This window comes from Rattus norvegicus, chromosome 3, assembly GCF_036323735.1.
Source record: "Rattus norvegicus strain BN/NHsdMcwi chromosome 3, GRCr8, whole genome shotgun sequence".
NCBI classification, from domain to species: Eukaryota; Metazoa; Chordata; class Mammalia; order Rodentia; family Muridae; genus Rattus; species Rattus norvegicus.
In genome coordinates, this window is record NC_086021.1 from 36,322,933 (window position 1) to 36,603,140 (window position 280,208).

The following is a 280,208-nucleotide window of genomic DNA, read 5'->3' on the forward strand; positions in this document are numbered from 1 at the left end:
CAGCTCCGAAAAATAGAAAAGAGAAAAAAAAAAAGAAAGAAAAGCCAGGGCTACAGGAAGAAATGCCAGACCTAGTGCCTGGAGAGAAGACTCGGTGGCTAGAGAATTTGTTGCTCTTCAGAAGACCAAAGTTCTGTTTCAGGGACCCATGAGGGGATGAGGGGATGAGGGCTCACAATTGCCTGGAACTCCAGCTTTGGGGAACCGAAAACCCTTCTGGATCCCAAGAGAACCCACATTCATGTGCATAAACACTCGTATACCAAAATAACAATCATACGTTTTTTGTTTAAAAAAATCAGGCCCAGGGCGAGGGCTACAGCTCAGTGGGTTGCATGTTTGTCTCACACACAGAAAATTCTGGGTTTGATCCCCGGTGCTGTATAGACAAGACATGGTGGCACAGGCTTGTCATTGTGGCATCTGAGCTCAGAAGCAGGAGGGTCAGAAATTTAAGGTCCTCGGCCTCTATAGCAAGTTTGAGGCCAGCCTGGGCTACTTGAGATCTTGCCTCAAAAATCTAATTTAATAAAAAAACAAAAAACAAAAAAACCAAAGCTGGTCAGGTGCAGTGATGGCTTCTGGGCAGCTGACTGCCAGGTCACACTGTAGTCAGCTCAGGAAAACCAATTCTGCTCTTCAGTAGGATAAGCAGAGGTCAGAGGAAGGCAGCAGCCTCCCGGTGGGGAGTAGGGTCTTCTGGCGTCACTGCTAGAATAACGTGGGTGTGGTGGGCATCAGAAGGTCACCGATGCTGTCATTGTCTTCTGGTCTCCAGGGACATTCCAGGCAGCTGCGTATTGCAATGTGTGTGTGTGTGTGTGTGTGTGTGTGTGTGTGTGTGTGTGTGTGTGTAGGGGGGTGTCTCTATAGCGTGTAAGATTAATGCCCCTATACCCAGAGAGCCTCAGAGAGGGCACACCTCATGGCAGGCATTGGTGGTGGCCTCAGATGCCTCCCTGGACTGCATCCCCATGTCTTGGCCTGAGGGCCCCCTGAGTGCCTGGGCCGGAGGCACTGAAGTGGGAGAGGAAGGAAGTGGGGAGCAGAGGAGGCCAAGGCTGTCGCCTCCCAGCCCCGAGAGGGGCCTCGAGTAAACAGGAAGGCCTGGCGGCTCCATGGTGGGGGTGTTTAGAGGGCTGGGGGCCAGGAGCCCTTCTGGATATGTGCAGACTGTGAACACAGGGTTTCCTTGCTGGGGATGTGAGTCCAGAGAGGTTGTAAAACTTCCCCCAGATCACAGAGCAGCAACACTTTTACCTACCTCTTACCTCCCCCTCCCCCGCCACCCCCGAGTCAAGATCGTCTCTTAGGCCTTAGTTTCTCCAAAGGTTCCTGGAGCTCTGCTCAGGAGCCCCTGGCCTTCTGGATGGTTCTAGCTGAGTTTTTGATATACATATGAAAAATGTGTGTGTGTGTGTGTGAGTGTGTGTGTATGTGTGTGTATATAATTAAACTGCTTAGAGTTAAGAAGGAAGAATCCACTTGCTTTCTTTTTTCCTTTTGTTTGGTTTTTTTTTTTTTTTTTTTTTTTTTTTTTTTGGAGTTGGGGACCAAACCCAGGGCCTTGCGCTTGCTAGGCAAGCGCTCTACCACTGAGCTAAATTCCCAACCCCTTGTTTGGTTTTTGAGACAGGATTTCTCTGTATAGTAGCCCCGGTTGTCCTGGAACTTGTTCTGTACCCAGGCTGGCCTCGAAGTTATAGAGATCCATTCGCCTCTGCCTTCCAAGGGGTCGTGTGCCACTACCACCCAGCAAAAATCCTCTCCATTTTGTTCTGAGACAGTTCTCCTTGTGTAACGCTGTCTGGCTTGGAACTCAGAATTCTCCTGAGTGCTGGATTACAGACCCACTGTAATCAGATCTTGGAGTATAGGTTGCCCCAGGAACATGGCTCTTGCCCTTGGGAACAGAAGGTCACTTTGAAGGAGTCTGTTCTTCTAAGGCAGGGGACCTGACCCCTGGGATCGGCTGCATTTTGGGGACATCATCTCCTCTCTGGGAGGCTGTCTTAGGCTCACATGCCTATGCACCCACATTCTGGAGCTTCAGTCTATCACGTAGCAGACATGGCATGGTACGAGCAGGTGACAAGGCCCATCATCTGTTCCTCAGTATGTCCAGCATGTCTGCCATTCCCAGCAACCACACCAGGCAGCTCACCACCATTTATAACTCCAGCTCCGAGGGGAGAGATGGCTCAGTGGTTAAGAGCCCCGACTGCTCTTCCAGAGGTCCTGAGTTCAATTCTCAGCAACCACATGGTGGCTCACAACCATCTGTAAAGAGATCCGATGCCCTCTTCTGGTGTGTCTGAAGACAGCTACAGTGTACTTATATATAATAAATGAATAAATCTTAAAAAAAAAAAAAACAAAAAAAAACTCCAGCTCTAGGAGATCTGATGCTCCTGGCCTCCTTGGGTATTACATGAAAAAGCACATACCTACATGTACACACACACACACACACACACAATTAAAAAATAATACAAATTTAGTAGGGTATGGTGGTGCATGCCTTTAATGCCAGCACTTGGGAGGCAGAGACAGATTGATTCTCTGAATTTGAAGTCACCCTGGTCTACAGAGAGAGTTCTGCAACAGCCAGGGTTACACAGAGAAACTGTCTCAACACCTCCCATCCCAACCCCCCCAAAAAAAAAGAAAGGAAAGAAAGAAAAGGAAAAGAAACAAACATAGCTGTTGACCTCAGGAAACTTCTGCTCTTGACAGGAAAGGACAACGTATCACTAATGGCCCAAAGGCCTGCCGTTCACGTGAGAGAGGCATTTTATTTTTATGTGTGAGGGTTTGTTGCCTGTGTGTATATCTGTGCACCATAAACATGCTTGGTGCCTGGGGAGAGCAGAAGAGGGCATAGGATCCCCTGGAACTGGAGTAACAGATGGCTTTGAGCTGCCAGATAGGTGATGGGGCCTCTGGATTGAGCAGCCATTGTTTAAAGGTTGAGTCGTCAGGAGAGGCCGTTTTTTAAAGGAACAATGAGAGGCTGGAGAGACGGCTCAGTGGTTAAGAGCACTGGCTGTTCTTCCAGAGGTCCTGAGTTCAATCCTTAGCATCTACATGGTGGCTCATCTAGTTCCAGGGGCAACCAATGTGTCTTCTCACCTCCTTGGGCACTGCACACATGTGTGATATACATATACATAAGTCCACACATGTATGCATATAATTAAATGTTAAAAGGGATGGTCAGAGGAAGTCTTGCTAGCCAGGTGCTGTCTGAGAGGAGACACGAGAGGGGAGAGAAACTGGTGCTCCCTAGAGACGAAGGGAGTACTATGTGCAAAGGCCTGGAGGTAAGCATGCTCAAGAAACACTGGAACCAGTGTCACTGGGGTGGTCTGAGCAAGGGAGAAGAGAAGGGAAGGTTCCTCATCTTGAGAAGTATTGGTTGCCATGGACGGTCCGGGACAGAGCAAGGGCTACTACTGAACTCCACTTGAACAGGCTTCCTGCACAGAGCGGGGTGACATGATGTCTCCATGGATACTTGCTAATAGGGCTGGATGAGGCTTACCAGGGCCTGGATGGAGTGACAGCCCAAGGGTTGTACAATGCCATGAGACAGTGACAGAGGCTGAGAGAGTGACAGAGGCAGGCGCTTGACGAGACAGACGATTAGAACACTGTGGTGGGTGCAGGCAGTCAGAGGCATCCTGGAGCCCTGAGCTATGAGAGTCCTGTGGAGAGGGTGGAGGGGCCAGTATCCACCAGGAATGGAAAGCCCTTTGTGTGATTGTGCCGCTGGGAACAATTTTCCAGCTCTGAACTGGGAAAGCATGCAGAACCGTCTCGACATACTGAGATAGTGCAGGCCTGTCAGATGAACGTGAACGTGATTTGGACTTGTCTTTTGAAATAAATCCTCAAGTAATCCAGGCTAACCTGGTACTCATTGTGTACTTGAGAATGAACTTGAACTCCTGATCCTCCTGCCTCAACTTGCTGAGTGCCGGGAGGATCAGCACTCAAATTGGCACTCTGAGCTATACCCCAGATCCAGCTTTTTAAAATAGTGTGTGTGTGTGTGTGTGTGTGTGTGTGTATGAGTGAGTGTGTAAGTGTGTGTATGTATGAGTGTGTGTGAATATATATGTGTTTGAGTATAGGAGTGTGTTAGTGTATATGAGAGTGTGTGTGTGTGCATGTGTGTGCGTGAGTGTGTAAATGAATGCCATGTCGTCCACATGAAGATAAGCGGACAACTTGTAAGAGTTACTTTACTCACTCCACCATGTAGGTCCTGAGAATCAGACTCAGGTCATCCGGCTTGGTGGCAAGTGTCTTTACCCCTACTAGCCCTTTCTCTTTTTTTTTCCTCTTTTTAAAAATTGTTTTATTTTGTTTGCTGTTTTTGCCTGTGTGTGTATATATGCCCCGGGGGTATGTGTGTTGTGCACAGGGGAGCCAGAAACAGGTGAGAGATCTGGAGTCACAGGTATCTGTGAGCAAGCCAGGGCCCTGCAGGAATAGCAAGAGCTCTCAGCTGAGTCATCGCTCCAGCTCTGGCTTGGCTTCTTGGAACAATACACAGACTAGGCTGTCTGAACTCATGAAGAACCACCTCGGTGTCTCAGTGCTGGCTGACTGCAGGCCTGTACCACCCAGCTGAGAGTCTGTCCTTGGAACTAGTTCCTAGAAGAGGCTTGGCCCTCACCCCTCAGTCTAGGAAGAACCTGCCACACTATGTTTCTCAGTCAGGACCCATTGGGGGGACACTGACATTGCAGGGACAAGTTCACAGAGGTCTATTCCTGTCCCCTCCTTACCTGAGCCCAAATCCCCCCAGGTGACTTGTCCCTTAGCTACGACGTGATGTCATGGATCACTAGGGTCCGAGAAAACCTGATTTGGAAGTAAGAGTGAACAGCAAAGAAACAGGTGCAAAGGTGGGGAGGAGGTGACGAGGGACCGGGTACAAATAAGGTGACATGGAATGTAGGGAGGAAACTAGGACAGAAGGTTCTAGAAACAAGGAAACACCACCAGGTCCAACCCTGCACCCCCTCTGCCTCTCTCCAGCCCGGGGGCCTTGCATGTCTGGGCCTTTCACCTACCAGGAAATGAGGATGGGCTGTAAAGCGGCATTGGACGCTGGGCCAGGTAAGCTCATGAGTAAGGCAGCCTTCCTTTGTTTGTCTTGCTTTGTGAATCCCCATGGGCCAGCTTGGGCTAGCAGACTGCCTTCCCATTGTGCAGGTAAAGACACCGAGGCTACAGAAAGTCAAAAGGCCTTGCTTAGGCTCCCTAGCTAGCTTGGGGCAGAGTCAGATACCCACACTCCTGGCCTAGCACTCCCTTCCCCATGCCCCGAACAGACCCAGCCTTGCTGTTAATAACAGCCCCTGGCTGCAGGCCTGTACTGGAGACTCAACGCCGCCCTGGGGTCCTTAGGGGCTGCCTGACATTCCTTCAGTGGCCAGGGGCCAAGGTAGACGTGCTTTATCCTTTCCTGCTCAGGTCTTCCCGGCCCCACCAGGAGGAGGATGGGGCCCAGTGAGCGGGCCAGACACAGGGTCTGGCCAGGGGCCATATCTGTTGGAATGTGCACAGGATTCACAGGAGAATATCTACATTGGGATTAGGGCCTCTGCAGGAAACAGATGGCAGGCTCCCAAGGGACCATTTTGAGAGGCTGTGGTGGGGCGTGTGTTCACACAGGTGTGGTCAGGGTGCGTGGAATTATCCCCCTGTGCAGATGACTGTTTGGTCTGACCGGTAAAGGGAGGGACCTAGTTCCTGGGCAGTATAGGCTAGACCGTGGCTGGATTATGGTCCTCAGGAAAGGAAGACCACCAGTGCAGGGTCAGTCTTTTGGTGACAAAGCCAAAGGATGTGTCCTGTACCCCTGGCTAGAGAGAGCATACTGGAACCACAACTTGTTTAGATCTGTCCCGTGTTGCAAGATGCTGATTACTGAGCTTCTAGGAACAGAAGAACCAGCACAGAACTGATAAGAAACAAGACAGTCTTCTCTGTGCCTCAGTTTCCCTGTTCCCACGACCCTTAGTTCCACCTTGGTTTTCCAAGGCACCTCATACTTTCAATATATTTATCTTGCTGGGCATAGCTGGGCACATCTGAAATCCCAGCACTTAGGAGTCTGTGGCAGGGGACTGCACATTGAAAGCCTTCTCAACCCTTTTAGAAAAAGAAAAATATCTCAAGAAGCACAGTCCCTTGGCTCTGAAGGGACAAAGTAGCAGAGATGTCCCCTCCTGGGACATTTAGTGAAGTACACTGGGCATTGAGCCACCACCCAGACTACCAATTGGTAGGGACATCTGCTCTGCTCAAAACTTCCAGGCTGTGGTCCCAGACCCTTCATTCCCTTAGGGGGTCCCCCCTAAAGCCTGCTGGTAAGCTTCCACGCCCCCACCCCACCCCCGCACTGGTTCTTATCTTTTTAAAATTTTTAAGTTACATTTTATGTCTTTACTTACTGTGTTTTTGTATGTGTATGTATGTGGACACACATGTGCCATAGCACACACGTGGTATTCAGAGGACAGTTTTGGGGAATCAGATCTCTTCTTTCTCCACATAGGCCCCAGGGGTCAAACACAAGCTCCCTGGGCCATCTTGTTGGTCCCTCTTTCTTGTCCTTTCGGGTGTTTTGAGACAGAGTCTCACTGTAAAGCCCTGAACAGGCCTAGACTTTGTTGTGTAGATCAGGCCTGCCTTAACCTTGTGGTTGTCCTCTTGCTTCTGCCTGTGAGAAGCTGGGATTAAAGGGAGTCCCACCAGCTGTCACTCCACAGACCCCTGTTTTTATCGGCCTGGAGCCTCCCCCATTTTCTGGAGAATGCATTAGGTCTTGTTTATGAATGGAAATGGCTTGTGCCACACAGAGATGGTTTGGGAAGAACTACTTTTTTTTTTTTTTTTTTTTTTTTAGAAAAGGGTTCTAACACTCACATAGGAGACTTGGTCTCCAACCTCACAATTTGACTTTTGTTTTTTAAGATTTATTTATTTATTTTATGGAGTACATTGTCGCTGTCTTCAGACACACCAGAAGAAGGCATCTGATTCCATTACAGATGGTTGTAAGCCACCATGTGGTTGCTGGGATTTGAACTCAGGACCTCTGGGAGAGCAGTCAGTGCTCTTAACCGCTGAGCCATCTCTCCAGCCCCTGGGAAGAACTTTTAAAAGGGTCCTTGGGAACCAATGCCTGGTGGTGCACACATTCAATCCCAGCACTTAGGAGGCAGAGGCAGGGAGATCTCAGTGAGTTTGAGGCCAAGCCTGGTCTATGTAACTTGTTCGAAGCCAGCCAAGGCTACACAGTGAGACCCTGTTTCAAAAACCTTAAAAATAAACAAGGCTGAGATGTGACAGAATTTAGGCTAGGGCGTGGACCTAGGAAGAACTTAGATCACCCTGGGACAACATAGTGTGGAAAGGTTAGGACGTCTGGAGAGGCAGACCAGTCCATCTCCGGAAAGGCCTGGAACACAAGGACTTTGTACTGGGGTTTCCAGAGGTTCACTTCCCTGTCTTCTCACCCTGAGATTCTCAGTCTTTGTACTAGCTGTCTCTCCTGTCCACTCAGCTCAGACACAGTGGCCAGCATGAGGTCAGGATCAAGCTGGCCTCCACCTGTGTGAAACAAAGCCTATAGGAGCAGGCCTCTGTCAGTGGCGACAACTTGGTACTGATAAGGTGAACGCCCAGGGTGGGCCCTGGTGTAGACCTTAGTTCCAAGGCGGACTGCTCCCAAAACAGTTTCTGTTAGGGCACGCAGCAGAGAGAAGCTCACAGCCCCACCACCCCATCCTGCCCTCTAGAGTCCTGGTGTCTACCTGCTATCTCACGGCTGAAGGAAAGGGCAGAGCCTGCCATCCCCAAGAGGCCTGGTGAGGCCAGGTCTCCCAAGCTGACCTTCCTCCAGGCTGCCTTTAGGAACCACACCCACCTTCCCTGCCTCATGGCAGCCCTTGCAGAGACAAACTGCTGGCCTGGCCTAGCCACTGAGGCACAAAGACTGCAGGGCACCCCCAGAAGCGAGCCAGGCCTGAAACCCTCGGTCAGTGTTTCCTTTCAGAGGCTCTGCTTCTCAGTCTTCTCCCTCCTCAAGACAAATGACTCTCACTGGCCCCAGAGATGAAGTCCTTATGTGGGGGTTGGGGGAGTCAGAGATAGGCATCTTAACCTCCCCACACCCTTAGTATTGCCCCAGGATGATTCAAATACTAACTACTTCAGTGTTTTTGTCTATGCCTGGTCCTTTCCTTGTTGCATCTGGACTCCCCCAGTCCCTGACACCTCTCCAGGCAGCGCAGGTTCTCTCCTCCAAGCTTTCCAGGGCTCCACTCTGAATGCTACCCAGCAGCACAGTGGGTACACAGACTGCGTTCACTGTTTGCAAAACAAGCATGGACGTTTCTGGGATTGCTGCCTTAACTGAGTGGGTTGGTGACCAGCTCCAGCAGGCCTGGCCCAGGCTCAGTGTTGTAGCTTGCTAGAATCTGGTCCTCGGAAATCTCCCAAGGGCCCGGCTGGGGAAGAGGCACAGCTGGGCTCTGGGTTACAAACAGGTAACTGAAATGAAGGACTCAACCTCGTGGATTACCTGGAAATAAGTAAGGCAGGTCCAAGCCCCGGGCTATCAGACTTCAGAAAGGCCATGAAGGTCTGTGCCTGTCCCTCTTTGGAGACAGGGTGTCACTATGTATAGCCCAGGCTGACCCTTCTGCCCTGGCCTGCAGGGGGCAGGAATTATATGTGTGTGCCACCAAAGCCAACTGTGTTTTCCTTGCCTTTGGGGCTGTGTGGGCCCTGACCATCTCCGTGGAGACAGTCTCAGCTGCTCTGCTGTGCTAACCTGGGAATGTGTCTTCTTCATGTTGGGCTTCAGTTTCCCTGTCTGTAATACAAAGGGTGCAACCAAGAGGGATGCTTCTGAAAGTCTGCGTTGATGCTGGCTGGGGCCAGCTAGCATCCAAGGTACCATCTTCCAAGAAGGCTGTCTTTGCCCATCGTCGGTGTTCTCATCTGTAGAATGGAACCCAAGCTACTGGGGCTTCAACCAGACCTTGTCCCCTTCCAGATGTGCCCTCACCAGCCGGCCTTGCAAAGGCAGATGCAGGGTGGGGTGCATGGGGGAGGTCTGCCGCCTGGGCCCTCCCATCACCCTGCCCCCCCCAATCCCGGGGGCCCCCCACCCAGCGACAAAGCCTGTGGCACTTCCTCTACTCGCCTGGCAGGCAGCCTGGCCCGGCCCCTTCTCTAAGGAAGCGCATTTCCTGCCTCTCTGGGCCGGGCTGGATGAGCTGAGCTCCCTGCCCTGACAGTCAGACCCCTGCCTTCATCTGTGTCCCGTCCCCAGGCCAGGACCGTCGTCCGCTGCCGTCCCAAAGAGCCCAGTGTCTCTTTCTCACCATCCAGTCAGCTAGAGACCCCTGCCCTGCTTTGAGTCTCCAGCCCACTTCTCCTGACTTCTCCGCCGCCACCTCAGAAGGCTGGAGCAGGGACGTGGTCGCTCCGGCTGCCTGCTCCCTTCGGATCCCCGTGCGAACCCACGCAGGCCCCGGCGCCCACCAGCAGCCCTGCCTCTGGACACCGGATAAGGCCCAGCGCACAGACTCCCGGGTGGACAGCATGGACCGTAGCATGCTCCCTCTGGTCATTACCCTGCTGTTGGTCATCTATAGCTTCGTGCCCACAAGTAAGTGTCCAGCGCCCCTGGGTGGGGACAAGCCCAGGCTAGACCCTGGGTGTTCCAGGTCTTATCCCCGAGTTCTGAGCTCAGAGCTGATGAAGCCACCCCCCGTGTATTGGGCGGTAGGAATGGGATCACCAACTATTTCAGTTCAGTGGGAGTAAAAGGTTTCACGGGATGCCGAAGTCGAACATTCAAAGTCTGGGGAGAAGTGGAATAAGGTATTTATGTTAGCCCTGGCACCTTCCTGTTACCCTTCCTGCTCTGTTCAGCTGTCAAGAAGGCCAGGAGCTAGAATGCCGTGCATCACTGACTGTATTCCCTCTGAGCCTTGAGTTTCCCATTTGAGGAAGTTTAGGAAGAAGGATGCAGGACAGTAAATTTAGGCTCTGGGTCCAACTTTGACTTCCTTGTTTCCTAGTCTGATCTTGGGGGATGGCCTTGAGGCCTCCAAGCCAGAGAGGATGCTTATAGCGAAGATTGGTGGTGAGGTCATTTGTCAGAAGAGTTTCTGTTTTATTCACATTCTCCCACCACCCCTGGGCTTTGCCCGCTCCTGGAGCCCCATGGAACTCCCAAAGGCCACAGCTCTGGCCTGCCTCTGTCTGCCTTTCTGAGAGGGCTCAGGCTCCGTTAGAGGCTCTGTCGGTGAGGAGCCTGGACCCCAGTCCCACTCATGATGGGTCTCACTGGGGACTGCTCCCCAGCCACCTTCGCTGAGAATACCCGCCTCCCTGTCTGCAGATTCAGGGGCGTGTTCCAGGGTTGGGATAGACTGCCGGGAGGAAAGAGTGTGGGAAATGATGGGGCCATCCCGGCACCCAAAGTCCACAATTGATGGGAAATCTGTCATCACCAGTTAACCGGAAGTTGAGTCTCAGAGGCACCGAGTGACTTAGCAGGGATTTGACTCAAGGCCTGTGGCCCTCCCAGAACCCTTATTCCGACCACTCGTGACTCTGCAAGATGGCTGAGACAATGAGCCCATTTCCCAGAAGAGAAAACGAAGGCTACTCGAACAGAGGCTGACCGCAGCCTGGGGCAGGATTCCAGGCTTGGGGGGACCTGACTTGTAGAATGGGAGGTGGGGTGTCAGTGTCTAGGTAACTGTCGAGATTACTAACCAGTGGATTATGGTGGTAATCATTCCTCAGAGCTGACTTCAGGTCACTAACCCTCAGTTCTCATTTGGAAATCAGAGTTCAGTGGCACACAGCGATTTCCTCTCGCTGCTACAGAGCCACAAGACACAGGTGCCCTCAAGGCTGTAGATGATGGTAAAATGGATAAAACAAATAGGAAATATGAATTCTGGTTGTTATTAGCGGGCATGTAGCTCCATGGTAGAGCTCTTCCTGACATATGTAAGGTCCTGAATTTAAAAAAATTACACACATTTCCATCTGCAGATGCATATATGTGCATGTGTAGATATGTATATGTGTGTGTACATGCATACATACATGTATACATACATAATTTATTTTCTTTCTTGAGACCAGGTCTCGCCATATAGTTCTGGCTGGCCAGGGCATAGAATTTAACTTCTCAGTGCATGGGGTCGGGATGGAGGGCACAAAACACAGGCCCGGTCTCCCGGGACACAATGCAGCAGAATTTCCTAAATCTGTAACTTCTGTGTAACACTTTGCCCTCACAACTCAACTTCAAAGCCAGCCCTAAGCTGGGTGTGGTGGTACACAGCTTTAATCTGAGCACTTGGGAGGCTGAGGCTGTACTATCCACACAAGTCCTGGGTCAGCTAAGAGTATGTGGTGAGTTCAAGGCCAGCCTGGACTACATAGTAAGATTCTATCTTAAAAAAAAAAAAAATCAGCCCTAAAGAGTTACTCGTCAACCTTGCTGTAAGGATGTAGGGCCCACAGGTACCTTAATAAACCCAGCAACCAGATTCTACCCAAATGTCCATCAGCAGGGGGCAGGGGTCTCACTGAAGAAGTCATGTCACAGAATGCCATCCAGCAGCTACCACAAAACCAGTGGATCATGACACTCAGGTGCATAGGACACACCCCACCACAAGGACCTTACCCAGTGCTCCGTTTCTACTAATAAAGCAGCAATGATACAGTTTGCGCAGAGAAAATTCTGGAAGGATCTGCGCTCAGTGTGACTGTTCTCCAGTGTGTGGTTTTCTCTAGACTCTAGAGAAATTGAAGAAGTGGGTCCGTTTTATTAGTTTACCTACGTGTTTGTTTTGCCTGCATGTATGTCTGTGTGCCCAGGGAGGTACAGACAGTTGTGAGCCTCCAGGTTAGTGCCAGGAATCGAACCCAGGCCCTCTGGAAGAGCAAGTGCTCTTAACCACTGAGTCAACTCTATGGCCCAGGAATTCCTTTAAAAAACATGTATTTGTTCCCCAAAGAAAACAGATGGATAAGGGAGGGGTGCTGGGATGTAGCTGTGTGGCAAAGCGCTTACAGGCTTGAGGCGCTGAAGAGAAGGGGGGAGGGGATGGAGGGACGGAGGCATGGCGGACACACCTGTGACACCAGCACTCAGGAGGTAGAGGCAGGATCAGAAAGTTGAGCTCAAGTCAAGCTCAAGGCCAGACTGGACTAGAGGAAGCCCTGTCTCGAGAGAAAAAGAGGAGAGAGCAAGGGAATGGAGTGGGGGAGAAAATAAGAGAGGGGGTAAGTGGTTTTAAAAGTCTCAGGTCCATGGGTCAACAAAACAGCTTAGTAAATAAAGACCTGTGGCCAAGGCTAACGACTTGAGTTTGATCCCCTAGAATCTACGTGATGGGAAGAGAAAGCCTTATGTTGTCCTCTGACTTTTGTGCGCTATGGTGGAGACACACACACACACACACACACACACACACACACACACACACACACCCCACACCACACAAACACTCCTTTCAATTGAGGCTGGCATATCAGTGGCAGAGTATTTTTCTAGAATATTTCATGTTCAATCCTCAGTACTACAGACAAACACTCCCAGCTCTGTTGGCATCTGTAAGCCACCTCCTTGGCCTTGCAAGGTGTTCTGGTCCTGCAGGTGAACACATAATCGTCCTGTGGGCCCCTCTGAAGTGCTGTATTATTTTCATGTCATCATTTGGACTCTGTCATGGTCTGTCTGTGGCTCTGGAATATCTTGTCCCGTCATTTGAACAGCGAGTCCCTTGCTGTTGAATATTTAACTGGTCTCCCTTTTGTTCCAGTCTGGTGCATGCACCAGTCCCCGAGTTTCACCTATGTCACTTGGAAGCTTCTGGTCCTTGTGGCGTGAGTTTGGTGACTGGGATTAGTCATCTCTTGCTGAGCGGTGTTTCCAAACCGCAGGTGGTCATTTGCCTGCGGCTGGGGCAGAACATGACCTGAAGCCTCCTTACTGCTAGGTGGGAATCTTGGACTCGGTGCAAAAGGAGCTGGAGGCAAAGGGCAGAGGTTGAATTAGGGTTCTGAGGCCACACTCCAGAAGGAAAAGGGAGGATGAGCCAAGAACTGCGCTAGTCAGGACAGTGGCTCCCTGGGACCTATGGGGACATGACCACTCCCCATGACCACTATGGGGACATTTCTCCTGCCACACCTGTGTCCAATTCATTCACATTAAAACCACCTGTAATTCCAGTTCCCAGGGACTCCCATGCCCCCTGGCCACCACAGCCGCAGGCACACATCCATGTAGTACAAATAAACTTGCGTAGGCATGCGCACATACACACGAATAATAAAAATAAATCTTAAATAGTAGAAGAAAAAAAGATTCTCACCTCAGCCAGAGAGACAGAGGGACAGAGGACTTGCTCTATGTCACAGTGCCGGGACCTTGGAGGACAGACCCACTCCATGTGCCCTGGGGTCTTCAGGCAGATCTCAGCGACAGGCCCTGATTTCCACCCCAGGCTGTCTGCTCCTAACCCAGCCTCCTGTCTGGGTCCTTTGGTGGCTAGGCACGGGAGACTTAGAAAGCTGGGGACCCAGTTCTGGGTTCTACCTCTGTCACCAGACCAGGCTTCGGGGCAGCAGTCCTGCAAGCCGAGGGGGAGTGCTCATTCCAGAGTAAATTGGATTTAACGCTGGCGCATGAGTGGAGTGATGGGTATGCCAGCTGACATTTACGAGGCACATGTTGTATACCAGCACTGGTCTAGGCTGTTACCCCTCTGCTGTAGATGAGGAGGCTAGAGTCTAGGAGATAAGAGAAATTGCTAAGTAACACAAATTAGAGTAGATAGCCAAGGCCCTGAACCTTGGACTGGCCATTTCCATGAGCTACCAAGGGGAGGGACAAGCATCTTCCTGCAGTTTGGTCCCCTCGTTTCAGAGACTTAGGCCGCTGTCCCAGCCTCGCAATGGCCTTTCCTCTTAGATGGGACCTGGGATGCCACTCTACTGTTAGTGTCCTGCCTTCTCACCTTTATCCTAGATAGGACCTCAGGACATCTCTCAGAGGGAAACTGAGTCCCAGAGCAGTAGGAGGATTTGACAGCAAGTTCAGATAAGCCTTAAAATTTACTGTACAAATTGTGTTCTGGCCTACCCCAGCCCAGCCCAATGACAGGGACACGGCAAACCTGTGTGCCCATGTGTCCCAGAGGTTACTCTGGGAGTGCAGACACTTAGAAGAAGCTGAACAAGTGCAGCCAAGTGTGGGTGCACCTGGGAAACTGAGACAAGAGAGTCAAGAATTCTACATATGCTCCAGATCAATAGTCAATTTCGGGGCAGCCTGGGCCTTAGAAATCTTGTCTCATAAAACAGCCCAGCCCTGGAGAGCTGGCTCAGGGGTTAAAAGCATTTGGAGGACATGGGTTGGGTACCCAGAATCCATATCACATAGCTCACAGTTGCCTTTAACTCTAGCTCTAGGGGAGCCAGTGCAGGCACTTGTACAGACACACACAGACACACACACACACACACACACAGACATACACACAGACACACACACAGACACACAGACACACACACATATACACACAGACACAGACACACACACATACACACAGACACACACATACACACACAGACACACACACAGACATACACATACACACAGACACACGCAGACACACACACGCAGACACACACACATACACACATACACACACACATACACACAGACACACAGATACACACAGACACAAACACAGACACACACACAGAGACATACACATACATACACAGACACAGACAGACAGACAGACAGACAGACAGACACACACACACACACACACACACACACACATTAAATGAATCTTAAAACGAGAAAACCAGATATCGGAGAGATGGCTAAGTGATTAAGAACACTTATTTTGGGGTTGGGGATTTAGCTCAGTGGTAGAGCGCTTGCCTAGGAAGCGCAAAGCCCTGGGTTCGGTCCCCAGCTCTGAAAAAAAGAACCAAAAAACAAACAAACAAACAAACAAAAACACTTATTTTTGCAGAGGACCCAGACTCTGTTCCCAGAATCTGCATGGTGCGTCATAATTCTCTGTAACTCCAGTTCCAGGGGATCTGACTCCCTCTTCTGACCTCTGAGAGCACTGGGCATGTATATGGTGCATATACATACACACATATATATACAGACATACACATATATACACAAGAAATATATACATGCATGCATACACATACATATAAAAGAGTCATACAGAGAAAAATAAATCCATGTGAAAAACCAACACGATCACAGGCCAGGTGGGGTGGCACACACCTCTAATGCCATCACTCAGGACAAGGAGGCGGCAGATGGGGTATCTGTGAGACTGATTATGAGGTCAATGTGGTCAGTCCGAGTCGCAGAGTGAGACCCTGTCTTGTATTTGTTTGTTTGTTTGTTTGTTTGTTTTGAGACGGGGTTTCTCTGTGTAGCCATGGCTGTCCTAAAACTCACTCTGGAGACCAGGCTGGTCTTAAAGTCAGTGATGCACCTGCCTGAGTGCTAGGATTGAAGGTGTGCTCTACTACTCTGGCAAAGAACCAGACATAAAATTTTAAAAAGCAGTGCTGGGGGGATTGTTCAGCTAGTAAAGCATTTGCTATGCAAACATTGAGTGCTTTCAGTGCCCAGAACTTATATAATAATAATAATAATAATAATAATAATAATAATAATAATAATAATATAGCTGTGTAGTCAACCGAGCCTATCCAGTGAGCTCCAGTCCAGTGAAAGACCTTATCTCAATCAATAAGGGGGATGGTGCTGAGGAACCTGGGTTCAAGTTGGACACATGCACAAGCACACGTGTGTACCCTCACACACTTACCCACACACAAATGAGGCGCAAAACCACGAAAACCATCGAAACAAAGACAGTGGAATGTTCCGAGTCCACGTGGCTCTAAGACACCAGGTCCTGACACACGAAAGGAAGGGTATCTCTCTCTCCTTTTGGTTTTCTGTTGTTGTTGATTTGGGGTTTGCTTTTTCTTTTTTTGAGACAGGGTTTCTCTGTGCAGCCCTGACTGTCCAGGAACTCACTCTGTAGGCCAGGCTGGTCTCGAACTCATAGAGACCCTGCTGCCTGCCTTGGCCTCCCAGGTGCTGGGATGAAAGCCGGGTGCTGCCACCTACAGCATGAGGCTAGGAGGCACCTGACCCAAGAAGAGGCCAACAGTAGTTTTCACAGTTGAGACAAGTTAGTCAGGCGGTCAGTCAATAAAGCATGGTCACTGGGGTCTAGACAGATGACTCCACAGGAGCTGGCTGGCACTTGTCCTTCCTGGGGAGGACCCAGATTTGGTTTCCCAGCACCCACAGGGCAGCTTATAACTGTCCACAGCTCCAATTCCAGGGGTTTTGATACCCTTTTCTCCCCTCTGTAGGGCGCTGCCTGAGCATGGCATGCACATGTGCGCGCGCGCGCACACACACACACACACACACACACACACACACACACACACGCAGGTACACATTTATACACATAAAACTAAAAAAATACGTCTTAGAGGATGGCTGTTGGCTTGAGAAGGGGCAATGGCAGGCAAGGTGCTTCTGGAAGAAATGTTCACCTCTGATTGGAAGGACAACGTGGCCACAGCTCCTGAGCCATCTCCATTGTCAGCGCTGTGCATGTGACCAACTCTCTGAGGGATTTTCACCTCCCCAGTGTGATCATAATTAGGAAAAGGCACGAAAAGGTGAAAAGGCGTCTGGCGGGCGGCACATTTAAGATTGGAATTTATGGAATTTGTCAACCTTGCCATCCTTTGACCTCACCTTAGACCCTTAGACCGAAGCTTGTGAATTTGACTCTATGGTTGTTGGGAAACTCTGGGAAAGATATACAAGAGGGGAGCTGTGGCTCACTGGTGGCCTGGCTGGGAGATGGGACATCTCTGAGGTTGTGGTTGGACTCTGAGAAGAGTAGAGGGTGCCTGAGTGTGTGGTGAGGTGACTGAAGAACCCTTCCCGGGGTCACAGATGCTCTTAGCTCCCACAAGAACCAAGTAGTCGAGCATCAGAACTGCCTCACACACAAAGCACATGCCTCGAGGCTAGAACTAGATCCTCAGAGTTCAAGGCCAGGGCCTGTTGCTGAGTATCTGGATCTCCTAGGGAAATTCTTTAGCCTCTCTAACTACCTGGGAAATGGGTATAAGAACCACCCACTCCCCTCCAAGGGCTGCTGTTAGGATCCAAGGAACTTATTCGTACAAAGCTTCCAAACAGGGAGCATGATGGGACCTTCTGTGTGGTTACCGTGCCTACCAAGAAGGAGTGTGAGGCCTTTATGACCAAGACCTTCGGGTCCCAGAGCAAACTTGGTTTGAGGACACCTAGGAGCTATTTGGGGGTGGAATGGGGGCTAGCTGTGTAAGGCCTGTGCTTGTAGGTGAAGGAGGAGGAGGAGGAGGAGGGGTGGGAGGATGGTTCAGACTCTTCCTCAGGAGGTCAGGGTCACCCAGTTCTCCAAGGGTGACTTCTAGGCCCCCAGTGGCGGCGCCTCCTCCAACAGTTCCCGGGAGGCCCCGACAGTTCCCTTGGTGCCAGGGGATTGTTTTCAGCTAGCCTGGGCCCGCCTTGGGCTGCTGGAGACAGGCTCAGGCGTCACAGTCCCTCCTGTCTCCCCATTCTCGTCTGTGGGGTGGGGGCAACCAGTATTCGAAAAGGCCCCAAAATAAATGGGCCTCTTATCTGATCTCCCAGCCTGGCCTGTTATCTGATCATTACATAATGGCCAGGCCTGTGGCCTCTCCTGCTGGCGCTGGCTGACGGCATGGAGGAGGCGGCCCCAGGCAGCCCGGCAATGCCAGAGGAACTGGGGTTCCTGGAAGTCTGGGGAGGGGGGCAGGGAAAGTCCAAAGATCTGTAGGCCAGATGGTGGGTCATGTGGGGAGAGCAGCTGGAGACCCAGAGGGCAGCCATATTCGTGTATGACCGTGACCTAAGTGTCTTGTCTCTTGAGGCTGCACCCTCTCCTTCTGGGCGGGAGCAGGGATGGATCAGAAGGGAAACTGACTACAAGAGAGGGTTACCAACCCTTCAGTCTTTTGGGGGTGAGGGGAAACCTCAGGATCTGCCCTGTCCTCAGCTTCACCTCAGCCCTTAAATGCAGGCGAGAAAAACTACAGAAAACCACCACATGCCCTGACTCACAAGGGTTCCCAACAACCTGCAGGGCCGTGTGCCTTCTCTTCTTATTACCGTTGTGGAGACCAGGAAACTAAAGCCCCAAACTACACAGCTAGTCAGAATTGGATGCTGGGCCTGGCTCCCGGGAACTTGCTTTGAACCAAAATACCATATTGCCCAAGCACACAGATGTCTCTAGCACGTTGCTGATGGGGCTAGAGTAATGGCTGCTAAGGTCTGGCTCTGACAGCAGCAGCTGATGCCGGCTCCTATTCTCCTCCCAACATAGAAGTGTCCGAGGGAGGGTGTTGGCAGGGCGTGAGGCGGCCATCTTATCTCCTTCTCTGACCTCAATGGCCTTGGGTCCAACAAGTCAGATACAAAGGTGGGGGAGAAGGCTGGACGGGCCACAGGCGCCTGGGGTTCAGGAAGAGCCGGCCTGCCCCCCATCCTCAGCACTGGCGTCAGCTGGACATGAAGCCTGGCCCTCCTCGCCCGTCTTTGATCTCCAAGAAAACAGGAAGTGAACACGACAAGATGGAGACATAAACTTCCAAACAGCCTCCCTTTTCTGTCCCTCCTCCACAGCCCCCCTTCCCCTCAGCACATTCCTTAGGACGAGGTGTAGGGGCCTCATTTCCTCTTCCTCCTTTGCTGGGTCAGGGTGAAATTCCATTCCTCTCCCCTGGGACCCGTGTTTCCGGGCCGCCCTGCTGCAGGCTGTGAGGCCTGCTCTACATCACCGCCTTCAACCTGGGCTGCTCCCCCTGAGGCAGGAAATTCCTTCCTCGGAGACAGCCTCATAGGGATGGACACCTTGAGGGCTGAAGAGAGAAAACTGTTTTCTCCCTCAACCCTCACCCCACACACACACATCTTCCTTTGGATTGAACTGGCCGTAAGGCTTGGGGTCCACCATGGGTCCTGCCCCTTGGGTCACCTTGCCACTAGTAGACAGCTGGGCACAGTGGCACCTGCCTTTAATCCCAGCGCTGGGGAGCCAGAGACAGGCCATCTCTGTGAGTTTGAGGCCAGCCTGGTCTACAAGAATGAGTTCTAGGTCAGCTGGGACTACACGGTGAGACCTTGTCTCAAAAAAAGAACAAAAACCAAGCAATAACTCTGAAAAAAATAGTTAAAATTTAATTTCAGGTAAACTGTTTTTGTAGTATAAGTATATAATTATATATTAAAAATTATACCTTAAAAATAATTCACATTTACCTGAAATTCACTTATTAGTATCCTGATTCTTACCTTCCAACATTATACCCAGTAACACTATGACCCCAGGAGAGACTTTCTCTGGCTGAGCCTCAGTTTCCCCATCTGTAGGAAGCATGGAATGATATCTACCATGTAGGGGTGCTATGAAGATGTCATGACGCCTTGAGCTCTAAGCTCCTACCCAGTACTGGAAGATCAGAGGGTCAAGACCCTCGCTGGCTACAAAACAAACTTGAAGCCAGCCCGGGCTATCACAAACTCTTTCTACGAATAACAACAACAACAATTTTTAAAGAGAATAAGAATATAATTTGTACTTTTTCGTCCTCGTGATGGGGACCACCTTGCCCACGGTAGACAAACATTCCTGCCCCATCCTCTTCTGACCTAACCTGCTTTTCCACTGTGCCTTCCCGACAGGTCTTGCAGAAAGAGTCGGTTGTGATCTACAGCGTGTGGACTCCACAAGGGGTGAGGTGACATACACCACCAGCCAGGTCTCTGAGGGCTGTGTAGCTCAGGTTGCCAACGCTGCGCATGAAGTCCACGTTCTCTTCCTGAATCTTTCCAGAGTGAGTACCTCAGGCAGGTTTGGTGGGATCCCATAAGAATCAGAGGAGTGGGGTGAAGCCTGCCTTTTTGTGGCTTTACTGGAGCCTCAGCCATGAGACTGATAGGACAGGTCTTCAGGGAGGGGGGGGCACATACAACATGGCCTTTTGGTAGAAGGGATGACTGTCTGGAGAGCATCACAAGAGCCAGCTGGAGGGCCGGCGAAGTGGCTCGTGGGTGAGGGAGCTTGTGGCTCACCTGGCAAGGGTACTTACTACCATATATGGTGACCTGAGTTCAATTCCCTATACCTACATAAGAGAAGTAAAGAACAACTTCCTCAAGTTGTTCTCTGACTTCTAATACATGTGAGTGTACACATGCATGCTTGTGCGCGCACACGCGCACACACACACACACACACACACACACACACACTTTTTGTTTTTCGTGGGAGGGTTTCTCTATGTAACTGTGGCTGTCTTGAAAGTCACTCTGTGGACCAGGCTGTTCTTGAACTCACAGAGATCCACTTGCTTCTGCCTCCAGAGTGCTGGGATTAAAGGTATGCGCCACCACGCCTGGCCAAAAAGGACCTAGCTAGAAGAGAGCTAGGTAAATGCCTGTGTGAAATAGGGGAGCTTGTGCCCAGATGCAGCTAGTGACGGGACACGCAGAGGCTACAACTCCACTCTAAGCTGGGCTTTGGAGAAAGGCCTGAGTTCCAGTCTCCTTCGCCTCAAACGTCTGGGACTCCACCAGTCATCCTCTGAGATCCAAACCCAGCAAGCCAGCCTCCAGTCTGCTCTCTAACAGTCTGCTTCTAGCTTGTCTAGATGTGTCTCTTATGAACAGTGATAGCCCGTCTGTCAGATGCTACCTGCATGCTAGGTGTCAGGCTGTAGCCTACCGTCACCTAGGAGCCAGCTATGTTTGTGTGATTAGCTGTTTTTTGAATTAGGGTTCATGTAGCCCAGGCTGGCCTCGATTTTGCCCTGTAGCTAAAGGTCCTCCTCTCTCCAACCCAAAGATGTACCACATCTGACTTACATGACCCTGAGCTTCAGGGTCAGGGTCTCACGCCTGCTAGGTCAACATTCTACCTACTGATCTACACACCTAGCCATGAGTAAAGACACGGGAGGTGGGGCTCATTGGGGTTCATTGTTATCCTCATTTCTTAGAGGAGAAAACTGAGTCCAGCCTTGAGAAATAACACATGAACTGAGAGCCAGAGGGACCCCAGAGCCAAGTTCAGGTTTATTGTCCCCCCCTGGGCTGCAGCCCACACCTAGCTGATGTGAACTAAGGCCACAGAGTGAATTAGGAGCACGGGATGAACTTGTGGCCACCCTGCCCCTAAAACTGTTGGGCTGCTTTACAGTTTGCGTAGTGATAAGAAGGTGCCCAGACCACCAATATCAGGGGCCCTGCCTACCACAAGGACTGTGGGCCTTGATAATCCCCAAGGTACAGATAGCACCAAATTCATTTTACGTGGGTTTCATAGGCACTGCGGTTGTTTTCCAAGTCGGTAAGGGTACGGAAAAATAAGTCTTTCTGTAAGTTCGTTGTGTCTGTTTGGAGATTTAGGGCCTTGCACCTCTTCTGAGTGACTGGGGTCTCCTGACAGCGGAGCCAGGCAGGGGACGGCCCTGTGACATAGCCAGGTCTCTGGGACGCAGGTGTGTAGACAGCTCCAGCCAGGGCACAGGAAGCTGGTGTACTGGCAGGGGCCGAGGCAGGGTACTTCAGCGACTAAATGCTTAGGCAGGGCTTCCTGGAGGAGGTGGCAACACAGAGGAACTGGGACTCCAAGTGTGGTAGGCAGAGGGCCCAGCAGGGAGAGGGTATAAGGAGAGGGGAGGGAGCCGACCCCTCAGATTCTGACAGGACCTTGAGGTTCACCTAGGAGCAGAACTGGGGGGACGGCGGTTATTAGGAACTTGGTTTTTATCTATGAGCAGTGATGACCACTGAAGGATTTTTTTAGGACTGCGTTGGGTGGGGTGCCATGGTAACTTGGCATAGTCCAAGGATTCCAGCGCTTGTGACAACAGGATTTCCCTGTAGCCCTCTGCCTCTTCCAGAGAACTCTACAGGTCATGTGACTTATTTTTTTTAAGATTTATTCATTTATTATATATAAGTACACTGTAGCTGTCTTCAGACACACCAGAAGAGGGTATCAGATCTCTTTACAGATGGTTGTGAGCCACCATGTGGTTGCTGGGAATTGAACTCAGGACCTCTGGAAGAGCAGTCGGGGTTCTTAACTGCTGAGCCATCTCTTCAGCCTCCTATTTTTTTTTCTTTTCTTTTTTTTTTTCGGAGCTGGGGACCGAACCCAGGACCTTGCTTTTGCTAGGCAAGCGCTCTACCACTGAGCTCAATCCCCAACCCCCTATTTTTATTTTTTAATTTTCATTTTTTGGTGTTTTTGAGACAGGGTTTCTCTGTATAGCCTTGGCTGTCCTGAGACTCACAGAGATCCACCTTCCTCTGCCTCCCAAGCACTGGAATCAAAGAGCTGCTGCCACCTCACCTCCCAACTGAGCTTTTAGTCAGGGATTGCAGTATGAATCTGAAACCCTAATTACTCAGGAGGCTGAGGCAGGAGGATAGCTTTGTAAAACTACAAGTTTTAGGTCATCCTGGGCAACATAGTGAGGGTTTGCTCAAAAAAAAAAAAAAAAAAAAAACCAAACCAAGAATAAAGAATGCAGATTCTGGAGCCAGTCAGTCCTCGTTTGAACTTCAGCTAATCTGTAGGCCACATCGATTTGTTGGCAAAGCCGCTTGAACCTTGGTCTTCCCACGGGAAACATGGAGACAATGATAATCATTCTTACCTCTCAGGTTACTGTGAGACTCCGGGATAAGGCAGGCAAAACACAGAACACAGAACCTGCCCAGAAGGAAAGTTCTAGCGTGGCAGCTGGAAGTTAGGGCATTATTGTTTTTTTTTCCTGGACCCCATTTTTCATCTATAAATACTTGGGTATGACCCAGTTTCCATACATCTTCCATTTAGATTACTCATATATAAGTACACCGTCGCTGTCTTCAGACACACCAGAAGAGGGCATCGGATCCCATTACAGATGGTTGTGAGCCACCATGTGGTTGCTGGGATTTGAACTCGGGACTTCTGGAAAAGCAGTCAGTGCTCTTAAACCACTGAGCCATCTCTCCAGCCTAGATCACTTTTTAAACCTCACGCTAGTTCGAACCCTATGGAGAACAAGAGGCAGACTGAAGATCCATTTTCAGGCAGGCTAACAGAGGTTGATCTGCTCAGGTTCCTGGCTTTTCTGTCTGTGGTCCTGTTCAGTCTTGGTGCTGTGACCACCAAGGAGCCTGGGACCTGCCTCACACTTACTTTCCTTCCTGATAGTCTCCAAGAACAAGGTCCATGCCACTAACTCTACCCGGGTGATTGTTGTGGTCCAGGGTACAGACACTCACAGGCCAAGAACCGATATGACTGAGTGATGGAGTTAGCCATGTTGGGGAGGATGAGCAGGCTGTGGATGACAGGGAGATACTCACTGACTGCAGAGAGGAAGGGATTTGGGGGCAGCACATGGAGCTCAGTTGGTTGGGTGCCGTGTGTTGATCAAGGAGGAGCTCAGCACCTGAGAGGCAGATGCAGGAGCATTAGAAGTTCCTGGTCAGGTTCGAGTGGTGGCTCAGCAGTGAAGAACAGTTTGTTGCCCTTTCAGAAAACCCACGTACCCAAGCTCACAACCGCCTGTAACCCCAGCTCCAGAGGCCCCCAGCACCCTCTTCTGACCTCCATGAGCACCCGCATAGACATAATTGTTTTTAAGTTCAAGGTAGCATGGCATGTGCAAAGGCCTAAAAGCCACAAGCATGGGCAAACAGGCCTAGTGGGGATGGCACTGCCTTTCCTGACCTTTGGCCTACTTTGTCAGTCCCTGGCACAGAAAGGTGGCTTTCCCGTCCATCCTCACATGGCTTTAGAACCCCCAGACTTCCTGTGTGTGGGCGGTAGATGCGTGGTGCCAGCCAAGAACCCCAGGAAAGTGGTATTTGAGGTGTGTGTCTGTCTCTGTCTCTATGTCTCTATGTCTCTGTCTGCTTTCTCTCTGTCTGCTTTCTCTCTGTCTCTCTCTCTCTGTCTCTCTGTCTCTGTCTCTCTGTGTGTGTGTGTGTGTGTGTGTGTGTGTGTGTGTGTGTGTGTGTGTGTATGTGTTGAGGAAGTCTGTAGAAAAACCAGGGGCTGCTGGGCAGGGGTTATCTCACTGGGTCCCCAAAGGACAGGCCGGAGCCTGGATTCCGGGAGGGGCCTAGGGTCATATCCTGACCTTCAAGACAGGAACAGGCCTGGTGCCTCAGCGATTCCCATCAGACTGACTACACTGTTGTGCTGTCCCAGACGCAGGCAGACAAGCTTGGTTGGCTGCTGATTTGCTCCCCCTCCCCTTGGGCAAACTCAGGGAGCTCCTTCCTCAAGATAGGAGCCAGCCAGGCTCTGACTCACGCCTAGCCAGAGCGGGCAGACAGTGCTGCTGAGGCAGACAGTGAGCCAGGGTGACCTCCACCGGTCTCCATCTGGCTATCATGGGAGAGCGTGAGGGGCCGTGAGGGGCCGTGAGCATGAGGGAAGGCAGGGTGGCCTTCAGAAAGGAGTACCACAATGAACAGCCTCTCTCTCACCCATTTCCAGTGGTGTCTCTGCTCCACAGTGGGAAGTCTGCAATGCTGGAGGAATGTACCTGAATCCTCATACCATAGGGCCTGCTCAGGGTACCCAGAACCCCTGAGTGTCTTGCTCTGTTGTCTCTGGGCCTATTCTGCAGGCTGCAGGGGAGTGGTTCTTATAGCCTCCAAAAAAAGGACCTTGCTGGGCTGATGTGAGTTCTTCTCTACCTGAAGAGCTGGCTCTGGAGGAGGCAGCCCAGAGGGTTCTGGATTGGGTTACTCCCATCTGGACACAAGAGCACCCTCACTTTGTTATCAGAAGCAGGCTGAGGAGACCAAGGGGTCCTGGGCCTGGAGCTGCCTTTGTGTCCTTGTCCCACGACTTGCAGGTGATGAGCAGGGTAGGAATCTCGGTAGCTGGGTGAGGTGGCTGGGCAGGGACTCTCATCACCCACCCAGCTTGGGCACTGAGTCCCCCTGAGAGCCACATATCTATTGGATAGATGGACAGATGGACGGATGGACGGATAGGTAATAGATGAAAAGAAGAGGGGGAGGAAGGGACCATAAAGCCAGAAGAAAATGGAATGAACTCTTTTAAGTCCTGAAAGTAAACAGCTGTGAATCAAGAATACTATACTCGCAAAATGATCTTCCAAAACCGACGGATAAATAAAGGTATTCTGTGACAGACATAAGCGAAGGTAAGTCGTGAGAGGTAGCCAGCTCTGCAGGGAGTCCTCAGTGGAATACTTTACAGGGAGGAAGCCTGATCTGGGAAAGAAACCGTAAATGTTCAACCCAGCAACTCGGCAAGCTCTAAACCTTATATAGAAGCAAGAAAAGAAATACCAATAACCTCACAAAACAGAGCAAACCTAACACATTTACAAGAAGAAGCAAATCCCCTTCTTACAATTATCTTACAAGGAAATTGTTTCGGCAGTTTCCCTTCTTGTTGGCTTCAAGTTTAGTGCATCACAGTTAAATAGGACACTGTCTCTGTCTATGTGTGTGTGTCTGTATGTCTCTGTCTCTGTCTCTCATTTGTTGGGTCTTGACTTGTGCCCTAAGACCAGTCTTGGAGAAATTTCTGAGAAATGGAAGATGTGTGTATGTTCCCTGCCCATTGGGTGGCATGTTCTGTCCAGTCCAGTTCATCCATAGTGTTTTTAGCTCCGGTGTTTTTTTTTTGTTTGTTTGTTTGTTTTGTTTTTTGTTTTTAAGATTTATTTATTATACAGTACACTGTCACTGTCACTGTCTTCAGACACACCAGAAGAGGGCATCAGATCCCATTACAGATGGTTGTGAGCCACCTTGTGGTTGCTGGGAATTGAACTCAGGACCGCTGGAAGAGCAGTCAGTGCTCTTAACCGCTGAGCCATCTCTCCAGCCCCAGCTCTGGAGTTTTGTTTTTTTTTTTTTTTTTTTTTTTTCGGAGCTGGGGACCGAACCCAGGGCTCTACCACTGAGCTAAATCCCCAACCCCAGCTCTGGAGTTTTTTGATAGCTTTTTTTTTTTTTTTTTAAGCTGAGAACTGAACCCAGGGCCTTGTGCTTGCTAGGCAAGCGCTCTACCACTGAGCTAAATCCCCAACCCCTTTTTTGATAGCTTTTAGTTTGGAAGCTTGCTGAGTAGGAGAGCAAAGGATTGAAGTCTCCTGGTGTTACTGTATCAGGATCTGGTTTGCCTTTGTATCTTGGAGTGTTTGTTTTATGCAATTGGAGGCTGCAGTGTTTGGTGCATAGAAGTTTACACTTGTTACATATCCTTGAGTTGTTTCTTGCCCAGGCTGGCACAGTGGCCCACATCGTTAATCCCAGCACTCAGGAGGCAGAGGTAGGTGGATTTCTGAGTACCAGCCCGGTCTCCATAGTCAGTTCCAGGACAAACAGAGCTACATAGTTAGACCCTGTCTTGAAAATAAACAGGCAAACGAGGACGACAAAAGGTCGAGTCCCGTTATCTCTTCTAACTAGTTTTGGCTTCAAGTTGACTTTGTCTGGAATAAGAATAAACTCCCATTTACTTGGCAGTTTGTTTTCTATGCTCAGATATGAAGTTTTTGGGTATCTGTGTTGGTTATGTGTGCTTCTCGGAGACAGCATGCAGCTAGTTCATTTTGCTTATCCAGTCCTTCAGTCCATGTCACTGAACTTGCAGGGATTCTGTGACTTCTGAGTGCCAGACTTACAGGCATGAGCCACTGTATGCAGCTCAAACACAATGCATTTAAGTACATTTAGACACTTAAAATATTTTCAGGGGCTGGGGATTTAGCTCAGTGGTAGAGCGCTTACCTAGGAAGCGCAAGGCCCTGGGTTCAGTCCCCAGCTCCGAAAAAAAAGAACCAAAAAAAAAAAAATATTTTCAGATTGGATATGGCAGGACATCGCTTCAGTCCCAGCTATTGGGAAGCAGAAACTCCGGCCAGCCTGGTCTACACAGCTAGTTCCAAGCCAGCCATAGCTGTTTCAAAAGAGAGGAAAAAAAAAAAAAAAAAAAAAAAACAGACTAGGGCTAGAGAGATAGCTCAGCCCTCAAGAGCACTACCTGCTTTTGTAAGGATCCCAGTTTGATTCCCAGCACCCATGTTAGGTGGCTGTGAGCCGGGGATCTGAATCCCTATTCTGGCACCTGCAAATACACACACACACACACACACACACACACACACACACACCCCACACGCACACCACACACAGACAACACACACAATACACACACAACATACGCACACATGCACACATGCACAACACACACACAAACTGAAAACATTTCATTCAGGACTCAGTCATGATAGCACATGCCTGTAACCCCAGTATCCAGACTGAAGATGTTAAGTTTGAGGCCAGACCTGCACACAATGAGAGCCTGTTTCAAAATGAGGTGATAGCACACATCCCCTAGACAGAGAAAGCCTGTCTCAAAAAGCCATTGTCATCGTCATCAAAATAATAATGCTAATAATAATTGGGACCAGCTGCAGTGTCACATTCCTGCTTCCCAGTTGAGGCAGGAGAATCACTTGATCGCAGGGCAAGGCCTCACCTTTTTTTTTTTTTAAGATTTATTTATTTATTACACATAAGTACACTGTTGCTATCTTCAGACACACCAGAAGAGGGCATCAGATCCCATTACAGATGGTTGGGAACCACCATGTGGTTTCTGGGATTTGAACTCGGGACCTCTGGAAGAGCAGTCAGTGCTCTTAACCACTGAGCCATCTCTCCAGCCCAAGTTCTCACCTCTTAAAATACAAATAAAGACTCCCATCTGCAATAGTAGAATCTACCAGTGGACCCAGAGGAGCAGAGCTGGGCATCGTACACCCAGCTATGAGGTTGGATCCCTCCATATTCACACATATATGTGAGCAGGTAGATTGTCGAGCTCCTGCTCCAGATCAGGGAACCAAGACCCAGAGAGGAAGACAGACCAGAGTCACAAAGCCACATTTAATTCAGGTCGGTCTGGCTCTGAACTCTTCACACATACACACTCCCCGCCCCAACACACACACTCTTTTCCTGTGTGTGCTGTCGCAGTCTGCTGAGGCAGACCTGGGCCTCCTCTAGGCTGGCCCTGGGAGGGTGGGGGCTGCAGGCAGACCCAAGGCTCCACTCCTAGAAGAATTGCTGGAAATGGCTTTCTATAAGCGTCTACTAATACTCAGGGCCTCTTCACTGAAATCCCCCTTTCCCGACACCAACCACTGGGCTAACAATGGCATCAGAGGGACAGCTGGTACAAAAATAGCACCTGGTCTCCCTCCCACCCACTCAGGGAGGGAATAGGGCAAGCCCATGCTGGCAGGCCTGGGGACAAAAGAACTGACACATTTGCCACCTTTGCTGGGCCTCCAGATGCCCAGGATCCATCCTGAGGATGGGCAGCCCAGACTGTGGGCAGGCAGACCCTTCTTTTACCTCTCAGGAGATGAAATAAGGAAACCAGCATGCGTGCAAACGGCTGGCACAGTGAGTCAGGGTGGAGGGAAGGGAAGTGTTTACTGTGGAAACCCTGGCTACGTGTTTCTGGTAACTGGTAGTCATCAGCTAGGTCTGGGAGCACAGAGCCCCCTGGGAACTCTGCTTTTGAGCCTCCCTGTGTCTCTCGATGCTTACTCTGGGGCCTCAGTTTCTCTCAGACCCCTCCTCTGTACAGAGGCCCTGGTGACAGCCGGGTGGCCGGTTTGCTTTATTAATTCAGGAAGAATTGCTGAAACTTGTCACAGGCGTCCTCAAGCCCCGGCCTCCTGACCCGTGGTCCCCCGTGGCATGACCGTGCCCTGACCTCTGATTCATTTTCTTCACTTCCTCTATCCAGGGCCCCTCCTGATCTAGGCTTCCAGCCCTCTCCTGCTCCCATTTCACAGATGAGTAAAGGAAGGCACCAAGGGATAGGAGCTATGGTCAAGTAGCTGCAGGTTCATGTCCAGGGCACTTTCTTCCTGCTCATAGTTCCAGCTGCTGCAGCCCATGGGTATTCTCCCAGGGTGGCATGACATCATCTCCCTGTCTGCGCATGTCTCATAGTATTGAATCCCTCTATTTCCTATGTGAGTCTTGAAGTCTTCCTTCTAGAGGCGCACGGATGGAGCGGGTGGCTGTCTGGGTTAGAGGGGCGCAGGAAATGATCTGCTACTGGGTGGCCAGGTGCTGTGAGCTCCACACAAGCGTTCATTGGCTCATGTGTCCTGGGCTGTTGTCTCCACTCTCCTTGGGTGACTTCCGTTCTAGAGCCTGGAAGCTGGGAAATCCCTGTGTCCACTTTGGTCAGCCTGCACATGCTGTGTGCTCAGCACAGAGCAGAGCATGAAGTCCATTGAACCCTAATATGTCACAGCCACGCCATTACTCTACTGAGGTAAAACCCACCGGTGTGAAGTGTGCAGTCTAACGGAAATGACAGGCTTCAGGTTCAGGGAGAGACCCTGTCCCTAAAGAAAATACAGACATGGGGTTGGGGATTTAGCTCAGTGGTAGAGTGCTTGCCTAGGAAGCGCAAGGCCCTGGGTTCGGTCCCCAGCTCCGAAAAAAAGAAAAAAAAAAAAAAAAAAAAAAAAAAGAAAAAGAAAATACAGACACATAGAGCTGTGTAGCCAGCCTTCGTTGTTCGAGTTAATGAATGGTACACAGCAATCAGAGTGAGCACACTGGGCCCAACACCAGGTGGGCCAGGTGCTTTCGTCCAATAAATGTCTGCCTGCCTGCCTGCCTGCCTGCCTGCCTGCCTGCCTGCCTGCCTTCCTGCCTTCCTTCCTGCCTTCCTTCCTTCCTTCCTTCCTTCCTTCCTTCCTTCCTTCCTTCCTTCCTTCCTTCCTTCCTTCCCATTTATGTTTATTTGGGAGGCAGAGGCAGGTAGATCTCTTCAAGTTCAAGACCGGCCCAATCTACAGTCCGTGACAGCAAGGACTACATAGTGAGACCCTGTTTCAAAAGAAAAGTATATGCATTATGTAGACCTCTGTATGTGGGTACCTCCACATGAGTTCAGGTACCCACAGAGGCCTAAGGTGTCAGATTCCCTGGAGCTGGATGGAGGGAGTTACAGGCAGTCGTGAGCTGTCTGATGTGGGTGCCAGGAACCACGCTCAAGTTCTCAGGAAAAGCCAAAACAAAACAAAACAACAAAACAAAACAAAACAACCTCTTAATTGCTGAGTCATTGCTCTATTCCCCTCCAGCATTTGATTTTGATTTTAGTGTTAGAAATGTTATATATGGGGTTGGGGATTTAGCTCAGTGGTAGAGCGCTTGCCTAGCGAGCGCAAGGCCCTGGGTTCGGTCCCCAGCTCCAAAAAAAAAAAAAAAAAAAAGAAATGTTATATATATACTGAGAGGCAGAGTCTTGGATGTTCCAGAACTCACCATGTAGACCAGGCTGTCCTCGAACTCACAGATCTTCCTGCCTCTGCCTCCTGAGTGCTTAGATCAAAGTTGTGTACTACTACAACCAGCTTAAAATACATAATATTTTTTTTCTTTTTCTTTTTTTCCGGAGCTGGGGACCGAACCCAGGGCCTTGCATTTGCTAGGCAAGCGCTCTACCACTGAGCTAAATCCCCAACCCTGACTGCATAATATTTTTAACGTTAATAAAACAAGATACTTATGAAATCGATTTTTAAACCCATTAGTAGACAGGAATGTAGGCTGGGGATACAGCTGAAGGGTAGAATGTTTGCTGAGCAAGCACAAGGCTGGGTTTGCTCCATAACACCGTAAATTATTGTTGATTTATTATTATTATTAATAGTAGTAGTAATAGTAGTATTTCCACATGTCTGAAATGCATCTTTTCTTTACACTATAATTTACTGTGAGAAGACTCATTTAAGAATAATAACCTACGGGGCTGGAGAGATGGCTCAGCGGTTAAGAGCACTGACTGCTCTTCCAGAGGTCCTGAGTTCAAATCCCAGCAACCACATGGTGGCTCCCAACCATCTGTAATGAATCTGGTGCCCTCTTCTGGTGTGTGTGAAGATACCTATAGTATACTCATAAATAAAATAAATAAAATCTTTTTAAAAAGTAACCTAGGGGATTTTGGGATGGCTCAGTGAATAAAGACATTTGCCACCAAGCCTGATCACTGAGTTTGAGCCCTAAGTCCGTCCCACACAGTGGAAGGAGAAAACTGACTTCCCAAAGGTATCCTCTGACCTCCACATGTGCATGCATACACATACTTGTGTGTTCTCACACACACACACACACACACACACACACACACACACACACATTCTCACACATACAGATATTTTCTCTCACACACACAAACACACACACATTCTCACACATACATATACTCTCTCTCTCTCTCTCTCTCTCTCTCTCTCTCTCTCTCTCTCTCTCTCACACACACACACACACACACACACACACACACCCAAAACAAAGTTTTAAAATAAGGGTCACCTAACAGGAGCGAGCACTCTCAGAATAAAACCACTCGGCAAGCATTGAAAACAAAGTGAGACCATTTTCTCCTTTCCTCTGCCGTTGTGAAGACTAACCTTGAACACAAAGAGTGATTAAGAGGGTCGTTTACAGAGTAGCGGAAATATTTCTGAGCAGATTTTTCCAGGGACTGAAACGCTTGTCTCTGGCTCTGTGACTTCAGTCCGGGAAACAACAGGGAGACGATTAGAAGCCAGACCCTAAAACTTTCCACGGATGCCTCTGTGCTAAACCCGTGTTCTATTGCGACAGAGGAGAACGCTTGCAATCAGCTCTCCGGCTGCAAGCTGCCTACAGGAACTGCCAGAGACTGTGTCTGGGAAGATTTCCACTTGTCTTTGTTCTCAGAGACACTGTGAGACTTCTGAGGCACCGACTTGGGCCTTTGTCTCCTGCTCATTCCCCAACCCTCACCTTCTCATGGGCTCAGAAGACTCGTTTTGATCTAGTCATCTTTTCTTCTTAGTCTTCTTGACAGAAGTGTGACGTTGCCAGCCTTATGCGTGGTCATTCATGGGCAAGAGACCTCACTTCTGTGACTCGGTTTCCCAATTTGTGAGAGTTTTTTTTTTTTTTTTTTTTTTGGTTCTTTTTTTCGGAGCTGGGGATCGAACCCAGGACCTTGCGCTTCCTAGGCAAGTGCTCTACCACTGAGCTAAATCCCCAGCCCCAATTTGTGAGAGCTTTAATGGTACCCACCTTTTAGGTTGTTTCTGTGGGACTCATGTGTAAATTCAGGTGGAACCAAGGCACACGCGTGTGATCTGCTACTGAGCCGAATCCCCTGATCGAGGGACAATTGTGAATGCCTCGAGTAAGCCGGCATCAGAGTGGCCTCCCAGGGACAACTGAGGGAAGAGAGAGGACAGTGAGAGACAACTCACTGTCTCCATGCATAGCATAGCTTTTAGATACTTACAGTCCAGGTCACAACAGGCGCTCAGTGGAAATCATCCTGAGTGTTCCAGCACTGGGGAGACTGAGCTAGGCAGGAAGAGTAAAGCGTTTGAGGCTAGGGCTGGAGAGATGGCTCAGCGGTTAAGAGCACCCGACTGCTCTTCCAGAGGTCATGAATTCAATTCCCAGCAACCACATGGTGGCTCACAACCATCTGTAAAGAGATCCGATGCCCTCTTCTGGTGTATCTGAGGACAGCTACAGTGTACTTATATATAATAATAAATTTAAAAAAAAAAAAAAAAAAGAGTTCGAGGCTAGCCTGGGCACAAAAGAAGAACCTGTGAGGAGGAGGAGGAGGAGGAAGAAGAGGAGGAGGAGGAGGAAGGGAAGGATGACCTTGCAATCCTGAAAGCTATGTGAAGCACAGACTTGTCATAGTTTTGTTCTTCTTTCTTTGCTTGGTTGAGACCAAGCTCACTCATTCATTCACGCCCTCTTTCCTTCTTATTTTTCGTTTAATTTGTATTTATTTACTTAGTGTGTGCGTGTATGTGTGTGCAGGCATTGATTGTGTGTGTGTGTGTGTGTGTGTGTGTGTGTGTGTGTGTGTGTGTGTGTGCGCGTGCATGCATCACAGGGCTGGTGCAGAGCTCTGTGGACAGCTTGTAGGAGTCAGGACTCTCTTTCTACCAGGTAAGTCCTGGGGATTGAACTCAGGTCCTCGGTCTTGGCGGTCGCGCTTGCTGAAACCCTCTTACATTTTCTAGGCATGCGAGGGGATAGGCATTACTTTGCGGACAGGTAACTGGCGAGAAGATAGGTCAAGTCAGGGATGGCCTATGGAATGGTCGTCAACCATACATGAAGCAAAACCTGACTGATATATCTATGTCCATGACTTTTCCCCAGAGGAAGTCCGAGGTGGAGTTGACTCTTCAAGCATCCAAGCAAAATGGCACTGAGACTCGGGAGGTGTTTCTGGTCTTCATTTCGAACGAGAATGTCTTGGTGAAGCTCCAGGCCCCAGAAATCCCACTGCACTTGGTCTACGTGAGTGTATGATCCCTAATTCCAGGCAGGCTATGGGAAGCCCCTGCCTGGTGTCCCTTTCTGTGAGCAACGCAGCACACCATAAAGGCAGGGATAGGACCAGAAGGTGCCAGAGGAGGCAGAGGTGGGCAGTAAAGGTGAAGGCCCTCTCACAGATGGACACACAGACCAGCATGGTGGGGACACCACGGAAAATCCCCTCCCAAGTCCAACCGCAAGGGTCTGGCTTCCATTCCCAGAGTATCCTTCTCTTTATCACCGAGAGGGGAAGTCAGGTCCTAGAGACCTTCCCATGGTGCCTCTCCCTCCATTCCCTTCCTCACCTCCTTCCCAGGGTTTGGGAGCTGCCAGGGTTCTGTGTGCACTTGTAAGGCAAGCTCTGGCTGGAGGGTTGTAGCTGCAGCCTAGCCTGGTTGCACCTTTTTACTTGCATTTAACACTCACAGTGACAGCCTTGAGTCATCTGTAACAGATCACCACCCAGAGGTCAGAGGCCTGCCTTCAGTGTTGGGCGGGGCATAAGCCAGGAGACCGATAAGCGCCATGCGCCTGAGTCACGGCTGTAACCCTGTTTTACTGAGGTTAAAGCCTTCAGAGCAGGCAGTGTGTTCTATTATATCTCCTCTGAGCGCCATGCAGTCCCCCTTAATATCTAGCCTGAATCCCTCCTGCTGCTGCTTCTTCAGCTCAAAGGAGTCCTCTGGGTCACCTCTTCCAGGAAGTCCTCTTTATTTCTTTTCTTGGCCCAACAGACCCCAAAGGACCCTAAGGGAAGCAGTGGGGTTTGGGATCTCTCCAGACTCCCTGTCCCCAGCCAGCCAGAGGTCTTGGGTTGCATTTCTTTTCGAAATTAAATCGAATGTAATTTTATGTACTTGAGTGTTTTGTCTGCATGTGTGTCTGCGTACCAGATCTTGTGCCTAGAGAGGCCAGAAAAATATTGCGTTCCCTAGGACGCTAGTTACAGATGGTTGTGAGCTACCATGTGGGTGGCTGGGAACTGAACCTGGGCTCTTAAATCCAAGCCATCTTTCCAGACCTGTTTTTTGCTTTTCATGATAGGGTTTCTCTATGTAGGTTTGGCTGTCTCAGAACTCGCTCTGTAGACCAGGCTGGCCTCAAACTCAAGAGTTTTGCCTGCCTCTGCCTCTCAGGTGCTGGGATTAAAAGCACAAGCCACCACTGCCAGGCTCAAGCCTTGGTTTTTGTTATTTATTAAGTAAATATCCTGTACCTTCTATTACTTCGACTTCTCTAGTTTCTGAATGATGAGCTCCCAGGGTCGGCAGCACCTCATCTGTTTTCTTCCATTCACTCATTCACTGTTTTCTCATACCTTCCCCCTTTTCCCCTTCCACTTTCCCCTCCCCATGCATCCGCAGTACCTACTGTGTGTGGCAGGTATGAAGGTGCAGCTGGCATAACAGATCCGCAATGAACAATGGCTGGGGCCTACAATGTGTCAAGTGTGTGTGTGTGTGGGGGGGGGAGTGGACAAGAAGATTTCCCTTCCTGAACCCAGAGTGCAGACGGATACAGACAGTTGCTACATTGATGCCATTATACATGGTTTGAATAAGTGCCTCGTGGTGAGGCTAAGGCCAAGACCAGATGGACAAACGTGTGTCTGTAGCCATCACATGCAGGAGGAAGATGGTGCCAATATGGCTGTGCTAGAAGAGGTACCTGGGGGCTCTGGGCTGACTGACGACTTCTTTTTTTTTTTTTTTTTTTTTTTTTGGTTCTTTTTTTTTTTTTTTTTTTTTTCCGGAGCTAGGGACCGAACCCAGGGCCTTGCGCTTCCTAGGTAAGCGCTCTACCACTGAGCTAAATCCCCAGCCCCCGACTGACGACTTCTAAGCCTTGTCATTTGAGGTCTTGACTTCTTTTCTGCCAATGAACTGAGCTGACTCAGATTGGTTCCTGACCGGCAGGTAGGAAGTGACTCAGCACTCTGTGTCTCCACAGAACTCCAGCCTCGAGGTCTTCAAAGGACCAAAAGTCAACAGCACACCACTACCATCCTTTACCTCCAAGACACAGATCCTCGACTGGGCAGCCACCAAGGGCACCATTACCTCCATAGCAGCACTGGATGACCCCAAAAGCATTGTCCTCCGGCTGGGCCAAGGTCAGCTCCATCGGTTGCTTCTGGGTTCAGGTTCAGTTGCAGAAGAGACTGAACAAACCCCTGACTTGGGTACTACCAGCCTGCAGTGGCGTGTGATTTGCCCAAAGTCACACAGGCTGGATGGTGCCCTTCAAAGTTGGTGACTGCTTCTGCAGCAGGTATCGGATGAGAAATGCCAGCTTTTTGGCTGGAGATGCGGCTCCGTTGATAGGGTGCTTGCATAGGTTAAGCCCTAGAGCCCTAGACTAGCATGGTGGTAAGGACCTGTAATCTAAGCACTCAGGAGGCAGAGGCAGGAGAATAAGGAATTCAAGCCCATCCTCTGCAAGTTCACTCTGCAAGTTCAAGGTTTCCCTGGGGTTTGCTGGTCAGCCAGTCTAGTCAAATCTGTGAGCCAGGCTCAGTGAGACACTGTGTCTCAAAATAATGCCAAAAACAATGAAGAAAGACAGCTGACCTGTGCCGGGTGGGGGTGGAGGCGGGGGTGGGGCTGGGGCGGGGCTGGGGCGGAGGCGGGGCTGGGGGTACTGCACTACTTGATGTGTGTCTTGGCTCACTTGTCATGTTAACGCTGTGCTGACACAGGAGGAAACCGAGTTCAGCTACTCAGCTAGTAAGCCATCCCCCACCTGTTAGGCTCTGTCCTGAATGTCCCTACCATTGCCTTGTCTGAAAGCGGGGTAAGACCCTCTGATATATTTGTCTCCACAGACCCAAAGGCACCACCCTTCTGCTTCCCAGAAGCTCAGAAGGACATGGGCGTCACACTTGAATGGCAACCACGAACCCAGACACCAGTCCAAGGCTGCCACTTGGAAGGTGTGACTGGACACAAGGAGGCCTATGTCCTGAGGATTCGATCAGGTTCTGAGGCCGGGTAAGGGTGCTGGCCTCCTGAGCATGGCCCTCCCCAATCAGGTCCTATCCTCCAGGTGTATTACCAATCAGATGCTATCCTCTGGGTGTATTACCCAATCAGATCCTATCCTCCGCGTATATTGCTCAATCAGATCCTGCTACCCAATCAGATCCTATTACCCAATCAGATCCTGACCTCCGAGTGTATTACCCAATCAGATCCCAGCCTCCCGATGTGTTAACTTTCCCATTGCCGAGATAAAACACCACAACCAAGGCAATGTGTTTATTTTGGGCTCGCAGTTCCAGAGGGTTCACAACCGCAGAGTGGAGGTAGCAGGTACCTGGAGCAACAGCTAAGAGCTCACATCTTGAACCACACAGACAGGAGGCAGAGAGGGCACCAAAGCCCACCCCTTGTGGGCTACCTTCTCCAGGAAGGCCCCTAAGCCTTCCCAAACTGGGATCAAGTATTCAGATGCCCCAGACTTAGAGATGCCATCTCATTCAAACCAACACACCGGGTCTGTCTCCATGCTCAAGCCCACGACCTGTCTACCTGCTGCAGGCCCCGGACAGTGACGGTAACGGTGAAACTGAGTTGCACATCTGGGGATGCCGTTCTCATCCTGCAGGGTCCCCCGTACGTCTCCTGGCTCATCGATACCAACCACAATATGCAGATCTGGGTGAGCCTCGCACCCCCACCCCAGCCTGAGACCTTGCACACCATGGTTATTTCGCCCCAGCTTCCTACCCCCATCTACGTTGTTAAAGGCCTCTTCCAGGAAGCTTTTCCCGATGGGCCAGGGAATTCCTTAACCTAGCCTGATGGGCCAAGGAAGATCCTTAAAGATACAAACTCTGAGCTGGGTTAGAGGACAAAGGGGAAATGGAGAGGATAAGGGGAAGGGAACAGCAAGGCACGGGTGAAGGGTAGGAGTCTCCGTAGGTAAGGCTCTGACTCCCCCTTTCTGACTTCAGACCACAGGTGAATACTCCATCAAGATCTTTCCAGAAAACAACATCAAAGGCTTCGAGCTCCCAGACACACCCCAAGGCCTGATCGGGGAGGCCCGCAAGCTCAATGCCAGCATAGTAACCTTTGTAGAGATCCCTCTGACCAGTGATGTCTCCCTGACGGTCTCCAGCTGCGGTGAGCCTCAACCCTGTGCCGGTCCCCAGCCCTGTTGCTCCTCCCTTCCCATCACTTGCCGCTCTCTGTTCTTTGAGCTTAGGCCAGTTCCTTTCTCCCCCCCCCCCTTGGATATTTTTTTATTTACATTTCAAATGTTATCCCCTTTCTGAGTTTTCCATCCATAAACCCCTTATCCCATCCTCCCTCCCCCTGCTTCTATGAGGGTGTTCCCCCACCAACCCACCTATCCCTTCCCACCTCCCAGCCATGACATTCCCCTACACTGGGGCATCAAGCCTTGGCAGAATCAGGGGCTTCTCCTCCCATTGGTGCCCATCAAGGCCATCCTCTGCTACATAGCCAGTTGGAGCCATGGGTCTGTCCATTCGTAATCAGTCTTTGGATGGTGGTTTAGTCCCTGGGAACTCTGGTTGATTGTTACTGTTGTTCTTATGGGGTTGCAAACCCCTTCAGTTCCTTCAGTCCTTTTTCTAACTCCTCCAATGCGGACCCATTCTCAGTTCAGTGGTTGACTTCAAGCATCCTCCTCTGTCTTTGTCACCCTCTGGCAGAGCTTCTCAGGAGACAGCTATATCAGGCACCTGTCAGTTTGCACTTCTTGGCATCAGCAATATTGCCTGGGTTTGGTGACCATGTGTATATGGGCTGGGTCCCCAGGTGGGCTATCCAGAGACCGCCCCACCTAGGCCAGTTTCTTCCTTTCTTTCTTTCTTTCTTTTTTTTTTTCCGGAGCTGGGGACCGAACCCAGGGCCTTGCGCTTGCTAGGCAAGCTCTCTACCACTGAGCTAAATCCCCAACCCCCCAGGCCGGTTTCTTTGAGCCTCGTTAGCCTCATCTACCACAATGGTTAGACACCTGAGAGCTCAAGTGCCCATAGTGAGCACCCAGTGACTGTCCACTCCACCCGCCCCACAGGTGGTGGGCTCCAGACCTCCCCTGCACCAGTTGTGACCACACCTCCCAAGGACACGTGCAGCCCTGAGCTACTCATGTCCCTGATTCAGCCAAAGTGTGGCAATGACGTCATGACTCTGGCACTCAATAAAAAACTCGTGCAGGTAAGTAAAGCCCTGCCCCTCCTCCTTGTGATGGCACGGACAGCTGGTCCTTCGCCATGAGTGTCAGGGATCCAGCCCAGGCAGTAAGAGCAAGTCACATTACTATGCAAGACTCAGTCTCTTCACTTGTGAAATGCAGGCTGAACAGAGCACAGAGCCATGCACTGATATTCCCAGAACCCGGGAGACTGAGCCAGGGGGATGGTGAATTTCAGGCTGGACTGGGCTACATAGAAGGTTGATATAAGAAAATAGGGTCATCCTCAACTACGTAGAGAGTTTGAGGATAGCCTAGGCTACATGAGCCCCAATCTCAAAAAACAAGTAATAATAATGCTGACATTAGATAGTCATTATTAATCTTGGTTTTCCTTTTGAGACAGGGTTTCTCTGTGTAGCCCTGGCTATCTTAGAACTCACTCTATAGACCAGGCTGGCCTTGAACTCATAGAGATCTGCCTGACTCTGCCTTCTGGGTGCTGGGATCAGAGGTGTGTGTCACCACTGCCTGGTTTAGTGATTATTATTAATCTTAATGGTGGTTGAGCCAGGCAGTCACAGAAGTTTGTACCATGGGCCTTTGCATGAGTGATAAATACAGACAGACAACGTCCGGGCTGGGGAGATGCTCAGGGAGCAAAGTGTTTTCTGCACAAGCATGAGGGGCTATTATGGGTCTGTAGCACCAGGAGGCAGAGAAAAAAGGACCCTGGGACCTCTCTGTCCAGCCAGGCTAGTCAATCCGTGAGGTTCAGGGTCAGTAGGAGACCCTCCCAGTCTTGCCAGGCATGGTAGCCTGTGCTTTTAATCCCAGCATTTGGAAGGCAGAGGCAGGCGGACCCCTGTGAGTTCAAAGGCCAGCCTAGTCTATACAGTGAGTTCCAGGCCAGCCTGGTCTACAGTGGGGGTTCCAGTCCAGCTAGGGCTATGTAGTGAGACCCTGTTGTGAGAGAGACAGAGAGAGAGGCTCTCAAACGAATGAGGTAGATGAGTCCAATGAGATGACCCAGTGGTAAAACACTTGCCATGGGGGCTGGGGATTTAGCTCAGTGGTAGAGCGCTTACCTAGGAAGCGCAAGGCCCTGGGTTCGGTCCCCAGCTCCGAAAAAAAGAACCAAAAAAAAAAAAAAAACAAAAAACAAAAAACAAAAAAAACCAAACACTTGCCATGCGGCCTGCTAACCTGAGTTCAATCCCTGGAACCCATGTAAAGGTAGAGAGAGGGACAACTCCACTGAGCTGTGCTCTGACCTTCCCTCTGTACCCTACCCTGGCACACACTCAATATCAATAGTAATTTAGTTTAAAAAATAAGGTGCCCAATACCTGATATCAAACTCTGCCCTCTACACAGGAACACCTGTGTGTGGGTGTATATACCATGGATAGACCACACACACGGAGTGTATAAACTGCACACACATAAAACATACACAGTATATAAACTGCACACACATAAAACACATGGAGTGTATAAACTGCACACACGTAAAACACACAGAATATATAAACTGCACACATGTAAAACACACGGAGTGTATAAACTGCACACACATAAAACACACACAGTATATAAACTGCACACACATAAAACACACACAGTATATAAACTGCACACACGTAAAACACACAGTATATAAACTGCACACACAAAACACACAGTATATAAACTGTACACATACAAGACACACACAGTATATAAACTGCACGCACACAACACACACAGTATATAAACTGCACACACAAAACACACAGAGTATATAAACTGTACACATACAAGACACACACAGTATATAAACTGCACGCACACAACACACACAGTATATAAACTGCACACACAAAACACACAGAGTATATAAACTGTACACATACAAGACACACACAGTATATAAACTGCACACACAAAACACACAGAGTATATAAACTGTACACATACAAGACACACACAGTATATAAACTGCACACACAAAGCACACACACACAGTATATAAACCGCACACACAATTTTAAATGCATACGTTTTAGAATATAACAACTAGAATGGGGAATAGATATATGCACATAGAGACAAATGCAGAGAGAGAGAGATCAATCCACCTGCCTCTGCCTCCTGGCAGCTGGGATTCAAGGTGTGTGCCCTGCACAGAATGGAGGAAATCTTCGTCTTCCCTTCTGACCTGTGAGCCCCCTCACCTCACCTCCAGTATGCTGGGATTCTATGCATGGGACACTGTGCCCAGTTTTCAGTTAGCTTTAGACCAAACAAATAAAACACATGTGTGTACCTACTCTGATCTGTTTCACTCAATTCTCCCTTCCCCCACCCAGCACCCAGTGCTGGGGCTGGAACCCACATGGGGTCCCAAAAATGTCTCGAGTCTGTTCTGTACCCACTGAGCTGTGCCTCAGCCCCCTACAGTAACTCGCTTTTATTTTGGGAGTCAGAATCTGGCTGTGTACCATGTACTGTGGAATTTGCTCTGTGGACCAGGATGGTTTTAAACATAGAGATCTGGCTGCCTGTCTCCTGAGGGATTAGGGTTGAAGGCACACACCACTATTCCTAACTTTTAACTTAAAAAACAAAAACAAAATTTGAAATATTTTCTTAAATGTATGTGGGTGTTTTGCCTGCATGAAAGTCTGTTTACCACATGTGCCCATGGAAGCCAGAAGAGGCCGCTGGATCCCCTGGAGCCAGAGTTATGGACAGTTGTAAGCTGCCATGTGTGTTGGGAACTGAGCAATCTCTCCAGATCCTTATTTTAACCTTTGAACTTTTGTAGTTGGTTGTTTTTTTGGTTTTTTTTTTTTTTTTTTGGTTTTGGTTTTTTTATTTTTATTTTTTTGGTGGTGTTGTTTTGTTTTTTGTTTTTTGTTTTTTTTGTTTTGTTTTGTTTTTTGAGACAGGGTTTCCCTGGCTGCCCTGAGATCCTCCTGCCTCTGCTTCCTAAGTGCTGCGATTAGAGGTGTGTCCCGCTACCACCCAGCTAAAAAAAAAAAAGTTTAAGTATAAAGATGGGGTTGGAGAGGGCTGGGGATTTAGCTCAGTGGTAGAGTGCTTACCTAGGAAGCGCAAGGCCCTGGGTTCGGTCCCCAGCTCCGAAAAAAAGAACCAAAAAAAAAAAAAAAAAAAAAAAAGATGGGGTTGGAGAAATGGCTGGGCAGTTAAAAGCATTTGCTGTTCAGAAGACCTGAGTTTGATTCCTAGAACCTATATGGTGACTCACAACCATCTATTACTCCAGTTTCATGGGGTTTAATGCCCCCCTGCTGGCCTCTGAAGAGATTACATGTATGTGGTGCATATACACACCCATTTAGGCAAAACAACACACACACACACACACATACACACACACACACTCAAACGCCCTGGGTTCAATTCCCAGCAATGCAGACAATAAGAAGTCTGTCAGAGCTCTGATGAACCATCCATGTTTCCTTAGAAAGGTTTCAGTACGATTCATTCTACTGAGTTTTAAAGTATGTGTAGGGCAGGGGTACATGCACATGGCTACAGCTGTCCACAAAGCTAGGAGTCCTCCTTCGGAGCTGGCTGTGAGCGTTCTGACATGGGATGGGTGCTGGGAACTGAACGTGGGTCCTTTCAAGAACAGCCAGGGCCCTTAGCCGCTGAGCGATCTCTACAGCTCCAGTGAGCAGTATTTACAGTGTTTCGGTAGTGACAGCGAGACCTGACAATGCCAGGCCCCTGACGATGTCCTTCTCCCCTGGGTCAGACTCTACAGTGCACCATCACAGGCCTGGCTTTCTGGGACTCCAGCTGCCAGGCTAAAGACCAGGACGGCCACCTTGTCCTGAGTAGCACCTACTCCAGCTGCGGCATGAAAGTGACAGATCATGTGATCAGCAACGAGGTAAGGCTTGGGATCAGGAAGGTACCAAATCCTGCAGAGTTGGTGTCCCCCACCCCACCCCACCCCCAGGCACCTTACTGATCCCCCGGGGCTGAGGGACATTTCTGGGAGCAGGGAGCAGGACTGATGGGAAGCTTGGCCATCCCATCCATAACTGGGGTCTGGCAGGCGGGCTGTCCTCTGGGGCTTTCTGCCTCTGACCAGCTTCTCGGCTGTCTTCACAGGTGATCATCAATTTGCCATCAGGCTTACCACCACTTCGGGTGAGATGGATGCTCCCACAATGCTCTCCAACTGGTTCAGGGTGTGCTGCTGGCGTGGGGCCGCTTTCTGGCCTAGCAGGGAGCAGGCCTCAGGAAACTCAGGCCTGTGTTTCCAGTGTGCCTCAGTCTCCCCTTCCATACAATGGCAGTAGTACTGCTGAGGGTTAAGCTTTTAGACTCTTAAATCCTGGCGACTAGCAGCACACCGTGGCTGTGTGACCTTGGGCAAATCATTTAACCTTCCTGGGACTCGCTGGTCATTGGTTATAAACTGTAGCATGAGAAGAGACCCAACCCCTAGGGGTCTTAGGAGCAGTACTGAGAGGTGTGAAGTTTCTTCCCATTAGCCCAAAGCCAAGTGACAAATCTGAGAATTATGAGTTCGTTATTTAAAGGAAGGTGAGGGTGGGAGTTAGGCGATTTCCTGCTGCCACCCCACTCAAACTGCCCGTCTCCCCGTGTCCTCCCACAGAAAAAGGTACAGTGCATCGACATGGACAGCCTCTCCTTCCAGCTGGGCCTCTACCTCAGCCCGCACTTCCTCCAGGCATCCAACACCATAGAGCTAGGCCAGCAGGGCTTCGTACAGGTACTGAGCACCCCGCTTAACTCCTTGAGTCTTCTGTGGGCCTTTCTTCCCAACATTGCTAGAGAGAGGATCGGATGTCACCTTCCAGAGGATGGAGGAGGCCAGCCTGGTTGTGTGGGACAGACAGAAAAGGAATTGCAAATTGCAATGTCACCCTGTCCTTCCTGTTTGCTCTGAGGGACCCCTTCCTGTCTTTTATTCAGAGGGGTGGGGTCTCCCCTTCTGGCTTACCTCACGAGGCCAGGCCGTCAGTGAAGGGCTAAGGATATCCTATCTCCTCCCCTCTGCCTGTCTGTGCAGGTGAGCATGTCTCCATTGACCTCTGAGGTCACAGTCCAGCTAGACAGCTGCCATCTGGATTTGGGGCCAGAAGGTGACATGGTGGAACTCATCCAGAGTCGAGCAGCCAAGGGCAGCTGTGTGAGCTTGCTGTCCCCAAGCCCTGAGGGCGACCCACGTTTCAGCTTTCTCCTCCGTGTCTACATGGTGCCCACACCCGCAGCTGGCACCCTCAGTTGCAACTTAGCCCTGCACCCTAGCACCTTGTCCCAGGTGAGTGGGCATGGCCCCAGTCTGGTTTCAAGGACACTTATGGGTCTGGGGTCTGAAGGGATGGAGGTGACAGTGCTGTGGGATCTAGAAACAGTTGGCAGTCAGTAGAGTGAGAGCCAGGCATGGGGCCTGACAGCCTGGCTATCAGGGGCACTCACCTATAGCCTCACTGAAGCCGTGGCGTTAGCATATATACACAGCTGCAACTGTCCATCTGTACGTTCATCCTCTGCACATTTTACCATCCATCTATCACCATCTGCCCACCTAGCCCGTCTATCCACATACCCATCAATCTACCTACCTATTCATGGACTCCACCTTCCCACGCATCAGAAGCCCAACCATTCCTTCATATACCCACCCACATACCCAACCATTTACTCACCCTTCCAAACAACTCATGTACCCACCCATCCACCTACCACTCACCCATCTAGGTCTATCAGTCCATGTACCCGTCCACCCATCCACCTATCCACCATCTGACTGTCTACCTACCTATCCATGGACACTACCCAACCACCCATCCACCTACCTTCTTACCCATCCATCCCTTTATGCACATACTCATATATCCACCTACCTCCCTTCCCCCTACCAGTTGCCCACCCATCTTACCCTTCTATCTACTCATCCACGAGCATCCATCCTTCTCAAAATTTCCACTAGCCCACCTAGTTGCTCACTTCCTCTAGAATCCCACCCACCCACCTACCTATGTGGCAATCACCAATGTGACTGATCTCAGGAAACCTGTTACTGTCCAGTGAGTCTCCATTCTCAGGCCCTCAGCCCTGACACACTCACAAGAACACTCCGATTTCTAGGACTCAAAACTTCCTGGGGTTGGGGATTTAGCTCAGTGGTAGAGCACTTGCCTAGGTAGCTCAAGGCCCTGGGTTCGGTCCCCAGCTCCGAAAAAAAAGAAACAAAAAACAAAAAACAAAAAACAACTTCCTGAATCCGGGACCCCCCACCCTGACAGCCACACCTATCTTCCAGGCCCTGAGCCTCCAAGCGTCTGGGCTGACCTGGCTTGTGGCTCACGGCTTGCACTGGGTAACAGATGCTGAGCTCCTACTAACCACATGGCCATCAGAGGCCTCTGGGAGTCCTGGAGACCATTTACAGCAGCCATAGGCTACCCTGCTGTTCTCACCTCCCTGGGACTTACCTGTAGGCTCCCAGCCTGAAAATGGTTGAACAGAGGACTCAGCCAAGGCTTGGGATGGTAGCAAGGGAGAAGCACATGCTGCCATGTGGACCACTTACCACTCTTCCCCCTCCTCAGGAAGTCTACAAGACTGTCTCCATGCGCCTGAACATCGTCAGTCCTGACCTGTCTGGTGAGTGGGGAACAGCCCTGGAATGGAGCCCAGACGCTGGTGGGGAGATGTGGCAGTAGCCCTTGGGAGGACAGGAAGGTTTCTCAGGCCCTGCAGCCTGAGGAGCTCGCAGTAAGATGCATCTTAACAGGGGAACACTGCTGAGTGCCACGGACAGCCTCCCAGCCCTCAAACCCTCCTGGGCCTCATCTCTGTCCCCTCAGTCACTGGTTCATCTCTGTCCCGTTAGTCACTGGTGCACCTTGATGGAGGACTTGACCTCCTGGACAGAACATAAGGGACCTTAGCTATGGTATAAGGCCCTTCATTCCTTGACACCTCAAGGGTGGAGGAAACCCCTTTGGCCTGATAACGTCTAATCTCAAGAGAGTCCTTATTGCTCGGGGCAGAGACATGCCATGTAGTCTAGGACGTCATGTACTCACCCCCAGCCAGACTGAGAATGCAGGGCTCCTAAACTTCTTGCGCAGACAGGAAGTCCTGACTAAGGGCCCAGGGCTATGTAAAAGACGGGAGTGAAGCTGCAGTAACCTGAGATGCTGTCTCATTTGACTCCGGTGTAAGGTGCAGAGGTGGGGCAGCCGGTAAGGGAGGCACTGACCTAAGGTCACACAGCAGGCAGAGCAGACCCTCTCATCTCCTGCACCCACTATACTATCCATAAAGGTGTTTATCTGCGGTGCTTTGGAGATAGGAGGGTGGCCCAAAAACCCTGGCCGCCTGGGCCCTCAGCCTAGTACTGAACTGAGGTAGATGACAAGATTTATGTTTGGAGAAGACGGGTCACTGGCTCAACTGAAACTAGCTAATACCTGTGACCCAGGACAGCATGCCAGGGTAGGGACAGGCCTCAGGCTGGAATGCACTGACTCTCTTGACCCTCCTTTGGTCACACAGGCAAAGGCCTCGTCCTGCCCTCTGTACTGGGCATCACCTTTGGTGCCTTCCTCATTGGGGCCCTGCTCACAGCTGCACTCTGGTACATCTATTCTCACACACGTGAGTATCCCAAGCCTCTCCACCCCCTTCCTACAGTGAGTGCTCAGGGCCGGTCCACACCACCCCAGGGCACACCCTGGGAAGCCTCTGAGGAAGTGGGGAGTCCTGGCTGGGGCCCTGACCTCCACCCCTGCCCACACCTCTCAGGTGCCCCTAGCAAGCGGGAGCCCGTGGTGGCAGTGGCTGCCCCGGCCTCCTCTGAGAGCAGCAGTACCAACCACAGCATCGGGAGCACCCAGAGCACCCCCTGCTCCACCAGCAGCATGGCATAGTACCCAGCCTGGAGCCTTGGGGAGCCCCCCAGCCAGCCCTTGCCCTGCAGGAGAGGCGGAGCAGCCACAAGCTGGGAACCATCGGCCATGAACTTGTCCCCTCAGCCAAGGATGGAGCGTCCTCCTGTACCTGCTCCTCATGCCTCCCCCGCAGAGGCTTGTTGCCAGTAGAGACTCCAACTTGGAACACCTTGGGATCTCCTCACCCCACTTTACCTGCCCAACCCAGGGGCCCTGGGATATGGCTGCCTGGGACTACAGAAAGACACCGCACTGCTGTGAACATCCGTGCTGCTGTGGAACCCTAATCCCCTGCCTTCAAGCTGGATCCTGTGCTGATGAACTGGGCAGGGTGGGAGGCTAGGACTCAAGACACGCGCCTGGCCTAGCCCAGAGCCACCTGCATCTGGCTGGCCCCAGGAGCCTCCTCACCTTGACTAGCACAATTTTGGTCGGGGAAACAGAGGCTGAGGGGTGCTCAGCTCATTGGCCTAGAAGATGGCAAGAAGGGTGGGTTGGGGGAGCCCAGCCCCTCCCCAGAGATCTCCTCCCAGCCCATCCATTGAGCTGGCAGCAGGAGGGTAGTGGCCAGGTGGCTGGTCCTGGGCCAAGCCCATATATTTACCAATAAATCAGACATGAAACCAGTGCCCCTTTGGGTTGTCTGGGAGAAGGGGAAAGGCCATTATGTCACAGAACAAGGGTGTACACCCCTCGGGCTGGCCTGGTAACAGTCAGCCAGAGCCCATTTTTGGAGGAAGCCAGTCCTCTCTGCAGCTCACTCATTTGGTGGCCCAACCTTGGGACAGAGAGAACAGAAACCCAACACTAAAAAGCCCTGTGTATAGTCTCTGGGGTCCGGGACGTAGCTACCCCTATAAAGCTCTGGGTTCTAATCCTGCACATGACTCTTGTTGGCAATGGGTCTATGGGTCCAGGCCCAAAGCTCCTGGAAGCCGGCCACCCTCCCTCATCCGTAAGGTGGGCATCCAGCTTGGACACATTATTGGCCAGGAGGTTTGCCTTGGTGTGTGGCACATAAACATTAGTCCAGTCTTTCCTGACACAGGCCACCTTATGCTCTGAGGGAGAGGACTAATCCCAGGCTATACTGCTAGGGCTCCATTCCTTCCTACACTCCTGCAGTGCCAAACTCCAGCCCCCAAATGTCTGATGAGGGAGCTGGGCGGTTAGGAATCAATCAAAAGTTTTGTCATTTATTTAAAAAAAATAAAAAATAAAAGGGTTTAAAAGCTTCAATTAGTTCCAGCAACACCCAGTCCCCAAATGCCCAGGCAAGGGCCCTGTCTTTGGCCAGAAGGCATTGGGAGGAAGAAGGAAGTCTCTGGTCTAACCTCAGGCAGCTCCAACAATAAGCTGGACCTGAGCCCGGAGGCAGCAGAGTGGGCAGGGAGCTGGGCTGGGCTGATGGTAGGGGCTCTGGGAAGCCCCTGCTGTCTCTGCCAGAGAAAGGAGAGGCCAAGGCACAGAGCCCCTCCCATCCCTACACTCTACCAAGAGCCCAGGACCCTGGGCCAGTCTCGAAGAATCTGAGAGCAGAAATCACAAGGCACTGAGTATGAGAGTCTCTGTGGGAAGGCAGGCTGGTGTAGGACGCTCCTTGGCTACTGAGACATGGAGGGATCAAGCAGCCTCAGCGCCCCACCCACCAGGTGCAGGCTCCCCGTGACCAGTACGTGGATGGCAGCGGCCTCTCGGAGAATGCTCGCCCCGCTGTTGGCCGTGGGGTGGTTCAGAAGGTTCCTTGGAGGGCTCTCGGGCTGAAAGATGGGATCCCGGCCTTGGCTGATCCACTGCAAGGCGTGGGAGATGCAGCTGAAAACAAGGGAGCTCGTGCTAGTGGGCTGAGGTGGGTGCGGTGCCAGCAGCAGGGAGCCTGGCCGGGCAGACTCTGGGCCACAGCTGCCCCAGAGGTTGGAGCTGGCCTGTTTCTCTGCCAGGCAGTTCCAATGCTTCTGGTGCTGCAGGCAGCGGAGGAGCACTTGGTCCAGAGTCACCGTGAAGTTCTGCTGGTCTGTGGGGTCCAGAACGAGGCAGGTCAGTGGAGGGGAGGAAAGGGGGCGCAGGCTCAGTGAGCATCTGCTTAGCTCCTGGTCCCGACAAGCATCACGGCACCAGACTCCGTTGGTTGTCCACACGGTGGACCGTGACCAGTGCAGCCTGCTGCTCACTGTCATGGGAGGCAGCGCCTGGTGCTCCAACTCCAGAGCTCTCTCGCTCATCTTTACAACGTGTCCCCTGGGGCCCCTCACCATGTGGGTGTGAGCGTTTCCCAGGAAGCCTGTTAGAAAGACAGATCCCGGGGCTGGGGATTTAGCTCAGTGGTAGAGCGCTTACCTAGGAAGCGCAAGGCCCTGGGTTCGGTCCCCAGCTCCGAAAAAAAGAACCAAAAAAAAAAAAGAAAGACAGATCCCAGATCCCACCCCAGACCTGGGACCTGGAGGTCTAGCTGCATGGTTCACACTCCTTCAAAGTCTTTAAAATACAACACAGTATAGTAAAAAGCATTTTGGGAGCCAGTGAGATGGCTTTATCTGTGTGTGTGTGTGTGTGTGTGTGTGTGTGTGTGTGTGTGTGTGTGTGCATGTGTTGGGGATGTGTGTGTGTGTGTGTGTGTGTGTGTGTGTGTGCATGTGTTGGGGATGCTTGCCACCAAGCCTGCAGCCTATGTCTGCTCCCCATGGCCCACAACCCACATGGTGGAGAGAACTGACTCCCCCAGGTTGTCCCCTGTCCCACTCATGTGCCCCAACCCAAATAAATTAATTAATGTAATAAACAACAGCTTTGGAACATACTTCCCGTTCCGTGGTCCCAGAGCGGAGTCTTGGGCAGTACCCGCACATCTTCATGCAGAGCACACTGAACTCTCTACTCTCCTAGCCAATGAATCTCAGCTGAGTCCCACTGAGCTGATTTCAGTAGGCGTCAGAGGGCTGCAACCTGCTCTTTAAAAAAATGCTAGACCCGATCATTCTTTTACAGTGTTGCGGCCACACACCACAACTTTGAAAATGAACCAAATGGTGTTTCTACAATAAAATCTATATGCCCTGGGGCAGGAGACACAACTGAGTAGTTGTTAAAAGCCTTCGTTGCTCTTTCAGAGAAGCCAGGTTCAGGCCCCAGTACCCACAGGGTGGCTCACCACCATCTGTAACTCCACATCCAGTCGATCTAATGACTTCTGGCCTCTACAGGAGCTGGGCACTCAGACTCACACAAACAATAAAAATAAGTCGTTTGGGGGCTGGAGAGATAGCTCAGTGGTTAAGAGCCCCGACTGCTCTTCCAGAGGCCCTGAGTTCAAATCTCAGCAACCACATGGTGGCTCACAACCATCTTAATGAGATCTGATGCCCTCTTCTGGTGTGTCTGAAGACAGCTACAGTGTACTTATATATAATAAATAAATCTTTAAAAAAAAAATCGATTTTTTAAAAAAATGTCATCTTCTAGCATACTTTGAAAGTCCCTGTTCTTCACCGAGCTGCCTGCCACAGGCGCCCGCTGTTAGCTGTACCATCTGCCCCCTCTTACCTGCGTTTCCTATGGATGAAATCTCTGTCACATTGGGGCAGAAGACAGCGTAATCAAAATGGCAGGGCTGGGAGATCAAGGGAAGATGTACTTAGTATCAGCCTTCTGAAAGTATGTCCCTCACCCCCACTTGACTTCCAAATAGCCCCCCCCCAGGCCACACCTCTGGAGAAGTCCACCCTTGCACTGGGATATTGTAGTAACGAGCCACAGGCCTTCCTCACCCACCCCATCTACCTCAGTGCAGAGTACTTGCATACGTGTACTGCTCTGAATGAAGGTTCAGGGGGTGGCTACTCAGGGCAGCCTCGATGGAGGGCAGGCCCAAACCCAGGCTGGGGTAGTTCTGGATACGAACCACTTCCGCCTCCTGCTCGGAAGCCACTGTGGCCCCGGCAGCCTAGAACCGATGCAGTTCCCCAAGCAAAGGTGTGACAGGGATCAGCTGGGGACATCCAGGCCTCAGTGCCACCCTCCAGCTGGGTCCTTTACCTGCAGCAACTTCAGTAGGGCAGCAGAGTCCCTGTCACCAGTGGAGTTGAAGAGCAAGATGTGTACTTCATGCCCACTGCATCAGGAAGAAATGAGTGGAGCGTGTCTTCCTCCTCCCCAGCCCATTCCAGCCATTTCCCCAGAATTTAACCCTCCTGGAACTGGTCCAGCCCTGTGCCTCATAACTCCCCCTAAACTGGAGTGATGGACAGTTGTGAGTGACCATGTGGGTACTGGGGACTGAATCTGGGTTCTCTGCAAGAGCAGCAAGGGCCTTTAACAAGCCTCTCTCCAGCTCCAGGGTATAGATTTTATTGCAGAAACACCATTTAGTACATTTTCAAATGTGTGTGGCATCACTGCTAAAGAATTACCAGTATAACACTTTTCACTAAGAGCACGTTACAGCCCACTGATAGCTACTGATATCAGCCCTAATGGGTTATTACCTAGGACCCCGCCCTCTGCATGCCCAGCCTTGCAAGGGAGCTCACCCGTCGGTGCGTCTGCTGCGCTCCAGTGACTGGCAGTACCAGTGCACACAGGCCTGCACACTGCTGGTGGTATGAGCGCCATCCAGGTACCAGGTAACAGGTCCCCGCTGGAGTACCTGTGTCCGACCAGGCCACTCTGTGTCCCGAAGCCCTGGCAAAGGCAGATGAGACAGTGCTCTAGGACCCACAAGGCCTGTGATGTCCTGGCCCTGAAGGCAGATCCATTTACTAATGGCTCTCCCTGGGTTCCCAGAATGGGCTGTCCTGCTATGGGATCTTTCAGACAGCCCTGAGAGAGGGCTGTGATTGCAGTCATGCATTCCCAAGTGAGAGCTGGGGCTAGAGTCTGACCTAAGATCTGCCCAGGGCTGTGTCTGACAGCAACCCTGACTCCAGAGCTGTCCCTGACCGAAACCCTGGCACATTGACACTGCTCTAAAGGTCTAACAGTACGAGCCCTATTGTGGGCTGAAAGCAGTTTTAGGGAATGAGAGCAGAGGCATCCTCAGACTGATGACAGACAGCAGCTACCGCTGACTGTCACTCTGCTCCAGGTTTCCAGGCTCTGGCTCACTCACACCCGAATGACGTCACCTCAGGAACTATCGAAAACAGCCGCGGGTGGTGGGAACTAGCAGTTATCTCATTTGCCAGATAGGAAAACTGAGCCTCAGAAGATTTGTGAACTCTAGGCCAGAGAGGAATGCTCACCTGGAGGCGCAATCTACAACTGCCCTAACCTCCAAACAGGAAACCATCTCAAAGGGCACAAAGATACAACAGGGGCTCAAGATACCCCTCAGGGGGAACAAAGATGTGTAGTGGTCCTGTCTGGGAAGGAAGTTCTAACTTACCACGTCTCATGTGGGGCGTGGGGCGGAACACAGGTGCCAGCGGCAGCTGCCACCGAATGCTTGGCTTGGATGCCTTCAGCTCCTGGATGTCTGTGGGGCATGAGTCTGTGTTCAGACCAAGGCAGGCTCCACTCCCTGCCCACCTGCGTGCCCGCACTGGCCCACCTACCATGGTAGTTCTGCTGCTCCAGCCAACAACGGGCCAGCTGCAAGGCCAAGGCTGCATTATGCCGCTGGTGCTCTCCCTCCAGGCCCAGGCTCAATGGCAATCCAACCTGCTCCAGGGCTTCCAATGGTGGACACAGGTACAGGGGGCACTGTGGGGAAAAGGGCAAGAGCTGGTCAGTTGACCTGCCCCTACCACCACAGTTAGAAGGCCTTCTGACCACACCCCAACCACAGGGCCTACCAAGCCCTGCTCCCAGAACCAGATGTGTCTGCTGATGCTCCCTGCCACCCTCCTTGCGCATATGAGGAACCCGAAGCCCAACACAAGACTGTGTTCCTCTAGTCAGCAAGACAATCCACCCCACCATCACACCAGCCAATCACTTACTGAGATCTGCTGGGCTCTATCCCTCAGCACGGCCAGGGGACCTTCTGGCTGTAGCACAGTGAAGGCAGGGACACCAGGCTGCAGGCACACCAGGGAGAAAGTGACAGGGGCTGATTTCAACTGAGGCCACAGAGGGGTTCAGGTCACACAGGGAGAAGGATAAGAAGCCAGACTGTGCATGTGGCTAGGGCCTGGTTCTGATGTGCCACAGCCATTCTTTCCTAAGTGTTAAAAGGACAGACCCTGGGCTCCATGACCCTCTCCTGCCTTGGCCTGCTATGTTACCTTAAAGATGCCCCCTTTCTGCCATGCTATTTTCTCCACTGTATCTCCTAGCAGACTGGTGTGGTCAATGCCAAGAGAGGAGACTCCACACACCACTGGCTTTCTGAAAAAGACAAGAAGGTCCTGATCCACAGTGCTGAGACACCAGCTCAGGCTTCCGGTTGCTACACAGCAGATGCCTCACCTGATGATGTTGGTGCAGTCAAAAGCCCCACCAATGCCCACTTCCACCACGGCCAGGTCCACCTGCAGGAAAGCAGACAGCACGCAGGGAGCAGGGAGCCCCTCCACTCATACTCTGCTCCCCAAGGACCCAGATACGGGGTCTGGGGAAGATACTCACCTTCTCTTGGAGGAAGACATGGAAAGCCATGAGTGTGAGGAAGCGGAAGTAAGAGGGCATGGAAATGTGGCTGTCATCCTGCACACAGAGGAATGAGTCAGGGGCCAGAGCCCACGTACCCCCCAGCCCCCCCCAGCCCCCAGCCCCCCACACCCCTTGCTCTGGGGAGATGAGCCCTCTCCAGCCCTCCAGCCACAGCCTCGGCACCTTGAATTCCTCCAGCTGCTGATAGAGGTGCCAGAAGTACTTGGTAAAGAGTTCGGGGCTGATGGGCTTCCCGTTGATTCGAATCCGCTCACGCACCTGCACCAGGTGGGGAGAGCTGCCGAGAGACCTGGGGTCATCGGGACTCCCCCTCCCGAGCCTCGGGCCCTTCCTTACCCTCCTCAGACTGTGTCTACCCCTGCTCCTGAGCCTCCATGGAGTCCTCAAGAGTCTGAGCTCCTGCCTAGGGCCTCCAGACCCCACAGAGGCCAAGCCCCACCCCAGCATGTTAGAAGCCCCTCCAGTCTCTAGCCTGACCTCCAGTCAGTGTGTTCATCCCATTATACTTCTCCATCCCACGAGGATTAGGAACTCTGCTAATATGTGCCTATATCACCCAAACGCCTTTCAGTCTCAAAACAATAAATCCATAGGGAGGATCCACACCCCACAGTCACTCCCCTGCCCCATCCACATCTGCAGACTGTCCAGATGGCCATGTGGGCCAAGGTCAGTGGTTAGAGGTCTTACTCCTAACACTATGCTGCCAAACTTGCTGATCTGAGCTCATCCTGAGAACTCACATGGTAGAAGGGGAAACTACTCCTATAAGGTTGTCTTCTGACCTCTCTGCACAGAGGCTATGCTCACATTCAAACACACATGCACTAGGAAATCAAGATAATGCATGTTATCAGACTTAAAAAAGAAGAGTATTATTCTTTTTATTTCGTTTCTATTTTTAAAGGTCTCATATAGCCAAGGCTGACCTCCAACTCACTATATAGCCCGAGGATTACCCCGAATTCCTGATTCTGCTGCCGATATCCCTCAAGTTGTAGATTTGATTTACAGGCATAAGACGCCACGTTCAGTTCCCAAAAGATTAGTCTAGAAGACAGACAGTTGCCTTACACAGTCATAGACTGCTTCACAGCCTTCGGTCAGTGACAGACATATACTGTCACCTATCGATGCAGTGGCCACTGTGTAAGTGTGCCGTGTGCACATCATGCAAGCCTCCTAAGACTTGTGTCTGCTTTATAACTCCTCAAAGACCCTCCCACACCAAGGCATCTCCCTGCCCTCTCTTTCTTTTGTTTTATAAGACAGGGTTTCTCTGTGTAGCCCTGGCTGTCCTAAAACTCACTCTGTAGATCAGGCTGGCCTTGAACTCATAGCCTGTCTCTGCCTCCTGAGCACCGGGATGAAAGGTGTGTGCCACCACCGCCCTGCCCAGCTTCCATGACTTTATTCTGAACAATCACCAGTTTCAAGAAAACACATTGATCTGAAATGGTCATAGCCAACTGCTTTCAGATGCTTATGGAGGTGGCCGGACAAAACTGATAAAGTTAATGGTGGATGTGTTCCTCCCTCAAGGAACAAATCCCGAGGAATACAATCATATTCTTTCCTCTGAAACGGCCTTCATTTAAGGTGACAAGTGAGGAGAGGCTTGCATCAAGCTTAGGACGCAGGCCCTCCCAGTCTCCTGCGCCTCTGATGTCTGTGAGCCACCACAAGGGGCGCTGCCTCCAGAAGAAGCCACAGCTACGGCTGGCAGAGCTCTACTGCCTCCCAGTGGAGATTCTGACATGGAGGCCATAGTCAGTCTTTCTCTGTGGACCGTTATGAGTCAGGTTTGTGTTCCTTACTGCAGAGACAAACATCTCTATGCTTAAAAACCAGATCTGGGGTTGGGGATTTAGCTCAGTGGTAGAGCGCTTGCCTAGCAAGCACAAGGCCCTGGGTTCGGTCCCCAACTCCGAAAAAAAAAAAAAAAAACCGGATCTGGAAAGCCTCGGAGATGGCTTAGTCAGTAAAGTGCTCGACACACAAGTATGAAGACCTGCGCTCAGATCCCTGGCATTCCTACACTCCACCCCCACACCCACCCCTATCCTGCTAAAAACAAACCCCAGCCAGGGGCCGTGAGTCTATTACCCCACTGGGGGAGACAGAGATAAGAGGACCCCTGGGGGTTGCTAATGCATAGTCGCCCAGCTGAATCTGGGAGCTCCAGGCTCAGTGAGAGACCCAATCTCGAAAGAAGGAAGGAAGGAATGAAAAACACACACTAAAATAAATGTGTGCTTGTGCATCCATACACAGATAAATCATACTCAAAGTTGGGTGCACAGCTTTAATCTCAGCACTCAAGAGGCAGAGGCAGGTGGATCTCTGTGAGTACGAGGTCCGACTAATCTATAGGATTCCAGGTCAGTCAGAGCTTCATACAGACACACAGACACACAGACACACAGACACACACACACACACACACACACACACACACACACACACACACACACACAGAGCCCAGTACCTAAAGAAGCCAGTTTTCAGGCCGTAATTCCGCAGGATCCGTTCAGTGAAGGCACAGGTGGAGCCCTGAAAAGCATTGGGTGGGGTAAAATCATGGGTACTGCTGACTGTCGCCTTGGCAGCACCCAGAATCACCAGGGAGACAGGATTCTGGGCAGGTCTGGAGAGGAGTTTCTAGACAGGGTTGACGGAGGCACTCAGTATCCCCTTTCTGACAAGGATGTAATTCGATCTCTTGCCATGAGGGACTACATCCCTCTGAACTTACAGCCAAATAAACTCCTCTTCCCTGTGTGCCTGACAGTCTTATGTCAACTTGGCAAAAGCTGGTCATCTGAGAGGAGGCTCCAGTTTATGGGAGCCTCGGTGAGATCCAGCATAAGAGAAGGCCTGACCCGTTGTGGGTGGTGCTATCCCTAGGCTGGTGGCCCTGGGTTTTATAAGAAGGCAGGCTGAGCAAGCCCTGATGACCAAGCCCATAAGCAGCACCCTCCATGGTCTCTACATCAGATTCTGCCTCCAGGTTCCTGCCCTGTCAGAGTTCTGTCCTGACTTCTTTGGATGACAAACTGATCTATGGAACCACAAGTGAACCCTTTCCTCCCCAAGTCGCTTTTGGTCATGGTGCTTCATCGTCAACAGCAATAACAACCCTAACAAGACACCCAAGTGGCTATTGGTAGCAGAATGTAGAGAATCAATTAATAAAGGCAGACAGGTGGGGCCTAGAGAGATGGCTCAGCGGTTAAGAGCACTGACTGCTCTTCCAGAGGTCCTGAGTTCAATTCCCAGCAACCACGTGGTGAGATCACAACCATCTGTAATGGGATCCGATGCCCTCTTCTGGTGTGTTTGAAAACAGAGATAGTGTATTTATACACATAAAATCAATACATCTTTTTTAAAAAAAAAAGTGGACAGGCACCAGTCTGCTACATGGACTTGCTCTTACCTTTCCTTTGGTCCCAGTGACATGGATAATTTTTAGTTGGTTCAAATCCTCCACCTACAACAGACAGAAAGGTCCTCGCCTCAGCCACTGGGCTCTGAAGAAGAAAGGGTAGAGGTGTTTCACAGGCTCTGCCACCTTACCTGCAGTCCACTCCGTGCGAGGTACACCTCCATAGCTTCTAGCTGCGCCTGAGGGTCACTCCGTTGACGCTTTACCTCCTCCAGGCAGCTGGCATTGGTTTGCAGGGTGTTGAGCGTGCGCACAGCATCCTGGCAACCATAATCGAAGTTCAGTGAGGGTCCTCAAGGACAGAGGGACCCAGCCCACAAGTGGCAGAAACAGGGCAACAGGCCTGTTTTACCAGCCATGTTGCCTTTGCCTACAGCTACTTGATGGGGACAGCCCTGGCATAGTTCCAGTTCTGGCAAAGATGAGAGCCACGGGCAAGCTAGCCCCACCAGGGAGTGCCAGGTAAAACTGGCAAGATTAACGGACCTTTATTTCCTGGGCTGCCTTCCCCAAGCCTCTATGCTCTCAGCCTTCATACATGACAGCTCTGTCTGTATTTTCTCTGTCACTGTATTGACACCTATTGAGCTGGGACCGGGACATTAGAAATCTAGGAACTTTGAATTTCGACATGTTCGAGACTGTGGGAGTTCCACATTCTAACCCCAAGACAAGACAATATAAGTAAGCTATTAGATCTGGAAGAGGAGGTACAGAGGGGGAGAAAAGGCGTCCAAGAGTCATCCAGTCAGAATCCACAGGTGTGTACAGACAGTCTCAGGGGATGACTTTGGGGGATGGGAGTGGGAACAGAAAACAAACGGGACTAAATGAGAGGCATTTGAGGTAGTCGTGTGTGTTTCAATTACACCTACATTCTGAGAAATCGGTGCTTAGGTGGTTCCTCTCAGGCACCAAACTGGTCACCTGTCCTCTTATCTGGTCACATGGCTGGAAGCCTCACAGCTCTAAACCGGTACCACCTGCCTAGCTAGCATTAAGTTCTGGTCATTGACAGCTGACCCTGGCACCGTAATCTAGTTTGTTCTCTAGATTCTAGGTCCCTTAACGGCCTCTTCTTCTGCTTGCCCGCCAGCCAATTCTAAACACTTGGATTCCAGTCTTGAGTCTTGGAGACCCCAACCCCGGATCCTCCTGGGTATTTCCACTCCGTACTTCATACTCCTCCCTTCCCCCTCATCCTGCATTGCCAGTGCAATGCTGGGGTCATTGGAACTTCTAAAACTCAATTCAGACTCTGGACGTTCTGGTGTGTCACCAGCGCCCATTCCCTCTGCAACACGCGACACGCGCTCTCAGAATTCCCACATCGGGCCACCTGAGCCCAACTTTCCGGTCCCTGTCACCTCCCCTGGACTCCCGGATGTCCCCGCCTCCTGAGCCCCGCAACTTCATGCTCCCGTGGCCCCAGGCGCTGGCGGAGAGCGGAGCACGGCTCCGGTCCTGCCCACGTGTCAGTACGGGACCGTTTGCCCGAGGGAACCGTCAGAAACCTGATACTCCATGCTCGGCTCCTGCGGCGCTGGCCACGCGCTCAACCACCGATACGCCGCGCCCTCCATCGTTGCACCACGCGCAGAAACAGCTGCCAAGGATAGAGCCGAGCACAGGTGGCTCCGCGCCCACGACATAGCCTTAATGCCACTGCAAGCTAGGCCTGGGCCGGAGCCGCCCCGCTTCGCTCCGCCCCACTTTGCTCCGCCCCACCCTGACGCGCCTCTAAGGCCCACCAATCAGAGACTCTCGATTTCCCCGGACCAATGAGAACCGGGAGGGTCTTATCGCGGCCATCTTTGAGAGGGGCAGATTGCAAGGCGGTGCGCTGCTCTCGCCATGCTTCTAAGGGGCGCGCTGCTGGGGAGGGTGGAGGGAAGGGGGTGTTCGTGGGAGGGGTCCTCCATTTTAAAGGGACTCTGCACTCTTTTCGCCATCCTCCCATGGTCTGTGCTCCAGGTTTTAAGGACTTCACTGTACATCCCAAAATAGCCACTCCATGCCAGAAGTTCTCAGTCCCCGCTCTATGCCAGCCTAACTCTGAGCTGGAAGAATTACAGAGCTGGCTGTGTCATCAATTCCCAGCAACGAAATGTCCCGGCTCGCGCAGACACTGGGGATGCGGCCTTTTCGGTCAAGAGCATGACCGTGTCTTCCCAGACCCTTAACTCACTCTAGAAGCCTAGGAAGACTAGAGAGAAATACACCCCTATCGAGGCCTGCGGAGTGCAGGGAGGATTTCCAGCTAAAGAAGGGGACTGTGGGAAAGAATTCCACTTGGTTGGACCGGGTTGCTCCTGAGATGCTTCGTCATCAGGGACCTAGAGCCCCATATGAAAATAGGTTTGGAGAAATGGCTCAGTGGTTTAAGAGCATTGACTCCTCTTCCAGAATCTTAAGGTTCGAGTCTCAGGACCCACACTGCGGCTCACAATTGTAGACTTCAAACTAGGAATCTGATCCCACTCTCGCCTCCAAAGGCACAATGCCAACAGGCAAAAATGTTAAGTAAAGATAAAAAGTTTGGAGTAAGCTTGGCTGGTTAAAATGACTTTAGGGGAAGGAGCGTGATCTTCTAGGGCTTTGGAAACTCCTTTGCAGTGGAGAGTGGATTTGAGGACCCTCTGGGAGGTGGGGAACAGTAATCTCACCTAACTGTAGGCAAGGAGGCACTTCCACTTGCTGGAGGCACTGGTTAGAAAGCAGCCCTTTGACCAGCAATGGATTTTCAATATCTTCTGCTTTTCTACATTGGGCTTAAATATTTAGCAGAGGGGGTTGGGGATTTGGCTCAGTGGCAGAGCGCTTGCCTAGGAAGCGCAAGGCCCTGGGTTCGGTCCCCAGTTCCGAAAAAAAGAACCAAAAAAAAAAAAAAAACATTAAAAAAAATATTTAGCAGAGATTGTCTATTTTTTTTTTTTTTTTGGTTCTTTTTTTCGGAGCTGGGGATCGAACCCAGGGCCTTGCGCTTCCTAGGTAAGCGCTCTACCACTGAGCTAAATCCCCAGCCCCGAGATTGTCTATTTTAAATAAGCAAAACTTGTTTGGGGAGAACTCTGGACATCTGCTTGCTCTGAAAGTACTGCTGGGCTCCAACTCACAGAGATCTGCTTGCACTGGCCTCCTGCGTGCTGGAAACAAAGTGTCCGAGCGTATATTTCAGTGAACAGCCTCACACATTCTTGGCCCACTTTTCCTCTTGTTTCCCCCTATGGAGTTTTATCTGTAACCCGGGTGGACTTGAGACACCATACCTGGACCCGGCCAGTCTCAAATTCTCTAAGTGGCAAAAGATGGCTTTAAACTCCTAGTCCTCCTGCTTTCGCTCTCCAAGGGCTGAGATTTCAGTGCCGAGAGGACCCGTATATACCAGCATGGCTGGTTTCATAGCCTACTGGGATCTAATCCAGGGCCTCTTGCACTCTACACAAGCCTCTGCCGCTGTAGTCTTCCAAAGACAAGGTCTCATGCAACCCAAGCCTACCTCTAACTCCCTAACTCACTACGTAACCCAGGAAAATGTTAAACTTTACTCCTTCTGCCTCAGACACCCAGGGCACGGGGAGCTGGGATTACAAGCATTTGCTACTTTGCAAACCCAAGTGTGGACTTCAATGAACAGTTTCACTCATTCTCCGCCCACTTTTCTCTCAACGTTTCTAGTTTTTTTCCTGTGGGGTTCCAGTCTGTAACCCAGGAGGATGGGAACTCAAGAACCTTCTTTACCCACAGACTAGTTTTGTCTGGTTGGTTGTTTTTTTTTTTTTTTTTTTTTCTTTTTTTTTTGGAGCTGGGGACTGAACCCAGGGCCTTGAGCTTGCTAGGCAAGTGCTCTACCACTGAGCTAAATCCCCAACCCCCAGACTAGTTTTATAACCTTTGTGCATCTCCTTTTTTCTTCTTTCTGATAATCACAAAACCAGTTTATGCCATCCCAGAAGTAGAGGCAGGTGGATCTCTCTGAGTTCAAGGCCACCCTGCTCTACAAAGTGAGTTCCAGGACAGCAAAAAAAAAAGGGGGGGGGTCATGCCTAGCACATGCAAAAGGACTGAACTTGGTCTCATAGCACTACAAACAATATAAAAGCATCTGCGTACCTGGTTCTGTCCTCAGTTTTTTTGTTTTTAACTATCAGATTTGTAAGAAGTGACACTGGAGGTAGACAGCACCCTGAGGGAGGACTTACTTTCTTGGATTCTGTGCAGTGAGGTAGAACCCGGTTTAGCTCATTTCCTCCCTCTTTCTTGTTTCCTTGTTTGGTCTTTTTGATTGTTTGTTTGTTTGTCTGTCTATGACAGGGTCTCACTAGACAGCCTACAGTAGCCTGGAGCTCCCTGTATGGCTAAGACTTACCTCTTAACTCTCGGCAATTCTCCTGCCTCAAGGAATACAGTTGTATGTCAGGATGCTCAACTTAATTTCCTTTACCGTTTAATTTCTTCCCTCTTTTAGGCAGGTGTTTTGTCTGTATTTAGCTCTGTGCAGCCTCTTTGTACAATGCTGGCAGAAAACAGAAAGGGGGGTGGGGCTCAGATCCCCTGGAACTGGAGAATTACAGGCGGTTGTGAGCCACCCTGTGGGCGCTGGGACCTAAATCCTCCTCTGGGAGAGTTGTGCTCTTAGCTGTTGAGCTTTCTCTGTAGCCCCGATCCCCTTGATCTTTGTCAGGATCAAAGCAATAGAGGGGCTGGGGACTTGGCTCATCAGCAGAAGCCTCGCCCTGCAGACAGGAGCCTCAGCCCCTGCCACAGGCTTTCTCTAGAGCCAGAGCTGAGCCCTGAGTCCTTGGACTGTATATGTCAGTTCTAACCGGAAACAAATGCAGACACAGAGCAGGGCAGAGCACTGGAAATTCTGCCAATCTAAACTGGTAGTTTTCCAGTTGTAACAGGGAATTATAAGTGGTGACTGAGCTCTGGGCATGTCACCTGTGTCTTGGACCCGTGTATACTCTGCTGTCCCAAGGACACTTTTCATGACTTTCCACGTATTGATTTTATTATTTTGAGGTAGGGTCTCATATATCCCACCCTGGCCTCTATCTAAGTCACGATATATCAAAGACGCCCTTGAACTTCTGATCTGCCTGCTTCCCCGCTCCCAAGTGCTGGTCCCACACGCTTGCAACAATCACTAACCTATCCAGTTCAGACAGTGCTAGAGAGCCAGTCCAAGGCTTTATGCACACTAGGTAAGCGCTACCAAGTGAGTGCCACCCCCAGTCTTCAGTTTCCTATCCACAGACAGCAATCAACCCTATATAGGTGACTCTGTACCATACTGTTCCCATATACCCTTTCCTCCCTGGTGCTAGGGTACACACACACACACACACACACACACACACACACACACACACACACTTGCATACCATAGTGTGTCCATGGAGCTCAGAGGACAACTTGCAGGAGCTGGCTCTCTCCTTCCATCACGTGGGCCCTGAGGATCAAATTTGGCAGCAAGTGCCTTCAGCCACCGAGCCGCCATGCTATCCCATCCACAAGGCTTTCTATACAGTTCTTACTCTGGACTGTGTTGGTATGTAGATGTCCCCGCCTCTGATTGGCCTTGCCGAGCTATGTAGCGCTCCAGTGGGGGAGGCAAGTTGAGGACTTGCTCCTGATGGCTGACCTTTAGGCTGTTCCCGGCAATTTGCTGTCACATGTGATGATTTAAAGGGGCCATTCACATCCTTTATTTCTCCCACACGAGAGAGAAACCCGAGACTAAGAAGTGGATTGACAAGTGGATTGACAGGCTGGAGAGATGGCTCAGTGGTTAAGAGCACTCACTGCTCTTCCAGAGGTCCTTAGTTCAAATCCCACCAACCACATGGTGGCTCACAACCATCTGTAATGGGATCTGATGCCCTCTTCTGGTGCGTCTGAAAACAGCTATGGGGTATTCGTATAAATAAAGTAAATCTTTAAAAAAAAAAAAGTGTATTGACTAAGTCAAGGGCAATTTGCAGTGCACCTACTCATACATATTCCCGTGTGCCTGGCAGGAGAGGTGGACTAGTTTTCTTAGATCTCAGAGCAGTGCTGACACTACCCTGGGCTTCAGCCACCTCATAACCCTAATGGAAATTAGAGATCGTCCTCATTTTATAGGAGGAGAAATTGAAGCTCAGGGAGATGAATGAAGGCGCCCAGCAAACCCAGACTTGCTGGCTAACATCTACCTTGCTCCCCCACCAGTCTGTCAGCTCCCTGATGCTCTCTGCAGCCCCTGGACTTGCTGTGTGACTCTGAGAAAAGCGTGCCCTGTCTCTGACTGGTCTCCTCCATAGCTATCTGAAGGAAGAAGTCTAGCTGTTCCTCCCTCACCTGGGGCTCCACACTTGTGCCACTATAAAGAACAAGGAGAGCCAAGGCATCAGTAGCTTTGTGCAGAAGCACAGTATTCACACAGGAGGCAGAGGCAGGTGAATCTGCGTGTTTGGGGCTGGTTGGTCTACAAAGTGAGTTCCAGGACAGCTGGGGCTACACAGAGAAGCCCTGCCTCAACCCCCCCCCCAAAAAAAAGTGAGTGCATCTCTGTACCCCTCGGTACAACAAGGATCCTCCATGCTCCAATGTCTAGAGTAATGGCCTACAGAGATCCCCTCTCCTTGGCAGCTCCCCTCTCTGATGATCAGAGCCACACTTTGCCTATGGCCACTAAAGAATTACGACATCTGCAAACGTGGATATATTCATACTCATCCCTACTTTCCTCTCTCACCCCCTCCAATCCCCCTCCTCCCCTCCCTCTTCCTTTATACTCTCATGTCTTCACTTTTTTTTTTTTTTTTTTTCGGAGCTGGGGACCGAACCGAGGGCCTTGCGCTTGCTAGGCAAGTGCTCTACCACTGAGCTAAATTCCCAACCCCATGTCTTCACTTTTTAAAAACGATTGTTTTATTCTGTGTGCGTGGATGTTTTGCCGGCATGCATGGCTGTGCACCGTATGTCTGCTGATCCCCGAAGAAGCTGGAAGGAAGCACCGGTTTCCCTCAACTGCAGCCTGCCATGTGGGGGCTGGGAATTGAACCCAGGTCCTCTGGAAAAGCAATCAGGGCTCTTAACCAGTGAGCCATCGCCCCAGCCCTTCATGTCTTTGCATCTTTATTTGGTGACCCATTGGGAGCATGAGTGACACTCTTGTTACCTATCGGTAGCACCGGAAGATTACCAATGGCTGCACCACTGGAGAAACTGCCTTCCCTCTTCCAGCAATGATCAACTGAAAACTAGGCTTTCCTAGGCCCCACAATCATGCCTTCTAGAATGACTGGGGGGCGGGGGGGACAACTAGCCTGTTTTCAGAAGCCCATGTGCTCCCATCTCATTTGGCAGATGACATGGATGAACACGTCACCTGCCCTCCTGAAGCCCTTTCTTTCCTGGGCTCCCTGCCACCTGCTCTCTCTCCTTCCTGTCCTAAAGGCAGGCTTTGCTGGCCTCACTCTACTCTCTGCTCACTGCCACCTCAGGCCTCTCTGCCACACTGGTATCCTATGTCCTATGATAATTTCACCGTGCCACAGGCAGGACTGTCCAGCAGCCTCCTGGCCTCTCAGCCACAATGTCCATGGTATCTTAGAGTGCTGTGCTCATGGCATCTGCCTTCTGATATTGTCCAAGCCTGCTCAAGCTGGCCCAGGTCAATCTAGCTGAGGAGCATCTAACCATCCCATTGGGGAGCCACTCAGAGCTGTGGTCAGGGCTCACTCTGGGTCCCTATGCCAAGCCCCGGTCACACCCCCCCCCCACACACACACACATACAGGCTTTCCCTGGTAGGTCCATCTGACAGTCCTCTGAGCCCTGAAAGGTCTCATTTTTAGTGCAGTTCAGTCCTTGTGGTTTCTACTGCCGGAGTGATAAACTCCTAACTCTGCAAGTCCAAGGACCATCAGCCAGGCCCCCTTTAGCTGATGTTCACATTTCATAATCACTGAGCATCAACAGTTTAACCCTGTTTGCAGCCTACAGAGTATGCAGCAGCAGAATGACCCCTCACCACACAGAGTAGCCAACTAAGGTACAAGAAGTTGGGCCTGGGGATTTAGCTCAGTGGTAGAGCGCTTACCTAGGAAGTGCAAGGCCCTGGGTTCGGTCCCCAGCTCCGGAAAAAAAAAAAAAGAACCAAGAAGTTACTCAACCAGCCCAGGGTCACACAGAAAACAAATGAGGGGTCTTTGCACTGGTCTGTCCCTCTACCCTGGCCGAGTTCAAACGTTTGCAGGACTGACCCCCATTTCAGGACATACTTGACACAATCATTCCTTTTGCCTGTCAACCTTTCGTACCGTTGAGATTTTGAAGCATGTGGTTGTGTTACCATTTCAAAAGAAACCTTCTTCTTGGCCAGTCGAGTGGGTAGAGGGGCCTGCAGTCATGACTGACCTCACAGCCCTTGGGAGGCAGAGGCAGGTGGATCTCTGTGAGTTCAAGGACAGCTTGATCGTCGTAGTGAGTTCCAGGACAGCCAGAGCTACACAGTGAGATGCTGACTCAAAACAAATAATCAATCAAGGGTGTGACTGGAGTGGTTTGGCACTTGAGAGGTGGAGGAAGGAACGCCAGGATTCTGAAGTTGTTTTTGAAAGCAGCCACAAGTAGAAACCACACAAAGCAAAATATGCTAGACTCAGAAGGCCTCATACGGCATGGTCTGTCTTCTGTGTGGAACCCAAGCAAAACTCTGTGTGTGGTCACAACACTAGAAAGTGGATTGTAAGAGGAGAGGGAGAGTGCTTCGAGGAGGGAAACAGAGAGGAAAGGGGAACCCCTATGATGAAAAAGCAGAAGGCAGGGGTTGGAGAGACAGCTGGGGGGCGGGCTGTGTGCTTGCTGAATAAGTGTAGGGACCTGAGTTTGATCCCCAACACTCATGAGAAAAGTCAGGCACGGTGCTACACAGCCCGAAATCTCTTCTAGGAAGCAAAGACAAGAAGGTCAGGCTCAGGGGCTGGGGATTTAGCTCAGTGGTAGAGCGCTTGCCTAGGAAGTGCAAGGCCCTGGGTTCGGTCCCCCCCCCCCCAAAAAAAAGAAGGTCAGGCTCAGTTAACAGCCAGCCTCTCAAAATGTGAGCTCTGGGTTCAATGAGAGGCAAGAGACCTTGTCTCAAAGATAGAGAGTCTTTGAGGAAAGAACAACTCTGGCCTCCTTCTACATATGCATGTAAGATCACATACATATACCAAACCCAGGTGCACATGTGTGCACACACAGATACATATACACCTGTGCACATAGAAAGGATGGCGCCCAGCGCTCAGGAGGCAGGGGTAGGCAGATCTCTGAGTTTGAGGCCAGCCTGATCTACAGAGTGAGTTCCAGGACAGCCAGAGTTATACAGAGACACCCTGGCCTTAGGAAAAAAGAAAGGAAGGAAAAAAGAAAGGAGAGAGGGAGGAAAGGAAAGGGAAGGGAAGGGAAGGGAAGGGAAGGGAAGGAAAGGAAAGGAAAGGAAAGGAAAGGAAAGGAAAGGAAAGGAAAAGAGTGTGGTAGCACCTGGGTCCCAGGCCAGCAGTCTTAATCTATATCGTTTTGAGATTGGGTCACCTTATGTAGCCCAGGTTGCCATGCCTCCTGATCGCTGAGATCAAAGGCATGCGCCACCATGCTAGTTTGAGTTATTTACATTTGTGTATCTGTGTGTGCAACATACGCTGTATGTGCAACAGTCATGTTCACGCTGTGTCACCAGACCAGGAGAGGGGGGCATCACAAGCCTTCTGGAACACGAGTCACACGGGTTTTTTGAGCTACCTGATATGGGTGCAGGAAAACAAATCTTGCTCCCCAAAAGCAGTAAACACATTGACTGAAGTCATTCTCCAGCCTCTGGCTTTCGTTTTCCTTCTCGAGACAGGATTTCTCCACTGGCCCTGACTGTCCTGGAACTTCCTCCGTACATCAGGCTGGCCTGGAACTCAGAGAGCCGTCTGCCTTTGCCCTCAGAATCTTGAGATTTTTTTTTTTTCCTTTTCTTTTTTTTCGGAGCTGGGGACCGATCCCTGGGCCTTACGCTTGCTAGGCAAACGCTCTACCACTGAGCCAAATCCCCAACCCCCAGTCTTGAGATTAAAGGTGTGCGCCACCACCTGACTGTAGCTATCTCCTGCACACTGAGTTCCCCTAAATAATAAACAGCGAAGTGCTTTGTTTGAGACAAGATCGAGAATGGATAGGGGTGACCTTGAACATCCGAAGTTCCCGCCTCCGTTTCCTGAGCATTTCGGTTGCAAGCATGTGCCACACCTGGTTTTATAGTGCACAGCAGGCAAGCAATCAACTGAGCTCCAGGTATCCTCGGGTCCCAGAAGCAAGTCCTTCTCTGGGAGGAGTGCACCTGTCCTGACTCATTCAACCCTTACAATTGCTTCTGCGGAAAGGTTGGGTGCAGAGCCCTGCCCAGGGAAGGCCTAAAGCAAATGGGTTTAGTGATTGACAGGGTGTTAAACCAGTTCTGCCCCAGGCCCTATCTGACTCTGGTCCCACCTGCCAGGCCCTACCTGACTCCGGTCCCACCTGCTCCAGGTGTGCCGTTAAGAGATGCCAATCTCTGGAGAGATGGCTCAGGGGTTAAGAGCACTGGCTGCTCTTCCAGAGGTCCTAAGTTTAATTCCCAGCAACCACATGGTGGCTCATAACCATCTGTAATGGGATCTGATGCCCTCTTCCGGTGTGTCTAAGACAGCTACAGTGTACTCACATAAAACAAAATCAGTGGGGAACTGACTCAGTGTGTTTCACCTGCCTCCCGGAAAACACAGGAGACACTGGGCTGGAGAGATGGCTCAGGGGTTAAGAGCACTGATTGTTCTTCCTGAGTTCAATTCCCAGCAACCACAGGGTGGCTCACAACCATCTATAATAGGATCTGATGCCCTCTTTTGTCATGCAGGTATACATGCAAATTGAGTCCTCACATACATAAATAAACTTTAAAGTCTTATAAAAACAAAAACCCCCAGGGGAGACACTAGCCTGCTTCCTACGCTCCAGATCACCTAGTGATACAGTGGGCAGGGTTTCTGAGGAAGTCCCAATAGACAGGCAAGTGGGTTCCTAACACCGCCTCCTTAGGAGACAGCTTTTTCTAGAGCCTGCAGTGTCTACTATCTGGCTATTTATCCACAGGAAAGCAAGACAAGCCAACACAAGGTCCTAGGATCTCCTACCTGAAAGGAAGCAGTCTTAGCTTCGCAAGCACTCGGTAGGCCCTTCCATTCCATGGCCAAGTCCCACCAGAACTTCTCAGCCACAGGCCAGGACACAGGCAGGCACCTGGTGCTCTTCATCATTTGGCTCCCTGATGGGTAGGGTACAAATGACTCAAGTGCAGGAGCCTCTGGCTGAGCTAGCTATGCCCCACCAGAATGGGACTGCAGGAGGCTCCCAGGCCTCTTTTACCCTCTACACCAGGCGAGCCCTTACCTGATAGGTTCCCATTTCCATCCTGAGCATGGTCCAGTAACTTTCCTGGCTGGTCCTAGCTGGTGTCCCCACGACAAGGCCAGCTGTACCTCCTCATGAGTTAAATAACAACTGGATGGAGGGTAAAGGTCAGCAGTAGGGGTTAGGGGGTGGCAGGAGGCAGGGATATCTGGAAGATGTCCAAGCCCTGGGGTTGGCCTTGCTGCCCAGGTGAGCTTGGCTCTACCTGGCCTCTTCCAGCCGACCTTGTCACAGCTCACCTTCCCTTATAGTTGGGCCCATTTGGCCCTCATCCTACCTAACCAGGATGAATGGACAAGATGAAGAAACACAGGTGCAGCATGGGAACAAGGTGACCTTGTCCCAATTCAAGTTTACCAGAGAAGAGGCCTTGTTTAACCAGATCAATTGGTGAAAAACAAAGTCAGGACACGTAACAAAGTCCTTGGACTGCAGATGACATCAAGAAAATGAGTCCAGGCGCGCTCGCTCTCTCTCTCTCTCTCTCTCTCTCTCTCTCTCTCTAAAAAGATTTATTTATGGGGGCTGGAGAGATGGCTCAGAGGTTATGAGCATTGTCTGCTCTTCCAGAGGTCCTGAGTTCAATTCCCAGCAACCACATGGTGGCTCACAACCATCTAACGAGATCTGGTGCCCTCTTCTGGTGTATAGGTGTACATGCAGGCAGAATGCTGTATACATAATGAATAAATCTTTAAAAAAAAGATTTATTTATTTATATATAAGTACACTGTAGCTGTCTTCAGACACACTAGCAGAGGGCATCAGATCTCATTACAGATGGTTGTGAGCCACCATGTGGTTGCTGGGATTTGAACTCAGGACCTCTGGAAGAGCAAAGCTCTTAACCACTGAGCCATCTCTCCAGCCCCAGAGTCACCCTCTTGCACCAAGTTCAGAAGTGTGGCGCTGGTCACAGTGATCGCTCCAGCCTCATCATCCTGAGGCCTTTGTTTCCACGCCTGCCTACCCCAATGTCCTCAGCTACTCTGCTCGTTCCTCTTTCTGCATTTTGAGGCCATGACTTTGTAATGAATGCAAATGTTCACACGCATGCTTGTATGTAGAATGCTCATGTGTATGTGTGTGCAAGTGTGTGGATACCAGAGTGAACCTGGAAATTACCTATTCAGCCTGGGTACCTGGCCAGAAAGCCACAGAACCCCCCTTTCACCTCCTTAGTGCTTAAAAGGAACCACTGTGCTCACGCAGCTTGTCCTTTATGTAGGTGATGAGGGTCAAACTCAGCCCCAGTGTTTGTGAAGCAAGCGCGTTACTGACTGGGCCATCTCCCCCACCCTTTGCTGATTTTTAATAGATCCTACTCCATCAGAGTAATTGGAACCTACTAGAAAAATGAAACACACCAAAATGGTGACTGGAGAGTCGTGTAGGCTGTGGGGAGGACTGAATCCAACAATAGATCTATCATACGCAGTGACTTCCAGGAAGCTTCTGAGGAATCAGTGACTACAAACCGAGATTGGGCGTGGCTCAGTGGTAGAGCACTTGCATGTCCTGGGTCCAATCTCTAGCAAAGGGATGAATCCCTTGAATACTTGAGGGAAGAGATTCTGAAACAGAACAGTTCTATTAGTTTGTCTTCCTGTCACTGGGCATTTGAGAACCCCCTGGTAGCCACAAAGACTGTCCTAACTTCTAGTTATAGCAGGTTGAATGATGTCCTCTCCAATCACGTTCTAGGAATGCGACCAGAGTGGGCAGGGCCATGGGCGGGAAGGTTTCTGCAGACTGATTAAGAGGGGGTTATGGGGGGGGCTATGAACCCAACAATGGATGTCCTCATAGACAAAGAAACAAAAACGATAAGGAATGCTTTTCAGAATCAAGATTGCCATGCAAATGGTGGTACACACCTGTAATCCTATCTCCCTAAAGGAGGAAGCAGGGAGATCTGCAGTTCTGGACATCCGAGCTAATGACCACTTGTCTGGAAGGGCTGAGAGATGGCTGAGTGGTTAAAAGCCCCAGCTGCGGGGTTGGGGATTTAGCTCAGCGGTAGAGCGCTTGCCTAAGAAGCGCAAGGCCCTGGGTTCGGTCCCCAGCTCCGAAGGAAAAAAAAAAAAAAAAAAGCCCCAGCTGCAATTCCAAAGGACCCCGCTCAGTTCCCAGCATGTGTGGCAGCTCCAGGGGCATCACTCCTCTCTAGCTTCCCTGGGTACCAGGGATACACAGTGTACAGACATGCAAGGAAAAAAAGAATACAAAATCTTCAGGCCAAGCTGTGTCAGCTACCAGAGCTGGAGAGACCTGAAGATCGACTGTCCCAGAGAACTCCAGAGGAAGCAACTCTGCCAATCCGCCATGAATTCTGGACGCTCAGCTCCCGGAGCTAATGGACTAACACTGCCCTTCTCAGACAGCTTTGTGATGTTACTGAACCTCACTAAACTCTTGGGTAATCTGTCACCTAGGTTAGTCCTCTAAGGGTCCCTACCATGTCCTTATCCCATCTCCACACTGGCCTTCCTTCTTGCCCTCACTGTCACCCTAACCCATGCTATAACCCACCCCCCCACCCCCACCTTGACCCTGCCTGCTCTGGTCACTTCTGTCCTGCTTCCCCCAAGCCTTGGAGCTACAAGCTACACTAGTCACTCCTGTCACTGCAGTGATTTGGAGGTCTGCAGTTCCCTGCTTCAGTCCAGTCTGAGGATTTATGAACCTAAGCAGCCCAGGCCCAGCAGCTCACTGAGGCTGCAGCTTACAACAGACACTTCCCAACACTGGGCCCTGTGGACCTGCCTTCTGGGGGTGAGGAGTGCAGTGGAAGGTACCAGGAGGAATGGAGGGCAAACCCCAACATCTACAGAGTATTAGGTGGTAAGGAAGCAGGACCAGCAGTATCCTGGCTGACCACACCCTAGCCTCTAGCTGTAGGACAAGAACCGAGGGAGGGTCTGAACACAAGAAACACAGGCATGTACTGGAAAAAAAAATCAACTTTTAATTTAACCAATCAAACTGCATCCAGGAATGTCTAAACTGAACAAAACAAAATAAAATTCTCCTTTTAAAGGAACCAAGAGCTTACACCAGCCCCACACTCCTAAGGTCTATACCAAAAGTAGCCCATTTTGGAGATGCCTCTGTCCTTCACATCCTCATCCAGAGGAAGGGCTGGGGATGGTGAGGAACCTGTACCTTCCTCCCATCACACAGGAGTTCTTAAAAGTCACAGTGGGTGAGCTTCTCCCACCCCACTTCGTATCCATGCTGAGACCTCCAGAGAGAGGCAGGCAGGACAGCCCCAGGACCCTCAGGGCTTGCAGCCAATGCTCTGCCCCAGTCCACTCAGGCAGCTGTTCCCAGCGCCAGGGTGGAGTTGATATGTACTGGAGGAGAAAATCTCAAACGTCCCATCATGTCACATGTTCATGCAAGTCAGAGCAGAAGCAATCCACCCCTAACCTAAGAACACCGGCCAGCGACAGCCTCAGAAGACACGTTCAAATTCCGTCTGGTTGGTAGTGGCGGGATTTCGGCTCTGGTTGGTGGACTGCTGGGTGATCTGGCTACCCTTCCGTCGTGGTGGGGCCAGGTACTCAAACATAGACGTCAAGTGAGTAGACAGCATGCCCTTGAGGTCCGAGGGCATGGGGTCCGACCAGAAGAAGTCATGGTTGAGGGCATCATCACTGTCAATCCGCTGTGCAGGGTCCAGCACCAGCAGCTTGTCAATGAGGTCCAGAGCATAGGGGTCCCGGACGTAGGCCTTCAGACGGTCCTTCACCTTCCGCTTCTGGCCCTTGACCAGTTCCAGCTTTTCGAACAGCTCATACTTGTCCACGTTTGGCCACACCTAAGAGACGTTAAGGAGAGAGTGGAGTTGGAGGGAAGAATGCTAAGACACCAGGGGATTGGATTTCTAAAAGAACTTCTCTCAGAGGCTCCCTGACTTCCTCTCCATTGCAAGGAGAATCAGAAGTCTTCAAGTTGAAAGCAGCAGTCACTGGATGTAGTATACTCCTAGCATCTGGACAGCTTACACAAGTCAGCTAGAATAAAGATGCCAGGCCCTGTTCACGCACACTCCTATCTTAAAACAAAACAAAAATCTCATGGTACTTTTGTCTCTAAAAGCTTGTGTTGAAGCTTGATCTCCTGCTGGTGACGCTATTGGGAGGTGGAAACTTGGGGGGAGAGGGGAAGGGGACAACCCAAGAGGGAAAAAGTATCCTCTGAGGCTCGCTGAATGTGTGCTGAAGCCTAGTGTTAAGTCAGTGGGCTTAACACCCCTGGAGCTGCACACTGGACCCTGCTCTTCTGCTCTTCCCTGCCATGACCACACCTACTCTCTCCAGTGGACTCTCTGCTGTGACACTTAGCAACGTCTCTGCACCAAAGCAAAGGCTAAACAACCACAGGCTGAAGTTTCTCAACAAAGGCAAATCTTGGCGCTTTTGCTTTGCTCAGGTACTCTGCCACAGAAACAGAGAGCCCACAAAACCAACAGGCTTAGGAGGGAGAAGCACCCACAAGACCCTGGACAGCAGGCCTATGGCTTCCCACCAATCAGATTCCTCTCCACTGCAGGCCCCCTAGGATCACCCAGTTTGGTCACGTACCTCTGGAGTGATGGAGCCACAGAGCTGGCTGATGAGGGCAAGCTGGTGCTGCTCTGTGTTGCCCTGCATGATGGGGCTGCGGGTCCACATCTCTGCCATGATGCACCCAGCACCCCACAGGTCAATGGGCGGGCCGTAGTCCCGCTCTCCTGAGAAGAAGAGGGTACCGGGAGTGCCTCTTAAGCCCGAGGGCCTCCTGAGACTCCAGGTCCCAAGGCTGATGGCTAAAGAGGCCCCCGGCAACGGGGGCTGTGGCCAGGTAAGTACCCGGCCCCTGCCCCCCTCTGCCCGCTCGGGAGTCCTCACCGAGCAGGAGCTCCGGAGGTCGGTACCACAATGTCACCACACGGTTGGTGTATCGGTTGGGCTGGCTATTCTTAGCTAGGCTGAAGGCGCGAGCCAGCCCAAAATCTGCCAGCTTTAGGACCCCATCTCGGGTAATGAGCACGTTGGCAGCCTTCATGTCCCTGTGCAGGATCTGCAGGGAGGACGCATGAGAGCTCGGTCAGGTCTCATAGTATCCCAGAGACCCACCCACAAGGCAGTGAAGAGCAAAGAAGCCCCAGTCTGTCCCGGCCCCAGGCCTCACCTTGTTCCTGTGGATGTAGTAGAGGCCATTCAGCAGCATCTGCATTACTCTCTTGATCTCAGACAACGTGAACTTCACTAAGACATTGCTCAGCAGCCCAGCGAGGTCATGCTCACAGAAGTCGAACACCAGATAGATGCTGCCTTTGCAGCGGTTATAGGGTGAAGCTGGTGCAGAATAGGGAGAGAGGGTGGGAGGGAAAATAAAAAACCTGCACCCACCTCATTTTCCACAGCCAACTCCCAGCCCTCCAATCCACAAACACCCAACTCCATCGGAGAAAGCCCGGAGAAGCTGGTGGTCAGTCACTGGTGGTGCATGCCTTTAGCCCTAGCACTAGGGAGGCAGAGGCAGTGTGAGGCTAGCCTGGTCTATGGAGCAAGGTCAAGGACAGCCAGGGCTACACAGGGCAACCCTGTCTCAAAACAAAACAGATCGGGAAGCTGTGTGATCAAGTCAAGTCAGGAGGAGGCATTAAGCACATTTACCTCAGGAGTGCAAGCAAAGGTTTAAGGTTCATTTTATCCCGAGAACGAGCATCGTACCTTTGGTTCGACAAATCTCAATCAGGTTGACCACATTCTCGTGCTTTAGGAGCTGTAGAATCTTGATTTCCCGCAAGGCTGTGATGGGGAACTAGGGAGGAGAAAGAGAGGAAGTGGTCAAAATTGAGAGCAACAGACCCATGAAGTAAAAGTGTGTGTGTGTGTGTGTGTGTGTGTGTGTGTGTGTGTGTGTGTGATCTATACTGAGGGACAGAGGTTGAAAGGCAGGTAAGAGTATAGTTTTTGTGTGACAGACGGTTCCTGTCTGGAATCCAATCCTACTATCAGGAGTCAAATAGAGAGTAGAACTGTCCCAAGTTCAAGGCCAGTCTGGTTAGTTGAGCTCTTGCTTGAGGGGAAAATAAATATATTTATCTGCAACCAGTCTCTGTAAAGCAGAAGGTAAGTGAAAGGACACACACATCTCACTCAAGGAGCTGCTAGATTTTGCCATCTAGACAATGGCGGCTTTGGACTTGTGAACCATCCTTTTTCTTTGGCCTCGTAAATGCTGGAACTACAATCATAGCCCTCTACGCTGGGCCAGGAATTTATTTTAGACAACTCAAATAGGGACAAAATCTTTGGCACTAATGCTTGTGGGTTAAAATCAAGAAATTCCCTGGGTCCAGAGATAGATGAATAGTTAAGCAAACCAGTCCTGGCTAAGAGTGGCAGCCCAAGCCTTTATTCCCAGCACTCCGGGCACAGGCAGTTGACCCTCTGCGAGTCTGAGAACAGCTGGGATACTGAGAGATTTTTGTATTAAACAAGTCTTATGTTGAGTCCCTATTTCAGGGAGACATACACATATGCATGCACACACACATACAACACTGGCTGTTCTTCCGGAGGACCTAGGTTCAATCCCAGCCTCTACATGGTGGATCTTTTTAATTCTAGTCCCAAGTGATCCAAGGCAGCCTAGCATGGTCTCCTCAGGTGCCCAGGTACCAGACAGGCATGCTGTACACAGCCACACCAGAAAACAAGACACGCATAGACAGGAAATAGTCAAACAGCTTTTTCCTTACAAAGAAAACGCTGTACTAAAGCTAAGACGGGGACATCATGCTTCAAAACACGCCTTAAGCTAAGCTGCCTTTTAAATTGCCTGTGCACAAATTGTCCCTTCGTACAAAACAAAATTCGACGCTAAGCTGGAAGTTTTCAAAAACCCCACTTCTAGAGGCAACGTGCACTTTCACGCAAAGCACAGGCTCCCTCACTTGCCTCCCACCGAACTTTGCCACAAAAACTCAAAAGTCTAAGTGGAAAGCCAAATGTCTTGTCACACGGAAAATCGAAAAATACTTGGGTGGAATCTCAGCACAAAACCCTTTTAAGTAGCAGTGTGGAAACCGAGCACAGGTTAGAAGAACTGCCCAGTGGTCCATATACTCACCCCCTCCTTCTCATTCTCCATCAACACTTTCTTCAGAGCCACCTTCTGGCCGGTCTGACGGTGCTTGGCTTTAAATACTTCCCTGCAACACAAAGACCCGAGGGACCCATCAGGCATTTCCGCAGGGACCGCCCCTCCCCCACGCGAAGAGGAGCAGCGGGAGACCAGACACACGGTGGGGTGCGGCCCGGGACTCCTGTAAGCTGTTATTCCACACCACGTGTTTTCTGTCCTTCTCCCAGCCCCTGCTCTTACTCCTACTCGGCTCCCACTCCTCCCCCCAGAGGTGTCCGCTCACAAACTGAGTTCCTCTCAGCAACCCTACCCAACCCCCATCACGGGCCTCAGGCTCCTCCCTGCCAGTCCGCTCGGTTAGGCCGGGAGCGTCTGCGGCGCGGCCTAGCAAGACCAGGCAACAATCAAGGAAATAGAAGCTTCCGTACCACCTCGGGCCCCGGCCCTGAACGACCCGATATAGGCCATGGAAAGTGCAGGTCCTGGGCTACCGGTCCCACGCGGCCTAATCTTACCCGAATGTGCCTTGGCCGATCTTGGCAAGTTTCTCGTACTTGGTGACCTCATCGCAAAACGGGCATTCCACTGAGTCGTACTGCTTGGCCATGGCCGCCTCCAGCGCGCCGCCGCCGCCGCCGCCGCCGCCGCCGCCCCCAGCCGCAGCTCCCGCCGCTCCCGGTCCCGCCACACTCCAGGCCCCTCCGCGGCCGCGCCACTTCCGCCTCCAAGGCCACTTCCGGCCTCGAGGTGCCGAGCCCGCCTCTTCCGGTCTCCGCCCGCCGCCAGGCCCCCTGGGACTTGTAGTTCCCGGGAGGCCAGGGGGAGCCGGAGCTGCAGAGGAGCCTCCGCCGCCGCCACTGCCCCCGCCTGCGCCGCCGCCGCTAGTGCTGTTGGCGGCCCCGATCGGGGGCGCAGGGAGCCGTGGCGCTGGGGCTGGGGCTCGTGGCGGTGCGTCCCGCTGCATTGGCCCGGGCCGTGCTGCTGCCGAAGCTGCTGCCGCTCTGGCTCCCGATCCGGGGCCAGCCGCAGTGCCCTGCTCCTCCTCCTCCGACGGCGCCGCCTCCGCCGGGCTGCGCGGGGCGACGGGTGGGGGTGTGGGGAAGGCCTGGGGGCGGGGGCTCCCTGGCCAAACCCGGCCCGGGGCGGCCAGGAAAGGGGGCGAGATAGCAAGAGCAGACGAGGAGGCGGCCCGAGAGCCCGGGAGGGGGCGCGTTATAAAGGGGGAGGTCCCCGTCCTGGCCTCCCCTCCCCCTCCCGCCCCCTCCCTCCTCCTCCCACCCTCCGCGGCCGCACCTGCCGCCGCCGCCTCCCGCCCTCCCGCTCCCAGTCCAGCGTCCGCCCTCGGCGCGTCACTGCTAGCAGCCCCTCCTCTGCGTTTGGAGGTGGGGCTCCGCACTAGACACCTGCCTGCGGCGCCCTGCTGCGTGCCTCAGTTTACCCCCCTAATGCCAGCTGCCACAGAAGGGCCCTTCTTCCAGGGCTGGGAGTGTGCTCCCAGTGAGGCGAAGGCAGGAGGTGCCGAGGGAGCGGCCTGAGGCCCGGGGAAGAGAGAACTGCCCCCGCTGCCGCCTCCGCCGTCTCAGCCACCCGCCGTTGACATGGCAACTGACGGCCGCCAGGGGGCGCGGCGACGCTCAGGCCTAAACCCTGGATCCTGTGTGGTCAGGAAGGCAAGGATGGATCTACTGCCTTCCTTCACAGAGCTGCGGCTAAGCTGGTCTGTCCTGCGTCAATCATCCCAAAAATGGTTAAAATTGAACAGGCACTCCTGCGCGTTTTTGAAATGCTGGGCATGAGCTGGGTAGTGATGGCGCACCTCTTTAATCCCAGCACTTAGCAGAGGCAGGTGGATCTCTGAGTTCGAGGCTAGCCTGATCTCCAGAGTGAGTTCTAGGACAACCAGGAAATAATAACAGAGAGAGAGAGAGAGAGAGAGAGATATCTGCTGGACATTCTGAAACAAACATGTGAACTGGGTTTTACAGAAAAAAAATATGAACCCATTTTACAGAAGAAATCTCAGATCAGAAATCAGAGGTTGTCTGCTCCTGGTCACACTATGATAAGGCTGGCTCTAGAGTTTGTCATGCCTCATTGTTAGTGTGTTTGAGGTCTGCTGACCTTACACAGGCTGGATAACACTGTTACCCTAAGACCCTTCCAGGCCTATCCTTTCCCACAATCACCTTCCCATCCCCAGGAGACAAGTCCACACAGCTGTCTTCTTACCTTCTCAGTCCCCTCCTTTTTGTCAGCACCCCTCTCAAGGATGGACACCTTGATGGAGTCCTGCTTCCCCTAGCCTCGTTTCACTGGTTCCATTCCAACCTGCTCCAGATCATTCTGCAGTCTGTTATGTCTCCCTGAACCGATTTGAAATTCTGAGTGAGGCGTGTCTGATTTTCCAGTGTTTCCCTTCTGTGCTGTGGTCCTGCAAACTGCCTTCTGTTTCAGTGTCCTGATCCCTCTTTTTTTTTTTTTTTTTAAGATTTATTCATTTATTATATTTAAGTACACAGATACACCAGAAGAGGGCATCAGATCCCATTACAGATGGTTGTGAGCCACCATGTGGTTGCTGGGATTTGAACTCAGGACCTCTGGAAGAGCAGTCAGTGCTCTTAACCACTGAGCCATCTCTCCAGCCCCCTGATCCCTCCTGTCTTCAGAGCTGCCACCCCACTCTCGGGGGTCAGTTGCAGGCTTCCGGTTTGTTTTCACCTCTTGTTTGATTGAGACAGGTCCTGACTGGTCTGGTGCTCACTGAGTAGTCTAGGCTGACCCTTGAACTCCAGACATCCCTCTTGCCTCAGCTCTAGGCGTCACTGTGTCTGGGAGTGCTTTCTGGTTTTATGCCACACTGTCTGGGCTTGAAGGTTCTTGGAAGGAGGAATGGTTTTGATGAGCCTGGTGTCCCCGAGTACCTGCTGTGAGAAGGGTCCTGCCAGGAGGATTTCTCAAGACCCTTCATAGAGCCAGCCAGGGCTTTAGGAAATCAAGCCAAGGAAGTGACCCAGAGCCTACCTTCATGGATACACTGCTTATCTGAAGAAGTAAGGGGGTGGGGGAGAGCCAGGAGTAAGAAGGAGAGAGTAATTACACTAATTACAATGATAGAAAGTGGCTAGCCCTGCACTCAGCCTGTACAGGAGGTATTTCTGTTGTCAGTCAGATGCAGGGGACACCACTCTGACCTCCACTGCACATGAGGACCCTGACACTCAGAGGTGAGATGAGTGGGCCATGGTTACCCAGACAGCCAGTGGCCACGCTAGCTTTGAACCAGGTCAGTTCCTCATGTCAAGGCCCCTCCCAGTCTGGGCTCAGCATGAAACCATGGTGAAACTTGGGAGTGCTCTCACCTGCCTTGGGCTCCTGGGGAATGTGGCAGGTAACAGCAGCACTGATGACTTGTGTGGATGCTACAATCAGATTTTTAGGCTGTAGCTGGTGTCTGTTTCTCATGAGCCCTCCCTAAGTCACATCCTGTGGGCAGAGAGGCTTTCGCAGGGTTTCCTGTGATGTTGTCACCTCTGCCACCAACAAGAGCCCTGACATCTTCCAGTCACTTCCTTAGAGTCCTGGGCCCTCAGCCCCTCCACAGGGAAGCAATGGCAATCTGGAGGCTTTGGAAGGCTGCCCAGTTCTGGAGTCCCGGTTCTCCACCACTGGAAAATCCAGGAGGGAACCAGGGAGAAATTAGTCGTTTCAAATTCACTTTGGCTACTGCTTTGTGGGTTGCAAATAATGCCTGCTTCCTGTGGACTGCCTAAACCACCAAGACCTAGCGTGTGACCCGGCCTCTGTCAACACCTGCTGACTGGCCGCCTCATGACACCCCTCAGGAGTCTCTTGTATGGCCATTTAAGAGCTAAGGAAGCCAGGCCCAGTGGCAGAAAACTGGAAAGCCAGCTACTAAAGAAACGGAAGCAGGAAAGTTCAAAGTTCAGGGCTTGTCTGGGCTAAAGAGTAAGTTCACGACCAGTTAGAGCCTCGGTGAGACCTTGTCTAAAGAATGAAAAAAATAAAGCCAGGTATGGCACACATGTTTAATCCCGGCACTCAGGAGGCCGAGACAGGGGAATTTCTGTAGGTTTGAGATAGGCTGTTCACATAACAAGAACCTGTCTCAGAAAAATAAAATAGAAAGCCTCAGAGTGCTTTTCTAGGCTAACTTTGAACTCACAAAGTTCTACTTGCCACTACTCCCAGAATGCTGGAATTAAAGGTTTGTGCCACCGGCGGAACTCCAGCTTTTGACCTTACCTAGTATAGTGGTTTGAATAAGAACACCTTCCATAGCTGGGTGGTGGTGGTGCACACTTTTCATCCCAGCACTTGAGAGGCAGAGGCTGATGGATCTCTGTAACTTTAATTTTTTTCAAATCTTTTTTTTAAAAGATTTATTTATTATATATAAGTACACTGTAGCTGTCTTCAGACACACCAGAAGGGGGTATCAGATCCCATTACAGATGGTTGTGAGCCACCATGTGGTTGCTGGGAATTGAACTCAGGACCTCTGGAAGAGCAGTCCGGTGCTCTTAACCGCTGAGCCATCTCTCCAGCCCTCAAATCTTATTTTTAATGATGGCTCTAAATGCTTTAACTGTCCTTTTAGCCCATCACCTACCAGAGGTAATGGAAAAGAAAGGAAGGTAGGGCGGGAAAGTGGACCTGTTTAGAAAGGTTCTTTGGAGCAACTCATTTTTGTGTTGTGTGGAAATCTGCAGTTCAGTTCACGGGTCAGCAGCAGCAGATAGATCTACTCGCAAACACCTCATGGATGCACCAGCAATCCAGTTTGGTAGAGGTGGAATAGCAAACATGAGTCAGCAGCGGTGGCACTGCCTAGCAGAGACAGCCAGGCCTCAGTCTTGGGGCCAGTCAGCTGGAGAGACCCGGGGAATCTCAGGAGACGTTTTTTGGCTGTGTCTTTCTCAGGGAAGGGAAGATCAGCAAAGACCCAAGACCAACAAGCATTGCACAACTAGCTGTACCAGCAAGTCAACCTCAGTCTCCTTCACTGTTGAGTTCTTTTTTTTACCATCGCCAAACATCACAGGTCCTTCACAGGTCTTGCCTCAGCACATGTGTCTGTCTCATCTGACTTCATTCTGCCAATTAGCCAGAGTCTAGCACACCACCAGAAGTTTTTGGGTGGGGTTGGGGATTTAGCTTAGCGGTAGAGCTCTTGCCTAGCGAGCGCAAGACCCTGGGTTCGGTCCCCAGCTTCGAAAAAAAAAAAAAAAGAAAAAAAGGAAAAAGAGAAGTTTTTGGGTGTATTTCCTCACAAATGCAGCTGAGTTATGCAATGTAAGGCAGACTAATATGTGTGTATTGTTCGCAAAGAATCCTTCATCATGTGTTCTTTCACGTATGCTTTAGCAGAACATTCTCTCTCCTGTGTCTGCTTCAGTGAAACATTCCTTCACGAGTCTGCCTTAGTCTTTCACCCCTGTCCACTTCAGCTAAACATTCCTTCACACATTTGTCCGGGCAAAACACCATCCAAATGACTTTCCAAAGAACCCTTAGGTTTCCACTTCAGAGCTTTGTGAGTTCAAGGTCAGCTTAGTCTACAGAGCTAGTTTTGGGAAAGCCAGAGCTACACTGAGAAACTCTGTGTGGAAGAAAAAAAGCAGCCTCAATATCTTTGAAAGCTTAGTCATCGGGGCTGGAGAGATGGCTCAGAGGTTAAGAGCACTGACTGCTCTTCCAGGGGTCCTGAGTTCAAATCCCAGCAACCACATGGTGGCTCACGACCATCTGTCATAGGATCTGATGTCCTCTTCTGGTGTGTCTGAAGACAGCTACAGTGTACTTGTCATATAAATAAAATAAATAAATAAAATCTTAAAAAAAAAAAAAAAAAGGGGCTGGGGATTTAGCTCAGTGGTAGAGCGCTTGCCTAGGAAGCGCAAGGCCCTGGGTTCGGTCCCCAGCTCCGAAAAAAAAAAAAAAAAGAAAGAAAGAAAGCTTAGTCATCAGAGAGTATAACTGTTTGAAGGATTAGAAGGATTAGGAGCTAGAGCCATATTGGAACAGGTGTGGCCTTGTTAAAGGAAGTGTGTCTCTTGGGGCAGGCTTTGAGGTTTCTCTCTCTCTCTCTCTCTTTTTTTAAAGATTTATTTATTGTGTATATAGCATTTATTATGTATATAGCATTCCGCCTGCATGTATGCCTGTAGGGCAGAAGATCCAATTACAGATGGTTGTGAGCCACCATGTGGTTGCTGGGAATTGAACTCAGGACCTCTGGAAGAGCAATCAGTGCTCTTAACCTCTGAGCCATCTCTCCAGCCCCGGCTTTGAGGTTTCAAAAGCCCAAACCAGGCCCAGTCTCTCTCTGTCTGCTCCCTACAGATCAGAACGTAGCTCTCCACTGCTACTGCTCTAGTGCCATGCATGCTGCTTTGGTCCTGTCATGCTCCCACTCTGATGTCAATACTGTAAGCAAACTTAGAGTTAAATGTTTTCTTTCGTAAGAACTGTCTTTGTCATGGTGTCTCTTCACAGCAACAGAACAGTCTATAAACACCTGGACCCTGCTTTCTTCTCCCAAGCTTGGATAGGGTTAGGATCTGTGGAGGGGAAGTGAAAGCAGGCTCGTAAGATGTGAACATTCGAGCTGTTGGCTGTGGGTATGCTCGCTAGCTGAGGGATACGGAACAGAGAACAGTCTGTGATACCGAGGGGCCCATCCCACCATGGAAGTTCTGCCCCCGTTGGTCTTGCTGCTTCTACCTGGCCCTGTGTTGACACACATCATTCTCTTGAAGTGTTACTGCAGTCCTCTTAAGAACCTTTTGTGTGGGGTTGGGGATTTAGCTCAGTGGTAGAGCGCTTGCCTAGCAAGTGCAAGGCCCTGGGTTTGGTCCCCAGCTCCGAAAAAACAAAAAACAAAAAACAAAAAACCTTCTGTGACTGGATCCAGGTGACCAAAGAAGAAACAGACTCAGTAACCAGGCTGGGGCCACAGCCAAAGAACTGTGGAGCTGGAATTGAAGTTTGGTTTTGCTTTTCTGAGACAGGGTTTCTCTGTGTAGCCCTGGCTGTCCTGGAACTCACTCTGTAGACCAGGCCGGCCTCAAACTCACAGAGATCCTCTTACCTCTGCTTCCTGTGTGCTGGGATTAAAGGTGTGAACCATCACACCCCACACCTTTTTTTTTCTGTTCTTTTCTTTCCTTTTATTTTTTTTTGGGGGGGCATTTCGTTACTCAATGCTGCACTGAAAGGACTGGTAGGAATCAAAAGGCTAAGGGACTAGAGGGAGGCACGTGTGGCCTGGAGTGCAGGTCAAGCCTAGGCATAAGCCCTTACTCTGGAGGAGGGAAAGCACTAGGTAGGTGGTCAGGGCTACAGCAGCGGGCTGACTGGGTGGACTTCCAGCACCGGCTGTGGAGGGACTGTAGGACAGCCACGAGCCAGCAGGTCTCCCTGACCGCACTTCCAACGGCCACTTAAAGCAGCACAAAGGGGGCTCTGAGCACAGCCTCCTCACCACACTGAGTACCATTCATCCTCCAAGGGACACCAGCAACTATCCTGGCGCCTGGGCCAACAGCAAGCCTGGCCCTGACGAGGCGTCGGTGCCATAGCAACAGACACTCTGAGATTCAGCTTCCCAGGTCTCAAAGAGCATGTGCCTGCCTACCCACCATAGTCGGGCTGGCCTGGCCACTGTACTCCTTGCCCATGTGGCCATGCTTCAGCCCCAGAGCCAGGACTGCTATGAAGTAGGGAAACTGAAGCCCAGAGAAGCACAATACACAGCAGTTGGGGAGCTGGTCTGGCTAGAAAGTCAGCACTGGTCTGGTCAGCTGATACCACAGCCTAGGTCATCAGTCCAATTCACATTGTAACTGTCGCCCAGGAGAGAAGCCAGGGCTCTACACTTTTGCTTTTCCCTGAGACCCTCAGCTCTTTCTAGGCTCTATCTAGGCTCCTTCCCGCTATCTTTTGACAATACCTGGAGAGGAAAAGGGGGTACCACCCCAGGAGTCTGCTCTGGAATCACATGTCCCAATAAATGTTTATAACTTGCCTTGGTCATGGTGTTTTGTCACAGAAAAGTAACTAACTTCCTCCTTGGCCATTAAGCAACGGTCCTTGCAGGCCTACAGAAGCAGGACCCTGCTGCCATGACCTGACAGGACTGGGTCTCTTTCTCTCTCGTGACTTTGGGGTTGTCTTCACTGCACCAAAAGAATCAGTCTGACTTGTCTACTGACAACTTTACCTGGACAGGAGGTTGGGACACAGAAGGTCTGGAAACCAGCTCCCAGGGCTTGGCTGTCAGAGCAGCAGTATCCAAATGACCTGACTTTGGGGACAAGACTTTGATGGAGGACGCAGCACAGGACACATGTGTCTTGGACTCCATCTCCCACAGACCGGATCACCAGCTATGGGACCGTGGTCTGTCCTTACACATGTAACCTCGGTACTTGGAGGCTAAGGCGGGAAGATCTCAAATTAGAGGTCAGCCTGGGCTACGTCAGATTTTTATGTCAAAACAACATAAAAGTGTCCACTCTGGGCTGCTGGGGTTGTGGCTCAGTGGTAGAGAGAAAGGAGAGAAGCAGAGCCTTGGGAAGATGGCTGTGTGTCTTGTGCTGTCTCTGTTGTAGAGATTTGGTCACTGCAGCTGCAGAGGTGGTGGCATTCAGAACTAGATTTGACCTGTGGCCCTCCAGACCCAACAAGTGTTACTAACACTCCGCCCCGCCCCCAACTACAGGTGTACATGAGGTTTCATTTCCTTATATTTGTTCTGTGTGGACACAGAACTCAAACACACACACACATGCATGCACACACGCACACATGCATGCGCACACACGTGCACACACACACACACACCACGCACATACCACGCACACATGCACACACGCACACACGTTTGTGTTTGCAGAACACCAACCTGATTATTACTGGACAGACAACTTGTAACCCCCAGTGTGTGCCACCAACTCTGTGACCTGGGGAAATCCCCTTGCTCCTCTGTGCCTCAGTTTCCCTATCTCTGCCCGAAGGATGTAGAAGACCTGTCCTCACATGCCTTTGCAGACTCAAACAAGGACAATCATGCTAAGCAGGGACTGACTTTACACCTGGCTCTGTCTGGTATTCTGGCCACTGTGAGGTTCGCGTATCCTGCTCACCAAAAGGAAACTGAGGCTTGTGCAGGTGAATCTTCCGGTCCGTAATCACACAGTGACAAAGTAGCCAATCAAAGGTTGAATTGGGCAGGAGTGGTCTAAGCCCACAGGCCTGCCCACCGCATTTTTTTTTTTGTTTTGTTTTGTTTTTGCTCCACTTTTGTTTTTTTGAGACAGGGCCTCATGTAGCCCAGACTAGCAGCCTCAAACGTTCTCCTTTTTTTTTTTTTTTTAAAGATTTATTTATTATATATGAGTACACCATAACTGTCTTCAGACACACCAGAGGAGGGCATCAGACCTCATTACAGATGGCTGTGAGCCACCATGTGGTTGCTGGGAATTGAACTCAGGACCTCTGGAAGAGTAGTCGGGTGCTCTTAACCGCTGAGCCATCTCTCCAGCCCTGCCCACCGCATTCTTGTCTTGATTATTGCCACTCCATCTCCTGGGTACCGAGGCTTAGAATAAACTACCCTAAACATGGGTCTGTCTCTGACTTCCCATCCTGTGGGCCAGGCCCCTGACAGCTGTTGGCAGGTCCCCAGTGGCCCCCAGCCTAGTGGGCTCCGTTCCCAAAGCCTGTGGTTTGTTCCTCAGGCCTTCCAGGTCCCATGGTTTTGTGGTGTGCCCCCTGCCCCTGCTGCCGGCTGAGGAGGCCCTCAGGGGCTGGACTGGGGAGGCCCCAGCCCCCGCCCCCTGTGAAGAGGGTGGGAGGGTGGGGCTGTGGGAGTTTCGATAGTTTAAAAATACACAGAGGAAGCCAGTGAGAGGGCAAGAGAAAGGGGAAGGGGAGCCGAGGAGGCTGGTCAGCCCCGATGCCTTGAGCCTGGAACAGCCACATGCTAGCAAACCAGGGACTTTGCACAACTTGCCAAGATGACAGAAATGCCCAAGAAAACAGGCAAAAAGTTCAGTGAGTACAGACCGTCCACTGTCCCTCTGTCCAGCTTGGCCTCTCTGCATCTGCTGCTCACCGCTGTCTTCTTTCTCTTTCTCTTTCTGTCCATCTCTGTCTCTCTCCACGGTGTTCCTGCCTACCCATGCTGTGGCCCCGCGCACCTCTCCATCTCTGTGTGTCTTTCCATTTCTATCTTTCCCTCTCCCTGCCCCACCCTTACTTCCCTCTTACTACAGCCAGCCCTTCTATCTTCTGTATCATCCTGGCCTCTCTCTAACCATGAGGCTGTGCATGGAGAGACCCCCCCCAAGCACCCCATGTTGATCGGAACCCAGCTCAACACCAGATCTCAGGGAGATCTCTAGGGAGCGAGTGGATGTGAGGAGGTGGATACCGTGGTGTGTTCCCACCAGTAGTGAGGCTAGGAGTGACATGTACCAGGTTCTTGGATGAGCTACACCCACCCGTTGCTATTTCTTTCTCCAGGTCAATCCATTTTGGGTCCCAAACGTCTGTCTCTAATTCCTCTGATCTTCCAGCCACCACCTCCCCTCTCCCTCTCTCTCTCTCTCTCTCTCTCTCTCTCTCTCTCTCTCTCTCTCTCTCTCTCTCTGTGTGTGTGGGTGTGTGTGTGTGTGTAAATGGAGGCACATACATCTGTAATCCTAGCATTCAGAAGTCAGAAGCAGGAGAGGCTCATGAGCAGACCAAAGCAGGTTAGAGTGAGACACTGTCACATACAAACATACAAAGCAAGCAAACAAAAATTGTAACATGGGGAAAGGAAGCAGTCAGTGACCCTTCTGCTAAACAGAGATCTCTGTCCCAGGCCAACCTGTCTAGAAGAAGGGCGGTAGCCAGCACTGTCCGGGATGGGGCTGGGGGATTGGACAGGGATGAATCCTGAAGTGCAGAGTCCCAGGTTTCCACCCAGGCTCTGAGAGGTTCTGGTGTGGGGTGGTAGGCAGACCCCTTCCCCTCTCTGGGCCCCAGAGTCTGTCCTTGTCAGGTGTGAGCATGCAGCACGTATTCCATCAGGGGCGTGGGCACCTGAGGGTGCAGAACAGGCTGGAGAAGTACAAATGCCAGGGTTTTCTCCTTTTGCTCAAGTATTGTGGAGGCCCTACGGAAGTCAGAGAAGGGACAGCCCCACAGCTTTAGGGGGCGCAGGGAGGAGTGAGCAAAGAGATATACTTCCGTCCCTACTGGGAGATGGTATCACAGGAGTTTCTAACACGGGTTCAGCTCACAGGGAGGAGAAAAACACCCACAGACAGGGGCCAGCAGTCCTCAGGCACACAGCCTTATCCATCTCTGTTCAACCCCGGTGCCAGAGGTTGCCTGGACACTATTCTTTACACACACACACACACACACACACACACACACACACACACACTATGCACACCATATATACTCTCACACACACACATACACATCACATCACACATACCATGCACACACTCACATATACCATACACATTCACACATCATACACACCATACATACAACATACACCCCATACACACTCATACACACAACATATACACACACCATACACCATACACACAACATACACAACATACACACATATACAGATATACATACACACCATACACAACTCACATACATACATATCACATCACACACACTGTACACACATTTACATATACACACATCACACACACCATACATACCATGCATACTCACACACATACCATACAACACACTCACACAACACACATACCATATACACACTCACACACTCACACCACACACCATACATACACCATTCAAACCATATACACTCACATACGCACACACCACACACACATTCATACACACACACCATATGCACCATACATGCTCACATAAACACACATACCACACACACACACCATACGCACCATACATACTCACATATACACACCATATACATACTCACATACACACACATCACATCACACACACACACTATACAACATACTCAAACACATCACACACCCCATACACACACACACCATAAACACTCACATACACACATACCACATATACCATACACACTCACACACAATACACACCTACACACACATACCATACATGCCATACACATTCATACACACATACCATACATACTCATATACACAATACCATATACATACATATATACTTATACACACACCATACACACTCATATACACACCATTCACACTCATATTCATACAACATACATATGCATATTATGCGTACTCACACACTATACACATTCACATAAACACTTATACACATATACAATACACATTTACACTCCTCATACACTCACACATACAACATACACCACACACACCCCCACATCTCATATACTTATACACACCACATACATACATTCACACATACAGACATATACACACACCACACACCATACATATTCACACACACACACACACACACACACACACACACACACACACACACAGGCAGACATCTAGGCTTTGGGGTAAGCTGTGGGAGCTCAGACCGTTCATTTTACATCTCAAAATATCAATTTCCTTGTAAGGAAAGTGGGATGTTTGCATATTCTAAGAATTCACACTGTTTGACAAGAGGGAGGCATTTTGGGTCATCATTGTCATCTTTTTTTTTTTTTTTTTTGCTACCTCTTTTCGAGGATATTTTATACAGCAGGCAGCACACAAAGCATTTATTTACAAGGTTTGTGTGTGTGTTCATGTCTCTTTTCATGTTCATGCATGTATGCATGTGTATGATCAGGTACAACATCAGGTATCTTCTTTGATCCCTTGCCATCTTACTTATAAAACAGATTTCTTTAAAATTTGTATTTTTAAAAAATACATCGCTGGGGGTACCTGTATACACCTGTAATCCCAGAACTTGGGAGCCAGAGGCAGGCAGATCTCTGTGAGTTTGAGGCCAACTTGGTTTACATAGTGAGTTCTAGGACCGCTAGGGCTTTGTGGGGAGATCCTATCTCAAAAACAAGTTATGTCTGTCTGTTTGTCTTCATGTTTGTCTGCACTACACATGTGTATAGTCCCCGTGGATGCCAGAGGCCAGAAGAGGGCACTGTTTCCCTTGGAAGTGGAGTTGCAGATGGTTGTGAGTCACCATGTGGGTGCTGGAAAGTGAATCTGGGTCCTTGGAAGAGCATTGTCCTCTAACTGCTAAGTCAGCTCTCGAGCCTCAGCCTTTAATTTTGTAAAGATTTACGTATGTGCACGTGCACGTGTATGAACACACACACACACACACACACACACACACTCATACTCACGGGGCGGGGGGATGTTTGCAGAGGTCGGAAATGGGCATTGGATATTGGATCCTTTGGAGCTGGGGGGATTCAACTAATGGAGGTGCTGAGATCTGAACTCCAGTCTTCTCAGGCAGCAGTGAGCCCTCTTAACCTGCTGAATCACATCTCCAACTCCTTCCCCTTTTTGTTATTTTGGGGGCGGGCAGGGACTTGGCCTCTGTATGTAATTCTTGTTGTGGGATTCATCATGTAGATCAGGCTGGCCTTGAGCTCACAGAGATCCACCTGTGTCTGCTTCATGAGCGCTGGGACGAAAGGCATGTACCACTGTGCCCAACTTCTACATGGGTTCTAGGGATTCGAACTCACATCACATCACACACACCAAACACACTCACACTCACACCATATAACACACTCACACACACCATACACACTCACATACACACACACCACACCCACTCACTTGTGTGGCTGGCATTTTTCAGAGTCACCTCCTTACCCCTTTATTTACCTAACTTTTCTTCAATCCTCTTGCTGCTTATAGGGTGGATCCTTTTGTTACTGATGTGGGCGAAGGAGCTCAGAGACGTCTAATGACTTGCCCAAGGTCACACAGCTAGAAGGTGGAAGAAGGGCTTGGGTTCAGGGCTGTGAATTGCAAAGCTGCATGCCACTGCACTTCTGGGAGGGTAGGAATGAGTAGGGGGTTTGGAGGGATAGCTCAGCAGGTTCGAGCCTTTGCTCCTCTTGCACAAGGGTTCCCTCTCCGGCACCCACTTTGAATAGCAGCTCACAACTTGTAACTCCAGCTCCAGGGGATTCGATGCCCTCTTCTGGCTTCCAAGGGTACCCACACTCATGATGCATGTACCCTGCACACACACACACACACACACACACACACACACACACACACACACACACAAAGAATTTAAAAAACAACTTAGAGAAAGAAAACAGTGAGGAGAAGTCACCTCTGGTGTCCTGAACCTTTGTACCCTCACTGTCACTCCATTTCTGCCAACTCAGTGATTAACTCTTTTCCTCTCCTCCTCCCTTGCCAGAGTTCTTCAAGTTCAAGGGCCTCGGGAGCCTTTCCAATCTCCCTCGGTCCTTTTCTCTGAGACGGTCTTCAGCCTCCCCTAGCATCCGGTCCTGTCCGGAGCCTGACACCTTTGAAGCCACACAGGATGACTTGGTGACACTCCCAAAGAGTCCTCCTGCCTATGCACGTTCCAGTGACATGTACAGCCACATGGGCACCATGCCCCGCCCTAACATCAAGAAGGCTCAGAAACAAAAGGCTGTCCAGAAGGCCCAGGAAGTCAGCCGAGAATCCCACCTGGTGTCTCGAGGGCTGCCAGAGCCACCAGACTTCGAGGCAGCCAAGGAGGCGGAGAAGGGAACTGAAACCCCACTGGAGGACACCACACCTTCAGCAGTAGAAGTGGACCCTATGAGGAAACTCGCGGGCCTCACAGTAGACACAGCGGAGAAGCAAATCCCTGGGGATGCGTACCCAGAAAGGTAAGTGCCAACAGGGCACACACATCTGGGCTGAAAATAAAAGGCTAGGGTGTATGGAGTGGTACATCTTGTGGTCCCAGCCTGAAGGCAGCCGAGGCTGGGGGATTGCTATGAGTTTTAGGTCAGCCTGAGCTACAGAATGAAACCCCGTCTCAAAACAGGAAATAAAATAAAGGAAATAAAGTGAGAGAGCGAGCTAGGTATGTAGATCAGTTGGTAGCGTGCTTGCTGAGTGCTTACACAGGAAGCCCTGGGTTTGATCTCTGCCTTAGTCAGGGTTTCTGTTGCTGCAGTGAAACACCATGACCAAAGAGCAGTGTGAGGAGGAAAGGGTTTATTTGGCTCACATTTGCACATCACTGTTGATCATTGAAAGGAAGTCAGGATGGGAATTCAAACAGGGCTGGAACATGGAGGCAGGAGCTGATGCAGAGGCCATGGAGGGTGCTGCTTACTAGTTTGTTTCTCATGCCTTGCTCAGCCAGTTTATAGAACCCAGGACCACCAAGGGCAGGCACCACCCACAATGAGCTGGGCCCTCCCCCATCAATCATTAATTAAGAAAAGCCCCCACAGGCTTGCCTGCAGCCCCAATTTGTTTTGTTTGGTTTTGTTTTTTGGAGACAAGGTTTCTCTGGGTAGCCTTGGCAGTCCTGGAAATCGCTTACCCAGTAGACCTGGCTGTCCTGGAACTCACAGAGATCCTCCTGCCTCTGCCTCCTAGTTACTGGGATTAAAGGCATGTGCCACCACCATCTGACTTACAGCCAAATCTTATGGAAGCGTTTGCTTAATAGAGGCTCTCTCCTCTCAGATGCTTTAGCTTGTGTAAAGCTGACATATCCAGCACAGTTTTTGTCACCACATAACTTGGTATGGTGGCACTCAGGAGCCTCAAGACAGAGGATTTGCAGTTCAGGGTGATTCTTGGCTTTATATGGCGTCCCCAGCCACCCTGGAAAACATGGAAGGAAAGATGGGAGATAAACAGCGTGGGAGAAGGAACACCCAAGAGCTTTCCACAAACTAGGCACTCTCTGGAAACATTTGTAACTAATTCTCAAAAGAAAACTAGCTAGAGATAAACTGTTTCTACAGCAGAGGAGGAAACAGGTTAAGGAAGCTGGTTTCAACTGCCCCGGCCAGGTTCAACATCCATCCTGCTAGTAACCAAGCTGTGTTGGAACTGAGACCCAGCTGACTCAGAGACCAGTACACACTCCAGCAAGCACTCAGCGTCTTTGGTTCTGGGGGCCGACGTGGCTGATGCCTTGTCTAGAAAGCCACTTATCAAGGAATTTGCTTATTGGACCCCATAAGTTGAGTTCATGCATAGATAGATATAAATACATTGCGGGCCTGCAAGATGGCTCAGTTGGTAAAGACATATGCTGCCAAGTGGTAGTGTAAGTTTGATCCCCAGTATCCACATGGTGAAGGAAGACGACTGGTATGTGGTGGCATGTGCACCTGCCTCCCCCAAAACACCATCTCCTGGCTTGGGAAATTCTATTTTCATAATTAATAAAATTAAAGCTTTTCCCACCATCTCTCGCTGTCTCCGGCTGCCTTTTCCAGCTACCCTTTCCAAAATTCGACTTCATTCTGCAATTAAGGATCTTATTAATGCAAGAGGGCCAGATCCCCGAGCCTGTGAGGTTCCTTTCCCCAGGTCTGAGAGTTCCCAAGTAGCTTGGCTCCTCCCACTCAGAGACACTGATTGGTTCGCTGGAGCGCAGCAGGGAGTGGCAGGGGTTGTGTTCGGATGGGGGCGCGTCCTTCTCCAGCCCAGATAGTGACTGACAGGGAGGGGAGGAGGAGCTAGAGAGGAGCAAGTTCGAGGACGGTTTGTTTTACTTTGGATCCTACGGACGGGAGGCATGTCTAGGGCGTGGTCTTCAGGTCTGGCCCTGCCCCTAGGGTTCTACTCTGAGCTGTGTAGCTCCCAGCCCGAGTCTTAGCGGGAGTGTTGTTAGACCGAGCCGGATCCTGGGCTTCAGGTTGTGAACACCAGGAGTCATGACTGCAGTGGGCCGAAGGTGCTCTGCGCTGGGGGCCCGAAGGTGAGTGACCAAACTGGCTCTAGGGAGGGCAAGCGGACATCAAGAGTGAACCAGTGGGGAGATGCTGGTCCCTGAAGCAGCGGACACACACTATTATGGGTTTAACATCTGGGATTTTTCTTTCTTTTTACTTACTGAGTGAGGCAGGGTCTCATGTAACACAGGCTGTGCTCAAACTTGTGTGTGTGTGTGTGTGTGTGTGTGTGCGTGTGCGTGTGTGTGTGTGTGTGTGTGTGTGTGTTGTGTAATAGGGTCTCTCTATTAGCCTTGTTGTCCTGGAACTCACTAGACTGTTCTTGAACCCAAAGAAATCGGCCTGCCTCCCAGGTGCGGGGATGAAAGGTGAGCAGGGCCATCATGCCTAGCTGTGCTCAAACTCTTGATCATTCTGCATCCACCCGAAAGTTCAGGGATTACAGACCTGAGCCTCCACACCTGGCAACTTCTGGAATTTTCCTTCAGCTGTGACTGTTCCCTGCCTTGTCTCTGCACACACCCAGGATCTCTCTGCGAACCTTCTGACAGATCCTGGAGAGAGAACCCATTTTGTAAAGGTAGAAAAGTCTGCTTGTCTGTTTGACCCAGTTAGTGGAAGTCAAAGTAGGAATTTGACTCTACCTCCTAGGCTTATGCTATCATGCTCTAGAACATCTTTCCCTTGGGCAGGGGCAGGGCTTCTGAGGAAAGGTCTTGAGAAGCCTTTCAAATGTCTAGTCTGACACTCAGCCCAAGCTGTTATGGCGGAGGCTTGTCCCGGCGATGCTGCCTGGACCCGACCAAGAGAAACAGTTGAGATTCTCTACCTCCCATCTCCTGGACTGTTTGAGAGTTCTGGGGTGGGTTCAGCAGGCCAGATCAAGGCCTGTTCTGCTCTAGGACCCAGTGTCTCCACCCCAGCCCCAACCTCCAGGGACTATTGGGGTTTTGTCACAGGAGTCCCTTGGAGTCAGGAGAGCAATGGAGCTATCAGGCTAACTCTGTCCCATGCTAGGCCTCTGGGCCTCCAGGAGCCCACAGGGGTCTCAGATGCTGTCTGAGTAGCCATCCAGTTTAGGCAGAAGGCTAGCTGAGAGTGCCAGTGAGCAGGAAAGGACCCGCCTTCCTGAGTGTCCGTTCTAGTGGATGCCATTCTAGTGGATGTCAGAGTAGCCCAGGGTGGGGAGATGGTGTCCCTCCCCCACCCTGGGAAGGCAGGGTGCACCTGGAGCAGGAGGAAGGAAGGGGAAGAGGTGAGGCTGCAGGGATTTCCTGGTGCCCTGTCTCTGCTGAGATCATGGGGGATGAGGCAGAAGGATACAGGAGGGGCCGGCCTTCAACTGGCCAAGTGGAGCACAGCAGCCTAGCCTGCGTCCTTTGCCCAAGAAACACAGCCCTCTGCCCGGGTGGTGGTGGTGGTGGTGTGGGAGTGAGATAGCAGGGTCCAGAGAACTCCCCTCACCCCCAAGTCAGTGTCACAGAAGAGGAGGCCAGGCCTGGAGATGACCCCACATACCTCACCTACCCACACAGAAGTGTCAACCAGGGTCACTTACCAGCTGTCAAGCGCCCATCAGCCCTGAAAGTGAGTGACTCTGTTGCTCCAGTTCCCCAGTGGTTAGGCCAAGGCTAAAGGGGAGGACTCTCCTGGGGTTATAGGGAGGACTCTTCTGGGATTATAGAGTAGACTGTCCTGGGGACATTGGACATTTGTGAGAAACCAAGTTCAGGCCCTCAGGCCTGAGTAACTCTTTGCTCAAATTTTAACTACCAGGCCATCCGTCCCTCTCTCAAAGAAAATCTCAAAGACTTTTTCTACCACTATTTCAAGTGGCTTTCCACAGTGCCCTGGTATTGGGGCTTCCTTCACAGAAGAGCACACTTAGGGTCACACCATTTAAGCTGAGTTAGCACGTCATTCATTTTAATTTTTTTATACATTTTAAAACTTGTACTTATTATTACATTGGCGTAGGCTCTGTCAGAATATGTGTCTATGTGGAGACCAGAGCCAACTTTGTGGCTCTCTTCTGTGTGTGGGATCCAAGGACCATACTCAAATCAATCAAAGCACAAGCTCTTCACTCTCTGGGCTAATTCACCAGCCTACCATTCATTTTATTACTCCCTAAGGCCATACCAGGCTTCATATTTGTCCTAGGCTCTGAGCACAGAAGGTTGAATCTAATAGAGACCTCATCCCAGAGGCAGAGGGGTCAGACGGCAAACCAGATTGATGAGTTACAGGAGCATGAAGAGAAGATCAAGCAGATTTACAATCAAGTGCGGAGACTGGTCTTGGGGTAAGGGGTTAGTGAGGCAACTTTAGGAAGGTTAGAAAGGAGCGGCACCTTCAATCCCAGCACCCCAGAGGCAGAGGCAGGCGGATCTCTAAATTTGAGTCCCAGAATAGCCAGGACAGAAACTCCCATCTCAAAAAAACTGAAACCAAACCCAGCCAGTTAGAAAGGGAAGATAATTGGATAAAGAAAGAAGGAGCAAATACATTTGCTGTCTGGGGAAAGTGAGCCAAAGTGTGAGAACGGCCCATATGAAGTCTCAGGACTTCCCAGCTCAGGCTGGGAGCATCTTCAGTCGATTTGCTCATCAGCAGAGATCAGAAAGTCTGGAACAGAGGATGGGAGGAGAAAGCAGAGAGCAAATAGGTCCGGGCCCCACTCAGTCTTGTTCAGGAGAGTCTTTTTCCTTGCAGGTATGGTAAAACTTTTTGTTGTTATTTTTTGAGTCGGGCTTATATAGCCCAAGCTGGCCTTGGGTGATCATGACCATCTGACCTTCCTGTATCTACCTCTCAAGTGTTGGGATTTTGGGTGTACACCACCATACCTGGTATTATGGGGTGCCCTAGATGGAACCTAGGACCCCCTGCATGCTAAGCAAGCACTCTACCCACTGAGTGTCTCCTGCCTGTGTCCAGCCTTTTGTCCTCAGCCTCACGTAGCCAGGAGGTTGGGCCCATCTGCTGGGATCTGAACTTAGCTCTGTCCTGCTCTGTAATACCTAATGTTGAATGTCCTTTGCCATCCTCCCAGACAGCCCAAGAAGGCTGCTTAGAAGGACACTGAGGTTGGGGATAAATGACATCCTAAAAGAGAGGTAGGGCACCCTATATTGTCCCAGCCCCAGTGCCGGGCACTGCAAACAGGCCAGGACACCCCCTCCCCTTCCTGATTTCCTTTTGGAATGTTGATTCTGGTTCAAGAATTTCCAAGTCTCCCCAGAGTCCCACGACCCTCTTGGCCCTGAAGAGTGACGTTAGCTGCCGGGCATCTGGTAGCTATTACCCGATTACCCGTGGAGGGGGGAGTCGCTGTGGGCCCAGCATCCACAGCCTCCCTGGGCTCAGGGCGGCTGGTCCATGTCTTCTGAAGGGGCCCAGCTGCTCCTGGCTCTCATTTCCTGTGGAGACTTTCTCACAGTCCGAGAGACCCCAAGATGCCTTGGGCTGTGGGAACCTATCTTAGGAAAGATGAGCTGTTCCCCACACTGACCTCCCACTCAAATGACATTGCTTTCAACCCTCAGGGGACCGTTTTTTTCAGGTTGCTGGACCTGTGTGGAGGGGGGGCGCCAACCAGGCATGGGTCCCTCTGAGCCTCAATTTCTCCTGATGGTGAAGACTAGATAGGATGTCAGCCAGAAGACCTGGATGTGGACCAGTGACGTCCAATGCATGGCAGTTGCTCATGCTATAGAAGGGGAAACTGAGTCCTGTGGAATGAATGGGTCTCATTCAGGGTCACAACTTTCTGCTTCCTGTTTAGGTGCCTTTCAGAATCCCCAAGGATCTTCCCCAAGTGCTTCCCACACCATTTCCTGGTCCCAGTACTGTCTCTCTGCTGTCTGAGTGAAATGCTATTTATCTCCTGTTCTCCTCCCAAGCTTCCTTCTGTTTCCACTTGGGATTGGCTCCTCATTTCCAGGGATGTCACTCCATATGAGGGACACAACAGACACAGACCTCAGACCACATCAGCGGTTCAACGGTCGGTCGTCTGTTCTCTGTGCCTGGGCCAGGCGCCCCACTTCAGCTGGGCTCTCCCTGCTGTACTGTGTTAGCCCTCACAGTCAGCGGAGGCTCTGTCCGCACTCTCCAAGGGCCTCCCTGCAGCTCTTAGCTCTCTCTGGCAGACTCCCAGCCACCTTTACTAATGGCTCCCCACAGCAGGAGGACTCAGGGATGTGGCTGGCCCAGTGGTAGCCTGTACTATGGGGCAGGGCAGCAGGGCAGGGAATTAATCCCAGAGACTCCTGGCAGAGATTCTAGCTCCCATGGCTATTGCTGTCCCAGAAGAGACCCTGCTTCTTCCCCCCATCCCCCAGAATTCTCCACTTAGGCCACTGAAGCTGCAGGCACCCAGCAGAAGGTACCCACTGCCACTCTACATGAGGGATGAGCAAAACTTAGAGAAAGATGGCCAGAGGGATTGTGAGTTCAAGGCCACCCTGAATTACAGAGAGGGAGACTCTGTCTCAAAATCTCAAGACAAGCCAACCATATATAATAGCAAACACCTGTTAAAATCCCACCCAGTACTTAGAAAGTGGGAGCAGGAGGGTGAGGAGTTCAAGGCCAGCTTTGGGTACACAGCAAGTTTGAGACAAGCCTAGATTTCTATTTTGAAAACATAACAAAACTAAACAAAACAGAAACAGGGTCTGTGCAAAGAGAAGCTCTAATACTCCAGGAGAGCGGCATTGGGAGCTGGAGCCCACCCTGGCAAAGGGACCTGGCGCTCACCCTCACGTGAACATCATGGCCTTCCAGGCAGACATGATGCTCCCTCAGAAGATGAGGAAGCCAAGCCTCAGAGACAGGAAAGCAGGTGGCGGAACTGGGCATCTGTCTTCTCAGGCCCTATGACCAGACCCTGAGGCCCAAAGGAAGAAACTCGGAGACAGAGGGGGCAGCCATACCCGGCAGAGGGGTGGGGCAGCCTCCTCCTCCACTTCTCCAGGATCCTTGTGGGAGCTCACTCTTCCTTCCCGTTCAGGCCAGAGGTCCCTGAAGGTGAGGTTCTGCTTCCAACACGCATTAGGAAAATAAAGGATAATGGGTGCTAATTACTACTCATTAATGCAATTAATTAAACAGATCTATGCAATGCATGGTGTCGGTTATCAGAGCAAATCAGTTAATACAGGCAATTACAGGACCGGTTATTTAAGTAATGAATACCAACCACTGCCACATGGACCCGACTTAGCTCGGTCGTCACTGCTGCCTGTTAACTGATATCACCACTAACATTACAGGGGAGGTGCCTTTTAAGTATTATATAGCGTAAGAAATAATGAGTGAATTCTCGGAGCACTTTGATTTCTGGGTTTGATCATTCCAATGAAAGGGAGCGAGTTCTAAAAAGATCTCGAGAGCTGAAGGCTGGGCTGGAGCTCCCCCGGCCCGTGGGTGTCAGGCACACAGGACAGCTCGGCAGAGGGAATGTCAGGTGCAAAGGGCCAGGGGTCGCAGACCTTGGAGTTCTTTGGAAATAGTTTATGGAGGCCGGAAATGGAGGAAGGGTGAGGAGGGAGAGGAGGCGTGTCCAGAGGACGTTCGTGGCTCAGTGGTGGAGTGCTCCTTGTCATATAAGAGGTGCTACAGCTGGGAAGATGGCTCAGTCACTACAGCACTTCTTTCATCGGTGTGGGGACACGAGTCCCCACAGAACAGCCAGAGGCATAGCAGGAGAATCTGCAATCTCTGTTCCTAATGGGAGGTGGGAGACAGAGACAGGAGAGTCCTTAGAAGCTTGCTGGCCAGCGGGCATGGTGAGTGCAGTAGGAAGCCAACACAGGGAGCCCACCCCAATCAAGGTTCGAGTCAAAGATTGACACCCAGCTTGGTGGGAGATTCTCTGATCTCCACATGAGTACAGTGGTATGCATGGGCCTGCATTCACACACATGCACATGCAGACACACACACACGGACACACAGACACACAGATACATACACATGAATACACAGACATACACAGAGACACACACACACGAATACACAGACACATGAATTCACAGACACATGGATTCACAGACACATACATACACACATACCATGCACATATACAAACATACACAGAGACATACACATGAATACACACACACACGAGTACACAGACACACACAGATGAATACAGACACATGAATACACAGACACATACATATACACATACCATACACATACAAACATATACAGAGACACACACATGAATACACAGACACACATGCACACCAACAGATACACAGACAACTACACAGACAGACATACACATAGATACATGCTCACACACCCACACATGAATACACAGACATATGCACATACACACAGGCAGACACACACAGAGAGAGATACACACTCATACACACACACACACACACACACTCAGACACACATACACACTAACACACAGACAAAAAACACCCCAACAGATACAGGCACACATATACGCTAACACACAGACAAAAAACATCCCCACACAGACACACAGACACCCCCACAGACACAGACACCCCCACACAGACACACAGATACTCACACACAGACACAGAGACATAGACACATAGACACATACAACACACCGGATGATTGTTAGATTCCCAACACTGTTGTAAGCCGATGTATGGAGGGAACAGAAAAAGCAAAGCCCAGTGGGGCATGGTGGCCCATGCCTGTAATCTCAGCACTTGGTAAGCAGAAGTGGATGGAACCCTGAGTTCGAGTTCAGCCTGGTCTACAGAGTGAGTTCCAGGGAATCCAAGGCTACACAGAGAGACCCTGTCTCAAAAAACAAAACCAACCAAACAGAGCAGAGACCCTTAGGAGTTGGTGCTGGGGGTACTTACCATCTGGCCTTGGCTGGAGCAGCCCATGTAATGGTGCGTGTGGGCGTGGCCATGAGGAGCCAACCCCAGGAGTCTCTTAGGGACGTGGACTCCCAGGCTGATGAAGCTGGGCCCCTGCTGCCAGACAGTGGGGCACAGGGAAACTGTACGCCAGCTTTCATTTTAACAGGGCTACTAGCAGTTGGTGAGTGTGTCTCAGGGCCATGAAAGGAAGGGGGATGGCCTGTGGTATTCTCAGGCCAGTAATGTCCATAGGTTATCAGTGAACATAGTCCTGTTGTGTACTGGGGTGACAGATCTGTGGCTGGCAAGGGAGGTGAAGGGGTTGGGAGTTCCCTGGCCTGTGGCTCTGCCTTGGACAACCTCCCTGATTCTGACCACCTACATAAGCTGGGCAGCACCCCATCTTTAGGGCTGTATTCCTGCCCCAAAACCTAAGAGGAAGTGGACAGGAAGCAGGAGGAAGCACAGGGTTGATCCCAGTGTGTCCCTGACAATTTGTTCCCAGCAATGGGAGGATTTCCGGGCATGAATGGCCGGATATGTTGGGATGGGACACCTCACCCGGGAAGAGGGGACAGAGCGGACAGGGGAGGGCCTCCTTCCTCCGCCTCACTTACAGTGTCACTGGACAGGGAGCACCGAAAAGGCGTTGGAAGCCTGTGCTTTTGCAGACTGCAGGGAAAGTTAATAACGAAGGAATGTCAGAAGAGGGAGTAGCTACAGGGAGTCTCGGCCTCAGGAACTAGGAGATTCTTCTTTTCCTTCCTTTTTTCCTCTCTCTCTCTCTTTCTCTCTCTCTCGATTCATTCTTTTGTTTTGAGAATTAGGCTCCTGTGTTTGAGCATACATTTCATTCCCATTTTGCAGATGGGAAATCTTGAGGCCATTGTCTGGGAACAAGTTGTTCAGCATAAAAGAAAGACTGCATGGTGGCTGCTGGCTGGCCGGCTTACTATTTATGTACTCTACGAAGCTGCAGTTCCAGTCTCCTCTGCCTGGCACTGCTCTGGGACTGGGGTTCACTGGCAAATGACGGTCCACACCCTCACACGGGGCTCTGTTACTTTTCTTCCCCCGGGGCTGGGGATCGAACCCATGACCTTGCGCTTCCTAGGCAAGTGCTCTACCACTGAGCCAAATCCCCAACCCCTCTGTTACTTTTCAGTTGAGAAATAAAAGTGAAATGATTGCTGGAGTTAGGGATCGGAGACGCTAGCAGGACGGAAGCAGGTGGGAGGCAGAGAGGAAGGCTGAAGGGCTGTTGTAGGTGTGGTGGCCACGGAAGGCTTCTCTGAGGAGGTGACTTTAAACTGAGCCCTGAAGAAAGTGGGGGGAGGAAAAAGCCTTGTGAAAATCTGGGGACGGACAGTTCCGAGTGATTTCCCCCAAGTAAGTGCCAAGGCCCTGTGGCAGGAATAAGCCAATGCAGCTGAGGCAGGAGGGACAGCATGGTTGAGGTAGGCATGGTAGCATGTGCAGTGGGCAGGAAGATGCCACCAGCACACAGAATCATAGAGGTCAGGGAGCTGCGTCCTAGTTTTCTATCAAAGTAACAGCACCCCTTGATTCTCAAGGAGGAGAGAAGTTTGGTTTGGATGATAAGTTACTGCTACGGAGGGGAGCCTAGATTTTATTCTTTAGTAGATGGGACCTGAGGACATGGCTCAGCCGTAGAGTGCTTGCCTAGAGAGTGCAAGGCCTGGCTGGGCTCTCTGGAAAAGAGGGAAAGAATTTTAGACAGGCCTGTGGTTGTTATTGTTTTAGCCTCTCCTGAGGCTGAGGCAGGAGGATTGCTTGAGTATAAGAATTCAGACCGGACAGCAGCATAGTGAGCCTTGGTGGGTAGGGAGAGCTGCGGGAGATTGAGGCTACCAGCTGTACCTGAGTGGCTGTCAGACTGAAGCTGACAGTATGGGGGACTGGACATGGGGAACCAGCAAGAAAGTCATGGGAGAGACGGTGGCCCAGCTGCAGAGACAGACCCTGTCTTCTATTCTGAAGGGAGGATTTCATCCTGGGCAGGGTATGGCCAGTTACCTGGATCAAGGCCTGCTGAGTGGGGTGTAGACTGCTGATGGCTGGATAGAAAGTGAAACTGAGGCTTGGGCTGTCACAGCAGGAGGAGGGAGCTGCCACCAAGAAAGGGAGGACCCAAAGCTGCTTGTGGGCAGCAAACTGGAGAGCCTCTGACTCTGATGTGGAGGGACTGGAGGGGACAGGGGGATGCTGGGTGAGGAATGGGCTTGCATTAAATGAAGGCTTCAGTTCTTCAGGCCATGGCTGGACTGGGTGTGGCAGTGTGCCTCTGTAATCCCAGCATGCAGGCGGAGGCAGGAGGATCAGACATTCAAAGCTACTTTCATCTGTCTAGCACATGGAGTGCAGCCTGGTCTACATGAGACCCTGTCTCAAAACAAATGCAAAAGTGTACACACACACACACACACACACACACACACACACACACACACACACACAGAGGAGGGGGGCAGATGGCTGGGGGGGGGGAGAAGACTCTTTGTTCAGCATCCTGGAAAAGTTGCCACCTCTGGCCTCTCCAGGCTTCATCCCTACCACCCTGAAGGCAGAGAGAAGAGGTGTGCACTGGCTGTAACCAGCAGTAGCCAATATGCTGGCATTGTAGACCAAGGAGAGAAGGGCCACAGGACAGGGGCTGAGCCTCAGTCTAGGCCTTCTAGTGTATAGACTCAGAGGTGGGGATTGTGTGAAGGAGGCAAGGAGAGGAAGCTGACACCAGGAAAACTCGCGTCAGGAGATGGGTGAACACTCATCCTGAGTGCTCCAGACAACTCCATTAGGCAGTGGCTATCTTTGTTCCTGATTTATGGAGCGGAAACCCAGGATCAGAGAGGCGGAGGGTCTTATTCAGGGCTGCACAGCTGGGAGTGGCAGAGTAGCCATAGGTCTGCCAACCATAGCGATAAGAATCCTGGGCTCCTGAGACCAGGTCCAAGTCCCACATCAGCAGGCAGGTGGACACGCAGAGAGCTGAGAAGTCCTGAGAATGCTTACCTCTTTTCTCTTCCTCCAGGGCTGCTGCAGAACTGGAGGCTGCTGGGGACTATGTGAAGGTAGGAGAGACAGGCTGGGGTCGGCCATGGTATGATAGAGCACTCGGGGCATGTTATGAAGCAGACTTCCTCCTGGGAGAAGATCGGAGGTGGAGGCAGCCCCTGGGGACAGCCATCATTCTGAGCACCTATTCCAGTGCCTCCTGACACTCTGCTAGCCCCAAACCACCAACTGGACAGGGTCCCAAGGGTGTCCTCATGCAGTGGCCACCATAGTGAGATCCCAGTCAGTCTGGGCATCTGTTGAGGGCCGGGACTGGGAGGTCAAAGCAGGAGTGACTCAGATCTTTAGCAGAGACTCAGCACAACTCACAGACAAGAGCCGGGGGCTGGGGCTGGGATATGTCTCAGTGGGTGGAGTGCTTGCTTAGTATACAGAAGGCCTTGGGGGGTCAGCCCCCAGCTCCACTTAAACTGAGTGTGGTCCTCTGTGCCTGTAATCCCAGTGCTCAGGGGAAGAAGGATAAATTCAAGGTCATCCTCATTTACAGGTGAGATTTGAGGCCAGTGTACCTTGTTCTAGGATTGTTTAAGTTGTGTGTGTGAGTGCATGCTTGCATGTGTGTCTTTGTGTGTCTGTGGAAGTCAGAGGCAGACCTCGGAGTTGCGCCTGTCTGTGGTGGGTCTCACTGATTAGGGTCCACCGGCAGGCCCACAAGCTCCCAGGATCTTTCTGTGTTCACCCCCAAAGCCGAGGTTTCAAAGTAACACACGCCATCACACCTGACATTTTATTTTATTTTATTTTTAAAGATTTATTTTATTTATATGAATACACTGTAGCTGTCTTCAGACACACCAGAAAGAGGGATGGTTGTGAGCCATCATGTGTTTGCTGGGAATTGAACTCAGGACCTCTGGAAGAGCAGTCAGTGCTCTTAACCGCTGAGCCATCTCTCCAGCCCATTTTATTTTATTTTTAATATGGCTGCTGGAGATTGAACTCCAGTCCTCAAGTTTGTGTGCCAAGCACTTACAGAGTGAGCCAGCCACACAATATAGGGTTTGTTGTTGTTGTTTGCTCAGCAACTTGGGTGGGTGAGGCAGGAGGATGGCAAATGCCTGGCCAACTTAGACTACAGTTAAGATCCTGTTTTAACAAGAAAACACTGGTTTTGAAGTAATAGCAATAACAACAAGGCTAAGTACATTTTAAAAGCCAATCGTCTGCAAACCATGCTGCTGTTTGTCTGTTTGTCTGTCTGTCCATTCATCCGTCTGTCTGTCTATCTATCTATCTATCTATCTATCTATCTATCTATCTATCTATCTATCTATCTATCCGTCCATCTATCCACCCACCCATCCATCCACCTATCCATCCATCCATCCATCCATCCATCCGTCCGTCCATCTGTCCATCCATCCATCCATCTACTTGAGGTGCATGTTGGAGTCAGAGGACAAGACAACCTGTGGTTCTCTTCTTCCCCCATGTAGGGTCGGGGGTTGAGCTAGGTCTTCAGGCATGGCAGCAGGGGCCTTTGTTTACTCACCCATCTCCTGAAGCCTTTGTGGTTGTTCTTTAGAGAAGGCAAACTCACTATTTGGTTTCCCACTGCAGACTAGAAATGTATGAGTTCATCATAGTTGCAAGAACTCTTGTGGGGCAGAGCTGGTACCAAGTTCCAAGCCTGAGGATCAGACTCAAGACAGCGGCCATTGGCCTTCCCCAGTCAGAGGCTCCACCTGAGTGAGCCAGCCCTAGGTGAGCGGCAAATACTGCAGAAGGCAAGGAAGAGTGTCAGGCCTCCATGCAAAGGGCTCTCAGGCCAGGCAGGGAACCAGAGAAGAATTACACAGTTTGGGCACATTTTGTAATCCAATAGAACTAGGACTTTTTATTTATTTACTTATTTGCTTGCTTGCTTATTTATTTAGCCCAGGCTGGTCTGAAATTGACTATATAAAACTATTGGTCTGGGGGGGGGGAATTAGAGGAAGGATTGAAAGAGTTGAAGGATCTTGCAACCCCATAAAAACAACAATGCCAACCAACCAGAGCTTCCAGGGACTAAACCTCTACCCAAAGACTATACATGGACTGACCCGGGGCTCCAACTGCATAGGTAGCAGAGAATAGCCTTGTTGGGACACCAGTGGAAGGGGAAGCCCTTGGTCCTGCCAAGGTTGGACCCCCCAGTGCAGAGGAATATAGGGGCAGTAAGGGGGATGTATGGGGGGAATACCCGTATGCAGGAGGGGGAGGGGAGGGGATGGGGGATTATGGACAGGAAACTTGGAAGGGGAATAACATTTGAAATGTAAGTAAAGAAATATATCTAATAAAAAATTTAAAAATTGTATTAAGAAGACGGGATAAAAAGAAAAAGCAATTGGTCTCATGTGCTCACTTCAGCAGCACATCCTCTAAAATTGGAATGATACAGAAAAGATTAGCATGGCCCCTGTGCAAGGATGACACACAAGTTTGTAAAGCATTCCATATTTAAAAAGAAAAAAACAACTGGTCTCAAACACTGGCCTCTAACTCCTCAGTGCTGGGATTACAGATGTATGTTAACAGCATGCACACATGCACAGGGTGGTCTCAGTCTTGCTGTGTAGCCAAAGATTATATTGAACTTTTTTTTTTTTTGCTTTATTTTCTTTCGTTTTTGTTTTCTGAGACAGGGTTTCTCTGTGTAGCCCTGGCTGTCCTGGAACTTTGCTCTGTAGACCAGGCTGGCCCTGAACTCTGAGATCCACCTGCTTCTGCCCCCCCTGAGTGTTGGGATGAAAGGCATGGGTCACCACCTCCACCTCCTTGAATTCCTTGTCTTTCTCCTTCACTTCCAGTGGGCTGGGATTTCAGCCGTTCATAACCCTGCTTGGTTTACGTGGTGCTGGGCACCCTACCCAAGGCTTCCTGCTGGCAAGGATAACATTGTACTCACAAAGCCACATCCCCTGCTCTAGGTTTTGGTCTCAAGTCTGGGAATGGTCAAGTCTTTGAATGGCTTGCTTCTCTGAGACTTAGCATTTGCTCATGTGAAACAGGGGACTTTGGGGGCCCAAGGAGACTGTGCCATGAGGGAATGCTTGAGTCTGGACCAGGGCAGGCTGGCCTGGCCCCAGATTTTGGAGACATTGAGTTGCTGAGCTGCCATAGCACAGGAGGGGTTAATGTGAACGCTGAGCCAGGGGTGGGACACGAACCCCACAGATCTGCTTTCTGACAGGCAGCATGAACCTTCAGAGGAGTCAAGGCTCCCTCAATTGTTTATGGAGTTAAGATATAAGGGGTTGGGGATTTAGCTCAGCGGTAGAGCGCTTGCCTAGGAAGCGCAAGGCCCTGGGTTCGGTCCCCAGCTCCGAAAAAAAAAAAAAAAAAAAAAAAAGAACCAAAAAAAAAAAAAAAAAGATATAGATTTCAGGGCTGTGGATGTAGCTGGGGAAACAACTGTTTCCAAACTCCACTCCTGCCCTGAAGTGTTCCTTTCTGAAGAGCGCCCAGAACTCCAAAGTCCCCCAAACAATGATAGGGATCCTGGACTCTCAGGATTTCAAAATACCAAGGACAGAAAGTTTCAATCACGGTTTTCAGAGCTTCCAGTGTAGCTACAGAAAATAATCATCTGGGGTCCAGAGATGTGGACTCACCTGCTTGAGGTCACACAGGCTGAGGGAAGAGTCTGGAGACCAGATCTATGTAGATGATGATGGTGGTGGTGATGATGATGGTGGTGGTGATGATGATGATGATGGTGGTGGTGGTGATGATGATGACAACGATGGTGATGTGATTAGTCTCATGTCTCCCAGACTGGCCTTGAGTTTACCATGTAGCCAAAGATGATCTTGAACTTGTAACATTCCTGGTTTCACCTTCTGAGTGTTGAGATTACAGGTGTGAGCCACCACGTCTTGTTTAAGTGCTGGGGCATGTACATGCTGGACAAGCAAACATTCTACCAACTAAAGGGGTCCAGATTTTGATTCCTTGTGGGCTGGCATTGGATTCAGTGCATAACCCTCAGGGCAAGCAGTCTAAGAGGCCCAAGTCCAGGTTTTGTGATACCCAGTTAGGACACAGTAGGGGGTCTTTACTGGATTATTATCGGTACCAGGAAACTTTTGTTGTTGTTGGGCTTGGTGACACGCACAAAGTTCGACACAGGTCTTCACCGTGTATTCCAGTCATCTCCAAACAAGCCAGTCGGGGTTTAAAGAGAAGGGCCCAGGGTGGGAAGCCCCACAAGTTAGAGAGGCAGGTGAGCGGCGCTTGGCGCTTTAACAGCCTTTGGAGTGTGGCACAGTCAGAATCAGCCAGCCAGTCTAACCCTGCCATTCTCAATTAGAGATGAGAAACCCAAAGCCACAAAGGATTGGGTTAGACATGGGGATTTGTGTAGCTTTAGATCGAATTGAATTCAGAGTCCCTGCCGGCTCCGGGTCCGGAGAGGTGCGAGAGTAGGGAAAAGCAGGAGGCTCTCCGCACCGGCCCGGGGTCCCTACTCCACCCCATTGCCCTGGGTGGCATCCCTCTTAGCAGGTCCTGGGGAACCCGCACAGGGGAATGGGGTGGTAGTGGAGGGAGGAACAATGGTCCCCTCCCCTCCCTCTCTTCCCTCCCCTCCCTCCCCAGCTGGCTGGAGGGTGGGGTCTCCCCGCCCCGCCTCCCTGCTCCTCCCCCGACCAGGCGATGAGGTAATCGCGCCGCTGAGAGGCACGCGCAGCCGGTGCCCAGCCCGGTCGGTCCCCGCGCCCCTGCCCCTTCGGCCGTCACCCCCGGTACGCTCGGGGGACCCGGGTCTCTCGGCCGCACCATGACCGAGCGTTGTAGCCTGTGGAGTGCGCTGTCCGCCGCCGCCTGCTGCTTCTACCGTGGCTCGCTGGTACAGGTGCAGGTGAGGGGGCGGCGAGGGTACCCGGGTCACTGCGCCCCGCCGCTGAGGTGGGGACCGCAGTCCAAGAGCATGCCCGCAGGGTCGTGCAGTCCGGACCGCCAGTGACGAGAGGGGGCGGGGTCGCCCTAGCTTACCTCGGGGTACCCAGGGCGCTCCACGGGGCGCGGGTGCAGGGTGACATTCCTTGGACTCTGGACTGACTGCAGGAGACGTGGGAGCGAGTTGGAGCTGGGACTAGGACTGGGAGGTGGAGTCCCTCCTGTCAGTTCTGGGGTCCTTGCTGCTGACCCCGGGCCACCTGGCTCCCTATTGTACCAGGACCTCAAGGCTGGGAGCTAGAGGCTGAGTGAGGGGCAGAATGCTGCAGGGCACGCTGCGGACACCACGGTGTCGCCACCTTCTTGCCATCTGGGTGAGCTCAGGGTACTGGGGTGCAGGTCTCCCAGTCCAGCTGGCGCAGCAGCGGAGGTGCGCGCAGCGGCGATGCGAGGGTTAAACGGAAAGAGGTGGAGGGGAGGACCCGGACCCCGCCTCTCTGCGGAGCATCCTCTGGGGTAGCCGTGTCTGGGGTTGGGATACCTAAGGGAGCCAGGGGAGTGGTGGAAAGCCAGCTGGTGGCAAGAGATTGAGACCCTGACAGAGGTTCTCCGCACTCTTTCCCCTCGAGCATCCTGGGAGATGCGGGGCGCCTCACCTCTGAGCTCCCCCAACCTCACACACACACTTGCTCCGAGCCCGCCTGAATGACGGCCCCGCCGGCGGCGGAGCGCAGCATCCCCGCACGGGCCAATCAGGCGTGCGCAGGCCGGGAGGCGGTGAGATCATCTCTGACCAATCGCAGTGCTCTGAGCGCAGGGATGCTGCATTCGCACCTACTCCCCCCCACCCTCCCGCAACTCTTGGGAGCCAAGGACCCTGAGGCCCAGGGTGAGGAAGAGGTCACTGGAGTCCTAGGGCTTCTTACCCCAAATGAGTGAGAGGACCATTGGTCCTTTCAACCCTAGCTCTGATGCTCTGACCTAAGCTCTGCTTAGGGCTGCAAATGCAGTGCCAGTTTCCAGCATCCTTTACAGATGCAGCTACTCAGACCCAGCCAGGAGAAGTGACTGGTCCAAGGTCACATACACTGTATTCTGTCTTGGGGCCACATTCTTTAGTATACAGTCTGTCCTTACTTTGCTCCAGAACTGGGAGGAGGGGAGTTTCAGTGTGTGCCCTTAAGAGCAGGGAGTGGTGTGTGTGTGTGTGTGTGTGTGTGTGTGTGTGTGTGTGTGTGTGTGTGTATGTAAGGCTGGGTACAGGTTCCATTTCCACGTACCTCTCACCTTTCTTTCCCAGAATCCTGTGTGTGTGATTCGAGGGAGAAGCCTGGGCTGGTGTTTACACTGTAGAGGAAAATGGGACTGGCTAACGACCCTAAGAAACGAGGGAGTCTGAAAAGGCACAAATCTTGGCTTTGCCAAGACCACTCTGCCCTACCATGGCATTGATTTTTGCTGTGTTATGGGCAGAGGCCTTGCAGCATCCAATCCCAGTCCCTGCCTTACCCTTGTGCAGTCAGACCACACCATCTGTGTCTGTCTCCAGAACTCTGAAGGCTTCTCAGAGCCCACACTGTCACAGACCTTACACTCATTCCTGGTTGCTAGGCCAGTGCCTTGGCTGCTCTGCCATTGACTGAAGGCCTTAGCGGACTCCACACTGCAGTGCTCTGAAGTTTCTGGGTGATGTCCCAGCTCTCCAAGTAGTGTCACAGCCCTGTCCCACTTGCTACACTGTCCATAGACCCGAATCTGTCCATAGGGCCCCACCTTGGCCTTAGCTCTTACCTTCTCATCCATCCTCCTCTTTTCCCGGTTTCTGACCAGGCAGGGGGACACTGCATCTCTGAAGATGTAGATACCTGGAATTGAGTGTGGGGGTCTGCATGGGCTCTCCTAGGGCAGTAGCCTATCCTGATTCCCTTGGGCTCCAACCCCAGCTTAAAACCCAAGGTGAAACTGGCTCATGTTGAATGAATGAAGTTGGAAAGTCTATGGAAAGTCTGGCCATCCTGGGAGCTGGAATCACGCCGGTTGGAAAACAGTGGAGATGAGGGTAGAACCCGTGTGGAATGTGAGTCTTAGATATGGGAAAGTCCTGAGGAGTGGCTTGCCAGACTCCGGGAGTACCCAGGAGAGACTGTTTTCTTATCTTACCTGTCTATACACTTCTGACCAGTGTGTCTTGGAGCAGCCATCTTTAGGGAGATGTGTAGCTGTGAGGCGAGGCAGATCCTGGAGTCCCACACAGAAAAGAGTTAAGTCGGGGTTGGGGATTTAGCTCAGTGGTAGAGCGCTTGCCTAGGAAGCACAAGGCCCTGGGTTCGGTCCCCAGCTCCGAAAAAAAAAGAACCAAAAAAAAAAAAAAGAAAAAGAAAAGAGTTAAGTCACAGACTGCTCACATGAGGCGGGCTTGCCTCTATGATGGGGGTGTGCCTGGCAATGGGACCCTCCTCTGTCAATAGGATGTCTGGGATTGGTAATCTCTAAACCCAGGACTGCCTGCCATGGGGAGCCGGGAAGGCAGATCCCTGGGCATTAACTTCAGTGAGTGACCTTCAACATCACTGTAGGGCTCCAGTTTACAGTCTGGCAGGATCACTTGAGGTGTGTGTGTGTGTGTGTGTGTGTGTGTGTGTGTGTGTGTGTGTGTGTGTTTGGGGGTGTCTGGAGGATTGTAGTGGGCACTGAAGGTGCCTGTGAGTCCCACATCCCTGCTTATGGCTGCCTTCAGGCCCTTCTTCTGCAATTCATATTCCCAAATGTAGACTCATCTTTTCAGCTAGTTGGCTCAGGCATTGGGTGCCTCTCAGACTGACCTGTAAATGGCCTTTCTTTAAGACAGCCCTACTATCTCTAGAGGGTTTTTTTTTAATCAAGGTATCCTCCTGGAAGTCTCTAGACCCTCAGCTTTCACAGACATAATCCCTTGGCCAAGAGCAGGGACTCTTTGCCGCTGTCCAGCACCCTGGTGCTGATGTAGCCGCTCGGCCTGGCCCCTTTGGCTATCTCTTAGCCTGCGGCTTCCTGGAGAACAGGCTTCAGTGCATCCTCTCCTTGCCTAGGTATATTCTGGCAGAATAATCTGAGGTATTACTCTAGCTGACATGGGTGACCCACAAGTGAGGGACCTCCAGCAGGGTCAATGTTTTAGCGTTGTTGACAAGCCCAGGATTAAAGATGACACGGGGCAGGATGAGTTGGGAAGAAGAGAGACAGGGCTGTGGAACCCAGACGCCAACCTCGCTGTCCCCATGCAGTTCTCCAAGGAGAAGTACATTCTCGACTCCTCGCCAGAGAAGCTGCACAAGGAGCTGGAGGAAGAGCTGAAGCTCAGCAGTACAGACCTCCGCAGCCATGCCTGGTATCATGGACGTATCCCTCGTGAGGTGAGCAGGCCCCAGGCAGGGATCTCAGCCCCGGACCCTTCCACCCATACCTTGGCCAATCCCACCCTGGGCTCCAGTCACCAGACAGTCTCTGTCCTGATCGTCGGCAAGGATGAGGCTTAGCTTTACCATCGACTGTGTGACCTTGAGAGAGTCACCTTGCCTCTCCAGACTCCAGCATCCTCATCTGTAGAATGGAGAGATAGCCCCTCAAGAGGCAGTTGTGTTCCAGGTAGTGGGACCCCGTCTCAAAGGGTGGGGCTGTTGCGAAGGTGAAATGAGCAAAGGCAGGCAGAGTGGGTTGTCTGTTGGTGGATGCAAGCAAGGGGTGGGGGAGTGTTGTTACTGTGTTTTATAGCTTAACCTCCTGTGGATTTGGTTAGAGAGTATCCGTTTTCAGGCCACTCGATTTTGACTAAATTTGGGTATCTGGCCTGAGGTGACTTTATGAGTCACAGACCTGGACTGATGGGTCACCTGACCCTTTTCCCCCTACACAGGGGATCCAGGATGTAGAGAAGTTAAGGTGGCAGCTTCTTTGGAGCGAGCATGCTGGCCCCAAAGGGCACAGAGTATCAATCGTTTCACAGAGGTGTAAGAATGGGGTGCTGCACAGAAATGCAGGTAGTCACCAGGAAGGGCACTGGATGGAGCCCTAAGGAGATGTGTTCTAGGCAGAGAGGGCATCTCAAAGGAGCAGACACCCAGAGCTGTGCAGGGGCCTGGATGGGTGCAGGAGAGAAGGCCTGGAACCCACTTTGCCTTGTTGGAACCCTGAGAGGGGCTGGGTCTGAGACCTAAGCCTCTGATCACAGAGCTTTCAGCATTTCCAGTCACTGTGTCTCTGTCTCCATTCCCAAGTGCCACCTTCTGCCATTCCTGGGGCCCTGTGTCCCTGACTCATGGCCTCAGCCGAGGTGTCACCCCAGACTCTGGTCCTAAGCACCAGATGTCTGATGGCTATGAACTGGATCCTCCATGCTCTAGATGGTGTCTCGGTGTCCCAGATTCCAAGTCACCCTATCCCCTGCCCCTCTCTTCTTTAGCGGCCGCACCTAACTTCTCTGTACCTTCTGTAGGTCTCCGAGACCCTGGTGCAGCGGAACGGCGACTTCCTCATCCGTGACTCTCTCACCAGTCTGGGGGACTATGTGCTCACGTGCCGCTGGCACAATCAGACCTTGCACTTCAAGATCAACAAGGTGGTGGTGGAGGCTGGCGAGAGCTACACCCACATCCGGTACCTCTTCGAGCAGGAGAGCTTCGACCACGTGCCCGCCCTTGTGCGCTATCATGTGGGCAGCCGTAAGGCCGTGTCCGAACAGAGTGGGGCCATCATCTACTGCCCCGTCAACCGCACCTTCCCACTGCGCTACCTCGAGGCCAGCTACGGCCTGAGCCAGGGCAGCAGCAAGGCTGCCAGCCCAGCCAGCCCCTCAGGCCCCAAGGGCAGCCACATGAAAAGACGCAGCGTTACCATGACTGATGGGCTCACCTCTGACAAGGTCACCCGCGGAGATGGCTGCCCCAACAGGTCAGCCAGGTCCCCACTGCCCTCTGGCTTGTTAATGGGATGTCCGACTGGCATGGAGGGGAGTCCCAGCCTCCCTGAGTTATGTGAGGCTCAGTGCAGAAGGGAGAGGTTGAGCTTCGGTGTGGAACACAGGTTTGCACTGGATGAGGGGCAGTAGTGAGAGGGACTGTTGACACAGAGAGTAGGGCCCATGGTCTGATTTACAGGGACCATAAGATAAGCTGAGTTCTGGCCTGTGTGTCTCTTCCGGTCATTTTCCAAGGCACAGGAGAGACATAGAGGTGCCCAAGCAACTTCAGCTCAACCAGGTATCCCCAAGTTGTGTCTCTGTGTGTTCCGAGCCTGGAAGAGGAGAATTCTGGGTAGAGATGGAGAGGGAGAGAGGGTTAATTGAGGGAGGGAGGTGACCGTAAGATAAGCAAGTGGAAGCAGATAGGGTTGTGCCCATTGAGGGTCAGGGTCTGCTGGGGGTGTGTGTGGGAGTCAGAACCTTCAGTGGATCAGCCAAGGCCAAGGCCAGCTGGGGAAGAGGACTGGGGGAGTCACTTAGCCCAGCTCCACCTTCTCCAGCTTTTGCATTCGTAATTTGAGAGATTGGACTTGACCATCATACCTTTTCAGCATCTGGAGTTTAGGGGGTGGGGAGTGGGGGTTCATACAGTGAGCCAAGTTCCCTGATCTCTGACCTCTGGGCTCATGGAATCCCTGCCCACAGCACCTCACTACCCCATCCTCGAGACTCCATCCGAAACTGCGCCCTCAGCATGGACCAGATCCCAGATCTACACTCTCCGCTGTCTCCTATCTCCGAGAGTCCCAGCTCCCCTGCCTATAGCACCGGTAAGCTAGCAGGGGACAATCTGTAATGTCTTTGTGGGGAACCCTTACCTGTCTGTCTTGCCTCTGTGCTGGGAGCAGTGTCCTCAGAAATGTACTAGAAAAGCCTGTGGTGGAGTCGCTGGTGTTGGCACACAAGCAGCGTCAGGTTGATAGCGTTCCCACAGGTGCCAGGCAATGGACACAAAATGGGTTCTCAGTGTGAACGGCAGGATAAGTCTGCTGGGGGTGCAGCATGTCATGGGATCAGGCCCTGAGGCTGTGATGTGCACCGTGCTTGGCCCCAGCAGACAAAGTTCCCACTACAGCTGCCTCACCAAGGACCCTGGTAACAAGTGCATCCCTAGTGAGCTTAGACCAGGCTAGCTCAGGCTAATGTGCTTTGCTGCTCTTTTTATTTTATTTTTTTAAGATTGATTGATTTATTTTATATATGAGTACACTGTAGCTGTCTCCAGACATACCAGAAGAGGGCGTCGGATCTCATTACAGATGGTTGTGAGCCACCATGTGGTTGCTGGGAATTGAACTCAGGACCTCTGGAAGAGCAGTCAGTGCTCTTAACTGCTGAGCCATCTCTCCAGCCCATCTTTTTTTTAATTACCTTTTAGAGCAGTTTAAGGTTTATAACAAAATTGAAATCACAGCGCCCTGTGCTTATAAATACAAATAAAGTAAAAATATGTCCCCAGTTTATTTCTCAAAACAAAGCAAAACAAACCCCAACTGTTAAGCAACATTTCTTGCCCCACAAGGCAGTAGGAGCATTGAGAGAGGTGGTCTCCTGGAAGTCTGGGCCTGCGGGGAGCATTCCGTGCCTCTAGAGTGTTACTGTGTGTCCTCAGGAGTCCTCCCTGAGGACCAGCCTTGCTGTCACATTCACTTGCTTTCAAACCAGCATGTCCACGTGAAGACTTTTGATTACCTATTGTGTTTTTGAGACAGAGACTCACTATGTAGCCTTGGCTGGCCTGGCACTCACTAAGTAGCCGCCTCTGCCTTCTGAGGGCTGGAATTAAACGTGTCCACCACCACACCCAGCTCATGGGCTGCTTTTTAAGTTTTTAATGGGACAGTCTCCAGCAGTGAGGTGTCTGTCAGAGCTAGGAGATGAAAGCTTTAGTCCCAGCCCTACCAAGTTGAGTGACCTGGGCAAGTCTTCTAAGCTCTGAGCCGTCATTTTCTCAGCTCAAGCCTGAGGACATGAAAGTCCTTACTGCCATAGAACGGGACATTTGGGGTATTGCTTGTTTGCTTTCGAGAGAAGGTCTCACTATGTAGCTCTGGCTGACCCAGAACTTGTTATGTAGATCAGGCTAGCCTCGAATCTACAGAGACCTGGTCATCCCAGCCTCCTGAGCGCTAGGGTTACAGGTATCCACCACTGCACGCTCTTGGCTGTTTGGCTTCTGAGATCTTTTACATTCCTTTACTTATTTGTGTGTAGGGTCTGGGGGGACAGGAATGGATCACCGCACCAGTCTAGGGGTCAAATGACAACTTCCCCGAGTTCCACAGTGTGGGTTCCAGGGATCTAACCAAGGTTGTTAGACTTGGTGGCAAATGCCTTTATCCAGTGAGCCATCTAGCACTTCCCTCCCCTCCTGCCTTTGGAGACAGGGTCTAAGTACCTCAAGCTGGCTTGTAGCTCTCACTAGTCTCCACCTCAAGGCTATCCTTCTACCTCAGACTCCCTGTGCTGTGATTGCAGACGTGGGCCACCATGTCAGGCTCTTCTCATTGATGGCTTTGCTGTTGACAATAACTCTCCAGCGTGTCACCAGCTCTGGGCACGCCCCACCCACCGAGTGTATCATTACTGCTAATTCACTTGGTGACAGCTTCACCAGGCGCAATAGGCTTCAGCAGGGCTTAGCTTCCCTGGACCGCTGCTGTGGCTTCCTATGTTGTAGCCTCTTGGGGCAGGGGCTCTGCTGGTCCAGGGAAATGCTGAGTACCACAGAGCATCTCCCTCCACATTCTGGGATGTGGGGACATCACCCTGTACATCGGATGCAGACTGTTCTTTGAGGAAACAGGGACAATTGATTTTTAAAATCATTTAAAATTACTTATTTATCATGTACATAGCATCCTGCCTGCATGTATGCCTGTGGGCCAAAAGAGGGCACCAGATCTCATTACTGATGGTCATGAGCCACCAAGCGGTTGCTGGGAATTGAACTCAGAACCTCAGGAAGAGCAGTCAGTGCTCTTCACCACTGAGGTATCTCTTCATCCTGGGAGGCTCCATTTTAAAGGGTAGTTGAGATAACGAGTCGTCTCTCTCTCTCCCCTCCATAGTAACCCGCGTCCATGCTGCTTCTGCTGCCCCCTGTACAGCACAGCCCGCCTCCCCAGTTGCCCGCCGCTCCAGTGAACCTCAGCTATGTCCTGGAGGTGCTCCAAAGCCTCCTGGGGAGTCAGACAGGGGCCCTCACGCAAGCCCGTCCCACACCCTCTGCAAGGCCTCGCCATCACCGTCACTCAGCAGCTACAGTGACCCAGACTCTGGCCACTATTGTCAGCTCCAGCCTCCTGTGCGCTGTAGCCGAGAGCCGACAGCAGGAGAGACCCCCCGGAAGGCTCGGAGCTCTGCAGAGAGGCAAAAGGAACTGTCAGAAAATGGAGTCCCTGAGGGGGAGTGGGGCAAGACCTTCACAGCCCCTGTAGCAGAAGCCACCTCATCTTTCAACCTGGCTACCTTCCAGTCCCAGCTGATCCCCAAGGAGAACCGGCCTCTGGAGGTGGGCCTGCTGCGCAAAGTCAAGGAGCTGCTGTCGGAGGTGGATGCCCGGACGCTGGCCCGGCATGTCACCAAGGTTGACTGCCTGGTACGTGTTAGGAATGCTTAGGGAGGGGACAATACCTTTAACATCTGGCTTTGAGGTCAGGAGTCAAGATGGTGACGGGCTGATTTCAAAATTCCCCAAGTACAATGACGCCAGCAGCCTGAGTTTTGACATCCCAGGTGTCTCAGGCCCCTTTTTCAGATTTATTTATTTTATGTATGTGAGTGCACTGTCGCTGTCTTCAGACAGACACACCAGAAGAGGGTATCAGATCCCATTACAGATGGTTCTGAGCCACCATGTGTTTGCTGGGAATTGAACCCAGGACCTCTGGAAGAGCAGTCAGTGTTCTTAACCACTGAGCCATCCTTCCAGCCCTCCATTTTCTTATTTTAGATTGTTTTGTTAGGGTCTCACTATGTAGCCTTGGCTGGGCTGGAACTAGCTGTGTAGATGAGGCTGGCTGCTATGTAGACCAGGCTGGCCTTGAACTCATAGAGAGCTTCCTGTCTCTGCCTCCCAAGTGCTGGGATTGAAGGCATGAGCCACCACCCCTTGCCAGTCTCCTCCTCCTTCTCATTTCATTTTTGATGTGCACTGGTGTTTCGCCAGCACGTATGCCAGGACTAGAGTTATAGGCAGTTGTGGACCACCATGTAGTTGCTGAGAATCAAACCTCAGTCCTTTTGGAAGAGCAGCCAGTGCTCCTAACCACTGAGCCATCTCTCCAGCCCAATTTTCTTCTTTGGAAAAGTGACATCCAAGGTATTTCTACAGCCTGCAGATGTTGGTTTAGAATGAGAGATGACGTTTTGGGGGTAACTTAAGGAACATCCTGGTTCTAGTCTATATAAAATGAACATCTGGTTGGGGGGGGCATCTTCTCCCTTGACCCCACATTTCCTAGTGGACAACAAGCAAAACATTCCCTGGCCTCAAAACTGTCCCCATGCCAGTGTGAGGCACTGACTCCGCTAAGAATCACAGCTCTTTGCATACCTCGGTTTCTCTGTAGTTTCATATGAACGCTGCCTGCTGAGAAGAGGGAGGAACTGGGTTGCAGGCTCAAGTGTATGAACTTGAGCAAGAGAGTCCGTTCCCTTCCTGGGCTTTGGGTTGGCAATCAGGATAATGACATCCTGGCTCTTAATCTTGAGTAGTTAACATCGCACACACCTATGGGCATCTGATCTTCCTACTCCCCATTTTACAGATGGGGAAACTGAGGCTCACTCAGAAAGGGGGAAATTGCTACGTGTTCACAGAGGAGCTGGGATTCAACCCCCACCCAACCCTACTCCACCCCACCCTCTGAACCCTATAGCCAGGCGACCCTCTTAGATGAAGCTCTGACTCCCAGATGGCTTGGACCAACCCTGACAGGAAATTAATCAGCCCTTTGGGCGTCTTTGCAGGTTGCTAGGATACTGGGCGTTACCAAGGAGATGCAGACCCTAATGGGAGTCCGCTGGGGCATGGAGCTGCTCACCCTCCCCCATGGCCGGCAGCTAAGACAAGACCTGCTGGAAAGGTAAGGTGCTCTGCGCTAGCCCACGGCTACCTCACGGGCTGTCCCAGGGTTTCTGACCACTCTTCCCACCCCACTAGCCAATCGCAGCCCTGTGGTCCTCGGCTCAAAGCCAGTCTGATTTCCCAAAGACTGCTGTTTATCGACCGGTTTCTCCTCTCGCATCCCCACGTCCGTCAACCTTGGCCTCGCCCACCAACCTTGGCCTCCGCCACCATTACTGTCCACAGTGTTCATTCTAAAACTCTGCCCTTCGGATTTCGCTGATCAATTACAAGCTTCTCCCCCTGGCATCCTGATCTTGCTCCTAACTTATATCGTTCAACCCGGCTCCCTTCGCCTTGCCTGTTACTTTGGCTGCGCCCTTTAGTCCCTGTGACCTACTCTGTTTTCCTTCTCCGCCTCGTCAGCCTTAACAGCAGCTGTGCAGGGGCCCCACCGTATGTCACGCCCCCTCTGATCCGACCTCTCTCACAGGTTCCACACCATGTCCATCATGCTGGCGGTGGATATCCTGGGCTGCACAGGCTCTGCGGAGGAGCGGGCGGCGCTGCTGCACAAGACCATCCAGCTGGCAGCTGAGCTGCGGGGGACGATGGGCAACATGTTCAGCTTCGCTGCTGTCATGGGCGCCCTGGAGATGGCCCAGGTACTGTGGGGTCCTCTGGACAACTGCTAGGCTATCTGCAAGAGGCCCGGGGCGCATTCCCTGGGGGAAGACGTTTACACGGAAAATAAAAGCGCTTCCGGAGTGTGTAGGCTTCCTCTGGGAAAGACCAGCTAGGAGAGCAGAGGTCTCCCAGGTGTTAAGTTCTGGTTCTTGCCCCCGGCCTCTGTTTACCCACCTGTAAGAGGAGCAAGAAACTCTGAGTTTAAAGAATATATAGTTTGGTGGGACGGAAGTATGAGAGCCCGCTCAGCCTTTAAGAGAGCATCCTGTTCTTGCCCAAGGATTCAGGGCCCATTCCCAGCCCCCCACACCAAGCAGCTTACAGCTGCCCATAACACCGACTCCCTCTTCTAGTCTCCATATGCACTAACATGCACATGATGCATGTACACACATACACAAAAATAAGTCAATCTTTTAAAATAAAGGATGTGATTTTTACATTGCAACTCAGTTAATAGAGTGAGTTTGCTGAGCATGGATTTGATCCTTAGCACCTCACAAACCGGGCAGGGTGGTGCATGCTTCCAGTCTCTGACCTTGGGAGGGAATACATGACACCCCACTTCCAAACAAACAGGACATACGATGGCTATCACTGGATGAACTTGCTGTATGCTGGGTACCAGGGTACCAGCATCGATTCCTCAAAGCAACCACACTAGGGAGATTGCTGTATTGTCCTGTGTTACAGAGCGGGCACCCGAGGCAGAGCAGTGACCGGGTGAGGTCACGCAGTCCAGAGCTGAGATTTAAGATTTGTAAAATGTGTCGCAGCGGCTTCAGTCGACAGTTAGCGCTGTTCCCATTTTGTGAGTGGCAGCCAGAAAAATAGTCATTGTCCCCACACCACAGCCTTCAGCAGGGTGACCTGTGGCCAGCTGCTCCTGGAGGCTCCTTCTCAAGCCAGTCTCTTATAGTCCTGCTCTCCCCAGATTTCAAGGCTGGAGCAGACGTGGATGACTCTGCGGCAACGACACACGGAGGGTGCCATTCTGTATGAGAAGAAACTCAAGCCTTTCCTCAAGAGCCTGAACGAGGGCAAAGGTACTGACGTCCGCTTCCCACTGGGACTTTTACATAGGTTTCAGCCTGTGGATTCCCAGAGACTCTTCTGGGGTGATGAGAATAATAGCTTGACTTTTTGTCCCATGAGGGGTAGCCATGTATGTCACAAGCAGGGTCGGGTCACCAGGGGAAGAAGGGATGGCCCCAGGTGACCTTGGTGGTCTTCCTGGGGCCTCAGGCATCTCTGTGGTTGTAGTGGGGTAGCAGGGTCCTCAGGTCTAAGAGCCTGCTGCCTCTCTCTCTACAGAAGGCCCGCCATTGAGCAACACCACCTTTCCACACGTGCTGCCCTTCATTACCCTGCTGGAGTGTGACTCCGCCCCCGCCGAGGGCCCTGAACCTTGGGGCAGCACAGAACATGGTGTGGAGGTTGTGCTAGCCCACCTGGAGGCTGCCCGCACTGTGGCACACCACGGGGGCCTCTACCACACCAACGCTGAAGTCAAGCTGCAGGGTGAGTAGCTGTCATGTCCAGAGGACCCTGCCGTCCCAAACCCAGTTTCCCTCCATCTGCCTCTACCTAAGCGTCTTCTGAAGCATCCACTGACGTCTTGCACCCCTCTGTCTCAACTCCTGGCTCCTTTATCCCATCGGTCTTGTCACTGGTAGGCAGTTGTTAGCGATGGCATCAGGTGAGGTGGGCTGAGAGACACTGACCACCTTTGTGCTTCAGCCACCTGCACCTCACTGTTCTCCCGGAAGTGAGCAGCTGTCTTTCCATAGTGCCCAGCATGCAGAAAGGTCGGCCTGGTCTTCAGGGAGCCTGGGTTGGGGAACAGAATTCTGGGAAATGAGCAGAGAAAGCGACTTCACATGATGGCCACTGTGTCAGGCATTATTCAAACCAGGAAAAATCTGGAGGGCTGGGGATGTGGCTTCGTTGGTAGGGTGCTTGGCCAGCAGGCAAAGCCCTGGACTTAATCCCCAGGACTGCATACACCGCATAAACTGGGAGTGTGAGCCTCTGCAGTCCCAGCACTCTGACAGAGTTAGCAAGAGTTCAGTATCATCCCCAGCTGTGTACTGGATTCAAGGCCAGCCAGAATGCAGCCGGTTCTCTGACTTCGAGGCCAGCCTGGTCTACATAGGAAGTTTCAAGTCAGCCAGGGCTATATAGGGAGACTGTCTCAAAAGAAAAAAATATAATAATGGAAAAAAATTCAGAAAATTATTCACTTGCCCAGAGATATATGGTTTGAATAGCTTGGTATTATCTTTTTCATCTTTTTTTTTCCTCAGAAAGAAGAGAATTATATGCACTTTAGAATAGTCTTTCTTTAAGAAAAAGGGAAATTTACGGAGAAATATAAGAAAGACCTTCTGTGATCTCGCCTGAGATTTACAGGAGTATTTTACGTTTTAAGGGCTGAGGGGGTAGGAGAGCAATGAGCCCCTGCCTAGACACACAAAGCTGGGTGTCTCATGTCGGCACCACAAGCACAAGCACAGATTACTGTCTTGTTCCTTAAAAAAATCCTAGGTTGCAGATAGATGAAGAAAGACTAGTGCTGCCTGCAAGGTCTTGTTCCTCAGAACATTGTGTTGGGTCCCTGTGGGGTTAGGGAAAGATCTCTGTGAGCGGGCCCTGTAGGATGTGGAGAGATTCCTAAGCTCGTCTGTCTTCCCACCCTGCAGGGTTCCAGGCCCGACCGGAGCTCCTGGAAGTGTTCAGCACAGAGTTCCAGATGCGTCTCCTCTGGGGCAGCCAGGGTGCCAACAGCAGCCAGGCCTGGCGCTATGAGAAGTTTGACAAAGTCCTCACTGCCTTGTCCCACAAGCTGGAACCTGCCATCCGCTCTAGTGAACTGTGACCCCGGAGATCTTGCCTCTCTGCAGCTGCTGACAGCATCGGGGGCAGAGGGGCTCAGGACATTTCCTCCAGAGCACCACAGGGACACTGTGACCAGCCCAAGAATGTTCTGGGTTCAAATCCAGGATCTCTCTTGCACTTCCAGGGTCTTGAATGGACTCTGAGCTCCACTCTTCCACCACACGTGCACCAAGTCTCCCTTCCAAAGGGACAGGAACCTCTTCTCCTCCCGCCGGCTTTCGGCTTTCGCTGGCTCCCATTTTGCCGAGGTTCCCTGTTTTTGAGCCATGGGAGGCTCCCCACCCCTCTTCCTTCCTCCCGGCATCTATGCCTAGAGGTGCCACGGCCTCTATCTTACTGTAAATAAGCCTGGTGTACATGTATGTACAGAAGCCATGATCTCTTTCATATAATAAACTTTAATGACTCTTTCCTCTGTCCCGTGAGGCCTGGATAGTAGAAAGAAGCACTTTCCTCAGGTGAGTGGTCCAAGACATCAGCAAATACCTGGTTAGTACCAAAGACTTTCCAGATGATACGGGGAACCAGTTTTAGAGCAGACAGGTGCCCCTCCCTTACTGCCATGAGCTCAGGGGAGACTGTCAGTCCAAGACAGCGCAAGTAGGGCCCACACCTTAGTCTTCTCTGAGCCCAGGGTCCGTCCAGAAAAATCATAGTTCCCCACCCCCACCCCATCCACAGGCAAGAAATCCAGAGTTTGGGATAAAAAGGCTTTTAAAAGTCTAGAGTCCTAGAGAGATGGCTCAGTGGCTAAGAGTACTGGCTGCTCGTGCAGAGGACTCAGGGTCAATCCAAGCACTCATATGGTGGTTCATAATCTGTATCTCCAGTGCCAAGGGATCGTATGGCTTCTTCTGACCTCCTTGGGTACTGGGCGCACATGTGTTGTGCGGGCAAAAGAGCCACACAAATAAAATTTAAATCTTTAAACTGGGCATGGTGACTCACCTTTAATCCCATCCCTTTGGACTCAGAGGCAGGCAAATCTTTGACTTTGAGGCCAGCCAAATATGCTTAGTGAGACCCCCCCCTTACACACTTCAAAAAAAATCTTTAAATAATGAAACCTAGGGTCCCAGTTCCCCTTACAAATGGACACCTGGTGGGACAACTGGTGGGTCAAGGGACTTTTTCTGAGCTATAATAACAGAACAAGCAAGCAGATGGGGGAAGAGACATTGATTGGTGATGACCACAGGCTTGGCCCCCAGGCCTCAGGAGTCTGTTTATTGAATTAGAGACATAGAGGTCCTTTACCTCTGAGCTCTTTGACTGCGTGAGGCTGGGAACATGTGACTAGGGATATTAGATCTTTGACAGTACCTGGAGGTGGGTTTAGTTCAATGGCTCAGTGATTGGGAAACTTGGATAAGAAGCTTAATTTCTTGGGTTCCAAATTCAATAAAACCTGGACAATAAGGGAATCCCTCTCCATGGATTTATATTAGTGTTTTTTAGTGTATATTAGCTGGTAAGAAAGAGCAATACTCATATACTATATATTAATTTAAATTTCTCTTTTTAAGCTCAGGGAAACTTTTATTAGGGTTTAAAAGAACCCCCCCCCAGGGCAGGCAAGCTGTAAGGAAGATGGAGAAACAGAAAAAGCCATGTCTCTTGAGTGAGTTGGCACAGGTGCCAGCCACATAGAGGGCTTTAGAGAGTGAAACCCAAAGTGTTAGAGAGGTGTGCTTAGGGAAAAGAAAGGCACTAAACAGTGGTGCACACCTTTAATCCCAGCACTCAGAGGTAGAACCAGGCAGACTCTGCGTTTGAAGCCAGCCTGCTACAGAGTGGGTTCCTGGACAGACAACTAGGACTACACGGGGTAACCCAGTCTTGAAAAGAGAGATGAAGGAAAAATTACACCTTTCCGAGCTACTTAGACTTGTGAAGCTGCATCACTTTTTTGATTTGCTTACTTATCCCTTTAGGGTGTGTGTGGACTCATGTGTAGAGGTTTGAGGACAATTTGCAGGATTGGTTCTTGGTTTCTGCCAGGCTGTCTCTGGGCATTGATCTAGGGTCTTTAGGCTTGGTAGCAAGTATCTTGCAGGCTCTATTTTCTGAGCCAAAACACTTTATGTGACCACATCTCATATCCCTGGGTATATAGCAGGTCTTGTTACAGGACATGTAGGGCCCCTGCCTGACACTAGCAGAGACATTCTCAAATGTATTATAGCTCAAAAAGTGCTGTTGTGAGAACTCTTTTGTCACATTTTTTAAAAAAGCTTGGAAAAAATCTCTCAGGAAGTGTAAGGTTCCGCACAAGTTTTTGTTATTTATTGTTGTCTCATGCTCTTAACAATCTTTACCCGTGACCATGGCAACGCGGGACTGGGCGGTTTGCTGGCTCCCCCAGGAGGCCTATTTGCGCTACTGCTGCCGGACAACCGGTCGGGTTTTAGAGCCCCGAAGAAAGGTGAGCCGGGAGTTGTAGGCAATGGGCGTGGCTGTCGAGGAGCGGTGCACACCGGGAGCTGTAGTTCACAGGTTCTGGCAGTGGGCCGCCTCTGACTGAAATAGGGCCTCAACCGGATGGCGGTGGCTAGGCACGGCTGCCCGCCCTGGGGCTCGATCCTCGGGCTGCTCGTGCTGGCCTTGGCTGCCGCCGCCGCCTGGGACGTGTCTTTTCTGCGATGCAGTTTAGGGTCCTTCTGCGAATGTGACTTCTGGCCCGACTTGCCTGGTGAGGAGTGGGAGCCGGGACGGAGCTCGCAGGGGTCCGCGGCCCCGCCGGCCCAGGCTGGCGGAAGTGGGGATCCGAGCGCCTCCACTCGGCGAGGGTTTGGAGGTTGCCCGGTGGAGGGAAGCCTTTGACAGCGGGGCGGTGGCTTGTGGTAGGCCTCCCTTGTGCGGGCTTGTCACTCCGGGGAGAAACCTGCGGTGGGCTGAACCTGTAGACAGCTGTCGAGTACTCGGGGCTGGTGCAATCCGGAGAACCGCCTCGAGGGGGCGGTGCCGCGCTGGCCCTTGCTGAGGTAGCTGCTCCTGTCCCTCATTTGTCGGACAAGTATCCCAGAGGTCTTAGACATGCCTTCGAACCTCCGATGCTTTTTGTTTATTGTTTTTCAGACAGAGCCTTTCTACATTGATTTGGCTGTTCTGGACCTCACTGTGTGGACCAAGCTGGTCTCAAACTCACAGAGATCCACTTGGCTCTGCCTCCAGAGTGCTAAGGGATTAAGGGTTTGCACCATCATATCCCGACTGATTTATATGTATAAAATATATGTAATATGTATATAATATATATGTATATTTGCTTACAAGTATGTGTATGTACCATGTGTACCAAGGAAGTTAGAAGGTGTTGACTCCTGGGATAGAGTTACAGATAGTTGAGAGCTAACATGCAGGTGGTAGGAATCAAACTTACTTAGATTCTCTGCCAAAGCAACCAGTGTTTTTTTGTTTGTTTGTTTGTTTGTTTTTTGAGACATGTAGCTCTGCTTGGCCTGGAATTCACTATGTAGACCAGGCTGGCCTGGAACTCACAAGAGCTCTCCCTGCTACTGCCTCCCAGTTGCTGGGATTAAAGGCGTGTTGGAACTCACTATGGATTATTTGCTGCCACTGCCTCCCAGGTGCAGAGATTACAGACTGTGAGTCAATAGCCTGCCATCTGCTTTGATATGCATTCCTTTTGTGGTCCTAGGTCTGGAATGTGACCTGGCTCGACACCTAGCTGGCCAGCATTTGGCCAAGGCCCTGGTGGTGAAGTCATTGAAGGCCTTTGTACAGGACCCAGCCCCCAGCAAGCCATTGGTCCTTTCCCTGCACGGCTGGACAGGCACTGGGAAGTCCTATGTGAGCTCCCTGCTGGCGCAGTATCTCTTCCGGGGTGGCCTTCGCAGCCCTCATGTCCATCACTTCTCTCCTATCATCCACTTCCCACATCCCAGCCACACTGAGCAGTACAAGGTAGGCTGGATGTGTGCTGGGTCCCTTTTCCCTGTCCTAATCCAGAGAGGGCTCCAAAGCACACAGCCAGTTGGAGTGAGCGCTCAGAACCTATTAGGAACAGAGCTTGCTCTCTGTGATACAGGGGTGGTGGCGTCATTGGTGCCTGTGGGTCAGAGACATCAGGAGAGAGATGGGGATTATGGAGGGCAGATATTACTTACAGAGTACCTGTGTCTGTGTTCTCATCCTGTTAAGCTTTTAGCCCCAACTTGGTGCTTGGGAACAACTCCCTGGTGACTGCCAGATTTGATAACTATTGTTCCTGATCTGTCTTAGCTGTCAACACTGTGGGGCAAGTCTAACACCCCCACCCCCACCCGCTGTCAGAAGTCACTAGCTGTCATGAACAGATAATTGGGGCACATATATTTATACCTCTCTTTTCCTGTTGACTGGCTGTGTGATCTTGGACAAATCTGCACCTCTCTGAACTACCTTTTTACCATCTGTCTCAAGGGGTTGGTGCTGTCTAGAAATGTAGATCATGTCTCTTTGGAAACTTTTCTTGGCTTCGGAAGAAGTTCGGGGTTGCGGGGAGTGTCTTGGACTCCTTTGGAATTCCTGTCTCTACCCTCATAGAATGAGCTCAAGAGCTGGGTCCAGGGGAACCTCACTGCCTGTGGCCGGTCTCTTTTCCTCTTCGATGAGATGGACAAGCTGCCCCCTGGCCTGATGGAAGTCCTGAAGCCCTTCCTGGGCCCTTCTTGGGTTGTGTATGGGACCAACTATCGCAAAGCCATTTTCATCTTTATCAGGTCTGGCCTCCATTGCAAGCAAGCAGGGAGCTGGGGAGGGGGGCAGTTGTTAGATATCCAGATCTCCAGCTTGGGCTTGAGCTTCCAGGAGGGTGCTCTCCCTCAGAGGCCATGTATGCTCTCCCATCTCCTCACTTTATCCCTGGTGACTATCATTTGACTGCCGGCTCCTCCTTTGACATTCTCAAAGCCCTTCTGGGCTCTGACTTCTAGATCCTTGCTGCTGTGTGAATCCCAGCCTGGTCAACAGTCATCCCTCCTTGGTAGTTGAGAGGACACAAGCATGGGAGAAGGGGACCAGTATCCCTACTCTCCAGCCTCAGCCATGTTTCCAAGCTGTGAGTCCTTAAGCAGGGGCGCTAAGCCTCTCTGAGTTCTGCCCTCTGCTTCTAAAGCTGGAACAATGGTAGTCCCCCCTGTCCTCCTGAGCTAGTTAAAGGATAGAAAGGGATTTTGTCACCTGGGGGTGGTAACACACTTGTGATCTGAGAGGTAAGTCAAGAGGATGGCTTTAAAGTTCAAGCTAGCCTGGGCTACACTAATAATAACCTGTATCAGCCCTCACCCCAGATTGCTCTGTGAATTGTCAGATGTATCATGTATACATGTTATGGTGACTAGGTTGTCACAGGACCTTGGGAGAAGGAATTGGGCCACTTAGCTGACTCTGAGTCATGTTAGGTGTGACCCTCTACCTCTTCAGTGAGTTTCAGCCTGTCTCCTTGTGATTTTAGCAATACTGGAGGTGAGCAGATCAACCAGGTGGCCCTGGAGGCATGGCGCAGCCGTAGGGACAGGGAAGAAATCAGCCTACAGGAGGTGGAGCCAGCAGTGTCCCAAGCTGTGTTGGACAACCCTCACCGTGAGTTGGCTCAGGGATGTGTTGGTAGGGCCTTCACACTTAAGTTTAGTGGGCTGGACATCTAAATCGCAAGCATTGCCCACTGCACTGCAGCCCCCATACCCCAGGTTTCTGCACACATAGCTCTGTGACCTGACCAAGGCCTGTAGCAGCCCCAGCTCCTGCAGCCTGCACTTCACCACCACTAGCCTTGTGAGGCATGACTTCCCAGTTGAAAAGCTCACCATTGCTTCCGTGCCTACCTGCAGATGGCTTCTGGCGGTCTGGCATCATGGAGGAGCAGCTGCTGGATGCTGTGGTCCCCTTCCTCCCCCTCCAGCGGCATCATGTGCGCCACTGTGTGCTCAATGAGCTGGCTCAGCTGGGTTTGGAGCCCCGAGAGGAGGTGGTTCAGGCTGTGCTGGACAGTACCACCTACTTCCCTGAGGAGGAGCAGCTCTTCTCCTCCAATGGCTGCAAGACAGTGGCATCCCGAATCACATTTTTCCTCTGAGAACCCCGGGGGCATCATTGCCTCCTCTGCCTAGACAGATCAAACAGACGCCTGGGCGTCTCCTGGAAGAATTCTTCCCTAAGCTGGCTGGCAAGTGGGACCCAGAGCACAGAGTTACGATGAAGAAAGGAGTTGGCAGGCCAAGGAAGAAAGGTCTAGAAGCATCTTTGCTGGGAAATTCCTGGGCACCCCAGAACCTCACAGCCTCGCCATTGCTCTGCGGTCTGAGCCTTCTCAATGTGAACGGCAACTCAGGGACAAAGTGGCTACTCCAGCTGGGGGCTTTTACTGGCACGCCTTGTCTGGTCCCTTCTCCAGATCTCAGCCTATGGCTGGACCTGGCAATCCAGCTAGGCCAGGCAAGCATCTCAGTTTTACCAAATGAAAGGACTCAAGCTGCCACCTGGGCCTGGCTTTCAAAGTTTTTAATTTTGTATGAGAAGAGAGCAGAGATAATAAACTTAGCCATGGTATTGGAACATTGACCAAGGTTTCTCACTGTCCTGGGAGGAGGCAGCTTTGCTGCGTCTGCTCACTGCTCAGCACGGGCTTCAACTGGCTCTCTGAGGGAGCAGTATAATGGCCAGAGGTGAGCTAGTCTCGGTCTTCTTCAGGCTCCTGAGATAAAAGGTTAGTCAGTTCCGTGAAGCTTTCAGCACTGCTCAGATGTGTTGATGTGCTCTCAGTGAAGCTTGAGGAGTCATCACCATCCTTGCTGGCCTCTGGAGTCTGGCTCGGGGGCTCACTGGCACTACTGAGGCTCCTACCACTGTCATGGACGGTTGTGCTGGAACTCTTTGTTAGTACCTGACTGCTGCTCCAGGTCTTGGGTTTCCAGCCCTGGGCTCGAACAGCCTTAGCCCTTCTTACTCTCTCCTTTAGGATCAGGGAAGACCTGGACTTGGTAGGCTTTGGGCGCTCAAGGGCTTCTTGCCTGCTGGTGCTCTTCCTGGGACCCTTGGGAGCCTCTGTCTTTGGTTTTGGGTCATGGGTGGCCCCTGCGTTTTTGGTGGAGCCCTTTTTGCCATAAACAGGTGTGATCTCAGTGACGTTCTGGTTTAGGTACTCTGAAACCACCTCGATGACCTTGGGGCCCCAGGTCAGTTCCAGTTTTGTCCTGGGTCCTGAGGACTGAGGCTTCTGAGGCTTTGGCAGTATGGACTCGGAGGATGATATAGGTGTGTGAGAAGTGCTCATATATTCCCGGCTGGTTGACATCTCTGGCCCTGATGTGCTGATGCTCATAACTGGAAAAGGGTGTCGAGGGCAGCCATTGGCCTCTAGGCAGCTCCGAGAAGACAGAGCTTCCAGGCAGCCTCCAGCCCACAACCCTGAGGTCTACCGACTCCCACCAGGCCCACCTTCTCCATGTGTCTGGGCTGTGGGTGACCCACTGACCCAGCTTGCCCTCTCTTTGGGTTCTCCCCAACCCTGTTCTCCCACAGGCCTCTGAACTCTGCCCCAATCCCTCTTACATGCAGCTGATTCTAACTCTTCCTTCAGTTCCTCGAAGCCTACTCTGACCCCTCTAAAGGTCTAATCACACTCTGCCCTCTAAGCCCCACTCCCATTTGCCCGGCTGGCTGCTCCCTCCAGCTGACTTAGGACTCACTTCCTGGGGCCAGGACCGAGCTACTCATCCCCATCACTAGTGGTTGGTACAGGCCTGCTGCGGGGCACTTGGGCCATCACAGTTTTAGGGGGTGATAACCGGATGAAAGGAAGGGGAACTAATACTGCCCCCCTGCACCAAGGAGCACCAGGAACAGCCTTTTCTCTCCAGGGGGCGCTGGGGGGCAGCCTCCTTGCTTTGTTTGCCCTTTCATCCCCTCCTGGCTGGTGATAGCAAAATTGGGAGTCAAAACCTGTTGGATATGCATGAGGTTTGTGGCTTAGTTCAGGAACATAGTGAGGAGCAGAGAGAAAGGATGGGCTTTGGAGGGAGAGGCAGAAATAGTAATAGCCGGAAAGGGCCTGAGGGTGTCTGGTCCCTGCCCTGTGCTGGCTATCATCCCACCAAGTCCCCACCACATCCCTTGTGAGGTTGGGACAAAGCAATCCTGGGCAGAACCAAAGGTCATGATCAGTACTTGGCCTCTCTGGTGCTTTCTTCCAGGCTTAGCAGGAACATCAAGGACTTACTGCTGAAGACAGAACCTGAGGAGGTCTGGTCCACGTAGCTGTCTGTCAGGGATGTTCTCTTGCGAGGGATCTTCCTCACCTAAAGTGAGAATCAGGCTTGGGAGCTGCAGATGGATATGTCTGCAAGGTCAAAGGACAGTCTAGCCTATTTTTTTTTCTGTCTAAGACAGGGTTTCTCTATGTAACTCAGACTGTCCTGGAACTTCCTTAGAAGACCAGACTGGCCTGGAACTCAGGGATCTGCTTTTGTGCCTCCCAAGTGCCAGGATTAAAGGCATGTGTGTATATGTGTGTGTGTGTGTGTGTGTGTGTGTGTGTGTTATGTGTGTATGTGTGTGTTGTGTATGTGTGTGTGTGGTGTATGTGTGTGTGATGTGTGTGTGATGTGTGTGTCTGTGTGTGTGTGGTGTGTGTGGTGTGTGTTTGTGTCTGTGTGTGTGGTGTGTGTGTCTGTGTGGTGTGTGTGTGGTATGTGGGTGTGTGTGGTATATGTGTGTGTCTGTGTGTGTGGTCTGTGTGGTGTGTGTGTGTGGTGTGTGTATGTGTGTGTGGTGTGTGTGTGTGGTGTGTATGTGTGTGTGTGGTGTGTGTGTGTGTGGTGTGTGTGTGTGGTGTGTGTGTGGTGTGTGTGGTGTGTTTGTGTGGTGTGTATGTGTGTGTGGTGTGTTTGTGTGGTGTGTATGTGTGTGTGGTGTGTGTGTGTGGGGTGTGTATGTGTGTGTGGTGTGTGTGTGTGTGTGTGTGTGTGTGTGTGTTTCCACTACACAGCTATCAGTTGTTTTTTAAAAAGATTTGTTTATTCTCTACTTTTTAAAATGTGTACGCGTGTTTGTGTGTACACGTGCCCACAAAGGTCAGAAGAGGGCATCAGATAGATGGAGCTGGGGTTACAGGCATTTGTCAGCAGCTCAGTGTAGGTGCTAGAAACCAAACTCAGGTCCTCTACAAAAGCGACACTGACTTAACTACTCAACCACAGCTCCTCACAACCATTTTGTTGTTTTGTTGTGCTTTCCAATCGGGCATTCTTTCTCTCATACTTAAGAGTTCTTTACAGAGACTTGGTCAGGAAGGGTGGGAAGGCCAAGAGGCTAAGACTGCAAGCCAGACAGGCATCATACCCTAGAAAGGTAGTGCGGGGTGCACATTGGTTCACATGGGGCCAGGCTTCTGTAAACTAAAGTGCGGAGCCCTGGGAAATGCTAGCTAGGAACTGAGCAGTCTCTTCCTCATGCACACTCTTTCATTCACCCGCGGACTACTTCTGCTCTGCCTGTTTCACAGTGCAGAGAACGGAGGAGACTGCGCACTGAAGTGGCCTGCTGAGGAGAGAACAAGCTTTGTCTGCAGTGGGACTGGTGGCTGCTCCACCTGGGTCACATCTGTAGCTGGGGAGAAAAGGTAAAGCTCCTCCAGCCATCCCGTTGGCCTTGTGCTGTGCCCATCTCAGCTTGTGTCCCAGAGAGAGGATGCTCACAGTGACGTCGGGTAGGTGAATGTTAGTGTGAACTAGGAGGGCCCCAGTACAGCCTCCACTACAGCTGTGGGACCCTTATAAATGTAACACTTAGGGAAAGGACCCAGAGATGGGGAGCAGGCCGTAGGTCTTCGTTTAAAAGGAAGGTAAGTTTCACATAGAGAGTTAGGAATTGGGGCAACCTTGTACAGAAGTGGGACAGGGGCCTAAGAGAGTGCATGCCCAACAGCCTTCTGGGAGCTGAGAGTGTTTGTTGACGTGGGTGTAGTGGCGTCAGCACAAAGGTTGCATGCCTTTAGTCCTAGCCCTAGGGATGCAGAGGCAAGATTATTTCTGCCAGTTTGGAGCCAGCTTTGTCTATATAGTGAATTCGAGGCAAGCTAGGGCTATGTAGTGAGACCCTGTCTGGAGAAGCAATACTGACAAGGAAGACAGCTATGTAAGTCAGGCAGGCACCGGCCATGCAAGCTTGAGCACCTCTGTTGAAATTCCTGCACGGATATACAATCTGGGAATGGCTTTGTGCGCCTCTAGCCCCAGCACTGGAGTGGAGTGGAGGGAGACAGGTTTCTGAGGCTGCCTTAGTCTCAATACAGTGAACATGATAGGGAAGGAAGGACACCCAACAGCCTCCTGTGGTCTCCTCGTGGGCATGTCCTACACAGACAACACACATACAGCACAAGCCACCTGCACCGCCCCCCAGTGTCTTTCTCTATGCTAGACGATGGAAAGACTATAGGGCCAACTTAGTAAGGAAGGCAAGGCACAGGTGGTCATGCATAATCACAGGGGCACCCTTACTTCTGTGTCTCCATCTCGGGGGAGAGTAGGTTAGGCTCACATCAGACTCCAGGAGCCTCAGGCGTTCCACTCACCTTTTTTCCCTTTGCCACCTCCGGAGCCTGGAAAATAGTCACTTCCTCTTCTTTGGGGATCTCAGGAGGCTCCTTCTTCCAGGACCTCACCATGGCTTGGGCTTTCTGGCGTTCCATTAACCGTTGCCTATCAAGTTATGGTCCCAGGGCCCCGATCAGTCTCTGGAATCTGAACTGCTGTCCCCAGAGACCAGGCAGTGCAAGCCCTACCAGGCAACTGGACCAGAGGCGTTCCGAGTCCCCACCAGTTCCTACCAGAAGTCCCTGTCCCGCACACAAGCTTACAACACAATGCTTTGAGGGTAGTTTCTCCTTGGCCCGTTTTCTATCATCCGGGTTAGCTGGAGCCTAGCCAGTTCAGCCACTCGGCTCTTAAGGGCGCCCTCCACAGTCATGCCAGGAAAAAGGGTGTTCATCATTGCAGCCATCTGCCGGGAAGAGAGCAACCAGAGCTGGAACAGTGCAGGCCAGTGCTACCTTGACCTCAGATGAACATGGGAGGCCCCTGTAGACTCCCTCATCCAGGGCTTCTTAACCCAGAAGGAGCAGGAGACCATAAGGAATGGACAATTGCCCAGTGGAGATCCAGACAGGACAGGGACTAGCTTCTGAATTGTAGGGCCTGTCTGAGGAAGGTAGCACTGGTCTGGGGGAGGGCTGGAGGGGTAGTAACTCAATGTCACCAGTCTCTTGGGGACAGGAGGGGTAGACAAGCGGCAGGAGAAGAGTCTTTCTGGTTCAGCAGGGGCCCACCTTTGGATAGTTGGGGTTCAGGAGCAGCACAGTAGCAACATCCTGGCGGGCCCCCAGTATGTTCTGCAGGAACTGTCGGCACTTGGCCCGGTGCAGGTAGTACTGGGGCTTCTGTGGGTTGTGCCTTATAGCCTCCGAGAAGTGCTCCTCTGCTGTCTGGAACTGCCTGAGGGACATGCCCGAGGCTGCCGTGTACTGCCAGGAAAGCTGGCAGCTACTAGGCACCCAGGAGTTGAAGGGAAACTAGGGCCTCTGCTCCTGGCCTGCTCTTCTCACCCACTTCTGTCAGCCATACCTCGATGGACCTGACACTGGAGTACTATAACTTTGGTGTACCCTAATTTTTTTTGTTTTATTTAAATTTTTTGAGACAGCATCTCCTTATAGCCTTGACTTTAATGGAACTCAATCTGTAGACCAGGCTGGCCTTGAACTCTTAAAGATCCACCTGCTTCTGCCTTCCAAGTAGCATGGGCCACTACACCTGGCCCTAACATTTTAAAAAATGTGCGTGACTGTTTTGCCTGTGTGTATGTTCGTGCACCATTCTCATGCCTAATCACTTGGCGTTGGGATAGCAGATGGCTGTGAGTTGCCCTGTGGGTGCTGAAAACCAACCTAAGTCCTAGAGGAAGCTCTAGAGGGAGGCTTTTTGGGAGGGCAGGTAGGCCTTGAAAATAACATTCTGAATCATACATGGTTGAATATTTCATTCTTTTCGTTAGAAGGCTTAATTTACTAAAATAACTAAATTTATTTCTGTGGTGAAAATGTGTGTAAAGGTGAGCCCTTTCCGGTCCAGCACTGCCTCAAGCCACGCCCTCCTCAGCCACGCCCCCTCCCGCTTGCCCGTGGCGCACCTGTGCTTCTGCTGGCAGAAGCCCATCTTCTCCTGCAGCACCCCCATGCGCAAGTTCGCTCCTTCATCCAGTGGGCTCAGAGCCAGTGCTTGCTTGTAGTCAGCCTCCGCGAAGGCCAGGTTGCCCAGCTGGTAGAAGCAATCTAGGACCCGAGGGCGAGGTCTGAGTGCACCCCCAACTCCCTGAGCAAAGCTGGGGCCCAGCCTGGACTCCTCGGGCAGTTAGTAAGGGCTTGACCGCCACCCAGCTCACCCCCACGGTTGATGTACAGGCCCTTCTCGTTCTGCTCGTCTCTGATAGCCTTGTTTAGCAGCAGCACACTCTCCTGATAGGCACCATGGAGGTAGCAGTGCACAGCAAAGTCGTTGTAAGTCAGCAGCAGCTGGCGCTGCGCCTGCTTCACTAGGTTGTCCTGGCTTTCAGTCATCATATCCAGGGCCTTCAGGAAGTCTTCCACAGCTGGGTCATACTGCTGGAGCCGTCTGCGCAGGGTGCCTCTATTGTGGTGGACAGGGCAGGTAGCAGGAAGGGACACAAGGGCTGAAGTATCCCATTTGGCTAGAAGGCTGTTGCCTGCCCTGGACCTTCTGACCTATGGCCATTGACTGTATTCATACATTCTGCCTCAAGCCCTAGGTCTGTCTGTCTTCTGGGGCTGGCCCGAGATTGCTGCTTGGATAACCTATTAGTCATCTGGATTTGTTCTTTCTCAAGGGTAGTTTTCCAGTTTGGAAGTCATGTATTTTATGTGGTTTCTGGGAATTGAACTCCAGTCGACAGGTTTGTTCAGCAAGCGACTTTACCCGCTGAGCCATGACAGGCCCCTGTTCAGGCCTTTGTGTACAGATTATTTAGCCAACTATCTAGATAAGAACATCCAGGATTAGGGAGAGTGAATGGCACCAAATCCTTGGGGGACCAGATACAAACCCTAGTCTACTGTCCTCCCAACAACTACTCAGCTGGCCTGGCTGGAGTCCCAGGTCACCATGGAGACCACCTCTATGGTGCCACAACCCCAGTCAGAAGCAGGGAAAGGTTACTGGGGGCTAGAGAGAGGAACTGAAACCTGGGAGGGGTCAGAGACTCTCCCGAGACCACGAAGCAGGTCTGCAGGAGGCCCAGCCCCTCTGCACCCTGGTACCCATACCGGAAGAGGAAGAAGTTGGGGTCCAAGGGATTGTTCTCAATGGCACAGCTGACGCACTTTAGTGCGCGGTGCAGCTTGCCTTGCACGGCCAGGATGCTGGCATCTTGGAGGGACTGATTGGCCTGGTCCACCATCTTCTGGAGCAGCCCTTTGGCCTGTGTGTGCTTGGGATCTAGGAGCAAGGCGCTTCGGAGGTCCTGATAGCAGAGGTTGGCCTGCAGGGGTGGCAGGGCAGCATAGCCCCAGTAGGGGGTTGAGGAAGGCAGGCCTCTAGAAAACAAGCTACCACCACACCATCCCTTCTGTGCCCCGCATTACTGTTCTACATTTCTGGCCTCTTAAATGAGGCAGGTCAGCCTTGGTGATTTGTGCTGATCTTATCTCCTGTAGGAGTCCTGTGGTGAGGGCACTGTGCAGCCTCATCCCCTCCTGTATCCTTTCTCCACACCCACAGCAGCTGTGACCAAGGGCAGACTGAGGTCTGGGTGCGAGCAGAGACTATCCCTAGGCAAATGCCTTTCACTGTTGTGCACATTAGCCCAGACAACAGTCTTAGCAAGCACCTTGCGGTCCTGTGGGTAAGTGGTTGGAGGGTAACCCGGAAGGACTGGCAGCAGGTGAGATGGGGAGTGGCTGAGGTGGGCTTGGGCTGGAAAACTGGCTGGCTGGGGTTCCTGGCAGTCTCGGGATGAAGCTGGGCAAAGGTCTGAGTTCTGAAGAGCCCTCCTCACCGGACACAGTGAAGGCAGGGGGTGGGGGACAGCCATAAAGAATAGACTCTTGCCTTTGAAGGGGACTCCCACTGAGTCACTACAGCCCAGCCTCTGGCTAGAACGTGCCTGGCCGGCCTTACTCAGCCACTCCCCATCCTGGCCTGGTAAGAAGTGAATCTACCCTTCCCCCTCTCATTCTCTCTGTGCCCCCTCCGCCCCGTTTACCTAGTATGCTGCCCACTGTTCAGGGGCCTCTTTCCTTCCATTCCATCAGGGCTTTGGATACTTCCTCATTCCCCTCACCCCTTCCTCCTCCTGCACTCGGCCTCCTCCCAGGACCTGTCCATCCAACTGACCAACTCCAGTCAGCATCCCCTAGAGGACAAGGTCGCTGTCCCAGAGAACACTCTACTGAGAAGACTATTCTCCTCTCCCTTCAGGCCCCTCTTTTCTGCTACATTCTCAACCTGTGACCCTGCATCCCTTGTTCCCAAGCTGTTCCCTGCGTCCTCTGTCCCCATGCTCATCTCAGCAGGGAGGCAAGGAGCTTTCAAACTTGCCCACTGTGCAAGTGTGAAAGGGAAGACAGGATGCTGGGCGTGGTGGTGCACACCTTTAATCCCAGAAAGAACAGGTCAATCTGTGAGTTCTAGGACAGCCAAGGCTACACAGAGAAACCCTGTCTCAAAAAAACCAAAAGAACACCCCCCCAAAAAAACCCCACCCACCACACCACCAACAACAAAAAACCCAAAACAGAACAACAAAAAGAAAGAGAGAGAGAGAGAGAGAGAGAGAGAGAGAGAGAGAAAGGCAAGAGGAAGGAGTACTTCAGCTAATGTCTAGTGTCCTGGACACCACACAGATGAGGGCTGGGGATGTGGCTCAGTTTCCTACCACAGGGCCAGGGCTGAGTGATGAAGGACCCTGAGTAGACAGGGTCCTTAGGTACTGTGTGGATAGCTGGCCTTGCCTCCTTAGCATCTTGAGACACCTTGGGGGTGGGGTGCAGGTCTCCAGGGCACACGCTGCCCTGCCCACTGTGCACTACCTTCTGGAAGAAGTTGTAGAGCCGAGCCCGCAGGATGAAGACATCAGCGCTGGCCCTGCCCTGCTTCACTTCCCTCGTGAGGAGAGAGAGGCAGTCGTGATGCCGCTTGAGGGCCAGCAGGCAGGCCATGCTGGGGACAGAGGGCAAAGGGCACTCAGCCTGGGGTAGTAAGAGGCTGCAGGGAGGGGGCAAGGTACGAGGCACTCACCATCGGTAACTGAAGGAAGGGTTTTGGGGCTGGAGGTCGGAGGCTTGCAGGAAGACATAGAGGGCTTCCTGGTAGTCACACAGCTCATAGAGGCACTGGCCCTGAGGAGACACCACCATCAGCTCTGCTCAGAACTCCAGCTCTACTGAGCTCCACATTGGCAGAGGTCAGGGAGAGAGACTTGGACAGAGATGGAAAGAGATGCAGAACTAAGCAGAAACACCAAGAAACATGGAGAAATACAGCAGCACAGAGTCTCCAGACAGAATGAGGCAGCAGGTGAAAACAGCAAGGCTCTGGCCTAGAACCCGAAAGCCTTCCCCATTTCAGAGGAAGGCACTAAGGCTCAGGGAGGTGAAGTGACTTCCTGAAGATCACAGGGGAAGAGAGCTAGCAGGACATGGGACTTCAACAGTTCCATGGGTTATTTGAATGCCTCGAGGGCTCTCCTGCCTTGTCTGGTATGTTTGTCTTATTAATGTTTCACAATGTAACTCATACCAGCCAGGAACAGTGCAACCCGGGCAAGCCTTGAACTCATGATAATCTTCCTGCCTCAATTTCTGGAGTACTGAGTATGCAAGCCTGTGCCACCATGTCTGGCCCAATGTTTTCTTTTTTGTTACATGTACTTATTCTGTGTATGGGCGGGGGCAGGCACATGCCACAGCACATTCTCGAAAGTCATAGAAAACTGGCAGTCTGCTCTCTTTCCACCGTGTGACTCAGCTATCACACTTGGGTAGTCAGGCTTAAGAGGCTCTTACCTGCTCAGCCACGTCACTGGGCTACCAACGTTTCTTTGTAAGAACTGAGTGATCTGGTGTTTTGTGGCATTGGTGCTTCGACTCAGACCCCTGCCATACCAGGTCTATGTTCACCCAACTCAGCCTCTATCCCATATTTGACCTTCAAAAGACATCGATGGTAGTGAGATGACTCAGTGGGTACAGGCACTTCGTCACCTGGCCTGCTGACGCCCAGGGCCCACCCACGTGGTACAAGGAGACATCTGACTTCTACGAGTTGTCCTCTGACCTCCCTTTGCACACAGATGCACACGAACACACATGCACACATGCACAAGTAAATGTAAAAACAAATGTTAACAATTAAAATTTCACTTAGTACTAGGGATAGTACTCAGAGCCCTCTGGGTGTCAGGCAGGCATCCCACCACCGGGCCACACCCCTACTGACCCAGCCAAATCAAATTTAAAACTTAGTTCAGTCATACTCTAAGGTCTCGGCATTTCCACGTGGTCAGCGTTGACCCTATTGGACAGTGTGGAGTAGATCAGAACCTTGCTGCAGAAGTTCTATTTGGACACCCCAGGCTAAATTAATAAATCAGTGATGAGGGCAGCAGGTGTGGACAGACACACAGACCAGGAGTCCCCAAGAACTCAGATCCTATCCCAGGAAGGATCCCTGTAGGCAGAGGGCAAGCCAGTGGCTGGGGATAAGGTGAGAATTCCTCTGTGTGTGGGGCAGCCTAGGCACCTGTAGGTAGAGCACGAAGGCCAGCCGATCCACGTATTTGTCATTTTCTGGCTCATAGAAGTAGGCCCTGCGGAGGTTCTGGAGGGCAGAGGAGAAGTCGCAGAGCTGGATGAAGGCCTCAGCACGATATACGTAGAAGTCTATCTGAAGGCAAAGAGACCCCCACTGCTATTTCCTCTACAACACCTCCCCCTCCAGGCGGCTCCAGAATCTGATGGTCCAGGAAGGAAGGGCTTAGCAGGTTTGACAGCGACAGAGGGGGTCTTATGCCAGCCAGTGGCTTTCAGGGACCACTCTGACTCTCCTCTTACCAGTTTGGGGTCCAGGTGGAGGGCACGGGAGAAGAACAGCACAGCCATCTCCCAGTCCTCTTGTAATAGGCACTGATGGCCTTGGTTATAGCTGTGAGGACACAAGACAGGTAGTGGAGCTGGCATTGGTCTGGGACCAGCCCAGGACCTTTTCAGGGCTACAGTGGGGTGTGTAGGAGGGAGGGCTGAGGTAAAGAGGCTAGAGAAGTAATCAGAGCTCCAGGCTGACCTTCCTGGAGCTCTCTCAGGCCATCAGCCTCTTATCCCTTTACCCGTTGCTGTTCACTGAGGCCCAGAGAGGGCTAGCAGCCGGCTTGCAGCTGAACCCAGCATTAATGATTGTGTGGAGTAGGAACCTGGGGCTGGGGGCGAAGAAGTAACTCACTACTCTCTGACTTTGGCAGGCACCGTCGAACCCATCATCCTTCGTTTTGTCGTTTCTGTCATAACATAGAACACATGGCTGGTCCCAAAGATGCGTCGCAGGATCTTCTCTGGACTCTTAGGAACCTTGAGTTTTGGAGCTTTCTGGGAACAGGCATCGCCAAGCTCCTGGGACCAAACCAGGGGCAAACAAGTTCAGAAGGCCTCAGAGATGACCTGGCATCAGGTGGTCAAGGAGATGAGAGTCTTTGTCACCACCACTGCACCCTCTGCTCTCCTCTTGGACTTTGGCTGCTCTCACCCTTGTGCTCTAGCTGCCCATTGTTCTCAGCACCCCAGCTCAGACCCTGCAGCACAAGGTTCCTTCTGAGTTCCCCCTGGGACTCTCACACCCAGCAGGCCACATTGAGCTAGCACTTCACTTGATTTGTTCCCTGGGCTTCTCACTTCTGTGTGGTCACCCTTCCCATAGTCACCAGAGTTGGGGACCTATGTCTCATCAGTCCTCAAGTTCTGTGTTTCACTCCTCAGAATCTCTCCCCTTGGGCTGGGCATGGTTGTGTATACCTTTAATATCCCCATTTTAGAGGAAGAGGCAGATGAATTTCTCTGATCCTATAAAACAAGCAAACAAACAAAAACCAAACAAAACCAAAAACGTCAGAACAACAATAATACCCCCCCCCCAAAAAAATTCTCTGCCCTCTCTCCTTTAGGACTGGGAGGCCAGTCACCCTTCTCCCCTCCCACACTACAAATGATGAACTCTCCCAAGTTTCTCTGAAGGACTTGATCGACTCTTCCTCAAGCCTTTCTTGCGGCCCTGCTCTCTGCCTTGGCTTTTCCTTCCCCAGCCCTCACCTTGCTTTTGTCTGTCATGGCCAGGTTTCTATGCTGATTTTTGGGCCGAGCAAACTCTCTGGTTCCCTGCCTCCATTGTTGCTAGGCACCAGCTCCAGGATGCCCATAGGCCCCGCCCATTTGGCCACGCCTCCAAGAGTCTCTAGAAATTTAGCAGGGCAAGCCAAGCCTAAATCAAGGGAAGAACCTATGGGCAGTGCACGCCGAGGCGGGTCAGAGTAGAAACATAACGAGGTACCAGCCCTTGAGCAAAGGCTGAGCCATACAGGGTGACACGACACGGAAGAATGCGCCCAGACACTCACCGGAGTCCGCCACCCGCCCACTTCCGCCCCGCAGAGACAAGGCGGATGCCGAACAGGGCCTGGATTGGGCGTCGCTGGACATGTGGAGATGCCATTGGCTTAGGGATGCCTGACGTCAGGGGGCGGGGTCCTGGCCGTGAATGGGAGCTGGGGTCCGCATGTTGAAGTCCGGCCTTTTTTGCCCTGGGATGCGGCGGAGTTGGACCTTGAGCCGGCAGGTTTCTGAGGCTCGGTTCCCCGGGAAGCGGTGGCTGGTGAGTGGGACACAGGGACTCGGGCTTGGCTCCTCTGCTGCGGTTACATTTATGTGTATGTGTTGTGTGCTTGTGCCGGCGGCTGTCAGAGGGCAACTTGGGAGAGGATTCTTTTCACCGTGTGGGTCCTGGGGATCGATCCTAGGCTGTCAGAATTAGCAGCAAGTACCCTTACGTTCTGGGCCATCTTTCTGGGATATTTGTCACTTTTTTTAAACTTATGTAAATAGGTGCAATATTGACTGGCTCCAAACTTTTAGTTTTACTCTTTAGCGGCACCCTCGGGCTGGTGGCGCATCCAGTAGTTCCCAGGCCCTTAAGCGCTCCTTCCCAACACTGACGCTTCTGTTTCCTGGCCACTATTTGGGTCCTGTGTGAATATTGCCCACAGGTGGCTGGCCTGGGGAACCCCGGAATGCCTGGCACTCGGCACAGCGTAGGCATGGCAGTGCTGGGGCAAATAGCACAGCGACTGGGAGTGGCAGAGAACTGGGCTCGTGACTCGCGCTGCGCTGCTGACCTCGCCCTGGCCCCATTCGGGGATGCTCAGCTGGTACTGCTCCGGCCAAGGCGCCTCATGAACGTCAACGGGCGCAGCGTAGCCAAAGCTGGTGAGTTGGGGGTTTCATGGATATGAAGGGTGCAGGGACCAGAGAAAGGGTTCAACTGTGACAAGTGCCTGGTGAGCCCCAATTACTACAGTGAGGGCTTGGTGAAGCCTGTTTATGAATGGGGGGAGGGGTTGTGATCCCTCTGATGAACAAAGATGAACGCCAGTAACTAGTGTGTTGTTTCCTTGTGCCAAGCGGAGCTGTTTGGGCTGAGTGCGGAGGAGATCTACCTGGTGCATGACGAACTGGACAAACCCTTGGGAAAGCTGGCTCTGAAGCTGGGGGGCAGCGCAAGGTGAGGCTGTCGTGTGCATAGATTTGGGTAGGGATGTTGACCTCTGTTGGGGTGGAGTAAGGTTGTTGAGCCTCTCTCTATAGGCTGGGCTGATCTGAAGGAGGTCTGGGCAAGAGAGTGCTGCCTCAGGAAGTACTAACTGCTCCTCATATCCCCCCCCCCCCAAGGGGCCATAATGGAGTCCGTTCCTGCATTAGCTGTCTGAACTCCAATGTGAGTCTACCCTTCTGCCCTGCCCTGGGTGGGGGTGGGCAGCATTGGGTCCCCACTGTATCTCACCAATGCACCCTCATTCCCCTGGCACCCTACAGGCAATGCCAAGGCTGCTGGTGGGCATCGGGCGCCCCACACACCCTAATATGGTGGAGACCCATGTTCTGGGCTGCTTCTCCCCGGAGGAGCAGGAACTACTGTCCCCATTGATGGATCAGGCCACTGACCTGCTCCTGGACCACATCCGTGCTCGAAGCCAGGGACCACTGTCAGGCCTCTAATACCAGTGAATATATCTACCTGTTTGCTTGCCTGCCGGTGCCTGCCTGGTGGTGCCTGCCTGCCAGTGCCCTGAAGCCCAGACAGGACCACAGAACTGCAATGACACATGTGGTACCCAATGTTTATGGAACTTCTCTGGGTTGTCCCAGGCCACTTGCAGATTCAGGGAGGGACAGGGGCCACATCAGGCTTTCTGCAGCGACTTGGTCTCCCCGTGTGTAGGAAAGGTCTAGGAAGGGTAAACTTTTTGAACCTTTTGAGAGCTCCAGATGGGTAGATCTGTAAGATTAAAAGATACTGGCTTAAAATTGGAGGCTTTCTGAGGGAATCGGGGCCAGTGGGGTAGGAACAAGAGGGTCTGGCAAACCATATTCCTAGGTATTAGCCTTTTTCCATCGGGATATCTTATAGGGGGGAGGATCAAAGAGACTCTTCCATATCCCTGAGGTCACCCAACTATTGCCTGGCAGAACCAGGGACAGCTGTCCCTAGGGGCCCTGGGACCCCTACCTCAGTAGTGTTCTGTAACTTGCAGATCCCCATTCGGGTGACACAAGAGAGAGGCCTGAGGTCCTGGGGTTTGGGTGGGATGTGGACCTGAAGACGTCGAGGCACCAGCCCGAGGTCCCCTGGCTGGTAAGTTGTGATGGTTGAGAGCTGCTGAAGCAGAGAGGCAGCCCCTTGCTTGGATGTCTGGGCGATGAGTCGGCTGTGGAGAGGGGACCCAGGGTCATCCCCTCCATCTCCACAAGAGGAGGCTGAGGGTCAGAAAAATATTGGAGAGCCAGGGTCTGCTGAGACCCCTCCCCACACACATACACACAGGGCTATCTGCTCACCTGTCTTTGGATAGGCCCGCGGGCTGCTTGTCCTGGTGGGAGCCCATGTCCTGCTGTGGTTTCGAAACCACAGCTGAGCTGAGCAAAACCAGCAGTTGCTGCAGCAGCTCCTTGCGCTGCAGTTGGAACACCACGTCGAAGTCACCATCTTCTGTCTCTGGTCGCATCTGTCGGTGTGACACGAGGCGGGTTAAATAACCACAGGGGCCCAGATACCCACCTGCCTCCCAGTGTGAGATTCTCCAGTGCCCAGTGCCTGCTTCCTCAGTGCCCCTGGTTTGTGCTGGGACTGGGAAGACTTGGAGCTCTCCGGAGCCCTAGAAGAGAAATTCCACTCTTTGGAAGTTTGAAAGGAATCTTTCCTTTCTCCTGTTCCTCCCTCTGCCTGCCACTGCCTTCCAGGGATTAAAGGTGTGCACTGTCACACCTTTTTTACTTTATAAGACACTTGATTTGCCCAGGCTGGCCTTGAACTCATTCTGTAACCCCAATCAGGTCTCGAATTCGGAATCCTCCTGCTTCTGCCTCTTCCGTCCCTGGTAGGATTAGACCCACTCTTTTAGATCCAGAATGAGAAAAGGGGTCTAACTGTGAGCCTCTCTGTGCTCGGCTCTAGTGGCCTCTTGGTATCTTCCACTGCCTGCTTGCCTGTAGAATGTCCCGCAGTAGGGAGGTGGCCTGGGTCAGCACTGTTTTAAGGTTTGTCCGAATTTTCTGTTCCTTGGTCAGCTCCTCTTGTAGCCGATTTGCCTCTGCCCGCTGCTCCTTCAGCTGCTCGTCCAGCTGGTCTTTCTCGCTCCTGGTCCAGGACAAGACAGCACACAGCTTGCCCCATCTCTTCCCTGGGCCCCGCCTTTCCTCTGCAGCCTATCTAAATCCAGGCTTCAAGTTGTCTGCCAGTCCGAACCCTGAGGCTCACCGCAGGGTCTGGTTGGCCTTCTCCAGAGTCTCGATGTTCTGCTCCAGTTGGAACAGCTGGAGGCGCAGTTGCTCTGCCTCCTCTGTGCCCTTTCTCTGCTGGCGGCACTTCTCTGTCAGCATGAGGATAACCTACAGCAGCGGGCAGGCATCACAGACCCCTCGTGGGGCCCCAGCCCACCCCTAGCTCCCTTTTGAAGATACAGCTTAGGACTTGTTCCCACTTACAGGCAGGCCAGCGCCACCTCTAGACAACAGCTAGACAGGAACTGGGCTCTGCTCAGTGATGGGGCAAACAGACTCCAGAGCTAGGGCCAGCACCCCAGTGAGGAAAGTCTGGGGCCTCCCTGCAGACTATCCCCACTCGTGACTTGGTTCTGGTATGGGGTCCACCCTCATTTCACAGGAGGACAGCACAGCGGCCGTACCTTCTGATTCCCTATGTTCTTTTTGGCCATGATCTCCTGTGTGTTCTCCAGCAACTCCAGCTGTTGGCACAGCTTGCCCTGAGCGCCCTTGAGTTGCTCGTTCTCCTGCAGCAGCTGCACACCTTGCTTTGACACCTTGGACAGCTGCAGGGTCACGTTGTTGTTCTCTAGGATGGCCCGCCTGGTCGTCTCCCACATCTGGTTGGTGGCCACCTTTCGGAACTCGGTGGCCACCAGGTTCACGCGCTGGATGATCTCTTTCCTCAGCCTTGCCAGGAGGGTGGGTTTGGGAGTCAAGTAGGTGGGTGTAAGTCTTGGTTACCCCCCTTTTTGGGAGGTCCCAGGGTACCCAGGCTCTTCCCCCAAAGAATCTCTGGGCCTTTGGAATTTGAACCATTGAAACATTCTTACCTAGTAGAAGAAACACCATAATGAGAAGTGACAAGAGGGCAAGGAGTGTCCAGTGCCAACCTGGGTACTTTGATCCCCACCCCCATAGGTCTCAAGCAGGGTTCTGGGGGATAGAGACTGGGGAGTCCATGGTTCCCTTCTGGAAAGCTGACTGTGAGCTGAGGGGTGCTGTCTGGCCCCAGCAGGTCCCCAGCCTGCTTACCTGTCCTTGTCCAGCACAGACTTCTTCTCCAGGTTGTACACGTAGTCCTTGTATTCACCCTCCTGCCTTCGAAGCTGTTCCTCCAGCGCCATGTACTTCTCTGTGAGCTCTTCTTTCTGCAGCCGGAACTCCTCCAGGGAACTCAGCTTGATTCCTGCCCATTCGGGGCCACAAGGCTGGTGAGCTGCCCCCGGGGGCCTTGACTGACACTCCTCTGAGGTCCCAACTTTATCTTACCTCGCCACCTTCCCCAATAGGACTGGCCTGCACAGCCATCCCCTGCGTTTCTCCGGAGTGCCTGACCTCACACTCTATAATCTCACCAAACCTCGTTCAGATCCTCCTCAAGAAGTCCCCCTTGACAACCTCCCCACATGAGAGTGACCATGACGACAGCAGCTGACCCTGGGCAGACAAGTCTCAACCTTCCCTTTCAGATGGGCGGCATAGATAAAAATCCTCCATCTTTTAGAATGGTTTCCTCATCTATAAACTTGGGAATTCGTGGACAGTTAAGACGGATGGCGTCTGAAGTGGCGTACAGCTGCTATCACCCAAGGTAGCCATGGGGTCCCCAATACCCAGGCGAGGCCGGGCCACAACCAGTGACAGCTGTGGATTTGGGCCTTGCTGCCTTTAACGGCAACTTCTCACAGGTGTGCTGACGGGTCCCTTGGCCCCCTCACCGAGGGCGATGTTCTCTGTGGTGAGCTGGTCCTTGGTTTCCTGGAATTCGTGGCGCACCTGGGCCAACTGGGCCTCGAAAGCATCCTTCTCCATCTCCTTGGCCACTTGTAGGCTCTGCAGCTGGTCATTCAGGTCCGTGATCTCGTCCACCCTCTGGTTCAGTGTGCGCTTGAGGAAGGCCACGATCTCCTTCTTGTTGTTGGCCAGCTGCTCGAACTCCTGACGGAACAGCTTCTCCTGCACAGCCAGTTCATCCCATTTCCGCTGATACCTGGGGGTGTGGGGGGAGGGCAGAGATGCAGGGTCAAGCCAGGGCAGGCCTGGCTACCAGTGCCTCTGGGCCTGCTCTCCCAGGCCATCCTTCCGCAAAGGGCCATCTGAAGTTTCCCATAGTCTCAATCTCCCATTATGCTTCATGCCTGGAGGCCTTAACCTCAGCCTGTGCTCAGCACTGAGACTGTCTTTGTTTTAAAGGGGTGTGTGTGTGTGTGTGTGTGTGTGTGTGTGTGTGTGTGTAAGCCTGAGCTCAATCTAAAGCAGAACAGCTTGGCTAGGCTGGGTAGCTGGTGGGTTTCAGAAAGCCCCTCCCATCACGGCCAGGGTTAAAGGACACAGGACACTGCTTTTGCCTGGCTGTTTTCAAGGTTCTAGGATCTGAGTTCTAGCCTTCCTGCTTGCTTGTCAGAACTCTACTGAGTCCTCTCCCTAGCCAGCATTTTACATTCCTTCTTCCATTTTTGTTGTTTTGAGACCGGGTCTCACTATATAGCTTTGGCTATCTTGGAACTCGCTGTGTAGACCAACCAAGCTGCCCCACGCCCTGTGCGCCCCCGACTCTGCCTCCTGAGTGTTGGGATGAAAGGTGTGAACCTGTGTGGTCACCTCGTTCAGATGTGAGTCACATGGGGGCTGAGTCTACACTGTGCTCACAGTGGTAACATGTTCACACCTGTTTCCGGTTTGTTTGGAAGTTTGCATTTTCTGTGACCCCCAGTAACACAGACAAGGAAACTGAGGCTCAGAGAGATGAAGAAACTAGAAACTGACAAGACCAGAACTTGAACCAGAACTGAGGTTCTTACCCACAATGCCTGTCTTTACCGTCAGCCCTCTCAGCTGGCCGAGCTGTTTGCACCCTTACCTCTGCATGTCAGGACCTAGCAGTTTGGCAAACATTAAATACTCAGTGTGTTAAATCTATTTGCCCTGATACATTTCATCTGGTGTCTTAGGTCAAGGGACATTTGTTACTTTTATTTATCTATTTATTTTAGTTCTTGGAGACAGGGTTTCTCTGTGTAGCACTGACTGGACTGGAACTCACCCTGTAGACCAGGCTGGCCTCTAACTCACAGAGATCCACCTGCCTCTGCCTCTCAGGCGAGTGCTGGGATTAAAGGCATGCGCCACCACGTCTGGCTTTTATTATATCTACTGTTATTAGTAGTATCTTGGTTTTTAAAGATTTATATATTTTATGTATATGAGTACACTGCCACTCTCTTCAGACACACCAGAAAAGGACATCAAATCCCATGATAGATGGTTGTGAGCCACCATTTGGTTCTGGGAATTGAACTCAGGACCTCTGAGCCATCTCTCCAGCCGTGACATTTGTAAATTTTAAGAGTGAAGCATTTGGAGAGTTGCTTTATTTGTAAGGGTTTATTCATAAATCATTTGAATGAGTAGTGCATACAAGGCACTTCAGGGTCTGCGTGCCTTTGTGGGGAGGGAAGGCAGCTTGCCATAAGAGGAGTCAAAGATCAGGGCTGTCATCCTGCTGCCTCTTCTCCCTGGGTGATTTCCCTGTGTGTGTCTTTCTTGTGGGAAGGTGTACAGCAGAGACACCACAGGCCTGCCCAGGCACACACCTGCTCAGGACCAGCTGTTATATATTTATTCATTACAGATGTCTGGTGTATATGCATATTCACATGTGTATGCATCTGTATGGAGGCCAGAAGTTGACATTTGTCGAGACCCCCCCCACCCCCAATGACATGTAAGGATGTAGGTGCTGTGATAATTATACCCATTTTACAGATAAGGAAATAGAGGTCCTCCACTTTAGATATTGAAGCGGAGTTTCCTGGAACCCAGAGCTCACAAGTTCACCAGTCTAGCTAGCTAGCCTGCTCTACAGCAGTGGTTCTTAACCTTCCTAACACTGTATCCTTTAATATCTGTACTTTCCGATGGTCTCAGGAGTCAAGACCCACAGGTTGAGAAGCACTGCTCCAAGAGGATCTTTTATTTCTACGTCCCGTGCACTGGGGACCACAGGTGGGCACCACACCTACCCATTGGTATGAGTGCTGGGGACCAAATTCTAGTTGTCATGTTTGAGTGGCAGGTGTCTTAGTCACTGGGCCATCTCCCCAGCCACTTCCTTACAGTTTTCAGTGTTACACTTTGGGACGGGGCAGGTGCTTCCTAGCTGTCAGCAAGTAAGCTTTGCTCGTTCTTTTGAGACGGAGTCTTATCCTATAGTCCAGGCTAGCCTGGAACTTAGAACAAACCTGAGACTATAGGCAAGCGCCACCACGTCCAGGTTAGACACTGTATTCTTACAAGCATTTTTGTTGTTTCTCATTTATTGATTATGTGTGTGTATGCATGCATGTATGGGTTGCGTGCACAGCAGAGGTCAAAGGACAACCTGCAGGGGTTAGTTCTATCCCTCTACCATGTGGGTTCTGGTGATGAGGGGCAGGTGCCACTGAGCAGCCCTAAAACTAGTTTTAAAGTAAGAAAAATAATGAACAAATTGTGTCGCTAATTAAATGCCAAGAGGGTCCTTCCCTGCCACCTCTGCCACAAAGGAGCCCAACCCTAAGAGGCAATGGCACAGGTAGGAATATCCTCTTCTTTAGTTCCCATTTAGGGACCTGTAGTGGTTTATGCTTATAATCTCAGCACTTGGGAGACTGAAGCAGGTGGATCAATGTGAGTTTAAGGCTAGCCTGGGCTAAAGAGTAATATCCTGTCTCTAAAACAAAACAAAGACTTAGGAAATCAGACCCAGCCTGGATAAACAAGACCTGGGCCTTGGCATAAGGAAAGGAGGGAACGAGGCATCCTCATGGGTCACCAAGGGAAACCATTTTCAATTTATTCCACCAATCAAACTACATTTTTATAATGTTTACAGTCCCAACCTGTTGGGGCAGGCCAGGGTGGGGGTGGGGTGTTACTTGGGTTTGAGGTGCTAATGCTAATTTAGCATTGTGCTCCCCAAGCTCTGGGAATCCATTTACCTTCTCACCACTCTCAGGGTTACCTGGTTACTTGAGGAAAATGAGGCAGGGGAGGATAGGGCCTGGCCAGAGCCCAGATCTAAGGCCCTTATCTGAACTGTGTACATCTGGTCTGGCAGCATTAGCTTCCTTGCTGGCCACCCACCGGGCCAGCCTGTCCTCCAGGTCTTGGATCTGTTTGTGGTAGAATTCCTTCAGCTCCTCCACCATGGCCAACTCTGGAGTCTTGGACCCACTGGTGTCCTTCCTGCCCCCTATCTTCTTCTTGCTCTGAATCTCCTTGCCTCCTTTGTTTGACTTCTTTTTTGGAGCCATGGCTGATGGCAGCCACTGTTTCAAGTCCCCTTTAAGAAGCCAGGTAGTTGCTAAGGAAGTTGTTTCCGTACATAGCAACAGTGCGGCTGGGTTTTAAAGGGCTACAGTCCTCTTCCTGGCAGGGATCCTGGGGCTGGTTTAAGCCTAGCCTTTCAGAGCAGGATGCCAGGATCCTGGGTACAAGTTTGGGTTCCAGGAAGACCTTTCCTTCCCTCAAGTGGAAATAAATTACAACCATCAAGGACCCTAGCCTGTCCCTTTGGGGATAATCAGAAATGATCACTGAGCCAGCCCCCCCCCCCCCCATCTCGCAGGCTAGGAAGTGCCTTCCCCTAGACCAAACTGCCAATTCTTTAGTGGCACAACCACACGACATTTTGTACTGGAGGCTTCTTTAAAGCTTAGTGGCAGGGGTCCATCTGCCCAGTGCTATCCCAGGTAGATGGGGAGTCAGCATACAGGTATGGGATGGAGACAGTAGGCACCAGGCTGGCAGGGGTTCTAGCTGGCCCCTTGAGTCTCCGGCCTTTCAGCACCAGGCCATCTTGCCGAACACACTGGGCTTATTTTCAGACGGTGAGTGTGTCTGCTCTTTTGGGGACCATCATTATACTCAGTGATGACTGAACACTTAGTGGGTTGTTCACTATGAGTGGGGATCAACTTTGAGGATGTCACAGAAGGGAACATCTATCATATGCAGAGCACTAGAGGGGATTCCACTCAGGTCTGCCTGATTCTCCCAGCCACTGTAATTCTGACTCCATGGGAGTCAATGCCTGTTTTAACCCCCGGAAGGACGGAGCAGCCACAGCTCATGGCCTGCGATCCATGGTTACAGGGCTAGCAGTTCATGCTTTGGCTGTGCTTGGCCTGCTTCAGTATCTTCCTGTCTGAAGACAGGCTACGGCTTTTGGAGGATTGGCCTGGGGCTCTCTGAGCTCTGGGACACGAAGCTAGGGCTTCTGAAGGATAGTAGGGTACTTCTTTGCTGTTTGGTGGGATCAGGGTGGAGAGGAATGTCCAAAGCATGGGCTAAGGGATGCCAGAAAGGAAAAGAAAGAACATAGCCCAGCATGGCCATGCACACCTGTAATCTCGGCTTCTTTGAGTGGGGTGGGGACACAAGACAAGTCAGCCTGAGCGACTCAGTAAAAGTCTGTGTCAAAATAAGAAAACATGGGCCAGCAATATGGCTCCCTGGGTAAAACAATGCCCAGAACAGTGCGAGGAGAAAAGTTGTTCCCTGCACGTGCATCACTGTGCACACAAACACAGTGATAACAAACAGAACAAAAGGCAAGTGAACAAAAGCCCAAAAATCAGCACGAGGAGGTTAAAGGACCATGTCCACATAGAATTCAATCCGGGGCTGGAAAGATGACTCAGTGTTAAAACATGGCTGTTCTCTGCTGAGCACGCCCACTGTTGCCCTTCCCTTCTAGAAGAGGGGATGGGGAGGGAGGAGGGGAGGCCAGCCCCTCCCAACCAGCTATATGCAGTTCTGCCCTAACTGCATGTGGCTTTGGGGTCTTGGGAAGGGGCTGGCATGTACAGGCTGGGGAAGGATGGAGAAGGAACTCAGTCTCTGTAGCCATCGTCGGGTCTCCAGCAACACTGGTTTGGGCTTCCCCAGGCTCCCATTTGTAACCCTTTACTCAGGCTCTGTGAGGAAGCCCAATAAACTCATTGGTTGTCCGGGGGAACCTTCGGTGAAATCAAACTTTGGTTTGTCTTTAGGACCTTAGAAAGGTGGGTAGATGTTGCTTAGTCTGCCTCCCAACACACACACACACACCAAGGGCAAACATTTTGGGGACAGGTGCAAGATCTACAAAGTAACCTTGAGTTGCTACACTCCTTCCGGCAGTGAAAGTGTCATTTTCTGTTACTATAATAAGAGGCCTGAGGCTGGACAGTATATACAGAGGTTTTGTTAGTTGACTTAAAAAAAAAAAAAAACTGTGGGCAGGGATGTTTCCCCTGTATTGTCCGCATGCAGTCCCCATGGATGCCAGAAGAGGGAGCAGATCCTTGGAACTGGAGTTGCGGGAGGTTGGGACTCATCCTGTGGGCATCGAACTCCAGGCCTCTGAAGTGCTCTTAACTGCTGAGCCATCTTTCCAGCTCTAATTAGGTTTCTTGTTTTTTTTTTTTTTTCAAGACCGGGTTACCCTGGCTGTCCTGTAACTAGATCTGTACACCAGGCTGGCCTCAAACACAGAGATCCACCTGCCTCTGCCTCCCCAGTGCTGGGACTCAAGGTGTGCACCACCACTGCCAGGCAATGTTTGATGTGTTTTGTGGTGCTGGGGTAAAGCCTGAGACCTTACACATGTCGGCTAAGTGTTCTACCCGGCTTCATATCCCAGCTTTCCAATTTCTCACTAAGGCTGACCTTGAACTTGCTCTGTAGCCTAGGCAGCCCTAGAACTAAAAATCCTATCTCCTCCTTAAACAGCTAGGGTTACAAACCTGTACCCCAGGCCTGGTTCATTCACCTGCTTATGGAGGTCCAGGGGCACTTCATAGCTGATGATTGGAGCATGTGGGAGAGAAGTCTGTTGTGAGGAACTGAGGCAGGAAGAGCCCGAGCCCGGCTTGGCCTCAGAACAGCATCCAGGTAGTACCATAGGAGTATCACTAGCCCTGTCCTCCCCTCCCTTTCCTGGGGCACCCAGCACATGAACGCCCAGGGACAAGCCACATGCAGACTGCATCAGGGAAGCATTTAATGAGTCCCCTGCTCTGTGAGCCAGCCTCCCGAGCAGGACTCTCCAGTTCACAGGACACCGCCAGCTTCATTCTGGAGGGAGGTCTACACGCTCAGGTTGCGACAGGGCGCTGCAGTGCCTGTGGCATGGGCAGTCTAGGAGGTGAGAAGAAGCTCCCTGTGTCTAGGCAGGTCCTTATGTATTTTTATTTACTCATTCATTTGAGACAGTGTCTCACTATGTTGTCTTGGCTAGACTTAGAACTATTTATGTAGACTTGACTGAACTTCAAAGAGATCCCCCTGCCTCTGTCCCCCAAGTACTGGGACTAACGGTGGTGCCGCCATACTCAGTGGGGCAGCATCTTCCTGCTGCCTGAGGCTAGAGCCAATCTCTGGCCACAGATGGGAGACAGGTATAGATGCAATGCAAGCCACAATCCCCTGGGTCCAGAAGCCCCCATGCCGAAGCTGTGGGGTGGCTGGCCTCCTCTATAGTCCCCACAGTAAGACCAGCTCTGCAGTGGGCCCCGGCAGCAAGAGTGAGAGCTGACGTCTTTATTAGACTCAAATGCTGCAGTACAGGACGGTACAGAGCGGTACACGGTTGTGCTTCCATACTTTAAACACTGAGATTCAAGAGTTTCAAGTTAACAAGTTTCAAGACAGACTAGCTTTTTTTTTAAATATCCATTTGAGAAATTATTTATATAAATAACATAAAGGAAACCCCACATGTTCGACAAACAAGGTCCTGAAGCAAGAGCATTGCTTGACCAGAGAGAAGGGACAAAAGAAGCTGCTACAGAAGAAACCAACCAGGGCTGCTAAGGTTCATCCTAGGGAAAGGGTCACTGGAGAGGGGCGGGGCCTGAGAACTAAGGAGAGGAGAACTCTAGAGGCAGGAAGGGAGGAGGGCACCGGACACTGCGGCAGGCAGGCGTACACCACGTTTGTGAAGACAGCACGAGACAGTAATACATACAAGTCTGCGGGAGGGAGGGAGGGGCAGGGGCTGGGCTGGGGACATTTTTGTGACTTCCACTGTCTGTTTCATGACTACAGCAGCAGGGTGAGTGGCATGCTCAGGGAGCTGCTGCGTCCTGAGGATGGAGACCATCCTTCCAGCATCTGCTTCTGGAATTTCTGCTTTATAGCTAGCTATGTTTTATACAGTGATGACTTTAATACAAAGAAAAAATGATTGTTTTCATACAACCACAATGACACATGACTGTACACTACACAAAGATTGATGAAGTATCTTAAACTGAGGACACTCTGACTGAGCAGCAGGGCCCCCTCCTCAGGCCTAGCTTTGACCAGAGTGCCAAACTCACATCTTCCAGTTCACTCCTGACCTTTGACCTCTATCCCGGCTATGCTCACGAGAAGGCTCGGGAAGGACTGGGCTGGTCATACCTAACTCTGGAGGACCCAAGTCTGCTAGGCATGCTCATTTAGTTTGGAGGACTTAACTTGTTACAGCACTGTGGACACAGGTCAGGGAATGCAGTGTCATGCTCTGGAGACAACACTGGCTAGCACTCAGACTGGCTTCCTGTGGATATGCCAAGCCTCCACCCACAGCTGCAAAGAGGAGGCTCATTCCACGCCAGCCTCCAGAGGTGTCTGCTCACCTCATCTCAGTGTCTGTGCATGAGAACGGGGTGAGCAGGGGCTAGAGAGAAAAACATCACTTCCTCAGCATGTCATATCTTGGGGACAGAGACCTTATGATTCCAACAAGAACAGAAATGAGCCCAAACAAGCTCTGAGAAACACTCACACATCTACCTTTCCATATCCAAGCAATGTGCACGCGTGGTACAGGGCTATATACAGGTCACGGGGTCATAAATAAGGGAGAGTCCACTCGGTCCAGAGTTCTGATGCTTCTGCAGTGTGGAGCTTGCATGTGAACTTACTGTGGGATACATACAGAAGATACTCATTTTTAAAAAACAACACATTACTCTCTTGCTTTTCAGAGGACAAGATGGGGTGTCATCGCACAGGAGAAGAACTCAGCGCGGCAACAGGGTGGCCAGGGCGTGCAGGGCTGGGGAGGCAGCAGAGTAACCGAGGTGTCGCACTGGGGAGCTGCAGAGCATTGTGGGAAGGGAGCCAGGGTTTTGGAGGGCAGCTGATTTTAACTGCTTATTTCTTCGTCTGTTTTATTCAGCTTCTTCAGCGTGTCCAGCAGTTTCTGTGGGGTGAGAATGTGCGTGGATCCTGGGAAGGCAGAGAAGACAGTAAGTTCACTCACCTATTGCAGCCTGAGACTTCTGTCCCCAACTCTCCATCCCCCCAACCCTGGTCTGGGTCCAGTGGAAGCTAGGAGGGGTTTGGGGATGGAACCCTTGGGACCCGTCAAATAGGCTAAAGAGGTATTTAGGTACAGGCAGGGTCCCAGGCTGACCCAGGAACCACTTCTCAGAGCCCAGTGCCATCTGTCAAGTTACTTGTGCTTCCTTCATTATCTCTTGAAGTCAAGATGAAGCCAGGGAAAGAAATTTCAAATATGGCAAGAGACAGCGGCTGAGAAGGGCAGAGGCTTGTAGGTGTCTCTATGTGGAGAGAATGGTGCCTGGCAGGACTTGGGGACCCACTAACCTCTGGGAGCCGGCATGTTGGTGCTGGCACAGTGGGGGACCTCAGGTGTGAGGGGAAGGGCAGGGACCTGAGGCCTTACCTTGTGGAGACCGTATTGTAAGAGACTTGTAAGACATTAGAAATGCTTGCGAAAGTTTAAGCTAATGGAATCAGATATACTTCTAGAGCAAAGGTAAAAAAAATACAAATAAAAAATTTAAATGAAGGCCTTTTTCATAGAGATGTAGGTGCACTAAAATGATACATGGACCGAGTGGTTTGGGCATGGGCTTAATCAAACAGAATGGAGGTGGTGTGAGCATGAGGCGTGCATGCACGCAGCAGTGGGTGCAAAGCAGGTCCTGGTGGGATAGGAGAACCAAAGGAAAGGTCCGTTCTTGAAAATGTGCCTCCCTGGGAACCTGGAAACAGTAGGCCTCTGTGCGAGTGGGGAGCCAAGACCGCATTCCAGACTTCCGTTCCGAGGTGAGGAACAAGGAGCCTTGCTCCCTGTGCCTCTGACCATCACTTGCTCAGTGACCTGGGAGCTTCCTGGTCAGTCTGGACCAGCAGAAGAGCAACAATCTGAGAGGATCCTCCAGGCCTGTCTCTGCATTCACTGTTGTGGTCCAGAAGTCCATCCCTGGCTATGCATGCTACCCTGAGCGTTCCCTGCACTGGCCCTGTGCTGTACGGCTGTCTCGTTACTCTGCAGAGGCACAGCTCCTTACAGAGTGGATGTGTAGTCAGGAGTATTTTATAACTGCCCCTTTTGCTCAAGCACACTTACTTCCATGAGCTAGCTAGTCTTCCTAGGAGCCCTAGGGCAAGCAAAGGCCTTCACAAGAGAAGGGACCTCAGCAGGAGCTAGCCAAAGAGAGGGCCACCCAGACCTCCACTCCCTCCATCCAGCTGGCTCTGGATCCAGTGAGGAGTGGCCTAGGGCTTCCTAAAGTCAACAAGGAACATAATGGTGGGAGAATGCCCTGTAATCCGTGCTAGAAACTGGGCCAGGAAACTGGACATCTGTTTTGATCTTGAAGACAAATTCAAAGGGGCTCCTTGAATTTGATTATGAAATGCCAGAAATGGCCTGCAAAGATGAAGTTGAGGCATATTAAAATGCCCGTCTCATTCTTCAAAGACCTAAGGGGTGGCCCTCTGGATTAAGAGAAAGAAGCCAGTCTTATCAGAGGGACACGCAAGGATGCTTGTATGTTAGAACCAACAGCCAACCCGGAACATAGCAAAACAGTCTCTACATAGGCACACAGACCTGACAAGTGAGGGGTGCGATAGGAGTGATGGTGGCGCACACCTTTGATCCCAGCACTTGAGAGGCAGAGATAGAGACAGAGATAGACAGGGGATCTTTGTGAGTTGGGGGCTAGCCTGGTCTACAGAGCTAGTTCCAGGACAGATACATAGAGAAATTCTGTCTTGAAAAAAAAAAAAAAAACCAGAGCAGAACAGAACAAACCAAAATACCTGTATAATATGTGTACTGACTAGGTGTAGTGTAGCCTGAGTTCTTTTGTTTGGTTTTGTTTCTTTTTAAAAATAACTTTTACATATGTGAGTGTTTTGCCTTCAATGGATCAGTATATCACATCTGTGTCTGGTACTCGATGAGACCAGAAGAGGGCATTGGATCCCCTGTGACAAGATCCCCTGAGGGCACTAGGAATTGAACCCAGATCCTCTGAAGAGCAGCCAGTGCTCCTAACCACCAAGCCATTTCTTCAACCCCGCCTCCTTCGCTCAGATGGCTTCCTGGCCATCCCCTACTGGCACTCATGGTGATCCATATACAGAACAAGGTAAGGATATGAAACTCTAGTCATCAGACACCACCCAGGGCTGTCAGAGGGATGATGGATGAGGCTTGAGAGAACTGGGGTTCTCCAATGATCAAGATTCCCCTGACCCACAGCTGCCCCGGTGACTAGAGAGAGGAGCTAGGAAGACACAGAAAGGCACTGTCTCCCAGAACACATGAACTTGACGGGGCCACTTTCCCTTGTGTCTGGGCCTCGTCTTAAAGGTAAGCTATAAAACTGTGTGGTTCAGTAAGCTCTGCACTACTCTGTCTCTGGTCACCTGGACGGTCACAACAGGACAAGTGAATGGCTTTCCTTTGCCTCTGGCCTCCCTGGTTTAGAGCTCTGTGGCTTGCTACTGTTTAATCTCCCTGCTTCCCTCTAGACATACATACTTTACATTTTATTTATTTATTTTTGAGACAGGGTCTGGCTATCCTTGAACTCTCATGTAGATCAGGTTGGCCTCAAACCCACATAGATCTGCTTGCCTCTGCCTCTTAAGAGGCCGATTAAAGTTGTGTGTCACCGTGTCCCGCTTGTTTATTTAGTTTTTAGACACACTGTGTACACTAGGCTGGCCTTGAACTTGAGACCCGAGTGCCTCTGTCTCCTCGGGCCTCAGTGGACAGAAGTGCACTATGCTTTATTGCCTAATGATTCTGCTTCCCGGAGGAAGAGGAGCCCAGGAAGGATGGGGCTGAGGTCCAGTCTGAAGTCCAGTTCTTGGCTCATAGCTATTGTCCTGGAGGTGACACCTCCCTCCTTGGGGAAGCGGGGGTAAGTGGAGTGGCTATTTCTTCTTACAACATGGAAACCACACTAAGCAAGGCAGCTTCTGGTGGTATCTAGTCAAGCTTCGGAAGAGACCCGCTCCTGAGATACACCAGGAAGCCAGGGGTATGTATGCATGGCTCCAGGCCTAAACCTACTAAATGCAGACTGACTCAAGAGCGTCTTGGTGCAGTGGCCAGAGGCTCTCTCACTGCAGCTTACAGGACACTCCAACTTACTGGCTCACGGGGTCAACTTATGTTGAAAGGACATTTTTAGAGCCCATAATAAAACAGGTAAAAATACTGAGGGATTACTAACATGGAGTCCCCAACACTCTTAAGGGATGGAAAAGGAGGAGTGAGGAGGGTCTAGTAAGTCACCAGACAGACAGGATGCCCCTGAGCAACAAGCAGGGATGGGGGGAGTAATCAAGAACAGATTTCCCTTGAGGGCTGTAGAGCTGATTAAGGGGGGGGGGGTAGAAAGGGGAGAGAGAGAGAGAGAGAGAGAGAGAGAGAGAGAGAGAGAGAGAGAGAGCACACTGCTCAATTCCGAAAGATCCAGAAAAGCAATGTCTTCCCTTCTTCCTCTCCTTCTAAGTGTTACACGTGCCAGGCAACCTGTCTACCACTAAGACACATCCCAGCCCTCTTTTTACCTTTTAAAAAAGCTTTAATTTCATTTTAATTATGCATAAGTGTGTGCGTAGGTATTCATGCATGCAGGTGCCCAAAGAGGTCAAAGGTCAGATATTCTGGAGCTGGGGTTACAGGTGGTTGAGTGGCTCAATCTGGGTGCTGGGAACAGAGTCTGGGTCCTCTTCAAGAGCACTATGTGCTCTTAACAACTGAGCCATCTCTCCAGTCCCATTTTTATTTTTTATTTTGAGACACAGTCTTGTTAAGTTGCCGGGCTGGTCTTGAACTCACTCTGTAGCCCAGGTGGGCCTTGGCCCCGCCTCTGCCCGCTGAGTAGCTGGGTGGCAGCCTGCCCCACTGGACTGGAGTAAAAGCAGAATAAGGGAGTGCAGTGTCTGCAGCGTGGGGTGTGAGCAGTGGTGTCACGGTCATCCCTCAGCACTGTACCTGTCTGACTAAAGGTGTCCATCCCTCTGCTTCCATTGCCCCGGAGCCTCCTCTGTCCCCCTGGCCACTCCTCCCTCACCCTCAGGTGCTGTGAACATCTCCCAAGTGTTGGCCTTTTATGTGTGGCCATCCTGAATGTCAGCTGGCCTCACTCTCAAGTCACATCCACTGTAGGAGCCTACGTTTCATCCTGGGTGCAGGCTTGGGTGCCATGCCTCAGACAGCCCTAGCCCTAGTTCCCTCTTTGAGTGTTCACGGCTGCGGTCACTCGGTTTAACCCAGTCACTGTGCAGCGTTCACCCAGGGCAGGAGCGAGTTGGCAGATGGAGCCCAGGGTGTGAAGGCGGCACTGGACACATTTTCAATTGGCGTTAAGAACTGCAAGCATTTTCTTGGAAAAAGGAAATCAAAGAAATGATAAAGTAAAAAGAGAAAAAGAAAGAGAGTGACAGGATCATCAAAGAAAGCCCTTCAGAGCGGAAGAGTTTCTTTCTGGAATAAGCTGCTTTTACTTTGTCTCTTTGGCTCTCACTCCATTGTTGGAGCCTGATCCTCAAAAGATACCCTAGAGGACTCCCTGAAGTCGGGGTGTCTCAGGTCCATGAGGAATTTGGTGGGAGTGAGAATGTGAGTAGAACCTGTGGGAGAATAGAGGCCGGCTGAACAAGGCGCCCTGGACGCCAACAGAGGTCCCAGTGCCCGAAGCCGGAGAGGCGTGAGAGGCGAGGCATGCACAGACAGGCACATGCACACATGTACAGACAGCACGGTGCTGGCATGCATAAAGCCTGTGAGGCCACACGGCAGACAGTGGCTGTCTTGGGAAGCCCCTCCATGAACCCACATGGGCAGCTCTCTGTCCCTGGGTCTTCACCCTCCCCCTGCACAAGGAACCTCAAGGAAGGTTCCCACCCAAAGCCTGGTAGTGATGGCTGCTGTCCAGGGAAGACACTGTGCTTGAGCTTAGAGTCCTCTAACATAAGCATGCAACACGTATGCAAGTAAGCAGGGAACACTCATGGGGCCTACATCACAGACAGAAAAACAGGCAGGGACACTAACCAGAGATGCCTATGGGAGCTGGGGGAGGGTGTACAGTTTTCCCATGTGGTTGTGCAAAGAGGTGACCCCTTCCGGCCTGTCTTGGTGAACCCAGAAGCAGCTATCTCACTGCTTGATGGAGCCTGCTTGCTTGGACAGCTTGGGGATGCCGGGACTGTGTCATCCAAGTTGGATAGACACAAGTGACACTCCCGGAGATGACCTCACCTAGGAGTATGGGCAGGTGTCTGTGTGCTGAGGGAAGCCCTTCTGGCAGGGCAGCACACAAGAACACTAGAACCTTGATCTCTGGTCTTAGACTTTACCCAGCATGTGTACCCACAGAGGGTGAGCTAGACAGGGCAGTATCCACGACAGCTCCTGACAATCTGTGGCACATAAAACTGTTTGGGGACAAAATGGAGACATCTGGAAGAACCCAGATTTTTCTCCCTAGGGTGTCTGTCAGCCCTAGATGCTGCAGATGATCCTGGAGACAGGAAGCAGGAAGTGCCTTCTGCGGCACAGGCCTTCTTCCACCAGCTGCTTGTGTTCTTTTGGAAGTGAACAGGAAATATGAGAGGGTGTGGCAGACCAGAAGGAAGCGGGCCTGGCTAGGGAGTCCTGACTCAGCCTTTAGGCCACAATGGATGACACTGTCAGTCACCTCCAACAGAGAGGGTGGGGAGGTCAGTAGTGACAGCCCTGCCATCGGGCGTGGTAAGATACGGCTTGGAGAGAGCCTCTGTGGCTTAAGTGACTGCACTTGGCAGTGTCACTGTGTGGACTTGAGCCCTGTGACCAGGCTCTTTCCATTCCAAACTGCTGTCTTTCAGCAGGAGACAAGCGGGGCAGACAGCTTCTGCCACCCATAAAGTGCTATCCAGGGCCAGGTTTTGCTGGGGTGAGGGAGGCCCTACGGTGGGAGCAACAGGAAGCATGGGATGGACTGGCAGTGCAGTGAGGCGGGCCTGCCCTGCTTACCTATGAGCACTTCCCACTTGCCGTTGGCCTGCGTCACTTCGTAGGCACAGCGCATCTCATTCAGGCTCACGCCCCCAAGGATGAAAATAATGAGGCGGGGGCCGCTGCGGTACTCCCCGGGGGCCTTATTCTTGTGCCAATGTCCATAGCGGGCACTGAGGGAGAGAGCACACACAGATGACTCGTACCAGGGCCTCACAGAGCAGCACTGCTCATCAATGCTGGCCAAGCTGAGCTGCACTGCAGGTGCCTGAGCTGTGACTGCCACGCTCTCATGAATACTCAGGCACCAGACTGGCTTGTCTCACAGCAGCTCTGCCTGGATGGCTCTCATTCAGATGTCTGGGCTTGCAGTGTGCAGAGGCAGAGGGGCCCCATCAAGCCTGCACACTGATCACATGTAAAGAAGCTCTGTGGGGGCCAGGCTTCCTGGTACTGTATCTCCAGGGACAGACAGCACTCGTTACTCAGAAGTCACAGTCTAACAGGATGGGAGATGCTGAATGCCAGGTGACGGAACCAGGGCCGCACGGCACTGCTCAGGCATTACCAGGGAGGTAAAGAGCAGCTGAGCCTTTGCTGCCAGGTCTCTCTGTCCCTGCACTTCCTTAGTAGGGGCCTGGACTGAGACACAGGCCGGGACAATGAAAAACATGAAAGAGGAAGCGAATCCCCTCTGGACACCAGAATGCTCCACCCTGCTTCCTCATGGAGGCCCGGGCGCAGCTGGGCACTCCGTCTCTCCCGTGCCCCTCGGGCCTGGCAAGGGCAGCACTTGGAGCCAGCTGTATTTTACTGCCCAGCTGGCAATGACTTTTTCACCCAGGCTGCCATACAAGGGGAAGCCAATGCCACAGGCGCCACTGCAGACCTGCCCAGGTCAAAGGCCAACGGTGAAAACAGAAAGAAGAAAAGCCAGAGTCATCGGACAGCGTCTGGCACTCTAGAGTGTTTCTGGTCATGGTGGAGCACACCTTCAATCCAGCCTTGGGAGGCAGATATTACCGGTGGATCTCTGTGGGTTCAAGGCCAGGCTGGTCAGCATAGTGAGTTCCAGGACAGCCAGAGCTACACAGAGATCCTATCTCAAAAAAATAACAAAAGAAGCCAGGCGGTGGTGAACACATCTAGTCCCAGCAGCTAGGAGGCAGAGGCAGGAGGATCTCTCTGAGTTTAAGGCCAGCCTGGTTTCCAGAGTGAGTTCCAGGTCATCCAGGGCAACCCGGCCTCAGAAAAGAAAACAAAACCCAACAAAACAAATAAATTAACAACCCCCAAACAAAACAAAGAAGGAGTCAGCCCTGGGAAGCACAGTGATTGTCTTCTCTGCAGCTCCGACAGCTCCAGCTCTAGAGACACAGTCCCAATGCCTGTCTGCTGGCCTGGGCCATCCACGTCAGGCGGCTATGAGGAGAACTGCTATGAATGGATGCTGGCCTTCCAAGACTCAGCAGGTAGTTAGAGAAGAGGAACACTCAAGAGAGACCTACAGATTAAAGGGTGTGCAGCTGACCTGGCTATACAAGTAGGCCTGGCTTGTTCCAGGGTGAGCAAGGGCTGAGGGTGCATGAAGGGAAAGGGAGGGAGGGAGTTCTTGAAGGCTTGGAGCCAAAGGGAGAGCCACACAGCCTGCACCCCCACACTGACCTACCTCACAGCAGTGGTGCTGAAGGATGCGGAAGAGCGGGTAGAGATGTATGGGTAGTGCTTTGTATCCAGTTTGTCTTCAATGGTGTCCTAGAGAGGAGAGAGAGACTGAGGTCAGGCCACCGTGTGCCTGAAAGGGCTGGCAGGAGGTGGGGCAGTCATTCTGCAGCCTGGCCCTATGGGTCCTCTGTCAAACAGCAAGGCACTCACTTCTCTCAGCTCTGCAATGTTCTCCATCGAATAACCCATCAAGACCAAACAGTACTCGGTCCACTCAGTTCCCAACATGTCAGCCTCATGACAACTGGGTCTGAGCCTCCCCTGCAGTGTGTCAAGGGGCTAATTGTCTAATGGATGGATTCCGCTATCTCCTGCCACTTAGAAATCCACACTCCACTTAGGAGCAACATGAGAAGCCCATGCAGGTGTCCTTGGGGAGCAGGGAGGAGGGGTGGAAGAGCAGGCGGCAACGTTCAGCCCCACAGCTGAGACAGGCAATTGGTTCCTGGGTGTGCCACAGCCGCCCATCCTTTGGTTTTGTAGGCTTTAAAAATAGGATGCTGACTCACCCTGCACAAATACTATTCTTCCAGCATGTAAGTTGGTAGCAGTCCCTGAGCTCACTCAGGGGCGCGAGGCGAGGTGTCACTCTCTGCACTCCCATTTTGTTTGCCTATCAAGTGAGGAGTTGGGTCTGTTGTCCCTCCAACCTTAAGAACCTAGAGGTGGAGGACTCTGCAGGGTTCCTGCAGTGATGTTGAGGGGTGGGAGTGACTCTAAAGAGCTTCTGCGAAGCACTGCCTCTCATCCCTTGACAGCCAAGAAACATGGGGCCACAGCCTAGTGTGCTGCAGGCTCTATGCCATAGACACAAGGCACCAAGTGACAGAATCATCCTATTAGAAGATGTGACTGGGTTGGTCGGGTACAGCATGTATGAAGCCCTGAGTTGGTCCCTGTACTACATTACTGGGCATAGTGGTACCTGCTTTGAATCCAGCAATTAAGGGAGAGAGAAAGGAGATTAGAAGTTCAATATCGGGCTGGAGAGATGGCTCAGCCAATAAGAGAACAGACTGCTCTTCCAGAGGTCCTGAGTTCAATTCCCAGCAACCACATGGTGGCTCACAGCCATCTGTAATGGGATCTGATGCCCCTTCTGGTGTGTCTGAGGACAACCACAGTGTACTCATATAAAATAAATAAATAAATCTTATAAAAAAAAAAAGTTCAATATCATCCTTCGCTACAGATCATCCTTGCATATATCATAAGTTCAAGGTCAGCCAGGACATGAGACCCAATCTCAATTCAAAACCTGAATAGCAAAGCTGTATGTAAATAGCGTTGCTGACCAGAATGCAACAGACTCTGGGATGCTGGACGGTCAGACATGTGAAGTGCCATACAACGTGGGACCTCGTAGAGACGGAAGGGAAGTAGGGCCAGGAAGTAGAGATGAGGACAAGAATAGTCCAAGGGGCAAGCTTGAGGCACAGAGCCCAGGTCTGTCTGCTAGTGTGGGGAGGTGGGCGGGCTGTGGCCTCCATGGGGGCCCTTCCACACCTGGCTGAGATGGGATCTAGAAGGACCATGTCCCCTAGTAGTCTGTGCATGTTCCTCATCTGAACATGACATCCTGACTGTGGTGGTTCCAATACGCTTGTCCTATGCAAAACGGAGGTATTAGGAGGTGTGGCCTTGTTGGAGGAAGTGTGTCAGCGTGTAGACGGCTTAGAGAGTCTCTTCCTGCTGCCTGTGGATCTAGATGGAGAACTCTCAGCTCCTTCTCCAGCACCATGTCTGCTTGGATGCTGCCAGGCTTCCTGCCTTGATGATAACGGACTGAATTGCAGAAACTGTAAGCCAGCCCCAGTTAAATGTTTTCCTTTAGAAAAAGTGTCTTAGACATGGTGTTTCTTCACAGCAATGCTAACTAAGAGACAGTGATGTGAGTCTAACCCTTCTAGGTCCTACACCACAGAGGCACTTCTAAAGTATGGGGCTATCTCCCCTGAGACTGGAGCAGTAGGCACATGGATCTTGAGGTCTCCATGGTCTGTCTTTCCGGGCTAGTGTTACTTGACATGAGAGGAGGGAACCTTGCCTCCTTAAAATCAGGTTGTAGGCAAACCCACGAAGCATTTTCTTAGTTAGTGAGCCATACAGGAGGGCCCAAATTACTGTGGGTGGTGCCGTCCCTGGGCTGGCGGTCCTGGGTGCTCAGAAAGCAGGCTGAGTCAGCCATGAGAGCAAGCCAGTAAGCAGCACCCTCCTGGCCTCTGCATCAGCTCCTGCTCCAGGTTCTGTCCTGTGTGAACTCTGGCCCTGAATGTCTTACATGATGAACAGTGATGCCCCACCTCTCCAAGTTACTTTTGGTCATGGTGTTTCATCACAGCAACAGTAACCTAAAGTAAGATCAGTCCGTGGGTGTTCCTGAGTCCTCAGAGACTGACAGAGCCCCAGAGGACTGGAACCAAAGCACAGTAGCCACTGATGCCTGAAAACGGGGGTGCTGGAACTTGGACCGCCCACTGAAGAGCAGCCCTGGATCCTGCTGCTGAACCCCAAACTGACCTCCATAATGTCTTTAATGATCGGGGTCCATCGTGAGAGCTGGTAGGTCTGCTCACTGATGCGCTCCTTCCGCTCCGGCTTGCTTCTGCGGCGTAGTGTGGACTGAATGCAAGCACACACCAGGTCAGTTAGATGGGTCTCAGCGACTTCTAGGAATTCTCTTAAGGACCCGCTTAGCATTGGCAAAGAGTAATAAAGGAGAGGTGTAGCTCTGAAATAGACCTCCTCAAGAGACTCTGAAACAAGGAGTCTTGAGAAAGTCTGGGTTTTCTGGGATTTTGTTTTGTTTTGATTCTTTGAGACAGGGTTTTTTGAGTTTGAGACAGTGTGTGTGTGTGTGTGTGTGTGTGTGTGTGTGTGTGTGTGGCCCTGGGTTTCTGTTTCATGTTTTCATGTCAGCAGCACGGGCTGTTTTACATGAACCAGTTCTACTGTTTTGAGCCTTTTGTGACCCAGGTACTGAAAACACCAAACGCCGCCAGCTGCCGGTCACTGGTCTGGTCAATCATGAACGTGGCGAGGATACAGTATGCCAACCTCCCACGGTCTCCCTGCCTATGACCTGGCCCTTACATCCGTGACGATGGGCACCCCGAGGTGAGCCATGTTGGTGATGATCTCACTGTCTTCTGGGGGGATCTGGGCGTGCTGGATGAGTTTGTTTAGGTTTTCTTCAGTGATACCTGAAAAACAAGACTCCTGGTCACCACACCTAACCCCTGCCATTGGCAAAGCCTCAGCTTCCCTTCTCCTCAGCCACATCTACGGTGGGGTCAGAAGCTTCCACTCTAACAGAGCCGCCCTGTGCGGACCACGGGTGCTTGCCCTCCCAGTCCCATCCTTGCCTACTTGCTCCCTGCACCAAAGTCACCAGGTGAGAAAGTCTCCTTCCCATTTTTTTTGTACAATGACATGGGTAAAAACAATTGGTTTTGTTTTCTTTTTTCTTTTTCTTTTTTTCGGAGCTGGGGACCGAACCCAGGGCCTTGCGCTTACTAGGCAAGCACTCTACCACTGAGCTAAATCCCCAACCCCTGGTTTTGTTTTTATTGTTGTTTGTTCTTATAGATTTTTTTTTTTTGGTTGGTTTGTTTTAGACAGGGTCTCATGTAGTCTGAACTGGCCTTAAACTTACTTTTGTAGCTAAGGTTGGCCTTGAACTCCTGATACTCCTGCCTCTACCGCCCAAAGGATTACAGGCTGAGTATCAGTTGTTGAAAGGTCTCTGTTACTAATGAGATGCGACCTGGAGGCATCTGGCAGGCTGAGTGCTAGCAAACTGGCTGGAAGAGCCTGCCGGCTCCATCTGCTTCCTGTGCACTCAGGGCTGCTGAGCAGGTGCAGCACTGACCTGGTTCTACTGCAGTTCTTGCAGGGAAAGCCCCTTGGCCTCCCGTTCTCCCCATTCCCCAGGCTGCTGGTTGGCATCAGCACTGTTCACTCTCTGCTCCTCCTCCTCTTCCTCTTCCTCCTCCCCACCACCCATGCAGGCTCCTCCCCCAACCCCTGCAGGCTTCTCCCCGGGGCTCCTCCCCCATGTGGGCGCCTCCCCTGCTGGCTCCTCCCCTGCTGGCTCCTCCCCTGCTGGCTCCTCCCCCGCCCCCTGCTGGCTCCTACCGTTCTTCAGGAAGATGTAGAGAAGGATGATGCGAATTTTGTCATAAGTGCTGACATTTGCATCCAGCAGGATGGGGACAATGGCTCTCATGGGGTCCTTGATTTTTTCCCCCTCAGCATCTGTGCCCATCGCCAGGTCCTGCAGAAAACACACCTTGCTGGCCCTATTTCTGTGACAATCTGGGAAGGTGACAGTTCTCAACAAGTTCATGATCTACAAATGCCTAACTTTGTGGTGTTGTCAGAGCAGGCTGTGAGCAGGTCTCCTGCAACAAAGGCTGACACAGAATCCCAAGATGGCCAGACACCCTCAGAGCCCTGAGATTCCCTCAGGCAGGCACAGTACCTGGTCACACTGTTCCCTACCAGGGATGCCAGGGCACCTGTACCTGTGACACACACAACTCAGCTGACTCAGTTTGCTTCCCACTCATGAAAACTTGGGCATCTCAGGGCCTCTTCGTGGCTGGAGTCTTTCCACCCCAACTTTCCTGGCACGGAAGGGCATACTAAGGTTTAACTACTCTGAGCTTCACCTCTGGTTTTAATCTCCTTATAGCTTTTCATGGGCTGAGGGGAAACAAGAAGGAAAGACTCCCAGGCTTGGAGGTAGAGGGCAGAAAGGTGACAGGAGACTGAGGTGAGAAGACAGAAACGAGCACAGCCCGGGTGGGTGCCACTCACACTGGCAGTGTGCTGTGCTCACAAGCCAGAGCGCTGACTTTAGATCTGACACAGCCACTGCTTTCTTTGTGGCTCCTAGGAGTGTAGCTGGGGCTCCTCTTCCTATCAAGACCCCAAGAGTTTAACCAAATAGAATGGTGACCTCACATTCAGACCTGGTCTGAGCCCCCCAGTCTTCTCAATAGATCCAGCAGATGTGTGCTTAGCAGGAAGAAAGTAATACAACTAATACACACACACACACACCCCACACACACACACACTCAAATTTGTTTTTGTTTTGTTTTTGAGGTAGGGTCTCACCATGTAGCTCTGGCTGGCCTGGGACATACTATATATAGCCCAGGCTAGCCCTAACCTCAGAGATCTTCCTACCTTTCTCTCCTGAATGCTAGGATTAAAGGGTGAGCCATCACACCCAGTCTCATTAATAAATACACACACGGGGGTAGAGGTGATGCCTAGGGGTGGCTGCCCCTTCTTAGAGGAGAAGGGGAACGGGAATGTGGAAAGGATCTGTGTGAGGGGGAACTGGGAGAAGAGGGGGGCTGATATTGGGAAATAACATTTATTTATTGTATTAGTGTGTATGCCTGATACACATTGGAAGTCAGAGGACAACTTGTGGGAGTTGGTTCTCGCCCTCCTTCACAGATATTCCAGGGATTGAACTCAGGTTGTCAGCCTTGGCCACAAGCCTGCTGAGCCATTTCACCAGCCCTAGAGCATTCCCTCTAAGCTCACTGAAATGCAACTAATTCAATTTTTTTGAATAGTTTTACAGGGTCTCTCACAAAATAGCCCTGGCTGTCCCAGAGTGCATTATATAGACCAGGCTGGCCTTGAGTTCACAGAAATCCACCTGCTTCTGCTCCCGGGTGCTAGGATTACTGGTGTGCATCACAAAAACCAGCTTAATACTTAGATTGTTAACCAAAACCAAAACCAAACAAAACCTGTGCAATTAATGTAACCCAGCCAACACTGTTGGACAGAGCATGCAAGCCTACTCTGAGCCTCTTACGGCAGCAAGCCAAGGGTGAGACTCTCAGTCCCACACTGAGAGCATGGGTTGAGGCCTCCTGCAAGAGAAACTCCCACAAGGCTTTAGAACGCTTTGGTGGTGGTAAGTGTGAAAGGCTGTCACTAAGCCGCCAGGGTGGCTGAACCTGGGGTCCTCTTGGCTCGGCCTTCTAGGCAGTTAATATGAACTTGCTTCTTCCTGAGCCGCACAATGGCTCTCCGCCTTCCCAGTGCTGCGACCCTTTATACAGTTCCTCATGTTGTGGTGACCCCGACCATAGGACTGTTTCATTGCTACTTCATAACGTCATACTGTAATGGATCATATGTAAATATTCAGGCCTGAGCCACCAAGTCTGAAATCTGTCAGTGTCTTCTTCCTTCCCTCAGACCCTGACACGAGAGGCTAAGAGAGGCCCAGTGTTTGAGGGCCTCGTCTGCCTACGTGAGACCCTGAGTCAATTCAAGGGGATGGAAAGCAATAACAAGACACTTGTCACACAGCTTAGCAGCTTTGCCACACTTCACACAAGGTGACAGTGACATCAGTGCTGTGAGATAGGGAAAAGGGAGCAGGGACACTGAGTACACCAGTGAGGGCAGGGAAAAGGGAGCAGGGACACCGAGTACACCAGTGAGGGCAGAGTCCCATCCGGCCTGAGGTTAGCAAGGCTGGAGGACTCACGCCCTGCTGCAGCCCTCGCAGCCGGTCTGGTCAGAGTGGGACCTCTGACCCTCCAACGCCGGTCTGGTCAGAGTGGGACCAAAGCACATCAGAACATAAACACCAGCCAAACCGCCACGGTCAGGGCTGTCACTCCAGGACAAACAGAGCCTTTGGGAAGAGCAGGCATGCAAGATCCACATGGCACAGCACTCCAGAACGACCTTGGCCCTACCCACCAAAGCAGCTCCATACTGGCCCCACAGCTGAGACAACCCAGGGTCATGGGCTCTCCCTTCTCTAGATCCTAGGATTCTGTAAGATGTTCAAGGTCAGAGGTTAAGATTCAGTGAGGTGAATAGGTAGGGCAGAAGTTCTGCCATGCAAAAAGAAAGGAAGACAAGCCTACCTGCTCCACGCGGCAGAGTTTGTCTACGGTGCCTTGGTAATGCTTCATACAGTCTTCAGCAAGGTGCAGGTGAGTCGAATACTAGGAGAAGCACAAGAGTCAGTAAAGAGACGAGCCGCTGACTCACACAACTCCGAGTGTCCTCACAGAGGACTCTGGTGCCAGCGGGAATAACAAACACATTAACTGGGAGAGTGGGGTAACCCACGGCCCGCAGGAGAGGAGGAGAGTCTTCACGAGGGTGGAGCAGCATGAGCCGCCTGAGAGTGGGGTGGGTGTAGCACCTTGCAGGCAAGTAATATCCTTTCACCCTTAGGACCAGGGTCCAGAAGCCCGGATGCCTGCTGGCCCTCTCTCAGATCAGTGCCTCTGAGGGAGGCCAGCAGCTGTGAGGACAGCCTGTGTACTAAGGAACTGAGGCCTCTGGTCAACAGCAAGGAAGGAAAAGAAGATGAGAGAAAGACAGCAGTAGGAAGCGCCTCCCTTTCCTTCTTTTCCTAATAAAAGCTGGACCTAGGATCTGTAGCTTTTCATGAGTTGCCTGGGGCAGCAGTGCGAGTGGTCCCACATTTCCAAGTCAGACAGTGTGGGCTGGGGTCTCCGTACCTTGCTGAGCTCCTTCTGGTACTGGGGCATTTTCTTCAGCATCTGGGACAGGTCCCGCATGGTGGTCTACAAGAAAGGAGTCATGGTGTCACTAGCCCTAATGAAGCCCTGTGCAGCTGGACACACCTGGCAGGACAGCAGCTACATTAGACTTTACAGTGTCCATCCACAGACTTAAAGGACATATGTAACTACATGTCTGGGTGTGGACTGTGCACCATTGAATGCAGGTGTCTGTGAAGATCAGAAGACAGCATCAGATCCCGGAGATGGAGTTCCAGGCAGTGGTGAGCTGATGTGGGTGCTGGGAACTGAACTTGGGTCCTATGTAAGAGCAGTAATTGCTCTTAATGTCGGAGCTCTAGCTCCAGCTCTTTAAGTTATATTTTAATTAACTATGTGTATGCATGCAAATACACGTGCATGAATGCCACAGCACAGTTATAGAAGCCTCAGGAGACAGCCTGCCCGCAGGAGTCATTTTTCTCCTGATATGTGAGGTCCAGGACCTGAACTCACGTCGTCAGGCTTGGCAGCTAGAGCCGATACCTGCTGGCCATCCTGACTGAGATTACAAGGTAAGTCAGCATCAGTGCACATGGCTGGGTATGACATTTCCAACAGAGTAAAGGAGGCCTGAGCCAGGGGAGATCTCAGGAGGTCAGGTTATGAATTCTTAGTCTACCACAAACTAAAAACTTCTCATGATTCTTCTGGCTTAAGATCAGTTATGTTCCCAAACGGTAAATCTTAACCCTCTTGATATGAGAAAGCAGTTTTTCACAAACACTGAAAGTCATGGGGTTCCTTCCAGAGAGGATCTGTCTGCTGTGTGGGGGATCTCAACAAGCATCCTATCACTGAGCCACACACCCTGCCCCAGATAGCAATCTTAAAAGCAAAACCAAAGCCTGAAAGTTTAGTGAGGGAGAAATCTGGCCCCACCCACTCCCTGGTAGGACAGAGAGGAAGGGCTGACTCCCAGGCTGCCTGGGCACTGGCATCCCCAGGACTTGACATCAGCAAGCTTACCTTCTCTCCAGTATTCATCCTCTTGCTAGAGGAAAAGTCCTTCAGAGACCGGGTCACTTCCCTGCAAAATGAGGGAGGCAGCCATGCTCAACACAGTGCCCATGGCCTCTGCAGAGACCACTGAAGCCCTGGGAGCCTTCCTTGGGACTAAGTGGCAATTCTCTTCCCACTGAGGTTTGCATTTAAAGTGAAGGACACATACTGTTCTGACTGACACTAAATCACTGGCCTCCAGGACGGCGTATGCCGGTGATTCCAGGACAAAGGGGACAGTACTGGACTGACACTTGTGCTTATTTTTTTTCTTCCTTTCCAAATGCACACAAACTGAAACACTTGTGTTTTGTGTTTGGAAAATACAAATATATGTAGTATGTAAGTAAATGATAAATAAATTTTCCAGCAGGAAATATGGGTCAGTATTTCCACCCCAATATCTGCTGTGGTGGCACGTTCCTTTAATCCCAACAGAGGTAGGGGAAATCTTTGAGTTTGAGGCCAGCCTGATCTACAGAGTGAGTTCCAGGACAGATAGGGCTACACAGAGAAACCTGCCTCAAAAACAAACAAACAAAAACAACAACAAAACACGACAAGAACGAAACCACCCCTAATTAAGTATTATTTTTGTGGAGCTGGTGGTTGAATCTAGGACCTTGTCAAGGTCAGGAAAGGGCTTTACCTCTCAACTACAGCCCTTCCCAAGCCCATGGATCAATATTTTTTCTCTTTTTCTTTACTTTCTTTCTTTCCTTTTCTTTCTTTCCTTTTTTTCTTTTTCTTTCTTTCTTTTTTGAGACAGGGTTTCTCTGTGCAGTCCTGGCTGTCCTGGAACTTTCTCTGTAGACCAGGCTGTCCTGCAGCTCTGAGACCCTCCTGCCTCTGTCTCCTGAATGCTGGGGTTAAAGGTGTGCGTCACAGCCGGGCGAGGGGTGGGTTTTTTGAGTTGGTGAAGCTGGAGAAGCGCACATTCAGGTAACAGGAGGGACCTGCCCGTCCTGGCTAGTGTGTTGGCAACTTTGCCAAGGGGATGAGCTCACGCCCCAGGTTGCTGAGTTAAGGGCCCACCCTGGGGAAGGGTCGGCAGAGTTCTTACTGGGACACCTCTGCGATGTGCTTGTGTCGCAGTGCAATCCACAGGTCATCGTCCTCATCCAGGAGCACCTCCTTCACCCTCGCCTCTCCAATGCCGCTGGTCTCATACCTAGAGGAGACAGGACTTGGGTAAGCCTCGAGTCCTCATGGTACAACTTTTCCCCCATGAGACAGGATTTCATGTCTCCCAGGCTAGCTTCAGACTCCCTAAATAGCTAAGGCAGGCCTTAAATCTTGATCCTCTGGGGTTGGGGATTTAGCTCAGTGGTAGAGCGCTTGCCTAGGAAGCGCAAGGCCCTGGGTTCGGTCCTCAGCTCCGCAAAAAAGAACCAAAAAAAAAAAAAAAAAAAAAAAATCTTGATCCTCCTGCCTCCACCCCTTGAATGCTGGGATTATAGGCAGTCACTCCCACATCCAGGTGTGTCCTATTCTTGAGACTTCTAGGTGATCCCAGACGTGGCTCATAACACCAGCCGCCTGTCAGGCTGGCCAGGTCATCTGGGCAAGAAGGCAATCTGTTCAAAGGTAGCAACTAGGAAGCTGTGCTTTGACCCCTCAGAGCCTGGGGGTGGGGTTGGGGGTGGGGGAGGGGGGCTGGTGGCAGTTCTATGTGAGTCTACAGTTATATAGAAAAGAAAGACTAGGGCTGGAGAGATGGTTCAGTGGTTAAGAGCACTGACTGCTCTTCCAGAGGTCCTGAGTTCAATTCCCAGCAACCACATGGTGGCTCACAACCATCTGTAAAGAGATCTGATGCCCTCTTCTGGTGTATCTGAAGACAGCTACAGTGTACTTATATATAATAAATGAATAAATCTTAAAAAAAAAAAGACTACATATCTGATGGCCCCTTTCTGAGAAAGGGGAGGGCTAAATCTGCAAACATAAGGTGCCTAAAAGGTTTCTAGCAGCTTCTGTCATGGGTCCTCAACATATTTTATACATGGAGTCATAAGTGCCCAGAGGAGGCCAGAACCCCAGGAACTGGGTTAAAAAAAATCACAAATATTTTCAGAATCTTCATTTTTATTATTAATTAATTAGTTAATTAATTGAGAGTTGGTGCCTGTATGCAAAACCAAGTAGGAACTTGCTGATGTAAGCCAGGCTGGCCTTGAACTCTCGGAGATGCTCCTACCTCTGCCTCCTGAGTGCTGGGATTAAAGAAGTGCGACACCACACCCAGCAGAACCTTCATTTTACAAAGATGCGTTTATCTTATTTTATGTGGACAAGTGTTTACCTGTGTGCACGTATATGTACCATGCGAGTTCCTGGTGCCCACAGAGGCCAGAAGGTATCAGTGCTCTGAACGGGAATTACAGTTTTAAGCGACCATGTGGGTGCTAGGAACTGAACCCTGTCCTCTGCAAGAGTAGCAACTGCTCTTAACCACTGAGCCATCTCTCCAGCTCTAGAATCATTGGCCCTGGAAGAGTTTAGTTTGTTTTATGTTTGTGTTTTGCTTGTGTGTCCACGCACCACGTGCATGCCTTGGTGTCTGTGGAGGCCATAAGAGGGCATCAGATCCCCTGAAACTGGAGTTAAAAGTACTTGTTTGTTACCACGTGTGTGCTGGAAATCAAATTCAGGGCCTTGTTTAACCACTGAGCCATCTCTCCAGTCCCAGACATTCATTTTAAAGCCATTCTTTGTTGTGAGACAGGGTCTCACACTGAGCTGTCCAGGCTAGCTTCAAACTCATGACCCTCCTGTCTTAGGCTCCTGAATGCCAAGATTACGGGTGGGTAATATTTTATAGAAAGAAGAGAGCAGTTCCACTGCACAGCGTTCGGGAACTCTGTTGAAATATTTTACTACAATCACATTTTGTGATCTGTAATTAAGAACTTTCGACTCTGAATAAGACACACATAAAACCAGCCTGCCAACACATCTGAGAAGCTGACTTGAAGTGATGTGAGTTGGAAGAAAAGACTTAACGTTCTGTCCTGTCAGCAGGCGTGTAGGAATGACACACCGACGGGGAACCCTCAGAAAACCTCACAGGCTCATCTACGAAATGGTAATTGTGCTCAGACTTTTCCTAATATTAAAACATTCTTTGGTGGGGCTGAAGAAATGGATAAAGCACTTGCCACAGAAATTTGATAAAGACAAAAGTTCAGATGCCCAGAGCCCACAAAATGTGGGGCGGGTATGGAAGCCATCTCTAATCCAAAACTGGGGAGGCAGAGACAAGGAGGTGCCTGGGATAAACTGGAAAGATAGACTAGCCCAAATTGGCAAACTCTGGGTTCAAAGACTTTGCCTCAATAAGGCAGAAAGTGATTTAAAAGATGACAGCCAATATCAATTATGGGCCTATCCTTGTGTGTGTGTGCACACACACAAACATGCATTTCAAACATGACATTCATGTGTTTTCTCTCTCTCTCTCTCTCTCTCTATATATATATATATATATATATGTGTGTGTATATATATACAAAAAGAGAAAAAATTAAAACCACAAAAACATCCTTTTTCTACATCAGTGGAATTCCAGCTGTCAGGAGAGTTAGTCTGCGTGAGCCATGTCACTTAATTCTTACTTGTAAACATCATTTTCAATAGGCAGCAGGTCGTAACTCATAGCCTGAAACGTCAGTTCATGAAGCACAGGGGAGCTGGGGTCAAAGCCACGATCCAGGATCAGGAGCTGGGACCGTGCCTTGTCGGGACCCTGGCAAGAAATAGGGAGAAGCTTCAAGAGCCATCTAAGTCCAACCAAGTAGCAGAGCCTCTGTGTTCCAGGCAGTAGGAAGAGCGCTCTGTGGAGCAAGCCCACCAAACAGCAAAGGGCACTGTGCCCAGTAATTCACAGGAGCACCAGCAGTTCCAGGCGAGGAACCCTCCGGCCTTCTGACACCCTTCTGAAGCTGGGGCCATAGGGGCTTTGTGACTGAGCACCAGTTCATTACACACCCGGTGACCAGCTGTCTGGAGCGCCCAACATGGAGGGGTCCAATTACAGGTCCACAGCGCTGATGGACAGCTCTGTGTCTAGGGATCAGCGAGGGTCTCGCACATGCTAGGTAAACACCACTCTGCCTCTGGGCTGAGCCCTCTCCCCCGGAGCGCTGTATCTCCATAGCAGTGCTGGCTACACAAACCTGTGTATGTTAAAAGTGCATAGAACTGTGCACACACGGGCTACACATAAACGTGACTGAGGTGCGAGGACACCACCACTGTCAACTTGCTACTGTTGCTCTGTCGCTACTGGGAAGTTCCCTGTACATTCAGGGCTGAAGCTGGGAGCACTGGCAAGCAGGAATAAACTGGCTGCCCTGGCCGGGCTGAAATGTTCTGCGTCAGCCTGCCCCAGGGGCACTGGGCACTCCACTAGACAGGAACAGCAGCCCTCACATATGCTCAGTGAGCTGCAGGGCCATGCACAAGGTCTGCCACATAACTACTGTTTACTCAAGGTGAGAGCCTTGTGCTCCCAGGCCAGACTTACCTCCCCCATTGTCGGGTCATCAGCTTTATAAGCGTCCAGCTTGTCCTGGATCAGCTGAGCCAGCAAGGCATTGTCCTTGTACTCCCTGACAGAAGGAGAAAGGCAGAGGGTGAGGCACCAGTGCATCCAAATAATGTGCCAAGTGCAAATGCTCCAGGCAGAGCACAGGGCAGGGTGGGATGGACGGGGAGGGGGCGGGGCACGGCCTGTAGTAGGATTTTTACAGTAAGAATGTACCCACGTATGTGAGGCATGGTGATACCTGAGAAGCTGAGGAAGGAGAGCTGCCACAGGTTTAAGGCCATACAACAAGACACTGTCTCAAAAGTATACAAACAAACCAACCCCTGTGTTACAGACGTAGTTTAAAGAGAAAAATGGAAGTCTCCTCTTAGGGCCCAGCCCGTTTACCTTTCTCATTTCCTCTTCTAGCCTCCGTGGAAGCAGAAGTCTTTCCTCCACTCAAACCCCCTTGCCTCCGGCAGATGATATGGCTGTAATCTACGGCCTTAGTGCCACCAGAGCGCTGATGGCCTTGGCCCCATTCTTGCACTGGTATTCTATAGTTCCAAGCGTCCACAGACCAGGAAATAAGGGCAGGTTCAACCTGTGGCCTTCAAGAGGACTCAGCTGTGAGCCCTACTGGCGGCCATGAGCCTGCCACATCTACTGGGCCTGAAATGCCGAGCCCTTGCTCCTCAGATCACGGCTGTTACAGCCCAGGCCTTTGCTCTGCCTTTGGGGACCTGGCTCTTCTGCTTCTCCCTGACTTGACTCTGGCTCAGTTTGTCTTCTTCAAAACTGATTCACTCCCCTGTCCCAACCCCTCAGGAGGTCTCATGAAATTAAACCTACCCTACGTGGTGACTATGCCAGACTACATTTGCCCTTTGATTTCCCAAAGCCACTGCTTGGGCCAACAGCAACAGCAGTGTCAATGCAAATGTCCGTACCCTTCCTTACCCATCTGCTGCGATCTGAACCCATTCTCCAAGGCCTGCCTCATAAGTGCTGTAACCTCCAGCCTTGCCCTGTCCTAGGCTGACGGACCTCTGCTCATGCGCTCTGCATGTCCCATTACTTTGGTCGGTTGCTGGAAGGCATTGGCTTCCTGAGGCCTTGGTGAGTGCTGCCTTCATATGTAATTCATCCCGCAGTACCTGCCCTCCACCAGAAGCTTCTGAGGGTGGAGCTGTGGCCTTAGCTTAAAATCCCCCCAGCATTCAGCAAGTGATGACACAATGACTTCACAAAACCCAAAGACTAGAGAGATGGCCTAGAGGTTAGGAACACGTACTGCTATTCCAGAGGACCCAGCACCCACGTCCGATAGCTTATCATTGCCTATGACTCCAGCTCCAGAGGCTGGCTTCAACACACACACACACACACACACACACACACACACACACACACACACCCCTCTAAGGATAATACTTATCACCTTTATTATATCGTGCAATAATTTATAGTATATCTTTATCTTATCTTATAATATTAGAGACAATAAAACTAAATACTTTTAAGTTTATTTTTTCTTTTTTTTTTAACTTTTGAGATCTTTTTCATTTGAAGCTAATCTTAATGCTATTAAATTTACAAATGTGCTATTTTTTCTTTTTTTTTTTTTCCTTCGGAGCTGGGGACCGAACCCAGGGCCTTGCGTTTGCTAGGCAAGCGCTCTACCGCTGAGCTAAATCCCCAACCCCAAATGTGCTATTTTTTATTACCCAATCCTAATTATCTAAAACACACATTGCAAACATACGAGTATCTGTTCTCTCCACGTGTCAGCGCCCATTCATCACGGTTAACAAAATAGTAATTATCTTCCTCACCTGATAATGCACAAGGACACACCTTCAAAACTGTATTTTGTTAACGTTTCTGTACTAAAATGTAGAAAAACTGAACTACACAAATGTTGAAAAGTTAGACATTCCTTAATTTTTCATTCCTGGTACCAACAATTTACAGGACAATATGTGAGGTGATGAGAAGGAAAAGACAAAGCTCCGACAGGTAGAAGGCTCAGGACTGGCATGGAGTCTCCACCACACTGATTCTTCACTGGCTGCACTTTCTGCAAACTGTGGCTGTGAGCGTCCTGAACAAGTGGCTTCCTGTTTAAGCCGCGGTGACTTTTCTGACCATGGGTCATCGTTCCTTCTGTGGCAGATTTTACAGTTCCTCCAATGCATTCGGGACGACTGTCTCACAGTGACCTGCCGCTTTCCTGACGACCCCTCGCTCCCTCTCCTGCTAAGAACTGTAGCATTTGTCTCTGTTTTATTTTAAAGCCTTCTGCTATCCACACTTCCACCTCCAGATCCATAGCCACCACCACAGGGGCTGCCCGAGCTTCTTTCACCAAAACTGTCCCCTTCATGGGTCCATAATCTGATTGTTGCAGTCAACCATAATTTCCAAAGTCATTATAGTTCCCACCACCACCACAGTTACCTCCATTAAAATTTCCTCCTTCATTGTGACCATCATATCCTCCTCCACCACCACCACAGTTACCTCCACTAAAATTTCCTCCTTCACTGTGACCATCATATCCTCCACCACCACCATAGCCACCATCTTGGTTTCCATATCCCTATCTACCACCTCCATAACCTCCTCCACTACTGTAACCAGGGCCACCACCATAGCTGCCAGCGTCACCTCCAAACCCATGATATCCACCATCACCACCTCCATAACCTCCAAACCCATGATATCCACCATCACCACCTCCATAACCTCCAAACCCATGATATCCACCATCACCACCTCCATAACCTCCTCCACTACTACAACCAGGGCCACCACCATAGCTGCCAGCGTCACCTCCAAACCCATGATAACCACCATCATTACCTCCATAACTGCCTCTGCTGCCCCCACCACAGCCTCCGCTTCCACCAAAGTTTCCTCCATGCCCTCTCTGTGATCCATCAGCCTGCATCTGGTTTCGAAAGGGCCCTTTTCACTTCACAATTAACAGTGTGGTATTTCTGAACAACAATTTTATCAACTGCGCCATGGCCATCAAAGGTGACACAAGCAAATCCTCTCTTTCCCCACTCTGCCTGTCTTCCATAAGGTCTATGTTTCAGTCTTGCCATGCTTGTCAAAGTAGTCTCTCAGATTGCATGCTTCCCTATCCTCGCTAATACCATCAACAGAACTTCTCTTCGCCGTTAAATGGGCCCCAGGCTTCACAGAATCCTCTCTAGACACAGCTCTCTCTGGTTCCGCCACGCGCCCACCAACATTGCGTGGCCGAGCACACATTGCAGCGTCTGCCTCTTCCACACAAGAGAAGTCACAAAACCAAAGCCTCGGGAACGTTCTGTTTGAGGATCTCTCATACCACAGAGTCTGTAAGTGTGCCCCATTTCTCACAATGTTCTCTTAAGTTATCATCTGTGGGTTCAAAGCTCAGACCAATAAACAGCTTCCTCAGCTGCTCTGGTTCCTTTCGATCATGGCCCTCCTCCCCCAGTGGCGGTGGTCACAGCCGGAGTCAGGCTGGGGGTGACCAGGCAGTGGTTTTACTTCTATTTTGAGATCACAATTTTATTTTTTCTTAAATATTTATTTTTATGTACACTGACGTTTTGCTTGCATGTATATCTGTATGTGGGTGTCAGATGCCCGGGAACTGGAGTTACATGAAGGGAATTAAACCCAGATCCTCTGGACAACTAGTGCTCCAGCCCCTAGTCTTTGAATCTTTAAAAAAAAAAAGATTTAGTATTGGATATTTTGGTGCACATCTTTAATCCCAGCACTTGGGAAGCAGAGGCAGGCAGATTTCTGAGTTCGAGGCCAGCCTGGGTTACAGAGCAAGTTTCAGGACAGCCAGGGATACACAGAGAAATCTTGTCTCAAAATATATATAAAAAGAAGCTGGAGAGACGGCTCAGAAGAGCACTGGATGCTCTCCCACAGAACCTGGGTTCAATTGCCAGCAACCACGTGCAGTTCACAACCGTCTGTAACTCCAGTTTCAGGGGATCTGGCACACTTGCACAGGCATATTATGCACAGGCAAAGCACTAATAAAAATAAAAATAAATAAATTGTCAGAAAACAAAATCTAAAAACTGCCCTTTAGAAAATTACTCACCCGCCACGCCCACTCCATTCCCTCCTCTTTTAGCTGAGGGCAACCTGGAACTCCTGATCTGTCTGCCTCAGCTTCCCAAGTGCTATGACTGCAGATGGCCCCACCAAGCCTGAGTTTGTATTTTACTTTCAAAACCTTTGCAAAGCTAAGTTGGTTCGCAAACGTTTCGAAGAGGTTGAAAATTAGGGAATACGCACTGTAGTGGCGTGGTGGAGTTTATATTTTAATTATTCAGTAACCGAATTGTGTCACGCTCTTTTCTGAATGTGCTAACAGATGAACATTGTAATAGTGTATTTATTTATTAATTATTTTGGGCTATGAGCATGGCACGCGTATATGAGCTCAAAGATAACTTTGTGGAACTGGTTCTCTCCTTCCGTGCTTTCATGGGTGCTAGGGATTAACCTCAGGTGTTTGTGGGACACACACGATGCCACCAAGAACAGTCTAGCATGCTGCCTTACCCCCGATACCGCACAGCCGGGTACTCCTTCAGGGTGGCACACAGGGTGGCGATTTGCTCTGCCAGGCGTTCCAGTATGGGATTCTTCATCTGTGCCTTGTGAGGGCTGTAGAAACTTTGGAAAGAGTCAGCGGAGTCCAGGGAATACACCTAGGGGCGACAAGCCACACAGGGGCTTAAGTCCTACCAGTGAGCGGCAGGAGCACCCGTGTCCACCCGTCATTCCGTCTGTCTGTCCATCCATCCGTCCATCCCCTTGACAGCCTGCTCATGCTCTTGTTTATCCCAGTGCCAGGCACTTCAACTGTTAGTGACCAGAACATCCCTGCTCCCAAGGAGTCTGTCACGTAACAGGGGACGGCTGGGGAAGACATTAAACACACTGAAATGACCCGTATGGGGCTGAGAGCTGTAAGCTGAGGAGAGAGTAAAGCAGGCAGAGAGTGCCCTGGATGGCTGGGTGTGTGCGCGCGTGTGCACACATGTGGGCGTGTGCGTGCGCGCGTGTGCACGTGTATGTGCCGGGACTCATGCAGGAGGGAGGTCTGAGAATCGTCTTAAGGAGGTGAGGTGTTTGCTGCCAGCAGATGTCGTGAGGAGGGAAGGGTATACACCCCAGATCTCAGGGTGTGTGCACCTAGGGTGTCTGGTGAGCAATGCTGGAGGGCGGTGCAAGGGTTCATAGGCCAGTTTGAGTTTGCTTTTAATAAACAGGCAGATCTGCAGATTGTGCCACAACTGTGGGCAAATAAGGGAGCTTTTTATAGGTTTAATAATATCCTGTCTTCAGCAAACTGCTCTGAGTACTCTCCTCCTCCTGCTCCTCCCACCCTTTTGTAAATCTCTCTTTAAGATGGAGTGTTCCAACTATCAGGACTGTCTCAAGTTCTCACTTACGTCAACTACTGGGACCTCCTTGTAAAAGGGGTGGTGGTGGCGATGGTGGTGGTGGTGGTGGTGGTGTGGTGGTGGTGATGATGGTGGTGATGGCGGTGGTGGTGGCGATGGTGGCGATGGTGGTGGTGGTGGTGTGGTGGTGGTGGTGGCGATGGTGGTGGTGGTGGTGGTGGTGGCGATGGTGGTGGTGGTGGTGGTGGTGGCGATGGTGGTGGTGGTGGTGAGGATGGTGATGATTGAGACTAGGCCTTACTCTGGAGTTCAGGCTGACCTGAAACTCACTACTTAGCTCATGTTGGTATTAGATCTGAGATGCTTCTCTGACCTCAGAGTCCTAAGTGCTGGGATTATAAGGTTGAGAATATGTTTACCTTAAAATGTGATTTATGGGGTTGGGGATTTAGCTCAGCGGTAGAGCACTTGCCTAGCAAGCACAAGGCCTTGGGTTCGGTCCCCAGCTTCAAAAAAAAAGAAAAAAGAAAAAAAAAAAAGAAGAAAAAAAGAAAAAAAATGTGATTTATTTATTTTTGAGATAGGGTTTCTCTATGCATTCCAGGAACTCACTCTGTAGACCAGGCTGGCCTCAAACTCACGGAGATCTGCCTGCCTCTGCCTCCCAAGTGCTGGGATTAAAGGTGTGCCTGGTAAAAACTGATTTTTTTTTTCTTTTCTTTTTTTTGGAGCTGGGGACTGAACCCAGGGCCTCAAGCGCTCTACCACTGAGCTAAATCCCCAACCCCTAAAAACTGATTTTTAAACTTCCTACTTTCTCATGCTTTCCAAAAAATAATATGCTTGTATGTGCTAAACCTGGATTTTGTTTAACTTGGTGATGATGGGGTTAAGAGAAGTGGGTAAATATATACAGCTCTCCAAGAGGAGACAGGCTTCAGGGCAAGAAAAAGGCTCTTAGCTAGCTCTGCTGTTCATGCTGCATCTGTCCCATCTCTTTTTCCTTCTCCCCACCCCATTCTTTTTTTTTTTTTTTTTTTTTGGACAGGGTCTCATGTAGCCCAGCTTCACCTCTAACTTGTTTTTTTTTTCTTTTTTATTGTGCACAGCCCCATACTAGTGGTCAAGCTATACCCTAAATACGGAAACACCGAGGCACCATTCTTTTTTTTTTTTTTTTTTTTCCGGAGCTGGGGACCGAACCCAGGGCCTTGCTAGGGCCTTGCTCTTGCTAGGCAAGCGCTTTTTTTTCTTTTTTAAAGATTTATTTATTTCATGTATATGAGTACACTGTCACTGTCTTCAGACACTCCAGAAGAGGGCATTAGATCCCATTACAGATGGTTGTGAGCCACCATGTGGTTGCTGGGATTTGAACTCAGGACCTCTGGAAGAGCAGTCAGTGCTCTTAACCACTGAGCCGCCTCTCTAGCCCCACCTCTAACTTGTTACAACTGAGAATAACCTTGACCTCTCAATCCTCCTGCTGCCATGCACCTCCCAAGTGCTGGGAATACAGCCTTGCCACCACACTCAGTTTATAAAAATCCAACCCCAGGCTTTGCACCTTCGAGGCAACCGCTCTACCAATCGGGCTATATTTAGCCCCCATCTAACAAGAGGCTGTGACTCCACAGTGCTAGGAGCTGCTCTATAAAGATCCAGTACTTATCTTTCAACGACACAGAACCAATACAAGTCCTGTGGCTTTTGATTCCTTTTGCCAAGAGAAAACATTTGGATGAGTCCTAAAGTACTCAAATAAATGTGACAGGTTCTCTCAGTCAGCTTTACCTTTGTGGAGATAAAAGTTTTATTTTCTCCATGGGGAAGACTCTGCTGTTGGAACCTCCGGGTAAGGGTGGATGAAGTGCTAACAGCTTATGATGGAGGTGACCATCTGCTCTCTCAGCACATGACAAGCTGGGGTTACTGCCAATAAAAACAGCCTCCCATGCAGCAGATGGGTGCTCTAGAGCCTGCCCTTCCTCCTCCCTCTTTTAGGAACAGCTACTTTGGGTTATTTAAGGAGTCAGTGAAGGGCCAGTGACCACTGTTGCCTGGGCAGCCTGGAGACCACTGCAGTCAGTAAGGGTGGACGGGCGGGATGACGACATGGGGCAGACGCTGCGGCAGCCCATCTTCCTTTTTTTCTTTTCTTTTTTTTTTCAGAGCTGGGGACCAAACCCAGGGCTTTGTGCTTGCTAGGCAAGCGCTCTACCACTGAGCTAAATCCCCAACCCCAGCCCATCTTCCTTAAACAAACATCCGCACCTGGGACTCATAGGGGAGAAACGCAATGTTGATTTCCGTCAGCGTCTTGATGACTTTGGCTGCTCGAGATTTTACCAGCTCGTTAAACAGGGCATCTGGACATGCTGCAAAAATGAGAAAAGACAGCAGGGTTTCTGTCCGGCCGGCAGTCCATCCATCTGCCAGCTCAGTCAACAGCCATGACGTCACTGCACCTCTTTTCACTCAGATTCTAAAAAGGCACCTAGTAATGACTGCACCCTGTCCTCAGCTATCCAGCACGGGGTGGGGTGGGGGGGCCTGGAGACAGGAACGTACCTGCGGGGCCTCAACCCCGCACACAGCGGCCGACTGTGACCGTGATACAGAAGCTAATGAAAAGTAGCTGCTGCTTCCAGGGAAAGGAGAGCAAAGAGCAGACGCCGTGAGATAGGGTGAGGAAGAAAGCACATGTATCTGAGTCACTGATGACAAAGAGCCGAGAGCAACAGAACAGGAGGCCCCTGGTGGAAAAACAGCCTGAGGTGCCAGGAGGTGCCCACTGGTTGGTGGTCACCAACGCTGTGCTCCGTTTGTTTTCATCTTCGAGGTTACATTCCTTTTCTGCATTCTCAGTGTCAGCTGTGGTTACCCTGGGGGAGAGGAGTGGCAAGGCTACCACTCTACCCTGTAGCTGCCCCACTCCAAAAAACTTAGCCACACACAGACCAGCACCAAGTCAGGAAGCCAACTCTGGGTCAGCTGGTTGGAACTGTTATGGTCGGAAGAGCTCAGGGAAACAGCCCACAGGCCACAGAGACGCTGGAATGGATGTACAGTGGGGCACTAGGAATTTCTACTCAGCAGCAGCCCCTTCACTCCTAGAGGAGGAGCCTGCTGGGATATCTTTCATCAGAAAAACAGCTAAACTACAGCTCTTCTCCTGCTTCTGATAGTGTTACACATTTGTGCATGTGTGTGTATACACTCATGCACGTATGTGTATAATTGTGCATAAGTGTGTATATACACTTGCGCATGTGTGAGTGTGTATACTTGTGGGTCTGTGGATGTGCATTTGTGCATGTGTGTATACATGCACATGTATGTGTGTACACCTATGCATGTGTATGTATACACTTCCGCATGTGTGTATATACACTTGTACATGTGTGTGCATACTCACATGTATGTGTGTACATTTGCGCATGTGTGTATACCTGTGCATGTGTGTATATACACTTGTTCATATGTGTGCATACTCACATGTATGTGTGTATATCCGTGTGTGTATACACTTGTTCATGTATGTATGCTCACATGTATGTGTCTGTACACCTGTGCATGTGTGTTTATACACTTGTTCATGTGTGTATGCTCAGACGTATGTGTGTATATCCATGTGTGTATACACTTGTTCATGTGTGTATGCTCACATGTATGTGTCTGTACACCTGTGCATGTGTGTGTATACACTTGTTCATGTGTGTGTATGCTCACACGTATGTGTGTATATCCATGTGTGTATACACTTGTGCATGTATGTATGCTCACATGTTTGTGTGTGTGCACCTGTGCATGTGTGTATACACTTGTTCATGTGTGTATGCTCACACGTATGTGTGTATATCCATGTGTGTATACACTTGTGCATGTATGTATGCTCACATGTTTGTGTGTGCACCTGTGCATGTGTGTATACACTTGTTCATGTGTGTATGCTCACACGTATGTGTGTATATCCATGTGTGTATACACTTGTGCATGTATGTATGCTCACATGTTTGTGTGTGTACACCTGTGCATGTGTGTGTGTGTATATGCTTGTGCATGTGTGTGTCTTACACTGCTCATTAGCTGAAGAGAGAAGATCAAATGACTACAGCACCACCCATTTCTTCTGCTGCCCTGCCCTGGCTTGGGCTCAGCGGAGCTGTGGGGAAATGCCAGCCTGGGCCAGCAATACTTACAGTCTGTGAAGAACACATGTGCGGCCCGATATTTAGCAGTCGGCGGGTCCTTAAAATCACTGATGAGAGAGTGGACAGACTGTGAACAGGGGAAAAAAGGGGCATTGAATTCAATTTTAGAAGTCAGTGCAACCTAAATCTGACTGAATCCACTGGCTTTGGGCTCCTTGCACTACAGCAACGGTTTCTGATGTCTCTAGCACTGTGTTTAGTCAGAACCAGCTCTGAGCACTTAAAGGTAAGATTATTCCAGAATGACAGTGTCAGGGCCACTGGAACCTGGACTCACAAAACTGTTCAAAACCTTCAAGATAATCCATACAGGCATTCTGTCAGTTTAGGAGAAACTTACCTGAAGGCCGGTTTTTGAAAGTGAAAGTAATATGTGAAAACTAGGGGATGTTTTTAAAATACAAGAGCCCTTAGGGTTTCTATTGCTGTGCTAAGACACCATGAGCAAAAGTAACTTGGAGAGGGGAAGGCCTCACAGTTCTGTATCTCTCTATTGCTGAAGGAAGTCAGGGCAGGCACCAGAGGCAGGAGCTGAGGCAGAGGTCACGGAGGGGCGCTCCTGACTGCCTTGCTCTCTTGCTCAGCTTTCTTTTGAAAATACATACTACCCAGGACCACTTGGGCCGCGGAATGGCGCTGCCCACACTGGCTAGGCCTCTCGTGTCAGTCACTAATCAAGAAAGTGCTCGACAGACTATGTGGTGTAGGCATTTCCTCAACTGAAGTGCCTTTCCCCAGGTTAACGTGTGTCAAGTTGACAAAAACAAAAAACAAACAATACAGTTGGCAAAAACTGTCAGCCAAGAGGAGGGCAATAGTCCTTGTATGAATCTGATCTGAACAAGGTAGAACTTTTTGAGGACAAGCCAGATACTGAAGAAAGGCCCCACAAACCATAAAACACCAAAGCCCAGAGGTAGGCCTGCCTGTAGGGAGTGGGGGAACTAGGACAGCTCTGGCCGTCCACTCAGCACAGCTGCTGCATAAGGCTTAACACATGCCTTACTTCTCACTGCACAAAGGCTCCCACCCTGTCTGCTTCTGACAACACACTTAAACAAAGCAGCATGTTAAATGCATGCTTAACCTAGAAATGTCAGGCGCTCTGTGCCATGCAGCCTAACCCCGGGGTCTCAGCCTGAGCAGGGAACATAGGGATTTACCTTCTCAGACGGGGTGATGAGGTACACGGCCTCTAGGCTGGGGAGCGGCTCTCGGCGCTTGTTGATATCCTCCACAACTAGACAGAGACACAGCCCACAGTGATTAGGAACACGACAAGATACCTGGCCAGGCCCTCAGGCTACCACACACGCCCACAGACGGCCCTTTTAGGCACGTGTTTCCTGGAATGAAGCCCACTGCTTCACTTCCCTGAGGTATTAGAAACTGAGATCTCCCAGCTCCACTAACTTCCTCTGAGCTGTTCTCAGAGGAGGTGCTGCACTGTCAAGGAGAGACCCTTTGCCCCTTCAGCTTCTCATCTGAGTGATCCCCTTTCAGATTCCAGGATTCCATGACGGGTTCATCTGTCACCAACTGTCTTGGGCTGGAGATACAGCTCATGGTATGGAGCACTTGCCGAGTACACATGGCTCAAGGTTCAGCTGGCAGCTCCGGACACTGAGTCACGAGCCTCAGAACAGACACTCTCCTGTGCACTCCTAATGAGGCACTGCAAACACCTCGTCCATGTGACTGCACTTCTAGCAGCTCCAAGGTGAAGCAAAGCCGGGGGCATTGGTTTACGTATTTTCTTTATAGACATAGCCCAGGTAATGTAGACCACCAGGGTGGCTTCCTGCCTCTGCCTCTGGAGTGCTGGGATTCTAGATGTCAGCCACCATACAATTACACAGCCAGCACTTTACTGACCATCTCCTTAGCCATTTCCTGTTTCTTGTGTTTATCAGACTCAGTGGTGTAACTGTGAGCAGTAAGAGGTTGTCTGTTTCCACTGCTGTAAGAAATGCTGGACTGTGGGCATTCTGCTCTTTTTTTTTTTTAACAGAATGTCACTCATAGCCCAGGCTGGGCCCAAGCCTCAGTACATAGCCCAGGCTATTCTTGAATTTATGGTAATCCTCTTGACTGCTGAGTGTTGAGACTCCAGCCATGTGCCACCATATCCAACTAACCATCTCCTCTGTTTTCCTACTTGTTTACTGACTGAGTTAGTGTGTGTGTGTGTGTGTGTGTGTGCGCGCGCTCACATGTGTGCACGTGTGTGTGCATGGAGGTCAGAGGAAAGCCTATGAACGTTGGTTCTCTTCTTCCCCCATGTGGACACAGGGATCGCATGTGGCTTATCAGACTTGGCAGGAAATGTCCTTGCCCACCGAGCTGGCTCACCAGCCCCAACCTTTCTATCCTCGATGGGTGTTTTGACTGTTTCCATGCAGGCCTCTTGTGAGCAACGCTCTGTGGAACTCTGTGTTTGCTAAGCTCATCCCTGAGTTAGTTCGGAACACACATCTGACTCGGAGCCTGCTGGGTCACAGGCTCACACACCTCAGACTCCAGGAATTACTGCAGGTGCTTCTGGGAGCAGCTGTGCTGACAGGCACTACACACTGGGACCCCAGTTTTCTGCCGCTTCACCCAGCTCCCCAGCCCTAATCTGGGGCACTCAAATCCCTCATCAGTATGAAGGTGGGAACCTCTCCTAAAGTATTTTAGTGTTGTTTTCCCCCTCTACTGGGCAGAGTGCCATCTTGCTTTTCTTTTTTTTTTCTTTTTTTTTTTTTTTCTGGTTCTTTTTTTTCGGAGCTGGGGACCGAACCCAGGGCCTTGCGCTTCCTAGGTAAGCGCTCTACCACTGAGCTAAATCCCCAGCCCCACCATCTTGCTTTTAAAAATGTTTATTTTTAACTTATGCATATAGGTGTGTGCCTTTCTGTGGGGTTGTGCCCATGAAGGCCAGCAGAGGGCACCAGATTCCCCAGTGAGCCACCTAAGGTGGGTGCTGGGAACTGAACCTGTGTCCTCTGCAAGAGCAGTGCACACTCTTAACCACTGAGCCATCGCTCCAGCCCCAGTCTTCTTTCTCCACCTAGCCCGTCCTTCTATTTGGCATTCCTTTATCATGCACTTAAGGAGCACCCAGCACTGCATTCTGTGAGGGCTCTAGTCGGGGCCTTACAGTCTTATCACAGGGGTTGTTGGAAGCATGTAAATTCACAGGGCAGTAATGAATAGGGAGGGTAGCACATGCTGCAAGGGAAGGTGGAGAGTGCGTGCTCACTTGTGATCCCCTCGGTCATGATGTCTGTCATCTTGCAGCAGGAAGACAGCATCCTCATGCTTAACTGGTCCACCACCAGCACCTGGAAGGAAGAGGACAGCTCAGGGCTGCAGTCCCTGCCCTTCCTTTCTCACTGGCTTCCAAGAGAATGCTCAGGAAGTAGAATGTGGGAGGAGCTCTTCCCTTTGGCCTGCAGCTATGCTCAAACACACACTAGCTTTTACCTCCAAATTCACCCTCCAGACAATAGTGCTTACTCCCACTCACCTGACTTCATAACCTGTGAAAATACTTGTAAGCATTTATACAAAATGAAATAAAGAGGAGGGAATCGGGGGCTGGAGAGATGGCTCAGTGGTTAAGAGCACTGGCTGCTCCGTCAGAGGTACCAGATTCAATTTTCAGCACCCACAGGGCAGCTCAAAACTGTCTGTAACTCCAGTTCCAGTAAGAGGCTCTGACGCCCTCACACAGACATCCATGGTAGGCAAAACACCAATGAACACAAAATAAAAATCATTTTTTTTAAAAAAGAGAGAATCATGTCTGACACCGCTCTGGGTATTTTCAGGTCATGACTTGCTCTCGTGGGAGGCTGGCTCATGTCCACACATGGTGGTTCATGGGGCTCAGCACAGCTGTCATCAGGATTTCTACTTTCGCCAGCCCACAACTCTGCCCAGACTACACGAGCGAGAACGCTGTACCCTGCAGGGTTCGCCTCATCTTCCCCATGTCCTCTCATCCACACACAGTAGAGAGAAAAAGCCCACGGTGTAAAAAGGCTTTTTCTTCTCCTTCACAGCCCTGTGCATGGAAGCCTTTGCAGTGGATGGCCGGGTCAGAAAGGTTCTGCTGCTCTGTGGCAGCCCCTTGGCCTCCTCTGCAGAGGCAGCTGGGAATTCTGGTGTCTACAAAGTCCTGCCTAAAGAGACAGAACAGTGAGCTCCCGCCAGATGGCCTCCCCTCTAGAACCTGTGAGAAGTGAAACAGAACCCCACAGGGCCAGAACTGGGCTCCAAAGTCCTCTTTGCCAGTTTCTCCCACACCCTATGAACCTGGGCATATGTGGCTGGGTTCCTGACTCCAGGGAAATCTGAAGTTCCAAATGGACAGTGTAGCCCCTTCAGCATCATGCGAGGAAGTTCCAAGAGTCCCACTAGCTCCTGGCCAGAGTGACGCCTTCCTCAGAGGACCTTTACCTGCTGAGCCATCTCACCCGCTCCATGTCTGGGAAGAGATTTCTGGACCAAGCTCATACACAAAGCCATCCTCGGGCCTGGGAAAACACTCATTTCTATCTCCTCGCTGCCAACTCCAACTTCTTTTGTGTGTGTTGGCTAGGGAGAATGTTTGCATGTACATGCTCATGTGTGTGTGTGTGAGGGAATGCACACCCTGATGTCAGGTGTCCTCCTCAAAAACCCTCACTTTGTTTGCTGGGCTGAGGCCTTCGATGATCCCAGAACTCACTGAACCTGCTGGTGCATTCAGCCACTTGCCAGCCCGCCAGCCAGCCTCGACCTCCTGAGTGCTGGCATCACAAGCAGGTCACCATCCTGTGAGACATTCTTGAATGGCTGTGGGGACGAGAACTTGGTCCTTACACATGCACAGCACGCGTACTTTATCCGCTGTGCCATCTTCCGGCCCCTGCTATTCTCACACATGAACTCACCTCTGGGGTCGGTCATGAGCTGCTCGTTACTTACCTTCCACTCGCCCTTCTTCTTCACCTTCTTGATAACATCATGCATGATCTCTAAACAGGAGCAGGGTTCGGGGAGAAAGAGGGAAAAAAAAAAGAGGGAGGGAGGGAAGGAAGGAGGGGAGGAGGGAGGGAGGAGAGAGAAAGAGAGTGTGTTACTGTAATCTCAGGGACTTCCACACCTGCCTACTAGGGCATCTTCCCCATGCTTGCTCCTCAGTCAGGCAGTTCAAACCGGCCTGTTCACAGAGCCATACTCAGCCACCACAGAGGCAGGCCTTTCCTGGGCTCCTTAACTCTTTGGTCCATAGACATTTTGACTTCAAACAAAAGACCCCAGAGATTATCTATGTGGGTAATTAACGGTAGGCATTATGATGGGACTGAGCTGGCCATGCCACACACCTGCAAACCCAGAACTCCAGGGGTGAAGTAGGCAAATTCTGAATTTGAGGCCAGTCTGAGACACAGAGGTAGTAGGATGCTACCCTGGACAATATAAGGAGATATTGTTCCAAAAACAAACAAAATAAACTGAAAAAAAAAGTAATGGATTCGCTTACAATAATAATAAACCAGTGTATGTTAACATAAATATTTTAGTGAACGAACAGTAACTGTGTAGGGAGGATGCAGGGGTCTTAGATCTTTGTAACCCTCCTAATGTCTGCCTTCACAGAGGACAGCTGTCTGTCCCTTCTGCTTCTGAAGCCAATCTGTCTGGAATCAGATGACATCTGGAAAGGGCTCAAAGAGCATGACAAGGAGGCCAATGACCTCACAGCCTTCCTATGGAGACAGCTGTGAGTTGTTGTCCCCACCCCCTCCCCCTAGGATATTAGATGAGAATCACTGCTGTAAGTAAATTAAAAGCTCAGACCAGGACTTAGGCCCACGTCTCCCTCTAACTCTACAAGCAGGAGAGCCGAGCTCACTTATGCCATGGTCTCACTACAGCTGTCATGTTGGTGAGTTTCTACAACACCCCAACCCCACAAGAACAGCCGCAGAGGCCTCGCATATATCTGAATGGCCCCCGAGGCCTGGTAGGAAGTATGACCTGCCCCTCTGAAAGCCCAGGCCCCACATTATCCTGGAATGACAAAATGGCTCACAGCAGACATCAGCAGGTGTCTAAGGCACTCAGGTCCTTCCTTGCCTACCCTTCTAGGACACAGAGAGTCTTTTTTTTTTTTTGGTTCTTTTTTTTCCGGAGCTGGGGACCGAACCCAGGGCCTTGCGCTTCCTAGGCAAGCGCTCTACCACTGAGCTAAATCCCCAACCCGACACAGAGAGTCTTAACTCTGCTTCTGACCATCCATAATCCAACCTCTCATGAAAGGTTCTCAAGTCTTTAGGAACTTTTCTTCTGATTATTAAAAACAAAAATACCAAGTTGTAGTGGGTGGGTCATGCCTGGAATGATATCAGTTGGGAGGCAAAACAGGAAGATGTTAAATGTTAAGCCAAGGTGGGCTGAGTTCAAGACTAACCTGACTCAAAAAAAAAAAAAAAAGTCAAGGCTTGGAGAGATGGCTCAGCAGTTAAGAGCACTGACTGTTGGGGCTGGGGATTTAGCTCAGTGGTAGAGCGCTTACCTAGGAAGCGCAAGGTCCTGGGTTCGGTCCCCAGCTCCGAAAAAAAAAAAAAGAACCAAAAAAAAAAAAAAAAAAAGAGCACTGACTGCTTTTCCACAGGTCCTGAGTTCAATTCCGAACAACCGCATGGTGGCTCTGATGCCCTCTTCTGGTGTGTCTGAAGACAGCTACAGTGTACTCACATAAAATAAATAAATCTTTAAAAAAAACTCAAAGGCTGGGGTGTGTAGCTTGGAGGTGGAATACTTGCCCAGCATGTGTAAGGGGTGGGCTTGAGTCCTAGCATCACAAAATAAAACAATGCAAAATGCAAAAACACAGATAAATAATATTAAAAATTCATCTAATGCTTGTTTCAAGCAGCTGAAGTAGAAGATGCCAGCCTAGGTAATAATTAGAAACTATCTCCAGAGTTCCCATCATGAGTCGGTGAGCCCTCGGGGGCTGGCAGAAGCTTTGTTGCTCCTCCAGTGTCTGCTACACTGTGGGAGAGCAAACACAAGTTCGTGGGTTCAATCCCCAGTACCTACCACGAAAGGGAAACAAGGAAAGATCATTTGTAATCTTGCCAACTTAAAATGTATTTAACTTTTAGTTCATTGTAGACCAGTTTTTCTATGTAACTTCATATAGCTGAGATCATAGTTTGTGTCTTTCTTTAACTTCATATACCCATTCTTATGTTAATAAAACTGCATCCTGGGTGGGAGGACATGTTCAAAGTATAGTACACAGTTGCATGAAATAGCCTTATGTAACCCTGTCTTAAAAATTAAAATATAAAGGCAAGATTAAGATGAGAGAAATAAAGGTCCTGGGTTCGGTCCCCAGCTCCGAAAAAAAAGAACCAAAAAAAAAAAAAAAAAAAAAAGATGAGAGAAATACTTCTACTTTCTGGGACTCATCTGTGGTACTTTTGAGGGATTGAATTTGGGGCCCCACACATACTAGGCAGGTGCTCTACCACTGAGCTACTGACCTAGCCTAGGATTTTGGATGCCAGCCCAATAGTCCACAGCTTACTCAAAAATATTTCCTATAGACACTTAATTTACTTATAGTGTGGTGTAGTGAAAAATTGGTCACAAAGTGTTTGAGCAAATTAGGTTATATTCCTGTAATGGGCTATTGTGTGCCCACTGGAAATAATGATATAGAAAACACACGTGCACGCCTTCACTCCCTCAGTGAGTGTGGGCTGGGGATTCACGGTGTAGCAGACACTGGAGGAACAACACAAGCTTCCGCCAGCTCCTGAGGAATCCCAGGCTCATGATGGGAGCAAAAACAGGATGAAAGCAGCTCCCGGAGAGTCTCCTGTGTGCCTTGAAAAGAACGTGCAAGGGTCCAGGACTCAGCTAAACAGGGATGGAGCAAGGCCATCCTCGGGAAGTCAGTCCTGACTAAGGGGCAGCCACCAGATAGAGAGGAAAGAAGGACACTCAAAAGCTTGTAGGGAATAATGAAAAGATGCTTGACATCTGCTTGGGGCTGAAGAGGTGTGGGCTCAGGATGGAGGCCGGCCACAGGATTATGGGCTGGTGGCTTGGTCCCTGAGGCACTATAGTTCAGAGGTAAGAGGTGACAAGTCACTGGACCGGGAGCTTGTCAGTGGATTCATCCATTGATGGATTTTTTAAAAAGTATGTATTTATGTATTCATTCATTCATTCATTCATTCATTCATTCATTCATTCATTCATTCTATGTACATGAGCACACTGTAGCTGTCAGACACACCAGAAGAGAACCTCGGATCCTATTACAGATGGTTGTGAGCCTCCATGTGCTTGCTGGGAATTGAACTCCTTTTTATCAGATGAGTGCTGATGGAAGGTGGGGAGGTAACCGGATGGAGAAGGCAAGAAGCAGGCAGATGTGACTGACATGTGACACATACCAAACCCTGGCACTTGGGACAGGAGCAGAGGAACAGAGGCAGAGATCATTAGAGGGTTGCAAAGACAGGAGACATGGTCAGTAGGAGACTACCAGGACTTTTATTTTATTTTATGGGGCTGAGGAAGTAGCTCAGTGGGTAGAGAGAGCACTAGCTGCTCTTCTAGAGGACCTGGGCTCCATTCCCAGCACCCACGTGGTGGCTCACAACCATCTATAGCTCTAATTCGAGGGAGTTGAATAAAATCAAATAAAAACTAAAACTTTAGGGGCTGGAGAAATGGCTCAGCAGTTAGGAGAACTCACTGCTCTTGCAGAGGACTTGGGGTTTGTCTCCCAGCTCCCACATAGTGACTCATAACTGTTGTAACTCCAGTCCCAGGAGATCTGACACCTTCTTCTGGCCTTTGTGGTCTCTATATGCAAATGGTACAATGACATATATACAGGAAAAATACCCATACACATAAAATAAAAATAAACAGGTGGTGGCGGGTCAAGCCTTTAATCCTAGAGCTTTCGAGGCAGAGGCAGGTGGATCTCTGTGAGTTTGAGGCCAGCCTGGTCTACAGGCCAGCCAAAGCTACACACAAAGAAGCCCTGTCTAATGACTCCCCCACCCCCAACACACGCACACACAAACCCACAACTCCAGGGACATGAGCTTGGCTGACTCTGACGGGCTCTCAGTGAGACGAGAACTGATGCAGACTAGAGGGAGAGGCAGGACACAGAGAGATGACCTTGACAATCCTTTTAGAAAGGCTTGCTAAAAGGTAGCGGAGAACAAATAAACTAACAGAACAGTGATATGAAAGCAAAGGAAGGTTCTGTTTGCTCTGGAAGATGTGAGATACCAGAACCTTTGGTGTTGGCAAAAACAAAAGTAGATCCATCAGAAAGGGTAGATCAGGTGCCCGCCTCCCCTTCTAGGGGAGGGGCATGGATCACTTGACCTGGGTAGACTGGGCTGAGATAACTGGATACTGTTGGAGATGATGTCATCAGCTGGGGTGGGGTGCGGTGGGGTGGAGTGGTGTTGGTGGAAAATTTGAGAAAAATAGACACCATGTATTTTCCCAGAGATAAGGGAAGTGAATTTCTACATTTTAGCATTTCTGGAGAGTTCTAAAAGCTAATTCGAGGTTTGTGACTGTAGTTTTAAGAAAAACCAGGAAGCCTGGATTTTTATTTTACTTGAAACTCACTATGTAGTCCAGGTCAACCTCAAATTTGTGATGCCCCTGCCTCAGCCTCCTGAGTGCTGAGATTATGGGGTCCTCCATGCCTGGCTTTCCTTCTACCTTTTGAGGGTTCTAGGGGAGGGATTCACAGCAGGACAATCAGCCATCTCTTCAGCCCTACAACTGTACAATTGCTTCTTTCCTGATTTTTTCTTTCTTTCTTTTTTTTTTTTTTTACTTAAGTAAACACAATCACAAAGTCATATCTAGGGCACGAGAACTCTCTGTATTCCACTGAAGCCTGGCATGTCAACATTTCAAATGCAAATACAACTCATTTCTGTTGTTGTTTTGTGATCCTGAAGTTACCCATTCTCTCTGTGCCTTAACGTCTTGCCTTCTTACTGGGAATGCCTGAATTGAGAGCTTTTTGATTAATTAATTTTTGAGACAGGGCTCTTCTGGAATTTGCTCTGTAGACCAGGCTGGCCTCAAACTCACAGATCCACTTGCCTCTGCTTCCCAAGGGCTGGGATTAAAGGTGTGAGCCACCACCACCTGGCTAATTTTCTTATTTTTTGAAATTATAATGTAATTACATAATTCCCCTTCCTTTTCCTCCCTCCAAACCCTCCCAAATGCCCTTCACTGCTCTACTGAAATTCACGGCCTCTTTGTTCTCTAATGTTGTACACACAACTGTTTTTGAAAAGTACAGATACGCAGGCGATTTGGGGAATGCAGAGCAAAATGTCACCTTTCTGAGACAACATGATTAGCTTTAATCGCTGGGACACCCCAATGTGCTCTGTGCTTCTGTTAGTGCAGACAGACAAACAAACCAACCAACTAGAAAACAGGACACAGTGCCCTGGAACGGCTGTGTGGAGGGAGGGCCTCCTCTGCGGTCCTTTGCGTCCTTTGCCGTCTCCTGTGGGAAGGATCCTGGAGTGCGGAGGGGCACATCAAAGTGCGGGTGTCCTAGGCTCTAGTCAAAGTCATCTAAATTCCAAAAGCAGAACAACCTCGGCTGACTGCATGACTCTCACAGGACAGGATGCGCTCTCTACTGCAGCAGAAAGGTGTGCCTGCCTGTGGCTGTGCTGGTGTGGTGAGGTGGGAGGGGAAGTAAGTGCTCTGCCAGCCCAGCTCCCTCTGCTTTATCTGAACTTAACAAACAACTGAGGCTGAATATATCTTTTGCTACCAAAACTTAATTTAAATGCAGTGAAAAGGCATTGCTCAGGAGACATTTAGGTTGGGGAATGCGGAGACCCAATGAGGAAAGTCAGAGCAAGCACAAGTGTTCACAGGCGTCCTAACTGGTGCATCTGCAGCCTTCCTACAGCCTTGTCTCGTCCCCCAAGTTCTCACAGCATATATTTGTCCTGGGTATTATTAACAGCCAATCCTAGAGATGCCCTACATTCTTTAATCCAATACCAAAAAGGAAACAAGGATTAGAGCCCATTTTAGCATGGAGAATCAAGTGGCCTGGGCTATTTCCTAGCATATAATCCCATCTCATTCCCTTAACTTTGCAGATCTCCTCTATAGGGAGAGAGACCATGAGCTTTCTAGAGCTGGTCAAGTGCTCAACCAAAATGTTTGCGCCACCCACCTCAGGCCACAGGCATGAAGACCTGAGTTTGAACCTCATACTCCACATACAAAGCCAGGCATGGTGGCGTGTACTTGCAACCCAAGTGCTGGAAACACAGACAGGAGGATTCCTGGCCTTGCGGGACAGCCAGCTTTGCTTAGGTGAACCCCAAGTTCCTGTCAGAGACCATCTCGGTAAGCAAGATGGTCAGCTCTGGAGGAACAACACCTAACATTGTCCTTTGATATCCACAAACACACACACACACGTGCAGGCACACACACAGGTATGCACACACGCAGGCACACACAGGACTACATGCACACACTTTAGTGAACTGGAGTGTATTTAGTGTTTGGCTCTAGAGAGCACATTTTCAGACATGAAAACAGATGTCCTGGTCTTTAAGGTAGCAGGACTTGATGAGGACTCGCACAAACCCCAGTCACCTTCACTGTGACAGCTCCCTTCCTGTCCCACCACATCTGTCATCTGAGATGGCATGATAATTTGCCGAAACGTCCACAGAAGCTTGTAGCACAGAGGCGTGGAGCTCTGTGAGTGAGACGGATAGTGGTCTATGCTGGGTCAGAGCTGAAAGAGGTGACTCAGCCCAAGGGCTCTCCATTCCCACACAGGCCCAGTGTTCAGAAGATCCAGTTCCAAGACCACAGCTTGAACAGAGGTCTCGGAGGTTTGCCCACGGGGCCTGCTGGGACACTTGTCTTCATTCTTGACGGATAATACAGTGGTTGTCCTACAGTACAAGTCTGCAAACCAGATGGATCAGGAAAACTCTTCCCTTAATGTTTACACGAATGCAGTGAGGACTGTGCTGTTGTGTAAAGGTAGAGACATAAGCAATGCTCAGGACAGAACAGTCGCCATCTTAGAATCTCTCTGTACTCACTTGCTGGGTTGTTGCTTTGGACCAGTGACAGACCCAGGATCTTGCATATGACTAACCTATGTTCTACCACCAAACTGTACCCCCAACATAGATTATTTTTGCTTTATTTTTCTGGAGTTTTTCCTTGGGGGGGGGCGTTATTTGTTTTGCTTTGTTATATTTTAAGACAGGGTCTCTCTATGTAGCCCAGGCTGTCCTGGAACTCACTATTAGACCAAGGTAGCCTCAAACTCACAAGAGATCTGCCTGCTCTGCCTCTGCCTCTGCCTCTGGACTGCTAGGACTGAAGATGTGTACCACCATACTCATCTTAGGCAACTATTTTGCAAAATTAGATCACAAAATTCTTTTCAAATCTCTCATTTAAAAAACAGACAAAAAACAACAACAAACAGCTTGGTTTGGAGATGGTGTTCCAGGACAGCGAGGGCTACCCAGGAGCCATGGGAGACACACAGCCAGCCATGGGTGGGTATAATCATCCTCACTTCACATAGTAGAACGGTGAGGCTGAGGGGATCAAAGTGTCTAGTAACTACACAACAAAATGTACGTGAATACACAAAAGAACCTATTTAAAAAAAGCTTATTTCAACCAAAGAACTTACTGTCCAGGTGGAGAAATGAGACATTAAACCCGAGCATTGTAAGATAAAGTCATGAGAACCCTTGCACACTACTGTGGCGGCCGACGGAAAATAGCAGAGCCCTTGTGTTTTGTGTGCGTGCATGTGTATAAACATTATATATGCATGTATATACATCATACACACAACAACAATGACAACAACAACAATTAAAAAGAAGAGTTTGTAAATTTGAGTGAGAGCAAAGCAGAAAGGGGGTGGAGCCTGAAAGGGGTGGAGCCTGAAAGGGGTGGAGCCTGAAAGGGGTGGAGCTGGAAGGAGGAAAGGGAAGAGAAGAAATGAAGTAATTAAATAATTATCTCAAAAGTAAGAAATTAGAGCCAGGCGGTAGTGACACACGCCTTTAATCCCAGCATTTGGGAAGCAGAGGCAGGTGGATCTGTGAGTTTGAGGCCAGCCTGGTCTCTTTTAGGACAGCCAGGACTACACAGAGAAACCCTGTCTCAAAAAACCAGCCAACCAAAGAAACCAACCATTTTTTAAGGGTCCAAGTTCATCCAGGCATGGGAAGGCAGAGGCTGGTGGATCTCTGTGAGTTTGTGATCAGCCAGGGCGACATAATGAGACCCTGTCTCAACAAGCAAACAAACATGAAAGGATCCAAGATCCGTGTCTACCTAATGAGCTCAAGGCCAGCACAGACTGTAGAAAGCCCGATGCCATCCCAGCACTTAGGAGGTAGAGGCAGGCAGATCTTTGTGAGTTCCAGGCCACCCTGGTCTATCTGCTGAGACTCTGTCTTAATAAACAGACAGAGATGTGCACGCACCGATAGTCTTCAACAGTTTGCGGCTGGTCTGGTCTGTCCTAGGATGACAAAGGAAAGGCCCCTGAGCGTCCCCGCCTCTGTGATGGCATTGACTTGGGGTAGGGGAGTTGTACTCAGTTGGGGACGCTCATGTAATCTTATTTCCATCACTTGTCACCGTAACTAGCTGCTGCTTACAGTCCGTACAACACCAGGACTTAAGACAAATAAGGCTGACACTTTATTTTGATCATGATTTACATGGAGTGAAGGCACTGTTTTAAAGAAAAAAACCACGTCATGTAGGTTGTCTAAAAATAAAGTACATTATACACACTAGAAAAGAAAGAAAGCAGAAAGGTAGATACTTAACATAGGATGACTACACAGAGCCTTCAGATGACAGGTCCCCCAACTTACTTACAAAACAGCGTTTATCTAAAATTCTGATTTACTATTCACTCCTAAACTATACTCTGCAGACGTGAGAGAGACCACAAAGCATCAGCCACAGGGCGGGAACAGGGTACCCCCTCTCTGAAGCTGCTGAGAGCCTAGCACGTTTAAGTTTGATTCTGGGATGGTAGGGGATTAGAGGAAAGTAGGAGGCCCAGGGGGTTGAAGCCAGCTTGACGATGGCTTATTTACACTGGCGGGCACACCCAGATTCTACATACGACTCAGATGCCCAAGGTTATGGCATCTATGACACGGGCTGCCTGCCAGCACCTAAGTAATGCATGGCTGCAAATTGCCTGCTGTCAGAGACCAAAAGCTGCTGGGCCAAGTTTCAGGGCAGAGTCCACTTTCTCTTTCAAGGTAAATCCTGTATCTATTCCTGTTGTGTGAGGATGAAAGCCAAAGTTCAAGAAGCTTCTCTCAGGCTGGTCAGCACGGAGGACATCCTTGGACCTTAGAGGCTACAGTTCCTCAGCATGGACATGGCCCAAGCTTCAACAATCAACACCCAATAACAGCAGACACAATAACAAATAAAATAAAAAGAGTTACCTTGTTCTTCCTAAGGTCGGCAAACACAGTATGTCTCAGATAAAAGGAGCTATAATGAGTTGGGGATTTAGCTCAGTGGTAGAGCGCTTGCCTAGCAAGCACAAGGCCCTGGGTTCTGTCCTCGGCTCCAGAAAAAAAAAAAAAAAAAGGAGCTGTAACGTCATAAAAAGTCACACAGATGACAAGAGCCACAGGAAACAGAAAGGAAAACAATTTCCTTTTTCTTAAAACCTTAGTTATTTTGATACTTTGAAACAAAACAAAACAAAAAACAAAAACAAACAAACAAACAAAAAACAAGGAGAGGCTGTGGGACTCGCAATCCCAGTTATCCAGCAGCCTGAGACAGGAGGATTGCAAGTTGAAGGCCTATCAGTCAACTTACTCCAAGTCTCAACTTTTAAAATAAAGGCAGGACAGCTCAGTGATAGAGTGCTCACCAAGCACTGGTGAGGCCCAGGGTTCCAATTCTTAGTATGAGAGAGAGAGAGAGAGAGAGAGAGAGAGAGAGAGAGAGAGAGAGAGAGAGAGAGAGAGATATTAAATGATGAAGGAGATAGTCTATATTTGCCAAGGCAAAGGCACTGGCCTGTCTTGCACCACCAGCATGGGCGCACATGTGCCAACACTCCAATCGGTCTCCAGTCTGAATGCATTTCTCTGTCAACCACTGAGTTCCTCTTAGCAATACCCTGTGATAAGCAGTAAGTCTGTGAACCTCAGAGACCCAAGAAATGGCCAGCAGCCACATCAGTAGACGTGGCGTCTGATGGTTCCCAGTTACATTTCTTGTGTAGTGCTCCCCCAGAGACCAACATTAGACAGAAATCACACTCAGAAGAAGGTGCGAGGCAATGGAGTATTTCCTCCATCTCAGGGACCCAGAGGCAGGGCAGGCCAGTGCAGGGCTTGAACTCACCTCCAGGGAATCCTTGACTGGAGACTTTTAGTGCCCTGGCCAGGGTGTGCTATTAAACATCTACAACCTGATCAAAATATCAACAGTACCAAGACTCGACCCTGACCCAGCCATCTGAGCAAAGACTGAAAGTCCCTCTGGAACCTTCAGTACAGACGTCTGGTGGTATCCCACTGCCATGAGAAGAAAGCCTCGGGGAAGCTTCTAGAGGCAGAGAACGGCCCCACCAGAAATAAGAACACAGAACGAGCCAGTTTCAGGACGACACTTTTTAAAGTCCATGCAATTGATTACAATAAGATACCAGAATAAAGGGGGCAGAGTCACTGCTTAGTGACTAAGAGCATTTGCTGCTCTTAGGGGGACCTAGGCTTGAGTCCCACAGGATGGTTCACAACTGTCTGTAACTCTAGTTCCAGGGGATCCGAATCCCTCTTCTAACCTTTGCAGGCCCACAGACACACATGTGGTTCACAGACATACAGGCAGGACACATGCACACATAAAATAAAACAAATAATTCCAAAAATATCTTCTAAAGATTAAAAAAAAAATACTGGGAAAAAAGAAACACCTTTTTGGGCTGGGCACAGACTCAAGCAGGGGAAAAAGGTGGGGCTTCCGGAAAAGAAGAGTACTGACAGGCCAGAGAAGGGACAGGATGCGAGCTCCCACTGAGCACACAGACCAAGTGACTTCTGTTCACAGCGCTCCTTCTGCCTCCCTATCTGCCCCTGCGTCCTTCCTCAGCTTAGCACTATGACTGCTTCCTGTGGTCCAGCGTCATCTCCTGGGAACTCCTCCTCAGCTCCAGCTCATTCACTTCCTGTCACCTTTCCTCAGGACGGTTAGCTTGTGACCCTCACGGCTGAGAACAGCTAAAACTGCTTTCCCTGAAGGCCTTCTGAGAATATCTGTCTGAGTAAGCCTTTGCTGGGTCTTTCTTCTCTATAGGACATAAAGGCTAAGCCTGCTGGGAGGGGAGACAGGACCGGGGTTCACATCTCTGGCTACATTTCCAGTTCAGGACAAGCTTGGACCCTGTTTCCAAAAACCCAGTAGAGGAGAACCAAACAACTCGTTTTGTTTTGCATTTGAGGATCTCACTATGTTGTTCTGGCTGACCTGAAACTCCCAGAGATCTGTTTGCCCCTGCCTCCCAAATCCTGGGGTTCAAGGTGTGTACCACCACGTTCCCCCTAAACAACATTTTTTTCCAGAGTTTGTATGCACACATTTTATTTTTCTTTTCCACTTGAAATGACAGGAGGCAGCTCTCTCCAGCTCTCTGTGAACCTTACATACTTCCCCAAGAACCCAGCATGACTGGGACATTCTGCTGGAGCACGTAGTGAAGGTTGGGGGCTGGGTGGTCTTGGCCTCAATTGAGCAGCAGGAAAGTAGCAAAGCAAGCCTGAAGATGACTACACACTGTGTAACTGTTAAGGCTCTACGCCCATGGCCACTTTCTAAGATGTCTGTTAGAGTCTGGAAAGCTGGTTCATCCTGAGATTCCTGGATTTGGGCTATCACAGATACTTGTGGTTTTTTTGTTTGTTTGTTTGTTTGGGGTGTGTGTGTGTGTGTGTGTGTGTGTGTGTGTGTGTGTGTGTGTGTGTGTGTTTTGGGGAGGAGGGGACAAGCTCTCACTTTATAGCCCTGGCTGGCCTGGCCTAGAACTCCCTATGAACACCAGATTGACCTCAAAACTACAGAGCTCCATCTGCCTGTGCCTCTCGAGTGCCAAGATTAAAGACACGTGCCACCACACTTGACCCAAATATTGGTTTTTAACCTGTAGCTAAGCTCTTATTTGCTGCCCATATAACCAGCACTAAAATGCTGACATTTATGACTGCTTGTATCGGTGAGCAAAAAAAAGATAGTAGCCCAAAGAGCCTGTCACTTGCTGTGAGGAAGCCCAGCCCTTCTGATGGGCGCTTCCCTCTTTCTGTCCTAGGATGCAGTTCTCCTAACTAATATCTCATTTTACAGTCTGTGGTCTGATTTTCTATACCAGACATGCTAGCTGCTTCACATCCATCAAAGGTAAGCCTGTCCAAGTGTGTCCATCCATCCTGACTTAGTAATGAGGGCAGTAAAAACTAGCGAACTGAACACAGAACCTCAGAGGCTTTCAGAGCTGGCAGCACGAAGTGCCTGTAGAACTTACGACGAGAGACAGCGTAAGGCATGTGGGCAGGCTGCATACTTGCAGAACAATGGTGTTTCCCCTCGACCTGGAGGAGCCAGGACACCTGGTGAGTACGGGCCTCTGTTGGGGTCTCTGCTACTTCACATCCCACCCTTTATCCCCTTAGCTTCACTTCCTATCACTAGATAGGAGAGAAAGAATAGAGAGGAGAAAGAGATAAAGATCTCTGAATCTAATTTTTTTTAAAAGATTTATTTTTATGTATATGGGCTCTGTCGCTGTCTTCAGACACACCAGAAGAGGGCATCGGATCTCATTACAGATGGTTGTGAGCCACCATGTGGTTGCTGAGATTTGAACTCAGGACCTCTGGAAGAGTAGTCAGTGCTCTTAACTGCTGAGCCATCTCTCCAGCCCTGAATCTAATTTCCTTATTTCTCCAACAAACTGTAACCGACCTCCCTAAATGACCCAACAACCCCGAACCTCACCTAGGGGGCCCTAGCATTTATAAGCACACTGAAAAGTTCCCCAAAATTCCAAATATCACACAATCGCAGAAACTACCTGCAACTGGCAAAGCCATGCCTCTGCTAGAGCACGAGGCAAATCACAGTCAGCTGCTGAGAAGCATCACCAAATCCCCACACATGGAATTAAAACAAAAACATATTCTTATATTTTTATGTTTTTAAAAAAGAAACTATGGGGTTGGGGATTTAGCTCAGTGGTAGAGCGCCTGCCTAGCAAGCGCAAGGCCCTGGGTTCGGTCCCCAGCTCCAAAAAAAAAGAAACTAAAATTTCAGAAGTCCCACTATAGGCCTCGGAAAGAGAGGAACAAATGAACTTCACACACAGCTCCTCACGAATCCTCATCCAGCTGGGCATGATAGCGTACACCTTCAATCCCAGCACTCCGGAGGCAGAGGCAGGACCTTCAATCCCAGCACTTGAGAGGCAGAGGCAGGCAGATTTGTGTGTCTGAGATAGCCTCATCTACAGAGCAATTCCCAGGACAGTCAGGGCTGCATGGAGAAACCATGTCTGGGGGGTAAGGGAACCCCCCTCTTACCGCCAGTCTTTTCATTCACTAAATTTCCAGATACCTGTAAGTAGACTGTGGTCTCCTGGGCAGGAGGACATTACTTGGGGACTCTGAGTCTCGGATGAAAAGACACTGATTCTGGGATCCCTCAACAACACATCCCATCCAGGCTGAGAGCTCTTGACTGCTGTCAGTGTCTCCCACTCTTAATCATGAGCAGACAACACAGTTTGCTGAACATCTGAGGGAAAATTCCTACATGGAAAGCAGGCACTAAAACAAATAAAACTAGCACCAAAAAAAGGGACAAAATTGAGATCGTGTGTGTGTGTGTGTTTAAAGATTACTAAAAATTACTGCATCTATGAAAGAAGACTTAGGAGTCCAGGAAAAAAAGAAAGAACCATTTGAAATTTTGATAGACTATCACGGTAGAAACAAAAACTTAAGCAGAAAAATGGAATAATAAAGTTAAGGAAGCCTCCTAGAAAAAGCCAGATAGATAACCGGAAAGAAAGGGGAGTCTGAGCGCCATGAGGCGGGACACCCAAACTGCAGGTCAGGGATAGGGGAGGGATATGGAAGCTATGGAGGGCATTTCCCAGCAGGTAAATCCCTGAGAGTTTCTAAAGCAAAGCTAACCTCGAAAGTCTTGGAGACCTGGCTGCCTCATCTTAAGATCCTAAGGAAGCAGCCTTCTATGCCCAAACAAGGTGAGCATTTTGTTTTTGTTTTGTTTTTTTTTTAAAGATTTATTTATTATATATGAGTACACTGTAGCTGTCTTCAGACACAGCAGAAGAGGGCGTCAGATCCCATTACAGATGGTTGTGAGCCACCATGTGGTTGCTGGGAATTGAACTCAGGACCTCTGGAAGAGCAGTCTTAACCACTGAGTCATTTTTTAAACATTTATTTACTTATTTAGTGTGTGTGTGTGTGTGTGTGTGTGTGTGTGTGTGTGTGTGTGTGTGTGTCCATCCAGCACTCTTCCCTACTGAGTAATTACAAAGGCTTGTTCTTGGAGGCCTATCGCTTAAAGACAAGAGGGTGACGTGACCCAAATCCCAGCAGAGCCCTGCTCCCATGCTTCATTTATCTCCTCAGCAGGGCTTGTCTCTGAACCCTGCTAGCTACCCTAAAAACTAAGTCACCTTCGTGACTTGGCCAGGGCTTGGTCACTCCTCCCTGCTGAGAACCACCACACCTGTGAGCTCTTCCTCCTTGGGCTGCCAGCCAGCAACAGCTCTGCCCTCCTGCCGTCACAGGAACCTCAGGAGACTGAGAAAAACCAGCACCGTGTGGGAGCTGCCCCACTGCTGCAGTCCTCCGCACTTGCCCTTGTCAGTCTGTCTGGCATGAAACACCAGTCTAATGCTATCTGTCCCTGAAAGTCACACAGGAGAAGGCCCGAGGGGGTGATTCACTCAACAGACAGAGTAAACGGGGTCCCTACTGTGGGTAAGAGCCTGACGGGGGGGGGGGGGTCCTCAGATGCCTCCCAAAGCCTGATCCGTGTGGTGCCATGTTAACTCAGCACAAACCCTGCCTTTCCACACACCTCCACGCCTCCTTCTCCAAGAAACCAGGAGCACAGGCAGCTCCTGACTCTAAACCTTGGGGAGCAACACGAGGTGAACACTCAAGTATCCGGACTACAAAGCCTCCTTGCTGGGGAGTAGAGCCTTGCCCAGGAGCTGAACAACTACAGCTGGCTCAAGGTGACTGGGAATTAAGGGCAAAGGCTCGGACACCCTGGATAGCTCTGTCTCCCCGCTGACTCTCGGGCCTCTGGCTGTTCCTGCTGGGCAGTATCAGTGTTTCCCTCACTCATTCTCCCACATTTCCCATCCTCTCCTCTGCCTGACCTGTCCCTAACAGCTTAGGTCATCTCATGGCCCCCAGCCTGCACCTCCATCATGACCTCTCCCTGATCTTTGAAGCCCTCTGCCTCTTAGCATATTCTTGGAGAGGGGCATATTCTCAGCCTAGGGAAGCTAACATTCCCCCCCAAATCTGCTGTTTCTCTTGCCCTTGCTCCTATTGAACAATCTGACCTTAGGACTTGCTGTTCTAAACTAGGGCTGTTTTCCAGCCTTCTCTTCTTACCCCTCACATCTGATGCCTGTGACGTAACACATACCCATCAATATCTATAATATGTCTCCCAGTTTACCTCCTTCCCCCATCCACTGCTCTGTCTCAGACCTCAGTTGCCACAGACAGGACGCCACCACAGCCCCTAACTTACTGCCTCCCATCCAATCTCCCCAGAGAACCAGAGCACTTTTTAAAGCATTCTGACCCTATCTCCCACTGACTTAAAAATCTTCATGCAGTCTCCAGGGCTTCTGAAAAACAACATAAGGTCCTGGGGGATGACTCAGTGGCAAAGGACTGCACTACCAAGCATGACGCCCTGGGTCCGACCCCCGGGATCTACATGATGGGAGCAGAAAACCAGCCCCCACAGGTCGTCGTCTAACCTCCACGGATATACTGTGGACATTCACGCTCCTTTCCACCACAAAAATAAACACAAGAAGAACTTTAACACGCACAGGGCTAAGAAATCCAGCACCCTCCAGCTTCTCTGTCCTCCCATGCCCAGCTAAACTATACTGCATCCCTCTTCCTTGCCAACCTCAGCCTTCTTCTGCTTGCCTTTCTGAGGCCACACTGAGACCACCGTCTTCACGGCTAGCCTTCCCTTTTACAGATATCCTTGTCCTCACTTGTTTCCTGAGGATCCCACATTATCCAGAGTCCCGGCCAGGGCAGATCACTGCTGTGCTATGTGGACCCACAAGAAGCAGATCTAGCTGGGCCTGGTAATATGGGTCTATAGTCCCAGCACTGTGGAGGCCAAGGCAGGAAGACCAGGTTTCTGCGTCCATCACCTTGATGCACAGTTTCTAGTACCAATAGACTATAGTCTATAGTGTGGCTGAAGGAACAAAGGCATTGGGTTCCAGATCCCCTGGGGGCTCCAAAGGCCACTATGGAAAGATTGACTTCTGGAGACCAGTTTGAACCTGTACCTTCACAACCAGGTGCCCTTCCAACCGTAAGTGAGAGCAGCTCATGCAGGGTCATGGAGAGTTCACAGAGGCTTGTGGTAACAGAGACTCTTTGTGGGGGGGGGGGGGGGGGTTGGGGATTTAGCTCAGTGGTAGAGCGCTTGCCTAGGAAGCGCAAGGCCCTGGGTTCGGTCCCTAGCTCCGGAAAAAAAAAAAAAAAAAAAAAAAAACAGAGACTCTTTCTTGCTCATCCTTCCAAGTTGTGTGGGGAAGCTGTGACTAAAGCAAAGCCTCCTGAGGTAGTTTTCTCAAGTTTCTGTGAATGTTCAAAGCAGCTGAGCTGTGGTGATGAGAGTCTGGTTGGCTGCTGAGAGGCTGATCGACAGTTCACAGGGGAAGGGTGTACCAGCTAGCTACCAATGGCCAAGACACCTGCTCTTAACAGCTTCGACTCCTCGGAGGAAAGCATTGAGGATGCTTACAATAAAGACCCATCCTGGACTTAGCATTCTCAGGAGCACTTCACTGTGCTTAACCCCTAGCCAAGCACCCTTAGGAAGAGCTGAGGCCCTCTGATTGGCTTCAAAGCTGGCATTCCTGAGACAGTCCTCCTAGGGCGAGCACAGGACCACAGCTCACAATTTAGCGCTGCTGGATTGACAGAGGTAACTATAAAAGTTGGCCTGACCAATTCACTAAAGAAAAAATACTTCATTAGCTGCCAAACTCCTGATTGCCTCAGAGGTGTTGTGTGCCCCCCCCCCCCAAAAAAAAGTCAGAGAGACACCTTTTTAATGTACGGCCAACACAGTAAGCCCTTGTTGGATACAGGGCAGATGCAAGTCCTCTCACAACTGATGAAGACAACAGGGATGCTACTTGGACCCTAAACCATCGCTTAGTAAAATTTGCCCCAATTTAAATTGTAAACCACATCAAAGGTGACAACCCGTTCAAAATAGAACTATATCTAGAAATAAACACCAAAAAAACAGGGTTGGGGATTTAGCTCAGTGGTAGAGCGCTTTGCCTAGCAAGCGCAAGGCCCTGGGTTTGGTCCCCAGCTCCGGAAAAAACAAAAACAAAAAAAAAACCAAAAAAAAAAAAACACCAAAAAAACAAAAATGGGCGTAGTAACCCATGCCTTTGATCACTTGGGAGGCAGAAACAGGTGGATCTCTGCGAGTTCGAGGCCAGCCTAGTCTACAAATCGAGTTTAGGACAGCTAGGACTATTTACACTGAGAAACCCTGTCTCAAAACGAGAGAGAGAGAGAGAGACAGACAGACAGAGAGAGAGACAGAGAGACAGAGAGACAGAGAGAGAGAGAGGAAGGAAGGAAGGAAGGAAGGAAGGAAGGAAGGAAGGAAGGAAGGAAGGGAAGGAAGGAAGGGAGGAAGGAGGGAAGGAAGGAAGGAAGGGAGGAAAAAAAGAAGAAAAGAAATAAACACCATAGCTGGGTGTGGTGGCACAAACTTATAAACCCAGCAGTAAGGAAACCAAGGCAGGAGGACTACTATGAGTTCCAGCCAGCATGAACTATACAGTGAGACACGGTCTCAAAGTTAAACAAGAAAATAATAATAAATAAAATAAAATAAACTAGGAAGGAAGACACAGTGAGATCACTCAAAGTAATTTTTATGTCTAAAAAAGACATAAAATCACAATTATTATATCAAGGAATTAAATATTGAATAAAAATATTCAAAGGAGGGGAAGGAGAAGAGATAGAAGGCACACATGAGCCTAGGAATTGAGTTTAGCCTGAAACCGACACAAAGACCCTGATGAAGGAGGGAAGGGAGGGGCAGGGGAGGGGAGAGAGGGAGCCTGGGCTTGGAACTGTAGAACTGGAGCCCTCAGGCACCTTGAGGCAGTGCGGCAGCTCTGCAGGCTCTGTAGCAGGTAAAGGTGCCACTGAAGGGGGTCAGTGGGTAAAGGTGCTTGCCACTAAGCCTGATGACTCTAAGTTCGATTCCCAGGACCCACATAGTAGAAGGTGAAAACCAATTAGGACTTCTACATGTGTGCCACGGTATGTGTGTGTGTGTGTGTGTGTGTGCATGCACACATGCACACACACACACACACACACACACACTCACTCACTCACTCACACACAAACACAACTAAAATGCTATGTAAAAGACGTCATTTTTAGGGAGGATAGGGGAGCTGAGATAGGGTCTTACTACATGGTCCTGACTGGCCTCGAACTTTTCATGCAGTTTATGGTAGCCTAGAACTTGCTGCAATCCTCCTGCCTCTGCCTCTCTAGTGCTGAGATAGACAGCATGTACTATAACCACTCTGGATGAAAGAAATCAAGTTTTTAAAATTGTATATACTGTGTGTGTGTGTGTGTGTGTGTGTGTGTGTGTGTGTGTGTACGCACACACGCTACACCTGGCACTTTCACCTGGGGCTGGGGATCTGAACTCAGATCCTCAAGCTTGAACAGCAGGGACTTTACCAACTGAGACATCTCTCCAGCCACAGAAATCACATTTTAAGAACTGGGTATAGTACTGCACACCTTTGATCCCAGGATTTGGGAGACAGAGGCAGGTAGATTTCTGTGTGTTCAAGGCCAGCCTGGGCGACACAGTGACATCCTGCCTCAAAAAAGCTATATGCTATGATATTCTGGAAGAGGCAAAACTACAGGGAATGGGGAAAGGTTGGTGGTTGCCAGGAGCTAAGAGCGGGAAGAGACTGTCCATAGGAAATAGCAAGAGAAAATCAGGAAACTGCTTTTGTCTGTCGGTCTGTCTGTTTAGACAGGATCTTCCAGAGAGCCTGCATTTGATTCCTAGCATGCACATCCAGTGTCTCACAAACACCTGTAACTCCCAACTCCACTGGATCTGACACCCACTCAGGAGTCTATAGACACCTACACACTCAAAAGACACACGAATAAAAACGAATCTTAGCCAGGTGGTGGTGGCAGGCACACCTTTAATCCCAGCACAGGAGAGGCAGAGGCAGGTGGATCTCTCTAAGTTCGAGTTTCAAGGCAGCCAGAACTATGCAAAGACAATTTGTCTTGAACAAATCATAGATAGATAGATAGATAGATAGATAGATAGATAGATAGATAGATAGATAGATAGATAGATAGAATCTTTTAAAAATAAAAATAAAATAAAAGCCATTGCCCTGAGCCAGCAAGATGGCTCAGCGGATACCGGTATTTGCAGCCAACCCTGAACTGAGTTTGATCCCTGAGACCTACGTGATAAAAGGAAAGGCTTTTCAGGGTCCTGGAAGCCTTCTTACCTCCACAGGTCTGTGGCACATTCCCAACTCAAATAAAAAGTTTAATCTTAAAAATTAAGCTGTAGTCCTGAAGTGAATAAACAATGACCCTTTAAATTCAGGGAGAAGCTCAGCTACTAAGGCTCTTGCTCAGCAAGCACGAGGACCTGAGTTCATCCCCAGCATAAAGCTGGCACAGGGCACGAGAACCCTCAGTCCCAGCTGGCACGGGGTCCTTCCATAATTCTAGTTACAGGGCCTGTTCTCTTTCTCATTGGTTGTTTGTCCAACGTTAACTGTGTGTCAGAGCCTTAATCACTCACTGAGGACAGACCCAAGAACAAGACCCCTACTCTGCCTGAAGAAACTTACAGACCAGTTGGGCAAGGCCAACATATACAAGTGCAACACACTGAGTGTGTTCTAAAATGTGCTGGGGAAGAGAAAGCTTCTGGAGGACTGACTGCCACACCGTAGGGCTAGTCCCATTCTGTTGTTGTTCTGGCTTTAGGGGTTTGTTTGTGGGTTGGTTGGTTTTAAGACAGGGTCTCAGGGCTGGGGATTTAGCTCAGTGGTAGAGCGCTTACCTAGGAAGCGCAAGGCCCTGGGTTCGGTCCCCAGCTCCAAAAAATAGAACCAAAAAAAAAAAAAAAGACAGGGTCTCACTATGTATCCCTGGCTGGCCTGGAACTCTGCCTCTCAAGTCCTGAACTAAAGGCATATGCCACCAGGCTTGCTCGGTATTCATTCAGCTTTCAGCTTTGAAACACCCATAGTTCCTAGCAATCTCTAAACAAATGTCTGTAGAATAAGTAGCTAAGTCAACCCAGATCCTCTTCTCACACCTACAGCCCACGGGCTGTCCAGTGAAGCTCAACTCAGAAGGGACCAGAAGGGGCTGGTACTGCACATGTGCAAGGCTCTAAAGTAGACTGAGGAAGATTGTGGGGGAAGGTAAGGGGCTCAAACTACATCTACTTTATGTTTATTCCTATCCTAAGTGATATGTGTTCACTCAGCAAATAGATATCAACTGTTAAAGATGAGCTGTTGCTGCAAGTTTGGGGCCCAGAACCCCATTATCAGAGAACTGGTTTGTGAAATTCAAATGGACACAGCATTCAGATGTGGGCCTTACCCCAAAACAAACAAAAAGGAACAAAGTAATTTTTTACTTTATGGAAAAAAAATCTGACAGTGACTGTGCTGGCTAGATTTATGTCAACGTCACACAGCTAGAGGCTTCAGAGAGGGAGCCTCAGTGAAGAAAAATGCCTCTGTAAAATGGGGCTGTAGGGAAGCTTGTAGGGCATTTTCTAAATTACTGATTGAATTATGGTGGGAGGGCCCAGCCCATTGTGGGTGAGACCACCCCCTGGGCTCTGTAAGAAAGCAGGCTGAGTGGCCTGCATCAGCTCCTGAGTGACCTCCTTCACTGATGAACTGTGATGTGGATGAATCCTTTCCTCCCAAAGTTAATTTTGGTCATGGTGTTTCACTACAGCTGCAATAACCCTAACTAAGACAGGGACTATGGGGGATATTAACTTAGATCAAAAGCAAGGTGACATTTAAACTAATACAGTGGTTTATTTGTTTTTCTTAACTAAGTTTTAGCTGCAGATGTAGCTCAGTGGGCAGAATGCTAACCTAGCATACTAGAGGTCCCAGGTTCAAGCCCCAGCACTGCTTAGGATGAGACAGCAGTGGGAGGCTGCAGAGGCAGCAACTGAAGGATCAGTTTTAGCTTCTCCTAAGTCCCTGCCAGCTCTAGGCACACCTGGGCTATATCAGACTCAGTTCTCAAGACAGCAAAAAAAAAAAAAAAAAAAAAAAAAGCCACATTTCTGAAATCATAAGAAGCTTCTATTAAAAAAAAAAAAAAAGACAGCAAGAAAAGAAAAAAAAATCTTCATTTCATTCTTAATTTCTGGAGAAAAATGCCAAAGCAGAAACCCCCACCAAAAACTAGAAGGTAGCATTAAAATAGTATTCAGTGATGTATTCTCCTAAAGTACATGCCTAACTCAATTGTTACAGGAATAGAAGCCTGTTCACACATTCACTAATTTTTTTAAATTGCGCTTATTTTTGTACACCACAGATTCACTTTGTTTCAAAGGAAATTTCAGCCATATTGCATACTGGTTTTTTTCCCCCCAGTCTTGATGCTTACTTCTAAAAGAGGCGAAGCAAGAAGTTATGGTGCCACCTACATAATCAAAAGGTCTTGTGTAAAGGATGCAAAAACTTGTCAGCTGGGTGTGGTGGTGCAGCAAGCCTGTAACCCCAGCATTTTGATAGCCTGAGGCAGGAGGATTACCACAAATTCAAAGCCAACCTGCACTTGGGTAGCAAGTACCAGGTTGCCAGGGCTGTAAAGTAAGACCTTGTCTCAAACTTAAAAAATGAATAAATGAATAAGCTGGAGTTGGTGGCTCACACCTATAATCTTCAGCATTTGTGACGCTGAGGCAGGAGGATTGAGATAAATTTAATGCCAGTCTAGGTTACATAGTGCCTTCTGGGCCAGCAGCCTGAACTGTAGAGACTGTCTTGTGGGAGTTTCTATAAGTAATCCATCTTTCAAATGTAATATTCAAAAATAACACCTGGGAGATGACATTCCATCCCACACCTTTAACCCTTGAAAAGGGGGTACACAGAGAGCAAGGGAGTTATTTTTACTTAAATTAAAGGGAAATGAATACTAGATTTTTAAAAATTAATTAACAATGATTTCAGCAAGTCATTTAACTGCTCCAAGCCTCAATTGCTTTCCCATGGGTAAAAATGAAGATGTTGATGATAGAAAATCCCTATGGATAGTTGCAGTAAACACTGATTCTCCCCAGAAAACGGTTCAAGTAACCTTTAGAGCATGGGTGCTAGTGTGAGCATTTTTTTAAAAAAGTCATCTTTGGTTTTGTTTTTATAATAATTTCTTCTGGTGTACTATATCAGGAAGGTTGTTCATGGCTAGAGTATCCCACATATACCAGTCAAAAGAATAAGGGGAAGACAGTTATGACGCTCAACAGTTATGCTGCATTTGATGGGGGATGGGAGGTGGGGAGGAAGCTACCATAGAAGAGGATCACTGAAAAGGGAAACTGTAAATTTCCACCTCTCCTACAGGGAAAAGGCACTTTCATTTTCTCTCACTCTAAAAAGAGACAACGAAAGCCACAGCAGTCTTCACACACGTTTTCATTGTAAAGGCATGCCAAAATATTGAAGAGGCACTGTTTTTCTACCTAGGTCACCCATCTTTATTTTTAAATACTGACAACCCGCCCTCACTTCGACGCTCACCATCCATTATAAAAATAAATAAAAAATAAATTTAAACATGTCCGCTGTGCCTTTCAGGCAAACATATAAACAATCATATCTTCCCCGCAGCGACGCCCAGGACTGAGTCCCACAAGCAGCGAGACTGCAGACTGCGGCGCTGGCTGGGGCCACTCCTCCCGTGGCACTCTGAAGCTGCTCCCCTTCTCCCTTGGGATTTCTAAGGGACCCGGCTAAGACCCTTCCCTTTAAGTCCAGGCTCGGAAAGGGGAAGCGGAGAGAGCCTGCGGGAGCAGCTCCACTGGAAAACCCCGGGTCCCCTCTCCAGCTGGCTGGAGTGGCCCCGGCGGCGCGCGCCCAGCCTCTCCCAGGTGGGTCTCTGCAGCCGGGGACAGCGCCCTGCTCCCGGGAGAAGGAGGCAGGGAGGGAGGAGGACGCAGGCCAGGCTTCGTTCGTCACGATTCACGAGGGAGGGTGGGAAAGAGGGAGGGATTGGAGACAGAAAACGGGGGGGGGGCGCGGAATTGAGAGCCGTGGAAATGCAGAAGGCAAGGAAGGGAGACGGTAGGAAAGGAATACGTCTGGAGAAGAGTTGGGTTGCAAAAGGGTGATGCTGCAGAGGACGGTGGTGGGCTAGTGGGGGATAAAGGGGCGGATGGGGGAGGGAGAGATGGGGTCTGGGGTGAACAGAGAGAGAGAGGAGACGGGATGGGATGAAGGAAGAGAGGTGGCGTGATGGAGGTGAAGGGATGAAGGGAAAAGGGAAAACGGGATGTTTATGAAGGCGAGGTGTGAGGAGGAGGGATGGGATGAAGAGGAGATGGAGGAATAGAGACCGAGGAGGCGTCTGGGGATTGGAGGGCCGAGGTGAAGGGGGGATCTAGGTGAAGCGTGAGTCAGGGAAGCCTGCTGGCCGCAGGAAGCCAGAGGGGCTTCCCTCCCGGGAGGGCGGCGCCTGAATAACGGGTTTTGCCGGCCCCGGGGCAGCACCCGGAGGCCACTTACTCTCTCCGACCACCGCCTTGAGGCCAATGGGGGCCATGGCGTTCTTCGAGTCTCCGGGCTCCGATGCTCCTCCCGCGACACCGTAGCCTCCCCCGGGCCGCGCGCCCCGCTGTCTGCAGCCCGCCGCCCCGCAGTCGCGCTCGGGACCGACTGACGCGCGGACTCCGCGCGGGGGCGCGACTAGGGCCAGAGCGAGGCTGTGGAGCGGCCGGCGCGCGCGGAGAGGCGGGGCTGTAGGGGCGGGGCCTCGCGCCGACCGTCATCGTCACCCGCGCGCTTCCGCCAATAGAAGCGCAGCCCGGGCGTGAGACCCCGCCCTCCGGGATGCGGACGATCTCCGGGAGCGCCCTCCCTTGCGCCTTACGTGCGCGACCCCGGCTCAGGGTCCTAAAATCCCCTCATCTACCCTGCACTGGCTGCCCAGGCCATGGGAATCTCCCCAAAGCCAGGCTGTGATGCTCTTTCTGCTGTTTTTGGAGCCTTCCATTTTCTCCTGCCAACAAAAAGAACTCTGAGAGCAGATTCTTATGAACTGCATTCCCGTTCCCAGCCACAACATAGGCTTACGGTACAGGTACACTGAAACTAACCCTGTGTCTCTGTGGTCTGTTTACCATTATTGATGGAGCACTAAGCTCTGTGTCACGCACCTTTCAGGTATCATTTTACTAAATTCGCGCAATAATAGCGTCGTTTCTAATCTTCATTTTCAGGTGCAAAATCAAACACCTTTGTGCTTGCTGTTGTGCTATCATTCACTAATGGATATTGTTCTCCCATTACTATGGATAAGCTGATATTCTGTACACGGGGCCTGCACTCGTGCACAAGACACGATACAAATCCAGTAGTTTCCAAGATCCAAATCTAATTAAGAAATACTATAGAATCAACTCTCGACTCAGCATCTTCTTCTTGCCGTCTACATGGTCACATACCAGTTTTCACTGTGGCATCTTTGTTACTAAAGAAGATTGCTTTTGAAATACAGAACATGAGTGGGAGATGTACCTCGGAGGTGGAGTGCTGGCTTGTCATATACAAGGTCTCAGCTTTGATCCCTGATGGTGGAAAATGTAATAATTAAAAATCATGGGGCTGGGGATTTAGCTCAGTGGTAGAGCACTTACCTAGGAAGCGCAAGGCCCTGGGTTCGGTCCCCAGCTCTGAAAAAAAGAACCAAAAAAAAAAAAAAAATCATAAAGGACAGGGCTGGAGAGATGGCTCAGTGGTTAAGAGCACTGGCTACTCTTCCAGAGGTCCTGAGTTAAAGTCTTAGCATTTACATGACGGCTCACTCACAAATGTCTTTGACTGTAGTCTAATAGGACTCAATGCCCTCCTCTGATGTGCACACATACCAACAAGACACCCTCATACATAAAATACATGCATAAATAAATCTTCTTTTAAAAACATTTTAAAAAAGAAAAATCACAAAGAAGTCAGGTGTGGTAGCACATATTCTTAGTCCCGGCACTCAGAAGACAGAGAAATAGGAGGGTCCCTGAGTTTGAGGCCAGTCTGATCTACAGAGCAAGTTTCAGAACAGCCTGGTCTATAGATCAAGTTCCAGGATAGCCAAGACTACACAGAAAAACACTGTGTTAACAAACAAATAAGAAAGAACCACACGGAGGGTGGAGCAGCACAGGCCTTTAATCCCAGCACTTGGATGGCAGAGGCAGGAAAAGTTCCGTGAGTTCCTGGCCAGCCTGGTCTATATCATGAGTTTCAGGTCAGCCAGAGTACAAATACCCAGTTTCCAAAAAACAAAACAAAATGACAACAAACCCACAAAGGAAGGGCTATTAAGATGGCTCAGCAGGTAAAGGCACTTGTCATCTGGTCTTACAACCTAAGTTGGGTACCCAGAATCCACTTAGTGCAAGAAGCACAGACTCCTTACAGGCTGTTCTCTGGCCTCCACACACGCACAGTAGCACTTGGTACCACACATCAGGTAAATATAATAAAACCTTTACAGCAGTTCTCTGGAACAACTCCCTAAAATTGTCTGATTTCTACATGAGTGTCATAGAGCGTAGACATACACACATCACACGCACATATACGGAATAACAAATTAATTTTTTGCATCTACTTTCTTTTTTTTTTTTTTTTTTTTTTTGAGCTGGGGACCGAACCCAGGGCCTTGCGCTTGCTAGGCAAGCACTCTACCACTGAGCTAAATCCCCAACCCCAAATTAATTTTTTAATCATAAAGGAGTGCTAGACATGGTGGCAAACATCTGTAAACCAGCATTTGAGAGAGTAAGGCAAGAGATTTTCTTTCTTTCTTTTGTTTTCTTTTTTTTTTTTTCGGAGCTGGGGACTGAACCAAACCCAGGGCCTTGCACTTGCTAGGCAAGCACTCTACCACTGAGCTAAATCCCCAACCCCTCTTTTTTTTTTTTTTAAAGATTTTATTTATTATATATAAGTACACTGTAGCTGTCTTCAGACACACCAGAAGAGGGCATCGAACCCCATTACAGGTGGTTGTGAGCTACCATGTGGTTGCTGGGAATTGAATTCAGGACCTCTGGAAGAGCAGTTGACAGTCATAACTATAACCACTGAGCCATCTCTCCAACCCGGCAGGAGACTGTCTGTGAATTTAAGCCAGCCTGGGCTACATGGTAATCTCCTGTCTCAAAAACCTGAAAGAAATGGGTTTCAGAGTATGGCTCAGTGAGTAAAGGCATTCCTAGGAAAGCTGATAACTGAGGTCAGTCACTGGAGCCCACATAGAGAAGAGAACAGAGTCCACAAAGTTGTTCTCTGACCACATACCATGGCGAGCACTCTTTAAACAAATCACAAAGGACAGGAGATTTAGGCATGAAGTCCATAAATACCCCATGCTTGTGGACAGCCCTGTGATCTGGGCCCTTTCTGCATATCATTCAGAAATCAAGTGATTATTTTACAGACGGGGACCATGAGATTCAGAGAGGCTGTGTTAAGTAGTGACCAAGTAGTAATTCAAGTATTTTTTAAAACAAATACATTTGTTTGTTTGTTTGTTTAATCTATCAATGTGCCTATTTATTTAGACAGGGTCTTACTATGTAGCCCTGGTTGGTCTAGAATTTACAGAAATGCACCTGCTTCTGCCTCCTGGGTGCTGGGATTAAAGGTGTTCACTATGCCTGGCTTTATTTATTCATATTCTGTGATAATTTGTTTTTTGTTTTGTTTCTTGGTTTTTATTGGTTTCGTTTGGGGGTTTTTTTGTGTGTGTTTTTGTTTTTGTTTTTGTTTTTGTTTTTTGAGACAGGGTTTCTCTGTGTGGCCCTGATTCTCCTAGAACACGTTCTATACACCAGGCTGGCCTCAAACTCAGAGACAAGCTTGTCTCTGCTTCCAAGTGCTGGGATTGAAGGCAGCGCCACCACCACTCTCCAGGCCCCAGGCATGTATGTGATAGTTATTGTTTGAGACAGGAGCCCATGTAGCACAGGCTGGCCTTAAACTCGATATGTAGCTCAGGATGACCTTCAATCCCTCGTTCTCCTGTTATCACCTCTCACAAGCAGAGAATCTAGGTGTGCACCACTATGCCTGATTTATTTATTTTTTTCTTTTTTTTGGAGCTGAGGACCGAACCTAGGGCCTTGGGCTTGCTAGGCAAGCACTCTACCACTGAGCTAAATCCCCAACCCCTCCATGCCTGATTTATGTCGTGTGATCAATCTACCAACTAAGCTTAGCCCTACCCCCCTAGAAATACAATTCTATAACAATTTGAATTCTGAGCTACGGTTTTATACTATACAACAAGAAAAGAAGCAAAAGCCTAAGGAAGAGTTTTCCTTGTCGTGAAGTGAATTGTGGTGGGACTTAAAACACTGTATGTCCTAGCACCAGGGTGAGAATTGACAGCATTCTCCTGTGATAAAATAAGTGTTGACAGGATCTGGGATCAATAAGGCATGCCTTCTAGGGGTTCCTGTGATTAGGTTAGCCTCTGGGCTTACCCATGGGAGGTAGTTGTGATTAGGCTAATTGAGATGGGAAGACCCACCCACAGTGGTTGGTATCATTCCCTAGGCTGTGAGCTGAGTGCAAACAGGCATTGCTTTCTGCTTCCTGACCGTGGGCACAATGTGACCAGGCCATCTCAAGTTCCTACTTTCATCCCTACCTTGCATAATGGACTCGTCCTTCAAACGGTAAACCCCAAATAAATGTTTTCTTCCTTAAAGTACTCTTATCAGGATGTTTATCACAAGAACAGGAAAAGGAGCCCAGACATCTGGCCTCTATCTACTCCAGACTGCACCCAAAGGACCTTTTGCTTCCTTCCTAGACAGAAGGTACAATTATGTCGTCTCTCCATGTCTCAGTTCTGCCTTGGCTTACAGAATGCAAGGCATTGGTAGATTCTGGGTACATCTGGAGAAGGCGCTAGTGTGTGAATGTGAGGGAACCCCAGGTAGAGTTGTGATACCACATGCTCCTTCCTTAAGCAGCTGGCATGTATCGACAGAGACTCCACAGTTCATGCATCTTCCACAGAAATATGAATTAGAAGCTTGAGGAATCCCTTCTTGTTAAGGAGTTGGGCTGGACTGCCATTCATCCAGTGGGCCAGTAAAGGTTAACAGAGTGGCACCAGATGTCCAGCCCACGTGCTCTAGGGCATGATTCTTGCCCTTGAGGGTCTGACAGAGGGTAGTAGGGGAATCACACCTGCTGGAAAGTGCTGAAACAGGAAAGGGGGCTGTAAAAGTCACCAACAGGGCACCTGACCCAAGAACTGGCTGGGCTACAGTCAGAGTGGGCTCCCGGAACCTAAGGGGCAAAAAGTAGCAAGGACGGGTGGGAGAGCATCCTGTCAAACACATAGCAGGTGCAAAACCCAGCATCAGAAAAGAATGTAGCCTATCTCGGGAAAGAGGGTCTGTTGTGATTACATCGGAGAGCCTGAGGGCCGGGTTGGCAGGCAGAGCTCTAGGAGTGGGCCTGCTGCAATGAGAGGGTCCTTCAGAGTGTGTGGGATCTCTGCACAAGGAAACTCCTCAAAGATCACAGCAAATATAGCAGCTCCTTATTTTCAGCAGAGGCAAGGACCAGAAAAAGATGGTTTCTACAAGTGCGTCTACCTGGGTGTTCCCTGTTGGTGACTAAAGTCAGAATGGATGCTAGTTTTAAAAAAAAAAAATAGTTCAAAGAGGCCGTGAACCCACCACAGAGCCTGACTTTGGTGGACGCTGGCGCCTATAAACCCGGCACCTGGGAGCTGGAAGCAAAGGAGGGGAAGAGGTCAAGAGTTCAAGATGACCTTTCTTCATCCTTGCCTACGTAGCAAGTTCAAGGACAGACTGAACTTAAATGAAATCCTATCAGAGAAATAAAGACCCTGACTTTGAGATCACACTGAATGTGGAATCCATCGCCTGGCTCCAGGCTTCTAGACATCTCTGAACCTTGGTTTCCCCATCTGTGAAGCTTCTCTCTCAGGGTAGCCCTGAGGATACAGGGCAATGACCAACAGTTTAAAGTCTCTCCCAGGCAGACATCACTCATGCTATACTTAGAGAGGGAGGGTGTTGAGACAGAATCTTCCTAGATAACCCCAGGCTGGCTTCAAACTTGCAATAATCCTCCTGCCTCAGTCTCTCGAGTTCTGGGATTATAGGTGAGCTGTCTATATCCTGCCTTGGCTGAGACATCACAGAATACTCAGTAATTTTCATTGGACCCTTTCTCCTACTCCATTAAATCGGTGATACTATTATTTTCTTAGAGCATGCCAAGGTCCAGTCACCGGGCTAAGGTCATAAGGCTGTAAGTGCAGACCAGTAACTCCACGCTAGCCCTCACTTCCTGGTGCCCAGTAGAGAACTGCAGAGCCCAAGACGCAGTCCATGGCAGAGGAGAGGTTTGGCTATGTGGGCAGCTTGTTATGCGCGTATCAGCGACAAGAACCAGATCACCTTGGGAATTTGAGCCCAATCAGGTTCATTGTCCATCGCTCCACCTTAACTCTGTGACCAGACCGGGTTGATGCGGCAGGATGCTTAGAGAAGGTCTGGTCTCCCTGGCCAGCAGAGGCGCAGGTGCGCTTACAGTTACGCATGCGTGGCCCGCAGCCTCTGCAGAGCCCGCTGCAGACCTGCGGCAGGCGTGGGAACAATCCCAGGAGTTACGCTCAGGTCACGTGACGGGGAGAGCTGGGCAGGTAAACAGGATGTTAAGGAAAGAAAGACATAGGAGCTGAGGACAGTTTACAAAGGAGCTGCCAGGAGGAGCCCAGGGTAAGAAAACACCTTAGCAAGAAACACGAATGGGGTGAATTAGACAGTAAATAGCAACTGGTAGCAAATGGGTGCGGTGATATATTTAGATCAATTCCAGAGGGCAGAGTGTGGGCCACTTCTCCCGCCACCTGGGGCCTCACTCCTGCCTCATTCTCCTTCAAAACTGCATCACCGCTGCGTTCTGGCTGTGTTCTTCTATGCCTACCCCACCCTCTCCCTCTGACTGTTGGGCCATTACATTCCCCATTCCCTGCACTGTTTTAGGGACATTTTCTTAAATAAATAATAAAGGTTATTCGTGTGTGTGTGTGTGTGTGTGTGTGTGTGTGTGTGTGTGTGTGTGTGCTTGTAGAGTTCAGAGACTTGTTTGTGTGAGTCGAGAACAAGCTATCAAACAGGTTGGCTGGTGTGGCTGTAAATGCCTTGACCCACTGAGCCATCTCTTTGGCCCAGGAACAATCTATCTACAGGAGAGGGCTGGAGACATGGCCCAGCAGTTAAGAGCACAGGCTACTCTTTCAGAAGGCCTGGGTTTGATTCCAAACAAACACACCTCAGCCCACAACCCTCTAACCCCTTTTCCAGGTGATCTGATGACTCCTCCAACATCCTCTGACTCCTTCATGTATATGGGACATATGACTGCACTCAGACACATACACATAAATTAAATAATTTTGAGGCTTTTTTTTTTAAAGATAGGGTTTCTCTGTGTAGTCCTGGCTGTCATAGAACTTGCTCTAATAGACCAGGCTGGTCTTGAACTCAGAGATCCTCCTGCCTCTGCCTCCTGAGTGATGGGACTAAAGGCATGTGCCACCACCACTGGGCAAAAATCTTTTTTTTTTTAAATTTATTTATTGGGGTTGGGGATTTAGCTCAGTGGTAGAGCGCTTGCCTAGCAAGCACAAGGCCCTGGGTTCGGTCCCCACCTCCAAAAAAAAAAGAAAAGGAAAAAAATTATTTATTTATTATATATCAATACACTGTAAGCTATTTTAAGACACACCAGAAGTGGGCATCAGATCTCCTTACAGATGGCTGTGAGCCACCATGTGGTTGCTGGGATTTGAACTCAGGACTTCTGGACGAGCAACCAGTGTTCTTAACCACTGAGCCATCTCTCCAGCCCTGTTTTTTTAAAAGAAGGAAAAAGATGTCTCTGCCTTGTCACGTCTCATCCCTACACACAGAGACCCGAAGAGAAGAGCTGGACCTGGACCACCTGAGTCTGGGACCTTGCCCTCAAGCTAGCTTACAAGCTCCCTCGCCTTGCCATATGTGTGTGTGTGTGTGTGTGTGTGTGTGTGTGTGTGTGTGTGTGTGTGTAACTCTTACAATGTAAAGACTGCAGAAGACAAGTAGGTGTGAACCACAGCATGAATGGGAGCAGCCTCATAGTATGTGTTTTGCCCAGGGGAACAGTCCACACTGGGACCCGGGCAGACTGTAGAAGAAGTTATACACCACCTCTGGGTGTGGCAATAGAAGGGTAGAGGGCAGGCGGCAGGGTCTCCTGCTCCCGAGGACTGGACTTGAATTTTCTATGCAGTAAGGATGAACTTGAACTCTGGAGTTTCCTTCCCTCAACTCCCAAGTGCCAGGACTATCGGGGTGGACCACTATATTCAGTCTTTGCAATGAGATTTAAAAAAAAAAAAGCATTTAATTATATGTATGTGGGTATCTGTCTGTGTGTGGCTGTGTGCATGTGAGTGTAGGTGCCCACAGAGCCCAGAGGTACTGGGTCCACGAAGTGGAAACTTAAGGGTTCTTTGGAAAGTCGGTTGGATGGTGTTTTGCTGGGGCAAACACATGAAGGAATGTTTCACTGAAGCAGACACAGGAGAAAGGATGTTCTGCTGAAGCAAACACGTGAAAGGACAGGTGATGAAAGATTCTTTGCTAACAACACACATGTATTGGTCTTCCTTGCAATGTTTAATTGAGCTGGATTTGTCAGGACTCCATAGAGAGAAACGCACCAAGAAACTTCTGGTGGCGTGCTACAGTTCATCGCGGCTTCTCAGGACTCGGGCTGATTGGCAGAGTGATGTCAGCTGAGAGAAGAGACACGCTCAGGCAAGACCAGTGGAGTACACGAGATGTTTGGAGGGTATAAATAGGACTTGATGGGGTGACAGAGGCTGAGCTTGGCTTACAGGTACATCTAGCTGTGCAACGCTCTTAGGTCTCCAGTCTTCATTGACCTTCGCTTCCCTGAGAGAGGTATAACCTAGAACTTCTCCTGGCATTCATCCAGGTCCCCCTTGCTGACTCAAGCCTCCAAGGCTGAGGCCTGGCTGTCTCTGCTAGGTAGTGTCACCACTGATGACTCCTGTTTGCTGTCCTAACTCTACCGAACTGGACTGCTGGTGTATCCATGAAGTGTTTGTGAGTGGATTGAGCTGCTGCTAGCTGCTGACCTGAGAACTGAACTGCCAATTTCCAGACAACACAAGTGGGGTTGCCCCAAAGAACCTTTCTAAACAGGCCCACTCCCCCTGTATCCTTTCTTTCCCACTACCTCTTGTGGGTAGTGAGCTAAAGGGAGGTTAAAGCACTTAAGAACCATCATTAAGATTAGGATTTGGGGTTGGTAGCTCAGTGGTAGAGTGCTTGCCTAGCAAGCGCAAGGCCCTGGGTTCGGTCCCCAGCTCCGAAAAAAAGAAAAAAAAAAAAAAAGATTAGGATTTGAAGAAAGTAAAGTTACAGATCCCCTGCATCTGGAGTTACAAGTGAGCGTGAGCCGTGTGGTGTAGGCACTGGGAACCAACTTCAAAGTTCCCTGCAAAACCAGTAACCAGGGGGTTGGGGATTTAGCTCAGCGGTAGAGCGCTTGCCTAGGAAGCGCAAGGCCCTGGGTTCGGTCCCCAGCTCCGGAAAAAAACAAAACAAACAAAAAAAAAACAGTAACCAGGTGGTAGTACATGCCTTTGATCCTAGGACTCAGGAGGTAGAGGCAGGCTCTGTGAGTTCAAGGCCAAGGCCAGCCTGGTCTACAGAGCGAGTTCCAGGACAGACAAGGCAGCCAAGGCTACCCAGAGAAACCCTGTCTCAAAAAAATGGAAACAGAGGGAAAGGGAGAGGGAGAGGAAAAGGGAGATGAGTAACTGATTTTAATTGCTGAGCCATTTCTCTAGTTTCTGCAGTGGAAACAGTTTCAAGATTCCCCAGTCCTGTACTTCAAATTAAAATGTTGATGCCAGGGCTGGAGAGATGGCTCAGCGGTTAAGAGCACTGACTGCTCTTCCCGAGGTCCCGAGTTCAAATCCCAGCAACCACATGGTGGCTCACAACCATCTGTAATGAGATCCAGTGCCCTCTTCCGGTGCATCTGAAGACAGCTACAGTGTACATTGTATATAACATATAAAATAAATAATTCTGTAAAAAAAATAAAAGTAAAATGTTGATGCCACTTGGGGACAACACAACATATCAAAGGGTCATATTCCTCCTAAGGCTATGTTGCGAGGGGGGAACAGTTCCACAACTGTCTAATCAAGCAAGCTTGATTTAGGCTGGGTAGACGGCTGCTCCCCTACGGGTAAGTTGAGATTGCAGAAAACAGCCTCTCACTGGCTTTTGAGGTCATTTTTATAAGGAAGGGTCAGAGTGGTAAAAAGAAACAAATAAAACAAAACAAAACCAGCTGTTGAGGAAATTGGCTGCTAGCACCTGGACAGAAGAGTGTGGGTCTCAGGCTGGAGGCTGCCGGTGGGTAGATACTTGCAGGAATGTGTCACGTGAAACAGGAGCGTCGCAGGGTTCAAGAGCTTAGCAAGACAAAGGGCTGGGTATGCACCATGGGGTCACAAGTTCAGCAGAGGTTGGAAAACCTGGTTTGCAGACTACATTTGGTTTAGGAAACGAGACATTCTCGTAAGGTATGGAGAATTAGTAACAATGTATGACAATTGGCTCCTTTACTGCAATGAGCCCTCTTTTGGCTTTGACTTCCCAGCTACCTGCTTTAAAACTCAGGGGACTGCACAGCTTCCTCCCAAAGGAACAGAATCACGCCCAGGAAGAGAAGCTACAGGCACTGATGCAAACCCTCACACACACTCACATAGCGCCCCCTGGTGGGTAGAGCTTTGCACAAGGGTAAGGTGGGCTGTTTGATAGTGAGCTCAAGATCTCCACCTAGCAGGCAGGAGCCAAAAGAATGGTCCCTCTGCTCAGCCTGGAGTTGGGTATGGAGAGACAGTGGGGTCAGCACTTTGCATGTACGAGGACCACTGTAGAGAGAAGCTCTGAGGAATGCAGACACCAGTAGCTCAGTTTAGCCTGGGCATGTCAGGTCCTAAGAAATCTAAGAACAAGGAGAGGCAAAAATTAATTAAATTTAATTAAAGCCAGACATTACACATTAGAAGTCTCAATGGACTCTACCAGAGAAGACTTAAAGCTTTTTTTTTAAAAGATCTATTTGTTTTATTAATACGAGTACACTGTCGCTCTCTTCAGACAACAGCAGAAGAGGACATCGGATCCCATTACAGATGGTTGTAAGCCACCATGTGGTTGCTGGGAATTGAATTCAGGACCTCTGGAAGAGCAGTCAGTGTTCTTAACCACTGAGCCATCTCTCTAGCCCACAAGCTGTTTTTAATCTGATTTGGAAAAACGAATTTGGCAGGTTTTAGACCTTGAGTATCAGAGGACAACTTGTGCCTTTTACATAGGTTAAGTTGTGGTTAGGTCCGAATTCCAAGGGAGAAAATAGTTTTCTTCTTCCGTACTTTATTTCTGGCCAGTTTGACATTTGAAATGAGGGTGGACATTGAGAAAGAGAAGTCAAATCTAATCAATAAAGATACAATAACCATTGTTGGAGATAGAGTTTCTCTGTGTAGCCCTGATTGTCCTGGATCTTGTTGTATAGACTAGGCTGTTCTCCAGCTCAGAGCTCCGCCTCCCGCCTCCCCAAAGCTGGGATTAAAGGCATGCGCCATCATGCGGCTAAAATTAAATACTTTTTTTTTAAAGCTCCAAATTGGGGTTTCTATACTTTGTGCTGAAGCACCCTGGGGTGGCACAGTAAACCCGTGAGAGTGTGGCAGAATATTTTAGTTTTTAGAGGCAACGTGGCAACAACTAAGAACCATTCGGCATTAGACCCTGTGACAGTCCTTCCTCTGACCATACGGCTTGCTAAAACTGGGGGTTTGAAATTGATTAAATAGAGCAAATAAGAATCGTAAAGATCTGAGATTCAGTATGGGTGGAGTGTGTGCCAGGATGCGAATGATTGACATGCCTCTGTCCCATCAAACCACAGGAGTCTTAAAGCTTTTAATGTCTTGTTGCATTTATTTGTTTGTTTAGTGTTGCATGTACACACAGCTACTATGGCAAACATGCCAAGGTCAGAGAGCAACTTTCAGGAGTTGGTTCTCTCCTTCTCAAATGAGTCCTAAGAAAGTCAGGGCATCAGGCTTGGTGCCAAGCACCCTTACATACTGGCCCAAATTTTTGTTTGTTTATTTAATTATTCATTCATTTTTTTTCTTTTCTTTTCTTCGGAGCTGGGGATCGAACCCAGGGCCTTGTGCTTGCTAGGCAAGTGCTCTACCTCTGAGCTAAATCCCCAACCCTATTCATTCATTTTTTTAAAAATATTTATTCATTTATTATATACAAGTACACTGTCGCTCTCTTCAGACAACAGCAGAAGAGGGCATCGGATCTCTTTACAGATGGTTGTAAGCCACCATGTGGTTGCTGGGAATTGAACTCAGGACCTCTGGAAGAGCAGTCAGTGCTCTTAACCGCTGAGCCATCTCTCCAGCCCTTTTTTTTTTTTTTTTCGGAGCTGGGGACTGAACCCAGGGCCTTGCGCTTCCTAGGCAAGCGCTCTACCACTGAGCTAAATCCCCAACCCCCTATTCATTCATTTTTTAAAAATACTTATTTATGTATATGTGTACACTGTCACTTCCTTTTTTCTTTCTCTCTCTCTCTCTCTTTCTTTTTTTTTTTTTTCTCGGAGTTGGGGACCGAACCCAGGTCCTTGCGCTTGCTAGGCAAGTGCTCTACCGCTGAGCTAAATCCCCAACCCTCTTTCTTTCTTTCTTTCTTTCTTTCTTTCTTTCTTTCTTTCTCTCTCTCTCTCTCTCTCTCTCTCTCTCTCTCTTTCTTTCTTTCTTTCTTTCTTTCTTTTTCAGAGCCGAAGACCGAACCTTGCATTTGCTAGGCAACCGCTCTACCACTGAGCTAAATCCCCAACCCCTGTCGCTTTCTTCAGACACACCAGAAGAGGACATCAGATCCTGTTACAGATGGTTGTGAGCCACCATGTGGTTACTGGGAATTGAACTCAGGACCTCTGGAATAGCAGTCAGTGCTCTTAACCGCTGAGCCATCTCTCCAGGCCTCATTCATTCATTCATTCATTCATTCATTCATTCATTCATTCTCTTTCTTTTTTTACTTACTTACCTTTTGGGAGGGATGTTCAAGACTGGTTGCGGGGTTGGGGATTTAGCTCAGTGGTAGAGCGCTTGCCTAGCAAGCACAAGGCCCTGGGTTCGGTCCCCAGCTCCGAAAAAAAAAAAAAGAAAAGAAAAAAAAAAAAAAAAGACTGGTTGCTTGTTTGTTTTTCCTGTAGCCCTAGCTGTCCTGGAACTCACTCTGTTCACTAGGCTGGCCTTGAACTCTGAAATCTACCTGCCTCTGGGAATTAAAGCATGTGCCACCACACCTAGCTTCAAATTGGACTTCAATGGTGTCTATACTTTGGTCTGTCTTGAGTTCCAGTCTGAGGTGAATAGATGTGTATGTGTTGAATCTCCGTAGGAAAAGTTTGGTCACACAGTAATGTCCCCCATTAGAGCCAGAATGCATCACTGTAAAGTAAGATCATTTCTTAATACAGTTAACCCACCTCAGACCTGCCGGTAGCACGGGCATACTCATCCTGTGCCCCCTTCCCACACCCCACCCTTAGTGCCATGTCCTGAAAAGCTCTCAGTGTGCCAAGGAAAGGAAAGTCTCTTGCATCAACATTAAACACAGGCTGTCTTTCTAACCCCTACAAGCTTCTGCCTCTCCGTGCTCCTTCCCTCCCTCCTCCCTTTGTCTGAGTGTTCCCACCTCTGTATCCACACTCACGAATGCTTGACAGCAGCCACCCTCTCTCTCACTAGTCACCCCAGCTGCAGATGTGGCTCGGCTTAGAGTGTTTCCTGCCCACAAATAGTAAAAGCGCTGGAGACCCTTTACCTCTCGGTGAGCCAGTGCTTGTGACTGACCTGCCCAGTTCTTTCTTCCTTCTAAGAAGAATTTCTTCCATTTGCACAGATCTGGGCCCTGGGTTCCTTGTCCTGGATGGTATCTCTCCTCACATCAGAAACAGATAGACTCGGGGAGGGGCAGTCCTAGGGGTCATGCACAGACCTAGTCCTCCCCACCCCTCCTCCCTATCTACTACTCCTTCCCACCTACTCGCCCTCCTCCCCACCTTCTCCCTCTCCTCCCTGCCTTCTCCCCCTCCTCCCCACTTACTACTCCTCCTTCCCCTCTTTCACACCTACTCCTCCTCCTTCCCACCTACTCCCCCTCCTTCCCACCTACTCCCCCTCCTTCCCACCTACTCTCCCTCCTTCCCACCTACTCTCCCTCCTTCCCACCTACTACTCCTCCCTACCTACTCCTCCTCCTTCCCATCTACTCCCCCTCCCCCACCTACTACTACTCCCTACCTACTCCTCCTCCCCACCTCCTCTCCCTCCTCCCCACCTCCTCCCCCTCCTCCCACCTCCTCCCCTTCTTCCCCACCTCCTCTCCCTCCTCCCACCTCCTCCTCCTCCTCCCCACCTACTACCCTCCTCCCACCTCCTCCCCCTCCTCCCCACCTACTACCCCTCCTCCTCACCTACTCCTCCTCCTCCCCACCTACTACTCTTCCCACCCTTGTTTCACTAGAGGCCTCCCACAGGGAGAGCATGGGAGGGGGCTGGCTTTGGGTCCTTGTCCTGTTGTCCATTACTCGGAGCTTGCTGCCCCGTGTGGATCTCATCCTCCTCTTCACAGGGACCCTCCTCCTCTGATGTCCTCTTAATCCCCAAGACTCTCCCTCCCTCCTTTCTCAGCTGTGATATAATTCCCCCTTGAACACATCACAGCCTCGCCCTGGGTTCCCAAGGAGCTGTTAGAGCAGATGTTTGGTTCCCAGAACAAAAATAGCAGTTATTAAAGAGAGCGGACTCCCGGCAATCTGAAGACAGGTTTGCTGCCACCCACCCCGGGCTCCACAGGCCTTCAGGAGCCTCAGTAGACACCCAGAGGCTGTTTCAGTGCTTAGCCAGGACTCGCTGAGAGCCTCAGGGTGCTCCTACGACCTCAGCTCCCTGTGCTGCAACCCCGTGCAGGAGGAGGGACTCCCAGGCCAGGCCTCTTTCTCTCCCAGCGCGTTTTCTTCTCTTGCTGTATTTATTTCGGTGTATGTGTGTGTATGTTCACATATGCGTGTAGAGTGATGGGTGCCTGTGTTTTCAATCCTTCTCTGCCTTATTTTGTTTTTTGTCTCGTTTTGTTTTGTTTTTGAGGCAGGGTCTCTCTGTGTAGCCCCAGCTGTCCTGTAACTTACTCTGCAGACGAATCTAGTCTCAAACTCAAAGATCTGCCGCCCTCTACCTCCTGAGTGCTGGGAGTAAAGGCGTGCACACCCGACTTTCTGCCTTGTTTTTTGTTTTGTTTTGGTTTGTTTGTTTGTTTGTTTTCTTTTTTCTTTTTTCTTTTTTTCGGAGCTGGGGACCGAACCCAGGGTCTTGCGCCTACCACTGAGCTAAATCCCCAACCCGTTTGTTTGTTTTTTATCTTTATCTTTTTTTTTTTTTTTTGATATAGTGTCCGTGACTGAATCTGGAGCTCACCAAATTGACCAGAAGGGTTGGTCATCAAGCTCCAGGTATTCCCCTGCCTCCACCTCCCCAGCACTAGGATTGGGGGCAAGGGCCATCAAATGTGATTTTTCATTCTTTTCCTTTTAAGATAAGGTCTCACTGTGTAGACCTGGCTGGCCTGGAACTCGTAGACTGGGGTGGCCTCAAACTCACAGAGATCTGCCTGCCTTTACCTCCTGAGGACTAAAGGTACACGCCACCCTGCTCCAGTCTGAAACCAAGGTGGGTGTCGGGAATTCTACCGCAGGCCCTAATTCTTCCCAGCACTTTACTAACAGAGCCATCCCCCAGCCTCTGATTATTTATTTGCTATGTACAAGACAGGTCTTACTATACAGCCTGTGTTAGCAGAGAGCTCTAGATCCTTCTGCCTCCTCCTCCAGGAGTGCTGGAATTACTGACACTGAATATCTACCCCTCCCCCACTTAGCCATTCGATTTGCTGAGCTTTCTTCTTTTTGAGACAGGATTTCACCATGTAGCCCTGGCTAGCCGGAACGTCCTATATAGAATAGACTGACCTGGAACTGCTTTCTTTATTTCTTTTTTAAAATTAGATTTATTTATTTTAGGTGTGTGAGTGCCTCACTCACATGTGTATCTGGATATCACGTCCATTCTAGAATTGGAGCTATGGACAGTCGTGAGCCACCATATGCGTGCTGGGATTCAACCCAGGTCCTCTTCAAGAACTGGAAGTACCCTTAACTGCAGAGCCATCTCTCCATCTCTCTGGTTTGCTTTCTCTTGAAGCACGATTAGACCCTCTGATGTCACCGTCCCTGCCCCTCGTTGTTGACCCTCAGGTTCTTCCCTCTCGGCATGCAGCACTGAGAGCCCGAGAACCGTGTGGTTAGAGTTCATGCTGCGTGTTTTTGCTTTGCTTTTCATTTCACAAGTAATGAAGGAGATCGACGGGGAAATAGTTAAACCTATACTCAGAATTAAATTAATCCAAGTTGGCCTCAAACTTCCCGCCTTGGTCTCCCAAGTGCTGGGACTGTGGACATGAGCCTGGTTCTAAATATTTAAGATTTCTTTGTTATTACCTGTGTGTGTTGTGCTAAGCACAAACTTTATCCATGAGCTATAGCCCCAGCCAAAACTTTATTTTTTGGTACTGGAGCTCAAACCCAGGAAGATTAAGAGTTCAAGGCCAGCCTTGGCTACCTAGTGAGTTCAAGGCCAGCCTGGCTACAAGATTAAATTAACTAAATAAGAAGACAATATAAGCAGCTATTACATTGGGATGTCTATAGAGATAGCTTCTGCCTGTTTAACCCTCACAGGTCTCTTTCACTGTGGTGTTTGCTCTTTCTAAATGGGTGGTGGATACTGAGGTGACTGAGAAAGGAGAAATCTCAGATGCCCACTCTTCTTTTTAACCTAATATCTTCTTAAATTACCTTATATGCATTGGTGATTTTTGCCTGCATGTACATCTGTGTGAGGGTGTCAGATTCCCCTGGATCTGAAGTCACAAACATTGTGAGCAGCCATGTGGGTGGTGGGGAATTGAACCTGGGTCCTGTGGAAGAACAGCTAGTGCTCCCAACTGCTGAGCCATCATCGCTCCAGTCCTGAGGTCTCCACTCTTTACACAGAGGGGAAGAGGCTAGCGTGTCCCGGGAGCCAGAGCAGCACCCTCTTTCATCTCTCTGGAAAGCGGAGCCCGGAAACCATCTTCCAGACCCAGGCCGACCCCGCCACCTACTGGTGGGCAGGAGAAACATCAGGAGCCCGAAGGCTTCGTCTAGGCCAATTGGGAGCTCAGTCTGTGCACTCGGTCCCTGGGTTGTGTTCCTCTCGCTGCTTACATAAATCCACCCACTTATTGCAGGCTGGGGATGTCTCAGATGGTCGCGCTTTCCTGGTCCTTCAGTTCCTTCAGTCCTCTGGAGGCCATCTTGACTGTGGCAACAGAAGTAGTGATGTAAGTCCCGGCGCTTACTAGCTGCCATGTTCACGCAAACAGGTCCTGCACAGGTCCTTCTTTTAGAGAAGAGGCAGCTTATACTTGTGATGCTACCAGTTTCTGGTTTTCTCAGCATTTACCGCAGTCCTTCTAGGTGTATTTCATCATGTCACTGGGACACAAGAAATATATGTAATATATAACATGCAATGTGTAATAAGCGGTATGGTGTTATGTAATATGTGATGTGTAGTATATAATATATAATGTGTAATTATGTAATATAATATATACTATAATAATATGTAATTGTGTTATATAATCATATATTGTATACATTATCTATATTATCTCAGGTGTCATACATTGCATGACACAGCGTATATCATACATCAGATACCATATATCATATATAACTATATATATACACATTATATAGTATATATATGTATATAAACTATATATATAAACCCGCCCTTCCCTCCCTTCCTGCCTTCCTGTCCTGTTTCCTTCCATCACTTTCCTTTCTGTCCCCCTTCTTTCTTTTTGAATTTTAAAAATTATTTTATGTATATAAGTACTCTGTGCACACACCTGCAGACCAGAAGAGGGCATCGGATCTCATTACAGATGGCGGTGAGCCACCATGTGGTTGCTGGGAATTGAACTCAGGACCTTTAGAAGAGAAGAGGTCCTAACCACTGAGCCGCCTCTCCAGTTCCTCTTTTTTTTTTTTTAAAGATTTATTCATTTATTATATATAAGTCCACTGTAACTGTCTTCAGATACACACGAGGTACAGACAAGGGCATCAGATCTCTTTACAGATGGTTGTGAGCCACCATGTGGTTGCTGGGAATTGAACTCAGGACCTCTGGAAGAGCAGACGGTGCTCTTAACCACTGAGCCATCTCTCCAGCCCCAGTTCCTCTTTTTTATTTTATTACTTTATTTTATTGAGACAGGGTCGCACTGTCACCTCAACTATCCTTGAACACTCTATGTAGACAAGATCAAGCTGGCCCCCCATTCCCAGAGATCCACCTCCCTCTGCCACCTGAGTGCTGGGATTAAAGCTGTGCACCACCACACACGGAGCCCTTTAACTCTGTTGCTGTTTCCCCAGCCCCTAGAACAGCTCTCATCACGCCTGGGGCACACACAAACATTTTGTGAATGAGGAAGGTGTGCAGAAGAACAAACTCTGGGCTGGAGAGATGGCTCAGTGGTTAAGAGCACTGACTGGGGGCTGGAGAGATGGCTCAGCGGTTAAGAGCACTGACTGCTCTTCCAGAGGTCCTGAGTTCAAATCCCAGCAACCACATGGTGGCTCACAACCATCTGTAATGAGATCTGATGCCCTCTTCTGGTGTGTCTGAACAGCTACAGTGTACTTATATATAATAAATAAATAAATCTTTAAAAAAAAAAAAAAAAAAAAAGAGCACTGACTGTTCTTCCAGAGGTCCTGAGTTCAATTCCCATCGACCACATGGTGGCTCACAACCATCTGTAATGGGATCCGATGCCCTCTTCTGGTGTGTCTGAAGACAGCTACAGTGTACTCATATAAATAAATAAATATTAAAGAAGGAGGAGGAAGAGGAGGAGGAGGAGGAACTGTGAGTGGGGCAGACCTCGGATTGTGCCATCGCTCTAAGATGACCGGCTGGGGAACAGTGAACAGAGGAACCCTGACTCTCCATGCTTGCTTCTTCTTTCCACAAAGGACAGTGAAGGTGCTGCTTTTGTCACTGACGCCGGGATCTAGCGCCCATCCCAGGCAATCGCCCACTGTCTCCAGGCGTTTGCTCAGAAGCATCGCCCCAGCTGGGACCCTCAGTGAACATTCAGCCTGTTCCCTGCAGTTGTGTGCAATTCTGTTCTAACTGCACCTGGCCTTGGGGCAAGGCTGGGCGGGGAAGAACCAGGGGAGGGGTCTTCACCTACGTGGCTATGGGTGGAGTCTGTTGGTGACCCCTTAAATATTGCTCTGTAAGGAAGCCCAATCAACTCATTCATCCATGCCCCAGGGAGAAGTTTGGTGGCTTCACTTCTTGGTTTGTCAAGGGGACCTTGATGGGGAGAGCCATTGTTTAGGTCCCCCCCAGAACAGGAATTTTAACAACAGTGACTTAGGTCTTGTTAGGCTTGCATAAATGGGGACTGGCACAGGGGCCTTCCAGGTCCTTCCTCCCTGTGAGTCCCTTCTCTTGATTAGCAGAGTTCCCATAGCAGCCTGAGGAGGCCTAGACACATCCAGGACCCCAGCACTCAGGAGGCTGAGGCAAGAGGATGGGGTACACAAGGAGATTCTGGCTAAGACACAAACGGCTCTTGTAACACCACTGTATGCTTCCTCACTTCACAGCTGACTGAGGGCGGCTCCCCTGATCTGCTAGCAAAGCAATCTGGGTTTGGCCGCAGGAAGGAAAGGACGAGGATTTCTGCTGACAGCTGCCTGGCAGAGGTAAGGCCAGCTGAACAGGTGACAGTGCTGACAGTGAAGAGTCCAGATTTTAGGATTACAAAGGCATGGGAGAGTCAGGTAAGACGGCGCATGCCTGTAATTCCAGGCATAGGTAAGGGGATCAGGAGTCATGCTGAGTTTGGGACCAGCCTGGGCTACATGGGAAACTGTCCCAATAATAAACAAACAGATACTAAATAAACTTGTAGGAAAAGGAAGAAAGGGAGGTGCCCAACATTTAGGGTGCAAAATTTGAGGGAGTGTCAACACCTTAGGAATGAAGACAAATAATTATCTGGTGCAATGTGTTTTGGTCCTGGGTTCAAATCCCTCCACCCACCTGACCTTTTACTCCAGTTCCAGGGAGTCCAATACCCTCTCCTTCTGTCTTCCCTGGGTGCCAGACAAGTGGTGCACAGATATACTTTTAGACAAAACACCCATACACATAAAAATCAATTTTTTTGGTTTTTCAAGACAGGTTTTCTCTATAGCCCTGGCTGTCCTAGATCTCACTCTGTAGATCAAATGGCCTTGAACTCAGAGATTCATTTGCTTTTGCCTCCCAAATGCTGGGATTAAATGCATGAGCCACTACCCTTGATCAGAAGTTTTAAGTTTCACCAGTGAGAGCTAGTACAATTATTTGTTTTGTGTTGTTTTTGTTTTTTTGCGGCAGGGTTTCTCTGTAAAACGGAGGAAACCTGACAGATTCTGGAACTTACTCTGAACTCCAGGCTGGCCTCACAGATGTCTTCCTGCCTCTGCTTTCAGAGTGCTGAGACTAAAGGAGTTCGCCGCCATGCCTAGCTTTATAATACTTGTGCGGTCATGCACATGTCGTTACATCAGTGTCTGTGTCAGAGGACAACTTGTAGGAGTCATTTTACAAGCTGAAAGCCTGTAGCAGGCAGGCTCTGTCCTGTTCTCCCCGTGTTTCTTTCTGTTTGAGTTGCTGCTGGGTTATTTCTGCCCCGTCAGACTGTCCTCAGGGAGGACTTCTCTGGCCATGTGTTCATAGTCCATCTCCTCTCTTGGTGGCCTCCTCTTCTCTCTACTGCCCAATCACAGACTCTAGCTTTTTACCATCCAATAGCTTTAAATTGGGGAGGAAGGTTTACATAGCAGAGGCTGTGTATGTGAGGATACTCTCCTCCGGATGGCAACCAGATCTTGGGGTTCAGAATTTAGCATTTGTATACACAGCACCAGACCAACCCCCACCCAACTCACTATACAGAACATTCCCTGAAATCGTAACTGTTTAAAAGGTTGTCATCTCAGCCCAGGAACAGTGGCACGTGCCTTTGATCCCAGCACTCAGGGGGCAGAGGCAGGTTGATCTCTGTAAATTGGAGGTCAGAATGAGTTCTAGGACAGCCAAGGCAGGACAGACAAACCCTGCCTCGAAAAGCAACAGCAGCAACAACAACAACAAATAAAAAAAAAGGAGGGGCTGGGGATTTAGCTCAGTGGTAGAGCGCTTACCTAGGAAGCGCAAGGCCCTGGGTTCGGTCCCCAGCTCCCAAAAAAAGAACCAAAAAAAAAATGGCATTGCTTTTGTGTAGACAGTAAAGCATGGAGCAGATGGACAAGGTTTCACAATGGTGGGATGTCCAGTTGGGGGAGTCCCCGGGGTGAGAGCAGCAATGGGACACAGAGTACTGTTTCTTCAGGGGAGGAAAGGAAGCCTGAGGGTGAACACGTCGTCCAACAGTTCTGCGTGTGCATGCATGTATGTACCTGTGCCTGCTCACATCTTGGGGCTGGACATGGGTGGTGGCCTCCACAGAAGCTGGATCTCCAGATCCCTTTTGACCCTAGAGTTACAGCCCATCTGTGGCTATGTCCCAGGTACCACCAGGGGGCGCTGGACACTTCCTGGTCTATGAGGCAGCGTGAGGAGTGAGGAGAGAGCAAAGGTCAGACAGCAGATGTCCCCACGTACTGAAGCCCAATGCTCCATGACCTCAGCTTCCAAAACCATGCGTTCTTTGCAGAAGAATCATATAGGAGGGGAAGAATCTGAAATTAAACCCTAAATCAAACCCTGGACCCCCTAGAATCTGAAATTCAGGGCTCTATTCTTCTTCTTCCCTCCCTCCCTCCCTCCCTCCCTCCCTCCTTCCCTCCCTCCCTCCCTCCTCCTCCTCTTCTGACTTGGTTTTTTTTTTTTTTTTTTGGTTCTTTTTTTTCCGGAGCTGGGGACCAAACCCAGGGCCTTGTGCTTCCTAGGTAAGCGCTCTACCACTGAGCTAAATCCCCAGCCCCTTGTTTTTCTTTTTTTGAGACACGGTTTCATTGTATCCCTAGCTGACCTGGATCCCACTCTGTAGACCAGGCTAGCCCCTCGCTTACAGAGAATCACTTGCCTCCACCTTTCAAGTGCCGGAGGTTAAAGGCATTCACCGACACCACCGGTCTGCTTTATTTATTTAATTTTTTTTTTTTTTTTTTTTTTGGAGCTGGGGACCGAACCCAGGGCCTTGTGCTCGCTAGGCAAGTGCTCTACCGCTGAGCTAAATCCACAACCCCTTATTTATTTAATTTTTTAAAATATTTATTTATTTATTATGTATACATCATACAGCTTTCTGTCTGCATGTGTGCCTGCAGACCAGAAGATGACCCCAGATCTCATTATAAATGGTTGTGAGCCACCATGTGGTTGCTGGGAATTGAACTCAGGACCTTTGGAAGAGCAGTCAGTGCTCTTAACCGCTGAGCCAACTCTCCAGCCCCCTTATTTAATTTTTTTTTTTCAGGGCTGGGGACCGAACCCACGACCTTGCGCTTCCTAGGCAAGCGCTCTACCACTGAGCCAAATCCCCAACCCCCCCTTATTTAATATTTTTATTTATTTTACATGTATATGTGTGTGAGCCAGCTTGAGTTCGTACACACTGCGCGCGCGTGGGCGCGTGGGCAGGAGCCTGTAGCAGTCAGAAGAGCGAGTCTGATCGCTTGGAACTGAAGTCACGGGTGTTGTGAGCCATCCAATGTGGGTGCTGGGTATGGAATACATGTAGGTCCTATGCAAGAGCAGTGTGTAAACATGACAGCTGAGCCGACTCTACATCCGCCTTTTATTTATTTTTAATTACATTTTGTTTATTTTGTGTGTGTCTGCCTGTGGGGCTGAGTGGCCTGTGTGTGTGTGTGTGTGTGTGTGTGTGTGTGTGTGTAGCTAGGTGTGACACCACACACCTGTGATCCTAGCACTCTGAAGAGGGAGGCAGGAGGATCAGGAATTTAAGGTCGTCCTCCTCTATATAAGGGCTTTGATACTAACCCGGATGCATGAGACCTTGGACAAAAGGTGTGGGGGGGGAACAAAGCCAGCATCAGTACCATGGCTTGCCATCAGACAAGCTGGAATGAAAGGCCAACGATGACACACGTCAGCAGGATATGGAGCAACTGGAGCACTGGTATGTCACTCACGTGGGCGTAAAGCACAGCAGGGATCTTGGGGGAAAAAAGTATTTGCTCATTTCTAGCAATCCAAATACTTCCTCTATGAACCAGAAATTCCATTCTTGGCTATCTGTGCAAGAGAAGTGGAAGAGGGCACTAATCATAAGACTTGTGGACGTGTAGTCACACATGGTTCACAGCCCCAAACCGAAATGTCCATCAACAGGAGAGTAGACCTAGATACCCGTGCTGTGTCACAGAGGAATAGTGAGGTAGTAAAAACGAACGGTCTGCCAGCAGGCAACAATATGGATTCCTCTCAGGAGCAGTGCTATGCAAAGGAGGCCAGACAGAAAAACAGCCAGGTGTGGTGGCACAGGCCTTTGATCCCAGAGTTCAGGAGGTGAGGCAGAGGAGGTTGGGTTTCTATGAGTTTGAAGCCAGTCTGGTCTCCAAGGGGAATTCCAGGCCAGACAGGGCTACACGGCAAGAACCTGTCTCAAAAAAATTAATGATGATGATGACGACGACGATGACGACAATGATAATTCATTATTGTTTGATTCCAGTTATATGAATCTCTAGTACAAATAAAAATTGTTATGAAAAAAGTCAAAATAGTGGTTATCTCTGGGGAGAGTGATACACACCTCTAATCTCAGCACTCCAGAGCTGAGGCAGGTGGATCTTTTGGGAGTTCAAAGCCATCCTATTCTAGTGAGTTCCAGAACAGCCAGAGGGACCCTGTTCTTCTTCTTCTTTTTTTTTAATTAAATTTTTTTTTATTTTATGTATGTGAGTATTTTGCCTGCGTGTATGTCTGTGTACCACCTGTGTGCTCGGTGCCCACGGAAGCCAGAAGAGGGCATCGGATCACCTCGAACTAGAGTTATAGACAGTGATGAGCTGCCATGTAGATGCTGGGAACTGAACCCGAGTCCTCTGGAATGGCCAGCAGTCCTCTCAGCCACTGAGCCACCTCTCCCGCCCTGAGACCCTATTCTAAAAATAATTTTTAAAAAAAAGTGATTATCAGAGAAGTAATGCAGCCTGTCAGTGAGAACTTTCCAGTTTTCTGGTTTCCAAAAGTGTTTTATAGAAGCTGAAGAGATGGCATGATGCATGTATGTACATACAAGTGCACTTATGTATGTGTGAGTACCACATACATGCACAGACAGGTTTCATGTAGCCCAGGCTAGCCTCAGCTCACTATACAGTTCAAGCTGGCCTCCATCTTTCAGTGATCCTCCTGCTTCAGCTTCCCAAAATCTGTGCCACTGTATACAGTCCAAATTATACTTTTTTTATCAAAAAAAAAAAAAAAGATGGGGTTGGGGATTTAGCTCAGTGGTAGAGCGTTTGCCTAGCAATCGCAAGGCCCTGGGTTCGGTCCCCAGCTCGGGGGGGGGGGGGGGGGGGGGATTAATGTATGAGTGCTCTGCTGCACATACATCCACAGGCCAGCAGAGGGCATTAGAACTCTTTATAGATGATTTTGAGGTACTATGTGGTTGCTGGGAATTGAACTCTCAGAACCTCTGGAAGAGCAGCCAGTGCTCTTAACTGCTGAGCCATCTCTCTAGCTCCCAGATCATACCATTGAGACTCACAGGGGGGTTAAACTGTGACACCAAGGCAGTTACTGGCACATAACCGGGGCCCCTTTAAATGCTAGCTACAGGCGGAGACAAAAACAAGCAAACAAAACCAAGCAACCAAAGAAACAAAAAGGGTCACAGAGGAGAGGTGTTGTGGCTCAGTTGGTAGGGTGTTTGCCTAGCATGATCAAAGTCCTGGGTTTCACCCCTAGGACCCCATACTCCCACCACTTGGAAAGTAGGGCCAGGAGGATCAGGAATCCAAGATCATCTTGGTTACCGGTAAGTTTGAAGCCAGCCAGAGCTACTTGAGCCCCTGACTCAAAAACAAAATTCCTGTCCCACTGAAAGTTGGGCCTATCTATAAAAGCAAACAAAGGGAAGAGAAAGGGAACAAACAAATAGACTGTCTGACCTTGTCCCCCAGATCAGCCTTCTGGCCCTGCCTGAGCCCTGAGGGATTCTTCTCTCCCACTGGGAGCAGCCTTAGGGAGAATTTCCACAAATCAGGCCTTGGCAGCTTAGCTTGATACACCTGCGACACAGCTTCCCTCTCTCTCCCTGATGGCTTGGCTTTACCGCCACCTCCTCCCACAATGCCACCCTGCCTCAAGGTATACACCCTCCCAGTCAGAGTGTATCTGCCTGCCCTCAAACTGTCACCATTAGCCTCTGCTGGGATTGGAGCTCAGTGGTGGCATACTCACTTACTATGAGAGTGTTCCTGGGTTCCACCCCAGCACAGCGTCCCCCAAATTAGACTCCACTGTAGATGCCTGTGCGTACCTGCACCCACCTGAGATGACCACACTGCTCCTGGCACTCTTAGGAGCAGTTCCCCAGTTGTTGACAGTGCCTGCCTGGCCCAGGCTTCTCTGGCAAGCAGTTCAGCTGGACTTCTGGGTCCATTTACAGAAACCAAGTCTAGGGTGACCAGTCACTCAAGTAGAGCTGCTGGTCTGCTGTGTGCCACAGAGGGATTCTTTGAAGGTCTAGGGAAACACCAGACAGGGACCCAGGGGTCCCTTTGCTTTGAGGTCAGAGACAATCTGGGCAGGAAGAAGGTAGGCAACCCCCTGCTGTGGTGTCAGAGAGGGAAGGATGCTGACTGTAGGCAGAAATACTGGAGGTTTCACCAGGGATAGTCTGGGAGCAGATCTTCTGCCTGCTTACATTGTCAAGCCAACGTCTACATCCATTAAATGGGTCAACTTTTGTCTTGCCTGGGATCCAAGAGCCTGGTTGGGATAACCGGCTTCCTGACTTCTCCCCCTTGTGACCCACATCCCTTCTCTCAGCATCAGTTTCTTCATCTGTAAAATGGGGACGATGAAAGTAACAACACACCTGAGGGCCAGAGAGATGGCTCAGCGTTTTGGAGCACAGGCTGCTCTTGTGGAGGCAGGATCCAGGTTTGGTTCCCGGCACCCCCATAACAGCTTACAACCATCTGGAACTCCAGATCATCTTCTGACTTTTGGGGCCACCAGTCACCCATCTGGTGCACATACATATGTGCAGGAAAAAATCATACATGTAAAATAACTCTTAAAAAAAAAAGAAAAAGGGGGGTTGGGGATTTGGCTCAGTGGTAGAGCGCTTGCCTAGCAAGCACAAGGCCCTCCCCAGCTCCGAAAAAAAGAATAGGAAAAAAAAAAAGAAAAGAAAAAGAAAAAGGAAATCCCAAAACCTTGCCCTTGTTGGTGCTTGGAGGCTGATCCATGTCAGCCAAGGTAGTCACCGTGGGACTGGGTCTCTTAGTAAAATGCATAGTATCTGTTATTTCAGACACAATAGTGCAAGTAGCACACTTTCCAATCCACACAGCCGCCCACCATACCACCCAGACAGCTCTGAGAACTCATTTCTCAATGCCTCCCAGAAGAAGGTGTTACCCCAGCCTCCTCACCCAAGCCTCCCATGCAAGGGTGACTGGTGGAGTGGGCCACGGGGACTGAATCCAGCCCGTCACACTTGCTGATCCAGCTAGCTGGGGCCCTGGGACCAGACTGTCCCAGATTCTTGGCACTGATTTTCCCAGTTCTCACAGAGGCATCTTGCGGGGGTGGGGGGGTGGGGGGGTGGGGGGGCGGGGGAGGGTGGGTCACTCCTTGACAGTTTCCTAGTCCTGGATCCCCTTCGGTCCTTTATACTTCCCTCCCACCCCCTCTTTGCTTTCTGTCTATAACTCTCAAAAGATGGTGTCCGTCCACTCTCAGTCCCCGTGGGACAATATGTGCTCAGGAAATTTTTTTTTCCAGTTCAAGATTATCCCCATTCTCTGAAGAAGGCCCAGAGACAGAAATCAGCAAGACAGAGAGGAAGGAGGGCAAAATGGTAGAGGAACCCAGCCTGCCCCCGGGAGCTCAGCCCAGCTTTTACCACAAGCTTAGTCACCCACCCAGAGGGCTGGGCAGGGCTGGCAGCAGGGCCGTCCTGGAAGGCTCTGAGTCACCGGCTGGTGAGAGACAGCTGTGGCCCAGCAGGAAACCAAGACTAAAGTGGAAGAGGTGTGTGGGGTGTGGGCTGACAGGCTGTGAGTCCCTTCCCCTTACTGGAGAGGAGGAATTGGGACAGACTGACCAGTTCCAGTGGCCTCAGCCACACACAGCTCCCAGGGCCCACCAGGAGTCAGGCCCTGCTGTGTCTTTCAGGGGTCTCACTCTGGAGAACAGGAAGTCAGTGCTGAGATCTCTGCTTAAGTCACAGCAACTACCAAGTATGGACACGTACGAGACCTGAGACTTCAGCTCGGGGGAAGTGCCTGAGGAACTCGGGCTGCTACAGTCACCTCAGTCAGTCATCAAGCCTCAGAGCTGCAGCCGGCAAGTTCACCTTCTATAAATTTAATTCTCACATATAGTTATGGAGTCAGGCACTGTTCCACACATCTCTAGCCCCAGGATTTGAGTAAGAGAGACACAAGGATCAAGAGTTCAAAGCCACATCTACTCCACAGTGGATTTGAGGTGAGCCGGGCTGCACAGTGAAACGGTTTTCAAAACAAAACTGCCGGGGCTGATGACACAGGCGTGTCATTTTCTCTGCTCTGGAATCTAAGAGTTTGAGGACTGCCTGAGCAGCCTTTGAGGCCCTGACTTGAACTAAAAGAGATGTGAAGACAGATTGTGCTCCGAGGTAGGGAGGTAGGAGTTCAACACTCCCCCCCCCCTTGTGCAGCCAAACAAACAGGCCTCCCACCTCCAAGTCAGAAGACAAAGTCAGGCAGAGTGGGTGGCACAAGCCCGTAAAGCCAGCATTTAATAGGCAGAGGCAGGAGGATCTCTGTAAGTTCCGGGGTAGCCAGGGCTACAGAGGGAGGCCCTGTCTTACAAAAAATAAGTTGGGTGGGCGGGCAGGTAGCTCAGCTGGTAGAAGGCTTGCCAAGCACAGGACGATCTGGGATCCAATACCACACAAGACTGAACTTCGGATGCATGTCTGTGACCACGGGAATGAAGACAAGATGATAGGAAGTTCAAGGCCATCTTCCTCAGCTGTGCAGTGAGTTTGAGGCCAGCCTGGGATACATGAGATTCTCTCCAAAAAGAAATGAGTAGATGAATAGCCACAGACACGGGAAGTGTTCCTATGACATGGACACGGGTGTAGTGGAAGGCCGGCCTGTGTTAGACCTGAGGAATGAATGAGGGGCAGGGTTGGGCAAACAGGTAGGAGGAGCGAGGGATGGCGCCTTGACGCTCTGAACTAGCTAGAGCTGCGTGAAGTGGGGGTACCCTCTCTCTCCTCAGATTCTGGATTCTGGCCTTAAAGATGGGACCCAGGCTTCACACGCTCCACGGATGTGCTCTACGTCTGAGCTACAACCCAACCCTTCATCCCATCTTTTACTTTGTTCGAAATTCCAGACAAGTTACAGCACCTTTGAGCTCGTTTTTGTCTCCCCAAAGATGCAGGATTTATCCAGGCGTTCAGAGAGCACGACTCGACTCGAGGACAAAGACAGCCCAGCTCAAGCTCCCACACCAGGAAGTTCCCCTGCACGGGGCCCTGGGTTTCCCATTCTTTGCTTCATTGAATCTTCACCACTCCCTACCTGGCTTCTGTTTCATCAGGCCTGACCAGGGAGCCATGATCTGGAAAGGTGGTGAAGCCCCCATTCCTAGAGTTCTGCAAGAAGACCCTGTTGCTGTCGAGTGAGGTAGACGTCACTGCTGCAGGCAGGCAGGCAGGCAGGCATGATAAGACACAGGTCTCCAGACAAACCTGCTAGGATCCAGGACCAATGGTTTGTGCGCTGGGGGTGGGAGGGGGGGCTCACTCAATCTTTTGTTTTGTTTTGTGGGGTGGGGACAGTCCTAGTACAGAGAGGACATTCCAGCCACACAGATAACAGAGCACGACAATGAAAACTCTTGGAATGTGCTGGCTGTTCGGAAGGAAGAGTTTAGAGTGTGCTGGGAAGAGCAAGATGGTGGGCTGACCGGTGTGTGCGGTAAAGGGTGGTTTTATCTGACTTCTGAACAATGAGCGGGGCTTGGAGGGGCCGAAGTCAGGGGAGAGGGCTGACTAGTTTGTAAGCTCTAAGATAGCTTAAAGTAGGACTGGTCTAAAGCCGTGAAGGTTCAGGAGAGAGGGAAGCAGGAGGAGGGAGGAAGGCTGGGCTGGTAGGGTGGCTCAGTGGGTAGAGGTTATTGCTGCTGTGTAACCCACACAGTGGGAGCAGAGGAGAGAGGAGAGACTTGCAAACCTGAAGTCCCTATTATGTGCTGTTTCCCCTCCCCTTGTTCCCCCAAACAACAAACAACAAACAAACAGACAAAGAAATGTAAAAAAAAAACAAAACATATTTTTTTTTAAAAGGAGAAGCTGGAAGAATTTCCTAAGTGTCACATTTAGGAATTTGGCTTCATCTCAAGGACTGTGGGAGCCACAGAAGGTCTAAGGTGAAGAACAGCCTGACCATATTTGTGTTTTAGAGGAATCTATGCGGGTGCCCAGTGAGAACTAAGAGCTACGCCACTGACAGGCAAGCCAGTCAAGGGCTGGAGAGTTGCTGAGCCCTGCCTGAGGTGACAGTCACACCCCTGAAGGAGCAAGGGAGTTCCAAAGAGGCCAGGTGATGGGTGGAACAGGCTGTGTGCTGCAGTACCCAAGGGGGAGGTCTGGGCCCAGTGCCAGGGTCCCTTCCGTACCACAGGGCATGCCAACCGGGTAAACAGAGGTGGACACATGATATTCCTTCAAAACAAAATCTCAATTCATCCACACACACACCCCCTGCAGTTTACTGAACGTGTTTGTTTTTTTTTCTCTCTCTCTCCTCTATTTCAGGTCTGACAGGTTTGTGGGGCAAGCAGAGGTGGGGCTCAGAGCCAACCTAGAGGGAGAGAAACCTGGGGGGCAAAGAAGAGGCCTTCCTTCTTCCTATAGGACAAGGAAGGGTGCTGTCCTGGAAACACTAGAGAAATGCTTGCCCTACTGCTCTGGGCGTCAGTCCAGGCTCCAGCCTCTGGACCCTCCCTTTCAAAGTAAAGGCTTCTTATTCTTCACCTTCGGGTTGCTGTTTCCAAATGCGCTTTAGGGTGGGGCTGGGCGGGGTAGGTCTGCTGAGAGGCAGGTTGGCAGAAGTCACTTCCTGACAGAGGCCTGGTGAGTCAAGGGCTGTAGGCAGCATTCCTAGTTGTTAGGAGGAGCAGGCCCAGCAGGTGGGCAGCAGGGTCCCTTCCTTCCCTGTCCCAGATCCTAACATTCCTACCCTTGAACTACATTCCTGGAGTCACCAAGGCAAGGGGAGGGAGTGTGTGCAGGGTAGAGACAGCCCATAGGTTATTTAGGGGGGAAAAAGCATTTTGCAAGGCTGAGAAAGTCTTACTACAGAAAGAGTACAAGGTTGGGGAGCTGGCTCAGCTTGTAGGTATCAAGGCAGACCAGAGTTGGAGAGTTCAGATACCCAGAACCCACCGATGGCTGCAGGAGCCTTCGTGGGAGCAGGGCATGCATCTGTAATCCCAGCCCTGGGGAGGCGGAGTCAGGCAGCCAGCCAAACTAGCTGAATCGATGAGCTCTGGGTTCGCTGAGAGGTCCTGTCTCAGAAAATAAGATGGGGAGCCATTGAGGAAGACACTTGGTGTTGAGTTGACCTCTGGCCTCCACACGCAAGAGCACACGTGTGTACTGCTAAATCTCCAACCCCGGGACAAGATGGCTGAGGTGCCTGTTCAACCTATCAAAGTGGACCTAGCCACCATGTTCTCCCAGAATCCCTCAGTCCCTACCTGGTTCAGGGTATGGCTGGTATACTCCCCCTTCTGCCCTGAACTCTCCAGCCCAGGAGCTGGGCTGCCCTCCCCCCAGATGCCCCTCTCTATATAATCCAGCCATTTCGGTTACTCCCCCTTTTATACCTTTGTCTTCTTGGCTGCTGCACCTGCTTCCCCTTTCTCCCCTCTCTCTTCCCTTCCACCTCTCCTCACATGTCTCAGGGACAGGTCCATCATGAATGATTCCAGATGTCCCTGTCTCTGCCTCTGGTCTCCTCCACCATACCTAGGAGCGGTCACATCCTTAACTTTTTATTTCTTTTTTTTTATTCATATATGTGTATATACATACACAGAGTCATGGCCATAAAACACACACACACACACACACACACACACACACACACACACACACACACACACACACTCAACATTCTAATGGAAAGCGAGCACGGGATAAGAATGAGGAGGTGACTGGACCAAGGGTGGAGACCAGCAGAGGTTAGGTTATCTTGTATCATGTCCAAGCCTCATCGTGACAAGAGAAAGCACAATGACATGCACCCTTACACACGTATGATGACACACTGCAGGGTAGAGACAGCCCCTAGGTTAGACAGCCCATAGGTAGAGACAGCACAGTGGTGGTGTGTGCCTTTCATCCCAGCACTCAGGAGGCAGAGGCAGGAGGATCTCTGTGAATCTGAGGCAAGCCTGGTCTACAGAGAGAGTTCCAGGACAGACGGGCTACACAGAGAAAGAGAAACCCTGTCAAAACAAAACAAAATGAGACACTGAAAAGAAAAAAAACACATTTTCATCTACTCATATCTGGAAGGCAAAGGGCTGGGAAGTGACTTTGCAATACGGCTCTTGTCCAGCACACAAAAGATGGGTGTGACTGTGGGCAAAGGGACAGTGACATAAAGTGTGAGAGTGTTATCACACCCACTGCACACTTAGTACAAAAGTTAATGGAAAGCAAATAAACACTGGAAGGAAGACGGCCCAGCCTTTACTGTCCGACTTCCTGGAATCCATCATGCAGTGACTATATTCTCGTCTTTTTTTCTCTTTTTTTTATTTATTTATTTATTTATTTATTTATTTATTTATTTATTTATTTATTGGTTCTTTTTTTCGGAGCTGGGGACCGAACCCAGGGCCTTGTGCTTCCTAGGCAAGCGCTCTACCACTGAGCTAAATCCCCAACCCCTTTTTTTCTCTTTTATAAAAAAGGGATGGGCTAGGGGACAGCATTCAGGTGGAATGCTTGTATAGCATAAGCAAGGCCTTGGCTTCCCAACCTAGCCTCCTCCCCACCCTCCACCCCCACCCAAAAAATTTAAGTGGCAAACCCTTCATTCCTCCCTGACCCAAAGGCCATAACTGCCCTGATTCACAACCGCACAGGGGACAGCTAAGAGCCTCTAGAGAACTTTATAGTCTTTGCAGAACAAACCACGTTCTTCAGGCTCCAGGGCCAGTCCCACCCATCCTTTCTCCCTTCCCTGTGCTCTACAGCCTGGGCGGACACCTTTTGCTTGCTCTTTCCTGATGACACCCCTTCCTCATATCTCAATCCCCCTATTCCAGAAGTCACCTGTAACCCGGGCACCTAGGAAGCTGAGGCAAGAAGACTGCTTCAAGTTTGTGGTCTGGCACAGTGAATGCTAAGCCAGTCCGGGCGATGTGAGACACCCCCTCCACACCACACACACACACACACACACACACACACACACACACACACTCATACACACTCACACACAAATACACATACACTCACACACACACTCACACACACTCACACACTCACACACACTCACACACACATACACACTCATACACACACTCATACACACACTCATACACACATACACACACTCACACACACACACTCATACACACACATACACACACACACGCACACGCACACGTTCCAGGCAAACCTGGGCTACACCACAAGTTCAAGGCCAATTTGAGATCTACATATAAACATCATGGGCTTGTCTCTAAAGGCCAAGGGCTGGGAGTTCAGCAGTGTGGTTCCTTAGCAGTTTCTGGTTTTTGGTTCAGTTCCCCAGTACTGCACACAGACAAACCCAGTATAAATGACTTATACTAGAATGTCAGTTTGGACAGCTAGGATTTTGCCCAGTGGTAGAGCGATTGCCTAGCAAGTACAAGACCCTGGATTTGTTCTCTAGCATCTGGGGAGGGGGGCAACAAAGCATCTCTCTTTTGAATGCATGTTTCATTAAGTCTGGGCAAGCATATACTGCAGCTGGTACCTCTCAGGCCCTAGAAAGACAAAGACAATCTTTTTCTATCCTCCATTGATCCAGGAGTTTTTTTTTTTTTTTTGAGTCAGGGTCTCTGGGTCTCTCTATTCTGCTGCTCTGGCTGTCCTGGGAGTCACTCTGTACATCAGGCTGACCTCAGACTCCCAGAGACTCACCTGCCTCTAACTCCTGAGTGCTGGGATTAAAGATGTCGGCCACCAGCTCCCAGCTTGCTATTTATTTATTTATTTATTTATTTATTTATTTATTTATTTATTTATTATAGTCAATGTTTCTGTGTTCATCCAATCTAAAATTGTTAGGGACTGACCTCAAGATCGGAGGTGACACACAGGCACAGTCCTTGACAGTTTACAGAAACTTTCAATTTTGTTTTTGTTTGTTTGTTTCGTTTTTCAAGACAGCAGCTCTGACCGTCCTGGAACTCACTCTCTAGACAAGGCTAGCCTCAAACTCAGAGATCCAGCTGCCTCTGCCTGCCTCTTGAGTGCTGCGATTAGAGGCGTGCACCACCACCATCTGGTAGATTTTTCTTACTTTTGAGGCTATGGGAGCTCAACGTAGTTGAGTGACAGACAACAGAGCTCTAAGCCCAGAGGAAAGGATCCTTGGGCCAGGAACCTGACATGTGTTCTGGGAAGGTTGTGTGCTCCGGGCTCTGGGCCTAGGTGCACCATGAAGGCTAGGGACAGCCTACCAGTCAGCGGTTTCCTTCACCTGGCCCAGGCCTCCAGCTTGGCTGTGGAGATCACCAGGTCGTGGTGGGGCCACCTGGCTCTAGCTGTCCCTTCCCCAGGGAGGACAGACCTTTCTAAGTTCTGAGGTTGAGGCTGAGGGAAGGCGAAAATGAGCTCATCCGTATCCTTTGCTTCCGGCAGCTCAGGGAACTTGACATTCAGGGTCAGTTGTGATGGCCTTGGATCCCTACTGTGAGACTTGGACAAAAGTCACTTTCCTTCTCTAGCCACCTCTACACAGGGAAACTGGAAATCCCTGCCAGTCTACCTTCAGTTCCTCTTGGTGACTCTGAATGCATCCTGTTTTTCAGGGGTTTGCCCTTTGCCTGTGTGGGCCCTACTCCCTGGAGTGGCCTCTCCTTGCTACACGCTGTCATAATTCTTGTTTTTCAACTTTCATCTCTGGTATTCCGCTTAAATCACCGTCCTTATAACACAATGTTCTGTTCCCTCTCTCAGACTTCTGGAGGGCAGGGACCAGAACGACATTTCTGTTTATTGAGAGGTGACTGACCATGCTAGGCACTGTCTCTCACTCTCTCTCTTCCACCCCTTCCCAACCTCCACCAAGTATCATTACTTGACAGGTGAGGAGACTGAGGCTCAATAAGGAATGCCACTTGTTTGTCCAGAGTCACAGAGGATAGGTAGGATAGGTAGCTTGGACTTCCTCATCTTCTCACCCTTAATCTCTGTGTGCACATGTGTGAGTGTGTGTGTGTGTGTGTGTGTGAGTGTATGTGTGTGTGAGTGTGTGTGAGTGTGTGTGTGAATTTGTGAATGTGTGTGAGTGTGTGTGAGTGTGTGAGTGTGTGTGAGTGTGTGTGAGTGTATGTGTGTGTGAGTTTGTGAATGTGTGTGAGTGTGTGAATGTGTGTGTGAGTGTGTGTGAGTGTGTATGTGTGTGTGAGTGTGTGTGTGTATGTGAGTGTGTGTGTGGTTTTTTTTTCTTTTTTTTCTTTTTTTTTTTTTTTTCGGAGCTGGGGACCGAACCCAGGGCCTTGCGCTTCCTAGGCAAGCGCTCTACCACTGAGCTAAATCCCCAACCCCCGTGTGTGTGTTTTATACAGGGTTTCTTTATTAGCCCTGGCTGTCCTGGGTCTCACTCTGTACACCAGGCTGGCCTCAAACTCGGAGATCCACCTGCCTCTGCCTCCTGTGCACTGGGATTAAAGATGAACGCCATCAACTGCTCAGTTTAGCCATTGGTATTTTGAAAGAGGGTCTTCCTATATATCCTAGACTGGCCTCAAACTTGCTTTGCAGCTTGCATAGGCTAACCTCTCTGTCTTCTCATTTATTTATCTGTTTTTATGTACGTGTGTTTTCCTGGATGAATTTATTGGCCCCAGGTGAGTACAGTAGCCTGTAGAGGCCAGAAGTGGTAGTCAGATACCCTGGAGATGTAGTTACAGGCGTTTGTGAACAGCCTGATGTGGGTGCTGGAACTGAACCCAGCTCTTACAGTAAGTGCTCTTACCACTGAGCCATCTCACCAGCCCCATAGCCTCAAATCTAATCTCCCTACTGCATGCACCTTCACACTCAGCCTCAAGCACAGACGGGCATCTTGCAGAAGGCTTAGCAAATGAGTGTTCACCACGGTGGCTGAATGACTGGTGACTGAAAGCATAACTGAGAGCCTGCATCACCTCATGCGGTGGTGACAGGCCTGAGAGACAGGTGCTTAGTTATAGGTAACTGTTACAATCCTGTCAGGGTTCTAGGGAGAGCAGCTAATAACGGATGGAGTGCATTACAGTGGTGAGCCAAGAGGTGCAAGCGAGCAAGCAGCAACTAGCCAGCCCTGGTCACACACACAGGCAGTGCAGACCAAGTCACCAGTTGGTCTCCACCGGCTTGGGAGGTCCAGAAACCGAAACACTTTCTGTTAGTGACCCACCCATGCCCAGCCCTACTGTCCAAGTACCCAAAGTCCGAGATCCCCGCTTTTCATTTCAGGCAGTCTTTTGCAAACTGTAAAGAGCCTTCCTGCTTTGCTTTGTCCAGCAAGCCGCCTTCGAATGAAACGCCCACAGTCCGGGCCAGAGGAATGACCTCCTGGGGCTGGGCCCTGATATCTTTGGGCTCCAACCATGCTCCCCTCGCTCCCCTCCCATGTCCCTCCGTCCATTTCCCCTCCACATCTACTCCTATCTATTGTGAAAGACGGGCTGGCACACCTTCTAGGACAGGTCTGATCAAGGCTAGGGGACTTTCCCAGTGCAGGTAGCTGTGGGCGAGATTGGGGGCAGGGGACAGGAGGAAAGGGGCTGGAGGAATGCTGAATTCCCTCACGTCCGTCCAGGCGTCCCCTTGCAGCCCCTACATTGTCCTCGGCGTGAGAAGCGGAGACGCTTAGGCAACAGTCCCAAGGGCGCTCCATTTTCTGCGATACCCCCATCAGCCTATTCTTCGCTGCTATCTGAATGTGGAGCACACCAGGCTAGTCCGTCCCGGGTCTCCCTTCCGGGGATCTTCTCTTTGTCTAAGTCTCCCTGCTGTCTGGAGGTCCCCTCCCGCCTTGGACTGGAGAGGAAGGCGTGGCTCCGAGGGGCGTGGCCTGGCCTGTCCGGGCGGGGAGGGCGCGGGAGCCTGGGCGCGGGCTAGAGAGGCAGCAGCGCCGGCGGGAGGGACGCAGCGGGGATCTCGGTACCAGCGCAGAGGAGCCTAGGCGGCAGCCGGGCTACGGGCGGCGGGAGCGGGGCCTGCGGACTCCATGGCGCCAGCGGCGTCCGTCTGAGTAGCGGTGGGCGGATCCGGCTTGGCTTCTTCTCGCCATGGGAGACGTACTGTCCACACACCTGGATGACGCGCGGCGCCAGAACATCGCAGGTGAGGACCGCTCAGCGCCCCGCCGGCCTGGGGCTGCACCGGGCACTCCGAGCCACGCCTCCGACCTCGCAGGGCGGGGGAGGGGGTCCCCGAGAGTCAAGGCCCGAGTCGCGGCGGGAACCGGTCAGACCCTTACTCTTCCTCTGAACTTGTTCCCTCTCGGTCTGGACGGCCCTTCCAGGCCCTTCCGTGTGCTCCCTTCCCCCTTTGAGGAGCCAGGGACCCAATTTCTCTACTGGAACTTGCTCCCCTTGGAGCCCAGCCTGGCCAGAACCCTACACTTATAGCCTAGATCGCGTAGCGAAGGGGTCGCGCCCCCATCCTTCCCAGCAACGTCCCAAGCCTAACCTCTACTCCGGACTCTGCCCCACACAGTCAGACCTTCCAGACTCCCCCCTCAGCTGCCTTGTCCCATCTCGCCCTGGTTTTAGCTCGGGTACACGTGGCTGAAGCTTACAGGGGGGTGGGCCCTTGGAGAGCTGGGACCGAACGTGCAGATTGGGGCAAAGGAGAGATGGGGTGCCCTTGAAGGGGCGGGTCCCTGACTTTTGGCTCTAACTGAGCAGAGTGCTGGTACTACAGCCTAGGTTTGTTTGTGGCCAGAGCTTGCTCCCTCAGAGCCGGAGTCCAGTCTCCCAGTACCTTCCTTCAGACAGCTTTGCTCTCAGCCTGTCACTGCATGGTGGACACTTCTCAAGTCTGTGGAGGAGCCCAGGATCCTGGGTTCATTGTGGGGAGTGGGAGATGGGGCGAGAATCCCAGGCAGTCCTAAAGCTCAGCTTGGGCTGACTGACCGCAGGCAAGTCAGGCCAGGCAGTCCTGACTGTAATTTCGTTGTTTTTTTTTTTTTTTTTTTTTTTTTTTCCCCAAGTGTGTGATCTTGAGCCAGTCAGCCTCTTTTGTTTTTGTTTTCCCAGCCAGGGTCTCCTATGTAGCTCTGGCTACCCTGGAACTAGCTCTGTAGATCTGGCTGTCTTCGAACTCCTAGAGAACTACTTGCCTTTGCCTTCCAAGTGCTGGGATTAAAGGCCTGGGCCACCATTGCCCTGCTTGAACCAGCCTCAGTGTCCAAGGGCTTCAGTGTTATCTTTGAAAGGGGTGGGTGTTGCCTTCTTAGGATGTTTGCTGGGAGAGCTGAGTGAGCCTTACTTAGTACAGGAGGCACTGAGACTTGGGGTGCCAGCCAGTCGGGTTTGTCAGAGCACATGAAGAGGAGACAGTTCCCTTGGTTCTGTTTGTCTCCCTATTCATTGAGTGTGGTGTCCCTACATTATCTTGGTGTCCTGTTGACACCAAGCTATATTTCCTTTGTAGCTATATTTCCCTTGATAGCAGAGACCCTAGAGCAAGGCAGGTGCCCCTTACTCTCCCCCACTTCCAGAGCTCTACTGTAGCAGGGCACAGAGAAGGCACCAGAGAAGGACTGTCCAGTCACTGGGCCAGGCCTGGAGTTGGGCCCAGGAGGGGGTGATTTAGACCATGTCTCACCTCTGAACAGTCAGGGGTTAAGTCCTGGGAGGCCTCCTTGTAGGACAAGGCCTGGGCTCAGGAAGGGCAGGGCGGAGTCTTCCTGTCCCTTCCCTGTTGGTGGCAACCTCCTGGGGTTCTGTAACAGTCTCTCCATTCAGGGCCTCCTCTCTGGGCTCTCAGCAAGCATGGGTGGGGTGTGCCCTACTTCAGTGGGTTTTTTCCTTTCCCCACATCCAGATCTCCCACCTTCCCAAGTGTTAGTCTGAAAACCCACCCCTGCCCTCTTGGCCAATTTCCTGAGTGGAGCAGGAGCCAGGGATGGTAAAGTGGCCCCTTCTGGAGAGGGCTGAGTTTGTTTTGTGGATGCAGGCTGGGGAAAATAGGGTTGTGCCCACTCAGAACCTGCTTACCTTTTCTCCAAACACTTGAAGTGCTATTAATAACCCTCTTCAGATGCCCTAGATCCCGTGGCAGGCTCACCTGAGGAGGGAGGCTTCTGAAGTGTAGGGGCGGGTGGGTGGAGTAGTGTGGTTAGTCCAACACTGGGAGAACAAACTTCCTTAGGAATCTGTTGGAGGGAAAGGGCTTGTGTCTTTGCCACCTCCAGCCTCCATTCAGTCGCCTCACCCCACCCAACAGGTACATGATTCAAATTCCAGAGCCCTTCCTACCTGTGGAAGTGTCAGCTGTGAGAACACCCCTCCCACAGGGCCCTAAGCTCCCAGTCCTGTTAGGGTTCTAAGGCTGGGCTGGCCACTTTCCACCCTCCCTTAGCAGGTGAGCAGGTGAATACCAGCTTGCAAGTCCTGGCAAAGGTCAGGCGTGCTCGTACCCAGGGTGCTGTTTTGCTGCCCCGGCATCTTTCATCCTGAGATTTCAAAGCCTCTGGCAAGCATGGGCTTGTTCCAACCCAGCTCTGGAGATACTGGTAGCTGGGTGGTTTCTGCACATTTGGTACAGAAGGGGCCTGAGAGCAATTGAGCCTCTGTCACCTAGGGGCTGCTTGTTTCCCCTAGATCTCAGTTTCCCTAGATATGAACGGAATGGGCGTGGCACCCTTCTAGCTACAAGGGCCACCTTTAACTGGAGCAAAGTGTTAGCTGGCTGATCTTGGGCCAGCATCTCTTTTTTAGACTTAATAATTTAATTTTATATGCATGAATGTTTTGCTCTCATGTATGTCTGCGCATGGAATATGTTCCTGGTTAGAGGAGGATGGGCCCTCAGATCCCCTGTCGCTGGAGTTACAGGTGGTTGTGAGCTGAGCTGCTGTGTGGGTGCCGGGAACCGAACCCATGACCTCAGCAAGAACAACTGCTCTTAACCACCGGGCTCTCTCTCCAGCCCACCCGCCCCCTTCTCTTTGTAAGCTATCCACCACTGAGCTACGTCACCTCAAGACTTTTTTATATCGCTTATTTCGGGATAGTTTTACTACGTTGCCTTGAGCTCAGTTTGTAGCCCAGGCAGACTTGAATTTGAGCTCCTTTTGTTTGTCCCTCGGACTCCTGACTAGCTGAAACTACAGTCCTGTGCCACCAAACCCTTCCGCCCCCGAGATTTACTGAGGACTGGATCTCAGTTTTCTCATCAGTGAGATGGGAGTCACAATGGTAGCTAGGCACTGCTGCTTAAAGCAGAGAAGGTTCTGCCCAGCCTAGTCTTGGGCAGCAGTGCTCAGCAAACATCGGATGATTGCGACTGTAATTGGCTTCCCTCTAGTGTTGGAGTTCAAAGGGTTGGGCAGTGGTTCTCCTGGGTTTGTCCTGACTCTGGAGACCGTGTGGCAAGTTTCCTGAGCATAAAGCAGAGTCTTTAGAAGCTTTGATTCCTTCCCAGTTTCCTTCTGCTGTGGTGGTTGGTTATGTGTGATGGCTGTGGGCTGTCTGGTGTGGGTTGAGTAACTGGTGACGGAGACAGTGTAGAAGGAGCCAGAAGACAGACCCGTGACTGAGCTGAGCCAGTCCACCTCTTCTTTCCATAAGGTAGGGGACAGGACTCTCATATGGCTTCTGAGCACTTTGGGGGGATTTTATGCAAATGACTAGAACCTCAAAACCAAGATGCTACAAGTGAGGGGCAGGGCCTGGAGCCTGAGCTGTCAGTGGGAGGGCTGGCGTTGGCTGTGATGGGGGAAATCACCTTTCTCCAGGACATCCCCACCCACCACTGTGGATCACCCCTCAGTCAAGGCACATGAATGCTCCCACAGAGGGCAGACTGTCCCAGCACCTCTGATCAGCTCCACCCACCCATCCTGCTCTCCCTTCTGGCTAAAACAACAGCTTTACTGAGACCCAGTTCCACACCCTGTACCACCCACCCACAGAAAAGGGTTTTCCGTGTATTGGCTGAGATGTGTAACCACCTCCATACATCTGAGGATGTTTTCAGTCCACTTAAAATAGACCCGGGACACATCAGCAGCTACCCACCCACCCTTGTCAGTCCTCTCAATTCTAGGCAATGCTGGCTGAACTGCCAAAGCGATGTGTGCCTGGACACCTCGGGAGGGGAAGTCTATAGAAATCATATCCTCCCCCCCCCCCCCCCGCCTTTCTTTCTCAGCCATCGCTTGCAGCAGAAATCATTTGTATGGTGGCCTCTTCCAAACCAGTGTTCACTCCTCTAGTGGGCCTGCTCCTTTTTTTTTTTTTTTTTTTTTTTTTTTGGTTCTTTTTTTTTCCGGAGCTGGGGACCGAACCCAGGGCCTTGCGCTTCCTAGGCAAGCGCTCTACCACTGAGCTAAATCCCCAACCCCGGGCCTGCTCCTTCTATCGAAGGTGCTTTTCTGTACCTGATGCAATGTTATTTGTCTAGAGCCCTGGTAATGGCTGCTTGGTTTTTTTTACTGACATCTGGCTAGTCCGGGCTGTGCTGCTCAGACCTCCCTGTATATATCTTGTGCTAGGAGCTGATATTAGAGGCTTCAAGGAGAACTTTGGGGACTATATCCATGCATAGCCTTTGGAAGGCGGCATACATTTCATACCCCTCGCCAAGACCTACTTCATCTTTGAGGTTATCACCTTCCTGATAACTGGGTATGAAAATGGGATCATGTTTATTTGTGGAGAAAAGCAAATAATACCTGAAAATTGATCTTAACCCTCTGCACCCGTTTACCCCTCCCCTTCTAGAAGTGGTTGCAGGTGCAGGAGTAAAGGGGGCGTGTCCTACAAGAGTAAAGGGGGAGGGTTCTACAGGAGTAAGTGGGGGAGTTCCACTGGAGTAAAGGGGGCGAGTCCTACAAGAGTAAAGGGGGGGGGGTCCACAGGAGTAAAGGTGGGGAGTTCCACTGGAGTAAAGGGAAGGTGTTCCACAGGAGTAAGGGGGGGTGTCCCACAAGAGTAAAGGGGTGTGTTTCATAGAGTAAGGGGGGTTGTTCCGGGGTTGGGGATTTAGCTCAGTGGTAGAGCATTTGCCTAGCAAGCGCAAGGCCCTGGGTTCGGTCCCCAGCTCCGAAAAAAAGAAAAAAGAAAAAGAAAAAAAAAAAAAAAGAAAAAAGGGGGGAGGGTTGTTCCACAGGAGTAAAGGGGGGGTGTTCCACAGAAATAAGGGGGGGTATTCTGCTGTCACCCTCTCTTTGCTTTGCTGAGCAGGGCTTTGCCAAGGGACTAGGCAGGCCAGATGCTTGACCAGGCTTGGGTCAGCCTCTGGGGGTGAAGCTGTCTGGGGACTTTGCTATCTCTGGTGTCGAGTCTTACATAATGTGCTTTTGTTGGCTTTGACCCTGCTCTCCCCTCCCCCCAACCTCTAGTCTTCTATTGGGTCCTCTCCCACCCTTTAGCCTGTGCTCTGGCCTCCTGGGGGCCTCCCACCTCACCCTCCAGGCCTTCCCACACTGGCTGCCAAAAGAGACCTTTCTAATCCCAAACTGGGCCACAGCCCTCCCTCCCTGCCTCCTGCCGCCTGAGGAATGAAGCTGAAAGACAAGAAGGGCCGCTCACCCACCCCTGCCTGACCATGCTGCCCTTTTGTAGTGTTCACCCGCCTGTCCCTGTTTATTGTCATAGGTTGCCGGCATTGTGACTGGACACTGTGTTTTGCTTCTTTTTCTAAACCATTTGCAACAGTCATCTCTTCCAAAGGCCGCATGTCCTTCCAGGCGAGGACACGCAGACATTTTTTAGGCTTCCTCCAAAAGTTGGCCTTTGGGTTGCTTCTGCTGTGTAGGCTTTTGGAGCACACAGAGTCTGCTGTGTGTGAGCCCTCCCTGACTGTGTTTGGCTTTCCTGCTGAAGACAGACTCATCTTACAGTCATACCCTTCTCCTACCCCGCCTGCTTTGATTCATCAGGACATGTCTGGGAAGGGTCCCTTTTGGGAGCCCAGGGGACCCCTTTGCATTAGAGGCTAGTACCCTTGAAGCCACTGCCATGAGTTGGTAGCGTGGACTGAAATCTGTGGCCTCGGGACATGTGACCACACAGTAACTGCTCCCTTGGCCTGCTGCCCACAGGGACTGGTCCATTTCCTGTCTGAGAATGGCGGGTGACAGAGAAGGGAGGGGCAGTTCTCAGACTGTGAATGCTAAAATAGGTATTTTTAAAAAAAGATGGTCTCCTGTAAGCTGGCTGGCCTCATACTCATTGTGTAGATGAAGATGATTTTAGTCAGGAATCTGGCCCAGGGCCTCATACGTGCTCTAGGCAAGAACTCAACTGACTGAGCTATAGCTCAGTTGAGCTTTTATTTTTATTTAAAGATTTATTTATTTTATGTACGTGAGTACACTGTAGCTGTGGTCAGACACACCAGAAGAGGGCATCAGATCCCATTACAGATGGTTGTGAGCCACCATGTGGTTTCTGGGAATTGAACTGAGGACCTCTGGAAGAGCAGTCAGTACTATTAACCACCGAGCCATCTCTCCAGCCCCCAGACCAAATCTTTTAACTGAGCACTTATTAACAGTGCCACACCATCCTCTGCTTGGATTAGCTCACAGAACTACCTCCACTGCGGGCAGGAGGCAGGGAGAGCAAGGCCTTAGCCACTAGGCCCAAACCCTACTGTGACTGCATAGGATGGACAGGGAGACAGTATGGGAAAGGCCCCAGAGAGACCCCTGCAGGGGACAACGGGCAGGGCGTGGGAGTGGGAGGAAATGAGTGGGGACTCTGCACAGATACATCCCACCCCGTAGTCATTACTCAGTCTGAGGCTCACAGTCTGCCTTTGAGCAACCACCCCTCTGCCTACCCCCCCCCCCCCCATCCTCCCCAGCTCTTGACTCAACCACTCACTGTCGCAGAAGCATCATCCTGCGGTTACAGATTCCTGCGCTGCCTTTTCCTTTCCGGGCCCCACCCCCACCCACTTCCCTGCCTGGGGAAGCAGGGCTTTCTGAAGCCCGGAGTGGGGAGCAAAGCCTCATTCCGCTCTTGGTGAAGTTTCAGGGCCTGAGTCACTGAGGAGGCTGGATCATGAAACTGGGAGAACCGGAAGTGCTGCCCTTTCAGTGCCTTGCCCACCTAGGACCCGGCTCCATTAGGAAGTGCGCTGGTTCCCGCAGGCTCGTCCTGAGCACCTACCCTCCACCCCCACCCCACCCCAGCAAGATTTTTGTGTGTGTGGGCTTGGACCCAAGTCTTGGCTCTGCCGCTATATGAGTTGGGTCTCCGGGCACACTGATCTGTTTCTGAGCGTCATGGCTCTTTGTAAAGAGAGGAATTGTTGGGCTACCACAGGGCAGCCGGGAGGATCCCGGATGTAATCTTTGGATAGTGCAGTGTATGGTAGGTGGGTGGTAACAGGACAGCAAGTGACAGCTGCTTTGTTTGTTTGTTGTTTAGAGACAGGCTCTCATGTATCCCAGGTTGGCCTTGAACTTGCTCTATAGCCAAGGATGACCTAGGACCTCCTGATCCTCTTGTCTCCACCATGTGATGGCATCACAGATAGGGGACACCGTGCCCTGTTTGTGTGGTGCTGGGACTGGACTGTAGCATTTCCTAATGAGCACCAACTGAGCTGTGCCGCCATCTTGAACAGTAGCTCAAATTTTTGTTTCTTTTTTTCGAGACAGAGTTTCCTAGTGAAGCCCTGGCTGTCCAGGAAGTCACTCTGTAGACCAGGCTGTCCTCTGCCTCCTGAGAGCTGGGATCAAGGTGTGAGCGTTCACATACTGTTTTTTTTTTTTTTTTAAGATTTTATTTATTCATTTTATATATGACAAGTACACTGTCACTGTCTTCAGACACACCAGAAGAGGGCATTGGATCTCGTTACAGATGGTTGTGAGCCACCATGTGGTTGCTGGGATTTGAACTCATGACCTCTGGAAGAGCAGTCAGTGCTCTTAACCGCTGAGCCATCTCTCCAGCCCTCATATACTGTTTTTAATCTTCTTTCTTTCTCTCTTTCTTTCTTTCTTTCTTTCTTTCTTTCTTTCTTCCTTTCTTTCTTTCTTGGCTCTGTATATGTGATGGATGTGTATGGGCGCACGTGTGTCACTTTGCCATGTTTATGTGGCAAGGGCTTTTAAAATGTCTGGGCTTGTCCACCCCAGGTGACGGTTTTTTGGCTGTCACTCCTCTGGGCTCGTTTGACATCTCTGGAGACATGGCAGATTTGTCTGCCCCCTTTGAATGGCCGGCTTTGTATTCCAGGAAGCATGTGTGTCCCAGCCCGAGTTAACCCACCAGCCTTTGGTTCAGGATGCCTGAGCTATTTCAGCCTGTGTGTGCAGAGCTGTGAGATAGGACTGTGGTTCCCCAGCATGGACCACTCAGTGTCTGCCATGAGGTAGGACACAGAGGATAAAACCACCGTGTGTCTGGAATTAGACTTATGAGTCTGAACCTGGTTCTCTTGACTATTTGCTGTGTGATCCTGGACAGTGGCTGTGCCTATCTGATTGTTCTAGTGTGTGATCTCAAGATCTAAATCTTCTTTTGAGAAGTCCCTGGCTTTGAAAACCCTTTCCAGGGGTCTCAAGGTGCAGGACCACATAGGTTACTATGTGGAAATAGGGGAGCATGCCTGAGGCCTTCTAAAGGTGATGTGCACTGGCCCAAGACACATCTGGTCATTCTCTCCTTTATTCAATAGTTATGGAATTTCATCTGGGCTTTATGGTGCCTGCCTGTAACCCCAGCACTCAGGAAGCTGGAGAAGGAGGGTCATCCTAGGCTCCATAACCGTTTGGACGTCAGCCTGGGTTACATAAGACCCTGTCTGAAAGCAACAGCAAAGCAGTAATTATGAGGACCCGTGAGTGGCCCAGCAGGTGCCACACCCACCGTGCAAGCCTAGCCCCCCGAGTTCACTCCTGGAACCTACAGTGGAGGGAAAGAATGGCCACGGAGCTGTCTTCCCCACAAGTGCTGTGGTACTCTTGAGGGTCTCCACCCCCAAATACTCACATACAATTTAAAAAAAAAGTTTCGGTGTTTCAAACCAGTGGTAGAGTACTCACGTTTAAAAGGAAGCAAAGAAACGGTTACAATGCCCTTCCGGTGCTGGGACAGGCTAACCATAATTCTCAGTGGTCGCTGATTGCCTGGCCTTCCTGGCTGGCTGTGTTCTCACCCGGGAGGGGAGGAGAGGGGAGTGGGGCGGGGTGGAAGGAGCCAGGAGTATTGACCTTGGAGGGGAGGGGCCTTGTCCAGAGAGACCTGGGATAGCCTTGGGTCATTTCCAGGTGGAAGTGACTCCCAGGCGTGGTGGTAGGCAGAGCACAGATGGGGAAGGTGGCTAGAGGTGGGTGCAGTCAGAGCGCGAGTCCCTGTAGGGGGTGTGGCCAAGCTCTCTGACTATGACTGGAGCTTCCTGCTGTGCACCAGTTTTGGCCCTGCAGGGTTGAGGGAACCTTTGCAGGGCTGCCATCCTGCAGATTGTTGGGCTGAGAGAGTGACCTCCCCTTGTCCCTTAGCCTCTGCTTCTACCCTTCTGATGTCAGGAGGCTCACTCTGTTCCCTGCAGCTCCGAGTCTGAGAATTGGGCATCAGAGTACCTACCCAGCCCTGTTGTGTCCTCACACAGGGGCAGAGAGGCTGTGGCAGGGTTTCCTGGGGTCTTGGCTACTGTTGCAACCTAGAGACTCTTGCTCAGGAAGTCCCTCCTCTCAAGAGGAAGTGCAGGGCAGGGGGCCAGTGAGATGGTTCGGCAGGTAAAGGAGCCTGTCACCAAGCCTGGTGGCCTGGTGACCTGACTTTGATCCCGCACACACTGGAAGGAAAGAACCAACTGTTGCCAGTTGTCCTTTGACCGGTGTGTGTGTGTGTGTGTGTGTGTGTGTGTGTGTGTCCTCCCCAGACACATAAAATAAATAAAATATAAAAAGAAACAAAATAACTGGGTGGTAGAGGTGGCACAGGCCTTTAATCTCAGCACTCAGGAGGCAGAGGCAGGTGGATCTCTGAATTAGAAGGCAGCCTGGTCTACAGAGTGAGTTCCAGGATAGCCAGGGCTATACAAAGAAATCAGAGAGAAGGGAGGGGGAGGGAGGAAGAGGGAGAGGGAGAATAAAGTTGAGATCAGGATTTGTGTGTAGGACATGGTTGGGGATGCTCTAGCAGGTTCCTGAGCACCCGGGAGGAAGAAGAAGAAACAGTGGCTTGTACAGTGTGAACCCCACTGACCCTTTCCCCCATAGGGTACAGACCAGGAGCAGGCCACACAGTCTGAGTGCCAAGAGACGTTTGTCCAGTCTTTCCTCTTGTCTGTGCCCCATCTGTGTCCCTTCCTCTCTTGGCCTGCCCGCTCATCGGTCACTGGGCCCGAGTTGAGAGCTCAACCGTGACGAAGCACAGAATAGTCGTGGTGGATGTTAGTTGCACAAAGATCTTGCTGAGGGAGGTAGAACTTGTTTAGAAAGCCGTCGTGGACCCAGCATAAACCGTACACTGGAGACGAGGCTGTGACATAGCTTTGATTTCGGGGAACTCTTGTGCAGGCCAAAGGGGTTCCAACAAGCACTGTGGTTCGTGTAACAGGCAGCGTGTGTTTGCGCCTTTCTAAGTATCTGGCATTGAGAACTCCGTCTGCCGTTTTTATGTCTGCCTGTGATGAGGCGGTAGTAGGCTAATCCGAGGGACAAAGTTGTGTGGCTTTGGTCATGGCACTCTCCTTGGAGCCTCAGGTGACAGTAAGGTTGGGAACACTGACCCTATTTCTTGCCTGTGGGGTATCTACAGGTGCTGAGAGATGCCCTATAGAGTGCCTGACTTATGCCGTGCTCATGTGATGACAGTCTAGCCAGATGACTCTAAGCTTCTGGTTCTTGTATTTTACTCTCTGTGCTGGGAACACAGGCATAGGCACACATCCCATTTCCTGGTGCTCAGCACCTTGTGCAAGCTCTGCAAGCAAGCATTCCACCAACTGAGGCACGCATGCCCTTAGCATTGAGGTTCTGTTTGGAGACCGAGTGTCACTCTGTAATCTAGACTGGCCTTGAACTTGCAGCATTCTTCCTGCCTCAGCCTACCTCAACTTTCCACTCAAATTTCCTGAAATTTACGCTAGTCTATGTAGCTGGGCTTGTCGTAGAAATCACTATGTAGACCAGGCTATCCTTGATCATAGCGATCTTCCTGCCTTTGCCTCCTGGGTGCTGGGATTTAAAGGTAGGAGCCACCACACCCAGCTGTGTGTGTGTGTGTGTGTGTGTGTGTGTGTGTGTGTATGTGTGTGTGTGTGTGCGTGCATGTGAGTGTGTGTGTGTCTGAGTATGTGTGAGTGTGTGCATGTGTGTGTGTGAGTATGAATATGAATGTATGTGAGTGTGTGTCTGAGTATGTATGTGAGTGTATGTGAGTATGAATATGAGTGTGTGTGTGTGTGAGTGTGTGTGTGTGTGTGTAAGTGTGAGTGTATGTGGAATGAAGGGTGTGTGGGGTGAGCTTAAGCTTTGGGGACCCATGTCCTACTGGACTCAGGAAAATTTGCTCACAGTTGACTTGACTGGCACCAAAAGTCCCCTATCTTGATCTTAAGGTTTCTGGTGGGTATTGGATGACTTTTTTTTCCCTCTAGCCTGGATTCTAACGAGTCTCAGGTGGGAAGACTGAAATGATCTGAATGCCAGGAGGCCAGGAGGGTCACAAGGTCAGGGCCAGCCTGGAGTACATAGGCCCTGTCAAAGGAAGGAAGGAAGGAAGGAGAGGGGGGAAGGAGGGAGGGAAGAAGAACAAAAGGAAATACTTAACCAGTCTTATCCTTCATTTTTTTTCACTGAGGAAACTGGGGCTCTGAGAGGGAAGAGAGGAGCCCACAATCTCAGAGGCTGCAGAGCTGGACCCAGGGTGCCTGACTGCCCTCTGTACTGTGGCCCAGCCCAGAAGCAGCCAGGAAGGGTGGCTGGGCCCAGCCAGGCTGCAGAGGTTATAATTTTGAAAACTGAGTAAATAAATAAGTCTTCAGCAAGTAAGGCAGGTCCTGTGCAGCGCCACAGACGGGCCTGTGTCTGAGGACGGCCTGGGCTCGTCCACTCAGACAGAAAACTGCATCTGGTTAAAAATAGCCAAAGCACCACTCTCCACCCACCCCCACCCCGTATTTAAGGCTGCCAGGAAAAGGGGAGGGGGACAGATGGAGTTGGTCCAGGTCCCTGGGAACGACCATAGGACAGCTCTCCAGGCTTTGCCCAGGACAGTCATCGTGTGACTTTGGTCAAGTCTCCTTGTGTTTCTGGGCCTCAGTTTCCCCTTCTTTAAAGTGGTGGTGATCCCATTTCATGGTGACAAGATGATGTGTGCACACAGCAGACCTTTTGTGTATCTCTGACCCGGCTGGGGCCTCAAAGGCTGGTCTTTTACTCTTGGCCTGAGGTGGGGGCTTCAGCACTGAGCTGTTGTTTTCTTACCGCCCAGGGACTCCCCTCATCCTCAGAGGCCAAATCTCCTTCCAGGCAGAGCTGTTGCAGGCAGACTGTTTAGCTTTCCTGTTTGCCTGTGGAGGTTGTCATCGTTGTGGAATCCAAGACTGGCTACTTGGGGTCCTGCCCTGCTGGCCTGGGCTCCTCCACCCAACATAGGGCCCTGCAGACTTCTGTGCAATTAGGGGCCGCCACATCCCCTCACCCCCACCAAGTCACATGAACAGCTTTTAAGAGGCCAGCTCCGCATATTAAGAGGCCAATCAGCAATAGACGCACTGAGAGCTCTGTGGTGCCTGGGACTATACCTCCCTCCAATCTGAGCCTTTCTCCCCATAATACCTTCTCTAGACCCTTCTAGGCTCTTCTGTACCTTGGGGTTATGTTATAGATACTAAATGACACTATAGGACTCTTGGCTTCATTCTGTAGTCCCCTGTGCTTGGGCTGGGGCCCTTGGCTGCCCTGGTGGCCATCCTTACTAACTTATTTGTAGCATTTGAGGGTGGCTTCTCTGGGCTCCCCCTGGGCTTCCCTGGGTGGATAGTGGCTTTGGTGATGACACCCTGCTCTTCCAGCTACTGGCCAAGCACCTTTAGGCCAGTAAGTTTCCTTTGCTGTAAAGGATGTCACTGATCCTTAATGGTTGTAAAAGTTGTGAATTTGTGTGCGGCTGGGAGTCATTGCTCCGGTGATGGTGGATACCATGGTGCTAGATAGTTGGGAATAAAAAGATGCCACTTGGAGCTGGAGAGATGGTTCAGGGTTAAGTGCACTTGTTCTTGCAAAGGATCCAGGTCCCATTGCCAGCCCCCATGTGGTGGCTCACAGTCATCCCCAACTCCAGATGGAAGGGAGCCAAAGCTCTCTTCGGACTTCGGCAGTTGTGCAGCTAGCTCTTGTACGCATGTACACACAGGCAAAACGTTCATGCAGACAAAACAAAAACATAAATACACAGAGAGAGAGAGAGAGAGAGAGAGAGAGAGAGAGACAGAGACAGAGACAGAGACAGAGAGACAGAGACAGAGAGACAGAGACAGAGACAGAGAGACAGAGAGAGAGACAGAGAGACAGAGAGACAGAGAGACAGAGAGAGAGAGGTGCCACTCTCCAACCTGGATGCATAGGGACCTGGGAACCCTCTGCATGAGCCTGGGGTTTGTGGTGCACAAGGGTGGGCAAGGGTGGAGGGCATGGGTTTCCCTGATTTCGGGTGCAGCAGAGCCCAGGCTTTCTCTCTGTCCCCCTTGGAAGGAGCACTCTGGGCCTATTGTGTTTGAGGCCATAGGCACAAGGTGCGTGCATCCACACAGGGCTTCCTTCCTGCCTCACTCCCCTTAACGTGACTAACTGGCGATCACATCTTTGTTCTTGTTCCGGAGGGTAAGGCTAGGGATTTGGACAGCCTGGTCCTCCTCCTGGCCTCCTGACCTCTGTCTCTGGACTTGGCTGAACTCTTAGTGTGACAGGCAGGGGCAAGGCAGACTCTCAGTCCCATTCGAGACCCTTGTGTACTGGGCACTGAGCTGGTGGCTACCAAACCCAGACCCTAGGTCCTGCTTGTACGAAGGCATGTCCAGTTGACTGCTGTGAAGTCGACACCTTTCCTTGAGAGCTTGCTTCTGTCCCGTGGGATAATTATTGTCACTTGCTCTCCTGTCACAGATGGAACAGCTTCCTAATGGCCTGGGGTCCCCTGAGTGGGTTCAAGCTCAAGGCAAACATTTTTACCCTCTTAGTGACTTTATTCTTTGTTACCTACCTTAGGGAGGCATAGTAACGGGGGTCCTGTTGCTGCTTTCACAAAGCGCTGAGGTGGGGGGAGCTAGGAGTTTATGTCCCTACGGCAGAAAGATAAGTGCTGAAGTTGCTGTGACTGGAGCCCTGGGGACTTCTAAAGGTTAGGCAGAAGTGGTTACCTGAAGAGATTGGGTTAAACCTATGTAGCCACTGTACAAGGAGACTTAACCCTAGTTTAGTTTGTAGCCAAATGGTATCACAGGATAAGGCAGAGGGAAGTGAAACAATGTATCAGTAGGTATAATCCAGCAGTGTAACATGTAGCTGGACATGTAACATGAGAAGGGAAAGATTTGTAGATCAGGCTGGCCTTAAACTCAGAGATCTGTCTGCTTCTGCCTCCCAAGTCCTAGGATTAAAGGCATGCACCTCCCGCCCCTGCCTGCCGCCCCCTGCCTGCCGCCACCCGGGTCTCTCCCAGCTTTAACCCGGATGCTAGAGATCCGAACTCAGGTTGTCCTTGCATAGCTAGCATTTCAGCTGCTGAGCCATCTCCCTATATTTTTTCCTGATTTTTTTCTAAAACAGTAAACATGTCAAATTAAAAAGAATATTGTGATCCTGTTGGTTATATTTCTTGGAGAACAATTCTAGGTCTCTCTCTCTGACTCCAAAGTCAGTGTCACCCCAGTCTGACAAGAGCCAAAGGTAAGTTGCAGGCATAGGGCAGGGTCTAGAGAAGAGGAGGAGGAGGGAGGAACATTCTGGGAAGAGGCTGGTGTTATCTGTCTGTAAGGTGGGCATGATTTAACTACTCATTGTAGTACTGGGAGCTCCACGAGGGATGCTGTGATTGGCACACAGTGACCACTCTGGAAAATGAGCTGAGCTCCCTGGTCTCCACTGTCTGAGCCCCTGAGGCTTTGGAGGAGGGGCCTCTGAGATAGGGCATGAAGGATGGATGGAGGAGAAGAGGTCCCAAGTACCGGTAAAGGAAAACCTTCTAGGAAGGTTGTATGTTTTTGCTGGCCACAGCCACAACAACAGCTCTGTGTACAGGACACTTGATAGTTGTTTTGCAAAGTGCCATCACGTGTCCCTGGGAGGGGCCAGGCAAGTGGACTGCTGTGCCTGCCCAGGTGAGTGGCTGCCAACCCCAGCCTTTCAGTGTTGGGGAGACATTGCTTGTAGATCTGTTCTGCTGCAGTCTCCCAGGTTCTTCAGGTTTAGGAGCCCTCGACAGTAACGGATCAGGAAGAGGAAACAGAGGTCTGGGCTTAGGTGACAGTTTTAGTTGGCATGCCTGGGTGGTGACCTTTTCTACCATTGATGTGTGACCTAGGGCTGGCCTGGGTATGTGCAGCCAGGGCCCTACCTTTTAGGCAGTACTGGAACTGTCTGTCAGACTCTCAATTAATCTAATCCCAGAGGCTGGGCAGGGGCTGTCCAAGAGCTAGAGTTAAGCTTTCTGGGAAAACTCAATTGTCTTTCTGTATCTTAGGGTTTCTGGGAGAGGGGATTGTGGAGCTCTGGTGTGGCCTCATGTAGTAAGAGAACAGATAAATATGTCTTCGAGATGGCTTAGCACTTAAAGCTGTTTGCTCTGTAAGCCTGGTGACCTGAGCTCGATCCCTGAAGCTCACATATGCCTGGAGGGAAAGCCAAACATGGAGGCACACCTTTAACCCCAGCTCTCTGGAGGCAAAGGTTAACCTCAGCTACAGAGTGAGTTCTAGGACAGCCAGGGCTACACAGAAAAACCTTTTTGGGAGGGCCTGGACCCTCCCCAAAGTATGGAAGACAATGGCTGTCCCTTCCCATGACAGTGGCAGGCCCAAGGGATCACTTGATCAAGTTGATCCCGAGTTCTATTCATCACGTAGGGTGCAGAAAGGGCCCTGCCCTTGACTGTTACCAGCCCCTTACTCAGGACAGAGGCCTGACCAATCATGAATACAACTTGACTTATTTTATTCATTTTGTTTTGTGGTAGGCTCTTCATGTGGGGCTCTGGCTAGCCTCGAACTTGTGATCCTCCTGCCTCAGCCTCCTGAGTAGCTGGTACTACAGCTTCGAGCCACCATACATGGCCTTCTATCTGTATGAATGTCTTTGTGCCTGACACCACAGCTTGGGGCTGAGTTTCTGTCAACTCAGCTGCAAGCACGCACAGGCGTTGTGCTGGCTTTTCTTCCTGTCTCCTTCGTTCCCCTGAGTCTTCTTCCTCCGTGGCTCGGAGAAAGCAGCATTCTTCTCTTGGCTCCATGCTGTCAGCTCTCAGGACCTTGGGATCTGTTTGAAAGCTGTAGAGAACAGTGAGTGAGTGAGTGCGTGCGTGTGTGCATGCGTGCGTGTGTGTGTGTGTGTGTGCGTGATGGGGGTGTGGGGGGGAGGGGCCTGACATTTCCAGGCAGCTTGGGAAGAAACCAGGCAGGCATGGACAGTAGTGTTATAGGGAACTGGCAGATACATGGCCGGGGCCTGTGGTCCGTCCTGTTGGGGCTGAAGTAACTGGAACTTTCTATTTATTGATTCCTATCAGACCAGCACTGGCACCTATGGGCTGTCCCTGTCAAACAAACAGGGTGCCAAGCGCTCCTGGCACATCTCACTGGGTCCTTGCAACTCGCTTTGTTGTTGGGACAGGGTTTTTGTTATGTAGCCCAGGCTGACCTTGGATTTGTAATTTTCCAGCCTCACCCTTTCTGGTGCTGAGACTAGAGATGTGCTGGCGCTGCACCTGTGTCGGTGGTCATATTTTTAAGTAAAAATGCTTGGGTTTCTTTTGGAGACAAGATTCTCCGTTATGTAACTCTGGCTGTCTGGTAACCCTCTAGGTAGATCAGGCTGGTCTTACACTCACAGAGATCCACCTGCCTCTGCCTCCCCAGTGCTGGGATCGAAGCGGGCGCCACCACTCCTGTCTGGAAGTTTTTTATTTTTTATTTTTCTGTTGTAGAAGTATTTATTTTATGTGTGAGTGTTTTATCTGAGTGTATGTGTGTGCACTACATCTATGCTTGACGTCTGAGGGAGTCTGAAGGACATTTATTGGAGCCTCAGATGGTTGTGAGCCATGGTATGGGTGCTGGGAATTGAACCCAGGTCCTCTGCAAGAGCACAAATGCTCTTAACTCTGAGCCACCTCTCCAGCCCCTGAATTACATTTTTTTTTTTTGAGACAATGTCTCTCTGGCGGTCCTGGAACTCACTCTGTAGACCAGACTGGTCTCAAATTTGCTGAGATCCAACGGTTTCTGGCTCCAGAGTGCCATTAACCCAGGCTGGACCGTTTTTCATGCTCATTTTATGGAGAGAAAGAGACTCAGAATGCTACAGCTGGTGGTGGAGCTGGGCGTGTGCGGTCCAGAAGCCTGAACTGTCTCTACCTCCCCCTTGGGGCAGAGTCTTCTGCCTCTGGTGGCGGGGAGCTCCCTCTCCCTCTGCAGGTCACCTGCCCGTTCTGGTCATCAGGTGTAGGTAGAGCCTTCGCCAAGGCCCTGGGGGCTGTCTGTGTTCACCTGCAATCTGGCTTCAGTCTGGTAGGGTCACACTTTTTCCAGGGAACTTCCCAGCCTCTGTGATTGCTCATGACATCCAAGCATGGCCCTTCTTCCTGTCTCCTGAGCTTGCCCACTAGGAGACCACCCACAGAGAGGAGCTTAGACAGAAAGATAGACAGATAAGGAGCTAGCCTGGGGCACAATGGACAGATGATCAAACTCTTGAGGATTCTTGGATTCCCAGCTGGTGCTGTCTCTAGGGATGATGACCCAGCATCTCTGGTGACTGATGCTGGGTCTGGGATGTGGTGTGTGTGAGGTGCCCCCCCCCCCCCATCCACAGTGCTGTGGGACTAGGGCTGTGGTTGGATGAGGTCTGCTGGCTGTTTTCTGTTGGGCCCACTTCCTTTTTCTGATTAATTAACCTTTGAATGACAAGGCTCTAGAAAAAGTAGAACCTAAACATGTCATGTCTCCTATGTCTGTCTGTCTATTTGTCTGTCTGTCTGTCTGGATTAGACAAGATGTGTCTAGAGATCCACCTGCCTCTGCCTTCCAAGTGCTGTCTTTAAAGATGTGCACCGCCATGCCCAGCACGTTCCCATCTCTTTCTCTTTTGCTTTTTTTTAAGACAGGGTTTCTCTGTGTAGCCCTGACTGTCCTGGAACTTGCTTTGTAGACCAGGCTGGCCTTAAACTCAGAGATTTGTCTGTCTCTGCCCTTCAAGTTCTGGGATCAAAGGTGTGTGCCACCCTGCTGTCTTCCATTTCTCCAGAAGGGCTGGGCAGCCACTGCTCCTTGACAGGAGCCTTACCCTGGCTATTAGTGTCGGGCAGATGAAACGGGCTCCTTTCAACCCTTCAAACCCTGCTGCAAATGGCAGTGTCAACTCCCGATTGTTCAGGCTCTGTGGGGTCACTCATTTCATTTAATTCTTCTGACACTCGGAGAGGTGGGGACTGCTTCAAATGTACAGCAGGGGAAACTGAGGTTCAGACAGAATGAAGCTACATGCTCAGTCTCCTGGACTCAGGGAGAGGTGGGCTTATCTGACATTGCCATCTAAGTCTGGAGCTTGCTGCGCATGGAAAGCGCTTGGTCTACACAGGGGCGGGATAACCATGTCTTGCTTCCTGTGTGTCTGCTGGGCCGGCAGACTTGTGATTCTCAGCTCCCTGCTTCACAGGGACGAGATGCCCTGGACCCCTCAGCCTGTGTCTTTTGTCCTCTGGGTTCCGAGTCAGGGTGGTTACCCGTTGTGGGGTCGGTTTTACACGTTATGTGTCAGGAGATAACTTGTGGGAGTTAGTGCCTCTTCTACCCTGTGGGGCCCTGATTGTACTGAGGTCATAAGCCTTGGCTGTGGTGCTGAGCCAGACATCATTTCGTTGCTGTTGCTATTTCATTTAAAATGTATGATACTTATTTTATGTGGTCCAATGTGTGTGTACCACATGCATGCCTCACACCCATGGAGTCCGGAAGAAGGTGTCCGATCTCCTGGAACTAGAGTTCTGACCAGTTGTGAGCACCACTGCGGTTCCTGGGAACAGAACCCAGGTCCTCTTCAAAACCAGCACGTGCCCTAAACCATTGAGCTACCTCGCCAGCACCACTGTGGTTTTCACTGACAGTCAATCTCCTTCATTAGCTTCCTAGAGCTCATCCCTGGAGACACACAGAGAGCTTGGAGGGTGGGCATGATGCCAGCCCCGTGACAGGCCTGGGGTAGGCTTTCCTGCTGTGGGTTGATGCTGCTGCTAGAAGCCTGGGCCTCCTCTCTCTGTCTGCTCCTCCACATGCAGGACGTCCGTGTCCCGGCCTCCTAGAGCCGGCTGCCAGCTGGAGGCTGTAGGCACAGAGCTGATGCCAGGCAAGTGGGTGGGGCCGGGAGGGATGAGAAGGCCTTTGTTTCTCCTGTTTGTGTCCAGATGGGAGCTCATTTTCCCGACAGAAGTGGAGGATGTGGAGCAGTCCCAGGTGCTCTCCCGCCCCACCCCTGGACATTTCCCCAGGCCTCCACCCCTCAGGCCCTCCTGGCTTAGCTGTTACCCTTCGTGAGACCTGTCTTGCTGAGTTCTGGTTAAATATTTGCTAACTGAGAAGTCTGCGAGGGAGGCGGCTTTGTGCGAAGTCCCGAAGTCCCGGGTGACTACTCCCGAGTCTGTCTTTGGATAAGGAGACCCAGCCCTCCTGGGCTTTCAGAGTCCTTTGCAGGTGGCCTTCTTGGCATCTGGAACTAGATAACCTTTCCCCCTGGGGGCCATTGTTTACATGCCTATTTAATGGATCGGGGAGAGAAGGCTGAGGCCAGGCACGGATCCTGGGAGCAAGGGTGGAGAAAGCCTGGAGACCTGCTTCCTAATCTCCGGGCCTTGGTCCCCATCTATCCACGGGTCAACTTTCCTGGGTCTCCGAGGGTCCCTGGTAACAAGGGGATTCGGCAGCTCAGGATTCAGTCAGCGCAGCCCACTAGATGCCTTGACCATTAAAATAGGACCTGCCTATCTCAGAGTTCTCCGTTACTGTTTGGAGTAGCAGAGGGTCTGTGATGTCACGTCTGGTTTGCTCTCTTATGTCGTGTCGGACAAGTCACCTAATATCGCTGAGCCTTGAATCCCTCATCCATAGAATGGGTCTGTCAGTTTGTCCTGGTGAGGCTTAAATAAAGTCACAGGGATGATTCTTGCTCCAGAAAGCTGCCTCAGTGCTGGCTCTGGGCAGCTGTGGCACGCATTAGCTCATGCTGCGATGATGATAATTATATGCAAATGTGTAACCAAAGAGCCTTGTCGGTGGGGAGCAGGGCAAGGAAGTCTAAGATTCTGAGCCTGGGAGCCGAGGAAGGGTGTTCTGCCAAAGGGTGTGTCGTAGGAGTGTGCAGAGTGGGGATACAATTGGTGTCATTGGGACACAGCCAGGGCAGGGGCTGGGAAGGGCACCATTCCTGAGAACCCCTACTTTGGATTCCATTCATTGCTACCGGATTGAGGACTTCAACATGTCATGACATGGGGTAGGAGCTGTGTCATTGCGGATGGGGAATCTACACTCTCCTGGGGCTGGTGAAGGCCAGCTCATCCTTAACAAAGCAAGTCACCTGATCTTCTGGGCATTTCCACAGCCCTTAGAGTCAAGGGCCTGTGGGCCTGGGGACGGTGACAGCAATGCTCCTAGAAGCTTCTGGGCTCTGGTAGGTCAGGATTTGTTACTGCTATTCTGTGACCTACATGAGAAATGCCCCAGCCAGCCTGGTGCCTCTCCACCTGTGTCTAAATAAAAAAGGACTTGTCACTTGTAGTGTCAGGGATTGAACCCAGGCCTCACTCTACCTCTATACCGTGTCCCTAGCCTTCTACATATAATAACTCTATGCATCCTTCTCTCGCAGTCTGTCCTCAGTGAGACAGCAGTCTGTCCTTAGTGAGAAGGCAGAGTCCCTAGCCATCCACCCCTTGTCACTTAAGAGTGAGTCATGTGGGGCTGGGGATTTAGCTCAGTGGTAGAGCGCTTACCTAGGAAGCGCAAGGCCCTGGGTTCGGTCCCCAGCTCCGAAAAAAAGAACAAAAAAAAAAAAAAAAAAAGAGTGAGTCATGTGTCTGGATACCTGGCGTCCCAGCCCACAGCAAGTATATACACAGGTACACCGTGGAGCTGTGTTCATAGGAAGGGGGTTTTCTTTGTTAATTCCTGATCTTCAGGAAAGAAGGTTAACCCAGCAGGTCTCTTCAGGACACCTGCAGTGAGAAGGGAGAGAAAGCTCATGTGACACCCACTTCCCAACAAAGAAGACCTGTGTTGGATGTGGGTTCATCCTCGGAGCCTCCGAGGCCCCAGCTTCTGCACTGCCTCTGGCGTGAGAATCTAGGGTGGGTGTGAGAGACTTCTTATAAGTGGATAAGTGGGGAGCACCCTCCCATCCTGGGGATTTCCAAAGGAAGAGAATCGGGGAGGGGGCGAAGCTGAAGTATCAGCTCTTCAGAGGAGGGGGAATATTCAGAATTTAAAAATTCAGGGTACTGTGGTTACAATAAGAGCTATACCTTTACCCTAAGGGCAGAAGGAGCCTTAGAAAGTTCGTGAGCCTGGAGGACCAGGTAACTCCCTACTGCTCCTGGTATGGGGAGGGCCAGAGGGAGTCAGGAATAAGTTTGAGGCTGAGGCAGGTGGAAGCGGTCGGGGGCAATGGGGGCTGGTGCAGGCTGAGCTGAGGTGAGTTGGCTTGTGGACTGACCTGCGTCAGCTCTCAGTTCTCATGATCTGGGGCCCAGAAGCAGGACCCCACGCACCCTCTTTCTGGAACATCTCGCCTGCATCAGCCTCTGCTCTCTGGAACAACTCCCTTCCAGACAAGGCTGACCATCAGGCTTTCTCTTCCTGGCTCTGGCTCTACAAGGTCCTGGCCTACTGGTCCCAGCTCTTTGCATGGGCCAATTTTACTCCCTCCCTCCCCCATGCTGGATGGTGAAGCCTGTCATTACCCTCCCTCCCAGCTTATACCTGATTACAGGTCCCAGGCAGGAAACCTGCATCAGCCCTCCTGACAGGGCCACCCACAGGCTGCTGCATCCTCCTCGGAGGCTGACAGTGACGGTCCTGATAGTGGGTGTGAAAATTCTTTCCCTGATTTTGTTTCCCCGTTAGACTCAAACTGTCCTGAGTCTGTGTCACGTATGTATGTATGTGCATATGTGCAGTGTATATGTGTGTGTCTACATATGTCTGTTTGGATACCTATATAGATATTTGCCAGTGCAAGTTGTGGCCGGAAGTGACTCCCACAGTCACTCTGTTCTTGTGAGACAGGGTCTCTTTCTCAATCTGGAACTCCTTGGTTCAGTTACGCTGGCCAGCTAATAAGCCCTGGGGCCTCATTGTCTCCTCACCAGGGACCTGTGTGTCTCTGCTCTGAGCACTAGAGGTAGAGAACTGGGGTGCCACGCCTGGGTATGTGGGTGCTGGGTATTTAAACTCAGGTCTTTGTGGTTTCATTACGGGCATTTTTACCATCTGAGGCGTTTCTCCAGTGTGGCTCCCACACTGCTTGCTCTCCCTTTTAGCTTCTCCCCTCCCCCATATTATTTATGTACTGTGTGCTGTCCAAGAAATCTCCGAACCTCTCAGAGCTTTTGTAAGTAAGGTCCATGCAGGGCAGGGGGCGTGGCTTAGTTGGTAGTACTCTCCTTGCAATGCTCCCCCTGTGGTGCTCCCCCTGTGGTACTCCCCTTGCAATGCTCCCCCTGTGGTGCTCCCGCTGTGGTGCTCTCCTTGCATGTGGGAGGTCCTGAGTTTGATCCTCAATTCTGTAGGGAAAAAAATGTTCATACTTTGAGATGGGTGTGGTAGCTTGTGTTTTTAATCCTAGAACTTGGGAGGGGGAGACAGAGGGCTCAGGAATTCAGACTCATTCTTGTGTTACATAAGAAGCTTGAGACCAGCCTGGGCTACATGAGACGTTATCCTGGGTGCCAAGGAGACCCAAGTGGTTAACTGCTAGAACGTGGTCAATAGTGAGAATTCAGCGAGAATTCACTGAGACCTGGTACTCCTGTCCTTATCTGTTGGGCAGTGCTGTGTGACTCCAGGAGTATGTGACTACCTCTCTGGGCCTCAGTTCTCCTGGGTGTGCCAGTCAGATAGTAAAGTTACTGATATTTGACTTCATGGCATGGGGAACCCAAGTCCCACGCCTCCTTAGTTTCCGGGGTGAGTGGGTCATCATCCTAGCCACCTCCCCCACCTCCCTATCTGGAGTCCTCCCCAGTGGTCCAAGAACCAGGCAGGCCAGTTCTGAGTCTGCCCCACCCTACAGGTGCTGTCACCTGCTAGGTTTCAGTCCCCATGAAACCCTGAAACTGGGCTGGGCCTGGTAGTGAGACTTGTTCCACAGGCCCACTGGAGGGACTGGCCAGACCAGGACAAGTTTGGCTCAGCGCCCACATCTGAGTCCAAATCAGGGCAGGGCTTTGGTGAAGTCCCTGTGGTCCACACGAAGTCCGCTGCCCTCCTGGTGGGAGATTGTCTTCTTTGTCCGAAGGCCATCGTTGTGGAAGGAGACTCAGGCACTCAGGCACGGGCTGCTGGGTCTCAGACCTGGGTTCAGCTCGGCTTTCTGACTTGTGGGAGGGGCCAGGTTCTTTGCACTGAGGCTCCTTGTGTGAAGCGTCTGACGTTAGGGTCAGTGCACCAGTGGATAGAGATCATGTGGGGTTTCTACCCGGGTGCAGCATGCCGGGGGCACACAAAGTAGAAACTGCTTAGACCAGCATTCAAGCATTTAGGGTACTGGTCCCTGACCTGTGGGTCTCTACCCCTTTGGTGGTCAAATGACCCTTTCACGGGGGTTGCATATCAGATCTCCTGAATATCAGGTACGGTTCATAACAGTAGCAAAATCACAGTTATGACATAGCAATGAAAATAACGTCATGGCTGGGGGTCAGCACTGCATGAGGAACCGTATTAAAGGGTCGCAGCATTGGGAAGGTTGAGAAGGGCTGGGTTAGGGGTCTTCCTGCAACATGTCCCCCAAAGGACCTGGTACCCCTCTCACAGCTCCCCAAGGCTTCAGGGGACTTCAGGGCACCCTGGGACCCTTGTTCTTTGTGGCTTCTGCTATCTACACAGGAACTGGTGTGATCCCCAAAACTGTCACTTTGGAAAATCGGAGATCAGCACTCTTCCGACCACTGAGCTGCTGTTAGTATCAGTCATGTGCGCTGTCCTTGTGAGGGCCCCGTGCTTTCTGCTCATTGGTTTGCTGATTTCCTCATCGCCCAGTCAGGCGGGGACTGATGGAAACAGAGAGGGAAAGTGCTTTGGCCACATAGCCCTGTGGGTGGAACTGGGACTTGAACCCAGGGCCTGTGCCAGAGAGATGCCTCACCCTTGATGGAGCCCTTGTTGTGGGTTTATGTAGTCCACTTCTCAGTCCCTCTATCTAGCCCGAGCTGGCTGTGGTCAGCCCCTAGTCTGCTTGACTTACCAGGACATCAGTGCAGGTGCTGAGGCCAGTATCCTGGTTTGCTCCCAAAGCAAGGGCTGAGATTTTCATTGAGACCTTAGGTCATCTAAGGCTTACCTGCCCATTTAGCCCAGAGAGGATCAGCAAGGGAGGGGATCCCCATAGGCAGGAAGGAGCCCTGCCAGCCTTGACCACATGGCAGCAGGTAGGGAGTTAGATCAAAGGCTACTTTCTTTGATCTGACTCTCCCAGATGCGTGTGCTTGGGAATGTCTCTTGGCTTTTCTGAGCCTGGGTGTCCTCATCTGTAAAATGGGTATAGTTAAGCCCACTTTGCTTCCTCCTGGGCCTGGGTAGGGACCTAGAAAGTAAGGCTAGAGCCCCATAAAGGCACCGTGAGGCAGTGTGAAATGCCCCTGGACAGGCGTGGGGGAAGTAAGATTCAAAGCCAACTTCCTGTTGGCCTGGGAAGAAGCTCACTTGTGGCATGCTCACCTGGCATGCATGAAAGCCCTAGTCCAGGCCCTAGCAACACAAAACCAGAACAACAAAACCCCACTTCTAACTTGGTGTGGTATGCCAGTACTTGGGAGGTAGGAGAATTGTCTCAAGTCTGAGGTCAGCCTGGGCTACATAGTAAGTTCTAGGCTAACCTGGGCTACATGGTAAAACTCTCTTCACTCAACAACTCTAACTTCTCCTCCCAAAGTACCTCTTCTCTTTCCTTCCAGGCTGTGTGCCTCAGAACCACATGGGCTGAGAACCCTGTGAGTGGGCACACACAGGGAACTCTGGGAATTCTGGGCTCCATGGCAGGATTGGCTGGTGAGCCGTCTCTCTGGCTCACCCTTGACCATGGTGCAGCTCTTGATGTCTCTAGCTGCGTCAAGACTCTCATGACTCCATACTCAACTGGCTCACTTTAAGACTGAGTTCTTCAACATGAGATCGTGCGTGCGGGGGTAGGGTGGGGAGAACACTATTTGTTCTGGATCCCTGTCCAGGGAACAGCATTTTCAGAGCTCAGTGGAGTGCCCTCCCTTCTTTAGAGATGGTCTAGAGACCAATGCCTGCAGCTCTGATGCCCAGAGGCTGCCCTGACAGAACCTTCAGCCCAGTTCTGGATTTTCCAGCTGTCCTCAGGGTGAGAGAGAACCAGGCAGGAACCCTGGGATGACCCACATGGGCAATTTTGTTTTCTGTTGCCTCACAGTGGAACATTCTAACCTGAGCCTCTCCTTGTAACCTGGGAAGTGGGAATTTGTATGTAACACATTCTCCCGGGGCCAGCCGAAAAATCTGTGTGCTGGAGGCAGAGACGGGTAGCCCAGCGTCAGTGTGAGGTGAGCCCAGGTCTGAGGGATAGTGCTGGCAGAGGGGAGCAGCGATGGGGTACCCAGCCCAGGTTGGGGACGGGATCTTGAGTGTGCACACTGGGGACACACTCTACTTCCTTAACTCCCATTTTGCCTGATCTTTGGGTTTGTTTGTTTGTTTCTCTCTTTCTTTCTTCCTTTCTTTCTTTTCTTTTGTTTTTTTTTTTAAGTCTTTATTGGTTTTTTTTCAAGCTATAAAAGTTATACCTGGTAATAAATAGCCCAGCCCCACCATTTGCCCTATAGTTGCACACTGAGCACTGGTATAATTAAGGCTAGTGTTTTTGGTGCCCTGGGCTGTGTGGCACTGCCTGCCGCCTGCCCCTTCTGGCCCTGTGAAGCGGCTCTGGGATGCATGGTTTCTAAATGAAGAACTTGAGGGTCTAAGAGAACTGGGCAGCCCCCACCTCACTCTCACCTGGCAGCTGGCAGCTAGAAGGCGGGCCCATCAGTTTGCAGGTCCCACTGCTCCTCCAGCAACAGTGTCTGGTGAGGCCAGCCCACGCCCACAGACTGCCCCACCCAAGCATCTATAGCGTTGAACTAGCCTCTAGGTTCTGGGCCCAGGGTCCCTGAGGTTGGCCACAACTTGCCTCTCCACTGCCCTCTGAGGTTCTGTGGGCAGTGGGCAGAGCCCACTCAGATCCTAACTGCCCCCATCTTCTGTGGTCTGGTGAGCCCGTCACCCTTTCTGGTTCAGAGTGGCGAGCCTTGGCCTTGGAAACCCTACTTAGTGTCTACCTCAAACCCATGCACTGGGATGTCTCCAGAGGCCGTGAGGAGACTTGAAGCTGATGTGGGCGGGTGTGGAGAGAGGTCTGCCCAGAGCTCTAGGTGGTACCTGCAGGTACCTAGGTTGGATGCTGAGTCAGAGTCCTGGCAGCCCCCTGGAGCTTGTGCAACAGGGGAACAAAAGTAGAAGCTGTGACAGCTGCTTGTGACCCCAATAGGGTGGAGCAGATTGCTATGGATTACAGGCCATCCTGGGCTACACAGTGAGTTTCAGGCCAACCTGGAGTATACAGTTAGACACTTTCTCTAAAGGGTTACTAAGTAGCATTTGTGGGATTGCTACTGTGAAGGGCCCCTAAGGAAAGGGGACTGCCTGGGCTTGGGTTACAGAGCCCAGTAGACAGGAAGAGAAGGCATTTTGTAGGCCCATGGTACCTACTCAAGTCTCCTATGTGCCCATGAGAGGCTTAAGTCTAGGTTAGAACCCCATGGAGTGCTGCTGACCTTTGGGGCCTCCTTTGTCCCCCAAATCCTGATTCTTTACCCTTTGTGTTTTGGGAGCACTTCCTTGACCCGTCAGCCGAGTGGCAGTTCTTTTCTGTCTGACTGGCACATCTCTCCAGAGTGTGCCTGTGGCCTTCCGTGCCAAGCCTCTTTCGTGATTCTGTCCACCACTGTCATCCTCTGCCAGCTCTTCCTGGGGTGGTGCCAGCTCACAGATTATCACGCTTCCTGCCACTTGCCTGGCATTGCCCGTGGGTCCTGTTGCTGCCCCCCAACCTCCCACGCCCACACATTCTTATCTTTGCTCCATAACCATTAGCCATTAGTGCACTCCCTGCGGTCCTTTCCCTTAGTTAAGCTCCTGTTATGCGGCCCCGCCCCTCCCACCACCACCCGTGTGAGGTTTGTACATTAGCTGCCATCGTACCCTGCCCCATCCCATCCCATCTGCTTCAGAACTGAAAGCAGACATGTAGTGAGCGGGTCCTGCCCCTCACGTATTGGTTGGTTCTGGAAGATCAGCTTGCAAAAGGGTTTGCCAGATTCGGGTCCAGTTCACTCTGGTTCCTGAGGTCAAATTGTGGGGAGTGCAGAGTAGGCTTGCAGTCAGGTGCGGGGTTCCGGGCTAGCACTCTGTTCTTGGGTACATGAGCCCTCTTTCCTCACATCATTTAATGGGGATGTGTCCCCGCCCCCATTCTACTCTTTCCTTGGACCCCGTGGTTTCCCCTCTCCTCTACTGAGCTTACTTGGGTAACTTATGCTCACTTTTGTGTGGACAGACAGACTGCCTTTCATCCCAGGCCCGTGGGTGGTCCTGGCTACTCGAGCCCAGTCAGTGCCTTGGTCTAGGGAGCTGAGATGCAGCCTCTTGCTGGCTTCCATTTGTCATGGTTCTTCTGATGCTTCTAGAACCTTCTTCGACTGCACACCCTTGTCTCAGACACCCTGGATGGGGTGGTGGGACGTGACTGATCTTCACCTGGCTCATCTTCACTCTCCTTGCTTCCCTCACAGGTCAGCCCAGTATGCCCTTTGGAGCACAGCTCTCCCTAGACATTCGCCCAGTAGCTGAGAGTTGCCCTGTGCGGGACAGACCCAAGTTCACGTCTTTATTTTCTCGTATATGGCAGCTTCCTCCCGAGCTTGGCCTGGCATTGGGCACACAGATTTGCCATTATTGTGACAATGCTCAGTTTGATGGTGGGCATCTGTGGCCTAGGTTGGGCCTCAGAGCTGTGGCTGAAGCTCTAAGCCGCCATGTTGGCAGGACACTCATTGCTTGCAGGAAGTCAAGGCCAAACCCTGGGCAAGGAGTGGTCGGTCCACTAAGCCTCCTTCACCTGGAACATAGTGGTACCATTTCCCGCTCTCAGGAAGCTGTGCACCGCCTGGGGTTAGCACCTGTCAGCAGTAGCCCCGGGGTTGCCTGTCCTGTGGTCATCCCCCACCCTCCCCCTTCCCCTGCGTTGTTATCCCCTCGCTCTCAGAGGGACTGTTGTTCCTCAGGGTTTTCACCAAACAGGCGCTGCGAATGCATTCCTCCCTCCCCCCAAATCAGAATCTGGCCAGACACCACCTCATTCCAGAAAAGCCTGTGTGGTGGGCTAGCTTTGTGGAGGGGCGGGTGAGCTGCCCCCAAAGCCCTTGCCCCTCTCTCCTGTCCCTGAGGTAGGCTTGGCGGTGCAGACCAGACACTGAGCATTGTAATGTCAGGGGGAGCCCTGGGTTCTCCTGGGCCACGAGCTCCTGGCTGGGTCCCAGGGTTACACCCCAGTTCCATCACCCACCCTCTGTGTGACTTTGTGCCAAAGAAGGAACCTCTCAGTTTCCTTCCATGACGTGGGCCCTGCCTCACAGACCCACTGAGAGTCCTCTCTTTGTCTTGGGCCACTGACTCTAGGGACCTGCAGATGGGCATGAGGTCCGGATGAGGGACCAGGTCTTTAGAACTTGTAATCCAAGATTGTGACAGGTTGGTCTGTCCTTGCCTCTAGCCCTCTCAGTGTGTAGAGAAACTGAGGCCCAGGGAGCGAAGCTTCATAAACCCCAGGTTGAGATTCTAGGGTGGCTTTTTAGGGCTGGGAGGTTCCTCTTCTGAGCCCTCTTGGTGTCTCAGTTTCCCCATTTGTCAACAGGAAGACGCAGGCAGGGTTAATACCAAGCCTGCTGCCTGCTGCCTGTTCTGGAGAGCACAGACCCACCCTTCTCTGTTCTGAAACCAGATAAGCAACAGCTAGGAAGGGCAAGCTGGACTGGGGCTGTAGCCCATTGTGGAATGTACTTAGCAGATCTCAGCGTTTGATCCCTGACTCATGAACAGGGCTTGGTGGCCCATACCTGGAGGATCAGGAGTTCAAAGTCATCGTCCACTGTGTAGAGAGAGGCCGACCTGACGTCATGAGATCTTGTCTCAAAGAAGGAGAAGGAGAGGAGAAGAAGAGGTTAACTTGGTAGATAAATTCAAGATGTATTTGAATCACGAGTAAATGACTCAAATGTCTGAAAGTGAGGAGGCTTATCTGACCCCATGCCCCGAGGCCAGAGCCTGCTGCCTCTCTGTCTTTCCCTCACCAGTTCCTTTTCCCAGGTAGGAATCGTTTTTTGTTCAGAGACTGGGCTCAGCCTATGAGACTGTTACTTTCCGCAGTCATAGGGTTTGCCAGTCACTTCCAGCGTGGCCTGGCTTCTGTCCTGGGAGAACAGGTTTGTGCTGGTTGGTTCTGCACTGCACGGTTACCTGGTGCTTGCTCCACCTGCAGGGTATCCTAGGTGTGAGCACTCGGCCACCTTTGGGGCCCTGGCCGCTCTCACCACACCCCTGCCCACCCAGGAAAAATGGAGTCTTCCCCACTTGGTTCTGGTTTGGTCACTGGTGAGGCTAAATCTCTCTTAGGCCTGTTGGGTGTGGTTTTCTGTGTGCGGCCACTGACCAGCTTCCTGTCAGGAGTGGGTACCTACCTTGTGCAGACAGCTCATGACCAAAGCCCTTGTCTAGGGTGCGAGAGAACAAGGTGACCAGCCCCAATTTGGGTGAAAGGGTATTTGTGCTTTGTGTGGACGGTTTTTCCTGTGGGACTTTGCAGGCCTGATTCCCTAGCTGTCTGTCTGTGGCGACCTTACACTCTCATGCATCTTTCCTTTCCAGAGAAAACTGAGAAGATCCTGAGAGAGTTCCTTCGTTTCTATGAGGACCAGTATGGTGTCTCCCTCTTCAACAGCATGCGCCATGAGATTGAGGGCACCGGGCCTCCGCAGGCACAGCTGCTCTGGCGCAAGGTGAGAGGCATAGAGAGGGTTCAGCCTGGGTTCTGCTCCCCTTTTGCTATGGGCCTTAGTTTCCCTATGCTGCTGGTCTGGTCTCTAAGGGCCTTCATTAGTTGAGCATAACCTCCCCTTACTTGCTTCTTAGTCCCCACTTCC

The 280,208-nt window shown here is 50.6% G+C and overlaps 10 protein-coding genes, 1 long non-coding RNA gene and 1 other non-coding gene across 42 annotated transcripts in view; 7 read left to right on the plus strand and 5 right to left on the minus strand.

Annotated features, from left to right (window-relative positions):
* The first annotated feature begins 9,257 nt into the window (after positions 1 to 9,257).
* Eng (endoglin) lies at positions 9,258 to 47,392 on the plus strand. Of its 2 annotated transcripts, NM_001010968.3 has the most exons (15): positions 9,347 to 9,700; positions 19,907 to 20,058; positions 33,491 to 33,631; positions 35,600 to 35,762; positions 36,474 to 36,639; positions 37,189 to 37,309; positions 37,605 to 37,776; positions 38,696 to 38,838; positions 42,582 to 42,719; positions 42,944 to 42,982; positions 43,455 to 43,571; positions 43,872 to 44,123; positions 45,418 to 45,472; positions 46,370 to 46,471; positions 46,619 to 47,391. In NM_001010968.3, the coding sequence occupies exons 1-15, from the start codon at positions 9,634 to 9,636 to the stop codon at positions 46,741 to 46,743; spliced, it is 1,953 nt and encodes a 650-aa protein (NP_001010968.1). In that variant the 5' UTR covers positions 9,347 to 9,633; the 3' UTR covers positions 46,744 to 47,391. The 2 variants fall into 2 exon arrangements, with proteins under 2 accessions (XP_063140394.1, NP_001010968.1); XM_063284324.1 differs by having other exon boundaries at positions 9,258 to 9,700; positions 46,370 to 47,392.
* A 180-nt stretch (positions 47,393 to 47,572) lies between these two features.
* Fpgs (folylpolyglutamate synthase) lies at positions 47,573 to 68,382 on the minus strand. Of its 9 annotated transcripts, none has more exons than XM_063284563.1 (16): positions 68,270 to 68,382; positions 68,014 to 68,144; positions 56,953 to 57,081; positions 56,813 to 56,866; positions 55,862 to 55,926; positions 53,536 to 53,650; positions 53,329 to 53,406; positions 53,170 to 53,231; positions 52,986 to 53,088; positions 52,701 to 52,778; positions 52,314 to 52,461; positions 52,145 to 52,249; positions 51,291 to 51,441; positions 50,797 to 50,872; positions 50,305 to 50,371; positions 47,941 to 49,045 (listed from the first exon to the last, which is right to left on the minus strand). In XM_063284563.1, exons 2-16 carry the CDS (start codon positions 68,134 to 68,136, stop codon positions 48,369 to 48,371), a joined length of 2,031 nt encoding a protein of 676 aa, XP_063140633.1. In that variant the 5' UTR covers positions 68,137 to 68,144; positions 68,270 to 68,382; the 3' UTR covers positions 47,941 to 48,368. The 9 variants fall into 9 exon arrangements, with proteins under 9 accessions (NP_001139597.2, XP_063140633.1, XP_063140636.1 ...); XM_063284566.1 differs by having other exon boundaries at positions 47,941 to 48,778; positions 52,145 to 52,234; positions 68,270 to 68,380; NM_001146125.2 differs by lacking the exons at positions 68,014 to 68,144; positions 68,270 to 68,382 and adding an exon at positions 58,336 to 58,499 and having other exon boundaries at positions 47,573 to 48,778; positions 52,145 to 52,234.
* A 2,853-nt stretch (positions 68,383 to 71,235) lies between these two features.
* On the minus strand, positions 71,236 to 76,084 carry Cdk9 (cyclin-dependent kinase 9). The gene is made up of 7 exons (NM_001007743.1): positions 75,949 to 76,084; positions 75,419 to 75,500; positions 74,014 to 74,104; positions 73,469 to 73,635; positions 73,186 to 73,357; positions 72,880 to 73,028; positions 71,236 to 72,113 (listed from the first exon to the last, which is right to left on the minus strand). Exons 1-7 carry the CDS (start codon positions 76,038 to 76,040, stop codon positions 71,748 to 71,750), a joined length of 1,119 nt encoding a protein of 372 aa, NP_001007744.1. The 5' UTR covers positions 76,041 to 76,084; the 3' UTR covers positions 71,236 to 71,747.
* Positions 76,085 to 85,372: 9,288 nt separating this feature from the next.
* On the plus strand, positions 85,373 to 121,259 carry Sh2d3c (SH2 domain containing 3C). 7 transcript variants are annotated; one of them, XM_039105377.2, is made up of 12 exons: positions 85,373 to 85,511; positions 89,846 to 90,308; positions 102,270 to 102,309; positions 110,461 to 110,589; positions 111,669 to 112,123; positions 112,839 to 112,963; positions 115,265 to 115,794; positions 117,168 to 117,283; positions 117,758 to 117,929; positions 118,886 to 118,997; positions 119,266 to 119,472; positions 120,654 to 121,259. In XM_039105377.2, the coding sequence occupies exons 2-12, from the start codon at positions 90,025 to 90,027 to the stop codon at positions 120,827 to 120,829; spliced, it is 2,346 nt and encodes a 781-aa protein (XP_038961305.1). In that variant the 5' UTR covers positions 85,373 to 85,511; positions 89,846 to 90,024; the 3' UTR covers positions 120,830 to 121,259. The 7 variants fall into 7 exon arrangements, with proteins under 7 accessions (XP_038961305.1, NP_001102049.1, XP_008759981.1 ...); NM_001108579.1 differs by having other exon boundaries at positions 85,394 to 85,516; XM_008761759.4 differs by lacking the exons at positions 85,373 to 85,511; positions 89,846 to 90,308 and adding an exon at positions 92,106 to 92,371.
* Rnu6-899 (RNA, U6 small nuclear 899) lies at positions 104,656 to 104,762 on the plus strand. The gene has a single exon (XR_005502999.1). It is a non-coding gene; the product is annotated as a U6 spliceosomal RNA (small nuclear RNA).
* A 2,068-nt stretch (positions 121,260 to 123,327) lies between the features above and the next one.
* Positions 123,328 to 127,407, plus strand: Tor2a (torsin family 2, member A). Of its 3 annotated transcripts, none has more exons than XM_063284071.1 (5): positions 123,328 to 123,541; positions 124,511 to 124,776; positions 125,398 to 125,573; positions 126,308 to 126,439; positions 126,684 to 126,786. In XM_063284071.1, exons 1-5 carry the CDS (start codon positions 123,391 to 123,393, stop codon positions 126,784 to 126,786), a joined length of 828 nt encoding a protein of 275 aa, XP_063140141.1. In that variant the 5' UTR covers positions 123,328 to 123,390. The 3 variants fall into 3 exon arrangements, 2 of the variants coding, with proteins under 2 accessions (XP_063140141.1, NP_001007745.3); XR_010064655.1 differs by lacking the exon at positions 126,684 to 126,786 and adding an exon at positions 125,787 to 125,911 and having other exon boundaries at positions 123,333 to 123,541; positions 126,308 to 126,381; NM_001007744.3 differs by having other exon boundaries at positions 123,366 to 123,541; positions 126,308 to 126,435; positions 126,684 to 127,407.
* Ttc16 (tetratricopeptide repeat domain 16) lies at positions 127,339 to 139,658 on the minus strand. 7 transcript variants are annotated; one of them, NM_001410278.1, is given in 19 exon segments: positions 127,342 to 128,175; positions 129,071 to 129,149; positions 131,426 to 131,552; positions 131,711 to 131,853; positions 132,179 to 132,344; positions 133,039 to 133,180; positions 133,291 to 133,535; positions 134,189 to 134,403; positions 135,953 to 136,082; positions 136,161 to 136,262; positions 137,689 to 137,699; positions 137,702 to 137,706; positions 137,708 to 137,783; positions 137,966 to 138,004; positions 138,007 to 138,030; positions 138,032 to 138,065; positions 138,360 to 138,526; positions 138,926 to 138,973; positions 139,220 to 139,361. In NM_001410278.1, coding segments are annotated over 19 exon segments (2,424 nt in total). In that variant the 5' UTR covers positions 139,238 to 139,361; the 3' UTR covers positions 127,342 to 127,522.
* Positions 139,643 to 152,673, plus strand: Ptrh1 (peptidyl-tRNA hydrolase 1 homolog). Of its 4 annotated transcripts, NM_001399255.1 has the most exon segments (5): positions 139,698 to 139,778; positions 140,170 to 140,389; positions 140,585 to 140,684; positions 140,852 to 140,897; positions 140,996 to 141,487. In NM_001399255.1, coding segments are annotated over 5 exon segments (615 nt in total). In that variant the 5' UTR covers positions 139,698 to 139,712; the 3' UTR covers positions 141,179 to 141,487.
* Positions 141,287 to 148,261, minus strand: Cfap157 (cilia and flagella associated protein 157). Of its 3 annotated transcripts, none has more exons than NM_001100869.1 (9): positions 148,070 to 148,261; positions 144,664 to 144,935; positions 143,978 to 144,131; positions 143,365 to 143,632; positions 142,938 to 143,068; positions 142,667 to 142,817; positions 142,019 to 142,185; positions 141,690 to 141,888; positions 141,287 to 141,458 (listed from the first exon to the last, which is right to left on the minus strand). In NM_001100869.1, the coding sequence occupies exons 1-9, from the start codon at positions 148,237 to 148,239 to the stop codon at positions 141,342 to 141,344; spliced, it is 1,629 nt and encodes a 542-aa protein (NP_001094339.1). In that variant the 5' UTR covers positions 148,240 to 148,261; the 3' UTR covers positions 141,287 to 141,341. The 3 variants fall into 3 exon arrangements, with proteins under 3 accessions (NP_001094339.1, XP_063140422.1, XP_063140424.1); XM_063284352.1 differs by having other exon boundaries at positions 142,019 to 142,191; positions 142,673 to 142,817; positions 148,070 to 148,239; XM_063284354.1 differs by lacking the exon at positions 141,287 to 141,458 and having other exon boundaries at positions 141,745 to 141,937; positions 142,019 to 142,191; positions 142,673 to 142,817; positions 148,070 to 148,239.
* Stxbp1 (syntaxin binding protein 1) lies at positions 151,496 to 213,188 on the minus strand. Of its 3 annotated transcripts, XM_006233939.4 has the most exons (20): positions 212,984 to 213,188; positions 188,686 to 188,735; positions 186,974 to 187,055; positions 184,893 to 184,969; positions 183,718 to 183,796; positions 181,790 to 181,893; positions 178,668 to 178,816; positions 174,078 to 174,162; positions 173,167 to 173,297; positions 170,613 to 170,720; positions 169,517 to 169,577; positions 168,485 to 168,550; positions 167,879 to 167,959; positions 165,099 to 165,237; positions 164,055 to 164,164; positions 163,482 to 163,583; positions 160,906 to 160,991; positions 159,255 to 159,409; positions 157,742 to 157,867; positions 153,164 to 153,187 (listed from the first exon to the last, which is right to left on the minus strand). In XM_006233939.4, the coding sequence occupies exons 1-19, from the start codon at positions 213,018 to 213,020 to the stop codon at positions 157,758 to 157,760; spliced, it is 1,812 nt and encodes a 603-aa protein (XP_006234001.1). In that variant the 5' UTR covers positions 213,021 to 213,188; the 3' UTR covers positions 153,164 to 153,187; positions 157,742 to 157,757. The 3 variants fall into 3 exon arrangements, with proteins under 3 accessions (NP_037170.1, XP_006234001.1, XP_063139233.1); NM_013038.4 differs by lacking the exon at positions 157,742 to 157,867 and having other exon boundaries at positions 151,496 to 153,187; positions 212,984 to 213,126; XM_063283163.1 differs by lacking the exon at positions 153,164 to 153,187 and having other exon boundaries at positions 156,796 to 157,867.
* LOC134486073 (uncharacterized) lies at positions 210,631 to 222,434 on the plus strand. The gene is made up of 2 exons (XR_010064756.1): positions 210,631 to 212,349; positions 213,697 to 222,434. It is a non-coding gene; the product is annotated as an uncharacterized LOC134486073 (long non-coding RNA).
* A 26,989-nt stretch (positions 222,435 to 249,423) lies between these two features.
* The window catches only part of Niban2 (niban apoptosis regulator 2), a 49,613-nt gene continuing 18,828 nt past the window's right edge, over positions 249,424 to 280,208 (plus strand). Inside the window, exons 1-2 of the mRNA NM_001109885.1 lie at positions 249,424 to 249,669; positions 279,934 to 280,064. Of these exons, the coding sequence (NP_001103355.1) occupies positions 249,615 to 249,669; positions 279,934 to 280,064 (186 nt within the window). The 5' untranslated portion in view covers positions 249,424 to 249,614. The remainder of the gene's footprint in view (positions 249,670 to 279,933; positions 280,065 to 280,208) is intronic.

Excerpts from the sequence above, each read along its gene's own strand:
- Cdk9 (NM_001007743.1), bottom strand. The coding sequence starts at position 76,040 with ATGGCCAAGCAGTACGACTCAGTGGAATGCCCGTTTTGCGATGAGGTC. Across the intron at positions 75,501-75,948 it reads ATCGGCCAAGGCACATTCGG|GGAAGTATTTAAAGCCAAGC; the intron begins GTAAGATTAGGC and ends TTTGTGTTGCAG. Across the intron at positions 73,636-74,013 it reads TGAGATTTGTCGAACCAAAG|CTTCACCCTATAACCGCTGC; the intron begins GTACGATGCTCG and ends ATTCTGCACCAG.
- Eng (XM_063284324.1), top strand. The coding sequence starts at position 9,634 with ATGGACCGTAGCATGCTCCCTCTGGTCATTACCCTGCTGTTGGTCATC. Across the intron at positions 35,763-36,473 it reads TGTCCTCCGGCTGGGCCAAG|ACCCAAAGGCACCACCCTTC; the intron begins GTCAGCTCCATC and ends TTGTCTCCACAG. Across the intron at positions 45,473-46,369 it reads CGTCAGTCCTGACCTGTCTG|GCAAAGGCCTCGTCCTGCCC; the intron begins GTGAGTGGGGAA and ends TTGGTCACACAG.
- Cfap157 (NM_001100869.1), bottom strand. The coding sequence starts at position 148,239 with ATGGCTCCAAAAAAGAAGTCAAACAAAGGAGGCAAGGAGATTCAGAGC. Across the intron at positions 144,936-148,069 it reads CTGGAGGACAGGCTGGCCCG|GTATCAGCGGAAATGGGATG; the intron begins GTGGGTGGCCAG and ends CCACACCCCCAG. Across the intron at positions 141,889-142,018 it reads GCGGGCCTATCCAAAGACAG|CCGACTCATCGCCCAGACAT; the intron begins GTGAGCAGATAG and ends CCCTCTCCACAG.
- Tor2a (NM_001007744.3), top strand. The coding sequence starts at position 123,391 with ATGGCGGTGGCTAGGCACGGCTGCCCGCCCTGGGGCTCGATCCTCGGG. Across the intron at positions 123,542-124,510 it reads CTTCTGGCCCGACTTGCCTG|GTCTGGAATGTGACCTGGCT; the intron begins GTGAGGAGTGGG and ends TTGTGGTCCTAG. Across the intron at positions 126,436-126,683 it reads TGTGTTGGACAACCCTCACC|ATGGCTTCTGGCGGTCTGGC; the intron begins GTGAGTTGGCTC and ends GCCTACCTGCAG.
- Sh2d3c (NM_001108579.1), top strand. The coding sequence starts at position 85,480 with ATGACAGAAATGCCCAAGAAAACAGGCAAAAAGTTCA. Across the intron at positions 110,590-111,668 it reads ATGGACGTATCCCTCGTGAG|GTCTCCGAGACCCTGGTGCA; the intron begins GTGAGCAGGCCC and ends TACCTTCTGTAG. Across the intron at positions 112,964-115,264 it reads CTCCCCTGCCTATAGCACCG|TAACCCGCGTCCATGCTGCT; the intron begins GTAAGCTAGCAG and ends TCCCCTCCATAG.
- Stxbp1 (XM_006233939.4), bottom strand. The coding sequence starts at position 213,020 with ATGGCCCCCATTGGCCTCAAGGCGGTGGTCGGAGAGA. Across the intron at positions 188,736-212,983 it reads CAAGGCGGTGGTCGGAGAGA|AGATCATGCATGATGTTATC; the intron begins GTAAGTGGCCTC and ends GCTCCTGTTTAG. Across the intron at positions 160,992-163,481 it reads TCATTAAAGACATTATGGAG|GACACCATTGAAGACAAACT; the intron begins GTCAGTTTGGGG and ends TCTCCTCTCTAG.
- Ptrh1 (XM_063284072.1), top strand. The coding sequence starts at position 139,665 with ATGGGAGCTGGGGTCCGCATGTTGAAGTCCGGCCTTTTTTGCCCTGGG. Across the intron at positions 140,390-140,584 it reads GCGCAGCGTAGCCAAAGCTG|CGGAGCTGTTTGGGCTGAGT; the intron begins GTGAGTTGGGGG and ends CCTTGTGCCAAG. Across the intron at positions 140,685-144,234 it reads AAGCTGGGGGGCAGCGCAAG|GACTGGCCTGCACAGCCATC; the intron begins GTGAGGCTGTCG and ends CTTCCCCAATAG.
- Fpgs (XM_063284562.1), bottom strand. The coding sequence starts at position 58,473 with ATGTCGTGGGCGCGGAGCCACCTGTGCTCGGCTCTATCCTTGGCAGCT. Across the intron at positions 53,651-55,861 it reads CTGAAAACTGGCTTCTTTAG|CTCTCCCCACCTGGTGCAGG; the intron begins GTACTGGGCTCT and ends GTCTCTCGGCAG. Across the intron at positions 52,250-52,313 it reads GGAGCAGCAGAACTACCATG|ACTCATGCCCCACAGACATC; the intron begins GTAGGTGGGCCA and ends GTCTGAACACAG.
- Ttc16 (XM_063282959.1), bottom strand. Across the intron at positions 137,808-137,974 it reads TCCACCTGGACCCCAAACTG|ATAGACTTCTACGTATATCG; the intron begins GTAAGAGGAGAG and ends CTTTGCCTTCAG. Across the intron at positions 136,083-136,160 it reads CCTTCCTTCAGTTACCGATG|CATGGCCTGCCTGCTGGCCC; the intron begins GTGAGTGCCTCG and ends CTCTGTCCCCAG.